The 241,264-nt window shown below is 45.4% G+C and overlaps 4 protein-coding genes, 3 long non-coding RNA genes and 1 other non-coding gene across 25 annotated transcripts; 3 read left to right on the top strand and 5 right to left on the bottom strand.

The window, feature by feature from the left end:
* Positions 1-603: 603 nt before the first annotated feature.
* UBE4B (ubiquitination factor E4B) lies at positions 604-127,553 on the bottom strand. Of its 9 annotated transcripts, none has more exons than XM_045482093.1 (29): positions 126,818-127,546; positions 85,736-85,922; positions 68,945-69,080; positions 62,408-62,495; positions 61,016-61,160; positions 59,174-59,399; positions 58,318-58,728; positions 57,397-57,546; positions 49,795-49,936; positions 48,823-48,923; positions 47,496-47,610; positions 43,954-44,037; positions 41,361-41,417; positions 40,660-40,776; positions 40,463-40,561; positions 39,781-39,894; positions 38,152-38,350; positions 35,117-35,255; positions 29,799-29,898; positions 28,383-28,510; positions 27,500-27,598; positions 26,361-26,596; positions 18,839-18,965; positions 16,773-16,917; positions 12,186-12,320; positions 9,225-9,416; positions 2,914-3,167; positions 2,331-2,477; positions 604-2,014 (listed from the first exon to the last, which is right to left on the bottom strand). In XM_045482093.1, the coding sequence occupies exons 1-29, from the start codon at positions 126,839-126,841 to the stop codon at positions 1,753-1,755; spliced, it is 4,359 nt and encodes a 1,452-aa protein (XP_045338049.1). In that variant the 5' UTR covers positions 126,842-127,546; the 3' UTR covers positions 604-1,752. The 9 variants fall into 9 exon arrangements, with proteins under 9 accessions (XP_045338049.1, XP_045338054.1, XP_045338053.1 ...); XM_045482098.1 differs by having other exon boundaries at positions 2,993-3,167; XM_045482097.1 differs by lacking the exon at positions 126,818-127,546 and adding an exon at positions 89,312-89,525.
* On the bottom strand, positions 93,474-93,558 carry TRNAQ-UUG. The gene has a single exon. It is a non-coding gene; the product is annotated as a tRNA-Gln (tRNA).
* Positions 127,554-127,762: 209 nt separating the features above from the next.
* On the top strand, positions 127,763-151,032 carry LOC123599797. 4 transcript variants are annotated; one of them, XR_006713297.1, is made up of 4 exons: positions 127,763-127,800; positions 127,894-128,060; positions 141,179-141,252; positions 149,903-151,032. It is a non-coding gene; the product is annotated as an uncharacterized LOC123599797 (long non-coding RNA). The 4 variants fall into 4 exon arrangements; XR_006713294.1 differs by having other exon boundaries at positions 127,799-128,060; XR_006713295.1 differs by lacking the exons at positions 127,763-127,800; positions 149,903-151,032 and adding an exon at positions 149,722-149,749 and having other exon boundaries at positions 127,807-128,060.
* A 12,411-nt stretch (positions 151,033-163,443) lies between these two features.
* RBP7 (retinol binding protein 7) lies at positions 163,444-179,104 on the bottom strand. Its single transcript, XM_045482091.1, has 4 exons — positions 178,975-179,104; positions 166,516-166,694; positions 166,292-166,393; positions 163,444-163,702 (listed from the first exon to the last, which is right to left on the bottom strand). Exons 1-4 carry the CDS (start codon positions 179,045-179,047, stop codon positions 163,652-163,654), a joined length of 405 nt encoding a protein of 134 aa, XP_045338047.1. The 5' UTR covers positions 179,048-179,104; the 3' UTR covers positions 163,444-163,651.
* Positions 179,105-180,549: 1,445 nt separating this feature from the next.
* Positions 180,550-186,905, bottom strand: LOC123599796. Of its 3 annotated transcripts, none has more exons than XR_006713293.1 (3): positions 186,411-186,905; positions 185,296-185,461; positions 180,550-181,303 (listed from the first exon to the last, which is right to left on the bottom strand). It is a non-coding gene; the product is annotated as an uncharacterized LOC123599796 (long non-coding RNA). The 3 variants fall into 3 exon arrangements; XR_006713292.1 differs by having other exon boundaries at positions 185,296-185,451; XR_006713291.1 differs by lacking the exon at positions 186,411-186,905 and having other exon boundaries at positions 185,296-185,541.
* A 2,129-nt stretch (positions 186,906-189,034) lies between these two features.
* Positions 189,035-216,416, bottom strand: NMNAT1 (nicotinamide nucleotide adenylyltransferase 1). Of its 2 annotated transcripts, none has more exons than XM_045482084.1 (6): positions 216,295-216,416; positions 215,252-215,373; positions 197,750-197,920; positions 195,873-196,056; positions 193,018-193,160; positions 189,035-192,675 (listed from the first exon to the last, which is right to left on the bottom strand). In XM_045482084.1, the coding sequence occupies exons 3-6, from the start codon at positions 197,862-197,864 to the stop codon at positions 192,275-192,277; spliced, it is 843 nt and encodes a 280-aa protein (XP_045338040.1). In that variant the 5' UTR covers positions 197,865-197,920; positions 215,252-215,373; positions 216,295-216,416; the 3' UTR covers positions 189,035-192,274. The 2 variants fall into 2 exon arrangements, with proteins under 2 accessions (XP_045338040.1, XP_045338041.1); XM_045482085.1 differs by having other exon boundaries at positions 216,058-216,354.
* On the top strand, positions 213,523-231,673 carry LOC123599795. Its single transcript, XR_006713290.1, has 2 exons — positions 213,523-213,854; positions 230,985-231,673. It is a non-coding gene; the product is annotated as an uncharacterized LOC123599795 (long non-coding RNA).
* On the top strand, positions 216,458-229,058 carry LZIC (leucine zipper and CTNNBIP1 domain containing). 4 transcript variants are annotated; one of them, XM_045482088.1, is made up of 7 exons: positions 216,458-217,265; positions 222,976-223,084; positions 224,106-224,241; positions 224,510-224,608; positions 226,936-227,031; positions 227,216-227,297; positions 228,655-229,058. In XM_045482088.1, exons 2-7 carry the CDS (start codon positions 222,984-222,986, stop codon positions 228,711-228,713), a joined length of 573 nt encoding a protein of 190 aa, XP_045338044.1. In that variant the 5' UTR covers positions 216,458-217,265; positions 222,976-222,983; the 3' UTR covers positions 228,714-229,058. The 4 variants fall into 4 exon arrangements, with proteins under 4 accessions (XP_045338044.1, XP_045338046.1, XP_045338043.1 ...); XM_045482090.1 differs by having other exon boundaries at positions 216,484-217,207; XM_045482087.1 differs by having other exon boundaries at positions 216,484-217,265; positions 224,074-224,241.
* Positions 231,674-241,264: the final 9,591 nt, after the last annotated feature.

Below are 241,264 nucleotides of genomic sequence, written 5' to 3'. Positions count from 1 at the left end.
ATTCTACTTTGGGGGAGGGAAGTGATTCAGTCCAGATTTGCTCAGGAGAAGCAGTAGGCATGGTGGTTAGGGGCAGGGGCTTGGGAGACCTTGGGAGACAAGGTGACCTTGGGCGAGTTTCCTAGCCTCTCTTCACCCCACCCCCTGACCTGTTTAAAAAAAGCCGAAGCCGTAGATATGAAAGTGCTTGCACGGCACCAGGCACACAGCAAGTACCATGTTAAGTGTTCGCTTTGATCAGTACACGCGCTGGCCGACGGGGTTATGTGAAACCGTGGCGCCAGAGAACAGCTCGGTGAAACGGGTTGGCCTTGAGTAAGGACCGTGAGGGTCAAGGGAAAGGCACTCGAGATGGGGAAAAACTTGAGGCTGGGTGGCGGAGACTGAACATGACAAGTCTCAACCCCCACGCACACCTGAACAGTGAACCGAGTGAGGACCGGACGGAGCCTCGGGACGGACACAGAACGCCCAAGGTTTTGTTTTCAAAGTAGCAACTCCGAACGGGTGGCAGACGAGACACTTTGCCACATGCAGACTCATTTGGCTCTCGTTCCTCACCCACCCCTTTGCTTTCCACAAAAAGAAGAGACTCCAAGAAGGTTCCTTCTGAATGTGTATCACCATTTATTGTAGTTTGCGTTAGGAATTGAACAGAGGACATGGTCTGGGGGGGGGGGGGGGAAGGGGGAGGGGGGAAAAAAGGAAAAGAAAAAGAAAGTATGTTTCCGTAGCTTAATTTCTTCAAAACACTTTATGGTTTCAGATCCTTTTTTTTTTACCCCAAAGGAAATTCAAGAATTCAAGTATGTTCAGTCGGGAGCAGTCATACAAAAAGTCTCGTGCTTCTGTGTGCGTGTAGGTGTGTTTGTCTGTGTGTGTTTTTACAAGCAGACACATCCACGTTTCCTGCACCCCCTTTTTGCTTTGGTAAGGCCAAGCCCCAACGGACACGTCATACAAACGACCCCTGCCTCGAACTCGCAGACTCCAGGGTTGAGGAGTTGATTTCCCCCCCCTAGGATACCTGTAATGGTTTTGAATCGCCCCCCACCCTCCTTACCTCCCCCCCCCAAAAAAATCCATAAGTCATGTAAATCCTGATATACTTGGACACTTCCTCGGCTGTACTGTTCCTCAGATCCCTAACAGAGGCCTTACTACAAGGACCAGAGTGACAGATTCTCATTTTGTTCAGAATAAAAAAAAAAACAACAAAAAAAAACAACAAAAAAACTTTAAAGGGACATTTCAAAAGGAAAAAATAAAAATAAAAACTGAAATTCAAATTCTGAAAATAGCTTGCCTTTTTTATTAATCATGTCATCTAACACCAATTAAAAAAACAAATATGTGAATATGATATAAAAATACGATCCCAGGATGAACACTTTGTTGCAGGCACAATTCTCTCACAGAGTATATGTTTGGAGGGCCAGTGGGGGAAGGAGTTTATTTTTGTTTTTGCTTCTCTTAAAAAAATCCACAGCAGTGCAAGTAGGGTCAGGAGGGGAGCAGGGCAAGGATTCTTTAGCAGCAAAATGTCCAAGGTTCTCTAATCACAATCAAATCAACGGATATCGGGTTTAGGGGGGGAAATAAGGACGAAGGGGAGGCTGTCCAGACCCATCTGTCACCAATCACTCAGAGACTTCCGTCGCAAAAGCCCCAAATGGTGACGTAAGAAGGACGAGTTTTATTACACAAGCAATCGTAAAGTGTGTCCCTCAAGCTTTTGACCATGTGTGTCACTTAAATATATGTACAGGACTCGGGCTCCTCTCCCCCTCCATGACCTTGCAGATCTCCACCGTCTGGTCGCTCTGGGTGGGCTCTCGGGGTCTCCCGCTGCGCTGGGCCTCCAACATCTGAACAGCATATCCGCCACCGACGCTGCTTCTGCTTGCCTGGCTGGCCTTGGCCTCGAGCAGAGGGTGGGCACGGGGGGCGGTTTAATGATCGCTGTTCTGTTTCTCTCTCATCCAGGCGTGAATCTGTTCTTTCAGTTCTGGCACTGGGAAAAGAAAAGGAGAGGATTAATGCCCCAGGCGGGAGGGCTCCTCCCGGGAGCCGCTGCGTGCGGGTCTGTGTACGCGGAAAGACAAGGCCCTTCACTCCCTCACTGACATGAAGCCTGGGGAAGGCCCAGGCTCCGGCGGCGGAAAAAAGGGCAAAGGATGTTTTGTGTCTTTTCCATCGAGCGCCAGACGCCGTGTGGCTTCTGGATTTGATAGATCTCCCCTTCAGATTAATCTCGGACACACGACTCGGGCGCCACAGCTGGGCCCGGCGGCCTTGGGCCCTGTGACTCTCGCCGCGCCCTCCTCTACCTGGTTCCAGCATGCTCTCTGTCAGCATCTGGCGGTTGAAGGGGTCCGTAGGGGAGTTGAGCAGGTGCCGCAGGATGATGGAGCGGTCCATGATGGTGCCGGAGGGCAGCCGCACCGGGTCGGTCATCAGGGTGTCCATCAGAGGGTCTGCAGAGACAAAGCCAAGAGCAAACTCTACTCACAGAGCCGAAAACTGAAAACGAGAGCGAAACAAAGCCTGTCCTGCTTCGCGTGGTCCTACTAGGCCCCCAAGTTTAGCTGGAAGTCAGCATAAGACAGAGGCACACCCGGTGCCCCTGGTGGAGGGGAGAGCACTCTCGTCAGCTACAGCTGGGGGGCAAGAACAGGGGAGAAGGACCAGGGCCATGCAGGAAGCTCCCGCATCTGGGGACTTGCAGGAAATCCCCTCCTGCCAAGGCAAGGCTGATCCTGGCATCTTCCCGGCGGTTTCCTAGTTTGAAATCAGGACAAGGACTTTCTTTTCGCTTCTAATCGATAACAGAAACTAAAAGTAGGCAAATGTAATTTCAGAGAGCATGCCTCAAGGAGCAACTCTAGCGCACCATAAAAAAAGGAAAAGCACAGAATGCGGTCTTTTTGTGTTACGTGTTTCGAGGTAACTCCAATCAAAGAATTCGGCAGGGAAAGAGCGGTCCGCTTGCCTCTGAACTCGTCTGGGGCGTCGCTGTAGTCGATTTCTGCGCGTGCGTTCTTGGCTACTATCTCCTCCACCTTCTCAGCTAGGAGTTTAAACTTCTCGATCGCTATTGTGGATTTGATCCCTGCCTTCCGCATCTTCGAGATCACTTCCTCAAACAGCTCTTTGCTGTAGGATCTCTGCAAGTGAGGAAAGACGACGGGGGACAAATACATTTTAAGCGGAAAAACACAAGCTGCAGAAAACGCCTAAAGTACGACCCATGTAGGAGCTTCTGGGGGGCTCAGTCGATGAAGCATCCGACTTCAGCTCGGGCCATGATCTCATGGCTCAAGGGTTCGAGCCCCGTGTCAGGCTCTGGGCTGTCAGCTCAGAGCCACCTTCGGATCCTCTGTCCCCCTCCCCTTTGGGCCCCCCCCCGCCTCTGAAAACTAAACATGAAAAAATAAAACAGCCCTGAAATAACACATATATAAATACTCTCACATGGCTATGAACGCAGGAAGACTGGAATATACGTATCAAACTGTACAAGGTCATTACCTCTGAGGAGGGCTTCAGGAGTGAGGCAAACGAGGGGAATTTTTAAATAGTGGAATTATCTTACAGTAAACATTCATTTCTTTTAAAATGTAAATGTTAAAAGAAATTGAAAATCGAGCCTGTTTGAGGCCTCGCAAGGCACTGGGCCCTGGCAGCAAACGGCGGCTCTTTCCGCTAAAGGCAGACATGGTGAGAACAGCCCGGCCCGGTTCCCAGTCGACAGGAGCTTTCTCCCGTTCGAGGTCAATCTCTCAGCTCAACGCTGAAGTGTCGGGTGCTCTGCTGACAGGAGCACGGGGAACGGTCTAGAGGACAAGTGCCCACCACGGCTGCAGTGGGACTCGAATCCTGGCTCCACCGTCTCCTCGAGCGCTGGGTGGTCTTAGGCACACCCCTCTGAGCTCCAGTTTCCTTGGGTGTAAAATGGGGGTGGTGACACCCACCTCACAGGTACCTAATTCATAAAAATCATTGCCATTTCAAAATATCACAGTATATCCTAATTTGCATTTCTGGCAAGAACACTGGCCACTTGTCAGTTCAGGGACAGTGATCCGGACGGAGGAGGGGACCGATCAAGACTCCAAGGACGGCATCGTAACCCGCTGAGCGGTCTTTCCCATCCAAGGACTCAGACGAATGTCTGCAGGATGAATTCGTCTCAGGGTCTGTATTCTCTTAGAGTGCGGAACTGAAATCCCTCCATCTTTCTTCTTTCCTTTGTAAACCTCAGTCTCTAAGAAAGTGCACGTGTTCACTTCCTGTCTTCACAGGCACCCATGCCCCCTGTTACTTTCATGCACCTGAGGGGGAGACAGACGGAAGGGCAAACGCTGGCCTCGACCTAGCGGAAACCCTGAAAGCCATCTTGCACGATCCTGAAAAGTTCGGAGAGCCTCCAGTATGGTTTTCTGAAACCAAATTACTGTACTGACCCTGCAGTTACCTTATCTGACATCTACTTATCATGAACCAGAAGCCAGTCTCCGTCTCTTTGGGAAGGGGCGCAGAGGAGAAGTGGCCAAAAGGTCATAGAATAAGAGGTTGGAAGGGCAAAATGAAAATATTTTGCACAGGCGCTTGTTGCTGGTTGGGCACTGCTGCATCAGAGGCGGTTTCACCTTGAACTTCTCTTTGTAACAAGGAGCCACCCGGCCACCCTCGTGAAGCATCACCCGTTCTGTTTCTTAAAAGATGACGACTTTTTAACAACTTATGCTTGCTTATAAGTCAACTTCTAAGGGCAGCGTGGTGAGCATTATTAGAAATCAAGGGGCGCCTGGGTGGCGCAGTCGGTTAAGCGTCCGACTTCAGCCAGGTCACGATCTCGCGGTCCGTGAGTTCGAGCCCCGCGTCGGGCTCTGGGCTGATGGCTCAGAGCCTGGAGCCTGTTTCCGATTCTGTGTAACCCTCTCTCTCTGACCCTCCCCCGTTCATGCTCTGTCTCTCTCTGTCCCAAAAATAAATAAACGTTGAAAAAAAAAATTTAAAAAAAACAAAACAAAACAAAAACACAACGGTGATCGGGGCACCTGGGTGGCTCAGTCGGTTAAGTGGCCGACTTCGGCTCAGGTCACGATCTCGCGGTCCGTGAGTTCGAGCCCCGTGTCGGGCTCTGGGCTGATGGTTCAGAGCCTGGAGCCTGTTTCCGATTCTGTGTAACCCTCTCTCTCTGCCCCTCCCCCGTTCATGCTCTGTCTCTCTCTGTCCGAAAAATAAATAAACGTTGAAAAAAAAAAAAAAAAAAAAAAAAAAGAAATCAAAGGGAGCCCGCACCGAGGGGACGTGGCATTCAGCCTCTAGAAGCAACGGTGTCAGTGCCTGGAGCAAATGCACGTTACTAAGCTGTCGCTTCGAGTCTGATGTGGGTTGGGTGAGAGATGCAGTAAAGATGCTGCTCTTGACCTCAAAGATGTTCCAGAGTCATTCTAAAATCAGATGTGATGACCTCAAGGATGTTCCAGAGTCATTCTAAACTCAGATGTGAAAATATTTACAAATCGTGTATCTGATAAGGGTCTTGTATCGAGAATATGTAAAAAAAACTCTTACTATTCAACAACAGAAACATAATCCACTTAAAAAAAATGGAGAAGGACTTGGACAGGCATTTCTCCAAAGAAGGTATACAAATGGCCAAGAAGCACATGGAAAGATGTTCAACACTATTCGTCATTATGAAAATGTAAACCAGAACCACAGCGAAGTACCATTTCACTCCCACTAGAGTAACTATTTAAAAAAAAAAAAAAAAACACGAAAAAATAACAAGCGTTGGTGAGAATGAAGAAATCGGAATTAGAACAGCTGTACATGATCCGTTCGTACACCGTAGAACACAATGCGGCATTTCCTCAAGAAGTTAAATGTAGTATCACCATATGACTCAGCAATTCTGCTGCTAAGTATATACGCAAAAGAATTACAGACAGGTATTCTAGCGTTTCATCACAAACACTCCGAGCAGCCACATTTATAATAGCCAAAAGTTGGAAACAACTCAAATGTCCACCAATGGATGAATGGACAAACAAATCGTGGAGTATTCACATAATGAGATCTTACTGGGCCACAAAAAGGAATGAGCCAGTAGGCCATGTACATGAATGAACCTCAAAAACATTATGCTAAATGAAAGAGGCCAGACACAAAAGGTAGTGTATTATCTTATTCCATTTACGTGAAATATCCAGAATAGGCAAACAGGTAAATCCAAAATTATGTAAAATGAAGACAGAAAGCAGATTAATGGTTGCCAAGGGCTGGGGCAAAGGGGTGGGGATGGACAGTGACTGCGTAATGAATATGGCATTTCTTTTTGAGGGTATGTTTGGATAAAATGTCGGAACTAGAAAGAGGTGATGGCTTCATAACACTGTGAATGTACTAAATGCTACTGAACTGCACACTTTAAAATGGTTAATCTTGGGGCACCGGTGGCTCAGCTGGTTGAGGGTCTGACTCTTGATTTCGGCTCTGGTCACGATCTCATGGTTCATAGAGATCAAGCCACACGTCGGGCTCTGTGCTGACGGCGCGGAGCCTTCTTGGGATTCTCCCTCTCCTCTCTTTGCCTCTCCCCTGCTTGAGCTCTCTCTCTCAAAATAAATACATAAACATTACAAAATAATAAAACGGTTAGCCTTATGTTATGTGAATTTCACCTCAATTAAAAAAAAAAGTAAAGACTGGATGGGAGAAGTGTGACTTCAGATAGGCTCTTTATCTTTTTTTTTTTTTTTTTTTTTGTGGTTATTTAGTTTTAGAGAGAAAAAGAGAAAGAAAGAGAGAGAGAGAGAAAGCGGGGGAGAGGCAGAGAGAGCAGGAGAGAGAGAATCCCAAGCAGGCTCTGCGCTGACAGGGACCAATCTCACAAACCCTAAAATCATGACCTGAGTTGAAATCAAGAGTCCGACGCTTAACTGATTGAACCACCCAGGCGCCCTGGACACGCGTGCTTAGCCCATTCTTGGTTGGCGGGGAGAGAAGCTCTTCCTTCCTCGCATGGCTGCCCTTTTCTTCATCCTTTGTCTTCCCGCACACACCAGACCAAACCAAGGCCGCTGCTCCCGAAGGAGAAAATTGTAATTCTTCCTCCTCTGGAGCTTTGTAGACTTCCACCCTTTCTTCCCCAGTCCTCAAACCCCCTTCCAAATGATCCTCAGGACTCTAATCAGCTTACAACCAATGTAAGAGGAAAATACCCAGCAATCAGAACAAATACCACACCGTAAAAGGAAGCCAAGAAATCCACTTAAAACACTATTCTCTACATTGGGACGCTGGCACTCGTGTGCGTTTGCTTCCTGAGTCTGGAAGAACAGGGCTGTTTACACACTCAAGAGAACCCATGCACCACTGGGCAGAAACTGCCATCTGTGACGCAAGCCAGGTGCCACCACAGGCCACCACGACAATCCACAGGCCTTACCGGGTATTGTCCCCACCTGGTTTTCACTGTCTCGCCGTGTTTATTCACGCTGCAAAGTTTGTGATGTTAACCACTTGGGATGTGGCAGCCACAGCGAGACCACACTTAATGACTCTCCCGAGTCGCTTACAGTAAAAGCGCGAGAGTCTCTGGGGACTTTTCGCACCCTGACCTCTGGCGAGGCTACAGAAGCCCAGCCGCAGCCGGCCTGCTCCCCAAGCAGACACCCCACTCTGGATGGGGGTACTTCCCCCTTTCCTCTCTCTCCCTCCAGACTACCACTTCCCTTCCATAGTTCTAGAAATGTGCGGTATCACAGGCTGTAGGCTAGAAACACATCTTAGCCCCTCCCCACAATAACGGCAAACTCTTACGCCCCTCTGATACACTACTTTCTGTGGAAAAACTGCTTCAGACGTGTGTTTTTTTTCCTTTGCAGGCACTTTGTCAAGACCACCTCTCTTGCTTACGTCCCAAAGTACCCACATACGTGAATTATATCTCAATAGAGCTGTTATTAAACAAACAAACAAACAATCAGTACCTAGGGGTGCCTGGGTGGCTCGGCTGGTTAAGCGTACGACTCGATTTCAGCTCAGGTTGTGGGATCGGGCCCTGTGCTGGGCTCTGCACTGACAGCGTGGGGCCTGCTTGGGATTCTCTCTCTCCCTCTCCCCTGCACATGGGCACACATGCTCTCTCTCAAAGTGAACATTAAAAAAAATAATATCTGCTATTTCCTTATTTTTCTATGATTCCTTTGGATGAGATATGGGTAAAGAACCTTCTAGAATCCCTACTGCTGGTTAACCTGAAACGTGAGTAATATTTGGAGAGAGAGTGTGAACAAAGATGGAGACACAGGTGAGTGTGGAATTTTGGGGCATTTTAAGCAGAAAGCAGAGGGGCTGGGAATATAGGCTCAGGGCCAGACTGACTGGGTCTGAATCCTGCCTCTATCCCACGGCACGGGCGCCACCGGGAGCAAGCCACTTCAACTCTCTGTGCCTCAGTTTCCTCATGTAAAAATGAGGAATCTAATGGAACCTACACCACAGGATTTTGTGAGGACCACATCAACAAAAATACGCCAAGTGGTTAAAACTTGGTATTCGGTTGATAAACAATCGGCTCTTATGACGCTGGTATGACGTGGGCCAGGAGAACATGGAGGGAGAGAAGTCAGAAGGGGGTGGGGCTGGACTACATCGGCAGCTGCGGAAATGCCAAGCGCCGAACGGCGTCCTCACAGGGGACACGAGGAATAAAGGAGAGAGAAGACTATGAAGATCACCCCACGAGGTCTGGAACCTGGAATCACAACGGCGGCAGCACTGAAGCGAAGGCCTGGGAAGCAGGCTTGGAGCCCTGGGAAAGCCGGGCCTCTGTGGGAAGGCAATGGGCCTGCTGCTCGTAGCAGGACGGGCTAAGAACTCCACTGCAGACGTATCTGGGAGCCAAGTCAGCTCTTTTACACCCAATGAAAAAGAGCTGAGCCATCTTCATTTACATCAGACAAGCTCCCCTGGCCGCGGTGGTGATTATTTCCATTTGCCGACTAAAAACTTCCCAAACCACAATTTAAAAAGTATCGCCTTTCTGATTTCAAGTGGGGAAAATCCAGGGACAGGTGGGTACGTCACTGCACAGGGTCTGCCAGGAAGTCCACAGAGATGCCACCTCTGGTCGCCCAGCTCAGCAGCCTGAACCCCAGCCTCCCCCCGAAATGGCCTGCCCTCCCCCACCCGCCCCGGGCACCGACCTGGTCGTCAGCAATGGCTTTGGCGAACCGGGCACAGTCCAGCTGCAGGTAAATATCTGTCAGTTGGTCCAACAGCTTCTTTGGTTCAAAGCCGTATTTCTCAGGGTTTTCTACTTTCAGGTCCCGGCACTTGGGGCCACAGAGTTGCTGAAGATTAAAGTTGAGCATTGCAGCCAGTCGGGGTCCCAGCTCCTAGGAAATCACAGGGTAATAGGACAATTCAAGCTGTTGAGACAAGTGAGAAGGACCAAAACTCCCATCTCAGCGGAGGAACAGGAATGGGCCAGATTAATCTGCAGAGAATCCCTTATATGTGCCGTGGATCGTAAGCTGAAGAAGAACGTTCCGCTCAAAATTTTCTTTACTCTCCATCTCTAACCCAATAATTCTAACACTTAATAACGTTGCAGGTTGATGGAATATCTACAAATATCAACGGAAGGGCGACCTTTGCTTTAAATTCATGCTTTCGGTGACAAAAAACAAGGATTACTCCAAATTCATTGAGAAGTAGGTAAGAGGGAAAGTCACTCAGAATCCCATCATCATAACGTAAGTCAAAGAAATTTTTGGTATGTTCATTTAGCCGCCATTGTATGTGCATTCGTTTTCTTTCCTTTTAAGATTTTACTTTTAAGTAACCTCTACACTCAACATGGGGCTCGAACTCATGACCCCAAGATCAAGAGTCTCATGCTCCACTGAACTGAGCCAGCCAGGCACCCTGATGCATTATTTTTCTAAATTTCAAAAGCGTCTGACAGTTCTGACAGGGTGCACCGTTCTTATTATCAGAGGCCAAGAGAAGAGAAATGCAGAAGAAGCAGAAGATAAAGTTTATGTCTTAAATCATCTTAAATGTGGCAGGTGAGAGACAAAGCACACTTAAATGAAACAAGTAGCCAATATAAACAATATGCGAGAACCCACCCGATGTCCCAGTACTTAGTACAGCAGGGCACGTGTGCTTCAAGCAAACCTGCAGGAGGAATCCTGCCTCAGGTTAGACAGTATCAGGCCATTAAAAAAAAAAAAAAAAAAGTCACAGAACAAGGTTTTCGTTACATTTAATGATTGCACTTATACACATCCAACTGAAATTTGGCTTTTCGAGAACCTGCTTTGCACAAAGTAAAGCGCTCCTGTATTTGACTGTTAGGAAATTGTGGAATACAGGAGTGATAAGGACAGGATATCGTTGGCAGGGTTTTATTTTTCCCCAAGTGGGAGAGGTTTGAGCTAGCCAGTGAAGAAGGCGAAACTGTGTGGCAAAGGAAAAGGATGCATCGAAGCAGGCACAGGCAAAGAGTGCGTGTGGAAGGCTACGGCCAAGGCACGCAGATAGCTCAGGTCAAGGAACGGCCTTGAGGGGCGCCTGGGTGGCTCAGTCGGTTGAGCGTCCGGCTCTTGATTTCGGCTCAGGTCATGATTTCGCAGTTTGTGAGTTCGAGCCCCGTGCTGGGCTCTGTGCTGACACTGTGGACCCCGTTTGGGATTCTTTCTCTCTCCCTCTCTCTCTGCTCCTCCTCCACTTGAGCTCTCACTCACGCTCTCTCTCAAAATAAATGAACAAATTTTTTTTTAAAAAGTAGGCCTCGAAAAATATTAATTTTAGTTGACGTGAAAACATTAGACTTTGCTTTCAATAAATTCCTTTAAAAATGAAGAACTCAGAACCAAAAATAGGCTGTATGACAATTTAGTCTCAAATAATTTATTACAGTTCCCTAACAATCAAAGACTTGCTGATTTGGGGTCACTAAACGTAAAATAAAACGTCATTTTATTGCCAGGTTTAGTGCCGGCATTGGTTTAGTGCCGGGATTGGCAAACTGCTACCTGCGGGCCAAATCTGACCTGATGCTTGTTTTCATAAAGTTTTACCGAAACACAGCCACGCTTACTGGTTTCTATATTGTCTGTGGCCGCTTACGTGCTGCAACAGCACAGCTGAGTAGCTGGGACAGGCTGTACGGCCCACGATGCCTAATAATTTACTCTCTGGCCTCCATAGAAAAAGTTGAAAGGATTTCCATTTGCCAACCCCAGGGAAGCAAGGGTCTGAACTATCTTGTTTAAATTAGTCGTGGTGTCCGCGTGCTTTCAACGGTGAGCTCAGTTTTGTTTCACCTTCCACGGCTCTTTTATAAATAGATGTGAAATGGAAAATGGGGGGCGGGGGGAGACTCCTTGCTGAGATGCACACAGGCCAGGGTGTGGCGATACTGTTGAACGAAGCGGTGAACGTGGAAATTGGAGGAAATGAGTAACCAAGTTACATTCCATTGTCAGCCTGTCCATATTGCCAGGTAATTAACCACCGGCTCCTGGCCCCTTCTTGGCCTTCCTCACGACCCTTATCCCGGCCACACCATAAAGCTTCTGTGCCGTGCGGCAGCTCCAACACCAAGCAGCGATCTTTGGTCATGTGGCTCAGCTTCCATTTCAAAAACAGGACTCCGATCTTATTAATAATATCAAGGCCAAATGTTTTGACTACCTTAGATCTGTCACAAACTGTAATTATGGCTCTCGTTACCCTGTGGCTTCTTGAGTATAGCAAAGCTACAGCTAGGAGAACCGAAGATCTTACCCAGTATCAGTGATTTCTACTTGACAGACTCTAATTTCCAACTGACGTTACTTTCTATGTCTCCTATAGATAAAATACAGGAATCGATAACGACAGAAGTATGTCACAGCCTCAACATTAGTGATCCCGTGTGCTCTGTAAGCAGAAAGCGAATTGAGTTATCTTGGAAAAGACTGTTTGTAGACTTCCGTCTATCCTCAGAGTGCTTTATCACCTCGCATAACTGCGAACAAAACCAGTATCAAAATTTCACTTAGTGGCTGTGAGCTGCAACGTCCAGGATCTCCACAGCCACCTTTAGTTACAGGTGCCGGAGCCTGACTGTGGAATCCAACATGCAAAACAAACACCCCGAAGCTTCCACTCACCGGTCTGAGGAATGGCTTCTGGACCTGCTTGGTGAGGATATGGAACATGTCCACGGTTTCTGTTGCCAGGGCGAGATAGGAGCGTGAAACACGTTCGTCCTGAGCAAGCTGGGACTGACGGGCTTGCTGCTGATCCTATAGGAAACACGGAGCAGACGCCAAGCCAAGGTCAGTATTGGCCGTGAGCTCACTGGCACGCCGAGCGTGATGGAAAATACAGTCCGCTCCTAATGGGACAAGGGCGCAGCAAAGCCAACATGCCGAGGGAATGGGAACCCAAAGCAGAGAATTTTCCAGATAAGGTACAGTTCATTCCTTTCAGCATCAGAACTCTCTAGGCCTCTGAGTACGGTGACCGTGGCGCATTATTTCACTTCCACGCGACTGGGTTTCCTCAGTGATAAAAGAAGTCACGTTCATGTTCTGTGCGGGATGAAATAACTGATTCTTTCATCACACCCGATACACGTGGTTGCTAACGAAGGAGAGCTCGTTCCCCTTAATAACAACTGGCAGCCATCATTATTGTGAGAACATGGACGTGTTCTGCTCCGACACCGCGGCCAATAGGTTTTGCCCCTACACGGAGCGCCTACAGATCGCTAAAAGGTTCTGAGTTTCGTCAGGCTGTCAGCCCCGACAACGGTCAGCATTCTTGCCTCCGGCACCGTCCTTGTCCTTCAACTCTGCCATGGGCTGGGAACCAAGATGAGAAGGTCTCTGAGTCATGGGGAAAGCAAGTGGGGCCCTGAAGGCTCTGGGATGGAGAAAAGCCACAGAAACATCAGGGAAGACTGAAATCCTTACATCACGGCTCAGAGGCTGGTTTATTTTACGTGGAGGGGGAGGGGCAAGAGCCAGGACAGCTGAAGTCCCCCAACGAGTGCCCCTAGGGTAAGTGCCCTGAGTGGGTGCCTGGGGGAGGTTCTGCAACGATGCTGGGTGGCCTGCCCACTGCCCCTCGGTCAAGACTGCGCCTACGCAACATGCTGGAGCAGGAAGACACGAGAATAATGAAGTGGGAACGAGTGCGATGCGCGTCTGCGTGTCGCATGCACTCATCCAGACCTGGTGTCCGGGCCCTCCTCCAGGCCAGGCCCACCTTTCGGCTCTGGTGATAAGAGTATAGAACGAGACCAAGAGGCCCGCAAGCCTCACGGAGCCCAGACTGCAGGGCAGGGAAGAGATAAGCAGTACGCAAACATGCTCCCAGATACTCGGTAAGTCTGAGAGTGATGGAGACAAATTGAGCAGAATGAGAAGGAAAGCGGTCAGGGATGGCCTCTGAGAAGGTGACATTTAAGTGGGTATCTGAAGGAAGCGAGCCAGCAGAAATCTGGGGCAAGAAGGCCCCTGTGGTTGGGGGAGGGGGAGGGAAGAGGAAAAGGGTGGGGCCAGGGGCCCACTCTACTTCGGGTCTGGACTCTGAGTGAGAAGGGAAACCGGGAAGAGTTCTGAGTCAAACGGCGATAACGAGCAAACAGGTTTAACAGCATCCCTCTGGTATGGACACGATAAAGGTGGCGCGAGACCGGTGAGAGGGGCGACAGCAAGCCAGGCGAGAGACGGTCTAGAGGTAGGGGAAAGAGAGGAGGTCAGACATGGGTATAGCTCAAGATAGAGCCTTGGGCTCCTGGGTGGCTCAGTCGGTTGAGCGTCTAACTCTTGATTTCAACTCAGGTCATGATCCCAGGGTCATGGGATCAAACCCCATGTTGGGCACTGCACTGAGCAGTGGCGCCTGCTTAAGAGTCTCTCTCTCTTTCTCTACCTCTGACCCGCCCCCCTGCTTGTGTGCCCTCTCTCTCTCTCAAATTAAAAAAAAAAAAAAAAAAAAAAAAAAGATACAGCCTTGGGGCACTTGCTGAGAGAGAAGAATCAAGGAGGACTCCAAAGTGTTGGGTCAGAGCAATCAACAGAATGTAGTTGTCCCTTGCGCCTGGGTGGCTCAGTTGGTTAAGCATCCAACTTTGGCTCAGGTCATGATCTTAGAGTGTGTGAGTTCGAGCCCCGCGTCGGGCTCTGTGCTGACAGCTCAGAGCCTGGAGCCTGCTTCACATTCTGTGTCTCCCTCTCTCTCTGCCTGGGCCCCCCTCTCCCCACTCACACTCTGTATCTCTCTCTCTCAAAAATAAAGATTAAAAAACAGTTAAAAAAAGAAAAAACGAATGTAGCTGTCCCTCAATGAGGTTGGGCAGACCTGGAGAGGAGATGTGGCCCCACCCCTCGTCAAGGGATACTATGAGACCACCGGGCAGAGGAGCAAGTCAACAGCTAGCAAAGCAGGTCTGGCGTCAGGAGAGATAGGAACTGAGGAGACATGTTCCAGAATCTTTAGAATAACGACCATCAAAGCCGCTGGGAATAGATGATATCACCTAGCAGTGACTTCCAACTGGGGGCATCAGGCCACGTGCGGGAGTGTTTCTGGCTGCCTGATAACTCGGGGTAAGAGGGTACCTCACTGGCATTAAATGGGCGCGAGCCAGAGATGCCAAATGTCCCGCGACGTATGGTGCGGCCTTCCATAATAAAGAATTATTACCACACCGGAATTCCACCGAGCACCTGGGAAACACCAGCCTCGGCAGCGAGAGCGGAGAGAGGAGGGGAGGAGCCTGAGGGCTGAGCAGCGGAGTCCCCCAGCATTCGGAGGATGGCGAGACGCGAGCAGCAGGCAGGGAGATGGGTGGCAGGAAGGGACTTCAAAATCAAACAGACGTATTTCTGAAATAGCACTTGATTGGAACTATTTATGCCGCTTTCTCATCCACGGACACGGCAAAATCAATAGGGACTGTTGAGTTATCTCCTAAGCAAACGCTATTGAGCACCGACCGTGAATGAGACCATGTGCCACAGACCCGTATCCCAACATCTACGACAGAAGCTGGTCTAAGACAAGCATCACAAGCGACACCGAGAGGGTGCTACAGAAGTATAGAGCAAGGGGAGGGTTTGGGGCGGCTCTGGCTGGGGTAGTCCAACCATGAGGGAATATCTGCACAAGGCCTTGTGTAAAGAATGGGTAGGATTTTCATACATAAGAACGGCAAGCAGAGAATTCTGGACAGAAAGAATGACTTGAGGCAAATGAAACAAGGAGAGCTACACATCCTGAGCACCAGTGCTGAGCTGGGTTCGCGACATCCACCATCCCTCCTCCTAGTTTTTCCGCAAAGCAGGGATCATCTCTGCTTCAGGGACAAGGAAACAGATTCAGGAACTCTGAATGCGTGGTGGCATCAGTCCTCAAACCTAGGTGCCCTCGGCTCCAAAGCTGCACCTCTTTCGGCTAGGCCTCATCTGTTTGCCCAGCATGTTCTGCAAGGGCCCGGGGACCGGTCCAGATTGGAGCCAACAGACTGGAATGGGAGAAAAGCTTGGAAGGACTCCCGAGAGCTACTGTGGGGAGGTGTGAAACATCAGGTCTGGGCCGACTCTTGCCCGGGGGAGATGGGGAGGTGCAGGAGGGAAGCTTTGGAGGCACCACAGGAAAAACAGTTTAAAGCGTGTTTAGAAACGAATACGAGGGTAGACGGTAGGTGAGACTCCAGCGGATGCCAGGGCAGTGCCGAGGAAAAAGAAGACAACCACCACGTTATCTCAAGAATACAAAGAGAGGGGGTCCAGCAGTATGGCGGCCTGGACTCGGGCATCCAGCATTCACGGGCCCTGCAAAGCCCCCGGAAGGCTTCAGTCTGTAGTGTAAGCACGCTGTCTAAGCTACAGCAAGTCGTAAAGTTCTCACCACAGCTGCAGGAACACTTGGAATAAAAACATTTCCTAAGTGTGCTTTCATACGTGCTTATGTATCTTAAGATACTTTTTGACCGTGCGGCATTAAGCTCGACAGTATTTTCGCGCTGAGAATGCTACTGCAAGTAAAGAAACAACAGTCCTCCCTCCTCTCCCAGGAGAACTCCTTTGGGGAAGCAGTTCTGATTCTGAGCCCGGGAACAGAAGGAACCAAGATACCAAGTCCCCAGTAGTTGTCAAGAGCGAAGTAACTGATCGGGGAACCGTCTAAATGGCTGCAGTGTCAGAAAAGCGTGCCAGTGTGCCGTCACGTCACCATGTCACCATGTCATGGAACCTGGCAAAACGACACTCTCTTCCACTAATAACCAAATATAAAACCAAGATCAACCAGAAGGGAAAAAAACCCCACCAGAATCCTGCGTGATTCACATAGCTGTCTAAAGGAGATGCTGTGAGCACATCAAATGCTTGTCTGGCACAGAATTCTAGAGATTTATTTCCTACTTTCATAAACTGGCATCAACAACACAGTCAGACAATAAAAGCTCTTCTCCAAAAAAGCCCTTTAAAACTAAGAAGGCAGGAGAACGCACGTTGAAAGACTTCTCGACGCGCTTCTTAGCTTTAGATGGAGTGTTTAAGCTCACTCCTCCCCTGAACCGGGATCAACTTCACGGAAGCCCGCAGGTGGGAGGTGACAAGCAATGACAAGTACGTCACATCTAAGTCAGCAGGGCCCACGAACGCGGCCCCGGGCAGAGCCCTGCCCAGGGGCCGAGGCGGTTTTCCGGCTCCGCCGTCCGAGCGCCTGCGCCGTGTCCTCACCCGGGGCAGCTGGTCCCACTGGTCTTTGTTCTTCATCTCTTCTTGCACTTCATGGATCCGCTTCAGAGACTCCAGACTTTCATCGAGCAAAAACGTCGTGTCATTTATCAGCATGTTTATGTAGCGCACAAACTGCTTCCCCGAACTGGAAAGGCAATTACATTGCACACGGTCAGACCTCTTGCCGAAGCAAAGTGCCACAGCAGATCCCAAAGAAAATGGGCCTCTGCCCTAAATGCCAACCATCTGGCCCTGTAAGACTGCCTCCCGGGCCAGCACTCAAGCACTGTGGAGGTCAAGGACTACGGAGTCTCTCCCTGGATCTTGCTATGCCTTTTAATTAACTGTGATGAGCTCATTTCAGTGGTGCGCCGGAGGCACCTTGCACGGTTGATGAGAGCCAATTACTAGTATTTCAGAATTTTGTGAGCAGACTCCCTTGGCAGCTTAAATTTAGCCACGGTGGAAGTATTTACACCCGAGAAAACCAGCAAAGGCTGAATTTTCTCCACCTCTTCAGAGAGCAGGTTTACTAACACATCCCTGGCTCATTCTCTCAATGATCTGAAGTCGAGAAGACACTCTTCCAGACTAGAAAATATGCTTAAACTCACCAAGATACAAAGAAAGTATAAATAATTACCCACATATAAGGGACAAGAGAATTACTCATAGTTATTCTTCATTACAAAGAAAGGCACGTTGAAGAAAAGTCGGCAGCTGTAACATTGATAAAGGAGGCTATTAATTCACTTTCTAGACCTTGAAGCTTCCAATCTGTAAAACTGTCCTGCATATCCCGTTATAACGGCGGGCTCGCTCGTGCATGGAGATTTGAGTGCACCGTTAGGCTTCATAACTGCAAGATTAGTAGAGAAAAAGAGTAGCCACACACCCTTCGGGATCTATCACTGCGTAATCAGGAGGCAGGAAGCCTGGATTTCAGGAACAAGGCAAGTTCAGGAAGACCACTCCCAACTCAGCACCATGCAAATCAAGCCGTGGGCCTGTCTGGTCTAAACTTGTGCCAGGGTTTGCTGGAACATAATTCTGACCAGAAGAGCAGCTCACGAAAAGAACTGGCTTAAAGAGTTCACTCTGCAGAAAGTTACCTAGCAAACGGCTAACAAATATTGTCGACGAGTGACTTAGTTAACAAGCGACAACTGGATTTAATCAAAGCTCTAACATGGTTTGCAAAAGATCCAAGTAGATGGGATAAAATTTCTTAAGAATAATTTGAAAGTTCAACATTTTCATCCATTTTCTTTCTCAAGCACCTTTCTGTTTAAAGTAATTTAGACGAGGGGCGCCTGGGTGGTTCAGTCAGTTGAGTGTCTGACTTTGGCTCAGGTCACAACCTCACAGTTTGTGAGTTTGAACTCTGTGCTGACAGCTCAGAGCCTGGAGCCTGCTTCAGATTCTGTGTCTCCCTCTCTCTCTCTCTGCCCTTCCCCTGCTCACACTCTGTCTCCCCCTCTAAAAAATAAACATTAAGAAAAAAATTTTTTAAGTAATTTAAACAAAATTACTAAAGTCCGGGTTAAAGTAGTCACTAAAGTTCCAGGTAGGTAATGAAAGGTCCTTAGTCAAGGTTTAGGGCCTTGTTACAAAGAATGACGTTGGAAATAATAACCCCAACCTGACCGCTTCCAAATCCAAAGTCTTCCTAACGTTTCTCATCTAAAGCGAGACATCAGATTCCAGAACATTCGAAGATCTGGTTCCAGTCATTCTGACAACTTCGCTTCACACCGTAATCACAGAAACAGCAAAAGACACTTAACACATCATCTCGAATATTTATAAATTCTTTCTTTAATGTATACATACCATCCCCGAAGTATGTCAACAAATCTAAAGTTCAGCAAAGTCTGGCCAGCACAGACATCTCAATAACCCTGCTCTCATGTACCAGAACCACCTAGAAAACTTAAAGGAGGCTGAGATCAAGCAAACAGTCAATAAGAACCAGCTATGAAAGCTTTTAAGCAGCCACCCTACCTGTGGTTTGCAAGAGAGCAAGCTGTGACTTGCTCTGTGAGTATCAGGGGCCAGATACTCACTTGAATTCCTCCATGAAGGTGCCATGGTGAGCTATGTTTTGCCAAAGGCTCTTGAAAATGGTGCTAATGTGATAGCGAATGGTAAACTTGTCGTAGAACTCGCTGGTGGCTCCGGTATGCTCCACATCTAAAGAAGAAAGACAAAGGCATTGAAGGATGGATACAGTCTTACCTTTCAAAAAGCAGTTACTGTGGCCACGATGTGAATACGAATCTGTATGTGCACCTGTATCTCGTATGTAAGGGCAAGACAGAGATTGTATGAGGTGGTTCTAAAGACACAAGCTTCGCAGAGAAGCTCTGGCAGTGACACGATACCAAAATGAATCGGGCTCGAAAATGCCACCAGCATAGCATCAACTCGCCAATGATGAGAAAAGAAATGGGTTAAGTTTTCTTAGGGGCCACATACCTATTAAACCTGACTACAGGCCTACCTCATTTTATTGTGCATTTTTTTTTTTTTTTTTTTTTTTTTTTACACAAATTGAAGGTTTGTAGCAACCCGGTGTCACGCCAAGTCTATCGGCACCATTTTTCCGCATTTGGTCACTTCCTGTCTCACCTTTGGTAATTCCTGCAATATCTCAAACCTTTTCATTATTATTATATTTGTTACGGTGACCTGTGATAGGTATTACGACTCACTGAAAGCTCAGATGATACCATTGTTAGCAATAAAATATTTTTATTTTTTAAAATAAGATTTTTATTTTTTTAACATTTTTTTAAATTACTTTTGAGAGGCAGAGAGCGTGAGCAGGGGAGGGGCAGAGAGAGAGGGAGAGACAGAATCAGAAGCAGGCTCCAGGCCCCGAACTGTCAGCACAGAGCCCGATGTGGGGCCTGAACCCACAAACCGTGAGATCATGACTTGAGCCGAAGTCCAGGTGCTTAACTGACCGAGCCACCCAGGCGTCCCATCAATAAAATATTTTTAAATTAAGATATATACATTGGCTTTTCAGACACAATGAAAATGTACACTTAACAGACTAGAGTATAAACATAACTTTCACATGCACTGGGAAACCAAAAAAATTAATCTGCCTCTCTTTATTCTGAGATTTGCTTTATGGCAGTGGCCTGGATCCAAACCTGCAATATGTTTGAAATATGTTTGTATTATTTTAAATACTTTTGATAATTAACATTTTCAAACACATTACCAAAGTAGAGAAAAGCATAGTAAAACCCTATGTATTCACTGCTCATTTACCAACATCCATATATTGTTAAAATGGAACAAAGATCAAGCTTAGTTTTCCAAAGACAAATAGCTTAAGCATGAGAAGTTCCTGAATTTATGACAAGTTTTAAAAAAAGGGAAAGCTGTCAGGTAAACACAATAAGGCTCACGAGAAAGTTAAAAACGGAAATTAAAATAAGATGTCATTTTTCTTAACCTATCAACTTGGCAGATATTATAAAAAAGACCATGTGAGCATGTGGGAGAAAGTTACCCTCTGACCACTGGTGGGAATGAACAGCAATATGATCCCTTGAAGGCAATGTGACAACATTGTATCACAAGCTTGTGACAACAATGTATCACAAGCTATGGATAAGCCCATCTCTCTGACCCACCAACTCTATTCCAGAAAACATACGCTGGCATGTTCAAACATCTCCCAGGATACTCTTTAAAGTACTATTTGTATTAGGGAAAAGATATAAATGCAAATGCCCGAGAACATGAAAAAGTATTTGTGATATTGTAGGTGAAAACCACAGACTACCGGGGCGCCTGAGCGTCCAACTTCAGCTCAGGTCATGATCTCACAGTCTGTGGGTTCGAGCCTCAAGTCGGGCTCTGTGCTGATAGCTGAGTCTGGAGGTTGCTTCCGATGCTGAATCTCCCTCTCTCTCTCTGCCCCTCCCCCGCTCATGCTCTATCTCTGTCTCTCAAAAATGAATAAACATTAAAAAAAATTACAAAAAAAATAAAGAAAGAAAGAAAACCACAGGCTACCAAATGGGGCCAGTCATATTTAAAGCCTGTGCCGTGTGCACACACACACACACACGCACGCATGCACGCACACACACAATTTACATATATGTAAGTTGGCTGAAAAAATACAGAGCAAAATGTTAACAGAGATTCTGAATACAGAGATTATCAATAACTTTTATCTTCTTTTTGGCATTTTCTATATTTTGCAAAGAACATATTTTTGTGACAAGAATTTAAAAATGAAAGGCAAAAGGTAACACCTACCATACAAAGACCTAAAAGCACTAACACATCTTCATGAGGTCAAACTTTCTTTACAATGAACTAAGTGTCATTTTATTCACTGTATGAAAGTGTGAAATAAAGTGTGGAGAGCTGATTTAAACAGAGTCTATTTGGGAAAGACACTGGGGGCTGATACAGAGCGTCTCGTATCCTTCAAGTCGCCCATCATACCCGCACCACATCCTGAGCGCTGCAGAAGCCGGGTAATGACTGTTAACTTATGATCAATATACACCTCTCCCAACATTTTATAAATTTCACTCCTAATGCTCCCGCAAAACTGCAGCAGCCCAAGTTCTATTTCCCAAGTCCAAGTTCTAAGAGGTCTGTAATGAACCAGACACTGGCTGGCCTCACTCCCCCACTACTCACCATGCTCCCCCCTGCAGGTCTTCTTGTTCAGTTCATTAAACTGCCCAGGCCTCAGGGCCTTTACACATGCTGGCTTGGTTGTCTGCCACACTGTGGCTGAGACCTTCGTGTGATTCACTCTTTTGTCTCGTTAGACCTTCCCTAACTACGCTTCTTAAAGTAGCATCATGCCCTCCTCCCACACCCACTGTCTGAAAGGATCTTATTTATTGGTTCAACATCCGTCTCCCAACTAGAACACCTGACTCACAAAAGCGGCGATTGTGTGACATCTTCACCACTAGGCCTTACCATCAAAACCAGGGCTGACACACTATAGGAGCTTCATAAACATTTGTAGAATTAGTGAGTGAATCTACTAGGGCTAATGCTGGCTTTGCCAATGCAGCTTGACCCGGGGAAGAGGACAGTCTTGAAATACGTCTTAGTTATCAGTGTTCTTCCAGGTTCTGAGTAGCCAGGTGGGGAACGCTGCTCCTTAAGGAACTGACTGCTGATACAAGTAAAATACTCTGATTTTGAAGCTTAATTTTCTTTTTGAAATAAAAACTTGATCTTCAGCATTTCCTAAGCCAGGGTAGTCTCTTGGGGCAGAAAAGAGGAGCTCGTTCCATACAGTGATCTCTAATTCACGCCTAAGAGTCAGGACCCAAGTCAGCAGGTCTTATTATGGGCTTCAGACACGAGTGGAGGGCTGCCTCGGATGCCCCACCGCAGGGTTCTCTTGGCACCGGTCCCACGTGACCACAGCAGTCACGGCACGGCAGTCAGGAGCACCTGTGCCAAGGTCCCAACTGCAGAGGTTACTGCCACTCACTAGCTGCTGACCTTCAGCAAGCTGCTTGACCTTTCTAAGCTTCAGGTTCCTCATTTGTAACATGGAGATATTTATAGGACCCATCTTGAGGACGGCTGTGCAGATTAAGTGAAAGGATTAGAAAGTATTCAATAAACGGCGGCTATTATTAGTGCGGGTATCATCTATCTAGGACTGCAGGTGTGGTCCAGGGCCAGACGGTACACTGCCTGGTGGCAAAGGGAACGGGAGAACACCACTCATCCAGCCGTCCCTGCGATCCTACCAGTGGGGCTCCACCAGGACCAGCACTGGTCTCCCAGGAAGAAGCCCAGCCCTTGGCACAAGCTTATACTCCGCCCCCATGCTTTATCCCAAAGTCCCAGTGACAGGCTCAGGGCACTGAGTATAAAACACATTTCACTAGGGGCGCCTGGATGGCTCAGTCAGTTAAGCGTCTGGCATCGGCTCAGGTCATGATCTTGCAGTTCATGAGTTTGAGCCCCGCATCAGGCTCTGTGCTGACAGCTTAGAGCCTGGAGCCTGCTTCGGATTCTGTGTCTCCCTCTCTTTCTTCCCCTCCCCCACTCCTCTCTCTCTCTCTCTCTCTCTCTCTCTCTCTCAAGAATAAACATTAAAAAATTTTTTTAAAAATACACTTAACTAAACAACTTTTGTTTTTAATACTAACAATACATGTTTACTGCAGAATAATTAAGTTCAGATTTTTTTTTTAAGTTTATTTATTTTGAAAAAGAGTCAGTGAGCAAGGGAGGGGCAGAGAGAGAGAATCCCAAACAGGCTCCACACTGCTAGCATGGAGCCCGATGTGGGGCTCGAACCCACAAACCAGGAGATCATGACCTGAGCCAAAGTCAGATGCTCAACAAACTGAGGCACCCAGGTGCCCCAAGTTCAGACAATTTTTAAAAAAGAAAAAGAAAGAAAACCATTCGCAGGTCTACCACTCAAAAGTAACTGACTCCCTGTTAATATTTTGGCATCTGTTCTTCCACACTGTTTTCCATCACATACATGGGCACCAACACATGGTCATTGTGTACATACTGTTTCATTACTAGCCACTGTCTTTAATCGCTTCACCATTTACTGTAAATAACACATCATCTTTCATAGCTCAGAGAGACCCACTATCGGATACCTAATTTACTTTATCCACAGCTGGCAGACATTTAGGCAGTTTTACGAATTTTCACTATACTGCACCGTAAACGATGCTGCAGTAATGATCACTATAAACGTATATGTACATTTACAACTCTCCCCGTAGAACAGATGACTAGAAATTAAGTTCACATTCAAAAGGGTGAGCTGTTTACGTAGCTGCTGTCCCTCAGCCCCCAATCCACCCTTTATGGCTTTGTGATGCTGGGGCTGGGACTCTGCAGGCTTCCCCTGGCCAGCTGGCCCTCTGTTGGGTTCGCCAACAGGGGGCGCTGCAGAAGAACCGGAAACCTGAAGGAGAGAAGGGGCTTGGACCTGGGGGTAGGCTGGCTGCTCCCATCAGCAAAGGTTCTCCTGCCCAGCAGCCGCTTCCGGTTTCCAGCTCTGTTCAGGGCTCGCAGCACTAGCCAGCCTGCACACCCTCAGAGAGGCCAGATGGCCGCTGTCATTGCTGAGAGGCCTGGCCAAGCCCTCATCCGCGCCGCTAGATTTTCCTACCTGCAGCCTCTTGCCTCAGTGCCCCCAGCTCTGCCACTTCTGCACCTACACTCTGCCTTTCACCCCAAAGTCCCTTATTTGCCTTTCTGTCTTCCGTCTGCCCAGGTCCTTGTACAGCTGATCCTTGAACAACATGGGTTTGAACTGCACGGGTCCACTTACGTGGTCTTTTCAATAAAAATACACACAGGACTGTAAACGTATTTTCCTTACAATTTTTCTGTAACATTCTTTTTCTCTAGCTTACTTTATCGTAGCAATACAGCACTTAATACATATACAGCAGATGTGTCAATTGACTGTTCTTGATAAGGCTTCTGGTCAACAGTAGGCTTTAATAATGAACTTTGGGGGAGTTAAATGTAGATTTTTGACCGTGTGGGGCGTGCTCCTAACTCCCACATTGTTCCAGGGCCTTCTGTACATACTCAATTCTGTGAAAATAACTGGCATGTTTCTGTCTTCCTTACTGGACCCTGACTGATATGCGGGATCTATAAATTTTTAGGGCTTCTGGTGTGGACTGCCAAATTGCCCTCCGGAAAGGTTTTACCGATTTACATTCTCATAGAGTTTCATAGCTGCCCACTAGCTATGGGGGAAATGAAAGAGGTATTTGCAGGTTAATGTGTTTCTCGGCAACTACGTTATTAGCTACAACTAGGTAGTCTCTTCTTAAAAAATAAATTAAAAAACAAATAGGTGAAAAGAGGTCCCTTATGCTATTTTAAGAAATGCAGAACTATCTTCAGGGCGCCTGGGTGGCTCAGTTGGTTAAACATCTGACTCTTGACTTTGGCTCGGGTCACGATCTTACAGTTCGTGGGTTCAAACCCCTCACTGGGCTCCGCACTGATGGCATGGAGACTGCTTGGGATTCTCTCCCTCTCCCTGTCTCTCTGCCCCTCCCAACTTACACTTGAGCTCTCTCTCAAAATAAATAAACTTAAAGAAGAAAAAAAAAAGAAATGCAGAATTATCTTCAACGAAGTCTGATATGTGCAAGGCACTGAATAAGGTCCTGTCCTGTACACGTGTAACTCATCATTTGCACTTGAATGGCCCTCTTTCCCAGGGAGGGAGGCCGTGCCCCACCAGGGCTAAAGAATGTAAGAGGAGGACTGGGGAGCCAGGAAGAGGCTTTTGACCCAGGAGTGCTCTCTGCTGTTGTCAAAGTGAGGATGTTAACAAAACTTCAAGATGCTCATCTACTTACTTTAGGTGTAAGATGATAACAGGTAGGCTAGGAAGGAAAGAAACTGTTTTTTTCTTTTTTTTTTTAAAGTAATCTCTATACCCAAAGTGGGGCTTGAACTTGACCTATAGATCAAGAGTTTACCGATTCTTCTATCATAGATCATGCTCTACCGACGGAGCCATCCAGGCGCCCCAGAGAGATATCTTATTAGATATTACAAAGCAATAGTGACAAAGGCGAAAGGAGGTAGAGAGACTGCCGGAACCCTCAGAAGTGAAAGGACAGGTGACAGCACCAGCCCCCAACGAGCAGGAGCAGATCTTGGTTGTCAGGGAGGGGATGGCTGTCACTGAACACAGAGGAATCCTCAAACTTTGGTCGCTGCACCAAACAGCAAGCAGCTGTACTCTTGGAGGAGTCGTGTTTCTTCCAAGAGCATGGCAAGTACATTCTACTGTATGCTCAGGACACTTACTGAGTGCCCAGAATGGGCTAGCTTCAACAGAAGTTGAGACAGACAGAAGACAGAACATACTTCCTTTCCTACAAAATGTACAAACCGGAAGGAAAATGTGGCATTGGGACAATCTTACGCCTTTGCTAGCAGACGGGTGAATTGGTCCCAAGGTAATCAGCTTTATGCAAGCATATCTGCAGTTCAAAAGCCCAATTAAACATAAAAATTCAGAATCCAACCAATCCAGAAGTGGAGGACGGTGTCTGATGTGTCCTCGGGTCTTGGCCACCCGCATAAAACCCAGCACCCAGAACGGCGGCGCCTGGTTATTACCAGGCACTCAGCAAATATGTGTAGACAAGAGCGAATGAGAGAATGCTCCCCAGTATCCCGATTCCATTGATTTGAGTGGGGTTCAAGAAGAAACATTTGTAATAAGCTCCCTGTGCGACCCGTGCTCTGAAAGCTCAAAGCTAAAATGAGCCAGAGGATTCCAGACAAAACAACTGATCCGTGCGGTCGACACCAATCCGAGCTCAGTGTTAACCACGTGGCTTACCGTGGATCCTGCTGCAACATCAGGGACTTGTGCGTAGAACGGTCAATGTGGTATCTCCACTATTCGGGGAAAATTAAGCAACAGCACATGCTCTGTCAGCGGTGGGCTAGTAGGTCACACCTGTACGTGGCCATCGGGATATTAGCTACCAGCTTTAGAGTAACTCCGTCCACTAGCTTTAGACGACCTTGCCCACCTGAATACTTGAAACTTACCTGTATAAAACTTCATCAGTGAAGGGACCAACAATTTGGTGGAGAGAGGATGGTTTTCAATCATTTCAAAAAACTTCTGGGTTCGTGGCTGAACAGCAGGGTTGGTCATAAACATGACTTCTACTAGTTTGGCCACCAGATATGGATTTCGGATATAGTTCTGGTTACACAACATCACAACGAGGAACATCACAATGTCCTGAGTACAGGGCTCATAAAGCACCTGAGGAGAGTATCTGAAGAAGGCAAAAAGAGCAAGAAATAAAGCTTCGAAAAACTCCACCTGACTGGATGCTGGCATCATTAAGTAGGGAAGGGGCCAACAGGTCAAGGAGCCAAGATGCTGAATTACCTTGAACTTGCGGAGTTTCAAGTGACTGTTTACTTTATAACTAGATAGGTTTCAAATCTATTGGGTCTACCGGCTGAAGCATGTCATATTAACTTATTACGTTTAAGGAAATAAGCCAAAGCCATGATTAAATTATGAGGTAGACTTTACAAAAGATCTTTGCTACCAAAAAGACTTAAAAAAAATTTTTTTAAAGACTGTATTTTTAAGTAATCGCTACACCCAGTGAGGGACTTGAACACATAACACTGAGATCAGGGGTTGCATGATCCACTGACTCAGCCAGCCAAGTGCCCCAACAAATTTTTTTGATAGCTGGTTTTTTTTGTTTTTTTGTTTTTTTTTTTTTTAAAAAAACCTCAAATGTCAGTTATAAACTCAAACCACTTCTTTGTGAGCTTTCTCCAATTTTATAATTGAGAAAAATTTTGGTACAAAAATACAGATACGGGTATTTCTGGCTTTTGAATGTTCACTTAGATATTTATAAACTGTTTGCTCCTTCTGTTTCTCAGAAACACATACTCAATTATTAGAAATTCAACTCAATTTTCACAGAGTACATTCTTAGCAGCATTGTTAATCCTGCTTCTGTCTTGAAGATATTATTGGAACTGGCTTCGTGCCACGGTCGGATTTATTTTTCCAGTCTCCAGGAAGCATTCGGTTACAGCCATCACACAGAATTTCAGGCATAAAATGGAGGTTGGCAATACAGTTCATAATACAATGTACACATTATGCATGAAAACACATTAGAGCGATGGAGTATGTCAAAGGCACTTACTGTACAATAAAAAATAAAAATTCAGCAACATCTTCTACATAAAACTCAGGCAATGCTGCAAAAACCTTGGGGACATCTGGATTTAAAGGCAGTGTTATGCTGTCAAAGAGAATAAAAGCACAAGTTATGAAACAAAAACCTGGGACCGGAAACTATAAGGAACATCACGCGACCATTATGGATAAGTATTTTATTGGGGGGGTGGGGGGGACCTCCTTCTATATAATATAGCTATGGGAAAAGGATACAAGCTAAGAGACCAGAACCAGAAATGAGCAGGGAGGAATGAAGACAGCGGGTATACTAGGGCAGGCACGAGAAATGTCTCCTTCTGTTGATTTTCTGTTAAGGTTAATGTAATCAAATACGAAAGAAATAAAAGGGTCATATTTGGTCATTTTATGCAACTCAAGCTGTGTTGAGACAAAAGAGATACAGATATACTTTAAATAAATTTTCCATTCCTACAGAGGGCCTTGGGTCAACCTCACCCACATCGGTGACCCGGAGATTTGGTAGTAACAATAAAATAATAACGACTGGCTGAGTATCTTCTTGGACCCAGTGCTTAAAGGGCCTACCTGATAGCTGGTTATCTCCGGTTTTTAGTTTCTAACTCAGGGATTTCCTTTTCTGTCAATCTACAGCCAGTTGGTAAAAAAGTACTAGGTCAAAATCTAAGTAATAGGTGCGGACATTCCCTTCTTACTGTAATTACGAGGAATCCAAACTATTACTAATCTTGTAGTCTGTATAAAGTACAATCTAGAAATTAAAGAACGGATTAAGTAAGGGCTTGGGTTTTAGCTATCGACTAAAGAACAATGAAGACGACACGGCCCAGACGAGGGAAGAGGAGGTGACGGGGAGGGGGCACACTCACTCGGGATAGGCGGGGTCCAGGATACGGAGCAGCAGCTGGATGAGAAGGCCGTAAAAATTCAGACATCTTCTCAGAAAGCTCTCGTCAAGTAAACCAGCGTCAGCACAGGCCTTGTACCGTACCAGTTTCTGTGGAAGGAGGCATGCCCCCGCCCACACATTAGTTGGGAGCGAGTTGCCCGCAGCGTTGACCGGCCAGGGAACGGGCCAAGAGATGGGAAGTCGAAGTTCTAAGGCTTTGTGAGCTCCATCTCTAACTAGCTAGATAGTAAGCTGGTCATGTGTCAGGAGCTTTCTTTGCTCTGAGAAAAACAAAACGTACGCCATGCAAACCACTAGGCCCGAAGCTGGGGCTCAAGAAGGTAGTTATTACTGTCATGTTTAAATAGCTTGACTGGGGGACAAGGTTGCCGGGGGAGGCGCTTTGGCGTCAGAGACGGTTCGTGGAAAGAAGCCGGTCAAATCTGCATCTGAATTCCAGGTCACCACTAATGAGCTGTCCCTGGGCAAAATGCTTGTCCACGGAGGGTCCCACACCTGCCTGGGAGGACGACTGCGAGAAGGAAATGCACGCACGCACGCGCACTGGCACATCCGTTTAAACAGTTTCCGGACTCCTAACAACATGTCTGTGGCATGAGCGCAGGGGTCTAGAGACGCCAGTTAAGGGGCCCTGGTCTATCCTGCATCTCGACTACGTCTATTGGCAAATGAAACAAATCTATCTTAACTTGCACCAGAAATCGAAGTTACCATGTCCACACATCCTCCTCCTAATCAACAGAAAGCAGAACCAGCTGGTACTCAGTTTTACAATGTGAACAAGAGCGTGAGAAAAATGCGTAAGTCCGCTGTCTACGCTCCCTCGTACAGCCTCCGCCCGGCCTCCACCAGCAGAAATCTTCCTGTCTACAGTCAGGGTCTGTGCCGTGGATCGTCTTCGGTGGCAAATGGAGAACGAGGGACAAGGGAAGGGGGCCTTCCCACTACCACAAACCCGCTTGGTGAAACATCGCGAAGGCGCGTGGCCGGGCGCACTGGTGTGTTTTGGGTCACGGGGCTGTGTGTTTTGGGCCGGGTGTGTTTTGGGTCACGGGGCTGGGGGGCAGCAGAGGGGAGGACCCTGCAGACGGGTGAGAGAGGCCGGAGCCGTGACACGTGACACTGAGGGTGATAAAACCAGGAAGGATTCGAGTTGTCGCTGGCATGAGCGTGTGCAGATTCTGTGCTGAGATTTCGATATCGTATTAGACACGGGCGAGGTACCAGCCAAGTGGGAGAGTGTAGCGTTTTCTCTTCAGGGAACAGAATCATGAAGGGAAAGGGGACACTGAAGGGCTCACTCAAGGCACACGTGCGGGTGGGAGGATTATCGTTACGAGGCTGATCTACAATTGCTCCAATTAACTGTACAAACCTTAAGCTGAGTCTTGCAGCGCTTCAGCATCTCGCGGTGTCTCGTGGCCAGCGGGGAGTCTTTCCACTGGCTTTCGTTATTCTTCAAATCTTCCACGGTTCTAAAACCAAAGACTAACAGTCAAATGCAAGAAGACACAGGGTCCACCTTATCTGTTCGTTTCGACCATTTTGTTGACTCTCAGATTCACGTTTCCCCCCTCATTTTAGCATCTTTAAAATCAGAGTGTCTCTTATCATGAACTGGCAGAAATTTTCTTTCTTACTGGTTCCTCAAATAACGAGGTCTTAAAATTGATGGTACTTTAGGGGCGCCTGGGTGGCGCAGTCGGTTAAGCGTCCGACTTCAGCCAGGTCGCGATCTCGCGGTCCGTGAGTTCGAGCCCCACGTCGGGCTCTGGGCTGATGGCTCAGAGCCTGGAGCCTGTTTCCGATTCTGTGTCTCCCTCTCTCTCTGCCCCTCCCCCGTTCATGCTCTGTCTCTGTCCCAAAAATAAATAAACGTTGAAAAAAAAAAAAAAATTGATGGTACTTTAGAGTTAATGAAATACAGTAAGAAACACATTGTCTCCTTATTTTCCAGAGAGGGAAAAAAGAAGTCCTTCGTGGAAATTCAAGGTTACTTCGTCTGGTCAATTTACCAAAACGAAAGGCGAGTTCAGTCATGGCAGTTCCTTTTCTTCTTTTGCAATCGTTCCCTCTGCTGGGAATGCTCCTAAGATAATCTCTGTGGCTTGTTCCTTCACTTCCTTTAGGTGCCTGCCCAAAGATCGCCTGCCAGTCACACTACAGGCTGCACGTTTGAAAGAGTGGCCCACGTAATGCGATTTCAACCCCCCTCCATCGAGACATAGAAAACTAGAGGGTTCTAAGTTTTTTTGAAACTACACTTTCCCAGACTGCCTCGCTGCCAGCAACTCTGCCCATGACCTGGCTTCCATCAAGAGGTGAGCCCTCAGCGAAGGCAGAAGCGGATACGGGGAGGGGGGGGGGGCAGCCACGCGGGTTTTCTGGACGCGCAGTGGTGGTGCACCGAGTTTTGCCTGAGCAGGGACAGAGGCCCTACTCTCAGGGTGAACCCTGAAGCAGCTTCCTGCCAGGTTAGGATCAAGAGAGAACTCCTGGTACATACATACCCGGCTCTCAAAAAAATGGCGATGATTCGATAGCACCCTGAAAGTGCCGTGTGGCACCTGTCTATGCTGCAGATGGCAGGACGAGAGGACACTGGAAGATGCTTAGAAGCACTATGGGAGGGCAGACGGGCCTGACAGCCTGCCTCTAGGGAGCCACACTGGACAGGCACATGGAACAATGAGGAAAAGTGCGAGGCAGCCTTGTCCAGCTTCTAACTGGGTGGTCATGACAATGTGTGGTTGACATATTTGTTCCTTTCTAAGCAAACTGCTATAGATTTCAATGCACTTGGAATTACTATTTCCCTTCCACATTCTTGGGACATCGTTATTCTATCTACCACAATAGTGACACAATATGGGACTGTGTGTGCAATGGATCCTGGAGATGCTTGATCAGCAAGAGTGAAGCATGTTAACATCTTTCTATGTAGAACTAAGTTCATCAACACGTTACACCTATCAGAGATCCTGGATTCAAGATTGTCCTGAGTAGCTGGGATGGGTTTTAAATGTGTGCCCAGCTAATTGACTCAAAGTTGGAATTGACAGTGACCTACGCTGAGTGAAGTTGAGCCATCTGACATCCCCTATCACAATTCGGAGGAAGGAATCTAATGCTTAAGAAGCTGAGAAGACTGGGGGGCCTGGGTGGCTCAGTCAGTTAAGCGTCCAACCTGGGCTCAGGTCATGATCTCACAGTTCGTGAGTTCGAGCCCCGCGTCGGGCTCTGTGCTGACAGCTCAGAGCCTGGATCCTGCTTCGGATTCTGTGTCTCCCTCTCTCTCTGCACCCCCCCCCCCACATTCTGTGTATTTCTTCCTCTCTCAAAAATAAATAAAAAACATTAACAAAAAAAAAGCTGAGAATATTGGGGCGCCTGGATGGCTCAGTCAGTTGAGTGTCCAACTCTTGGTTTCAGCTCAGGTCATCATCTCACGGTTTGTGAGTTCAAGCCAGGCATCGGGCTCCGTGCTGATGGCTCAGAGCCTGCTTAGGATCCTCTCTCTCTCTCTGCCCCTCCCTTGCTCTCTCTCTCTCTCTGCCCCTCCCCTGCTCTCTCTCTCTCTGCCCCTCCCCTGCTCTCTCTCAAAATAAATACACTTAAAAAAAAAAAAAAAAAGGAGCTGAGACCATTAATATAGATTAATATAAATATACCATGTGTGACCAGCTCAGACAACCCCTCTTCCCAATACATGCCCTCTCGCCCCGCCATCCCCTAGAGGACATCTCTCCTATCACAGCACTGGAAAGTACACAGGTGAGGGGAACACTGACATCTCTGACCATCCACTGGGAGTTGGAGTGAACGTGGTAACTGGTACCAATGAAATGGATCATCCAAAGTCAATGGAAGAGATGGGATCCCAGGATTCCAAGATGAAGAAGCAAATTCACAATCACAGTTTGAAATGCATATATGCCTCTCAGGAACTGACAGTATAAGCCGATAAAATCAGCAAATATGAGAAAAATGTGAATGATAGATGAACAAACCTGACCTATTGAGACAAATGTGAAGCTGTGCAATATGCAACACGGAAAGCACATTCTTTCGACATCTATATGGAACGTTTACTTGTGAATGTGAGGCCAGAAAGCAAATTCCACAAAAAGTTCAAAGGACACAAATCAGAACATGTCCTTTTGACCATAATGAAATTTGGCTAGAGATAAAGAGACAAATCCACCGAGAATCCAGAATTTCAACAATACATATTTTCTTTTTTTTTCAACGTTTATTTATTTTTGGGACAGAGGGAGACAGAGCATGAACGGGGGAGGGGCAGAGAGAGAGGGAGACACAGAATCGGAAACAGGCTCCAGGCTCTGAGCCATCAGCCCAGAGCCTGACGCGGGGCTCGAACTCACGGACCGTGAGATCGCGACCTGGCTGAAGTCGGACGCTTAACCGACTGCGCCACCCAGGCGCCCCTCAACAATACATATTTTCAATAACCCACAGTCAAAAATGAAACAGCAACAATTAGAAAATATTTTGAACTGAACCGTAAAATGTGCCATTGCCAAATATGAGGGATGCAGCCAAAACCATGCTTTGGGGAAACGAGACACCTTAAATGCACATAAGAAAGGGCCGAAAATGAATGATTTCAGTACCAACCTCGAGGGGCAATAAAAATATCAACAAGAAAGCAAATTAAACTGAAAGAGAGTAGAAGGAAATAATGAAGGTGCTGCAGACATTAAAATGATAGAAAGAAAACATTATGAGCAACTTTAGGCCTATAGATTTTGAAAATTTAGAAGTTACAGAAATTTAACACAAGATGAAATAAAAACCTAAATAGTCCTGTATCTATCAACTGAATACAGCACATAATTAAAAACTTTCCCACAAAGAAAACTCTAATCCCAGACAGCTTCATCAATAAATGTTCCCAAACTTTCAAGAAAGAAATAACATAACTGTTGTACAATAAACTCTTCCAAGGATATAAAACGGGAGAGTATTTCCCAACTCATTCTATATGGCAAGCATAACACTTATCCCAAAATCTGAGAAAGACTTAACAAGAAATTACAGGTCAATCTTTCTTTCGAACACAACCTCAAAAATCCCGAACAGAACATTGGCAAAATGAATATGAGACATAAAAGCAGTATCAATGAGATATAAAAGCTGAGTTTACTCTAGGAAGGGAAATCTGGTTTAATATCAGAAACCCAGTTGATGTAATTCAACTACATTAACGGAATACAGGAGGGAAAAAAATCTGACTGTTCAACAACTATGGAAGAAGCATTTAATAAAACTCAACCTCTGTTAGGAATAGCAACTATTAAAATACTAAAAATAATGCGAAATTTTCTTAATCTGGTAATGAGGATATACAAAGAAGGTTGTCTCTATTCAAGATTGTACTAGAAATTGTAGCCAGTGTTACAAAAAGAGAAAAGGTGTAAGAAAGAAAACTGTCATCATTTACAAACGACACGAATATACATGTAGAAGGAAAATCTTCAGAGTAATAATCTATAGAGTAATCATCAGCATTAACAAGAGATTAGCAAGACAGATAGATAGATAGAGATACACAGTTGCAGATATAGACATGACATACTTTTTCTCACAGCCAGACGTGTACATAGGTCTTGGACCAAATGAAGCGGCCACACTGTTATCATTTCAGAGGACCCATTCAAAAATATTTTTGCTTCCTGTTCCTGTGATTTGTTTAGTTGGAGATGTTGGTACACAGGGAGAAATGCTTAGATTAAGAATCTCAACAAGGTCGCCTGGGTGGCTCAGTTGGTTAAGCATCCCAACTTCGGCTCAGGTCATGATCTCGCGGCTTGTGAGTTCGAGCCCCACGTTGGGCTCTGTGCTGACAGCTCAGAGCCTGGAGCCTGCTTTGGATTCTGTGTCTCCCTTTCTCTGCCCCTTCCCCAGCTCTCTCTCTCTCTCTCTCTCAAAAATAAATAAACAAAAAAAAAAGAAACTCAACAACGGTGCTGATGAATGTGAAACTGAGGCTACCATCTGGTCACTGTGAATTCTTTATGCCACAAGACAACATGTGAAAAAGAGAATTACATGTAGGCAGGAGTAAATGATCTTGTTTATCAAGGGGAACTAGACTTACTGCTTCAGAGTCCAGGGAGGAAGGAATATGTCTGGAATCCGGGAGATCCTTGAAAGTACCTCCCGGTCAATACCATGACCAATGGAAAGAGTTAATGGACGTCTAGTGACCACGCACCAAGGGTTGAGAACTCTCAGAAGCCAAAGTTTGGGTCACTTCACCACATAAAGAGCTCTGGCTGACCACGGAATGTGGACGTGGAAGCAGAGGCAGGTGGTGTACTGTAACGTACATACTTCCCACACTCAAATCTACTGGTCACCTGGGGCGCCTGGGTGGCTCAGTCGGTCAAGCGGCCGACTTCGGCTCAGGTCATGATCTCACAGTTTGTGGGTTCGAGCCCCGTGTCGGGCTCTGTGCTGACAGCTCAGAGCCTGGAGCCTGCTTCGGATTCTGTGTCTCCCTCTCTCTCTGCACTTCCCCCACTCATGCTCTGCCTCTCTCTCCTTCAAAAATAAATAAATATTGAAAAAAATTAAAAAAAAAAAAATCTACTGGTCACAATGGAACTGCTTGCTCTGCGAGAGCAGTGGTAACTCAGGTGATCCCAGGACACGGATTCAGGCACATACCTATTGAGCTCCCGGATGGCCCGGAGTCTGCGGATGTAGCGACGGCAACTTGGCAGAATAGAGAGGTGGTGGGCGTGCAGGGTAAGAAAAAAGCATTCCGTAGGGAATTTCGGCTCAGAAAATGGAGGCTGATCTCCATCTAGAAAAAAATAACATAATTCCCTAAATAAAATCTACTACAAGACTAAATCAGAGAAAAAGCACAGTTAAGACAAAATTACACTTGAATTGTCACGAAGTTTAAGGATGCTTTTTAAAAAGTATAGACCAGTTATAAGAGGAACAGAATGCCTGCGAGTTCTGTCCAATGAGTAGGGATTCTGCCCCCCTGCTTGAATGTTTACATAGATGTACCTCGACAATCTTTTGTTCTGTGTCTTCCTGATGTATTTTATAGAACCATTTCTATTATTCAACACGGATCACACAACATCACCTTAAATCTCAAAATGCTATTAGACTATGTTAATAAGCTACAGATTCCACAGCCATTTCCCCACTGCGGGTACATTTGTCATTTCTCATTTTTTCTCTAGTATAAATAGTACCTGGAAGATCTACGTACAAAAACTTACGACCTCACCCCACCCCCAGCATTGGGAGCATATTCTAAAATGTAGCATTACTGACAATGACAGTGTTCTAATTTTTGATATAAATCAGAATTCACTAAAGAAACTGATTAAATGACGTGTATTTCTTCACAAAGTTCCATTCCATCTTATCACTTTTTTTTTTTAATTTTTTTTTTTTTTTTTTAACGTTTATTTTTGAGACAGAGAGAGACAGAGCATGAGCGGGGGAGGGTCAGAGGGAGGGAGACACAGAATCCAAAACAGGCTCGAGGCTCTGAGCTGTCAGCACAGAGCCCGCACAGAGCCCGACGCGGGGCTCGAACTCACGGACCGCGAGATCATGACCTGAGCCGAAGTCGGCCGCTTAACCGACTGAGCCACCCAGGCGCCCCTCACTTTGTTTTTGGATAATTTACAGATACACAACCGTAACCTGAATTTCTTTCAATTTGTATCTAATTCCTGGAAGTATGTATATCTTTTCCAAAAAGTGTATTTTATTCCTTAGGTTATATACTGCTTACATTTTTTTTCCCAAACTAAAAGAAAACTGTCTGTTGGTAGCATTTAGCTTGGGCCTTCTACATTTCTAACAATTTTATATTTTGTAAGGCATGATTTTATCAAACAACGACACATATTTTGACCCGTTTTTAAATTTTACATATTCATTTAGTCTCACTCCAGAAAAAGTATATTTACATATTAAGATGCCGTTTATATACATATTGTCTCTGATGATTTGCTTCATTTCTTAAACCATTATAAATTTGTTTTCTTCATGACTGGGTCAAATCCTGTTTGTTTTTTTCCATGTTTTATTTTATATATATGTAATATATATAATATATTAATATTAGTTACATTAAAAATTAATATTAATATATAAATATTATATAATATATGTATTTTTAATGTTTAACCCTTTGATTCTTCTGGAACTTACTAGTCCATGATATGAGTCCAAGCCTATACCAGTAGCTACTTGTTCAAATCACACTACTCAAATTCTAACTTTATAGGGTGCTTGGGTGGCTCTGTTGGTTAAGTGTTGGACTTCAGCTCAGGTCACTGAACTCACGGTTCGTGGGTTCAAGCCCCGCGTCGGGCTCTGTGTTGACAGCTCAGAGCCTGGAGCCTGCTTCAGATTCTGTGTCTCCCTCTCTCTCTGCCCCGCCCCCACTCACTCCCTGTCTCTCGCTCTCCAAGATAAATATTAAAAAAATGTTTTTAATAATTAAAAAATACTAATACTTTTTTTTTTTTTTTAAGGTTTATTTATTCTTGTGAGAGAGAGACAGAACATGAGTGAGGGAGGGACAGAGAGAGGGTGACAGAGAATCCAAAGCAGGCTCCAAGCTGTCAGCACAGAGCCTGATGCCGGGCTTAAACTCACGAACCGTGAGAACATGACCTGAGAGGAAGTCGGACCTTTAACCCACTGAGCCACCCAGGTGCCCCTGCTTAATTCTTATTGTAGCTTAAATGTTTTTCTAGAAGGGCACCTGGGTGGCTCAGTCGGTTAAACGTCTGATTTCGGCTTGGGTCATGATTTCATGGTTCGTGAGTTCTAGCCCAGCAACGGGCTCTGTACTGACAGTGCAGAGCCTGCTTGGGATTCTCTCTCGCCCTCTCGCTTTCTCTCAAAATTAAATGAACAAATAAACTTAAAAAACAATGTTCTTCTGGAACATGTACACACACCTGATCATGATGCTGCCGGGTAAGCATGGAATCTCTCTCCTATTCCATGAACGATTTTATACTATGTGAAAAAATAAATGCCAAAGGGTTTTGACATCTGTCATTGACATGTTTTCTAACAAAGAAATAAGATCAACAATCGTAGCACCTTGAAGATATTCCTATTTTAATACCATCAATTCGTCAAGATCTATGAATATTTCATGAGAACTTTAATTGGTATATGCAAACTCCATATAATAATTAGGTCTCCACTATCATTTTTATTGTATTACTTCTTTTTTGTTTTACTGTGAGTACATTTCCTTCCAGTTGCTCTGTGTTTCTATTCGGGTAAATCAAGAACTTTTTTACTGCATTAATTTTTACTGTGTATCTCTGACTCATAAATTCATCTTCTGGAGAAAAAATAACAATTTGTGAGGAATCACTAGCATCCAAATAAAATAAGTTAACAACAATTTTTCAGGGGCACCTGGGTGGCTCAGTTGGTTAAGTGACTGACTTCCGCTCAGGTCATGATCTCTTGCTTCGTGAGTTCAAGCCCCGCATTGGGCTCTGTGCTGACAGCTCAGAGCCTGGAGCCTGCTTTGGATTCTGGTCTCCCTCTCTCTTTGCCCCTCTCCTGCTTGCTCTCTCTCTCTCTCTCTCAAAAATAAATAAACATCAAAAAAAATTTTTTTTAAACAGAAAACAATTTTTCAAATAAAAGGGTGGCGCTTTAACGGTCTAATAATGAATGCGTGCGTCACTCACAAAGTTCAGCCAGCCAGTCGTTCACATCCTCCATAGTCGCGTTCACTCTCGTCTCGTCATTAGGAAGAGTAATCCGACACCTTGGGTGGAATATATACGTGGGATCCACCGTCTCTAACTTGATCTTTGTACTTAGCTGCTGCAGCACCCAAAGGAAATTGAGCATGAATCCATCTGTAGATACCAATCTATCATCTGTCTGTGAAATACAAAAAAAAGGGGGGGGGGGATTTAAAACAATGATTTAGATGGAAATTTGGGCACAACTTTATAAGGAGACCAGACATTCACCCCAAAGTCACAGAGAGGACAAGTATCGTCACCACTGTCATTCTACTAGCAGGTGTGAAGCATTTTATACATCCTCTCACTGAATCTTCAGAACAGCCCTTGGAAGTCAGTGCCACTGTCATTCCCATTTTACAGAGGGGGAAACTAAGGCTCAGAGAAGTTAAGTGACTTGCCCAAGATCCTCAAAATTAATTAAGTAGAAACACAATATATGTTGCTTCCTTTCTCTTCTTTATTTCCCCCCCAAGAGCATCAAATCCCTAGTTTTGCTCACTGCCATTTGGCTAATCGGTTCTCTGGTCAACATCATTAGCCAAGTCCTGTATCAGTAATAGAATAATTGTAATAATGGTAGTTAACATCCATTGAGTGTCCACGGTGCACCAGGCACTGTTCTAACAGCTTTACAGATACTAAATCCACAGTTAGGTACTATTATCACTCCCACTTAGCACGTAGGAAACTGAAGCACAGAGAAATAACTATCTAAGGTCCCACCATCAGGTTAGTAAATGGTGGGGCTACGGCAGGAAGCCCAGGCAGTCTCATGCAGTTCTCTAAACCGGTTTCTTCTTCTGAGTAGGAAGGTCACACCTTTCGTTCATTACTTATAAATAATATAGGAAGGATGCCCTTCTAACTTTTCTACCTTTGCAAAGTCGTCCAAGCCACCAGTCTCCTCACCAGATCTGGTATGCTTATAACCTTGTAACTGGTTGCCTCGGGTCTGCTTCTGTCCCTCCTCCCACAGCACATTTGGTGGCTTCCTTGCCGCAAAAGCCTCCAGTGTTTTCCCATTCCGGTTCTTACCACGTCAGCCCTGGTCTGAGGGAGCCTCTGCCCATCCCGCTAGCCCATGACCCGCCATTCTCTTTCCTGTACACTCTCAGTCACTGACGTCTGCACGTGTAGCTTGTTCCGAAGCTAGTTCATTCCCGCCTTTGGCGCTTCACCCGTGTCTAGAAAACTCTTTTTCCAGCCTTGTAATGGCTGACTTTCACACGAGCCAGGTCTCTGATCACACAGCACCTCCTTCGAAGGGTCTTCCCCACTACCTGATCAAAAATCACTCCCATACCTTCCTCCTGGTACGTCCAGTTACTCTCAGTCCTCGACCTTGATTTAGTTGCTTCACAGATTCTAGGACGGCCTGAGATAATATGTTTATGTGTCTACCATTTAGCTTGGAGAACGTAAGCTCCACAGAGGCAGGAAGCTCTTCTATCTTGCTCGACACTGCGTCTCCATTTGCCAGAACAGTGCCTGGTGTTGTTTCCGAGTAAACACAAGTTAGGTGAATGAATTACACCAAGAAGTAAAAGTCCTTCGGAGTCCTACCTGCATCTGCGCTTTCTTCATATTGGCATTGACCACAGCTGCCATGTACCCGAGAGCCGCCTCGCGGGTTTCACCATTTAACAAAATACTATGCAGAATCTTGAAGAGCTCTTGCTGAAGTTATTTTTTTAAAGGAAGAAAAAAATTAAAATTTTACTTTAATAAATTGTTCCTTTTGACCTCGAGAACAGCTGGGCTTCTTCCGCCTTTCTCTCCTCTACTCTTTCCACTCACGTTAGGAGAAGCTGACTACAAGAGGAACAGAAATGCCCAAATTCAACTGTGTCAAGACGATTCACGTGGAAGTGGATTACGGAGTGGGGGGAAGGAGTTACGGTTGTAATAAAATGGCCTTCGCCGTTTCCTTGAGGGATGGGATCAAAATTACCTTAATTATGCTATCGTTAGCCTAGAGTTTTGCTGCTAGAGTTTCAGAACTGAAGACACATTAATCTATACTTGGGACACACACTATACTTGGGTCATCAAGGAGTATATGCAAACTAACAGCGCTCGCTCAGTCTCGTATTTTAAAGGCCTGAGGACAAGCTGCAGAGACGGCGTGGCCACTAACCTCAGAACCAGTACCCCGTGATGCCACATAGTATTGCGACAGGTCTCACTCGGGGCACAGGTTACTGACATGCAACTTCTCCTTTGAATGCAATTCTCAAACACCTACCCTTCCCAGCTCCAAGTAGTGCTGCAGTGACTGGCTAACCACGCGAGTGTTTTCCAGGGTAATGGCAGGCCCTGAGAAATATTTCTCAACCACCTTAGCCTGGAAAGAGAAGGAAAGAATTCAACCCACACACAACATACATTTAAGCAGGGATCTCAACAGAAGAGCAGCCGAGTGCAAATGGCCACCGTACTTACATCATCTTCTGCGAAGACTGAGAAACTGAAGAAAGCCCCCAAATAAGAGAGTCTCTGCAGCTCCCGCCCAGAGCCAGGGCTTAAGGATTTAGGCAACCACAACGGCAAAGAAGCAACCTACGTTTAAAAAAAAAAAAAAAAAAAAAAGGAAGAAGCGAATCAAGCTGCTAAGTCGGCAAGTGAGGGGAAAACGTGAGGAACAGAGTTCTCCCCAGCCAACCTGTTCAGCTGGCTCTCAGCCACCAGTACGACGGCTGACAGCTAACACACAAAAACCCAAAGCTCACAATGTGCTAGGAACCCTGTTGGTATTTTCTCGTCTCCGACGGAGGAGGAGAAGCTTCCAACCCCTCTACGTTTTTACAAGATAGTCTCTGAACTTTTACGTTTCAAGAAGCTCTTCGACAGAGTTCAGATGAGCTACTCTTCCACTCTCAAAGGCCAGGTCAAGTTTTCCATAGGACTTGCTTTCCGAGTTGCACCATACTTCTACAGAAACCACACAAGAAGATAAATAACACGATCCCAGGCAGTAACGTGCAGGGTTAACTGACTGAACCGCTGCGAGCCGCCCCGGACGTGCTGCCTACATCTCATCTAAATGTCCTGTCAGCGATGTCTTTCAGATAATGTTACTCAAGGGAGATCTTCTGAGTTAGACACCCCCCGAATATATGAAAGTCCGTTAGGAAGGCACTCACCAAATTGCACACAGGGTGTGTCTTCCCAAACTTGGTTTCACACAGCTCACCTAAAGCCTAGAAATAAGATCAGAAAGGGTCGCTTAAGCGTATTTCACTTTAAACTGACTGCCACGTGTACTATCAAGGCACAGCTTTAATGCTGCTATAAATTTATATGCATTCCTTCCAAAACACTAACAGCCTCACTGCTTTTCTGATGAACCAGTTAATTCCCGCTCAATGTAAAAACTTCAGATAAAACAGAAATAGAAAATGAAGCTAAGAATCATTCATAAACTTTACCCTCTATCGATATCTTAGTTAATAGCTTGCCAGAGATATTTCTGTGCATACACACACGGAGATAAATGTGTATATTTTTATAAAAAAATGATGTTTTCACTTAACATCTCTCCGTGTCAAAAAAGATATGCTTCGTAAACTTTAGATGACTACTCTTTCCAGTGCTAATTGGCACTACAACTAATTACAATCTAATAAGCAACCAAATTCAGAACATATTTAAAACTATTACATAGAAAAAAAAATAAAAGTATTACATGGTTTCAAGATCTCTGATGTTTTTGAGAACTCCAACACTTTCCTTTGGAGCTCCAATCATTCTCACATTAGAGAAGCAGGAAAAATTGTTTTTTAGGGGCATGAACACAGCTTAACATGGCCATAGTATTCCAGTCAAATGCTACTTTAACAGTGAGCTTAATCTTCTGTGATTTGAAGAGAGCTACACAAGTTGCTAAACCAGTCAATGGAAGCTTCTGAGTCGACGCACTTAGGCGCCGATGTGCCTCGAGGTGCCACTGAGGCTCAGAGAGCTACCGAAAAGGAAAAGCTCTCAGTGCCTAGCGCAGGGGTTCCCACACGGTGCTGCCCAAGAGGATCACCTGGGAAGCTGGAAAAGCCCAATATGCCAGGCCCCGCCCTCACCACACCCATGATGGGGGGAATCACGGCTAGGAGCCGGGTGGCGGTATTTTTTGAAGATCCCCCGTTGATTCCAGGGTACGGCAACGCAGGGATGCGCTGAGCCAGAGAATAATCACGATTGTTTCTGACTCTAGCTGCAGCGGTCTTCCTCTTCCTGCCCCCCTTGTCCTTCCTTGCACCGCACTCTCATGGCCATCCGAGCGGCACTAATGGTATAAAATCAAACTATTGTCTGTCATAATGGAGGCCTTTGTCTTTTGACCAAGAACGTTTTGTTGATATCTGACACTAAAAGCTCCTTACCGAAACATCAAGCCACATCAGTCCCCAACAGAAAAGCCCACAGTTCCATGAAGGAACATTTACATAATAGAGTGATAATTAATGTGCACTCATTTCATCACTGAACTCAAACAATCAGATGATCTCACTTCCCTTTATCTGGCACAGACAGGAAAGTGCATAAGGATTAACAGAATTTTATTAGAAACTTGAATAGCATGTGCAGTGGAAAGAGCCTTGACATGTAGCCATTCAAAGTTATTTTTAAAACTAAGAATTCCCATTTCACCTTCTGATTTCCCAGCACTTAAGACTTTTAGCTCAGTTTTGATTAAGCACACATACTAAAATCGATGTATTAAAAGAGATAATTGCACCCCTCGTGTACCGCTCCGTGTTAGCACTTATCACGGTTGTGATGATCTGATTGTGCTGCTGTGGACTTGAGTTTTGCGGTAGGTCAGGAGCAACTCGCAGAGGGGCACTTGTCTAAGCAGCCCCGGTATCTGGCACAGAATAGGTCCTCGGTGGGTACCGAGTTAACGGGAAAATGGAATTAAGTCAGTAGGAAGAATGAGTAAAAGGAACAACTCCAGTAAAAATATCAGTGTAACCAGGGCCTTGGCTTACACAAGGTTGTGTTTATTCAGAGTTGGCTCGTTTCGTATTTTGATCCTTTTTCCTTCACATTTCTAGAGTGAAAAATAGACTTCAGGGTAGTTTTCTCCAAGAATTTCCAAGAAGCAAATTCAGAGAAGAGCCTCCCCAGCCCCTGCCTTTTTTTTCTACCTGGTTCTAGCTGTTTTCACAACAATCAAGGCCCTCGATGGGAATCTAGAGGAAAGTTCTGTCCATGACTCAATGCTTGCTCTTAAGTACCTTACAGAGACGAGCAGATCTGTCTCCCACATGAAGCTTGAAGGGAACAGGGAAGATAAACAAGCAAACTACTGAGGCTTTTCCGTAGAAAGTCACTACATAAAGTTGGACTAGTTTTCCTAGTATATAGCTCTACCTTCTTATTTGAATTTGTAATAGCTTTTTTAAATTTTTTCAGTAACAAAATTTCGTTGCAGTTATTATATGTCTGTTAGGAGAATCAGAAGGACACCGCCCAGAATTGTCATTTTCATAAGCTACGCTAGAAGGGGAAGTGCATTTTAAGGGTGCGTCCCCGACTCCCGTCTAGGGTTCGGATGGGCGCAACACGTCCCAGCGCTAAAACTCTCTTCACAGCAAACACCGCAAGGCCAACGCAATGCTTTCATGTTTTAAATGTGAAAACAAGGTTAATCGCGGACCTGAAAGAAAAGTGTGCGTTAAAATAATCTGCAAGAAAAGCATCTAATGAATGGCTTAAAGAAAAAGAGCCAAGTTTTACCATGAGGGGGTATTTAAAGTAGTCACTATCGAGGGAGCACTCTTTGGCAGCGAGAGCCAGGCCTTGTAAAATGGGGATAAAGATCTGTAAGAAAAAAAATAAATCAGAACTGTAAGTTCAGGAAAACGTAAGAACAGGAGGCATGTTAAATAAAGTGCCAAATCTGAATGTCCAAGCATTTCCACCTTCCCCAGGGAAAACCTGTTTTGTTTATAAAGAGGTCTAGTATCTAGCCATGGCGTGTGGCTCTATCCTTCGACGAGGCTAACCATAAAGTAATACAGCTGAATTTTCCAGAAGTAACAGGATTCGGTGAGTCCTAATTCTCTGCCAGGACTCGGAGGGACTCAGCAGAAACTCACAATTTTCGAGCCTGTTCTAGGAGTCCCCAAGGGGTCCTCACCTTATCAACTCAATTCTGTACATCTCAGCAATGAATAGGTTTCTGATTACCAAGCACCTGTAATCTGTACAGAAACTAGACTAAATGTTCCAATATTTTCCCAGCTCTATCAGTATTTTGAAAAAGTCTTTGCTGCCGCTCTCCCACCTCCATCTGATTCTTCTCACCTCTCCCTATTTATTTTGAAGAGAACAAGAAAAATAAACCTGTAATGGATCTTATTATCGTGATATTAACTTTACTTATGCAGAGTAAAAAGACGGTTGATAAATGTTGAAAATATAAAAGAAAACTTGGTTAGAATGACTTACCTCCATGTGTGGTATAATTAATACAATAACGTGAGATCAGAGCTTAAGGAGGGCACCTATGTTTATTTTTACACGTTTATCACTAATGCCAGGGCCCATTATCACCATGTAAGATGTGCTCAGTACAACTCATCTTCAAATGTCACAATGCGCCCACTGATTGACACACTTAGGGAGTTGGCTGGGATTCCAGACTAATAACATTAAGTAGAAAATGGTATAAACAACAGCTGACAATCCAAATGCCAACAAGCTGAAATGGGAGTATTCTATAAAGCCACTAGAAAATCTGACAAATTCCCTCTCCTACTAATTTCGTCCCATTGTATCAAACAGTTTCATTTAAGGAGCACAGGATTAAAAAAAAAAAAAAAAAAAAAAAAAAAAAAAAGTACCCTGGATTACAAAGTGCCTGTGGAGTGTCTTGAGATAAAAAGACAGCTCTGGAAAAGATGGTTCTAGTTTCTGCAACTCAAACTATCAGGGTAGAAGTAACGTGCTGTTGGAAGCTAGCTAAACATGGACAGGTAAAGCTTAGGTGTGGGGTCGGGGAAATGACAAAATTACAATCAAGAAAAAAACAAAACTGAAGTTCCCAAATCACCAAAAATAAATTTCACAACTGGTCACTAGAAAACTCTCAAACTTTTCCCCCCAGAATGCTATCATATTTATCCTTCTAGTAGAGTTATCCTTTTCTGCAGGTAGGATTTAATTTACGGTAGACAAGGTACTATTAGGTATAATATTTTTCAAATAGTCAAGCATTATGGTATTTGTGACTTATGTATTTTTATTTTTATTTTTTGATGGATTTTATGTATGGTATATGTGTGGTGTTTATGCGGTATATGTTTGTTGGTGATTCAAAGTCCACTCACTCATCATTTATTTCTCTCTAGAAAAAATACAAGGTAACTTGTAAGAGAAGAAGTGTTCGAGATTGAGTGGGAGAAAAGGCATCAGAATGCTGTGATTAAAAAGCAATAGTGGTTGCACAACACTGTGAATGTACTAAATGCCACTGAATTGGTTAATTTTATGTTATGGGAATTTCATCTCAATTAAAAAAAAAAAAAAGAGGCCACTGCGTTAACTCTGTGTAAGTTTCTTTAGAATAAAATAGGCACAGTACCCCTGTCAGCTGATCACTGGGCTGATGCTATACCTTTCTATTTTTATTAAACGTTTTTTAAAGTTTATTTATTTATTTTGAGAGGGAGAGAGAGGGTGTGTGTGAGTGCAGAGGCGGGGCAGAGAGAGAGGGAGAGAGAGAATCCCAAGCAGGCTCTGCACGGTCAGCATAGAGCCCCTCACAGGGCTTGAACTCATGAATCGTGAGACCATGACTTGAGCCGAAACCAAGAGTCGGACGTTTAACTGACTGAGCCCCCCCATCCCCCACCACCACGCCCTTGATCACTGGGCTGGTTTTATATAGCTAAAGCTACTCTGGGTTCCTCAAATGAGGTCTCGTAGAAGAGGAAAAGGAATCTAATTAGTGCACATCGCACACACACCAGAGTGTGTGCTTGAACCTCGCGAGACAGCTATTTATTTTCAACAGAGTTCGCTTACCTTTCTAGAGAAGGAAAGCTCACTATGTTGCGTTAAGTATTCCTGCAAGTCAACAAGACCATCATCCAAGGAAAGTACTCGAGGAATTCTAGACACATCCAAGGAAAGTACTCGAGGAATTCCAGACATAGTCACAATACTAACTGGGAGCTTGGCTCCCGGATTCATCCTTTACTAATATTTGGGAAGCTGGTAAAACACGATTCCTGAGATTTCAAAGGCCTTAAAATTAATAGGGACAAATAATACTAGGTATTCAAATAGATGACAAGGAATCCTATCAATGACAGCTACTCTTTCATGATCACACAGTCTACTGTAAGAAAATGTCTTAAAAATCCCTCCATCAAGGGATGTGGCTTGTGTGAAAGTTGCTGTGGCAAAGTGTTCACAACACAGGCCGGAAAACAACCACCAAAAGCGATGCCAAAGTTTCACCGTGAAGAGACCTTTGAGGCTAAATAAATAGCTTTATTACAAAATATCCCCTATCTGCATTTCCACTTGACTTCACACGGCGAGATATAAAAACTGTATGACTACTTAATGAGAGAAGTCATTAGCAAGACATGAGATCTCATTCCCAGTTTAGCGGTGAGAAGACAGAAGATTCTATGGGTGCGCAGACTGCCACGGAGCTAATTTAGTCACTGACTTACTGCTCTTTTTCTGTAAACTCAGAGAACTAATTTCCAATATGACTCAACCGACAAACGCACATTGTGTCTCATGCTACCTCTCGGTATTCTTGTGTTAAAAGAGCCTTGGAATCGGGGACTGGGCCTGCTAGTGCTTCCCTCCCATGGCACTAACGCACTGTTTAAAACACTCGATGCTTGACTGCCTGAGGTGGACAAATGATTGGAACAATGCAGCTGTCAATCCAATCATCTCAAGAGAGAAAGCGTCCGACTTCAGCTCAGGTCACGATCCTGCGGTTCACAAGTTCAAGCCCCGCGTCAGGCTCTGTGCTGACAGCATGGAGTATGCTTCAGATTCTGTGTCTCCCTCTCTCTCTGCCCGGCTTCCCTGCTCATACGCCAAGTATCTCTCTCAAAAATAAATAAAACATTAAAGAAAGAAAGAAAGCAAGCAAGCAAGCAAGCAAGCAAGCTCAAGTAGAGCTCTCTGAGCAAATAATGCATGCAGATCACAGTCAGAAACAGAAGTTTCCAATACATGGTGCCTTTAGAAATCAGCACAGGAGCTCCTCGGCTAAAAGCTTCGGTAACGAACTCACAAACCCTCACCTGCTTGAACACTTCTTCATCCTGGTGAGTGGTTCTCACCAGCTCCTGCATGAAGCCATACGGGAGATTCCGGCACAGCATATACGGCACCAGGAAGGACGGCTGGAGCACGGACCTGCCAACCCACAAAAAGACAAGGACTGTGATGGCTCAGCTCCCCACTGGGTGACAACACGGCACACGGGCTGTCACGTCAGCGGAAGTGTCCGGTCAAAAGTCAAACTTGGAATCTCCCAAATACTCTACGTAACGGTTTTAGGCAAAAGATCACCTTTCCTATTGTTAATAATCCCTTTTTGGTCTTTTTTACGAGAGACTATGGAAAGTTTCAAAGAATCCATCTTTTCCTACATTCGACCCTTTAAAAATAAAGCAGTACCCCCAAAAAGGAAGCCTTATATATCCCTTTTACTTGTTTATGTCTCATCCAGTTGAAAAGAAAAGATCAGCAGTAGCTGAGGACTTTTTCAAAACTCTTATTAATTTTAATAGAATTTTTTTTTTAATGTTTTGGTACATGTTTAACCATTTCCTCCTCCTTCTTTTTTGTTTGTTTGTTTGTTTGTTTTGTTTTTGAAGTTTACTTATTTATCTCTACACCCAACATGGGGCTCAAACCCACGAGTCTGAGATCCAGAGTGTATGCTCCACTGACTAAGCCAACCAGGCACCCCCTTCCTTTTCCTTCTTTGTGACAAGTTTCAAAAACATACCGTTATGGTACAGAAAATAACAGAACAACATCCAGAACAAATAAATGTTGTAACTTTGCCATTTTTAACTTAGATATTTCTGCATCATGTTTCCTTCAGATATTTTTCAGAAAATACATGAAATCTGCAAATACTTTTATTGAACTATATTGAACCTTTATGGGACCCTCAGAAACAATCAGTGAATAATGTAGCATACTTTGGTGATTCCCCAATTAACTATTCTACCATTTTTGTTTATTACTGAATAACAGAAAGCGATTGCATGATATACGGAAAGCGATGACCTACACACTTTTCCAAGTACCTCCCCTGATTTCAAGCAGCTGCTGTTAAACTAAATACTCATTTCCTGCCTTGACGTTGACATATTTCAACAATGGTCCATAAAGAAAGCAGACAGAGAGTGGCTTGTTTTCTTTTCACACTGTTTCAGAGAAGGGAAGGGACCTCAGCGGTCACCTAGTCAAAGCGACCTCAACAAAGTCACCACTTTTGTTTTACAGGTGAGAGGGCGCACTATCCAAGGTGGCGCAAGGTGGCTGGGCAGCCTGACGTCCGCTGATGCACAGGGTCCTCTCCCTGTTAACAGGAACAAGTACGGTTCTGCCCACCTTGGCTGTGTCAGGGAACCTTGTAGAACCAGCGCGGTGTGGGATATGCACTGTGAGCGGATGTTGCTCAGAAGCTGGCTGACCGCTGGCTGGCTGCACATCTGAAACGAAAGGCGCAGGTCAGGGCTGCACAAACAAACAAAAGAATGCTGTACTGCTGAAAATTGACAAGAGTCAGAGGAGATCGATCTCCGGGAAACGGCATGTTTTTCTCTTGCTTTACTCACAATGAACGAACCAGAGTAACCCTATCCTCCAAGTGTGCTGCCTCCGCTGAAATCTACGGTCAGAGAAGAAAGAGCAGAAGTGCGGGGTGACCAATGGGGGACCGCACAGATGTGGGCATGCTCTCTGCTTTTGCTATGGTGACGAGCAACAAAGCCCGGGGAAGCCCTTCACAAGCATAACTAACAGGTGGACAAGAGGACTAGTTTGGAAAACTAGAAGCAGACAGTGAACTGGGAAGGAAATAATAATAGAGTCTGCACGAAACAGCAGAGAAAGTATAGCTTCCAGAGTTTAAAGCCAATTTTGTAATTTTTATGTGATTATGGACAATTAATGTCCCTGAGGTTCGTGTGCTTACCGAGACAATAAAAACAACACCCAACCTCGCACAGTGTTGGCGCTCCATAAATGCGGGTGATTATTACACTTGCGACAGGCTCTCGGAAATTATCGGGGAAATTGTAATTATTGGAATTATTATAAGTCGCTGGTGGCAATGGCACTTGCCCCCATCACTTCTTCCTTCCACTAGAATGTGAGTTCCCTGAGGGTAGGGATCTCTGTCTGTTCTGTTCCCTAATATACCTCGAGCTCCTGGTCCGGTGCCTGGAGCATAGTGCATGCTTGAGAACCATTTTCCTGACCGAATGAATGAATGTTCCTTGGAAGGGCGGGAGGGATGATTATTTATCAAAAAATAACGAGGTTTTTGTGGGTTTTTCAAATGCATCTATTTCATATTACCTTTGGTGCTTTTTTTTCCTCTATTCCAACTCGGTCAAAACACTCGATGAGGTAGTTCAGCATGTCTGTCTCCTTGCAGGTCTCGATGGTGAAATGGTCACTGTAGGAATCCCAAGTACCTGTCCCACCAGAGGCTCCCAAACTTTGGAGAAGAGAAAAGAAAATCGATGATTCTTATCTCTTCTCGGAATCGATTATTTTTGCTAGAGTCTGCATTTCTGTAGCCGAAAGCCTGTTAGGATCCCTGCACCCAGGACAAAACACAGACACCCATGCAGCCAAGCCTGGAGCTGCCCTCTGATTTCACCTGCTCCAAGGCCAACAACAGTAACTCTTAGTAAACATTTTACTGACCTAAGAAGAGAGTTGGATCAGAAATCCGACTTCTTATCATTTTGGGAACGGCAGCTTACGAAGCCAGGAGGGCTAAGAACTGCCACCGTGTGCCAGGCATCTGAAGGGATATCACGTGTACTAAAACCAAGCTGGCCGGCTCCACTCGGGCACACTGGTAAGTGGAAACCAGACTATGCTACTGCTGTGATCAAACGCTTCGGGAGTGAAGTGACAAAGACTAACAGAATACTCCTCGTGACTTCTGCCATAAATCTCAAAGGCCTTCACCCACCATTTGGCAATAGAACCAGAAAAGGAAATCTGTCCAGTTAGAGAAGGAAACATAAAAGTATTTGTTATGAACACAAAGACTTCCAAAACTTTCAGCGACAGAGGCAAGGGAGTACAGTAAAAAACAAACGAAACAAAAATCCTGCACTAGGAGTATCCAAACTTGGGTTGGATCCCAGCCGTACTGCTCCCTGATTGCCCGAGCCTAGAACCAACCCCGTCCCATCAGCAGCGAGGCTTGAAGTGAGAGCAAGTGGAAGCGTTTTGTAAATCAGAAGCAGGATACAACACGAAGCACGGTTATGATTGGTCGTTAACTATTCTCTGAGACCAACGCCAAACACTGTCTCAGGGGTCGGGTGTGAGGAAACTAAAGAACAGATCGTCCATCAGCAAGTCACATACCAAATCTGATGTTTAACTCAGATTTATTTGATCCCCACAAAAGGCACACGGAGAGTAATCACGGCACAGGGAGAGGGCAGAAATTTGGAGGTGAAAAGAAAATGAGAAAAGATAAACTTAGCCCCCAAAATTATATAGGAAAGATGATAAAGGATGGGAAAAAGATCGCAAACTGGAGACCCAGACTCCTTCAACTGGGGCAGACAATTAAAGGCTAGAAACCCACAGGACCAACAGGGGTTGAGATATAAACAATACGCTATGCAGACAGGTGCATATATATACATAACTAATTTGGGAATATATATGTAATTGACCTTAGAATTTCAGAAAAATCCAGTTGATCCTTGAACAACACAGGGATTAGGGATGCCACTTCCATGCATTTAACTTTTGACGCCCCCAAAACTTTGCTAACAGCCTACTATTGACCAGAAGTCTTACCAACAACCAAGCAGTCGATTAACATGTCATTTTGTATGTGTATTATATACTGTATCCTTACAGCATATTCTTAAGTATTACTCTCAAGCTAGAGAAAAGAAAACATTAAGAAAATCATAGGGAAAATACATTTGAGGCATACCATACTGTATTTACCAAAAAAATCCACACATACGTGGGTCAAACAAACCCTGTTGCTGAAGGGTCAAGTGGATACATAACTGACCTTGGAATGAAAGTATATTAACATTAAAAAGATGAAAACAATGCCAGTTTTAAATCCAAGGCTTTCAGCCCAGAGTCTACAAATCTGAATTCCTACAACCTACTCTACAAGTCTGACAGAACGGAAGGAAATAGAAAGCAATGGGAGAAAAAAAAAAAAGAAAAAAAAGCGACCATAAGAACAAAACAGAAAAACCCACCCACAAATATAATATAAATATAAGAGATGAATCCCCAGAAGTAGAAAGGAGAAAAAGAGCTATTTTCTTTTTTTATAGATGTATTTTTAATGTTTATTTCTGAGAGCGAGAGAGACACAGAGTGTGAGCAGGGGAGGGACAGAGGGAGAAGGAAACACAGAATCTGAAGCAGGCTCCAGGCTCTGAGCTGTCGGCACAGAGCCCGATACGAGGCTTGAACTCACAAGCCGTGAGATCATGACCTGAGCCGAAGTCAGACGCTTAACCGACTGAGCCCCCCAGGCGCCCCGAGAGCTATTTCCGTTACTGCACCATTTTAGTTTCAAACTAACTGCAATTCTTTCTTCTTCTGTCTGATGTTGGTGACTCAGTGACTAGATTATTCCCTGTGCTTCCAAAGATGAACTTTACCAGCACAGGCTTTACCTACACACAACTAAGGCTAATCTTCCTTTGAGTGGCTCTTGTGGAAGAGAATGAAAACAGACCATCCTCCTGTTTAAAACGAGAAAGTTCAACTATACAATTTCCTTGGTAACGAGACCCACATTTTTCACGTTTTTACATTTCTGAAATGAAAAGCACCTCCTAGGGGCGCCTGGGTGGCTCAGTCGGTTAAACGTCCGACTTCAGCTCAGGTCACGATCTCGCGATCTCGCGGTCCGTGAGTTCGAGCCCCACGTCGGGCTCTGGGCTGATGGCTCAGAGCCTGGAGCCTGCTTCCGATTCTGTGTCTCCCTCTCTCTCTGCCCCTCCCCCATTCATGCTCTGTCTCTCTCTGTCTCAAAAATAAATAAACGTTAAAAAAAAAAAAAATTAAAAAAAAAAAGAAAAGAAAAGAAAAGCACCTCCTATTTGATGTCGACAGGTTCTTGCCAGTTGCAAGGGGTCAGTGTGACCCAGTTCACATGGAGTCATGCACTGACACTGGGTGCTGTGGGTTCCATTGTTAGCCAACGCTTGCCATTTAATTTTAACTTAAATGTGAACACCTCAAAGCCAGCTGAGGTATCTCCACGATGATCTCGCTAAGATCATGAAAAGCAACAGTGTATGTAGAAGATCGCTGGTCTTATGCCAGGCAATGCGAACAAAGGCGCTCAGAATACATGAGAGAATGTTCAAAGCTAAAAGCGGTGGCTACGTTTTGGTGATCGTCGGTCAGACCCCAAGTGACACTTCAGTTGACTTTTTAAGAAGAGAGGAAGACCAAAAAGTGAAACAAAATTTAACCGAACTGGAACTGTAGAGAAAACTCCAGTACTTGTCCATATATCACAAATTTTAGAATCAATCCTAAAGTAAACCACGACCCTAGCAGGAAAGGCAGCCAGTCCCAACTATGCTACACAGAGGTCTCAACGAGCAAAACTGACAAGGCTCCTCAGGCTCCAAGTGAAAGCGCCGTACTCACATTTTGAACACGACACTGAGGGAGAAAGTGGTGTCGTGTTTATGTGCGTACGTTCAGGCTACCAGTAAACATCTTTAAAGTTTTCAAATGACATTTCACTTTTTTCCCTAAAAAAAAATCATCCCAGAATTCGTGATGCTTTTACAACTGCGACACGTGGAATACCACGCTGGAAATATGTCATATTTAAGTCCTACAAGTTATCTACAAAGTTACACTGCCCTCTGGGAGGATTTACGAGCCATTTTCTGATAACTACATCAACAGTCCAATTAAATGTAATTACTCTGCATAATAGAAATACAGCTGAATGCTTCTGAAAAGCCAACGAACATCTTCCTGGGGAGTCACGCATGCATTAGACCTGTGCAAATCGAATCCCATTTGAAATGCACCAAGAAAAGTGTTCCTTAAAAGGATTCCACGGCAGTTTCATTTTTTCTATAATGCACCCTCCTATTTACTCATTTTTTGGAATGCAGACTTTAGTGTTTTGTGTTTTCGCACTGCAAGGCAAAGTCAGAGCTGTACAGGTTCGAGCAATGTCAATTCATCGAACGAATGTTCACGGTGTCCCTTCTGTATGGCAGGCACTGTCGTAGGCTCTGGGGGCAGCACACTAACTTGAACAGATCAAGATCCTGCTTGTGTGGTGATTAGGTTCTAGAGGGGAACAGTCCAAAACAACATAGAGACGCCACGAAGAAAAATAAAAGCAGAGCATGGTGACAGAGACGGGCAGGAAGCGCGCACGTGCATTTTATACGCTGTGTGATATGACCCTCTGATAAGACAGCATGTACACGGAGACCCGAGGGAGTCAGCGGGGAGCAAGCCACGCAGCCCTCTTGGGGCAGGCCATCCAAAGAGAGGAAGTAAGCGTGAAGGCCTAAGGCAGCGGGGAATATGCCAAGTGAGGTCAAGAACAGGGTCGTGAGCAGCAGAGGGCGGAGGCAAGCGGAGGCACGAGAGGTTAGAAAGGAGGATTGCAGGGGCGCCTGGGTGGCTCAGTCGGTTGGGCGTCCGACTTCGGCTCAGGTCATGATCTCGCGGTCCGTGAGTTCGAGCCCCGCGTCGGGCTCTGTGCTGACAGCTCAGAGCCTGGAGCCTGTTTCAGATTCTGTGTCTCCCTCTCTCTCTGACCTTCCCCCATTCATGCTCTGTCTCTCTCTATCTCAAAAATGAATGAAGGTTAAAAAAAAAAGAAAGGAGGAATGCACACGTGTGTGCGCACGTGGGTGTACATGAGACGAAGGGTCTCGTGCACCAGGGCGAGGCTTTGGGTTTTACTCTGCACGACAAGGGACATTACCGGAGGGTTTGGACACACACATGGTGGAACTATTTCCAAGTTTCATTGCCAAGTGGTGATGTAAATGTCAACATTTTTCACTACTTGCTGATTTTCCCTTTCTCTATTCACACAGGTTCACGACTGTCAAAATGTTCTCTCCTTCGCTGAAACATCTAAGCAGTTAAAAACAGATTTCTTTCCCATCATCAATTTCCTAGGATACAATTGGAAAAATTCTCAGAGGAACCACTGTGTTCTCCTTATACAAGATGCTCTCGCTCCCCGTGTCCGCTCCGACAACAAGCAGATCCTAATTCCTATAGCTCTCTTCACAGAGGGCTATAGAACATCACGGAAGGAGTGTTTTACCTTTCTTTCTTTCAAATTTTTAAAAATGTTTAATTTTGAGAAAGAGCGTGCCTGTGCTCTTGGGGGGGGGGGGTGGACGCAGAAAGAGGGGGACAAGACTATCCCAAGCAGGCTCCGCGCTGACACCAGAGAGCTCGATGCGGAGCTTGAACCAAAGTGAGACACTTGGCCAACTGAGCCATTCAGGCGCCCCAGGAATGTTTCACCGTTCTTAAATTAGTCCTTTTCATCACCACTATAGATAATTAGCATACGAATGTATTCCCAACTATTTCCAAAAACATTCTTAACGCGTCAACTCCAGCATCAACTGCACCGGGCAAGCAGAAGGGGAGACAGATGCGGCCCCTGTTGATTTTTTCCTCTACGACGTTAACATCACTGGGCAAGGAGTAGGTGTTGAAATTGCTTACTTCACAGTAAACAAAATTCTGGGAAGATCAATTAGAAAGGGGGAGAAAGAAAATAACTATTTATTTCCTGCTCACTCAAACTAACAAGGTTTTTTATGACCTCTTCTCGGTTCTGATCCCACAAGCATTCTCGAGTTCCTCTCCGTGTGCTTTAATCAGTTACCATTTTTTTTTTTTTTACCCATCCTTTCACATTCTGTTTGAGATCTATTCAAAAACTCGAAGTTGCCAAAATCTGGAGAGATCAGATTCTGTTTTAACAGCCAGCAAAGGACCTGCCAACTGAATGGAATTTTGTAATTACCGAGTAAAATGTTGGTGCTTCCTTGCCAAGGAACAGAGTAGAAGCATAAACACTGGGCAGCGAAATAACTAGTATGAGGAGCAAGAACGACACAGGTCCTGTTGCGAGCACGGGTGAGGCAGGTGAGTTCTGGACTCGGGCCCTGCCACGTACCAGTTATGTGACTGACCTCCCTGTCCCCACGTTCCTTACGGTAATTGGGAGGGCCGTTGTGAGGATAAAGGGATAATGTGAGCAGTGTGCTGGCTCAGGGTCTGGCACACGAGGCTCAGTAAGTATTTGGAGCTATTATTACACGGTCCGTTCTCTCTCCTTGTGGCCACAGAATCTAGATCAGAGACAAGGTCAGGATGCTGGGAGTGCAGCGCTAGTGAAAGCAGCACACAATCTGAAATCTTTGTGAGAGCACGCTGGAATTAAACAGGCCAGGGAGAGACAGCATTTCTCCTACAATTTACAGTAAGACAGGTAACAAAGCACTTTTATCATGTATGGAAACTGACTCCTAAAAAGGATGCCTGCTCGGGGGCTCGGGGGCTCAACACGGTTAAGCATCCAACTTTGGCTCAGGTCATGATCTTACGGTTTGTGAGTTCGAGCCCTGTGTCGGGCTCTGTGCTGACAGCTCAGAGCCTGGAGCCTGCTTCGGATTCTGTGCCTTCCTCTCTCTCTCTCTCTGTCCCTCCCCCACTCGTGCTCTCTGTCTCTCTCTCTCTCTCTCTCAAAAATGGATGAATAAACATTAAAGAAAAAAAAAAGGATGCCTGCTGCATTACTGTAATCGGGAAGTAGGATTTTATCTACATGAAAAAGACACTTCTACCTTTGGGAAATTTACTTGAGAAAACAGTAATATAATGTTCAACCTAATACAAATATCAACCCTCCTGAATCAATATTCAACCTTGCACCCACACTCCTTTCTCTCTTTATATACTCTCTCTAATGATTCTTCTGAACACTGTCAAATTTAATGAAGTGTACCTAACTCCTACTGCTGTCTCTATTTATAGCCTGGAGTTATTTTTGAACAGTGCTGGGCACAAATACCAAGTCGGTCCAGTGGAAACTTCGATTTCAGAGCAAAATTGTAAGACAATGAGTCAGAGGTTCAGAAAGAAGGTGCTATTATATTTTCTTGCCCAAAGTCACCTAGAACCCCAAACAGTGTTTTCAGGGTTTTCAGGGGGGTTTTCAGGTTTTCAGGGGGGAACGAACAGTCAGCAGCATCGTGAACTGTGTTTTAGCCTCTGCTGCCATTCCAAAGGCTGTCTAAACAAGGGTCTAGCTTCGCTGAGGCCAAGGTGGTGATTGGTGAAGTTGCAGGCTAAAAGTGAAACCAGATTCACGGTTATAACAGACAGTGTGGCCCAACATGCTCTTCGACAGACTGACCGTCAGACAGAGTGGGGGTGGAAAAGGTGGGGGGAAACACACACGCACACACACAAACGCCATCCCGGCCCCTCTGCCATTCGTAAGTAGCAGCAATCCATGCAACTGTATGTAAGAAAACATGCCTCACGGAATACATGTTGCTCATATCCGGCAGCTCACAAGAACACTCGCGATAGGTAGATGAAGGGCCCCTCGTTTCTGATCTCAGGGTGGGTGAACTCAACAACCGATCTTTAATCTGCTGCTTGTATTTCTGACCAATGATTACGTGTAAGTTTTCCTCTAAACTTACCGGGCAACAATGATGAGGGTGTTCCTAATGTGCCACTTTACCCCATGATAAGGTCCTACCACCTCGGTCCATGCAGGTTTCCCAGTCTTAACTCTCCCGACTGTCTCATCTGACCCTATCCTGTCTAGACTCAAAGCACACCCCTAATGAGGGCTCGCAAAAGTTAGTTCCTAAGCACCTAGGCACATGCAGGGGTGAGACTCCATTCCTCTGATACCTGGACCCAAACTGGACACAAGAAAACTCATCACCACCACCACCACCTTCATCATCACCATCATCACCATCATCATCATCTTCTTCATCGTCATCACTACTGTCGCCAGAAAGCGCGAGGAAGAGGAAGGAGAAAGGATTGTCGTGCATGCTACCACAACAAAAGCAAAAAAGGTCATGAGGGAACAAAGACAAAACAAGAGATGGAAAGCTTTTGCAACTCCTGTCCCTTTTAAATTAAATGTTACGCTAACAGTTCTGCCTGCTGACATGCAGGAACACCATTCACCCCCATCACATAAATGCACAGGTGCGTCCGCGAGGGGGCGGGGGACACCGGTTAGCGGAATGCTGACGCCGCTTCTTTCTGAGAGGCTCGAATCAGAGCGTCAAGGCACAAACACCGGCCCAGCCGCAGTGATCGGGGGTGAGGGGCACCAGCCCAGACTTGCTCCCACCACCCCCCGGGCTGACTGCGTTTCAACTATGATTGGCAACAGTACAAGTACAGAGAGCTGAGAGAGGCTCCGACGAGCCCCAGCTCTCGCCTACAAACTGCCCCCAGCCTCTGGAATTCATTTGTGATGAGGACTGACAGGTGAGCTAGGTTTCAGAAAGTGAAGCGACTTCTTGTTGGTTTTTTTTTTTCTTTTTTGGTATGGTCAGGAGGAAGAGCGAGGGGCAAGAAGAAAGGGACACACAACGGAGCACCCACACTTTCTACAGTTAGCAAAGCCTGGCAGAAGCGAGGAGTCCGGGCGCGAGCCTACCGAACTAGTTAGACGCACGGGTTAATGACCCCAAAACGGAAAAACACACGCAACTGAGGTCAGTGTCACACGCCAGTTCTTTCAAACCGAGTTAATCGCCTCTCCCTGCACTGCAAACACGCACCCAGCTCTCCTGCTGAATAAATAAATACCTAGGAGAGGTCCTTAGGGATGAGGGGCGTCTGCTCGCGGCACTGGGCGAGGCGGCCAGTAAAGGTGGGCCCAGGCTGGAGGGTCTCTGGCTGGGAGAGCTGGCAGGCACTGCTTGAGGGCTACTAGCGAGGGCAGGGCGGCCGGGCGAGCTGGACAGAGTGGAGATGCCTGGGGGCCGAGGGGCAGAAGCGGAAGGCCCCCACGGGTGGGCGACCGTGTAGGGGCGATACCGTGGAGAGGAGGGCTGGCTCCCCGCGGCGGCCCCCGAAGCCGCCCCGTGGGGACTGAGGGTAACGGAAGGCGCAGCCGGCTGGCTGGCTGCACGGCAAGGGGACGAGGCAACGGACGGGCTCGGCGCCGGCACCGAGCTCCAGAAACTCGTACTGGGAGCGGGGCTCGTTTCATAGAGGCTAGAGCAGTTGAGAAAGAGGAGAAAGGAGAGAAAACGGAAGACAAACTTGAGGTAAACAGCTGCAAAGGAAAATCTCAAGCTCTGAAAGAATAGTGTGATTACACGCCAAGTGTACGCGTCTTTCAGGCTCATCTAAATCATTAGAATCGAACTGCTGTACGGATCTAGAGGCTACATTTACAACATGGTAAAGCTCTCTTCCCAAGGATTAATGTACGATATATACAGCCATTTGTTTCCAAAATTTACCAAGAGCCTAACCATGGGAAGCCAAACAGACCAGCGGAAAAGACCACACCTCCTGCAATGGCTAAATGCATCCACCCACATACAATACATGCCATAGTCTGCATGACAAAGGCCCATGAGGGAAGAGTCCCTTGTCTTACATACTTTGTGGCTGTTTTACTACCAAGTAGATGTGCGAAAGGAACCACACTGACCTAGACAACGAGCTGGCACCGAAGGAGCCCACACCGCAGAACATGGGGCTCGCTCCTGGGTTGGAGCCGGTAGTTAGCAGGAGATTTCTGTCCGGGGACCGAGCCGCCGCAATTGGCTGCGATGTGGCCGTCAGACTGGCAAATGGATTTTCATCTCTAGTCTGGGTAGACATCATTAGCACTTCCATTAAAATCTGGCCAATCAAGTCCTTAAAATCGGAGAACACTGTTGGAAAGGCAGAAGAAAGAAGAGGTTACACATGGTTCCTCATATACATAGGCAGTCCTTGAATAACCCACATTAAACCAGAGGTTCAGCGCGGCAACCGGATTGGATTCTGGAGCAGTACAAGGACGTTAGTAGAAAACCCGGTGAAATCCAAATGAAGTCTGGAGTGGAAGTAATAGTAAGATCTTAGTCCTGACAAATACATTGTGGTTACATAAGATGTTAACGTTAGGGGAAACCTAGGTGAAGGATATACGGGAACTCCCTGCACGGTGTCTAAAACTTTTCTGTAAATCTAAAATTATTCCAAAATACAAAACTTATTTAAAAAAAGAAAGAAAACTGGAGTGTAGCCAATGAGAATCGCTGTTGACATACATTTAACTGTAAAAAGAAGCCACTCCCAAATACAGGTGTCTATTTATCATATACCGGAAACAAAGCTGGGTTCGTATTTCTTCACCTACGTACGTTTTATGTACAGTAAAACTATCAAATGCGAGGTTCAAAATATTTTATGAAGGGTCTAACATTTAGTCACCATCTGGCTTTCCGGAGAAAATTCTATTTTCTAACTTTCTCCTTAATTCTTTGCAGCTCCCCAATGCCTTACTGTAAGTCTTTAAATACATTTTATATATCACTAAATAGATAAAAGTTGTAACCGACGTAAATCTTGTCTGATTTGGTTATTAAAAATTATCACTCACATATGCACAAGACAGATTTAAGAATCTTAAGGTTTCCAGTAAGAATAACAAGTGGCAGGGATAGAAACATGCAGGTGCTAAGCGTGTCTATGACCCGTTAATAAGAAGATCCCAGTAAAATCAGAAGTAAACTACGTGTCTGCCAGGAACACAGGGGACTTTTCTCGCCATGGAAGATGGGCAGCACAGAAAAGGGAAAGATGATCTTCTGTGCACTCGTTTAAAGTATATCTACTGAGGAATTATTAAGAGCCTTCTGTAGAAGGCACTAGCACTATATCAGTGAGCAAAACAGACAAAAATCCCTGCCACCGGGGAGGTTATATTCTAGTGACAGGCAAAGGCACACTACCACACCACCCCTCTCTCTTCTGCATTCCAAATGACTGCTGTAAAGAAGAGTGACAGTGCCCTTTAATGCTGGTGTCTTGCTAAAAGCTTTATTAATTTGTTATACGAGTGCGGTTTAGGGTAGCCTCTTAAAATAGAATCCTGGAAACAGCAAAATATCAATATGTTCTATCTTCTGAAGCAATTCAATCAAGTTAATGTACTCCACTGTCTACACAGGAGTTGGTAGGCACTTAAAGCAGGTAGAGGTCATACAGAGCAGCTCTCGGGATCCCTGGAGACCACCCAGTATACTCCTACTTCATTAGAGACATTAATAACTTCAGTTCGGAAACAATGGAGACCATTAGCATATTTGTACGGTTTTCTTCTAGAGAGATCATCAAAGTACAAAACCAATGTATCAGGAAGATCAGCGGAAAGTGGCCAAACAACAGCACCTCTGATGGCCAAAACTACAACCCCAAAGCAAGAGAAAGTGAATGTGGGTAATGGCCAAGGCCAAGGATCTTACATTCTTATTTTCTCTTAACAGCTGAGCTAGATTCCTACCTTCTTTTGGGTTCTGCTTAAATTGTGCAGAAAGAGAAGAAAGGAAGATGACGTCTCTGTCCCGGTCCTTCCAGGAGACACGAAAGATCTTACAGACCAGCTGTAAGGCCTGTTCTTCGGACACTTCAGAACCTGATGAAGGCTCCTTGTGGGGAAGAAGATTGGGGGGTTAATTTCAAGTAATTCATTTATGAATGAGGGGATTTTAGAAATGCATGCAACTGTGCGCCGACTGACTTGGGCAACAAGAAGCTGGTTACTATGACTGCAAAGTTGTGACATGGCGATTTCACGAGTTTACAATAGAAGCTGTGGGGGTGGGCGTGGGGGGACAAAAGAGCAGAATTACCAGTAATCACCAAGGGAGTAAATGAATAAAGGATATACCTACATCTTATCTCTTTCCTTTTCTGAGCTCCAAAGGACCAGGTAAACATTCTACCCACATAACCCGTTTTCATCGAAAAAATTCTCCAGAATTTAATGTTACCCACTAGTCTCCATCACAGATAAAATATCATATATATATAAAAGAGCTCCATCAGCAAAAAAGAACTCTGCAAAACAAAGCATCATGCCACTAGAAGGCCACAGTCCAACAGAATCACCAAAACGGGTTGCTCAACACTCATAATTTGCTGCACAGAAAGAGATGCAATTATCTCCACCAGTTCTACACCATGACACCCCCCAAAGAAAACACTTTCTTTAAACATTTTATTTATTTATTTTTGAGAGAGAGAGAGAGAGAGAGAGAGAGAGAGAGAGAGAGAGAGCGCACGCAGGGGAGGGGCAGAGAGAGAGGGAGACACAGAATCGGAAGCAGGCTCCAGGCTCTGAGCTGTCAGCACCGAGCCCGACACGGGGCTCAAACTCATGAACCATGAGATCATGACCCGAGCCAAAGTTGGATGCCCAACCGACTGAGCCACCCAGGGGCCCCAAGAAAACATCTCTTTTGCTAAACATAGGGAACTAAGCTCAGATGATAACAAAATATAAAGACCTCGGCTTCTAAGTGCTATTGGATTTCACAACCATTTTCCTCAGAATGCTACCAAAAATGTGATGACCTACTTGCTTAAGCAAAAAAGATCAACAGAAAAAGTCCAAACTACCTCTAAATGCATTCTCATCACAAACTACATTTACTGGTAAAACTATAGATCTGAAACACAAAGGAATGGAGGGATTTGACCAGACTAAAAAAAGTGAGCTACCCTTCCATTAGGGCAATCTAGGCTGTGCGTTTCTCCTCAGAAGAAAAAAAGAGAGGATTTGCTGACTTGGGGTGGCCTGCTCTAACAGACTCCATAGACATAAGAAAGGAAGGGGTGTTTATTTATATTACCTGTACTAAAAACAGAAGCGAGGGTTTCATCTCTTACCAACCTTATCGCTGACGCTCCTTTTTTCTCTCCGATCGTTTTCATCAACCTCCATATTTTCGATTCCTGAATCCACATCCACCTGGGACATGCTTTAAGTACAAAAGACAAATAAGGCTTTTACCTTTTATAAATCCACCCTGTGTCATAGCTGCTGGCTGAGGGCCAGTTCTCAAGCATCGATCAAAATCAGTCAGGAAAGCAAAATAATAAAGGTTCATCTTTTCTCTGATTAACTTTTAAGAGCACTTCATATATTAGGATAGAAACACTCTGTCTCCTATATTTGGTGGGAGCAGTGCTCCTAAGTGGTCATTTCCTTAGGCTCACTTCCAAAAACAAATTAGAGCGTATTTTCTATATATACAATCAGAGCCTTACTACAAAAACCTGGTTAAGTCCAAACACCTTTTTTCCCCCACATTAAATAAAAATTTTCCCGGCACCATTTATTGAAATGACCGTCCTTGTAACACTAATATGAAATCACCTCTCACAGGTCCAACTGCAATGTATGTATGTGTCTATTTCTATTTGATAATTTGTCTCCCCCTCCCCCCACAAAAAAACCCCCATCCTATCTTACTAAAACTTCACAGTAAATCTCGGTATCTGCTAGGTCAAAGCCTGCACCTCACTATCCTACTTCAAGAGAGTCTTGGCCATTCTTGGCCTTTTACTCTTCACACATCCTTAAGCATCAGCTTCACAGACTCCTTAAAAGTCCTGTTGGCATCTTGACTAGAATTTCATTGACTTGTGAGATCCAACTGGGGAGAAACGACATCATTATGTTGCGTCTATTCATGGACAACGTATCTTTCTGCAACTATTTAGGCCTTCTTTAGTCTTTCAATAAACTATTATAATTTGCTCCGTAAGTCTTTCACTTCTTTTCTCAACGTATACCTAGGTACCATGTATCTTTTGCTGAAACTGTGCATGGTACCTTTTTAAAAATTAACTTGTCTAATCTCTTGTGGCTAGTACCTAGTAATATAACTGATACAGACCTCTTAGGAGCAACTTGTATACTTACACATAGGATTTACTAGGTAGAAAATAATCTCATCTCCAAATAAGAACGGTTTTATTTCTTCCACTCCAATCCTTACTTGTTTTTCTGCACTAGGTAGGATCCCCACGTGGACCAGACGTAGAAACAGCAGCCATCTTTGTTCTTATGCCTGATTTTAAAGAGAGTGCTTCTAATTTCTCACCCCTGAGTATGAGAGTTGCTGTAGTTTCTCGAGAGATGTCCTTTATATCAGTCAGAATAAGGTAGGCTATGCTGTGGTTACACAAACACTTGGAAATCTTAGAGGCTTAACACTATAAGGGTTATTTCTTGCTTATGCAAAGTCTGGTGAGAGTGAAGCATCCTTACTCCACCTTTAATCTATGCCATCTGCAATACGCAGCCTCCAAGGTCACTGGAGCGAGAGAAGAGAGCGATGGAGGAGGAATATCGGCTCAACTGCCTTCACCTAAAAGTGACACATGTCACTTCCACGCACAGTCTACTGGACAAAACGAGGTACTTGGCCCCAATCTAACTGCACAGGAAACTGGAAATGCAGGGGAGCATGTGAAATATTTGCTCAACTCTGTCTCTGCCGTATTGTCCACTTAGGATGCACCTTTCTGTTTGCTGTTTGCAAAGATTCTTATCATGAAATGACGTTGAGTTTTATCAAACTCTTCCAACTACCAAGATCGTATGGTTTTTCTCTTTAATATATAATGTGGTGAATGATATTTGTAGATTTTCAAATGCTGCATGCACCCTTGCATTCCTGGGATAAATCCATGTTGCTCATGTTATGTTACACTGACACTTTTAACTAAACTTATGATTGAAATATCTGCACAGAACTGTCCACAGATGATCGTATGTGTTTGACTGAATAAAGCTTCACAAAGGAAACATTCTAATGTAATCAGGGCCCATATCAAGAAACAGAACGTGACCAGCATCCCAAAAGCCCCCTTCGAATGCTTCCAGTCACAACTACGCTAGCCCACAGTAACCGCTATCCTGGCATCTAGCCCCAGAGAAGTTCTGTCTGCTCTTTATGTGCTGCAATAGTTGACTTGTCAGTATCTCAAGATTTCTGCAAATACGTTCACGAGCATGATTACCATGTAATTTGTTTCTTTTATATTATTCTTGTCTGGTTGTGATATTAAGGTCTCGTTAGCTTTGTAAACGGAGTTGGTAAGCAGTCCCTATTTTTTTTTAATTACCTGGAAAAATCTGTGTACAACTGGAATGGTAGAATTTACCTATAAAATTATATGGGCAAGCTACTTTCTTTGGAAAATTTTTAAACACTGATTCAATTCATTTCATGGTTTTTGATTATTCAGGCTTTCTCTCTCCTCTTGAGCCCATTTTGGGAGAATTATGTTTTTCTAGGAATTTGATTTTTATCCAAATTTTCGTATTTACTTGCATGTTGCATATTTACAATTTTTCACGGAATTCTCTTTTTCAGTAACAAATATCACTGAGTTCCCCCTTCTATGCAGGCATTGTTCTAGGTGTCTGTCAACGAACAAACAAAAGAGACAATACAAGCCCTGTGTTATGGAGCTTACCTTCTCATTAGAGGGTGAAAGATCATAAACAATAAATATAATAAGTAAGTAAAACATATCATATAATGATAAATGCTACAGAAAAAATAAAGCAAAAAGAGTAGGGAAAAGGCAACGGAGAGTGCAGGACTTTCCATTTTAAATGGGGTGAGCCTCACTGAGAAATGCCACATGAGTACAAACAGGAAGGGGGTTAGCCATGCGCATATCCAGGGCAAGAGCCTTCCAAGACAAGGGTTCCTATTTTCAATACTTAGTCATATTCTCTTCTTCCTTGTTTCATTTATATTAGAGCTTTATATTTTCTCCTAAGAACCGCTTTGGCTGCAACATGAAGCTCATAATGTGTCATATCTGTTATCGTTCAGTTCCAGGTAATTCCAAATTTCTTTTTTGACCTGTAGTTAGACGCATGCTCTGTTTTAAAAATTTCCAAATGGGGCGCCTGGGTGGCGCCGTCGGTTAAGCGTCCGACTTCAGCCAGGTCACGATCTCGCGGTCCGTGAGTTCGAGCCCCGCGTCGGGCTCTGGGCTGATGGCTCAGAGCCTGGAGCCTGTTTCCGATTCTGTGTCTCCCTCTCTCTCTGCCCCTCCCCCGTTCATGCTCTGTCTCTCTCTGTCCCAAAAATAAATAAATGTTGAAAAAAAAAATTAAAAAAAAAATTTTTCCAAATGTGTGAGGGATTTTAAAATTTTTTCCCCTGTATTAATTACCTAACCTAATGTCCTAGTCAGAAAACATGATCAGTTTGATCCTGCATTCTGAAACTCTCTGTTCTTTGGATATTAGGAAAGAATGTGCATTGTCCAACTGTAGAGTGCAAAGGATCAGATCCACCTTGTTAGCTGTGTTGTTTCATTTGTTCACATGCTTACTGACGCTCATTCTTTTTGATCTATCCATGCACCAAAGGAATGTGTCAAAATCTCCCGTTATGAATATGTGTCACTTTCTTCTAGTTCTACCGTTACTTGCTTTATTGTTGCTGCTGTCACACAAGTATGTGTGTATACTTTGGAAACTGTTACATCCTACTGTTAAACAATACACAGTGCTTATGTCTAGTAGTATTTTGTGCCTTGAAGACTAATCTATTGTTTACCCCAATCTTCTCTTGTTTAGTATTTGCACGGAATATCTTTCCCTTTTCTTTCACTTCCAACAAAACGTTGAAAGTTCTAACCTACTGCTTCAGGTATGTCTTCTGTAAACCCAGATAAAGCTGGGTTCTGTTTCATTTTTAACCCGGATCTAAGCCTTTCACTGTGATTCACTGTGATTACTGAGCTAGTCTTCATTTCTTTCAACCATCTTATTTTGTGCCATTTGTCTTTCTTTTAAAATTTGTGTTTCCGTCCCCCCAAACTCCCAACCCCCATTCCATATTTTCCCTTCACTGCTTTGGAAAACATACTCCATTTCTGTTCTTTTAGTGGCCACCCCTGAAATTGTATCAAGTACCCTTAACTCAAAATCTAAAAGTTGGCCAGTATCTTCACCCCTCTCCCAAGTACACAGGGACGTTAGTGCTTGCTCTACTGACCTCCCCCCGGCCCCTGCCCTTCCATGCTACTGCTATCCAGCATGTTGTACCTAACTCGTGTTTCCACTTCTCTCCCTCGATATTATTGTATATACTGTTACCATCGTTTTACACTACCCCTGTCTGTTTAGATTTACCACATTTATTATTCACTCACCCTTCCTTCGTGCATCTCAGACATTAGTCCTGAGATCATTTTCCTTCTTCGTCAACTACATCTGTTAACAGCTGGGGTCTTCAGAAGTGGCAGACTACCAGGATGTCTGCGTGTGTTTGTTTTCTGAATCTATAAATATCTTTATCTCACCTGTGCTTCTCAGAGACTGGTGCCCAAGGCTTCACAATTGCCAGTGGACAGTTAATTTACCTTCAGCGTTTGACACTATTATCCCACCATCTGACTTCCATCATTCAGACATCTAACTATCATTCTTTGGTAGACGATCTCTTTTTTCTCTCTGGCTGCACTAAAGGTCTTTTTGTCTTTGATGTTCTGAAATTTTACCATAAAATGTCTAGATATGAATTTCTCTTTGTTTCATCAGCAGGCGGGCTGCTGGGCGTTTTGGATCTGAGGATTCATATCATGTATCAACTCTAGGAAAATTCTTAGCCATTCATCTTTTGGATAATGGCTTCCAAACCAGTACAGGAAAACACGTGGGGGAATCGCTCTAAGTCTCCCTGTTCTCACCTTTTGAAATGTCTAGTAGATACTGGTTGGATCTGTGTCCGTTATGTCTCTAAATATCTTGCATACTTTTATCTCTTTCTCTTTGAGGCACACACTGCGTAATTTCTTCAGCTCTACCATTCGGTTTGTTAACTCTCTCTTTAGCTATGTCCTATCGACTGTTTTAACTCTCACATCACGTTTTCAATTTGAATTATCTTTTCATTTCTAGAAATTCTACTTGGTTCTTTTTCGAACGTGCTTGGTTGTCTTTATAGCTGCTCTTCCCTTTTCACGTTTTCAGTTCCCTTTGTAATTTATTTAAACATACGTATTTTGTATTGTCCACCTGATAATTCCAAAAACCAAAAATATATACATGAATAATTCTACTGTTACTGGTACTGCCATATGTTACTCATGGTGGCTTTCATCTGGTGTGTTCTTTGAGTTTTGACCATGAGTTCATACTTCTTGGAAATTTTTCTAAGGAAATTCTCTGAAGACATGATCTACATCTGCTTCCGTAAGATGCCTTAAAAGCAGTATAGGCCTGGGCGCCTGGGTGGCGCAGTCGGTTAGGCGTCCGACTTCAGCCAGGTCACGATCTCACGGTCCGTGAGTTCGAGCCCCGCATCGGGCTCTGGGCTGATGGCTCAGAGCCTGGAGCCTGTTTCCGATTCTGTGTCTCCCTCTCTCTCTGCCCCTCCCCCGTTCATGCTCTGTCTCTCTCTGTCCCAAAAATAAATAAACGTTGAAAAAAAAATTAAAAAAAAAAAAAAAAAAAAAAGCAGTATAGGCCTGGGTCCACTGCTAGTTCTCAGCTTGAGGCTCGTCAGACTGTACCAATAGTGTAAATCGAGGTACTAAACCCGTATGAAGTCACCCACTGGCCATGAAATTACACAGTTGACTTGATTTTTAAAAAAATGTATCTACTCAGAGCAAAGGTGGTAAGGACACCATTGTTTTTACTCTGTGGGATTGATTTTCTTCTACTTCATCTTTTCCCTGAGAGTGTCGTCCTTTCGGAATTCTTATCTAAGGTGAGGCGATCTCTGATCGGCCTCCTCACCCCAACCCATCAACTGCTGAAGCTCTGTTCCGGTGCCTCTCAACCTTTTTCACTTCATAACACACCCAGAAAATACTATTTGTCTGGTCCACTGACACAAACTGTGGGGGCTGCTTCAGGGCAGAGGAGACGGGTCCTGGCGCAGGGGGTTCTTTATTCTGCCCAAGGAATAAAGGAACCGATACCTCAGCCACTCTATTACCATTCACGGCACACTTACAGCACCGAAACACTCTGCTCTGGACATCCTGACCCTTATGGAGCTCCTAAGGCATCTGGCTTCCCCGTGTGTACCCTTCCCTTCCAAACGTTTACATTTCACTGATCAGTAAAACTTGGAAGAAATTCTTAGGGACTGACATATGCTCGCCAACATGGTATGTACAAAGTAAGGACATTGGAAAACATTTTTCAAAAAACTTTTTTACCACTTACACCATTATTTCATAAAAGACATTTCAATACAAAAAGCTAAACAACTTATAAAGAACATTTCAGAACAATACAAAGACCTATAAGCCTCACAGATCTCACACCAATTTGCTGATAAGGACTGGTGTAAATCTCTGGGTGGACTAGAGGATGAAGTGACCGAATCTTTCCCTTTCCATAAATCCCACAGCTTATCGGACAACTGGCTTACTTTACCTTTTTTCACAAGAGACACCATCGATATCCATGCTCTGGGAACGTGAGAGAGACTGAGATTGGGTTTCAAGGCTATTGGAGGGCGAGCTGCTGAGAGAACTGACTCCTTCACTGCTCTGGCTTCGATGAGCTACTCCTAACCAGAAAAGACACGAGAAATTTAAGTTTCCTGTGAAGTAACATGAAAGCCACTCGTAATGGCAACAGTAGTCATACACAATCGGCATCCACACCACCAAAACAGTCAGCGAATGAGGATTCTCTATCGGGAGATCATGCTAACAGTGTAACGTTAAAGTCATGGAAACATCAGCAAGAAATCAGAGTGCATCCATATACGTCACCTGAGGTCAGCGACAGAGCTACATCTGGTAACTAAAACGGACTCCTCGTCGCTTTTTCTTTCGCCAATTCAAATATGGTTCCTGAATACAAATTAGCTACCATGATTGTCCAGAAAAAAATCCTTGAAACGTGCCAGAAATAAGATAAATTAATAAATGGCTATAGAGATATACAGATGGACAGATGTGTGATAAAGCAAATAGACCACAATGTTAACGGTAGGAGCTAGATGGCAGGTATATAGGTGTTCGTTCCAAGTCTTTCCACTTTGCTGTATGCTTACGATCTGCACAAAAATGTTGACAACATGCAAACAGAGCCATCGATAACCAATGTCCTTAAATACAGATCATTCACTGACTGAACATCTCTGATGATGGGGAAAATAAAAACCCTGACATTGACCTTGCTTTCATGGAACCTACAGTACAGTGAACCACAGCCCTGCGTACAGGGCCGATTATCTCTCATCCATGTCTTTGAAACCATGTTTAACCCATAGAATTTAAAAAAATACTTTAACTCTACAAATATCTTTGCACAAAAAAGTTTTACCCAGGCATTTGCAAGTACTTTAGAAAATATATACCTATGTTGCTGCAAGGAAAATCAGACTCACGTTAAAAACAAAACAAAACAAAACAAAACAAAAAAACTTGAGTTGCCATTTGTAGCTAAAATAACTACCAAGTGGATAACCTTTAACCCTCCCAGCACTCCAGGAGAGTAAACCTGCCACTCCTATGTGTCTCTCTCATTGAAGAAGATCACTAAACGTTCATCCATTCTTCACAGGTTTTAACGTGTCTGTTTCTTAAGGCTCCCTCGGGACTCATGAAAGAGAAAAGACACTGAATCCTGACTATTCCTAAGCAGACTCAAGGAAAATACAGAAAACATCTGATGTAGCAAGAATTTGAACTAAGCTCAGGGAAGACAGTAAAACTTTAAGAATGTTTTCTTAAACATTCAAGAATGTAACCCAAAGTGAGTTCTCAGTAACTATTTACTGAAGATCACAAAACATCCATCCATTCCTGATAGCTAGAATCATGACACGTATCACAAGGAAAGGTCTGACATTTTAAAATAAAATTAATCAATAATAAAGTTCAGCAACTTTTATGGGATATCAGTTAAGCAGCTTTAAAATTTCTACCTTATAAAACCAGTCTTAAAATTAAACTAAGTTGTTCAAAAACACTGTGTTTATAACATAGCACACTCTTCTATGCTACGTGTACAATAACCCTACAGTAACACAGTGCCAGAGTTCACCATAGAGTCCAGGATACTGTGGTTGCGATATTTTTATAAAACATCAAGTATATTATCTGAATTCTTTTCCTGAACCCTCCCCACGGGCTCTTCACATCCTGGGTCCAGTGGGGCAGTTCTCCCCAGAATTTACTACGTATCGCAGCGTTCCTCGGTCTGTCCACACCCTCCAGAATTTGGGTGACCTCGTTGCGGTCTTAAACTTAAAAAAACGTATGGTGTCTTTGAATCCATATAAATCAACTATTGATTTGGCTAAAGCCAAATCGAGCAACAACACAAAATATCGCTTTGTTTCCAAATCACACACACAGGCTTCGGTGGTCCTCGGTCCTCACTCTCTACCATTCCTAACTTGGGAAATCGCTGTCAGGAAGCCAAATTTCAAGGAATGGAGAACCCCACTTCTTCATCTCTGTAAGGGCAGGTATTGAAGAATTAAAACAGATATAATCTCCGGTTCTCTTTGACGAGATTTAAAATTTTAAAAACAATTCTTCAAAAAATGAGGGTGTGTAAGTAAGCCTTGCCTGCTTAATAAAATATGAACTACAAACCTTCAAGATGGCAGCTATCCAAACTTTTATTACTAATAAGAGCTTGTTAAAGGTAAATTATCCATTCTGTGTGGGAAGGCCATAATTTTAAAGGAAATAAGGAGGATTTTATTTCTCTAAGATTTGCCTCCCAGAACGGTAGTATTTCCTGAATGCTATTTCCTTTCAGGTATAAGCCAGACCAAGTGCCTATTTAAGCTGTAACACTAGATCTAGTCCAGTATTTTACACACATACACACACACACAAAGGGGCTTGCTAAATTATTGTATAAAAAGAAGCACAGAATTGCCAGAAGGTACCTTAAAGCCCCAATAAAACTGTTAAAAAGGTGTGTGGGTGGTGGGGAGTGACTTTACAATCTTAGCCATCTTCTTCTTTTACAGATGAGAACACAGAGACCTGTGAAGTCTAAGAACTTCCTTTAGCAAGTCAGAAACAGAGGCAAGATTACAACACATGTCTCTTGACTCCAAGGAAAATGCTACTATTTCCTCTACCCCAAACTGCTGAACAATTCTTTGATCACAGCTATTTTAAATCAAAGCTACATGTTTCTACATCCTAAAATTATAAAAGCTGGGGCGCCTGGGTGCCTCAGTCGGTTAAGTGTTCAATTTTGGCTCAGGTCATGATTTCAAGGATTGTGGGTTCGAGCCCTGTGTCGGGCTCTGTGCTGACAGCTCAGAGTCTGGAGCCCTCTCTCTCTTTGCCCCTCCCCCACTCGTGCTCTGTCTCTCTCTCAAAAATAAACATTAAAATAAATAAAATTATAAAAGCAAAACTTAAAAAGGTATTAGTGTTATAAAAAGAATCATTCCTTCCACTACTTATCAAAATTCTAAGGCTTATTTAACATAGATCTTGACAATGAACTAAGCTAAAAGGCTAACATTCGTGGAAAATACAAAGTACACTAGTACTTTCTTTGGCCAATACCAAACTCACCCTCTCAATACGACTTATAATGAACATTTTCTACTCCATAAAACCGACTCATATATTCAGTCAGCAGCTAACTTCCTAGTGAAAACATTTTGTTCTTGTGACTAAACACAAATAAAATGAAATTTCAAACGTGTAAAGAAATATAGTGGTATCTAAAATATCGAGACAAGACGACCAACAACTCGAATTAGAAAAATGGTTTGATCTTCTTATTTATGACAGAGTATTCCCTTCCTTAGTGTCAAAAGGGTGGATCGTGCCAAGAATCATACATCTGGACTCAAAAGATCTTGACGGCTCCTTGGAGAAACGGTGGAGTCTACAGCTAGTGCAAAACAAAGATGGGATGAGCCTGGGGCATCTGATAGTGCCAGCAAGACAGTGCTCAAAAAAAAAAATAAAAATAAAAGGATGACTGTGCCAAACAGAGTCGTCCACCCAAAAGAGATCCCAATGACCAGAGCTAGAACAATTTGCGTAAAATAATAAAGCAAAAATAAATAATAATTTGAATTATAACTCAAAGTACAAAATAAATATACATGAGTTCATACCAATGTATGTAAGCATTAACTTAGTAACTGGGGAGAAGGGGGTGAACGTCCCTTACAGAAGAATCCCAAATAATGTATCTATATGTAGATACTCCCCACTCCAGAAGGTAAAACTTAGCTCCCACTGCTTGAGTGGGGTAGGCTGGACTTAAGAACTCACTACTGAAGAATTGAGTCTGGAAAGGGAAAAGAATCGTTACTTCACAGTAGAGAGACCTGGCAGACTGGAGCTTAACTCGGTGGTGAAGGTCAACATGACCGGCAGTGCGGCAGGGCATTTTGCCTGTGTGATACTCTCCCCACTAAAACCCCACACCCCAGACTAATCATGAGAAAAACACTAGACGAAGCCAAATTAAGAGACATTCTATACAATGCTCTTCAAAACTGTCAAGAAAATGAAAAGCACAGAAACACTGAGAAACTGTCACAGACCAAAGGAGATTCATCTTTAGTTTGGTTAATAGCAGTATACCAAAGATTTTTATGGTTTCAGGTCTCACAGTTAGGTCTAGTTCCTCGTGTATTTTAGATATTAGCCACTTATCAGATACACAATTTGCAAATTTTTTCTCCCACTCTCTAAGCTGCCTTTTCAGTGTTGATGGTTTCCTTTGCTCCACGGAACCTTTTTACTTTGATATGGTCCTACTTGTTTATTTTTGCTTTTGTTGCCTTTGCTTTTGGAGTCAGAGCCAAAAACCAGTGCCAAGACTGATGTCAAGGTACTTACCATAAGCCTATGTTTTCTGCTAGGAGTTTCATGGTTTCCAGTCTTACATTCAAGTCTTTACCCATTTTCAGCTACTTTTTGTGGTGTAAGACAGTCCAGCTTCATTCTGTCGCATCTGGCTGTCCATTTGCTGAAGAGACTGCCCCCAATGTACATTCACGGCTCCTTTGTCGTAAATTAATTGACCATATATGGGTGGTCAGTTTCTGGGCTCTCTATCCTTTGCCATTAACCTATGTGAATCTTTTTATGCCAGGTCATGCAATTTTGATTCCTATAGCTTTGTAACAGCTTGAAATCAGGTAGTGTGACACCTTCAGCTTTGTTCTTTCTCAGGACTGTTTTGGCTATTTGGGGTCTTCTGTGGTTCTGTATAAATTTTAGGATTATTCTACTTCTGTGAAAATGCCACTGGAATTTTCATAGGGATTGCACTGAATCTACAGATTGCTTTAGCTTGGTATGGACATTTTATCAATATTCATTCTTTCAATCCATGAGCACAGAAGATCTTTCCATTTATCTGTGTCTTTTTAAAATTCTTCCATCAACACCTTGTAGTTTTCAGTGCATACATCTTCCACCTCCTTGGTTAAATGTATTCCTCGATATTTTGTCCTTTTTGATGGAATTGTAAATGGGATTATTTTATTTCTATTTCCAATAGTCCATTACAAGCGTATGGAAACACAAGAGATTTTTGTATATTGATTTTTTTATCTGACAACTTTACTGAATTCATTGTCAAGTTTTAACAGTATTTGGGTGGAGTCTTCAGCATTTTGTACACATAGTATCAAGTCGCCTGCAACTAGTGACAGTTCTACTTCCTTTCCAATCCTGATGTGTGGTTTTTGTTTTTGTTTTTTTGCCTAATTGCCTGGTTAGGACTTCCGAAATTGGGTTGAATAAAAGTGGCAGGAATGAGCAAACTTCTTTTGTTCGTAATCTTAGAGGGAAAGTTTTTGGGTTTTCACCCGTGAGTGTAACGTTAGCTGTGGACCGGTCAAACATGCCTTTATTACACTGAGGCACATTCCCTCTATACGCACCTTGTTGAGAGTTTTTATCATAAATGGATGTTGCATTTTGTCAAACGCTCATTCTGCAAGCTCATACGATTTTTATCCTTCGTTTTGCTAATGTGGTGTATCGCACTGGTTGGCATGCAGATCTTGAACCCTCCCTAGATCCCAGAAATAAATCCCACTTGATCACAGTATACGTATGATCCTTTAGCGTACTACTGATTTTGGTTAGCTAATATCTTGTTGAGGATTTCCACACCCATATTCATCACGGATACTGGCCTATAATTTTCTTTTCTCGTGGTGTCCTTTCCTGATTTGTGTGGACACCAGGGTAATGGCTAGCCCCACAGAACTGTCTGGAAGTATCCGTCCCTCTTCCTCTTCTTTTTTTTGCGGCGGCGGGGCGGGGGATAGAGTTAGAGAAGGGTTGGTATTAATTCCTTGAGGTCACTAGTGAAGCTGTGTCTGGTCCTGGACTTTTGTTTGTTGGGAGGTTTTTGATTACAGACTCAAGTCTCCTTACTAGTAATCAGGCTATTTAGATTTTCTGTTTCTTCATGATCCCATCTTAGAAGGCTGTGTGTCAAAATATTAGTATTTCTTTTTGTTGTTGTTTTAATTAAAACATTAGTATTTCTGGGGCGCCTGGGTGGCGCAGTCGGTTAAGCGTCCGACATCAGCCAGGTCACGATCTCGCGGTCCGTGAGTTCGAGCCCCACGTCAGGCTCTGGGCTGATGGCTCAGAGCCTGGAGCCTGTTTCCGATTCTGTGTCTCCCTCTCTCTCTGCCCCTCCCCCGGTCATGCTCTGTCTCTCTCTGTCCCAAAAATAAATAAACGTTGAAAAAAAAAAAAAAACATTAGTATTTCTTAAATGCACGCCCTTAGACTCCAATCGGGAGCCTGGAGACAGATGGGGAGAAAAACTGCTAGCATATTCCCAAATCAAAAAAAGAGAATTACTTCCTGGATGCAGACCTACTATGAGCTCAACAGAGAAGAGAAATGTAAGATAGCTTTATTCAGAGTTTGCAATCTAGTTAGCAAAACAAGATAAATGCACACAAAATTAAGAATGGCATGTGCAGCACAATTTCTAAGGGTTTGAAGTGTCTGGAGTGAGTGTGATGGTTACTGGAGCAGGAGCAGAGTTGCTCTGAAAACAGGAAATGAAGTTAAATGAAGGGTGGGGGGGGCTCATCACAGAGGACCCTGAAAGTTCCTGGACTGCATTCAGGTGCAAACATGGAGACAAGGAGGACTTCTGAGCAGGTGACGTGTCTGATCTCGCCTACTGAGCCATCAAGTCCCTCAAGGGATAGGAACTGCATTTTCTGGAAACCACTCTCACACACCATTTACTTCTGTGCCTTCCCTAGACTTGAGAGCACGAACTAAGCAGTGGAAGCAGCAATTTTGTGATGTTCACGTCCCACTATGTGGGCAGAGTGCTAGCGGGGAGTTTGGTTGGAGTCAGAGGCAACAGAAGCTCAAGGACCAGGTTGACCTGAATGGAGACAGAGGAGGAGAAAAAAGGGATCAAGCCCAGGTCAAAACAGGAAGCTGATTCCCAGAGCTAAGAGGACGTCAGACTTCCTCCAGATTCACAAAATAAATATCATGATCCTAACATTATTGCTATACAATGCAGCCCATTATAATAAAAAAACATACAGAACATCCTCCCCCTTTTGGTGGCCAAAATACATGCAAAACATGACCCCCATGGGTAGCCGAAAAGTCACCCCAATGAGACGAAATGACTGTGATGGTATAGGGTACACCAGGTACAACTAAAGCAAAAAAGATTTCAACACCACCAAGAGCCTCCCAAGCCCCGCAGATGTGAGGGGTCTCACTACAGCCCTCTGGCCTTGGGACTTGTGCCTGAGCTGGGCCTCCAGCTTGCTTCTGAATCACCCTCCAGCCCTCTCTCTCCCCCAAGTGGGGGGAGACGAAGCTATAGACCAAGTGGAAACAATAGGGCTTCTTTCTGAAGAAGAAAAAAAAAAGATTTAAATACTGGATTAGCAATCGACAATAGGACGAAGGGTTATAATTTTGTCACTGCTAACAGCATTCTTAGCCAAAGACAATTTATTATAAAAGCATGATTCTGATTTTGTTGAAATTTCTACAAAGGTACCACTATTAAGTAACAAAGTTCTGTATCAAAACCGGAGAAGGAAATTGAAGGGAAATTGAAGACGACCACTCTGCATCAATCATCACCAAGTCCATTTTTGCCCCAGGACCTCGCATCTGCTGTTCCTTCTGTCAGGAAAGAACACCCAACAGATAACCACTTGGTTTGCTCCCCAGCTTCATTCAGGCTTCTGTTGAAATGTCATCTTCTTAATGAGGCCTACAGTCGTCTCTACCTTAAAACAGCAATGCCTTCCTCCCTCGCCAATACTGACTCCCAACATAATTCTCTCTTTTCTCCACAAGAATTCTCACCACCTGACAGATTTTATGGTTTCTAAACACAGTTTGTCTTCTTTACTAGACTATACGTGACGTGACCCAGAACAGAACCTAACAAACACACGACAGGATTTAAATGCAAAGGTATTAAATAAAGGCTGCATGAACCTACAGCACTCAGTGGGTAGCTGATAACAACCGATACAAACCAAAATGTAAAACAGATAATAAAACATGTCAAGCAAATTTGGAGGGTTTGGAATAACAACTGTAATGGGATATGGAAGGATGTTCCCTATTTTCAAAAGTAATATGGGGCGCCTGGGTGGCGCAGTCGGTTAAGCGTCCGACTTCAGCCAGGTCACGATCTCGCGGTCCGTGAGTTCGAGCCCCGCGTCGGGCTCTGGGCTGATGGCTCGGAGCCTGGAGCCTGTTTCCGATTCTGTGTCTCCCTCTCTCTCTGCCCCTCCCCCATTCATGCTCTGTCTCTCTCTGTCCCAAAAATAAATAAACGTTGAAAAAAAAAAAAATTAAAAAAAAAAGTAATAATCCTGGGGTGTTTTTTTTTTGGGGGGGGCGGTATTTAAGTAGGCTCCACACCCAACGTGGGGCTTTGAACTCATGACCCTGAGATCAAAAGTCGAATGCTCTACCGACTGAGCCAGCCAGGCACTCCAATCCTGTTTGTTTGTTTGTTTGTTTAAGGCAGAATTTTCACAGTCCGATAAACACTTGTGTAAAATTCTCCAAAAAAAACCCTGACACCACAGAGGTGGCAGCGGGAGGCAGAGACTACCTGTGACCGCACCAGCATGGAGATCTCCACACGAGGACATCCCCTTCTGCCAGACACAGGGTCCTCGGACACTGCTGCTGAGTGAGACTTGCCCATCTCTGCCTGCATCCATAGCTCCTACCACAGTGCCTAGCAAATGGAAGGCATTATGCAAGTGTTCGAAGGCATCGATGGAAACAGGACCAAGACCATCTTCAAACGTAAGAAGAATTTAGGTTAAACTAGTTTTAAGTATGTTAAAGACTAGCAGTCAGACAGAGGAAAGGGCTTCTGTGTTTCTTTCTGATCCAAACCCTGGAACTAGCCCAGAGGCCAAACACATCATCTGGTTTCTCGCTCCCTGCACACAGGCCCTGTTGTTCATTTCTGCTCCCAGAGCAGAGGTTCTTTTCCACAGATGGAGACGGAAATCAGGGGGCCGAAATTACAGTAGCTGTTTGATTAGCTGCTAGATCTTTTATTTAAAGCATTATCATGGAAGCACATAAATTACTATGTCACAATCTTTAAAAACATTGTGATAACCGTATTTCTGTATAATTGGTTTCCTTTGTAACCCTCCGTTTTATGATATACGTTTAAAACTACGCTTGGAGAGGCTGATCAAAGGCTTCACCGGTTTGCCAGAACTCATGGAATGACAACAGTCTTTTAAGAACGCCAGCTCCGGAGGGTAGATAAGGCACCCGGAGAACTTGGTCCGCCAGACTTAATAATCCTGTCAAGATAAAACCAGCTGATAAAGGACTCACTGGGGACTCTTGTGCAAGAATGACCACGTCTTCAGAGAGGTCACGACAGCCAGGAAGGGTGAGGCTTCAGTTGGATATATTCAAGATGTCTGAGAGGTAGACATCAGAGGGAACAGAAGGAAGATAAGTACGATTTCAAAACAGAACTGTAAAATAAAAATCCTCCAGGAGGGTTAAGAGTTCCCGAAGGCTGGGCAAAGCAATCTAAAGATGGGGGAAGGAACTAAGAAAACCAGTTTGTCCTCCCAGGAACTTAATGAGCACAGGTTTTTCAAAGGAAATGAAAGAACACCTTCTCCCCGCCCGGATGGTAAGTTCTTCCAGGAAAGAAATTGGACCTCGCTCATCTTCACGTTCCCACGACTTACTGCCGGGTCTGACCCACAGGAAGCCCTAAATAAACGTCAGTGAACGGACACGTAAACGCAACAGAATCAATGACAGGTGTAAAAAAGTGACAATTAGCTGTAGGAAAAATATTACCCACACGCACAAAGTTTTAAGCCAGGCAAAAGCAATGTCATAGTAACAGTGCGGTAAAAGAGAGAGAGAGAGAGGGAGAGGGAGAGAGAGAGAAAGAAAAAAATGTCTGAGCATGATAAATGCAAAATTCTGAACAGCAGTGACCTGCTGGTGTGGGGGAGAGGAGTGGAGAGCCAGAGACTCCGTCAGGGGTTCAAGGCATTACTATGTCTCACATACGTTATCTATCGTGTAGGTCCAGAATATTCTGTAGTAAGCTTTTTGGCAAAATCTTAGAAAAAAATTGGCTTATGGGCTTTTTAAACTCTGCTCCGAGTGCCAGGAAAAGCAAAGAGACAGACTAAAGTGGGTCACAGTGAAAGACTTATGTTAGTAAATGTTCTCTAAATAGAACTCAAGGGGTACCTGGCTGGCTATGTCGGTGCGGCATGCGACGCTTGATCTCGGGGTTGTGAGTTCGAGCCCCACGTTGGACGTAGAGATTACTTTTTAAAAACATCAGTTTAATCAATCAATCAAGCTCAAGTCTTATTTTGCGTCTAACATTCCCAAGAAACTATTTTTTCTTTCATTTATTCACTTAACTAGTGGCACTAACAGACTGCCTACTATGTGCCAGCATGGTTCTGGGGACAAGGGAATGAACAGCAGTGATGAGGTCCCTGCTCTAACCTTATGTTCTAAAGGGAGGAGAGGGGCGCCTGGGTGGCCCAGTTGGTTGAGTCATGATCTCATAGTTTGTGAGTCTGAGCCCCACATCGGGCTCTCCTCTGCTGACGCAGAGCCCACTTTGGATCCTCTGGCCCCCTCTCTCTTCTGCCTCTCCCCTGCTGGAGCTCTCTTTCAGAAATAAACAAACACTAAAAAATTAAAAAAAAAAAAAAAAAAAAAGAGAGAAGAGGGGATGGTGATTAAAGAAAAAAAATCCATAAATGGTATTTCCACTGGGAAGCAGGGTCTTTGCAGATGTATTCAAGTTAAGATGAGGTCACATTGGATCAGAATGGTCCCTTAATCCAGTAACTGGTGTCCTCACAAGAAGAGGGCAATCTATGTGAACACAGATACATACACACAGAGCCAAGGCCGTGAAAAGACAGAGGACATTGAGGTGGTGCTGCCTCAGGCCAAGAAACACCAAGGATGGCCGGCAATCAACAGAATCTAGAAGAGGCAAGGTTCTTCAGCAGGGCCTTCCAAGGAAGCACGGCCCTGCCAACACCTTCACTTTCGACTTCTTCCCTCTGGAGTTGTGACAGAATAAAACTCTGTGGTTTCAAGCCACCCAGTCTGCGATACTTTGTCATGGTGGCCCGAGGAACTTCATACAGAAGCAGGCAGCGCTGCGAGAAGCTGGGACCACAGATGGGAGAGCAATTTGGAAGACTCACTGGAGCTCCCCGGCCCTTGTTCTAGTTCCCTGCAGCACAAAGCATGCCCACTGAGAAGGGGGCCACAGGACTACCACGTCACTCCTGGGCGAGGCCTCCTCTCCACGGGCAGTGGTCTACCCGTATCTGTGTCTGTCAGAGAGCACGTCTCCATTCTGGAACAGAAGTCTCTCCTTCCTATTCAGTGGACAATAAATCTACCCGCTGGCCCTCCGTCTACCATCAAGGACCACAGAAAACAAGCACAGGCCATCATGTTGCTCATGGCAGCTTTTCACATTTTTTTAACATAACACTCTCGCAACCCTCTTGAGATTTTCTCTTAAGTTATATGTGCCTATGTCATTTGGGGCATTTTCTCTTGTGAGCCACTTATTAATTCCACCAAGTAACAGACTGAACGTGGCCGGTACCGTTAAAGGCACTGGGATACAGCAGTCAGTAAAATGGATACAAGTCCCTGGCCTGTGGGGCTTACGCGATAGCAGGCGAAGCAGAGAAAACAGGATAAGCAAGTCATGTGTGTGCTACGTCAGCTGGTGACAAAAGCTCAGAGAAAAAGTTACCCATGTCGGATAGAGGTAGCACCTTCAGACAGTAAGGCCAACAAAAGCCACCCTTGTATATAAACATCTGAAGAAGTGAATGAAAAAGCCACATGGACTTTAGGGGCTGAGCCTTCCAGCAACAGAGGTCACGGCCGAAATGTTCAGGAAGAGCAAGGAAGCCAGTATGGCTAGAGCAGAGGAGCAGCAAGGAGGAGGAGCACAGTGGGAAAGGAGCTCAGAGCCGAAACGGGGCCGGTTCACACACAGCCCTGGGTCAAGGTGAGGGCTTTGACTCTCATTCTCCATGAGACGGCGAGCCAGTGGAGGGAACCAACAGAACGCTGACATGACCCATCTTAGGGGGTGCTTGTTTTCTGTTTCATTTTGTTTAAACTTGTTTATTTGATAAATCTGTGAAACTCTCTTTATCCAACCTGCCAGGCGCATAGCTAATAATATCTACTGATCTGCGATTATGAATAGTAGTGATTATGGGAGAGACCCCATCAGGACTTCCCAGCACCGAGGTGTGCTGCCCAGAACCAACCAGCTGGAGCTGCCCGAGTCTTCCGTTAGTTTGTGACGGCAATGTAACGAGCTGGCTGTGAAAAATAACCCTGCTGTTATACAAGGATGGGCTTCCGCTTCAGACTGGTGCTACCCTGAGACTGAAGTGACGCGAGGGAAGGCACGGCCACTCCAGTAACCCAAGCAAGACATGCTGGTGCCCTGGAACCTACATCAGGCCCACTGCCTGTTTCTGTAAGTAGAGTTCTGCTGAAACGTAGCCATGCTCTTTTGTTTATGTTTTGTCTGTGGCTGCTTTTTGTGCTACAGGGGCAGAAAATAGCTGTGACAGAGGCTATGCAGCCTGCAAAACCAAAATATTTACTATCTGGCCCTTTACAGAAAGGGATAGCTGACCCCTGATCTAAAATATGAGGTAAAAAGATGAGGGAACGTTTCAGGCTTCAGCAACTAGAAAAAAAAAAAAATGAGCTGGTATTTTCTGAGAGGGCGTTCCAGGAGAAGATAAGACAATTTTGGACATGCTCTCTGTGAGATGCTTCTTAGACAGTGTGTGAGTCTGAGGTTCAAGGAATGGTTCTGGGCTGGAGAGATCAACCTACAGACCAGCAACTTAGAGATGGTAAGTAAAGGTGGGAAACCAGATCGAATCAGTAAGAACATCGACACAGATGGAGAGGACAACAGGTTAAAATATCGACACCCAGCTCCCCACCCCCCGACCCTGACCCCTGACATTTACACGTCAGGGAAACGACAAAGAACCATGTGGAGCCCCAAGAAGAAACAGAGACAGGAGGAAAACCAGGAGAGTGCAGAGCTCTGGAAGCCAAAAGAAGAAAGTGTTGCAAGAAGAAGGCCAGAGCCCATCAGCTGGGGCTGAGCCGTTGACTCAGAGCACATCACAGGAGTCCTCACCTGACTGGATTCGCATCAGCAGTGGGTGCAAGGACAGAAGAAGGACACAGAGGCCAGGAAGCAACTCACTCTGGAGGTTCTGTTGTGATGCAGAGCAGAGCAGTGGGGTGGAAGCTGGCAGCGGAAATGAGATCAAGAGAGTTCCTTTATATGTATATTCCCAGGATGGGAGGAGGAACCACATGTAGAATGTTAAAAAAATAAGTTTTCCACTTAAGATGGAAAACCTGCCGGAGCAGGAAAGCTGGGAAGTGCTGGGGCAACAGCTCTGAGTTGGAGAGAGGAGGTGGGACCTGGGGACAGAATTCAGGAAGGGCAGGGAGCTTCAAGCTTAACAAAAGCAGGCCACACATACACGCAGGTAGGCGGACGCTACGATGGGAGCTCACATCACTACTACGTCGCTGCCTGCACCTGCTTTCTCCATGACCTAGGAAGGCAGCCCATCAGGCCAGAGCTGCACAGAGAATGAGGTGCTGTGGACTGAAGGAGAGGGTTCAAAACAGACCTGAGGAGCTGGAGAGCAAACAGGAAATACGCTGTAACTACCTGCCAGTATGAAGGGTCTGCTGGAGCACGTGACCATGAATCTGAAATGAGACAGACAGCATGGTTCTGGTTTTTTCTCTAGCCTTGTTCCACTGCATGAGACAGACGGGAGCTGGGGAGTGGGATTGAAAACCAGGAGCATGGGGGTGGGGGTGGGGGTGGGGGGGGCGCCTGGGTGGCTCAGTCAGTTGAGTGTCTGACTCTGGCCCAGGTCATGATCTTGCGGTCTGTGAGTTCAAGCCCCACGTCGGGTTCTGTGCTGACAGCTCAGTCTGAAGCCTGCTTTGGATTCTGTGTCTCCCTCTGTCTCTGCCCCTCACTCTCTCTCCCTCCCTCCCTCTCTCTCTCTCTCTCAAAAATAAACAAACATTAAAAAAAAAACAAAACAAAACCAGGAACATGGGGGGCACATGGCTGGCTCAGTCAGTAGAACATATGACCCTTGATCTCAGGGTTGCAAGTCTGAGCCCCACACTAGATGTAGAGTTTACTTAAAAATAAAATCTTTAGGGGCACCTGGGTGGCTCAGTCGGTTGGGCATCTGATTCTTAATTTCAGCTCAGGTCATGAGCTCACGGCTTGTGGGTTCAAGCCCAACTCTGGGAGATTCTCTCTCTCTTTTCTTCTGCCCCTCTCCTGATTATGCTCTCTTTTTCTCAAAATAAATAAATACATAAATAAAAATAAAATCTTAAAAAACAAAACAAAACCAGAAGCGTGGTTTAATCCAGGAAGTAAGACAAAGCGAGAGAGAGGTGAGAGAGGGGAGAGACAATGAGTGACTGTGGAATGTAAATGGGTCCAGGAGGGACATGGGGACACCAGGGAAGGGAGAAGTGAAGAAAGTGGGACAGAGAGGGTGAGCCAGAAAGCTGAAGGTGGCAGTCAGGAAGTCACTGAGATGGCAAGATCTAGAGTATGACCAAGGCAGCGAGTGGCTGATGTCGGATGGAAGACCAGGTTACTAAGGGAAAGCAGCTCAAAAAAGCGCGAGGGCAGAGTCCTGGAAGGTCATCCCTGTGGCTACTGAGATCACCACAAACCAGGACACGGTGTTGGGGAGGGAGACAGTGGACCGAACGAGGCGGGGTGAGTGGGTTCAGAGGTCAGCTGTGACAAGGACAGGAATGGGGAACACGGTCTAATGACACGAGGTTCAAATCGATGTGTTCTTAGGGAGGAGGAAGCACGCTCTAGAAGAAATGAGGAAGGGCATAAATTCAGCAAGAGCACTAAAGGGAAAGCCCGTCCACAGAGAAGGACTCTTCCAGGGACTGACGGTGAGGATTTCGGAGAAGGGGATTGCGTGGGGAGAGGTGTCCATAACGAGCCATATGGAGATCGGAGACTGAGAGGCAAGGGATGAGGACCCGCGAGACCCAGTGGCTGACATAAGCAGGACAGGGCACGTGCTGAAACGATTCCTGGTGGTCCCAAAGAGACAGGGTGCTGTGACCAGGCACACGCAGAGCTCGGTCTCCTGCCTGACTACCACGGGTGCAGCGTGACCTTAAGCCCCTCCGCATCCCACTAGCTCTCCCCGGACATTCTCCAGCATTCCAGGAGGCACTTGGCCATGGTGGAACCAACAGCACTGTTGGTGGCACCCTTCCCAAGGAAAGGGTAAAAACCCAACTGGAATCCTGAGTCCGTCCCCTACCGGAAGACGATCACAGCTTCTCAAAGGTGTTCAGCAGCAACATTTCAGGCAAAGTCACTGTTTCTTGCTAACTGATGATTTAATCTGAACCTCTCTCACTTTTAGAGTCAACAGGAGGACGCATAAGCATTTATATTTACCTGGGGAAGAGTCTACGATAATGCCTATCAAGAGTAACAGTAACTGAAACCCTGCAAATACTTTTTAAAAATTTTTTCATGTTTATTTATTTTTGAGAGAGAGAGAGAGAGCGAGAGAGCGAGTGCTCAAGTGGGGAAGGGACAGAGAGAGAGAGGGAGACATAGAATCTGAAGCAGGTTCCAGGCTCTGAGCTGTCAGCACAGAACCCAATGCAGGGCTCAAACTCACGTACCACAAAATCATGACCTGAGCCAAAGTCAGACACGTAACCGACTGAGCCACCCAGGCACCCCTCTGCAAATACTTTTAATTGACGACTTACCTAGTTCAGAAAGACAGATTATGTGGAAGGCAACTAAGGGAGAGTGCATTAAATGCAGAAATAACAATCATATTCAATTATTCAACGATGTGATGATGAATACAGGTCTGAATGCACCTGCTTTTTCAAATTAGAATCCTAAGTAATTGTAATAATTATAATGATAATAATTCTCATGTTCAATAGAAAAGTTCACTTGACAAAAGATATTTTCAAATACGCAGGATGAATCAGTATCATTGTTTCCCAACAAAGACATACCTGGATATCAACGATGAGCCCATTAATTATAAAAAAAGAAATTTTCACAATAGTTAAATAATTGTCAATGAGACCGCTATAAACATCACATCAGGTGAACTTTTATACCGCAAAAATTCAGAGAGTTCTGTTGACAACATTAAATGAAGACATGGAAATCCGTAATTAGAGGCCTGTTATTTTGACCATTATTTCAATCTTGCCTTTTCAGATGATTTTATCATAGAAGGAAAGCATCAACCAAACTCATAAAATCGGCTGAGCCAAATTAAGTCTTAATTGCCTTACCATCAGAAATTAAGACCTGGTCCTGTTTGAAACAAAGGATAAAAATTACAGAAAGGAAAACAATTAGTTTGAACAGCTCACCATCAAAACGAATAGGGATGAACAAAACCCAACGTAATGATGTTAATCTTTAAACTACTGCTTGCAGGATGTTGAACAGCTGCTGTCCCATGTTCTCGTCTGTGGACATGCGGCCCAATCTTACCCCCTTGTGAAACTGTCACAACCATAAGCCTCACAGAAAGCCAGGACTAAACGTCCCAGGTATGAAAGTAAGGCTTACCTGATGCACCTATTGGGGAGGTAGCTGGGGTCATGTTGTGGACATTGAGACCAAGGCTCTGGGAGGGGCCCGGGGCTGATGCTGCTATGGGAGGCCCCAGCGGGTTCTCCCTCTGGGGCGAGGTGAGCGGGGTGGTGGGCTGGGAGGTCTGTCCACCAGCAAGTCGTGCGAGGCGCCTCCGTCGGATCTATAACGTGAGAGGAGAAAAGACCCGTAACTCAACCGCAGAAAACCCAATTCTGCCCGAGAAGAACAACATTAACGTCATCAATAACCATCGAAAACCACGCCGGAGCTTAACAACTAAATATGCCTGGAGGAAAAAAGGACCCACTCAAGACAAGTATTGACGTGGCAGACAGGTACACACCTCCTAGTGCCTTACAATCCCTGTTTATCACACCTCCTTGGCCGATACCGTGACGCTACCGTAAGCATACTACGTTTCTAAACACGCTGAAGCTCGTTATTTGAATACAACTATGTAACTTGGCCATTTTAAGTAAGCGAGATTTTAAATAAATACCCAATTAGATTCACTGAAACAAAAGTTTCGAAAGTAACAAACGTTACAGTAAGACACAAACGTTACCATCGCTTTCAGCAGTAAAGTGATTAGATTCTTCTTGCTTAACTGCAATCAAAATATAATCGGCCGCTGCTTCCTTATAATACTCCCGAGTTAACAAGTGATTACAAATATCTACCACCAAATCCCAGCGCATCACAGAAATGTTTCCCTCACGTTTTGACAGTCATTCATTTATAGCCAGGCAATAAACTCTCACGGACCACCTGCTGTCCCACAGGCAGTGAGGATGTCTAACCAACCGTGATAAGGCTTCTGTTCTGAGCAGGCATCAAAGACGCAAACCAACGAGGCTGCTTATGCTCGTTCTGTTACAGATAAGGAAGGTGAAAGAGTCAGCCTGTGACAAATGCTAACAGGGATGGACCTAATCTGAACCGAGAACCTGCCATTCCGACCCTGCGGGAAAGCTGCTCCTTTTATTGTTCAAACAACCAAGAACATCCTAGTTCTTGACCCCAAACCCGAGAAGCCCACTCCTGTGTCCCTGCTGCAAATACATCCCTCGGTGACCTTACACAAAATCCTGAGGTTTGGTTGTTCATCTACCTACATCACTAGGATAAATCCCTCGAAGGAAAGATTAGGTCTTAATTATTGGAAATAAACAGTGAAGAAATAATTAAACACTGATGCAGCACTTTATCTCCCAGCAATGTTCTCAACACTTTGTAAATCTATACTCACTGAATCCTCGTCACGAGCCTTCGTGGGTACTTAGGCCGATTTTACATGTGAGCAAACTGAGGCACAGGGGTTAGATACTTGCCTCGTTCATAAGTGGTAGGGCTGGAATTCGAACCCACGCAGTCCGGCTCTAGCGCCCACGCTCTTACCAGCAATCCAGCGGCCTGGGGATCCCTTGTGGTCTCCAAGACCCTCGCAGAGAGCACGCTGAGGCCAAAGCTATTTTTACAGTATCACTAAGATATCTGCCTCTTCAATCTCATTCTCAAGCGTCCAACGGGGTTTTCCAGAGGCTGCATGGCATGGCGTGTCGCAACAAATTAAAGGAGTTAACATGAAAATTCAGCTGTATTCTAGTAAATCAGACATTAAAAAGACCTGAAAAAGTCACTCTTCTCACTACAACTGTTTTGGAAAACGTAGTCGTTTTCGTTACAAACACATTATTTAGGGGTGCCTGGGTGGCTCAGTCGGTTGAGCATCTGACTCTTGATCCCAGGGCCATGATCCCAGGGTCATGGATCCCAGAGTCCATGATCAGGTCATGATCCCAGGGTCATGGATCATGAGGCCCTGCCTCAGCTCAGAGCCCCTCTCTCTTCCTCTGCCCCTCCCCTGCTCGTGATCTCTCTCTCTCTCTCTCTAAAATTTTTTCTTAAAGTTCTATTAACATACATTATTGTTTTTACTAATGTCTGTTTTTAAGTTGCTCACCCTTTATTTCTATTATGGTACACATCAAAGAATACAACCCACCTAAACAAAAGCTCTTTGAGATCTTCAACATTTTATAAGAACGTAAAGGGGTCCTGAGACCAAACCCCTGACCGGCAGGCTGCCTCTCTCTCATACGTCCTGATCTCCTTATAGTCGAGCATGGCACCTGGTCTGTAACAGGTGCTCAAGGCTCCCTGACCTGAACCGAACAGAGAACAGTGAAGGTCATCACAGATCATCCAGGGGAGACGTGGTATGAAGATGAAAAGACTCTCTGAAAGAAATCACTGAAGTCTTTCTCTCAAGAACACTTACCCGGGGTGGAGGGTGGGGCAAAGCGAACCAGAAATTCCCACCGCAACCTGTTCCTGACCCAATTACTCAAGCCGGAGCCCCTGGATCTGGGCTCCCTGCTTCCTCGCTGCACCCTCGGCACACACTCTCCTTTCAGCTGCTCTGCCACCACCCTATTCAGGCCACCACCCTCTCTCCCCAGGACCTCTGCAAGAGGTCCTCATCAACCTATCTGCATCCACTCTGGCCCGGTAAAAGCGAAGGCTCCGTATTCCTTTCTTCGAACACTTTCAAAGCTTTAGATTTCTGAAAGGCAACTCAAAGCGCAAGGAGGTCACACTTCACGCCCATGAAAACGGCTACCATCGAAAAACCATAAAGTAACAAGTGTTAGTGACGATGTGGAGGAAATGGAGCCCTCTGCAATGGTGGTGACACGGTCAGGCACCATTTTAAACAGTTTGGTGGTTTCTCAAAACATTACAAACAGAATTACCACACGATCCAGTAAGTCCACGCCGAGGAAACACACAAAAGGCAGGGACGCAAACAGCCATTCGTTCACCCGTGTTCACAGCAGTCATCTGTAAGAGCTAACACGGGGAAGCAACCCAAATGTCCACCAATGGATAAATGGATAAAACAAAATGTGGCACAGCCACACAGTGGAATATTATTCAGCCTTAGAAAGGAAGGACATTCGAGGGGCACCTGGGTGGCTCAGTCGGTTGGGCGTCCGACTTCGGCTCAGGTCATGATCTCAGTCCATGAGTTCGAGCCCCGCGTCGGGCTCTGTGCTGACAGCTCTGAGCCTGGGGCCTGCTTCGGATTCTGTGTCTCCCTCTCTCTCTGCCCCTCCCCTGCTCATGCTCTGTCTCTCTCTGTCTCAAAAAGAAATTTAAAAATTTTTTAAATTAAAAAAAAAAAAAAAAAGGAAAGACATTCTGACACGTGCTACAACACAGATGAACCTTGAGGACATTATGCTCAGTGAAATAAGCCAGACGCAAAAAGACAAAGACTGTAGGAGTCCACTTGTATAAGGTGTCTAGAGGAGTCAAATTCATAGAGACAGAAAGTAGAATGGCGGTTGCCAAGAGCCGGGGCGATTTAAAAACTCTTAAGTATAGAATCAAATGCTAAGTGATAAGAAGGCATGCTCTCCAACTTTCTCCTGCAATCTATTCACACAGCAATCACAGGAATCCTTTAAAAACACAAACCACACTCTGCTGCTCAAACCATTCAATGGCTTCCCACTGCACTTGGAGCAAAAACCGAGTCCTCACTGTGTTCTACAGAGCCAACGTCTGCCTCTCCAGGTGACGGTATGCCACTCCGGGCAATAGCCACACCAGCCCTCGGACGGTTCCTAAGACATCCTAAGCTCTAGCTTGCCTTCAGCCACTTGCAATTGCTTAAGCCTAGAAGCAATTTTTCTAATTCTTGGCATGGCTGGTTCTTTCTCTGCCTTCCATTCTCAGCTTAAATGTCACCTCCTCCTACGGGACTTCCCTGATGGCTTTAGCTAGCACTCTCCTCCCCTCCAAGCTCATGGACACCGCAGCCCTCCAATCGCATGCTTCAGGCACTCCACATGGTCTGCCGTCACATGATCTATTTCTTACTTACTGTCTCGCTTATTATCTGTTTCCCTAGTAGAACGGAAGCTCCGTTGAGAAAACCACATCTATCTTGTTCACTGGCGTATCTCCAGCACTGAGCGTAGGGCCAGGCTCATAACAGCCCTGTACGTATTCAACAACGGGAAAGAGTAATACACGCAATCAAGACAGGTGAAGTATAAAAGCCACACAGAAGAATGTTTAACTGAATATTCAAAGGCCAGACGGTGTTTCAGACTTGATATCAGGTCCTCTTCAGATATCCACTCATTGAACAAATGCTCATCAAGCACCACAGTAAACTCAACAGCCCCTGCTGTCACGGCACTCAGATTCTAGCAAAGACCAAAAGAACAGCCAAATGGACAAAAAGGATGCCAGGTGGTTACAAGCACCCTGAGAGAAAAATTAAGCACGGGGGGGGGGGGGGGGATAGCAGGGCACGCTGGGGAGAGGGCGCCGCGATTCTTAGATAAGGTGGGTGGAAAAGCCTCTCTGGTAAACGGGGCTTCTGCAAGCACGAAGGAAGAGAGGAAGCGAACCAGGTGGGTGTCTGGGAAGTATGGGGGGCTTGTGAGTGGCTCATGCTGAAGGTCAGCAAGACTTGTGGGGCTGGAGCAGAACGAGCCAGAGGGAAACAGCAGACGATGAGTTCAGAGGCATGAAGGGAGGGGCCTCATAAGCCACGGTGAAAGCACTGGCCCTGGGAAGCCACCAGGGGGTTCTGATCAGAAAAGTGACATGATTCGACTTACAATTGACAATTATTATTTTGGCTGCTACAGAGAATCGGCTGTAGGGGAGAAAGGGAGCAGGCAGAGGCTACTTAGGAGGATGCTGTGACCTGAACTCGGATGCGTGGCTGTGAAGATCGTGGGGAGTGGTCAGCTGGGATGGATTTGCAGGTGGATCCAGCTGATGGAATGGAGGCAAACAGGAAAGAACCAAAGGAAGTAGGGCTGACACCAAAGTCCTGGGCCTGAGACCAAGACTGAGGTACGAAACACGGAGGGAGGGAGGGAGGGAGGAGACGCAAATTGTTTTAGACGTGTGATTATCAAACGCACAGATGGACTCGTCTTTGTGTGAATTCTACGATTTTTTTAATGGAGTATAAACTAGGAATTAAATAAACAGCAATTAAAATTAAAATATATGACCTGGGGTGCCTGGGTTAAAAATGTCCAACTCTTGATTTCGACTCAGGTCATAATCTCATGGTTTGTGAGATCGAGACCCTCGTCTGGTTCTGCGCTGGCAGCATGGAGCCTGCTTGGCTATCTCTCTCCCTCTCTCTCTGCCCCTCCCCAGCTCACACATTCTCTCTCTCTCTCTCTCTCTCTCTCTGTCTTAAAATAAATAAACATTTTTTTAAAAAATAAATTAAATTAAAATATACGATCTGATGTGCAGGGCAGAGCACAGGTTAGAGATGGCACATAAAGCCACGAGCTGGGATGAGATCACCTAGGCAGGTGTGCAGACAGAGACAAAGTCTGAGGATGGAGGCCTTGGACACAACTGAGAGGGGGAGAGGAGGTGACGCCACTAAAGGACCCTGAAAGTAGTGTCAAGAAGCCTCTGGGCTCTCCAGAAGAAGGTTCACTGGCTTCCTAAAACCCACTCAGAGAATTTCAAGAGGAATCACTCTATTTATAGGCCGAGCAACATGAAGACTGAGAACTGACCACTGGAATTGGTGATGAGGTGGTAACTGAGGGCCTCATCAGACCCTATTTTGATGGATTGGGGGGGATGAAAGCTTGACTGCAGTGGGGCTGACAAAGAATGGGAGACTAAGGGCGCCTGGGTGGATCAGTCAGTTGGGCCTCCAACTTTGGCTCAGGTCGTGGTCTCGCGGTTTTTGAGTTTGAGCCCGTGTCGGGCTCTGGGCTGACAGCTCAGAGCCTGGAGCCTGTGTCGGATTCTGTGTCTCCCTCTCTCTCTGCCCCCTCCACCACTCGCATGCATGCGTGCTCTCTCTCTCTCTCAAAAATAAATAAACATTAAAAAAAATTAAAAGAACAGGAGACTAGAAGTACTGATTTCTGTGGGAATGCAAGCTGGTGCAGCCACTCTGGAAAACAGCATGGAGGTTCCTCAAAAAACTAAAAAGAGAACTACCCTACGACCCAGCAATTGCACTACTAGGCATTTATCCACGGGATACAGGTGCGCTGTTTCGAAGGGACACATGCACCCCCATGTTTATAGCAGCACTATTGACAATAGCCAAAGTATGGAAAGAGCCCAAATGTCCATCGACGGATGAAGGGATAAAGAAAATGTGGTGTGTATATACACAATGGAGTATTACTTGGCAATCAAAAAGAATGAAATCTTGCCATTTCAACTACCTGGATGGAACTAGGGGGTATTATGCTAAGTGAAATCAGTCAGAGAAAGACAAAAATCATATGACTTCACTCACATGAGGACCTTAAGAGACAAAACAGATGAACATAAGGGAAGGGAAACAAAAATAATATAAAAACAGGGAGGGGGACAAAACAGAAGAGACTCATAAATATGGAGAACAAACCGGGGGTCGCTGGAGGGGTCGTGGGGGGGGTGGGGGCGGGATGGGCTAAATGGCTAAGGGGCACTAAGGAATCCACTCCTGAAATCACTGTTGCACTATATGCTAACTTGGATGTAAGTTTTTAAAAAATAAAAGATAAAATTAAAAAAAAAAAAGTGCCGATTTCTGAAACTTTTTACTGTGAAAAAAAAGAGCATAAGTAGGAAAGGGGAGGGGGCGATTACGGTGAAGGTCCATGGAATCCACTCTGCCGAGGAAGGGAAGGAAGGATGAAAGTTCATGGAGACAGACGGGCTGCGGACCCCAGTGGCATTACTTGCACGACACGGTAGGAAATGTGGTGCAGGAGAAGCGAGATCCGTCAGGAAACCTGCATTTTGGTGCCACCACGGATTGGCCGTGCTTGCTGTCATGTTGGATAACACACTTAACTCTCCAGAGTCACCTTCTCGTCAGCTAGAAAACAGGCAGAATAAACTCAGCCCGAAACAGCTTTCCCAGGTAGTTGCTACAACTAAATGGGGTGATACAGGTAAACGTGAACACGAATGAGTGAGGTGTGCTATATTCCCATACGGGCATCCATGCAGGAATCAAATGCATGAGCTTGTGCCCTATGCAACGGTCTGGAAGATTCTCACAAACAATACGGAGCAGAAGCCAGATGTAAAAAAGCATCGACCGCGTGATTCCATTTGTAACAAGTTCCAAAACAAGAAAAAACAGAGGCGTGAGCAAGCTTCTCAGTAGTAGTGCTGGTCTTTGCTTTCAAACGGACACTATATTCACAGCTGTGTCCACTGTGTGAAAATTCACTGCTGTACACATTCAATATGGGTAGCAAGTTCATGGGTATTTCATCATGTTCTTCATCAACTTTTAAACGTCAAATACAGTCTCTTATATGTTTTAAACATAATGTAATTTCAAGGTGTTTTTTTTCCAAGTTTATTTATTTTGACAGAGTGTGAGCACGGGAGGGGCAGAGAGAGAGAGAGGGAGGGAGAGAGAGGAAAAGAGAGAGAGACAGAGAATCCTAAGCAAGCTCCTCACTGTCAGTACAGAGCCCAATGTGGGGCCCAAACTCCCAAACCGTGAGATCACGACCTGAGCGGAAACCAAGAGTAGGATGCTTGACCAACTGCGCCACCCAGGCGCCCCAAGCACAATGGAATTTAAAAAAAAAAAAAATTAATGTTTACTTTTGAGAGGGAGAGAGGGGCAGAGAGAGAGAGGCAGACATAGAATCCGAAGCAGGCTCCAGCCTCTGAGCTGTCAGCCCAGAGCCCAACGCGGGGCTCGAACCCACGAACCGTGAGATCACGACCTGAGCCAAAGTCAGACGCTTAACCAACTGAGCCACCCAGGCGTCCCCAGGATGTAATTTTTAAAAAACTAATCCTACTTATCCTTCAAGGCCTAAAATGCTACATTCTCTGTGTGGATGCTATGAAGTTTTTTAAATTTTGTATGAAAGAGTAATTAAATAAATTGTAATTAAAGTTAAAACCTGTATTCACTGATACTGAAATTAAAGTAGCATTTTAATTTTTAAAGTGTGTTTATCTGTACACACCAATGCAACAGAGGGCCTGGTAAAAGAAGACTTTAAATTCTCAGGGAAATCAGTGTTTGGGGAGATCTGGTTGAAGTTGAGTGGAGTTACGTTAGAGGTAGCTAACTTGGAAGCCCATGCTTGACTTCAAATTCAAGTTCAACCTTTACTACTTACTACCAAGGTAGGATCAAGGTAAGTCACTTACCCTCTCTGTGCTTCAGTTTCCACATCTGTACAATGGGTGTGGAAAGAGTAGCCTCCACACAGAGTTATGAGAAAACCACCACCCACTCCCCGTTTTCTACTTCATTTTTCTCCATGGCTCTTATCTGACCTCCGACACATGTGATGCTATTTATGTATTGCTTATTCACCATTCACCATTCCCCAACCATTCCCCAACTCTAAGCCCTTAGACTTTTAAGGGCTTTTAAATTAAGACAGGACTTTTCTCAGTTGTTTTTACAAGAGGACCCAGCACATGGTAGGTGCTCCTTAAATATTTGCCAAAGTAATGAGAGAATGAATGAAAAAATACTAGAAAATGCACAGTGCATAAAATTTACTATTTAGGAATTAATATTACCATTATTTTGAAAAAGCACACACACTGCTTTTGGAAAAAAAGCAAAGCCACTTTTATATCTGGTGCCAGGTTCAGCCTGAGATGTGAAATTCAAACGTTCTCCTCGGTGAAACAAACACAGAATAAATGTCCTGACTCACTGCAATAAGGCTGGAAGGAAGTTTTCCAAGAAAGATTTCCACTGGGCTGATGTTCCCCGATCCCTACCCCCAACACTCCACAAACACAGGTTTAGGAAAAAAAGAAGAAAAGAAAAAGGAGAATCAGGACTTTGTGAATTATACTGTGGGCCATTAATGAAGACAGAGAAGCGCAGTAAGGGACACAGGCAGGTCCGTGCACGACACGAACTGGTAGGAGGTGAGGATAAAACCTGCCCTCACCTCCCCCATCTTCAAGACCTACTAGAAAGAGGAGAAACGGCCATGAAAGGGCCAGCGCTCGGGGCTGTCTGCAGGGGACTCAACGGGGGACAGTGCCCTTCGAGGGGCTGACCACTTTCTACGAAGGTGGGGGCTTACATGGGTGATGGGCACTGAGGACGGCACTTGTTGGGATGAGCACTGGGGTGCTGCATGTAAGCGATGAACCATGGGAATCTACCCCAAAACGCAAGAGCACGCTTTACGCACTGTATGTTAGCCAATTTGACAATAAATTATATTAAAAAATAATCATCATAAAATAATAACTAAAAAAATAAACTGTTTAGCAGCCCGAGAACCCTGGGAATATCCAGACAGGAGACTCCCAAGAGACGGCTTTGAGCAATCGAAGGCATAAAGGCTTATCTAATTAACTTGACTATTAAGAGATGTGACCTCACTTTTATCACAAACAGCGCATCACAACATATGAGACACAAACTAAAAATAGTTCGGCACATCAAGATATTATTCAACTTTTTTTCTCTTTGCTTACTCTTTTTAACACTAAGCACATAAGACTGGTATCATCTCTCTTACGTTGAACAAGTCCTTTTTCAAAGAACTGTTTTCCCAGATGTCACAAAGAGAAAACACCAAAAGCATAAAAAAGGAACTTGTGATTCTTCAACTTATGTCCTAAACCACAATTCAAACCCAGACATACAGATCATGAAACCTCATATCTAGAGTTTTTCTGGTCTTGACTATCTCAGTTCTCATTTCACAAGTGACATTAAAATAGGGTTTTCCCCAGAACTGTTGTACCTGATGCCTTTCCCTACCCTCGCGGACCTGATTAAAAATAGATTCAAAACAGCTACCGTTCAAAACAGCAAGGGCCACTGTGGGGCAGAGACTCTGACGGGATGGGCCAAACTCTGCTCCTCTTATTTTTAGTGGGATTGGGGGGGGGGGGGGGGAAGCTGGGGGATAAATCCCAAAAGCACTGTTTGTTTGTTTTCTAATGTTTTGATTTATTTATCTAGCGAGACAACGAGCAAGAATGGGGGAGAGGGGCAGAGGGAGAGAGAACCTTAAGCAGGCTCCACTCTCAGCGTGGAGCCTGACATGGGCTCAACCCCACACCCCTGGGATCATGACCTGAGCCAAAACCAGAAGTCGGACGCTTAACTGACTGAGCCACCCAAGTGCCCTGAGATACCTCTTGTTCTGATCATTGTTGGTTTTGTTTTCTTTGTTCATAGCTGGCCATGTCTAAAACTTACAAGACGCTATGACAACCTCACAATATGCCTGGATCTAAGCCCAACAGTATACCTCAAAGTAACGCATTCAATCAAATCTGAACATCACAGCTCTGTGATTAAAAATTCACCAGCTACATTTTAAAAATTCACCATTTTAGGGGCTCTAAGACAAAAAAATAATTTTTAGTGATATGATAAACACTTACCAGCTCTTAATCCATGTGCCAGATGCTATTCTAAGGGATTCATGTTTTTTTTTGTTGTTTTTTGTTTTTTTTTTTTTTCAACGTTTATTTATTTTTGGGACAGAGAGAGACAGAGCATGAACGGGGGAGGGGCAGAGAGAGAGGGAGACACAGAATCGGAAACAGGCTCCAGTCTCCGAGCCATCAGCCCAGAGCCCGACGCGGGGCTCGAACTCACGGGCAGCGAGATCGTGACCTGGCTGAAGTCGGACGCTTAACCGACTGCGCCACCCAGGTGCCCCTAAGGGATTCATGTTTATAAATCTAGTTAAGAATCCAAGGCAATCAGTACAGTCGTCTTCCCATTTTACAGATGAAGAAACCAAACTCACAGAGGTTAAGGGACTTGCTCAAGGTCACACAGCCAGTAAATGAAAGAACAGATATGAGCCCAGACAGTCCAACTCTGGAGTATACAACTCTAACCACAGCCCACGGATCTTCACAGCAGAAAATCCCTTCTGAAGTCGCAACGACCTGTAGATAGAGGCAGCCTTATTCCCCTGAGGACACGGTAATGTTCATTATCAGTTATGAATTCTACCTGAATGGATACGTAGAATGTTATAATTTCAGATACTGTATTCGTACTCCAATATTAGAGTGTTCATGAACTCCCTCTTTGATGAGTGTGTATACTGAAATAGAGAATATTTCCATTTTCTGGTCCAGAGTGTAGAGAGCACAGCAAATAAAACAAACAAAAATAATACTTTCTGAACATAATCTTGCCCCCCCCCAAATTCAGTCCTTTATTGGTAAGATGACATAACATCCAAGTCATAATCCCTACCCTCAAGGATTTCCAGATCCACTGAGGAAAGACAGATGAAAACCAGTAATTATGATACAGCACAAAAGGTCTGCACAAGACATAACAGCAGCAAAAAAGACACAAAGGAGGGCAACTCAGGCCCCAACTCAATCTGGGGTATCTGTTCTTGCTTGATGGGAAGGTTACACACTCATACACGACACGCATACATACACATGTGCATACATAGAGAGCTCAATAATGCTTATCTTTAAAAGAAAACGCGTTTTCCATTTTTTATTTTTTGCAAACATGTTTTCTATTCACTTCGAGATCTCCTGCTCTTAAAAGGAGGGATATTTTTATGTGTCTTTTACCACGGTACTTTTTTTAATCGAGTTGGAAAAAAGCTGGTGGCACAAGGTCACACACAGTAATTCCATTTGGGTATATTCACATCACAAGGGGTATCATTAGTGCAAATTATACACAAATGACAATGGCAATGATGCGTAATAAATTTCACACAATTTTTTTTGTTTTAATGTTTTTCACGTTTATTTTTTAGAGAGCGCGCGCACACGCAAGCAGGGGAGGGGCAGAGAGAGGGGTACCGAGCATCTGAAGTGGGTTCTGTGCCGAAAGCAGAGAGCCCACTGAGGGGCTGAACTCACAAACAGAGACCGTGAACTGAGCGGAAGTCAGATGCTTAACCGACTGAGCCACCCAGGCGTGCCCCCTTTCACACAATCTCTGATGAAGGAAATGAAACCATCATTATTCCTCACGATGTCTGTAAAGCCTGAGAACATTCAGGTCAAAGGGCAGCTCTGCTCTGGATCATCGTCACTCCAGCACCCGGGGTGACAAAGCAGTCTCTAGAGGACACACTACTAATTGTCAGGGCAGAAGGAAGGGAGCGAGGAGCAGGGTAAACTGGCCCAGAAGGGACCCTTCTGCTCCCATTTCGTTGGCCGAAACAAGTCACATGGCCATCCCTACAGCCACTGGGGTGGAGAAACAGAACCTTCCCCCAGGAAGGGGGCAGGGAATATCTGAACAAGAATACAAGTCTGGTACACGAGAGTCTCTTTTTAACTGGCCACACACCTGATGGTAGGGGTCACTTGCTATGCTGCTGTCTGCGCCTCCCCTGGCACACTCCTCCCCAGGAGAACCGCCCCGCAGCCCCTCCTTCGGGTCTTTGCTCAGACGCTGCCTTCCCGGGGAGGCCTTCCCTTACCACCTCCTACTTCCCATCTCCGTTTTTCTCTTCTTCATACTTTCAAACAGTTCAGCCAAAACCGACAGGTACGTGTATGCACGTACGCATACGTGGGTACACACACACGTACATACCGAGAGAAGGTGAACGCGGGCAAAAAGTCAACACCAAAAACTGATCAATCTGGGTGACTCAATCAACCTTTCTGCAGATTTGGAAATTTCCAGAGTAAAAAGTTGAAAAAATGAGATCCACCAGCACGGTTCGTGTCTTCGCTAGCTGTGTTCAGCTGCACAGAGCAGGCACGGAGTCGAAGTATCCGGGGTTGCTGAGCGAGCACAAGGGAGGTCATGGGCAGTGTGCACAAGGGGGGAGTGCGAGGAAGTAGCAGCCCAAGACAAAGGAAGCCCGGGCAGCATTTGGATTCTGGGTTCTGGTCTCTTCGTGTGACCCAGCTATCTTTCTGTCCTTGGGTTCAGAAAGAAGACCCCAGCACCCTCAAAATAAATCTCCTGTTCTGCTTTAGCTTGGAGAGTTGTTCTGTCACTTGCTGTGTGGATGTCTGTAGCTACGTCCATTTCAACTCCCCAGAGACACGCTCAGTAACCAGTGCACAGAGTATCGCCTCGATCTTCTCACCAGGTTTTCAAGATTCAAATTCACTTACACGAGCTATATATTTATTACTGTCAAGACAAACCATCCCAGACAGCAATTTTGAAAACTGTGCAACATACAAATTCAAATGCAATGCAAGTCATCTGCCTGGAGTTTCTTCTTCCAGACAGGTAGGAGTGAGCCAGGTGAGGGGACAGAGAAGACAGGTAGGAGTGAGCCAGGTGAGGGGACAGAGGAGCACTCACAAAGGCAGGGGGCTTCGTGAGAACGCACAGTGTGTTAGGGAATTCTGAGTCGTTTAAGGGATGAGGGTGGACGGCCACGGCAAGACACAGGGCAGGAAAGACAGGCTGAGACAAGCTCCTGATAAGCTCTGAATACCCTCCTAAGACCGATCTTTTTCTAGAAGGAAAGGAAGAGATTTTGAAGGATGTAAGCAGGGGAATAACTGGGTTGGATCTGTCTTTGAAAAAAAATTTTTTTAATGTTTATTTATTTTTGAGAGAGACAGAGACAGAATGCGAGTGGGTTAGGGGGCAGAGAGAGAGGGAGACACAGAATCCGAAGCTGGCTCCAGGCTCTGAGCTGTCAGCACAGAGCCCGACGTGGGGCTAGAACTCATGAGCCGTGAGATCATGACCTGAGCCGAAGACTGACGCTCAACCGACTGACCCACACAGGTGCCCCGGATCTGTCTTTTAAAACAAATCACTCTAGGGGCGCCTGGGTGGCGCAGTCGGTTAAGCGTCCGACTTCAGCCAGGTCACGATCTCGCCGTCCGTGAGTTCAAGCCCCGCGTCGGGCTCTGGGCTGATGGCTCAGAGCCTGGAGCCTGTTTCCGATCCTGTGTCTCCCTCTCTCTCTGCCCCTCCCCCGTTCATGCTCTGTCTCTCTCTGTTCCAAAAATAAATAAACGTTGAAAAAAAAAATTTTTTTTTAAATAAAAAAAAATAAAACAAATCACTCTAGCCACTATGTGGAGAATGGACTGTGGAAGGGACAGGTCCAGGGACAAGGTGTATAATCAAGAGAACTTGCGTCATTATTCGGAAGTGAGATGTGAGGAAGGGTGGAGTCTAGATCTCAGGCCTAAGCAGAGGGCACGGTCCCTAAAACAGAGACTCTGAAAGAAGGAGGTTTTGAGAAGAAAAGGTGTGTTTCGACTACACCGTGGGATGAGGTGCCCCTAAGAACACCCACACAGAACGCCCTACAGGCAGCTGCCCTGTAGGCCTGGTACGTATGTATGTATATATCTATCTATCTATCTACTTATTTATGGAAATAGTTTCCATTTCCCTGTTCTAGCAAGGGTTGGAAGGCATTAGCGAAAAACACCATAAATCATATTTTTAATTTAACTTAGAGTCACATCGATAAGGAAATTAGGACAGACGTAAAATGACACAAAAAAATAAGATAAAGCCAGAAGTGAAGTGAGTATGCATCACACGTGTATATCAACACAATATGTACATATCACATGTCTATATCTGCAGAGGTTTAATGCCAAAGTACAAGTCAGAGAAAGCAATTTTAGAGCAGCCCAAATGAGGAGATCCACACATCACCTTGGCTGATGTGACCTGATTCAAAGACAAATTTTAGAGTACCGAGGGCAGGGGTTCAAAACCTGAGGGTCAGGAGGGTGTCCAGTTTTCATAAGCTTTTCAAAGAGGTCCCTGATTCAGATGAAAAGCGACTCTCTCACGGCACGCACGGGCTGAGCATCCTTCACGAAATCCCCCGTAGAAATGTGTTCCCAACAGAAGTCTTGATAAGAACTGTGTCACGGTGAGTTTTAGTGGCTTGCCAATGACACTCCAAAGCAGAGCCATGTGTATAAGCTGCCGCAGGTTGAGAAGCCATGTTCCCACTGTCTACCATGCTGGGGTAGAGATTTGGGGATAGATCTCAAGCAGGAGATGTGACCGGCAAGGGGATGTGAGAGTCATCAGTATGTACCTGGTAGATAACTACAGATGCCAAGAGGGCAGAACTTTGCTTTCTAGTTCACATCCATCTCCTGAGTACTTCTGAATGAAGCATGGCCCACAGGAGGTGCTAAATAAGTAACTGGAGAATAAATAAAAGGACTGCCCCCGAACATGATATTCATTCATTTATCCATCCATTCATTCATTCATTCATTCATTCATTCAATAAATGCACCTGGAAGGTGGGAAACGAAAGGAAAATCAAGAACAGAATCCTGAGATGCCTGAGTGGCTCAGACGGTTAAGTGTCTGACTTTGGCACAGGTCATGATCTCACGGCTCATGGGTTCGAGCCCTGCATAGGGCTCTGCGCTGACAGCACAAAACCTGTTTAGGATTCTGTCTCCTTCTCTCTCTACCCCTCTCTTGCTCATGCATGCACACTCATGTGCTCTCTCTCAAAAATAAATAAATAAACATTAAAAGAAAAAAAAAAAAAGACCAGAATCCTGAAAAACATCATTTAAGGTGTATCAGGAAAGAGCAGCCTGCAGTGGTGACAGGAAAAGTAAGAAGGGAAGCAAGGAAGCAATATACCCATGGCATCCAAAGGATAACACTTTCCGAAATAGAGTGATAGCGAGGGTCAAAAGCCGAAGACAAGTTAACCAACATGTTCAGAAAAGTGCCCCAGCATCTGGCAATCTTAGCATGAGTAGTTTGGATGCAGCAGTGAAGAGAAAAGCCTCCCAAAAAAGCACAAGGAGGGAGGCCACTAAAAATGAGGGGGTGGAAGGAGATCCACTCTCCTAAGCGTCTGGTCTGTGAAAGGGGACGACAGGGATCAAGTGACAGCTAGAGGGGAAAGCAGGACCAGAGGTGGCATCTTGCTGTTTTTGCCACCGGTGTGGACTGGAGATCTTCCGCATCAAAAGGGAGTAGAGAAGGAAGGCCAAAGATGGAAATGATTACCAAGAAAGCCAGGCACAGGGCAAGACAGGACAGGACAGAGCACGGAGGGAGAGGGAGACGGTGCCCTACAGAGCAGAGATACAAATCAAGCACTGAGAACAGGGGTCAGCACCCCATAAACATTTCCCCTCTACCAAGACCACAATTACTGTTTTTATTAGGAAGATTTCCGTGAGAATGAACTAGGGAGAGAAAGGTGAGAGGCCAGAAGTGCCTGACCACAACCGTTTCTCTTGTAAAGCAGAAGACAATGACGTCGCCCGCAGGGAATGAGGAGGGGCTGTCCCTTCAGCCACGTGGGGGTTGGGGGGTGGGTTCTTCTAACAGCCCTGGAGGGCAGCAGAACAGTCTGGAGGGCAGTGGAAGGGCAAAGACACACACCTTGTATCTTCCTAGACACCTCTAGCTGCTCAAGACTTCCTTCCTTCCTTCCTTAAGCCAGACTCCTGTTTTCTGGACATGGTCAGGCAGGTAGGGAGCGCTGAACCTACATCAAGCAATAGCTCTGTGACCCCGGGCAAGTGACTGAGTATCACCTTCCTTGTCTCCAGATAAAATGAGAACAGTGACCATACCTTCACTTTATAGGGTTAAACAACCATCACCCACGGAAAGCGTTTAGCACATCCTAGGTGTTGAAGACATTAGCTACTATTGCTATCATTATGAGTGTTTCTGGCACGCCAAAAAAACCAAAAAGCCAAAAAAACAATGCTTTTCAAGGACAGGCCCCCCAGAATGGTAGCTTGTCATGTTAAGTACTGCATTAGAAAAGATTAGTAAATACTTTAAAAAAAGAAAAAGAGGGGAAGTGAAAGATCAAAGTCAATCATTCTGTGGTATAATTAACATACGAAGAAAAATAGTACACCAACACCTGTGCCCACTTACATTCCATTTTCCTTCCGATTATTTTTTATTTCCTCACAGCCTATTTCTTACCCTAATCCGACCCAAAACTCAGATGGAGCCCCCCCAAATGTGCCGCACTATGTCAGCGCCTCTGTACCTTCAGAAAATGACACTGGATCACAAAAAGGTGACAGCAAAAAAGCTAGCCCTCCAAACCCCGACCCAGCACCCTGGACACTGAGGTAGGAGCCCTACCCCTCTTCTAGAAAGCAATCTGGCTATATTCCAGAAAACTCCTTCAAGATGATCACATCCTTTGATCCAGTAATTCTGCTTCCGGAAATCTTAGGGAAATGATCAGAAAATGAGATAAAGATTCACGTACAAAACTTCATCACAAAATCATGTATAATTTGGAAAAGAGGGCTGCCTGGCTGGCTCAGTCAGTAGAGAATACGACTCTTGATCCCAGGGTTGTGAGTTTGAGCTCCATGTTGCGAGTAGAGTTTACATTAAACAAAAAAATAAATAAATAAAATAAAAAACTGGCGGGGAGCCTGGATGGCTCAGTTGGTTAAGTGTCTGATTTCAGCTCAGGTCATGATCTTGTGGTTCGTGGGTTCAAGCCCCGCATTGGCCCCTGTGCTGACAGCTCAGAGCCTAGAGCCTACTTCTGTGTCTCCCTTTCTCTGCCCCTCCCCCATTCACACTCTGTCTCTCTCTCTCAAAAATAAACGTTACAAAAATTAAAAAAAAACAAAACAAAACTGGGGTGTCTGGGTAGCTCAAGTGGTTAAGCATCCAACTTTGGCTCATGTCACGATCTCACGATTCATGAGTTCAAGCCCTGCATCAAGCTCTGAGCTGACAGTGCAGAGCCTACTTTGGATCCTCTGCCTCCCTCTCTCTCTGCCCCTCCCCAGCTTGTGCTCCCTCCCTCTCTCTCCAAAATAAATAAAACATAAGAAAGAAAGAAAGAAAGAAAGAAAGAAAGAAAGAAAGAAAGAAAGAAAAGAAAAGAAAAGAAAGAAAGAAAAGAAAAGAAAAAAAGAAAAGAAAGAGGGATGCCTGGGTGGCTCAGTCAGTTAAGCGTCCAACTTTGGCTCAGGTCATGATCTCACGGTTCGTGGGTTTGAGCCCCACGTCGGGCTCTGTGCTGACAGCTCAGAGCCTGGAGCCTCCTTTGGATTCTGTATCTCCCTGTCTCTCTGCCCCTCCCCCACTCGCACTCTGCCTCTGTCTCAAAAATAAATAAACATTTTTTAAAAAAGAACGAATGAGGGGCACCTGGGTGGCTCAGTCGGTTAAGCGGCCGACTTCGGCTCAGGTTGTGATCTCGCGGTCCGTGAGTTCGAGCCCCGCATCGGGCTCTGTGCTGACAGCTCAGCTCAGAGCCTGGAGCCTGTTTCAGAATCTGTGTCTCCCTCTCTCTGACCCTCCCCCGTTCATGCTCTGTCTCTCTCTGTCTCAAAAATAAATAAACGTTAAAAAAAAAAATTAAAAAAAAAAAAAAAAGAACGAACGAACGGAGAACTACCTGAATTTTCTACATTTAGGGAAACAATCAGTACATCTAATGATGGAAAACCCTGTAGCCATTAAAAATGATGTTTTAATTTCTAAGCATACAAGAAAATGCTTATAATGCCATGTTAAGTTAAAATGCAATATATAAAACTGCATACAATAGGATTCTAATGATTTATTCATCGATTCCACAAACTTTAACCAAGCCCCAATGTTTCAGGCAGAAATAAATGGGCTTTGGAAATTAAAAATGAATGTGACTTATTCTCTGCTGTCAATCTAGCAGGGGAAACAGACACAAAAGCAGATTGCTCTAACTCAATATGATGAGAACAGAAGCAAAGCCAAACCAGAGTGGGGGCCGCAGGAACATGGGGTGTTGAGGAAAAGGTTCTAGGGGAAGGTGACACATCAGCTGAGTCCTGAAAGACGGACAGCTTGTAATGCTCAGGGAGGCAGGGCTTCAGGAAAAGCAGAGAAACAGGAGTAAGGGACAATAGCGTATGTCAAACACACGCAGTTTATTTATTTTCTTAATGTCTATTTATTTGGAGAGAGAGAGTATGTCTGTGCGTGCCCCTCCCCGTGCATACATGAGCAGGGGAGGGACAGAGAGAGAGAGAATCCCAAGCAGGCTCCGCACTGTCAGCACAGAGCCCGACGCCGGGCTCGATCTCACAAACCGTGAGATCGTGACCGGAGGAGAAATCAAGAGCCAGATGCTTAACCAAGTGAGCCACCCAGGGGCCACGCAAATATAAACACACGCAGTTAAAAAAAAAAAAAAAAAAAAAAAAGACAACAGGAGTTGGAGTCACTTGTGCCAAGCCCCACCACAGCAAACCAAGACTTAATGCCTCACCTGACATCAGTTTCAACCTCTCCCAGAAACGTGATCTTAAAGCAGTAAATCTGGAATTTCCTGACAGCCCTAGTGAGGTGATGATCTGCCTGACAGACCCCTCTGGCTCCCAAGGAAAGACGAGGTACTCCACTCTGGCTTTGTTCCTTAACCCCCTTCTGCCCAGAAAAGTCTCCCATTGGGTTCGGCTCTTGGGAACTCCTTTCCATCTGCTAGATGGGGTGTTACCCTATTCATGATTCATTGAATAGAGCCAACTTGATCTTTAAATTTACTCAGCTGAATTCTGTGTTTTAAAAACACACAGGGGCGCCTGGGTGGCTCAGTCGGTTGAGCAGCCGACTTCGGCTCAGGTCATGATCTCACGGTCCGTGAGTTCGAGCCCCGCGTCGGGCTCTGTGCTGACAGCTCGGAGCCTGGAGCCTGCTTCAGATTCTGTGTCTCCCTCTCTCTGACCCTCCCCCGTTCATGCTCTGTCTCTCTCTGTCTCAAAAATAAATAAACGTTAAAAAAAAAAAACAAAACACAGAGAAAATAACAGAAGTCCATGAAGTAATAGGCCAAAAAATTAACAATGATTACCTCTGGATAACAGGATTATAGGTAAGTCTTTCTCTTCCCTTTTTTTTTTTTTTTTTCAACGTTTATTTATTTTTGGGACAGAGAGAGACAGAACATGAACGGGGGAGGGGCAGAGAGAGAGGGAGACACAGAATCGGAAACAGGCTCCAGGCTCTGAGCCATCAGCCCAGAGCCCGATGCGGGGCTCGAACTCACGGACCGCGAGATCGTGACCTGGCTGAAGTCGGACGCTTAACCGACTGCGCCACCCAGGCGCCCCTTTCTCTTCCCTTAATTCTTGATTCTAGAAGTCTTCTTACAAAGAATCATACAGAATTCAGCAAATTTATGCTGCTGAATTTATAGTCAGAAAAAAAATCAATTTAAATGAAGAAGGTAGACTACAAAGATTTCTAAAAGCTTTTCAAGTCCTACAAACCTGTGATCCTAAGAGGAAAAAAAAAATCACATTAGAAGATTTAGCTTAGGGGTGCCTGGGTGGCTCAGTTGGTTAAGCACCGAACTCTTAATTTTTGGCTCAGGTCACGATCTCACGGTTCGTGCGTTCAAGCCCCATGTCGGGCTGTGTGCTGACAGCATGGAGCCTGCCTGGGATTCTCTCTCTCTCTCTCCCTCTCTCTCGCTCTCGCTCTCATTCTCCCCACTCTCTGTGCCCCTACCCCACTCGCTCTGTGTGCCAATTAACTAATTGGAAAAAAATAAACCCTAACCTAGAAGAAAAAAGTACCCTTGGATGGTGAGATTCTGAACAAAGATTTTGTTTTTACCTTCTGTTTCCGATTTTCCTTTTGATTTTTGCCTCTTAATACAATGAACCTAAAGTAGATTTAATTGTAGAATTGACAGAACTCTAATCCTACCTCTAATAGCAAAGCACGAAAGGGAGACATCAGAAGAGACGAACAGGCCACTGGTCATTTTCCTGCCAGTGTGTCCCGTAAGTGCTGACACATGTGGATCTGACGGCCCAGATCCCCTTGCCCAGGCTGACCAATGAAGGACCAAGCCCCCCAGTCAGCTGACAACTGTCACAGGACACGCAGGGCATGGTGGAAAGAGAAGAGTACGGGAGCACCGTGTCCTCTGCAAACCTCAGTTTTCCAGTCATCTGCCTCCCTTCCCACATTACTCACCCAGCTCAAACGATGTTGACTCCAAGCACAAAGCGCCTAACTGCTGTAGCACCTCTCTTCTCCAAAGGATAGTATGACCAGGTCCGGGACCAACCCGCACGTCAAAACCTTTGTGAAGCAAATAGTGCTTTGGCCCAAATGCTTCTCACCAGCCCCAAAGTGTCACATAGGGCAGAGGAACTCTGGGGGCTCCTGTCTAATTCTCCTTCTCAGAAGAGTCCTGGTTTGGATGGGACCGTTTCAGGGTCGCCCTACATGCTTCTGACAGTCCTCCCTGTACTCCCGCGCCTCTCTTCACCGGCATACCGCCGGCCACGCTTCCTCTCCCTGAGAAAGGAAGGCGGACGAGGCAAGTTACCTCACTTCCTCCACCTGGTTGAAGAAAGCTCTCAAAAATAAAGCACAAAATTCTTGTGAAGGCCAAGTCCCAGCAATTACTAGCAAAATACACAAAATACACAAGATCTCCTGCCACCTTGGCTGCAACAGAACCAAAGAAATAGCTATCAGAAACAGACCGTAAACTGTATTTTCTTAGAAGGAAGAAAAGGTTGTGGCCCTTCTAATTCTCTAATGTAATCCGGTGATTATATAATTTCCATTACAAGTTTTCTAAACTGCAACAATCATTAATAGCAATATTTTCTGCCTGATCAATAATATGGAAAACATTAAGTAGGCGGGCTGAGAACCAAAGGCATAACCTGCCTGATTACCAAAATTACTTTCCTGAGTCACCTGTAATGCTGAAAATATTAATATTATTAGCTCAAATTAGGATAATAGCTCATAGGAATAAAGCCTTATTCTGGACTCTTCATCAAAAATTGCCATTAGAACAATTTTTTTTTTTAACGTTTATTTATTATTGAGAGACAGAGAGACACAGAGCATGAGCAGGGGAGGGACAGAGAGAGAGGAGACACAGACTCTGAAGTAGGCTCCAGGCTCTGAGCTGTCAGCACAGAGCCCGACGCGGGGCTCGAACTCACGAACTATGAGATCATGACCTGAGCCGAAGTCGGATGCTCAACCGACTGAGCCACCCGGGCGCCCCAGAACAATTTTTTTTTAAATAAACATTCCACTTGAGAGTAAAACGAAGAACCAAGCAGTGGATGATGGAAATGCTACTCTGTGGCCCCATCTTCATGAAGTCTTCTACGCGATGAGCTCTCCCGTGGCTGGCTCTGGTCACGATACTCGCCGTACCCCTTTGTAGCCGTGTTACCTCTCTCAGCCTTGGCTTCCCCATTTGGAAGAAGGTGATGACATAAATATTACTTACCTCGCAAGAGTCATCAGAGATAAAGGGGTAATGTAACATACCACCTGAATCGGTATCTTTTTATCAGTCTACAGTCTGTCTCCCCCAAGCAGGAAGTTAGCTCCAAGAGGGAAGAGACTTGATGAACCATATCCTGCCGCCTCCCCAGTAACAATGCCTAATACAGACAGTGCTCAGTAAATATTTATTGGACGAATAACAAGTGTCCACCTGACACACAGTAAACAGCTATTACTTTTCTTATGTAACTTTAGCCTCCAAGTTTTCTCCACCACTTTGCTCTTTTCCACCTTCCTTTTAGGCCCAGACACTGTTTTCCTTGGGCTTGGGGCTCTGTCTCACCCAAACAGTATGAATTCTAGCACAGCTACTAAAGATCAGCATCAGATCTATGACATGATTGTGAAACTGGCCCCAGGAGAAACTATTAGGACCAGGAGCCTGAGTCTGCCAGCGTTATACAGCAGAGAAACATCCTGAGAGTAGGACTGTTTTGTTTTTTGTTTTTTTTTTTTTCAACGTTTATTTATTTTTGGGAGAGAGACAGAGCATGAACAGGGGAGGGGCAGAGAGAGAGGGAGACACAGAATCGGAAACAGGCTCCAGGCTCTGAGCCGTCAGCCCAGAGCCCGACGCGGGGCTCGAACTCACGGACCGCGAGATCGTGACCTGGCTGAAGTCAGACGCTTAACCGACTGCGCCACCCAGGTGCCCCGAGAGTAGGACTGTTTTAATTAGATTTGGTTTTTATAAAAAATGATTCTTGGGGCGCCTGGATGGCTCAGTCGATCAAGCGTCCAACTCTTGATTTCGGCTCAGGTCATGATCTCACAATTCGTGAGTTCGAGCCCCATATCGGGCTCTGCGCTGGCAGCATGGAGCCTGCTTGGGATTCTCTCTCTCCATCTCTCTCTCTCTCTCTCTCTACCCCATCCCATTTGCTCTTTCAAAATAAATAAATAAACTTAAAAAAAATTTAAAAATGATTCTTGCAACTACAATTTTATGCCCTCACCAAAAAGATCCCAAGTGATAGAAAGAGATGGTCTGGGCCCCACCCTCATCTTTGATCCCACCTGGTTAAACTGACAAGACCAAGTGGCAGCTACTTCTGACACTATTCCATAAAACGGATTCTAGTCCCTGAAAGGGACCGAGTGAAACAGACAGCATTAGACATTTTTACAGAATTGTTTAAAACCCAGGTATAAGGAAAGTTTCTTAAATCGACTCACAAAATAATGATTGCTGAAACCCAAGTGTAAATTCTTCTGGAAGAGGATTCACGCGTTTCCTCTAATCTCTACCAAAGCTCTATATTCACACGCACTCTGAATCCTAAAGCCGGTGTTCCAGAAGATCTATATACAACAGTGTCCAAGAAAGCGTGCTCTTTCGGGGAGAGAAAAATACTCATCTGGCCACTACGTGTCCATCAAGTTCTTGGTGTGAATAAAGATTTCCTTCCTAACGTGGACTCTTCGTGTTAACTTCCTCCTGCAGGTTATGCATCAGCCCCCTGCCAATGCTAACAAGCCCTTTCTAAAATCAGAAATGACGGAGTGCCTGGCTGGCTCAGGCAGTTAAGTGTCCGACTTCGGCTCAGGCCATGATCTCACGGTTCGTGAGTTCGAGCCCCGCGTCGGGCTCTGTGCTGACAGTTCGGAGCCTGGAGCCTGCTTCGGATTCTGTGTCTCCCTCTCCCTCTGCTCACGCTCTGTCTCTCTCAAAAATAAATAAATGTTAAAAAAAATTTAAAAAGAAAAAAAAGAAATGATGGGGGGGCCTGGCTGGCTCAGTCAGTGGAGCCTGCGACTCTTGATCTGAGAGTCATGAGTTCAAGCCCCACGTTGGGTATGGAGCCTACTTAAAATAACAAAATTTTTTTTTCTTAAATAAATAAAATAAAAAAACAGTCACATTTTCACAGAACCCTCTTGTCCCAGGATAGGTGAATGTGCTTGTCACTATAGGTAACAACATCACACAAAAAAGATGAAGAGGTATCCCAAGGGACACCTCTACGAGCATTTTCTGCCACATGGCATTCACTTAAAATTCTCCCACTCATAACCCATTCTAATCGTAAGATCTCAGGGCAAAAGACTGCTTTATTCACATTACCCTAGACCACAATTCACCAAACTTTCTTGAATGTGAGGACGTCTGTACAAAGCAAAAACAAATGAACAAACCAGAGCCCTTCCAGATGACCCCCTCACCTGCCCCAAGTTGTCCTGGAGGGAAAAAAGAAAACAAAAAACAATGTGGCACTTCTTTTGATGATACTCCATGGAAATGATATCTGATCTGTACTTATCATAAGTAAAAGATTAACTAATGTAAAAGGAAAAGGTTCATTAATTAATCATTATTCATCAAACACAAACATACACAGGCTGTCACACGTTAGCATCCTAAGACAAAAATGCCATAAAAGATAATGTAAATATCGACTATACCTAACTGGTGTTCAAAGCTCAACGGGGGCTATGATTTTTTTTTAACTGGCCCACAAAATAATTATCGCCAAAGCAAAGTGTAAATTCCTCTGCCAGATCTATATACAATATGGAAAAAGTGGCTGTTGGGGATTTTCTTTAATTTTTAGCATTTTTTTCCCATCATCTTGTCTCAAAAAAAAATTTACTGTCTGCTTTTTTCTGGTTGTTCATATCATTCACTACCCTAAACATGACAATTTTATGAGTAAATCAAATCACACATAGAAAGTTCTACTGAATTGATTACAAAGGTTGCTAGATATTTTTAAATTTTCCACCAATTTTCATTTCTTTCTCAGAAATAGGTTTTCCCCATTAGGCCATCCATATCATACAGAACTTTTCTAGTTCTAACATGAAATGTACTTTATTATTTCTGAAAACTGATCATCTGTACATGATTATTTTTGGTCAGTCATATTACCTGACTGGCCAGCACAGATTAAGTATTTACAAAGAAACACTAACATTTTAAAAAACTAGGCTTTGGATGACATCTTTTTTTATTTAAAAATTTTTAAATGTTAAAAGCAACACGTGTTGCAGGGTTTTGGGTTTTTTTTTCCTTTTTTTTTCTTTTTTTTTTTTTAAGTAGGCTCCACACCCCAACTGGAGCTTGAACTCACGACCCTGAGATCAAAAGTCACACACTCTACTAACTGAGCCTGCCAGGCACCCCATACAGTTTTAGTTTTAAAACAATGCATAGTTCCAAAAATAAGTGTTTCTACTATAAAAGTATGACCAAAATACATACCATACTGGGTATGTATCAAAAATCTTGATTCTTAAAAAAGTGAATCTGTTGGGGCGCCTGGGTGGCTCAGTCAGTTAAGCGTCCGACTTCGGCTCAGGTCATGATCTCGCGGTCTGTGAGTTCGAGCCCCGCGTCGGGCTCCGTGCTGACAGCTCAGAGCCTGGAGCCTGTTTCAGATTCTGTGTCTCCCTCTCTCTCTCTGACCCTCCCCCATTCATGCTCTGTCTCTCTCTGTCTCAAAAATAAATAAACGTTAAAAAAAAAAAATTAAAAAAAAAAAAAAGGAAAAAAAAAGTGAATCTGTTGAAGTGAAATAAGTTACCCAAAGATTCCAAATCACATATACGTAGAAAATTGTTCAGCATCTCAAGAAACACTATTAATGACATCGCACTACAGTCAGACACATACTAACATTTTCTCCGTAAGGACGTGAACATCTCTGTTTGTTGAGTTTTCATACGGTCTTCTATAATCTTGGGACCGAGTCAGACTCTTCCCAGACATATATCCACCTGCACAGAGAAAGCCACAACAGAGCAGGACCAGCTACAGAACCGGCCTGGCGTCAAATGAAAACACAGGGCGTCTTTCTCAAAATGTATTAAGAATTACGGGGCGCCTGGGTGGCTCGGTCGGTTAAGCGGCCGACTTCGGCTCAGGTCATGATCTCGCGGTCCGTGAGTTCGAGCCCCGCGTCGGGCCCTGTGCTGGCAGCTCAGAGCCTGGAGCTTGTTTCTGCTTCTGTGTCTCCCTCTCTCTGACCCTCCCCCATTCATGCTCTGTCTCTCTCTGTCTCAAAAATAAATAAACATTAAAAAAAAAAAATGTATTAAGAATTCTGAGACAGCAGCAGGCAAAGCATGAAGCCAAGTATGCCTTAAACCATCTAACTGTAGGTCACATGCCCGTGACGTCTGCCCTGGTGACAAGTATAGACACAGATCTGACAGAAGACCCTGACCTGATATGATTCTAGAAGAATGCCTGGCAGGTTATAGGTACTCACTATGATCCGCCTGGAAATCCTAGGAGCTTGGCTCCCAAAAAGGCCCATGAAAACAAAGCGCTATCTCATTTAGTCAGAACATTGAACTAATTAAATTACCATGACACTAGGACACCTCTAGAATCTATACCCAACACCGACAGGGCACAAAGGAACAATGTGCACTGGATACATTTCACAGGGTTTAATTTGAAAGCTAATTAAGGGGAGCTCAGTCGGTTCTCGATTTTCGCTCAGGTCCTGATCTCGCGGTTCCCGAGTTCAAGCCCTGCATCAGGTTCTGCGCTGACAGAGTGGAGCCTGCTTGGGATTCTCTCTCTCCCTCTCTCTCTGCCCACCCCCCGCTTACGCTCTAAATAAAGAAATAAACATTAAAAAAATTTTTTTTTCAACGTTTATTTATTTTTGGGACAGAGAGAGACAGAGCATGAATGGGGAGGGGCAGAGAGAGAGGGAGACACAGAATCGGAAACAGGCTCCAGGCTCTGAGCCATCAGCCCAGAGCCCGACGCGGGGCTCGAACTCACGGACCGCGAGATTGTGACCTGGCTCAAGTCGGACGCTTAACCGACTGCGCCACCCAGGTGCCCCAAGAAATAAACATTTTAAAAAAAGAAGAAAAAGAAAGCTAATTAAGTCAAGGCCCAGCACTTCTTAATGCCAGGACTCAAAGGACACCTCTCTTCTCAGCCTGACTACTGTCTTCAAAGAATTAGACAAGATGAAAAGATTCAGCAGCTGGTGAGCAGTCAACACGATGACGTCCAATTCAGAGATTCCTCCCCACCACCTCCCCAGCCCTGCAGGACCAGCAGGCCCTTCAGAAGACAAAGTCAGTCATCTGGTTTGGGTAGACTGCATCACCTCGGGTTTTATTTCTTACGTCTGGTATGTGACGTTTCCTCCCGAGACTCCTCAGGTCCTGTCTGCACAGCACCCCCCTGCTTTCAAACCTCCTGGCTCCACCTTCACCCCCAGGACCTTGAGGCCACCTGATCACTCCAGATTCTAGAAAAAGGGAGGAGAAGGCCCGACAGGTGACAATAGAATCGCTTGATACTGAGTGAGGAGAGACTTCAGGAAGTGTAAGGGGTAGAGGGAGAAAATTCCAACCCAACCTTTCACACAAGCCAGGGCCTGTGCGCTAAGAGTAGCCAGTAACGTGCTGCCTGTTGCGTTCTCGGCATTCTTACAGGCATACCTCGCTTTCCTGCACTCCCGCTTCCCTGCACTTTGCAGACACGACGTTTTTACAAATTGGTGGTTTGTGGCAACCTTGCATCGAACAAGTCTCTCGGTGTCGTTTTTCCAACAGCATTTGCTCACTTTGCCTCTCTGTGTCACATTTTGGTAATTCTCGCACCATTTCAAACTTTTTCATTATTATTATAGTTGTTATGGGGAGCCATGCGCGGTGATTATGACTCACTGAGAGCTCAAATGATGGTGAGCATTTTTTTTTTAGCGATGAGGTATTTTTAAATTAAGGTGATACATCTTTATGCTACATTTACATACATATAAATATACATTTAATGCTATTACACACCTAGCTGACTACAGTAAAGTATAAACGTAACTTTTATATGCACGGAGAAACCAAAAAACGCACGTGACTTGCTTTATTCTGATATCTGCTCTATTAGAGTGGTCTGGAGTGAACCCTGCGGTATCTCGGGAGGTATGCTGTGCATGCAAAGGGTTTGTTAGATTGTTATATGGGCACCAACTGAAGTTCTAATTATGTACGGTTCAATCTGACTCCAGGAGAGAGAACTGATATGTCCCAGGAACCTACTCTGCCCAGGGCAGTGTGCTAGACTTTACATATGGCTGCAATTAATGTGAAGCACAGTGCCATGAGATAGGAATTCACACCCCAGCTTCACCAGCTGAAGGAGCTGAGGCTCAGAAGGTACTTTGCCCAGCATCATCCAATTGGTGGGTTTGCTTAAAACCCACGTTTCTCTGACTCTGAATGACATTCTGTCGATAAGGTTTCTTCCGAGTGCCTCCCTTTAGCTAACGCAATTTCACGCAGCAGCAACAAAAAACGATTACGACACAAGAAATGGGAGTCACGAAAAGACAGCTTGTATTCAATTCCTGCATTGGACAAATATTTATTGCGGGCCACTTTGTGCCAAGCCCTGTGCTGAGAGCTGGATAAAAAACAGTGAAGGGCAGTCAGGAGCTTATGTTGCAATAGTTGGTCGGCTGGGCCAACAGACAATTCCAGCGCAGTGTGATTAGCGTCAGGAGAGAAGAGAGTTTCATGAAACACCTTTTTCTGTTGTCCCTGCTTCTCCCCGGCTCCTCCTCCTACAGCTTCTGCTGACTCTCAGTGGTGCAGAGGGCTGGGGGGGGGGGGGGGGGGCATATCTGGCTATGTCTGATACATTGTAAAACCTTTCAGATCAGCAAATACCCAGCCCTATCAGATTTTTCACCATCTCGTGTTTCCTCAGTGGTTCTAATAATGTCTACAATCGATTTCAAAAGAATGAATTTTCAGAGTTTGCCCAGAGTAAGAAACAACTGAAACATGTTTCCTCACCACAGAATTTTCTCAATGTCAAAATTCCTGACCATCGCTAAAGCCTAACTCGATCCTTCCTCCCAGAGCTTCTCGCTCTGACTTTCCCCAGTCAGCAGTAAGTGCCCCCTGACGGCAGTCCCTTTCCGTAAATATCTACAGGAGCACTTGAACTCTAGCTGCCTGTGTCCCTGTCTCCCCACTGGAGCGTGAGCTCGCTGAAGCAAAAGACTGGGTCTTAATCATATTCGAGGCGGGATCTCTACTTGTGTATCCCTCAGTATCTAGTAAATATCCCACCTATGCTTGTTGAAAGTAAACAAAGGGAATTAACAATATTTTACCATCTACATATCTGCCACTCTTATTTTTTTATTAAAGCTTTTAAAAATTAACTATAATACGATCTAGTGTTCCTCTGATTACGGTTCAAGATTGATATGTGAAACTCTTCAGGTCCAAAACACCCTGCTAGGGATAATACACAAAATCTCACCTCTGTGCCTCTACTGTTTACTATTCAGTAAACACTGAATAAATAAAGCGATTGGTGATTATAACCGAGAACGGTAAAAGATAAAATTAAAAAAAAAATTTTTAACATTTATTTATTATTGAGAGACAGAGAGACCCAGAGCGTGAGCAGGGGAGGGGCGGGGGGAGACACAGAATCCAAAGCAGGCTCCAGGCTGAGCTGTCAGCACAGAGCCTGACGCGGGGCTCGAACTCACAAACTGCGAGATCATGACCTGAGCTGAAGTTGGTCGCCCAACCAACCAAGCCACCCAGGCGCCCCAAAGAAAAAATTTTTAAAGATAGGCTTACCAAATACTTTCTTCCTACTTCTTAAACCCATGACGTCTACCATCTATACAGGGCTCCTCAGCCCATCCCTAAAGCCTATGCCTCACTCTTGAGCTCTCTATTCTCTCCTCCCATTCTCCCATTCCCTCTTGAACCTATTCACCAGCAATGAAACTGGTCCTGTCAAAGTCACCAATGACTTCCACGTTGCCAAATCCTATCGTCAAGGTCTGGTCCTCCACTAACTTACTTTATTGACATTAAACAGAGTTGAACACTCCCGTCTTCTCCTGGATGCCAGGACTGCATGCTCTCTTGACCTTCCTCCGACCTCAGGGGCTGTCCCCTATCAGTCCTTTTCCGGGTCCCGTTTATCTCCTCCCCACCTCTAAATGCTGGAGCAGCTCAAGGCTCAGCCCTCTCACCTCCTCTCTTCTCCATTTATGTTCACTCCCCAGGTAATCTGTCCATTCTCATGATTTTAATACGGACACATCCTGATTGGTATCCCCAACTCCAACCTCCTTCTTGAGCTGCAAACCCAACATACGTCAACAAGCAACTTAACATCTCTACGTGGAAAACTGATAAACAATAAAATCATAATACGACTGAAACATAACTTAGTTTCTCCCTCCAATCTTCTTTCAATTTTCCTCATTTCAGTACACAACAACCCCATTTTTCAAGGTGTGTAGGTTAAGACTCTTGATATGACTCTGGTAGAGATTGCTAGTTGCCTCCTAATTACACATTCAGCCAACATTTGGTTGTGGCCACGTGACTAAGTTCTGGCCAAGAAGGTATAAGCAGTCACGTGTGATACTTTGGGATCATGTCCTTTAGGGATAGGAACATGCTTTTTCCCCCTTTAGTCCCCAAGTACTGGAATGCAGACATGCGCGTAGATGCTGGAGCCGCCATACTGGACTACGAGCCAGAAGCATCAACTGAGGACGACAGAGTACGAAACAAAATGAGTCTGGCTCCCTAGTAATCATGAAATTACTAAACCAGCTTCTCAACCACCTACTCAGATTTTTACTTGACAGAAAAATAAGCTTCTATCTTGTTTAAGCCATTATTATTTTGGATCTCTGGGCTGCAGCAGCCAAACCAATATCCTAACTAAGGCACAGAATTTGGAATCTGGAAGTAATCAACCTAAATAGACTATAAATATGTGGCAATGGCTTGGAGGTCAGCAAGGGCACAGATACTGCAGGATAGGAGGCTGGTAACTCTTAGTAGAGCACAACAAAATATTTGGTAAAACCTGTGACATCTTCGAAAATCGGCTGCATGCCAATATGGCTGATAATTCTAGGGAAACTGGTCGAACAATTCACAATTTGGGTGCTTATTGGCTTCTTGCCACTTTCTAAGCAAGAAGTCCCACAAGAATGAGACAGATTCAAGCTACAAGTTGCTGATCTGCATGCAGAGATAAAAGGGAATATGGGTCTGCCTAAGGTATGTCTACGGCCTACAGTCAAAATCTACTCAGTCTGGTAATTCGGGGGCTAAATTAGGTTGAAAAAGCCAACTCCTTCAGTACCCAGCAGGAAACAAGCAAGAGAAACTGTTCATCCCCAGGAAGGGGACGTTCTCCAATGACCTGTCCCCAGAGGAAAACACATATTGAAAAACCACCACAGAGGGCAAGAGACAAGGGAGTTCCTCCAAGAGAGCAGACCAAGGGCTGCTAAATGGGCAGTCAGGAACTCCTACCACTGCCAAGGCAGAAGTCCTCACCACGTGGCCTGCCAAGAGCTAACAATGGCTATGAACTGGTGAAGGGTCTGTACTTCCCGTGTTTCCCGTTTCTGAACTGGAGTTTTATTTCCATCATCCTAACCGACTCAATCAGAGTCCATAACTGGGGGGGTGAGGGGAGGCAGTAGACATCTTGTACTCAATCTAAAGGTTCCTGGACTAGGGGCGCCTGGGTGGCGCAGTCGGTTAAGCGTCCGACTTCAGCCAGGTCACGATCTCACGGTCCGTGAGTTTGAGCCCCGTGTCGGGCTCTGGGCTGATGGCTCAGAGCCTGGAGCCTGTTTCCGATTCTGTGTCTCCCTCTCTCTCTGCCCCTCCCCCGTTCGTGCTCTGTCTCTCTCTGTCCCAAAAATAAATAAAAGTTGGGAAAAAAAAAAAATTAAAAAAAAAAAAATAAATAAAGGTTCCTGGACTGTATATGAACCAGCCAGAGGTTCTGGGCTCAGAAGCTTACTGAGGGCTGTCTCCTTTGGAAAGGTGCAGTGTGTGTATGTTCAAGATTTGGGAAGAAGGGTCTGGAAAGAATGGCCTGCACTGTTCTCCCCTTCTAACATAAGAGAACTTTTAGGTGAACACACAGCTACCCAGTAGAACCTGTATTTCTCACTTCCCAGCAAGGAGCTGTGGCCATGTGACTGAGGCCAGTCACATGCAATGAGCTGTGGCCAATGGGCAGTGGGGGAGGCTGAGCAGATGTGATCGTGTAGCTCCCAAGCTGTGCCATTCAAGAGAAGGAATGGGACTCCCTGCCCTTCTCCTCTTCCCTCTGCTAGGATGCACACACGCACAGACCAAAAGATGGAACCCTATGTTAGGCAAATTGGTACAACGAGACAGTAGGCACCTGGGCCACTAATGAACATAAAGCTGCCTCAGCAGCCCCGGCCTCCTCCCCAGACTCCCATTTGGAGAGAAATAAACATCGATCTGGTGTACAAAGCTGCCGTTTCAGGTCTCTGTTACAACGGTCTGCCCAATGATATCCCGACTCACCCGGCCACTCTCGACTCCGCTCTCACGCCCCACGTCCACCCCATCACTCAGTTCTAGGGGTTCCACCCACAAAATATGTGACAAGCCGGGGCGCCTGGGTGGCGCAGTCGGTTAAGCGTCCGACTTCAGCCAGGTCACGATCTCGCGGTCCGGGAGTTCGAGCCCCGCGTCAGGCTCTGGGCTGATGGCTCGGAGCCTGGAGCCTGTTTCCGATTCTGTGTCTCCCTCTCTCTCTGCCCCTCCCCCGTTCATGCTCTGTCTCTCTCTGTCCCAAAAAGAAATAAACATTGAAAAAAAAAAAATTAAAAAAAAAAAAAAAAATGTGACAAGCCACTTCTTCACACTCACCCTGTCCTGGGATTCCTGTGATGGCCCAACTTTCTCTCTGTTTCCACTTTCTCTCTATGTCAATGCACTTATCAGCGTACGACTCTAGGGTGCCTGGGTGGCTCAGTTGGCTAAGCATCCAACTTCGGCTCAGGTCATGATCTTGCGGTTTGTTGAGTTCAAGCCCCACATCGGGTTCTGTGCTGACAGCTCTGAGCCTGGAGCCTGTTTTGGATTCTGTGTCTCCCTCTCTCTCTGCCCCTAACCCACTCACATTCTGTTCTGTCTCTCTCAAAAATAAATAAACACTAAAAAAACAAAACAAAAAAAAAAAACAAAAAAACAGCATACAATTCTTTTAAAACATAAATCAGGGGCACCTGGGTGGCTGGCTCAGTCACCCAGGTTGAGCCGTCTGACTCTTTTTTTTTTTTAATTTTTTTTTTTTTCAATGTTTATTTATTTTTGGGACAGACAGAGACAGAGCATGAACGGGGGAGGGGCAGAGAGAGAGGGAGACACAGAATCGGAAACAGGCTCCAGGCCCTGAGCCATCAGCCCAGAGCCCGACGCGGGGCTCGAACTCCCGGACCGCGAGATCGTGACCTGGCTGAAGTCGGACGCCCAACCGACTGCGCCACCCAGGCGCCCCGAGCCGTCTGACTCTTGATTTGGCTTAAGTCATGATCCCAGAGTCATGGGATCAAGCCCCAAGTCGCCTGCTTGAGCTTCTCTCTCCCCTTCTGCCCCTCTCCTGCACATGTGGGCTCTCTCTCTCTAAAAATCATACATATTTTTTTTTAAATAACAAATATTTGGGGCGCCTGGGTGGCTCAGTCAGTTAAGCAACTGACTTCTGCTCAGGTCATGATCTCATAGTTCATGGGTTCGAGCCCTGTGTCAGGCTCTGAGTTGACAGCTCAGAACCTGGAGCCTGCTTCGGATTCTGTGTCTCCTTCTCTCTCTGTTCCTCCCCTGCTTGTTCTCTGTCTCTGTCTCTCAAAAATAAATAAATGTTAAAAAAAATTTAAATAACAAATATTTGCTTTTTTAAATAAATATATATTGTTTTAATAAGTAAAAAAATAAAATATAAATCAGAATGAAGCACCTGGTTGGCTCAGTTGGTGGAGCATGTAACTCCTGATCTCGGGGTCATGAGTTCTAGCCCCACAATGGACACAGAGATTAGTTTAAAAAAAATAAAATCAGGGGCACCTGGGTGGCTCAGTCGGTTAAGCGTCTGACTTCGGCTCAGGTCATGATCTCGAGGTTCGTGAGTTCAAGCCCTGCGTCAGGCTCTGTGCTGACAACTCAGAGCCTGGAGCCTGTTTCAGATTCGGTGTCTCCCTCTCTCTCTCTGACTCTCCCCCGTTCATGCTCTGTCTCTGTCTCAAAAATAAATAAACGTGAAAAAAAATTTTTTTTAATTAAATAAATTAAAAAAAAACAAAAAAAAAAACCCTAAGTCATAATGTAAGACCCATGAAGGCAGGGAATTCTGCCTATATTTTTCACTGTGTATATCCTCATGTCCTAGAGCAATACTGGGCATATATCATATTCCACCAGATTTAAGACGTCACTGATTGTAAGCTACACTATTATTTTTTGCACCGCCAAGAAAAAAAAAATACTGCCCATTAAACCACGACAAAATGACTTAACAGACCGGGATAGAGTCATCAACAGTTGCACCAGCCTCCCATTGCTTTGAAATTTCTTTCGGAGGGAGGTGCAGGGTCTCCGACCTTCAGCTGCACTGCCCAGGTGTGCAAGGCAATCCTTCTCACTGTACGTTCAACTTCAAAATGTGGCACAGCTTCACAAACCTATGGGCTGCCGCCTCTCTAAAGCTCCCTAACGCCCTTGGTTGGGGCTCTGCAATAAAATACAGGATCATGGTCATTCCTCCCACAGCAAACATTTTCTTTACTCCTGTATTGACACCCCACAGATGTTGCCATTCCTCTCTGCATACAAAGTAACGTTTGCTTTTACTGCTGATCAAAGTGTGAGTTTGGGGAAGGCATTTAAAATGGCAACTAAATTTAAAGCCCATAGCACTCAACTGAAGGGGCAGTAACATAAACAGGTACGACCAGGTTTTCACATGAACAGGAAATGACGACTGTGTCACACCTGCCACCTGGCCGACACAGGTCATACCATCAGAAGAAGCATCCCAGTTTCAAAGACGTTAAAACGTGAAGGGGAACAAAAAGGGGGTAGGGAGGGCATCTCACGGTTGACTCAGCCCCACGTGTAAGAACTCAAATTTATGCTGTTAGAATGACTGACGACTTCTGCTACCGGGCCCTAGCTCAGCAGGCTCCAGCCACACTGTGCCTCCTTGCCACGCTGGGAGCAGACCAAGGATGTGCCCTTGGTTCCTGCCGATCCTTGTACCTGGGAACACTCTTCCCCCCAGATGGCTCCCTATCATCCCTAAAAATTTTTTTTTAACTTTTTAAATGTTTATTTATTTTTGAGACAGAGTGTTAGCGAGGGAAGGGCAGAGAGAGAGAGGGAGACACTGAATCCGAAGCAGGCTCCAGGCTCTGAGCTGGCAGCGCAGAGCCCGACGCGGGGCCCAAACTCGGGAACAGGGAGATCATGACCTGAGCCAGAGCCGGACGCTCAACCGACTGAGCCGCCCAAGAGCCCCATGTCATCCCTAAAATTTCTATTCAAAAGCCACCTCCTGTGGGGCGCCTCGGTGGCGCAGTCGGTTAAGCGTCCGACTTCAGCCAGGTCACGATCTCGCCATCCGTGAGTTCGAGCCCTGCGTCGGGCTCTGGGCTGATGGCTCAGAGCCTGGAGCCTGTTTCCGATTCTGTGTCTCCCTCTCTCTCTCTGCCCCTCCCCCGTTCATGCTCTGTCTCTCTCTGTTCCAAAAATAAACGTTGAAAAAAAAAAACAAAAACAAACAAACAAACAAACAAACAAAAAAGCCACCTCCTGAAACTGCACATGCTCCACATCCCCACTACTCTCCACCCCTTTTGCCCGTTTGGTTTCTCTTCATAGGCTCATCACCAAATGACATCCCCTGTGGAACCAGCTGTCTATGATGTTTCCTCCCACTGGAAGGAAGTTCCATCCAGGCAGGGCTCCTGTGGTGTCTACCACGCGGCAAGTAAACAGTAAATATGGTTCAACGAGCTGCTTTCGGGAAGACACCTCCACCTAGACATACTGTAAGCACCTTGTGGGAAAATGCACTCTGTACCAAGCAAAGGCCCGGAGACCCAAGAGCCTCCCATCAGAAGTCTTTGTCTTCTTCCCCTACGAGAACACAGGGGTATTTGATGAGCTCCGCTCTTAGCAATAACTGGGGCAATAACTCAAAAGGGACAGTTAAAATGCTGTAAAGATTACAAACTTGCTCAGATTATTTCTGTGTTGGAGGTAGTTTAGTAAAGGAATTGGGAACTCTGGAATCAGGGGGCGCCTGGGTGGCTCAGTCAGTTAAGCGTCTCTCTTGGGCTCAGGTCATGAACTCGTGGTTCATGGGTTCGAGCCCTGCGCTGGGCTTTGTGCTGACAGCGCCCGCTTTGGATTCTCTGTCTCCCTCTCTCTCTCTGTCCTTCCACGGCTATTGTACTCTATCTCTCAAAAATAAATAAATAAACATTAAAAAAAAAAAAAAAAAGAACTCTGGAATCAGACCCTGGATTAGAAATCCAGGGTTCTGCCACTTCCTAGCTCTATGTCTTTCAGCAAGTTACTGAATTTCTACTAGTCTCAACTTTCTTATCTGTAAAATGGGGTGATACTGCCAACCTTGCTGAGCAAGTTAAGTGCTTAGCACATATTAAGCACTGAGTAAATGTTAGCTGATATCATAACCATTCTCTGTCCCTTGATTAAGATGAACAAAAAGAGTGGAGAAGGGACCCGGGAGGCTACATCCCACTTTCCTCCCAGGCTTGAGGAAGAATCCTCATTATAAAGTGAGTGGCAGCAATGATCTATTGTGGGGGAAAAGTAAGCTTAGGTTCTGAGGCCTGTTACAAAGAAAGGAAAGATCAAAGAGACAGAGATGTCAGAGTAGAAAGGCCGGGGTGGGGGTCTCTCTATGTTGACTCATCTTTCAATGGTCCAAATACCTGTTTGCTCCTTGTCTGGAATTCCTTAGCCCCCCTCCCCCGCCCCCCATCCATCCTTCTCTCAAGCCAGAAACCAAAGAATCAGCTTCTTCTCTCCTCCCCCACCCCCGCCTCCTTTCTATCAATCCGATCACTGCAACTCCAAGTGCGTTAACTTAGATCCTCAGCATTTCTGGGGTCTGCCCTCCTCCACCCCCACTGCCAATGCCTCCCTTCGACTCCCACTCCTCACTGATAGACAGCAACACCAGCCTCCTCGTCTGGCCCCCGGCCTGCGGCCACCTTCTTCCAACCCACTTTTACACCCTTTGCCAGTTATCCTTCTGACCTCTTACCATTTCTCAAAGGCTTCTTGCAGTCTTACTGCGGAAGTTCAAACTCCTAGGTACTTCTGAAAACCCTCCAAGATCTGGTGCTGGGCCACCTGCAACCACGCCCCCCCCCCCCCCCCCCCCCCGGCAAACTCCTGTCCCCAGTCCCACTACTGCTCACTTTTTTCCTGGGCTCCCCAGTCTCCCTGCCATTGCCTGGCAACCACTGCTCAGCCTTCAGCATCACCTTATCCTGAAAGTCTTCACCACTACACTGCCCTAGCAGGGGTCCCTTCTTGTTTTTCTTGACGCCTTGTGCATCCCTCCACACCAGTACTTAGCGCCCTGCACTGTAACTGCTGGATTCCTACTTATCTCTACCTCCATCCCCATCCCCCCGTTAAATCATAATTTCTTCCAGAAAAACGACTGTCTTGTTTTCTTTCCTAACATACCTAATGCATCACTGGGAATACACGGCATCTTTAAAAAAAAAAAAAAAAAAGTTTCCTGAATGAACCATTTTGGAGGTGCGTGATAAAAAGAGTCAGTACCAAAAAGACTATCAACTCGATCACCTCATGAATGCATTCACGAAAAACAACACTTCTACAGAAAAACTATGTAGATCAAGCATGTTAGTAGGATACGTGTATGGAAGCTGCAGTGACTTTATTGCCAGTTGTTAGGCAATAAAATGTAGCAGAAAGAGCTTTCAGATCGGGCACCTCGGGTCCGAATTCCAACTCTGTCACCTTCGAAGCCAGGTCACTACGGACAAGTCAGTTAACCTAAATCTCAGCTGCCTCACCTGTAAAATAAGGAAAAGGTAAGGACTGCTTGACGGCACGGCTTTGTTTTGTTTTTGTTTTTTGAGAAAGAGAGCCAGGGAGAGAGAGACAGAGACAGAATCCCAAGCAGGCTCTGCACTGACAGAACGGGGGTCTGAACTCGCGAACCATGAGATCATGACCTGAGCCGAGATCAAGAGTGGGACACTTAAGGGACTGAGCCACCCGGGCGCCCCTTGGTCACACTGTTTTACTTAATGAGACAGTGTCTGTCAAGTGCCTGGCACTGAGCAGGCTTCTAAGGCTGTTAATAAACGCCGGTCCCTTTCCACCCAAAGAACACTGCTAAAAAGTGCACGGTCACATATTCTGCATCTGGGAAGGAAGACTTACTTACCCCTCTTCCAAAACCTTGACCACACCCTAACTATCCCAGCCAGCCATCTTGAAGATGAACTAGGTCATAAAGAAGATTTAGCACCCCCCCCCCCAAAAAAAAGAATGAAAGAAAAGGAAAAAGCAAATCATCTCAATGCAACTTCATCACTATAGTTGAACACAGTTTAAAATACCTGCCCTGCCCTACTCATAGCATCATCTTGGCATATGGAAAACAAGTCTGAGTAGTGTACATACGGAATGTAATGTAAATAATGAAGCCTTGGAATGTAGGTTCCTGAAGGGAATGAACTTAGTCACGGATCTACTCCATAGAGCAGTGAACTCACTGTAATGTGCTACATAAACAATAAACAGCAAGGAAGTTAAAGACAGGCTGTACTTAGCACAAGAGAAGAAAAGGGTAAGAATTCCAGCTGATCTTTGAGAGGGACCAGAAAGTACCCATAATGTAAAATCTGAAGCTTCCAGGCTGGTTATATCAACCTCTATTTTCCAGAGACTGTATTCTCACACATTTCCATTTTGTTAAGATATAAAACTCTGCCTTACCTGATTTCCTAATTTAGCCTGAAAGATCACTGTCTTACCTGTTTTCACCCTGAGATGGATGTTTGAATTTTCAGCAATATAAATGTATTACTTTCTAACATTCAAATGAATGTCCCCTATCATATCTGTGACAAGAGCTTCCACGAAGAGAATAACAACACAAGGCAAAAATTCTGGAAATGTCTTGAGACATTGTTCACTTAATCCCAGAATTAAGGAAATGGATTAACAACAACAACAACAAAAAAGAAACTTAAGATTTTTTTTTTCCCCAAAAAACTTTGTTCTAGCTTCCACTGAGAGTATATTAACAGCTACCGAACGGTTCCTCTGCGTTCAGGCCACCTAACTGTCGAATATAATTTTATGTTGATTTAATATTAGTAAATTTAAGTTTTCACATTTATTTCAATATTCTTTTGAACCTGAAAAATGCTTTTCTGATCTCCTCCCACAATGATTACATTTGTTCCTCTGTGGTCACAAAAAAGTTACAACTTCCTCAAGAACTGGGTAAAGTGAAGTACCACCATTCAGATTACACGGTGCTTCATTTGTTTGAAAACAATTTCTTGGTGAAATCTCCAGTATGACGATTTAGAGAACGTCACGAAAAAAATAATTTCGGGAAGCAAAGGACTACTAAAAACATAAACTTTTTGCCTTAAGAGACATTACCCATTAACATTGATGTTAAAGAAAGGGGACACGGGAGGGGTGGTAAAAATTACCTAAAACAGAGTGCCTCTAAGGGATCTCTTGAGAGTTACCACCCCAAGGAAGGAAACTGTTCAATATTCTTCTAATTTTAGTTACGATTACATTCCTGACGTATTTGAGAAAATAGAGTCACTAACACAGAATGAGCAATCCTGACTTTCCAAACAGCCAAGGAGCATGACCCACAAAATTATTTGTTTTCGTTCCTACCTGACACTTGAACTCACCTCTTGCCTGCTGCATCCCTGGAGAACTGTAGTCCCTAACTAAATATATTGACTACGCTAGCTGAAACTAAAGCATGTATGTTTTATAGCACAGCCAACCTGATGGATAGCTACTTTCACTGTAGGAAAGTGTTATATGAACTAGTGAAAGAAACGAGGAGGTATGCTGAAGAGAGGGAGGCCAGCAGGGATCCTGAAGGGGAAGCTCCCAATTTGTAAAAAGGAAGGGATAGAAGTCAGTAGGATCACAGAAAATTCCTGGCACCCTAATTGCCACCGTTTTTAGGACAACCTTATTAAATGATCTCTAAAACATCAAGAAAGGGATCTGTAAGACTCCTTCCAGAAATGATAATGGGAGTTTAAAAGTCATTTCCTTCCATTTGCTTCCTGCACAGAACACAAGTTAGAAAGGGCCAAAAACTGGAGAAAGGCAGAATGAAAGAGAAATGTGCCAGAGGTCACTAGTACCTGTTAAATTGCACAATTTAACTGGAATTCACTGAGCTTTTTAGATGTATATTTTGTCAAATACCAAAGAATCTGTCTGTAGGCCACCCCCAAACACAGACGTCTGTTTAATCAACTTATGCAATGCAACAGCCACACATACCTGGGATTTCAAATACTGCCTTTAAAAACACACACCCAGACATTCTAATTCCACCCAAAATTATTTTTTTAAATCTCTGCAGTGAGGCGCGCGTGCATGCACACATTAACTTGATGTAAATGTAGCCTTTCTTGCCTAAACACCCCGAGGAAAAGAATAAACGCCTCAATGTGCTCTCCTCTTCTTCAGACCCTAAAAGCCTCGAAAAGAAGCAAATGGAGTTCAGAATGAAGAAAGAGAGCAAGATAATACAGGAGAACACAACCAGAGACCCACTCAGGGCCCCGTTTTATTCTTGGAAAATGTCATCTCCATTCCTTCCCCAAGCCCAAAGGCCAGGCACCACTGGCGCAATACCTTCCTTGTCCAAAGCGCCAAAGAGTTGCCAACTAATCTCCCAAGGTGTCCCCCAACCTCCTCACCTCATCAGCGCTCAGCTCCTCCATCGCTTTTCTCTTAATGGTGAAAGGCGTTAGGGAGAGATCCTTCTGTTCTTGTGACCAGGGCGGGAGGAGGGTGGAAGGTGTCTATCGGGCTGTCTGGTCCCCCGAATGGGGGAGGTTTCAGAATTGCATAGTCAGAGGTTAAAAAATAAGAACACGAGAGGCACTGAACCGCCCTGGCGTCGGTCACTCCAATCGCCCCAGAGACTCCTACAGCCGCTTGTGCCCCGAGGAGCCTCCTTTGGCCGCCACTGCTGCTGCTACAGGGTTATCTTAAGGCGCCACTATTGCCCTCGGCTTCCCAGGTTACCCGGACCAGGGGCTCGGGTCTCCAGCTCGTCTCGTGCCCTGAGCCTGCTGTGTCTTCGCGGCGGTGGCACGGCAGGTGTGCTTCCTCCAGCAGATCCTGCTCTCCTTCCTACCCTTTGCCCCTGGCGGGAACTGTTGGACTGCAGAACGGATGCCCCGAGGAAGGGGACCCCAGAGCCGCCGAGGCAGAGCCCAGCACTGAAGAGGGAAGCCCCTCCCCTCCCAAAGCAGGCCGGCCACGCCCCGCCTCCACGCCGGAGCCCGGGCAGGGGGGAGGGGGAGGACGGGACTCGCGATGCTCTGGACGGAAGAGTAAATCCTCCTACCCCTCCACCCCTACTCTTACCCCCTCGCCCCACCAAGTATTATTCATCAAAACAACAGGGCGGCCATCTTTGAAAGGGATCACGTGACCCCCGCCAGGGAGGCGGGGCTTCTGGCCCCAGGACGAGGCAGCCAATGGGCCGCGGGCGTCGCGCCGCCGATTTCCTCTCGCCGGCGTCTCCTCCCGCTCCCGCCCCACCCCCTCCCCCCGCAGCAGTCCCGGAGGGGGAGGGGCGAGTGGGGGCTAAGGGCGGGCGGCGCGCGGGGGGCGGGGCGGGGCGGTGCCATGGCGACGGCGCGGGGGTGGCCGGCGCGGCGGGCGGGTCCAGGTAGGCTCCCGGGAGGGCCGGGCTGGCGGGAAGCTGGGCGTGGAGGGGACGGGGGCCTGCGCCGCGACCCCGCCGCGCTGCCGTTGTTCCCAGGCGATTGCTGTTTCGCGGCTCGGCGATGCAGACCACGTAAAGGACAACGGAAAACGTCTCCCTGCTGGGGCCGGTTCTGTAACGTATTGAGATCTCACGTTCTGAAAAAAACCTTTGGACCCTCTTCTACCTCCGCCGAGAAAGCCCATCTGGAAGGAAACTCTAAAGTACAACTTCTATTTATTTGGCTTTTGCCTTTTAGAGAGTTTCTGCTTTGGTTTGTTTTGGGGGTTTTTTTTTTAGCATGTTCCAAAGTGACGGTAAAATTTGAGAGTATAAATGATAGACCCAGAAAATTTCAAAGTGCACAGACATGAGAAAAGCTTTTGCTGTCAAAGAAAAGAAATCATCCTTACTTGCACAAGAATACCATTTTTTAATCGAGATAGGCAATTATTAAAATCCTATTAGTTTTAGATGTACAACATAAGGTTTTGTGGGTTGGGGGGGCTGTGTTGTAAGTTTTTATTTAAGTTACGGTTAGTTCAGGAGCGCCTGGGTGGCTCGGTTGGTTGAGCATCCGACTTGATTGCGGCTCAGGTCATGATCCCAAGGTTGTGGGATCGAGCCCCATGTCGGCCTCCATGCCGAGTGTGGATCCTGCTTAGGATTCCCTCTCTCCCCCTGCCCTTCTCCCCAGCTCATTCTCTTTCTCTCTCTCAAAAAAAGGATTCCAGTTAGTTCACATACAGGGTAATATTAGTTTCAGGTGCACAATCTAGTGATTCAGCGCTTGCATATAACACCCAGGGCTCATGATACAAAGTACATTCCTTGATTCCCATCACCTATTTCACCTACCCTCCACCCACCTGCCCTCTGGTAACTATCAGTGTGTTCTCCAGTTAAGAGTCTGCTTCTTGGTTTGCCTTTCTCTCTCTTTTTTTTTTTTTTTTCCTTCTCTTTGCTCATTTGTTTTGTTTCTTAAATTCCAAATATGCTTGAAATCATACAGTATTTGTCTTTCTCTAACCCACTTATTTCATTTAACATAATACTCTATACCTCCATCCATGTCCTTACAAATGGCAAGATTCCATTCTTTTTCATGGCTGAGTAATATTCCATTCCGTTCCTCTTCTTTATCCATTCATCATTCCATGGACACGGGCTATTTCCATAATTTGACCATTGTCTATAATGCTGCTATGAACTTCACGTTTCCCTTCGAGGTAATATTTTTGTATTCTTTGCGTAAATACCCAGTAGTGCAATTGCTGCATCAGAGGCTAGTTCTGTTTTTAACTTTTTGAGGAACCCCCCCCCCATTCTTTTTTCCACACCCCCTGCTCCAGGTAGCATTCCCGCCAGCAGTGCAAGAGGGTTACAATATAATGATTTGATATATGTATATTTTGCAAAATAATTACCAAGATAGTTAACATCTGTCACCACACATATAGTTACAGTATTTTTCTTGTGATGAGAACTTTTAAGAATTATTGTCTTCGTTGGGGCACCTGAGCGGCTCAGTCGGTTAAGTGTCCAACTTCGTCTCGGGTCGTGATCTCACGGTTCGTGAGTTCGAGCCCCGCGTCGGGCTCTGTACTGACAGCTCAGAGCCTGGAGCCTGCTGAAGATTCTGTGTCTCCCTTTCTCTCCGCCCCTCCCCTGCTCACATTCTGTCTGTCTGTCTCTCTCTCTCAAAAATAAATAAACATTTAAAAAATTTTTTTTAAAGAATTATCGTCTTAGCAATTTTCTTTTTCAAGGTTTATTTTATTTATTTATTTTGAGAGAGGAGGGGAGGGGCAGAGAAAGAGGGAGACAGAGAATCCCAAGCAGGCTGTGCACTGTGAGCACAGAGCCCGATGCAGGGCTTGATCCTACCAAATGTGAGTCTGACACTTAACCAACTGAGCCATCCAGGCACCCCGGCAATTCTCAATACAATATGTAATGCAGTATTTTATGCATATGTATGGCAAATCTACAATACAGTATTGTTAACTGTAGTCCCATGCTGTACGTTAAATCCCCAGGACTTACGACTGGGAGTTTGTACCTTTTGACCGCCTGACCCATTTCGCTCACCCCTACCCCACTCTGTCAATCGCCGATCTGTTCTCTGAAGTATACAAATATTTTGTAGTGTAGAAATCTAAACTGAGCATTCAATGTAGCAGTATCATAAAATTCTAGATTCTGCCACATCCCAAAGAATATACTTTGTTGGATGGTTTACTAAACCATAATCTTAAAGATTGTATTCTAGAATTAGAAGAATTTCAATTTTTCCCCCTTTGGTACTTGCTTAGAATAGTAAGCCGACAGCTAGATATGCAAGGAATTTGTGAGTAAAATAAGACCAGTACTGGCTTTGCAAATTATCTGCTCTCCAGGAAAGGAATTCCGGGGAAGCCAGAATTTGGACTCCTGGTGACATTGATGTTAATATATTCACTTCTCACTCCTTATTTTCAACATCCTTATTGTGATATAATTCACACACCATACAATTCACTCATTTAAAGTATGCAGAGGTCAGTGTAGTCACAGTTGTACGACCATCACTAATTCCAGAACAATTTCGTCACCCCAAAAAGAGACCACATACCTATGAGCAGGTCACTTCCCACTCTCCCCTCTCCTCCCTGGGGGCAACCCAGTAACCTGCCTTTTGTCTCTGAATTTTCCTGTTCTGGACACATCAATGGAATCCTACATTATGTGGCCTTATGTGTCTAGTTGCTTTCTTTTTTAAAAAAGTTGTTTCTAATGTTTCTTTATTTATTTTGAGACAGAGTACAAGTGGGGGAAGGGCAGAGAGAGAGAGAGAGAGGGAGACACAATCCGAAACAGGCTCCAGGCTCTGAGCTGTCAGCACAGAGCCTGATGCGGGGCTTGAACCCACAAACTGTGAGACCACGACCTGAGCCGAAGTCGGACGCTTAACTAACTGAGCCAGCCAGGCACCCCTAGTGTTTATTTATTTTGAGAAAAAGAGAGACAGAGTGTGAGCAGAGGAGGAGCAGAGAGAGAAGGAGACACAGAATCCCAAGCAGGCTCCAGGCTCTGAAGCTCTGAACTGTGAGCACAGAGCCCAGTTTGGGGCTTGAACTCACAAACAGCAAGGTCATGACCTGAGCCGAAGTCGGATACTTAACCAATTGAACCACTGAGGCACCCCTTTTTTTTTTTAATGTTTACTTATTTTGAGAGAGAGAGTACACAAGTGGGGGGAGAGGGGCAGAGGGAGAGAGGGAGGGTGAGAGAAAGAGGGAGGGTGAGAGAGAGAGAGAGAGAGAGGAAGAGAATCTCAAGCAGGCTCCACACTGTCGGTGCAGAGCCAGACCCAGGGCTGGATCCCATGAACTGCAAGATCATGACCTGAGCCAAAATCAAGAGTTGGATGCTTAACCAACTGAGCCACCCAGGCACCCTCTTATCATTTTCTTAGTAACCTCTTTTCTCTAGACACTTTATTGTAAGTATACAGTTTATGATACACATAACACGCAAAATATATATTTATCAACTTTTATATTATCAGGAAGGCTTCTGATTGGGTAGCCTATTAACAGTCCAGTTTTTGAGGAGTCAAAAGTTATACATGAAATTAAAATTTTTTTATGTTTATTTATTTTTGAGGGGGGGTGCAAAGAGAAGGGGGGGCAGAGGGTCTCAAGCGGGCTCCACGCTGACAGCAGAGAAGCCCTATGTGGGGCTGGAACTCACAAACCACAAGATCGTGACCCAAGCTGAAGTTGGATGCTTAACCGACTTAGCCCCCCAGATGCCCTAAAAGTTATACATGAAATTTAGACCTGGGGTGGGGGGGGTTGGTACCCCCAAACCACTCTGTCGTTCCAGAGCCCACTGTAATACCATCACTTTGGGGATGTTCAGTCCATAACAATAGTCATATATTGTAAGAAATATCCCTCCCATTTTGTGATGGGAGAACAAAATTTTCAGGGTTAAATGGCCTGCCCCAAGTCAAACAAGAAAATGATCATGAACCTTGCTTCCCCTGAGTCCTATCCCTATCACACAAATATCTCCGTGAGTTACAAGGACACGATATCAACGTTTTTACCATTTCCAAGGGAACTCTACTCCCTTTCTTTTTCTTCAACTCTACAATACTTTGTGTCAATACAATGTAATTTTGTAAAAATCACGAAAATTAAAGATGAAGTCCCTTTGGTCACATGCTACTGTACTCCCAGGTGTTTTCCAGGACGAATACAGTTTTTAGTGCTTTTTACATTTGTGTTTTACCCCAAGTGCTAGAGTCCTACCTACCACTTCCCTTAGGGGAAGCTTTCCCACTATAGCATAAAAGCGTCTCAGACGTGTTCATGATACTTCGCTCATATTTGTCGTTTTGTTCAGTGTCTGCCATTTGCTCATTACTTCAGCCCCTTTGGACCGTGGAAAATAATGTCTTCCGCTCTTGGGAGCTACCAAGCATCAGGGCCCAAGACGAATCAGTTCTACCTGGAAATGAGCAAAAGTACTTTTTTTTTTTTTTTTAATTTTTTCCTTAATGTTTACTTTTGAAAGAGAGACAGAGAGAGATCACGAGTGGGGGAGGAACAGAGAGGGAGACACAGAATCCCCGAAGCAGGCTCCAGGCTCTGAGCTGTCAGCACAGAGCCTCACGTGGGGCTCGAACTCACAAACCACAAGATCATGACCTGAGCCAAAGTCAGAAGCTCAGCTGACTGAGCCACCCAGGCGCCCCAAAAGTACTTTTTAATCCTAGCGACAGATAAAGGAGGAGACCATAGGACAAACTGAAACACGAAACTGAAAATAAAGGTACACCATGGGCAGATTTTGTGATTTTATAAAGGGAGAGGAATTGTGTGGGGGCTTTATTTTTATTTTTTCCAGAACCCTCTTAGGAATAGCTTTTATTCAAGTACCAGCACATAGAGACTTCACTGGATCCAAACGTGTCTTCCTAATGATCTACAAAGTTCCATCTTCTCCTAGGTGATCTCCCTTGGGATCTATAAGTACATTCTGTTTTCCCTACTGCCATCGACCCCTTCCCCTGGACTCTGGATTCCCTCCCCTCTCACCTTCTAAAGGACTTTGGTCCAGGATTTATTCCCTTTCTTTTGCACCATCATTTTTCTCCCTCCCTGCTGGACACATCATCTGCTGTAGGAAGACAAACTTAAAAAACCTCTACCCTAGGGGCGCCTGGGTGGCTCAGTCAGTTAAGCGTCTGACTTTGGCTCAGGTCATGATCTTGCGGTTCACAAGTTTGAGCCCCGCATCGGGCTCTGTGCTGACAGCTGAGAGCCTGGAGCCTGCCTCGGATTCTGTGTCTCCGTCTCTCTTTGCCTCTCTCCCTCTCTCTCTCTCTCTCAAAAATAAACAAACATTAAAAAGAAGAAGCAGGGGCGCCTGGGTGGCGCAGTCGGTTAAGCGTCCGACTTCAGCCAGGTCACGATCTCGCGGTCCGTGAGTTCGAGCCCCGCGTCAGGCTCTGGGCTGATGGCTCAGAGCCTGGAGCCTGTTTCCGATTCTGTGTCTCCCTCTCTCTCTGCCCCTCCCCCGTTCATGCTCTGTCTCTCTCTGTCCCAAAAATAAATAAACATTGAAAAAAAAAATTTAAAAAAAAAAAAAAAAGCAGAAAACCCTTCAGGATGAAGTTTTTTTTTTTTTTTTTTGACATTTATTTATTTTTGAGACAGAGAGAGACAGAGCATGAACGGGGGAGGGGCAGAAAGAGAGGGAGACACAGAATGGGAAGCAGGCTCCAGGCTCTGAGCTGTCAGCCCAGAGCCCGACACGGGGCTCGAACTCATGGACCTCGAGATCGTGACCTGAGGTGAAGTCGGATGCTTAACCGACTGAGCCACCCAGGCGCCCCGGGGATGAAGTTTTAAAAAAACCTCTACCTTGACCCTACATGTCCTTCGAATAATGCCTTCTTTCTAGGCTTCCTTGACCGCAAAACATCCCAAAAGAGATACCTTTTATTATTTCCATGCCCTCCCTTACTCCTATACCATTTTGAGAAAATTCTCTTGTCAGAGTCACCAATCACCTCCATTAGGCCCAGATCAGTTCCATTTCTGTGTCCCAACACCTGCTGGCCTTCTCAGCAGCAGCCAGCACAATTGGGCACTTGGGAAACACTGTCCCCTATATTGGCTTCCATGAGGCCCCACACTCTTGTTTTCTGCCAGAAGCTCTTTCTCGGATTCATTTGCTGCCTCTTCACCCAACCTTTAAATATTGCAAAGGGGCGCCTGGCTGGCTCAGTCAGTAGAGCATGAAACTCTTGATCTTGAAGTTTTAAGTTCAAGCCCCACACTGGATATAGAGATTACTTAAAATCTTTTTTTAAAAAGGCATATAGATAGATAGATAGATAGATAGATAGATAGATAGATAGATATCGTAGAGCCACAGGGCACCAGGTTGAACCCTCTCCTCCCTGTTGATAACTCCTTCCCTAAGTCTCCAGTCCATGGCTCTATTTTTTTTTTTTTTTTCAGTTTTATTTATTTATTTTGAGAGAGAGCATGAGCAGGGGAGGGGCAGAGAGGTAGAGAGAGAGAGAACCCCAACCAGCCTCTGCACTGTTGGTATGGAGCCCTACGCAGGGCTCAAACCCATGAACCGTGAGATCATGACCTGAGCCAAAATCAAGAGTCAGATGCTTAACTGACTGAGCCACCCAGGCAGCCCTCGGACCCATGGCTCTAGAGAGCGTGTACATATGCTGATTGCCAAGTATGCATTTGTAGTCAGAATCTCTTCCCTGAATTCAACTTACACGCCCAGCTGCCTCGGTGATATTTGCATTGGGCCGTGTAATAGATACCTCGCCGCCACACATCTGCCCTCTCCCCTGCCCCCAGAGCGAATGTCCTCATTAGCCGTCCAGTGGCCCAAGCCCAAAGCCTTGGCATCATCCTTGATTTCTTCTTCCCTTCACACAGTCTGCCAGCCACTTATAGCTGGCCGTACTCCACATGTTCATGAGCTCGCCGTTTTCTTCTTTCCAACTCCCCTGCAGTCCTTGAATCCAAGCTACCATCGTCTCCTGTGGGGCTATTTCACTGGTCCCATTTCACTCCTGTCCCTTTTCAATCTACACTGCAGAAAACAGGCAGTGAGACCTTCTTAAAACACAGATCATGTCATTTACCCATTCAGAAACCCCCTCAGTGATTCCCATTGTCCATTGAATAAAATGGCAAGATCCTTATCATGACTTGTAAGATCCTAAGGCATTTGGCCACCTCGGATTCTCTTGCCTCGTTTCATGCCACACACACCCTTTCTCCTGTGCTTCAGCCTTCACTCTTCAATAAGACAAACTCTTGGGGCACCTGGGTGGCTCAGTCAGTTAAGTGTCTGACTTCAGCTCAGGTCAGGATCTCATGGTTCACGGGTTCAAGCCCCACATTGGGCTTCCCATTGACAATGCAGTGCCTGCCTGGGATGCTCTCTCTGCCCCCTCCCCCGCTTGCGTGCGCGCTCTCTCTCTCTCTCTTAAAATAAACTTAAAAAAAAAAAAAACTGATTTAAAAAAAAAAAGACAAGCTCTTTCTCTCCTAGAGGCCTTCGTACTTGGCATCTCATTTACCTGAAAAACTCTTCCCCCAGCTTTTTGCGAGGCTGGTCCCTTCTCATCCTTCAGATCTTAGCTCAAATGTCACGTCTTCATCCGTGCATTAATTCATTTAACAAATATTTATTGAGCCCTTTGCATTTTAGGCCCTGTTCTAGGCACTGAGCATACAATACGTGTGGTCCTCTGAGAGGCAGACACCCGGCTAGAATTAGACGAGTGAGAGGTTGAGGTAGGGACGCACAGGTGGAGGATGAGGGATAAAAGAGAAGGTGAGGGGTGCTTTCAGACTGACTACAGGCCAGCCACTGTGGAAAGGGGAGGGGGAAGGAAGCAGCATTGAGGAGAAAGAGTCTCACTCTGCAGAGCAGTGCTAAGGAAGATTTCGGCCACGTTGCCGAATGGAAAAATCCCACCTCCTGCAGGAACGGGCCTGAATTAGCATTGCACCCCGCGGGTGGGACGGGCCCTGGGGAAGCCTGGCCTCTCGCAAACACTGTGGCGGATCCAGAGGGCCACAGCTGGAGTCCTGTGTCCACCTCCTGCCCCTCAGCAGGGAATCTGAGTCCTCCCGCTGCCACAGCCTGCTGGCAGGACACACTCGTCCTCCTCCTTATGTGTCCAGGGATGGAGAATTTGCATGCCACTTCCCGCCACATGCTGCCGGCTCAACTCGCTCTTCTCCAGGGCAGGAGGAAGAAGTTAGCTGCTTGCCGGCTTTGGGGTACGAGCTGCAAATGCTAGACTCCGTGCTTTGATCGGACGGTACTGTTTGCCTGCCTTCGGGGAGCGGAAATTCTGGTCCTCTCCCAGCTGTGGTAAGCAAACTGGGGCAGACTCTGTGCCTCTGGGCAAGGCTTTGGTCGGTTGTCCAAATGTGCCACTGCCTCATTTAGCATGAGTGTTTCCTGTTTGGGGGTCAAGTTTTAGCTCGTTTTGTTAATACTAAAGGTGGCTTTTAGAAATTTCCACTTTTGCATCTCCTAGGTTCCTATTTCTCAACAGGTTCCAGATAGAGAACCTCCACCCCCACCCTGGAAAGTCCCGTCACCACCCTGAACAAGGTAGACAAGGTCCAAATACTCATGTGGCTTCTGTGCACATAAGTCACCTTGCTTTCTCTGTCATTCTTTTACTATATCCCGTTTAGTTCTTTCGTGGCACTTCATCAAAATCGGAGATATTTTCATTTGCCTGTTTATTTGTTTATCGCCTTCCCTCCCCCCCACACTATCTCCCACCAAGAGGATGTAAACCCTTCGGGGTCAGAGACCTGGCCCACCTTGTGTTTTGCTAAAATCCCAGTATCTAGAAAAGTACATGACTATTCAACACGTATTTATTGATTACTGACTAGATACAGAGATGTAACGGCGTAAAAAACAAAACAATTCCTGCCCCCGTGGAGCTTATATGCTGGGGGGGTGGGGGGGGGGCGGAAATAAAATAAGTAAGTAGATTGTATAGTATATTAAAAGGAGACAAATGCTATAGATTAAAACAGATCCAGGAAGGGGAATAATGCTGAGATTAGTGTTTCCATTTTAAGTAGGGTGGTCAGAGAAGACCTGGGCAAGAAACATCTGAAGAAGGACTTGAAGGGAGTGAAGAAGGGAGCCAAGGGGGTATCTGTGGGAGAGCATTCAGAGCAGAGGTAACAGAAGGCCCTGAGTCAGGAACAGGCCTGGCAGGGCCAGTGTGGCCAAAGCAGAATGAGTGTTAGAGCAAGTAGGAGGTGACGTCTGTGGCTCTTTAAGACGGGAGCTGCTGGAAAGTTTTGAACAGAGAAGTGACCTGATCCCCTTATGTTTGTTTGTTTTTTTTAATTTTTTTTAACATTTATTTATTTTTGAGACAGAGAGAGAGACAGAGAATGAACGGGGGAGGGTCAGAGAGAGGGAGACACAGAATCTGAAACAGGCTCCAGGCTCTGAGCCGTCAGCACAGAGCCCGACGCGGGGCTCAAACTCATGGACCGCAAGATCGTGACCTGAGCCGAAGTCAGCCGCTTAACCGACTGAGCCACCCAGGCACCCCTCCCCTTATGTTTTAAAAGGATCACTCTGCTAGGTGGAAAATAGACCTGAGGGGAGCAAGAGGAGGGGCATAGAGACCAGTTAGGCAAGAGGTGCAATGATCCAGGCAAGAGGAATGGTCCAGGTGAAAGGAAGGTTTGGGGCTCAAACCAAGGACCTGGGACTCAAACCAAGATGGCAGCAATGAAGATAGGGAGAAGTGGTTGGATTCTGGATCTATGGTGAAGGAAGAGCCAACAGAATTTGGGAGAGGATGTGAGAATGGATAAGAAGAGGGAGGTCAAGATGACTCCAACTATTAGTAGTGACCATTCATTGAGGTGGTGAGGAGTATGGGTGGAGTAGAAGGGAGGAGAAGATAATGGGTTCAGTTTGGGACATGTTAAATCTAGGATACGCATGAGACTGTGAAGTAAGGTTGTCGAGTAGACAGTGGGGTCTAATAGGCCTGGAATTTGGGAGACAGGTCTACACTACAGACGTCCGTTGAGCGTCTTTAGTGCACAGACGAAATTTCGTCATGAGATGGGATGAAATCACTCCACGGGTGATTACAGCAAGAGAGGAGGTCTCTGGACTGAGCTGGGGGAACTCCAACATTAAGAAGCAAGGAGTGGACAGGGCGCCTGGGCGGCTCAGTCGGTTAAGCGTTGGACTTTGGCTCATGTCATCTCACAGTTCCTGAGTTCGAGCCCCTCATCAGGCTCTATGGTGACAGCTCAGAGCCTGGAGCCTGCTTCGGATTCTGTGTCTCCCTTTTTCTCTGCCACCCCCCCCCCCGCCCCACCGCATTCTGTCTCTCATTCTCTCTCTCTCTCTCTCTCTCTCAAAAATAAATAAACATTAAAAAAAGAAAGACAAAATGTGAGGGGGGCAACTAGCTGGCTCGGTTGGTGGAGCATGTGACTCTTGATGTCAGGGTTGTGAGTTCAAAACCCAGGTTGGAGTCTACTTATAAACAGACAGACAGACAAACAAACAAGGATAGACAACTCTCTCAAGAAGTTTTGTGACGAAAGAGAGCCGAGAAATGGGACATCCGCTGGCAAGAAGTGGGTCAAAGTATTTTGTTTCACAGATCGGGAGGGTGGGGCGCCTGGGTGGCTCAGTTGGTTGAGCGTCCGACTTCAGCTCAAGTCATGATCTCATGGTTTGCGAGTTCGAGCCCCGCGTCTGGCTCTGCACTGACAGCTCAGAGCCTGAAGCCTGTTTGGGGCGCCCGGGTGGCTCAGTTGGTTGAGCATCCGACTTGGGCTCAGGTCATGGTCTCACTGTCTGTGAGTTCAAGCCCCGCGTCAGGCTCTGTGCTGACAGCCCAGAGTCTGGAGCCTGCTTCGGAGTCTGTGTCTCCCCCTCTCTCTGTCCTTCACCGGCTCATGCTCTGTCCCTCTCTCTGTCTCTCAGAAATAAATAAACGTTAAAAAAAAAATAGGAGGAGGAAATAATAGCATATCTTGTATGTTAATGAGAATTATTCATAGAGAGGGAAAAATTTGAAGAGTTAGGAGAAAGTGGAGAGAAAACAGGAGCACTGTTAGATTCTGTGCACCAGTGGAGTCGTCTTTGAACCCTTTACCTCCTAAGAAGTAAGCGTGTCCTCACGTAAGAGGATATTTCCGCTTGGAAGGAACATCCTAACAATTTATTTCTTATGCAAAAACAATAGCAGTTTCTCTCTTGGGCCTGTAAGGCCTCCATCTTGCTTGCCATTGCTGTTGACTTGATGTTAGCAATTTTCTAGATGTTCAACTTTCTTCTTGCATCAAATGCTGCAGCAGACCTGCCAAGGAGTGACCGCTGCTTTAGGAGGCCTTGTTGGTGGCAGTAGGTCATTTGGGGCTAGGATCACAGGTCATGCGTTGTGATTGACTTAACGCCTCTAAAAGTTAACTCTGTTAAATCTGCCTTTTCGGGGCGCCTGGGTGGCGCAGTCGGTTAGGCGTCCGACTTCAGCCAGGTCACGATCTCGCGGTCCGGGAGTTCGAGCCCCGCGTCAGGCTCTGGGCTGATGGCTCAGAGCCTGGAGCCTGCTTCCGATTCTGTGTCTCCCTCTCTCTCTGCCCCTCCCCCGTTCATGCTCTATCTCCCTCTGTCCCAAAAATAAATAAACGTTGAAAAAAAAAAAATTAAAAAAAAAAAAAAGAAATTAAGGAAAGCGCTGAGAGAGTCCAACAACAACAACAACAACAACAAAAAAAAAGAAAAGAGAGAGAGAGAGATTATTACTTCTGGTTTGGATGATGGAGCTCTGATTTACTGAAATAGGCAAGGATTCTTTTTTTTTTTTTTTCCCAACGTTTATTTATTTTTGGGACAGAGAGAGACAGAGCATGAATGGGGGAGGGGCAGAGAGAGAGGGAGACACAGAATCGGAAACAGGCTCCAGGCTCTGAGCCATCAGCCCAGAGCCCGACGCGGGGCTCGAACTCACGGACCGCGAGATCGTGACCTGGCTGAAGTCGGACGCTTAACCGACTGCGCCACCCAGGCGCCCCTAGGCAAGGATTCTGAAGGAAATTTACCCACAGCCTTCCCTTACAGTGATCTCAGCTTATATCAGTATTCCCCCATATTTTAAAACATAATGATTCACTTTTATTTTTTTTTAAAGATTTTGCTTTATTTTTGTTTCCATTTTTTTAACATTTTTATTTATTTTTGACAGAGAGAGACAGAGTGTGAGCGGGGGAGGGGCAGAGAGAGAGAGGGAGACACAGAATCCCAAGCAGGCTCCAGGCTCCGAGCTGTCAGCACAGAGCCTGATGCGGGGCTCAAACTCACAGAGCTGTGAGATCATGACCTGAGCTGAAGTCAGACGCTCAACTGACTGAGCCAGGCACCCCTAAAGATTTTATTTTTAAGTAATCTCTACAACCAACGTGGGGCTCGGACTTACAACCCCGAGATCAAGAGTTACATCTCTCCTGACTAAGCCAACCATGTGGCCTGCGATTCATTTTTATAATCCCCTGAGAAACAGGAACATTTTGACCCCACTTTCATTTTGCAGCCAAATGGACAGATGCTACCTCTTTTTGATAACATTTTTCCATTAATGTCATGTTTAAAATTTAATATTAGAAGAGTTTTGGTTAATTTTTAAAAGCTAACAAGTGGTTGCATTTTAATAAAAATAAGATTTACTGTGTTTAAAAAAAAATGTTTTTTTAACGTTGATTTCTTTTTGAGAGACCGAGAACAAGCAGGGGAGGGGGAGGAGCAGAGGGAGAGGGAGACCCAGAATCCGAAGCAGGCTCCAGGCTCTGAGCTGTCAGCACAGAGACCAACGCAGGGCTCGAACCCACCAACCGTGAGATCATGACTGAGCTGACATCGGATGCTTAACTGACCGAGCCACCCAGGTGCCCCTAGATTTAATGTGTTTTTAATCAGGTGGACCACTCACCGACTCAATGTCTGTATTTCCTCATTAAGTGATAAGAAAAGTGTTATCTGAAGGAAACTCTATATTGGCTATATTTTCATAAGTCACCTGCCTTTCTCTCTTCGCTTAGAAAAGATTGATAAATGTGTCAACTAGCATAAGAAAGGGACATGGTGGAAGGTCACCACCTTACCTGGGAGGAAATCAGTCACATCAAATTCAAGGAAGTCGAGGAGAGGAAAGAGGTACGTATTATCACGAAGTAAAAAATACTCATTGTGCCTCTTTCCCCTCTTTCTTCTTTCTTAATGTTTCTAGCAGCTTCAAGTGTCACTTGGCTGACATCACAGCCGACCCGAGAGAGGCAGGAAGAAGTTGTACTTCTACTGAAGGTAGGAAATCATCCAAAAAGCTATGATTTGTTTTGTTTCGGGAGGTTATAAGTTTGATGTGAGTAAAGGGCAAAGAGAACATGTTCCTTCCTCCCCCAGCTTCCAGCAGTGCGTGTGTGTGTGTGTGTGTGTGTGTGTGTGTGTGCGCGCATGTGTGTAAGAGGAATTGGAGAGGTAATCAAACTGTTTAGAAGGTATGTCAACCATGTAAATTGTAAAACATAAGGCACGTTTCTATTTTTATGCAACCACATAAAAATTACAAGTTTTTATCAATGTTTTATATATATGGAGAGAGATATAAATACTTACAAACAAACCTATGTTATTTGAACACTGATTTCCATTGGTATATTCAGTGCCTGTTTTCTTATATCTCTAGCTGGCATATATTTTTTACCTTTTTTAAAACTTTGAGTATGGTTGACCTTGACACGTATTTAAGATGAAGTTGTAGTTTGCACTATTCTGAGACACCGGTTTCCAAATGATACTCTAGTCAGTTTCTGTTCAACTGGACTTCATCGCAGGGATTGTGTCCTTGTCTCGGAAAAATTGTACCAACAGTAAAATAACAAAGCAAACAATCACAGGAAGATTTTTAACTCTTACCTGTTTCTCTGGGGATATTCTTTTGACTCTGGGGGCCGGGGTGGGGGGGAGTTTCATTGTGAAATATAACGCACATACAGAAATGTGCATAAAAGTGATTATCAAGTGGGGCGCCTGGGTGGCGCAGTCGGTTAAGCGTCCAACTTCAGCCAGGTCACGATCTCGCGGTCTGTGAGTTCGAGCCCCGCGTCGGGCTCTGTGCTGACAGCTCAGAGCCTGGAGCCTGTTTCAGATTCTGTGTCTCCCTGTCACTCTGCCCCTCCCCTGCTCATGCTCTCTCTCTCTGTCTCAAAAATAAATAAAACATTAAAAGAAAATTAAAAAAAAAGAAAGAAAGAAAGAAAGAAAGAGAGAGACAGAGTGCAAGCAGGGGAGGAACAGAGAGAGAGGGAGACACAGAATCCAAAGCAGTCTCCAGGCCCTGAGCTGTCAGCATGGAGCCCGATATGGGGCTCGAACTCACGAACTGCAAGATCATAACCTGAGCCAAAGTCAGATGCCCAACTGACTGAGCCACCCAGGCGCCCCTGAGCCATTTTATTCTTGATGAACATATATTTCCAGATTTTGGCAGTTATAAACAATGCTGTTATAGATATTTTCAGTTTTGTATCCTGGCACACCTGAGCACATGCATTCTCCTTTCTTTCTTTCTTTCTTTCTTTCTTTCTTTCTTTCTTTCTTTTTCTTTCCTTCTTTCTTTCTTTCTTCCTGGATTTCTAAAGCTTGTTGAATAGCAATGAAACACTTTTTTTTTTTGAAATTAACATTAATGAAAGAATAATGTTTATTTATTTATTTTTTTTAACGTTTATTTATTTTTGAGACAGAGAGAGACAGAGCACGAACGGGGGAGGGGCAGAGAGAGAGGGAGACACAGAATCGGAAGCAGGCTCCAGGCTCCGAGCCATCAGCCCAGAGCCCGACGCGGGGCTCGAACTCACGGACCGCGAGATCGTGACCCGAGCTGAAGTCGGACGCTTAACCGACTGAGCCACCCGGGCACCCCGAATAATGTTCTTCTTTATCTACAAAAGCTCCTAGAACATTAAATCCTAATAACCCCACCTAATAGAAAACATTATGATAAAGCAGAACCAGCCATTTGCAATTCTTAGCTTTTTCCCATCTTGGAGCAAGCAAAGTGAGATTGCCTTTTTTCTTTTTTCTTTTGTTTTAATTGCGAGAGCATGCACACGCATGCAAGCAGGGGAGGGGCGGGGGGAGAGAGAGAGAGAATCCCCAGAAGGCTCCACCCTCGGCATGGAGCCCAGTGCAGGGCTCGATCCCATGACCCTAGGATCATGAACTGAGCCGAAATCAAGAGCCGACGCTTAACTGACTGAGCCATCCAGGCGCCCCAAGGTTGCCTTTCTTGCCGACTGAGCCTCATCTGTATCTATGTATATATCTGTGTATGTTTTTTAAAGGTTCTTTTTTATGATAACTCACGTTTGAATCTTTAAACAAGTGTCTATGCAGGAGGAAGGTGGGCGGAGCACTGACAACGCTTGTCTGGCCGTAGCCACGGGAACAAAGGCAGAGTTCAGACTGGGCCTCTGAGGGCAAGGCTCCCGACCCAGGCCAACCCCCCCTGCGTGGAGGTCTGAGTTGTCAAAGATGACACCGTTTCGGTCACGAGCTCCTGGGCAGACTCCCGACCTATTTCCAGTGACTGCATGGCTTCATTCAGGCTGCTAGCCACTGTGGTGGAGAGGAAGACGCTGGAGTGAACATTCCGTCTTTCAAGAGAGTTCCTGGTTTCCAGGCTGAGCATCATTGTGCCTCCATGCTGTTTCCTTTGGGGCTTCTTGGCAAAATGCAAATCCGCCTCCTTGTCCCTTTTCTGGTAGCAGCGCCTCCCCCAGGGTGAAGATTTCAACCTTGCCCTCGGAGTCCGGCTCTCTCCCCTCTGGAGCTGGACTTTGAACTCCTTTCCAAACGCCAGGAAAAGGACTCTGCCTGGACCGAAAGTCCTTTCCAGCAAATGTGCCTCCACGTGAAGCACCAATGGTTTCAGAAAGCGCTTAAACCTGCACCAGGACTGGTACTGTGCGGAGCGCAGAAGGAACCACTTTCTGGAATGGGAACACTTCCTGCTGGCTCCTGGGCTGTTCGAGCTGTGCAGGGTGCCCTCGCTCGGACCCGGCGTCCCTCCTCCCTTTGTCTTGAAAACAGCCGTCTCTTCATTATAATGGAATTCTTTCTTTTCCCGGCAATTTCCAATACTTTGCTCAGTTCATTTACATTCATGGGCTTGAATGGAAAGCTCAACTGATACATTTCATATCTGGACTTATCTGCGTTTTGTTGGTTCAATCTAGTGATGCCATCCTGCGTCATTCAGGGCGCAGGGAAATGGGAGCACCTTACACAGGACGAGAGAGGTACCATAGCGCGACGCCAAGTAAGGTGGGCCCTAAAATCACGGGGGTTTCAAGCAATTTGCAAGCAAATCAAGCTTCCGCAATCTTCAGTTTTTCAGTCTGTGAAGTTTAGATAATAATAACGCTTACCTTACAGTGTTACTGTAAGGCGCGTCCTCAAGGACTCCTTACACCGGACGCGAGTAACAAAGTCCAACCCAAGCTGTGTTAGATACTCGAAGGCTTTTGCTGACCCGCCTGACTTGAAGAAAGAGTGGGAGGCAGGGAATGAGGGGAGAATGAAGTGCCTTCCTACCATCCATAAATAAAAACCTTACACTCCGAATGGGTCAGTTGTGCCCTTGTTACCTAACTCTGAACCAGTCGCTACGGGTGTGGGAAATGCCAACCGCGACCAAAGCTGTCCTGGCCCCCTCTCAGACCCAGGTGTGGCCAGTCCCATTCTAAGCCCACGGCTGGGCCCAAATGGGACAAGGGAAGAATGGAGGGTAGGCAACCGTAATGTCCACTGCAGCGGATTCATGAGTAACTGAGCACAGGGCTCAGTCTGGGGCTTGGGACTCAGTATCTCTGTCAACGCTCGTCATTCTACGTGCCTCCGGCACCATAATCTGCCCTGCCATCCTCAATATTAAGATAAGCACTCTTTGGGGCGCCTGAGTGGCTCAGTTGGTTGAACGTCCGACCGACTTCAGCTCAGGTCATGATCTCACAGTTCACAAGTTCGAGTCCCGTGTCGGGCTCTGTGCTGACAGCTCAGAGCCTGGAGCCTGTTTCTGATTCTGTGTCTCCCTCTCTCTGACCCTCCCCCGTTCATGCTCTGTCTCTCTCTGTCTCAAAAATAAATAAACGTTTTTTTTCAAAAAAAAAAAAAAAAGAGGGGCGCCTGGGGGCTCAGTCGGTTAGGTGTCCGACTTCGGCTCAGGTCATGATCTCACAGTCTGTGAGTTCAAGCCCCGCGTCGGGCTCGGTGCTGACAGCTCAGAGCCTGGAGCCTGTTTCGGATTCTGTGTCTCCCTCTCTCTCTGCCCCTCCCCCGTTCATGCTCAGTCTCTCTCTGTCTCAAAAATAAATAAACGTTAGAAAAAAAAAAAATTAAAAAAAAAAAAAAGATAAGCACTTTTCAAAGGGGTGAGATAAATCTATACCTCCTCGTGGGGAAAAAAAAGTTATCCTTTAATTTTATGACTGGTGATTCTTATATTCACAGAAAATGCTTTCATAGCAGGAATTGAACTGGGTACCTGTTATTTTCAACCTCAGCCAAAAGCTTGTTTGTTGTACTGATTAGAAGACTATTTTGCAAAGGGCCCAAAATGCTGCACCCCAAAGATGTCATTAAATGCCGATGAGCACACGGGGGGCGCCTGGGTGGCGCAGTCGGTTAAGTGTCCGACTTCAGCCAGGTCACGATCTCGCGGTCCGTGAGTTCGAGCCCCACGTCGGGCTCTGGGCTGATGGCTCAGAGCCTGGAGCCTGTTTCCGATTCTGTGTCTCCCTCTCTCTCTGACCCTCCCCCGTTCATGCTCTATCTCCCTCTGTCCCAAAAATAAATAAACGTTGAAAAAAAAAAATTAAAAAAAAAATGTCGATGAGCACACGGAGTAAATATCAAAAGTAAACCTGTCATCTGTGGAGAACTAAAGACCTTTCAAATGAATGGAGGGTAAGAAAATTAGGGGAAATAGTATCCTACAAAAGATCTCAGGGGAAATAAAGTAGGGATTCTTGCCCTGGGCAGAAACAAAGTGAATATAAAAAGCATCCATTATAGGTGTATCCACTGAGTTCACTGTCTGAGACTCCAAACAAAGAGGTTATAAAATAACAATAATCAGCAACCAAACTCGAGTGAAGTTTCTGGAGTGATGGATGTTCTCTGGAATGTGAGGGTATGTGGGGACGGTTGCACAACTGCAGAAATTTACTAAAAATTACCAAACTATACGCTTATAATGGGTGAATTTTATGGCGTGTAAATTATAACTCAGTAAAGCTGTTAACATTTTTAAGAACACAAGAGTCACATTCCAAGAAATTACATTTTTATTAGAAGCAAAATTGAAGTGCCGTTTTTTCCTCCTTCTACCCATCTTCTTCTCTTCCTTTGTTCTTGTTTGTTTGTTTCTTCCTTTGTTGTTTTTTGTTTTGTTTTTGTTTTTTCCAGAAGGGATAGGTAATGGAGACGCCTGCTAGGAGACATTCCTTTGCTAAGGATGAGCCTTTCCAGCTGTCTGAAGGGCCAACATCTGGTAGTGATTTTGTGGAAAGACCTTTGATCAGTGCTCCTTGGAGCCAGAACATGAGAGATCTAGACAGAGTCAAAGTCTCTGAAACTTCTTTTTTTTTTTTTTTTTTAAATATTTATTCATTTATTTTGAGAGAGAGAGACCATGAGCTGGGAAGGGGCAGAGAGAGAGGAGAGAGACTCCCAAGCAGGATCCAAGCCACCCACGCAGACCTGCATGCTTGAACCCATGAACCGTGAGATCATGACCTGAGCTGAAATCAAGAGTTGGATGCTCAATTGACTGAGCCCCCCCCCCAGGCACACACCCCCCCCCCCTTTTTTTAAATCTGTGAAGCTTCTTTACAAACAGCAGAAACTGAGCTGGTACATTTCTGAACTAGGGCTATTTGGTAGGAGGGGCTCTTTTTTTTTTTTTTAACCTCAGCTTTATCTAGGTATAACGGACATACCTACTAATGGCCTTAATCGTGTTACTGATTTGACCCACATGGTTGGCAGATCAAAACCAGAATCTGGCACATCCTTACCTGGAGGCCATGCCGTAGCCTGGGAGATGGGGCAAAATTGCCTTGTGAAGCCTTGAGAAAGAACATATAACTCACAGTATCCAAAGGTGGGGAGTTGCGTTTTCAGCTTCCCTGTGGTCAGGTACTTTCCTCACCTTGCCCCTATAGTCAGAGGCCAACACCTCTGAATTTGGGAGCAGCGACCTAGAATAAGGTTTATATGCACGAAGACCTTTGTAGAAAGCTTTGGAATATGCAAAGTGTAACTCACTAGAAACATTAAATGTCCCTGAGTTCCCAACAACAAGCATACATGAGCACACAGTAGGAACACTGTATATTCAAGGAATGAAGAAATGAAGACTTGAAAAGTTTTCTCAGGGTGCCTGGCTGGCTCCGTCAGTAGGGCCCGTGGCACTTGATCTCCGGGTGGTAAGTTTGAGCCCCATGTTGGGCACGGAGCCCAACAACAAATGAAGGAAGAAAGGAAGGAAGGAAAGAAAGAAGGAAGGGAAGAAAGAGAAGTTTTCTCTATGGAAATCATTTCTGGGGCACCCGGGTGGCTCAGTCAGTTAAGTGCCTGACTTCAGTTCAGGCCATGATCTCCTGGTTCATGGGTTCAAGCCTCATGTGGCACTCTGTGCTAACAGCACAGAGCCTGCTTGGGATTCTCTCTCCATCTCTCTCTGCCCCTCTCCCACTCATGTGTGTGCACTCTGTCTCTCTCTCTCTCAAAATAAACTTTAAAAAAACATCTTCCTGGTGTTCTAGTGGCCAAAATAGCAGAAGAAAAAGGAGAAACATACGTGAGGAATAAAGGTACAACATTTTAGGGGTGCCTGGGTGGCTCAGTCAGTCAAGCGTCTGACTTCGGCTCAGGTCACGATCTCACAGTCCGTGAGTTCCAGCCCCGCGTCGGGCTCTGTGCTGACAGCTCGGAGCCTGGAGCCTGCTTGGGATTCCGTGTCTCCCTCTCTCTCTCTCTCTGCCCCTCCCCTGCTCATGCTCTGTCTCTCTCTGTCTCAAAAATAAATAAAAACATTAAAAAAAAAAAAAAAAGAGGTACAACATTTTATAAAGCAGTAGGGTTGACCCAAGGTGAAATGATTCATCACGAGGAACATAGTAAGTATGTTCTGAATAAGATTCCAAATATACACTCTGGAGCCAGGTCATCCGATTTCAGATTGACTTCCCCATTTTACGAACGGTGACCTTGAGCATGTTACTTCATGTAAGACAATCTGTGTCTCTCTTTGGGTTCCCGGACCCAATCCTGATGTAGGAGGGGGTGTTCCCACGCGCACAGCCCCCAGCAATTCTGACACCAGTCTGAGAATTCAAGTCCATTCTGACACCATCCACCAGAGATAGCATCAGATCCCACAGGTTAAGGGCTCAGTCCTTCAACACTGCCCCCCGCACCTTTGCTGCAACACTCCAGATGCCGATTGCAAGCCCTAGGCTGTTACCTGTGCCTCTGGCCCAACCAGCTACAGATAGGAAGTTCCACTCTCCTCCTAAGTGCCTTTAATTTGCCAGGGCAGCTCACAGAACTCAGGGAAACATGTTTATCAGTTTATGAAAGGATATCGTAAAGGACATGAATCGGCAGCCAAATGAGGAGATGCACAGGGTGAGGTCTAGGGGAAGGGCACAGAGCTTCCCTGCCCTCTCCAGGAGGACCATTCCCTCTACTCTCCGTGTGTTCAACCCAGAAGCTCTCCAAAGCCAGTCCTTTGGGGTTTTTATGGAAGCTCTCTTGCAAAGTCAGGATTGACTAATTGGCTGATTCAGCCTCTAGTCTCTCTCTCCTTCCTGGAGGTGGAGAGTGGGGCTGACATTTCCAACCCTCCTATCACATGGTTGGTCACCCCGGGACCCAGCCCCTCACCTTGGGTGAGGTCCAAACGTCACCTTCCTTAATGCAACAAAAGACACATTTATCCCACTCGACACTCAGGAAATTTCAAGGGTTTGGAGAGGTGTGAGCCAGGATCTGTAAATGAAGACCAAATATATATAAGAAAACTATTTTGGGGGTACCTGGGTGACTTAGTCCATTGACAGCGTGACTCTTGATTTCATTCAGCTCAGGTCATGATCTCAGGGTTGGGTTCATGAGACCAAGGCCCACGTCAGGCTCCGTGCTGAGCGTGGAACCTGTTTGGATTCTCTCTCTCCCTCTCTCTCTGCCCCTCCCATGCTCATGTTTTTTTTACTCTCTCTCAAAATAAATAAATTAAAAAAAAAAAAACAAAACTATTTTGGCCATCTGTATGACCAGATATATATTTCTTACACATCACAATACTGCAGGGTCAAAATTTCCTCATCTATAAAATGGGAGTAGGAATAGTAGCTATTTCATATGTTGTGAAAATTAAGTGTGCTGACCTCTGTAAAGTACTTAGAAATTGGCTTGACCCCTACATGGTAAGCATTATATAAGTGTTTTATTATTATTGTTGTTATTATTGCCTATGTTTTCAACCTTTCTTTTAGTGAATAGCACTTTTCAGCCTTTCTCTGTACATCATACCCTTCTCCATTCAGACCGATTGGTAGTGAACTACCAAAGGTATGTGTACTTAGCTGAGATGCTCACTTTTCTTTCCTTTTTTTTTTTTTTTTGAGATGTTCGTACTTTTTTTTTTTTTTTTTTTTTTTAATTTTTTTTTTTCAACGTTTTTTTATTTTATTTTTGGGACAGAGAGAGACAGAGCATGAACGGGGGAGGGACAGAGAGAGGGAGACACAGAATCGGAAACAGGCTCCAGGCTCTGAGCCATCAGCCCAGAGCCCGACGCGGGGCTCGAACTCACGGACCGCGAGATCGTGACCTGGCTGAAGTCGGACGCTTAACCGACTGCGCCACCCAGGCGCCCCCTGAGATGTTCGTACTTTTGAACGTGAATTATGCCTGCCCCTTCTCCAGTCTTGTGGATTGCTAGTGTCTACAGTGGAAAGATCTGAGAATCTACATCAAAGGACATTAATACCACCCACCAATATGAGGACATGAAACCAATCACCAGTCCAGAAGACGTTTAGTACAGAGGTTCAAGCCTATGGTTCTACTCTCGGCTCTGTCCCTACCCAACCTCGTGACCCTCCTAGGAAATCACTTACCCTCTCTGTAACTCAGTGTCCCTCATCTGCAAAATAGGGATACCACTTACCATGAACACCGGGTTTTGAGTCTCTTCCCATTGGCAGAGGATGATTGCTTAAACCCAAAGAGTGGAAGCCCGGCTTAAAGGATTTTATTTGTTTGGTCATATTTGGATTCCTGTATTGAGAACATACAAGTATTTTTATCATAATCATTATCCTTATCAATATCTGGGTAATATAAACTGAGGCAAAGAGGCCAGGAAAAATGAGAACCAGTTCTTACCTATTTTTCACAATTTATATTCAATAATGCTTAGGAATTCCCAGGTGCTTCTCTCTAACTGCACTGTGTTTAGTTTTTAGGACAGCTTCTGTGCAAAAGAAAAGCACACCTCGAACTGGCTCCAACAAAAAATGGATTTTATTGATTTACATCACCAGAGTCCAAAAGTAGACTTTGAGGTCGGCTTTGTTCAGGAGGCCGAACAGCAGACTCAAGTTTCTTCTTGGTTCTCTCTCTCTCTGCTTTCTGCATTATCTGCTTCCTCTTCTGGCTGGCTTCGTTCAGTGTGTTCAGGTGGGTTCCGAGGACGGGGCATATTTCCTCACCCAAGCCTTGCAAGGAAGACTGATCATCTTGTCCCATCATTCCCAGCTAGAATCCTGAAACTCACTCAGATTAGATCGCCTTGGACCACATGCAGGGACAACAACGAAAAGCACTATGTGATTTAGTGTCTGTCACCTGTCACACATTTCACAGCTGGAGCTTGGGTAGAGTTAACTTCAGTAGCACCAAACAGATACCTTCCTAGCAAAAGAAAGTCCCATCATCCCCCTCAGTGGTTTCTGAGACAGCTTTTTCTGAGAAATAGGTGGCTAAATAAATGCTAGGTTGCTATTTTAATTTTTTTAATGTTTATTTATTTTTGAGAGACAGAGCATGAGTGGGGGAGGGGCAGAGAGAGAGAGAGAGGGAGACACAGAATCCGAAGCAGGCTCCAGGCTCTGAGCTGTCAGCACAGAGCCCGATGCGGGGCTCGAACCCATGAACCGTGAGATCATGACCTGAGCTGAAGTCAGACGCTTAACCGACTGAGCCACCCAGGCACCCCAGTGATGTATTATGTTTCATATCCAGTGGCATATTTTATGCAAATTAACACAAATTTAAATCTTTTCATTCATTTCTTGTCCTTAATTGGGTTATCAATTCAAGAACAGTTTCATTACACTTATTCAAAATGAATTGTCATAATGAATTACTGCTTTTGGTGTGACTTAAAAAATATTTTTTTTGGTTATAATTCACTTCTTAAGGTCAAAATAATTTCTATTGAATTCATCATTCATTTTTCATGGCTTTGGTTGCCTATTCTCTAAACCTAGTGAGCCTCTTTGAATGTCTGCTGAATGGAGTTCAGCCTAAGCAATTGGGACAAAACGCTTCTAATAGTTAACTGCGGTAAAACGCCATGAGGGTAGCCTCTTGCATTTTATTTTATTTTATTTTTTCAACGTTTATTTCTTTTTGGGACAGAGAGAGACAGAGCATGAACGGGGGAGGGGCAGAGAGAGAGGGAGACACAGAATCGGAAACAGGCTCCAGCCTCTGAGCCATCAGCCCAGAGCCTGACGCGGGGCTCGAACTCACGGACTGTGAGATCGTGACCTGGCTGAAGTCGGACGCTTAACCGACTGTGCCACCCAGGCGCCCCAAGCCTCTTGCATTTTAAAGCGACAGAGATCCTTCACATCTTTATTCCATTTCTTCCTCGTTTTACTGAATGGTTCTGATGCAGGCTGGCTGGGTCCAAGGACCCAGAGGAGGATCCTGTGGGAGCAGCCAAGAGAGTCCTTGGTTTTGCACAGGAGAGAAACCAAACACGAGCCAAGAGGAAGGGACAGCAGAGTTTATGAAAGATAAACAGAGAGCGCAGATATGGACAGAGCATCCGAGAGACTCAGAAAGAAAAAGAGTGAGTCTCGTCTTTGCTTGGGATCCAGGGTTTCTATTGAGGATGGCGGTGCGGTGACGTGTCTTCCCAGGCATCCAGAAACAAAGACAAGTTTTAGGTACTTGCCCGAAGTCACGTGTGCCCTGAATCCAGGGGTCTTAGTGAGTCAGTGGTCTGGAAAGTGTTCATGACAAGGCTGCCCGGTCAGTCTCCAGATGTTATCTATTGTGCTGTAAGACTCTAAAGAAATTGTTAAATTCTTGACTTTTACAAGGCATGTGTAAGGTGGGGGTTAAGTCTGAGCAAGAAAAGAAGTAGGAAAAGGAGTGAAAAAAGCAGTTTTTCACGGGGTCCCTCTATTATCCCTGTCTCCGTTCCAAAACGTCTTTCCAGAATGAGCTTAAAGCAGTGAGATATAAAAATATATCTTTGGTCTTTATCGCTGGCTCCTGGAACAGAGTCCCTAAAACCCTTGGTAGTTCCTGAATGATAGGAGTGTCTACCATCATTCCTAAAGGAGTCCCTTTGGAGCACACCTAAGTTTATGCTAATGAAGTGGCTTGGGGTGGCTCCCAGAGATAGCTTCAGGATGGGGCAGCTCCCGGAGGCTGGAAACCCTCTGTCCCACCCACCAAATCCCAGGAGTAGGTGGGGGACTGGAGATTGAGCTCTGTAAAAACTCTTGAACCGTGAGAGTGTCCTGATTGGTGAACGTGTGAAGGTACTGAGAGGGTGGTACACGTGGGGAGGATGTGGAAACTGCCAACCTGCCCCACCGTCCCCCACCCCCCTTTCCCCCCCCCCCCCCAGTACCCAGCCCTGAGCATCTCCTCTATCTGGCTGTCCCTGAGTCGTTTTATTTCTACTAAACCAGTAATAGGAAGGGGAGTGCTTTCCCAAGTTCTGTGAGTCACTCTAGCAGCACATAACCCAACCGGAGGCAGCTGTCACGGGACCCTCCAAATTTGGAGTCATCCGGGCAAAGTGTAGGCAGCCTGGGCACCCCATTTGTGGTTGGCCTCGGAAGTAGAGGCAGTCTCGTAGGACTGAGCCCTTGAACGTGGCGGGTTTGGTGCTCACTCCAGGTAGATAACGTCAGAAATGAGTTGAATTGCCGCACCCCGGAGAATCAGAGAATCGGTTACTGGGGAAACTCCACATATTTTGTGTCACAAAGAATCTCAGAGGCGATGAAAAGCCAAAAAGCTGCTGTCCGCAAGCCAGGAAGCAGGCTTTCGCGAGGAACCGAAATCTGCCACCTTGATCTTGGACTTCCCGGCTCCCCAAACCGGGAGGCATAAAATGCCTGTGGTTTAAATCCTCCCAGCCTATGGCATTTGGCTCCAGCAGTCCGAGCCGCCCAAGGCAGAGATGGGTCCCGATAAGGGGGATGCGGCTGCCACGCACACCGACAAAAGCAGAAACAGTCACGGGAAGAAGCTGGGAGGGTTTTGAGGCGCAGCCAGAAGCAGCCCAGACTGCAGAGAAGAGACTGCTCAAAGCGGTTCCGATGAAGGCTCGGGAGGGAGGGAGAAAGCGCCCACCTTCTCACGAGCAAAACGTTGGTAGAAGGAGGGGGGCGAAGGCCGCTCCGATGAGTTCTCAGACGGAAATGGGGAACGTGTTTTCGGACAGTGGGGAAAAGGCAATCGTTGTGATAAAGCGGCACAGGACTCGGCCGAATGGTCTTGGTGTTCCGGTGCTTTGAGGAAGGCTTGGTTCCCCCTGACCGCTGAGCGTGATTAAATGCAAGGGGAGAGAAAGGCAGTGAAGGAGGATCGCTAGATAAGAAGGAACCGGAGCCTGAAGATTTGGACAGTTCTCAGCCTGTCCATATGGCAAGAAAACCCAGAAAGGTGTTTAATAAAAAGAAAACATCAAGGATGTGGCCGGCTGACCGTTTGACAAGGTTAGCTTGAGTGTGAACCATGGACCTAATCAGCCATCTCAACAGAGGTCAGAAAGAGAGGATTATACCAGCAGAGACACTGACCGTTGGAACTAAAGGGACAGAGGAAGCAGGGCCACAGAAAGGAAGGCGGTTGGAATTCTGAGATCCTACAGGACCAGGTCATACTGCTATTCAGCTGTGAACATGTGCTGTTGAAGAAAAAGGAAGAATGGTTCAGTCCTTAGAGCATATGACTCTTTGAAAACATTTTTTTTAATGTTTATTTATTTTTGAGAGAGAGAGAGAGACAGAGCACAAGCAGGGGAGGGGCAGAGAGAGAGGGAGGCACAGAGTCCGAAGCAGGCTCCAGGCTCTGAGCTGTCAGCACAGACCCTGACGCGGGGCTCAAACCCACAAACTGTGATATCATGACCTGAGCCGAAGTCTGACGCTTAACCGACTGAGCCACCCAGGCGCCCCACCACTTTCTTCTTTTTTTAAGTTTTTTTTTTTTTAAGTTTATTTATTTTGAGAGAGAGAGTGAGAAAGAGAGGCAAGCATGGGGGAGGGCAGAGAGAGAGAGAGAGAGAGAGAAAGAATCCCAAGCAGGGTCCCCACTGTCAGCAACAAGCCCAATGTGGGGCTCCATCCCACGAACTGTGAGATCATGACCTGAGCCAAAACCAAGAGTCAGATGCTTAACTGAATGAGCCACCCAGGTGCCACTCATCTTCTTCTTCTTTTTTAAGTTTATTTATTTATTTTGAGAGAGAGAAATGGCACAAACAAGGAAGGGATGGGGGTGGGGGGGAGAGAATCCCAAGCAGGCTCTGAGCCACCAGCACAGAGCCTGATGCAGGACTTGATCCTAAGAACTCTGAGATCACAGCCCGAGCCAAAACCAAGAGTTTGAACAGACTGAGCCCCCCAGGTGCCGTCCCCCTTTCTTCTTTCTGATTTCTCCCTTTGGGAATAGAAATGTCTATCCTGTGCCTGCCCACCACTATGGGTTTGGGAAACCCAAAACTTATCTGATTTTATAGGTTCATAGCTGGAGAGGAATTTTGCCTCTGGGTGAATCATACCACAAATCTCACCTGTGTCTGATTAAGATGATGTTTAGATGAGACTTTGGACTTCAGACTTTGCAGTTGATGCCAGGAGTTAAGAATTTGGGGGCTTTTTAAATGTCCATCAACTGATGAATGGATAAAGAAATTGTGGTTTATATACACAATGGAATACTACATGGCAATGAGAAAAAATGAAATATGGCCTTTTGTAGCAACGTGGATGGAACTGGAGAGTGTGACGCTAAGTGAAATAAGCCATACAGAGAAAGACAGATACCATATGGTTTCGCTCTTATGTGGATGCTGGGAAACTTAACAGAAACCCATGGGGGAGGGGAAGGAAAAAAAAAAAAAAAAAGAGGTTAGAGTGGGAGAGAGCCAAAGCATAAGAGACTGTTAAAAACTGAGAACAAACTGAGGGTTGATGGGCGGTGGGAGGGAGGGGAGGGTGGGTGATGGGTATTGAGGAGGGCACCTTTTGGGATGAGCACTGGGTGTTGTATGGAAACCAATTTGATAATAAATTTCATATATTAATAAAAAAAAATTAAAAAAAATTAAAAAAAAAAGAATTTGGGGGCTTTTGAGAAGGAATGAATGTATTTTGCATGCGATAAGAACATGAGTTGGGGGAGGGGCCAGGAGTAGAATGTTGAGAGTAGAATGTCGTTTGTCGTCAGGTCTGTGCTTTAATCCCCCCATCTATGGTGGTTTGTCATAGCTTCGTGAGCTACTAAGACCTCCAAACAGTGGAATATTCACCAGAAAAAGGAGGGAAGTACTGACATGGATGAGCCTTGAAAACACAGTGTCAAATTATTTTTATTTTTATTTTTTTTAATTTTTTTTTTTCAACGTTTATTTATTTTTGGGACAGAGAGAGACAGAGCATGAACGGGGGAGGGGCAGAGAGAGAGGGAGACACAGAATCGGAAACAGGCTCCAGGCTCTGAGCCATCAGCCCCAGAGCCTGACGCGGGGCTCGAACTCACGGACCGCGAGATCGTGACCTGGCTGAAGTCGGACGCTTAACCGACTGCGCCACCCAGGCGCCCCACAAATTAAAGATATCAGACACACGGGCCTCGGGGTGGCTCAGTCAGTTGAGCATCAAGACTCTTGATTTCAGCTCAGGTCATGAGCTCACGGTTTGTGGGATTGAGCTCTGAGTCGGGCTCTGCACCGACAACTTGGAGCCTGCTTGGGATTCTCTGTCTCCCTCTCTCTCTGCTCCTCCCTAGCTCTCTTTCTCTCTCTCTCTCTCAAAATAAATAAATAAACATCAAAAAAGAGATAGCAGATGGGGCGCCTGGTTGACTCAGTCAACCAGACTTCTGCTCAGGTCATGATCTCAAAGTTCCTGGTGGATTCGGGCCCCGCGTAGGGCCCTGCACTCACAGGGGGAGCCTGCTTGGGATTCTCTCTCTCTCTCTCTCTCTCTCTCTCTCTCTCTCTCTTTCTCTGCCCCTCCCCCACTTGCATGTACTCTCTGTTTAAATAATAAATAAACTTAAAAAAAAGATATCAGATACAAAAGATCATGATTGTCATATTGTATGATTCCATTTATATGAAACATCCAGAATAGCCCATTCCATCGAAACAGAAAGTAGATTAATGCTTGCCAGGGCTGTGGGGGAAGGGCTGACTGCAAATGGGTAAGGGGTTTCCATTTGAGGTTACGAGAAAGTTCTAGAACAGGACAGTGGTAGTTGCACGACATTGTGAATGTACTTACTGTCACTGAATTGTACACTTAAAAAATTTTTTTTAATGTTTATTTTTGAAAGAGAGAGAGACAGAGTGTGAGCCGGGGAGGGTCAGAGAGAGAGGGAGACACAGAATCTGAAGCAGGCTCCAGGCTCTGAGCTGTGAGCACAGAGCCTGATGCAGAGCTAGAACTCAAAAACTGCAAGATCCTGACCTGAGCCAAAATCAGAGGCTTAATCCACGGAGCCACCCAGGTGCCTCAACACTTTCAAAGGGAGTAGGGGCACCTGGGTGGCTCTGACCCTTAAGCGTCCGACTCTTGGTTCCAGCTCAGGTCAGGATCTCACAATTCGTGAGTTCGAGCCCGAGCAGGGCTCTGCATTGACACTTCGAAGCCTGCTTGGGATTCTCTCTCTGCCTCTGTCTCTGCCTCCCCTCTGCTCTCTCTTGCTCTCAAAATAAATAAAGTTAAAAAAAAGTAACGGAAAGGAATTTTGACGAATGCTACAGCAGGGACGAGCCTTGAAGATTTAAGCTATGTAAAAATAAGCCAGCCACAAAAGACAAATATGATTCCATTTATGTGAGTAGTGTAATGTAAGAGGCAGAGAGCAGAATGGTGGTTGCCAGGAGCTGGGAGGGAGGGAGGCAATGGGGAGTTAGTGTTTAACGGGGACAGAGTTTCAATTTGGGAAGAGAAAAAGTTCTGCAGATGGATGGTGGTGATGGCTGCACAGCACTGTGAGTGTATTTAATGCAAATGCACTCTACTCTTTTTTTGAAAATTTTTAAAACGTGTATTCATTTTTGAAAGACAGAGAGAGACAGAGCACTAGCGGGGGAGGGGCAGAGAGAGAGGGAGACACAGATTCTGAAGCGGGCTCCAGGCTCTCAGCACAGAGCCGGATGCGGGGTTCCAACCCACGAACCCTGGGTTCATGGCCTGAGCCGAAGTCCGACCCTACACAGACTGAGCCACCCAGGCGCCCCCAAATGCAGGGTACTCTTAAAAAAACAGTTAATAGGATAACATTTTGTTATGTAAACAAAATACCCTAAATCTAAAAACTGAAAAAAAAAAAAAAAAAAAAAAAAAAGGGCGGGGGTGGCGGGCCGCCTGGGTGGCTCAGCTGGTTAAGCCCCGGACTCTGGATTTTGGCTCAGGTCATAATCTCACAATTCGCGAGATCGAGCCCCTGTCGGGCTCAGCCCTGACAGCACAGAGCCGGCTTGGGATTCTGTGTCTCTCTTCTCTCGCTGCCCTTCCCCCCTCTCAAAATAAATAAGCATTTTTTTTTAAAAGAAGAGAGAGCCCCCTGCCTCCTCAGTGGGCGGGCAGAGGAGGTGCGGCTCGGCCACCAGGGGGCGCTCCCCACACCCCGACCCTATCTCAGCCTGGAGCCGCCTAGGACCGGCCTGGAGGAGCCGGGATTTCCAGGCTCCGGAAGGCAGCGTGAGGGGGTGAGGGGGTGAGGGGGCGGGGCAGCCACCACGGTGTCACCCCACTCCCCCCCCCCCCCCCGCAGGCCACGGCCACCAACTGAGTCTCTGGGGGAGCCGCGCAGTCTGGGAGAGGCGGTGGCGGGGGGAGGGGGGAGTGCTGGGGAAGAGGAGGGGGCAGGGGGTAGACGGAGGGGGTGGGCGCCCCCGCTGGCCTGGTGCCACGTGACCCCACTGCTCTGTGTCTGGGGCCAAAATAAGTCCTGGGGGAAGCTGGGTGCCGTCTTTTCCTAAGCGCCTTCTTTCCCTTGGACAGTGTGAAGGGTGAGTCTCAGCAGGTGGCATTTTTCCATGTGATTTCAAACACTTTCCTTAAAAAACGCCCGAAGACACAGATCGGGGCCGAGGGAAAAGAAGGTTCAAAGTTAAAACAAGGGCCCACCTTGATTTCGTGGGGTGCTTAAGTGAGGAATTGTTGTTAGACATTTTCTAGGAGCGCCTGGCTGGCTTAGAAGGTGGCAGGCGGGACTCTAGATCTCAGGGTCATGAGTTCGAGCCCCACAGTGGGCCTGGAGATTACTTACATACATACATTATTTTATTAAAAAATTTAAAAAATTTTGTTTAATGTTTTTTATTTTTGAGACAGAGAGAGACAGAGCATGAGCAGGGGAGGGGCAGAGAGAGGAGGAGACACAGAATCTGAAGCGGGCTCCAGGCTCTGAGCTGTCAGCACAGAGCCCGACGCAGAGCTCGAACTCACAAGCTGTGAGATCATGACCTGAGCCGAAGTCGGACACTTAACCGACTGAGCCACTCGGCGCTCCAGATATGTCTTTTTTTTTTTTTTAAAGAAACATATCACATCTTTGTGTTTTTATTTATTTATATATTCTTAAGTAACCTCCTCACCCAACGTGGGGCTCGAACTCACAACCCAGAGATCCAGAGTCGCGTGCTCTTCTAATTGAGCTAGCCAGGAGTCCCTAACGTCTTTTTAGGTTTGTTTTATTTTAATCAGGATATGCATAAGCATATTGCATTTGATTGATGAGACTCCTACTTCGTTACCTCTCAATTTAGAACAAGCCTCCTTACCCCTATTTTTATCATGCTATGTTATCGGGTGACATAATCACTTATTTGTCTTCTAGAATTGAATTCCCCACATTCCTTATGAACCAGTAGTTAGATTTACAGGCTGATTTAGTTCCTTTTTTGAAAAAGGATTCACAGAGGGGCACCTGGGTGGCTCAGTCGGTTAAGAGTCCGACCTCCGCCCAGGCCATGATCTCATGGTTCGCGGTTCAAGGTTCGAGCCCCACGTAGGGCTCTGTGCCGACGGCCCGGAGCCTGGAGCCTGCTTCAGATTCTGTGTCTCCCTCTCTCTGCCTCTCCCCAGCTCAGGCTCAGTCTCTCTCTCTCTCTCTCTCTCTCTCTCTCTCTCTCTCTCTCTCAAAAATAAACATTAAAATTAAAAAAAAGGAGAAGAGAAAGGATTCCCAGGTACTCCTATGGCCATCTCTTAATGCATCATGTCATACACACACAGTACCCGGCCCCACCTTGAGTGATAAGATTAATCAGTGGGCTCCTGTGGGGGTGTCAGCCTGACCCGTTCATTTCAAAGACTCTCTTAAGGCTACGTAGAATCACGTTCTCAACCACTGATGATGATTATTGCTCGGGGCCATCCTTTCCTCGAAGGGTGAAAAATGGTGATCTTCTGAATCTGCTATTCTTTTCCCATCTATCAGTTGACATCCTATAAATAAGAACTTCGCCTCCTTCACTATTTGCTTCATCTGAACTAGAGTTTGCACAAGAAAGGCAGAGAACTGCCGCAGGTTATTCGCTGCTGCTTTGGGTCGAGTCCTGTGCCAGAAGGAGGGGTGAGGGCCAGCCAGAATGGAGCTGGTTAGCCTGCAGGCAGAGGTAAAGGGGGGCACAGCTTTGCTAAAAGAGATGTAAAGTCACCGCTTCTGTGTCCTAAACTGAATGAAGTTGGTGCTTCCAGGGGCCGCAAAGCAGCAAATCTTAGCAGATGAGATTCCCGAGAGTTCTCCCAGAGGCGACCTCGTCTCTGGTACTCCCAGCCTTGCACCCTCAGCCTCCCGGCTGCATCTCTAGCACATCACACATCCTCACCCCAGGGCCTTTGCACTGATTCTGTATCCCCCACCCCTGCTAACCACACAGCTTGTTCCTCACCTTGAGACTCACTTTTGTGAGTCCTTTTTTTTTTTTTTTTTTTTTTTTTTTTTTTTTTTTTTTAGAGAGAGAGGGAGAGAGCATGTGCAAACAGGGGAGAGGGATGGGGGGGGAGAGAGAGAGAGAGAGAGAGACAGAGAGAGAGAGAATATGAATCTCAAGCAGGCTCCATGCTCAGCACAGAGCCCTGGTATCATGACCCAAGCTGAAATCAAGAGTCGGACGCTTAACTGACTGAGCCCGCCAGGCGCCCCTCTGAGTCCTTCTTAACCATCATACTTGAAGGCCACCACCAACATCCTGAGGTATTATTTTTCTGTAGCTCTTACCACTATGTGATGCACTCTATTTTTAACTTATGTTTATAATCTCCTCCTCCCATGGGAGTGGAAGGTCCAGGAGCGGAGAAACTTTTCGTTTTGTTCCCTGCCAAATTCCGGGCATTTGCACATTTGTTCGTATTTGGATAAATTCACAAATGTTGATAAAATTCTGCCTCCCACAAGAGCCTACTGTCTCTCGTGGCCTCCAGGCAGAGCCGTTATGTTAGGGAGCAGGAGATTTCCACAAAGGGGAGCCCTCACAGCCCACAGCCCCCCATTCAGATTACTCATCACGCAATTCTCAAATCTGATGTCGATCTACAACGTCAGCTAATCCACTTACTACCTGATTCTACCCTGAAACAATTTCATAGTCTTTCTGTTTGGTGGGGTCACAATATCTCATTGGACTGACAATCATCTTCTAACTTTTTCTGGCTCTGAAGTCACTCTTCCTTCCTTCCTTCCTTTCTTTTCTTTCTTTCCTTTTTTAACGTTCATTTATTTTTGAGAGAGAGCACGAGCAGAGGGGGAGCAGAGAGAGAGGAAGACACAGAATCTGAAGCAGGCTCCAGGCTCTGAGCTGGCAGCACAGAGCCTGATGCGGGGCTCGAACTCACTGACTGCGAGATCATGACCCGAGCCGAAGTCGGACGCTTAACCGACTGAGCCACCCAGGCGCCCCTGATGTCACCGTGTCTAAGGGTCAAACTAAAAGCTGGTTTCTGTTGGTTGGAGTAAGAGTGACATCTGATACCCGGACTTTAATTTCTCACTGAAGTCTGTCGTTACCTGCACACTGCCAGCTCCTTCCAGGCATAGACCTTTACTCAGCTGTTCTCCTCGGAGCCCTAAAGCCCAGCTTAGAGCCTAGCACATCATAGGCGCTCAGTGGACATTAGTCCTCTGCTGACTTTCCTTCTCCTGCATAGACTCGGTGATCCAGCGACTAGTTACTCCCTCGCAAGACTCCCTGAAACTACCCCCACGTTCCTTCCACTCGTCGGCCAAACACTCACTGTCTATACTCTCTCACCTCCTCTGGTCCCACGCTCCTGGTGTGCTGGCCCAGCGCCGGCCCCACTGCTGCTTGCCTTCTGGCCGCCTAGGCCATCTCAGCCGGGGCCCTTCACTGCGTCCGCCCTGAAACGTTCCCTGCCCTCGCTTCCCGGGTGCCGCCCCTCTGTCCCCCCTTCTCGCAGCTCTTGTATCTCAGGCTTCTCTCTCACTTTAGCTCTTTTTCTTTAAATTTATTTGTCTTGAGAGCTCAAGCAGGGGAGGGGCACAGAGAGAGGAACAGAGAAACCCCAAGTAGGAACCACGCTGCTTTCACGGGGCCTGATGAAGGGCCCGAACCCACGAGCCACGAGATCACGACCTGAGCTAAAACCAAGAAGCAGACGACCAACCGACTGAGCCACCCGGGCACCCCTCTCTCACTTTAAACTCAGTGTCCCCGGGGCGCCTGGCTGGCTCAGTCGGGGGAGCGTGCGACTCTTGATCTCAGGGTTGTGAGTTCAAGCCCCATGTTGGGTGTAGGGATTACTTATAAATAAAATCTTAAAACGCGCACACACACACACACAATGTCCAGCACAGTCTCATCCGTATGCATAGTTTATATGCTTGGCATCATCTCCTGACAGCCTGGCTTGTACTGGGCACAGCACTTCAAAATCCAGACCTCATTCTTCTGATTGTGTTACCTTCTTTCTTTTTTTAATGCTTATTAATTTACTTTGAGAAAGGGGAGGGAGGAATGGGCTGAGAGAGAGAGGAGAGAGAATCCCCAGCAAGCCCCACACTAACAAGCACAGGGCCCGAGGTGGGGCTCGATCCCACGAACCATGAGACCTGAGCTGAAACCAAGAGCCAGAGGCTTAACCGACTGAGCCATCTAGGCGCCCCTGTGTTGCCTTCTTTCCAGTTGGCTTTGACCTTCCTTCCTACAGCTTCCTGAACCCCAAACAGGCCATCTTCCTCCTCCTCCGTCATCCCTACAGGTCATCCACCACCTTGGACTATGGATTCGGTGTCGTAAATAGTTAGCTGTTTCTCTCCAGCCCCCAGTCCATTCACTGTATTTGAGACTTGGTCCCGAGGTGCTCCTGACCTTCACCATCTCACACCGGGATTGCCGGCAGCACTTTCTAGCACTGCCTCCCGAATTGCAAGCCCCGCCCACAGCCCCTTCTTCCAACTGTAGTCAGAGCTCCTTCTGTGAGCCAGCCTGGCCCTGCAGATCTTCTGTCTTAAAGACCAAGCGCCACCCTGTCGCTTTGGGGGACACATCTTCCCTCTGTAACCCGACATTCGAGAGTCGTCACGATAGGGCCGCTGCCTGCCTTCCAGGCTCCCGTGGCATCTCTCGCACTCAGCCCACATACCCCCACGCTGCAGGGGAAGCAATGTTTCGGGTCTTCAAACATCCCTCCCCTCACCCCGCCTTTCACCGAGAAGGCTTCTCGATGCTTCCTGCTTACCTGCGCTTCTGGTCTCCGCCCCTCCGCCACCCCTGCCCCTTGCCACCACTGGCCCATCCCCTCCCGGGCTCTCAGGGCTGCCAGTGCTGATCACCGCTGTTCAGGCGGCTCGCTTGTCCATTTTCCCCACGAGCCCTTGAAGACGGAATTACATCCTGTTCATTAGTGTGTCTGTGGTGCGCCTGGAAGGTTTTCAAATACTTCTTAAAATAATGGCACACGCTACATCTAGAAGGAAAAAGAGTCGTTGGACAGGTTTATTGAAACTGAGCAGTTTTCCCACAATCCGAGTAAATGGCTTCGGGGACAGGTGGTGAGGCGTCTGCCCGACCACAAGTTCCCGTCGCCAAACCCGGACAGAGTAACATCTGTTCATTTGGGAAGAGGAGTCACCATTAAGGCTGCTGTCACACGTGGGCTCTGGGGACGGAGACAGCTCAGGCTCTCTGGAAAGTCTGTTTGCACACTTGGCCTTCACAGAACATTTCCTAGGGAAAGGGGAAAGGGAGAAGAAAGATGAGTTGGCATGTGGGCTATTGATTATTATTACTCATAGCACTTCTGACAGCAGGGCTGGGGAGTCTCTTCAGACCCTGCTCCTCCAGCTCGGTGACACCAACTGGGTGTCCAACAATTCAATTCAATTCTGACCCTGACGACCCAGAGCTAGTGCAGACCCCACAGGTTAAGGGCTCGGCCTCCCAAAACTGCCGCAACTTTAGACATCAAACACCCAGTCCCCGGCCACCCAAACCTCTGACTGAGCAGCTATTAAATGGGGATTCCCACGCCCCTTTCTTCAGGGTCAGGAATTTGCTAGAACGGCTCACAGAAACGGCTTGGGATTCTGTCTCCCTCCCTCTCTGCCCCTCTCCCGCTTGTTCTCTATCTCTCTCTATGGAGAGCTTTATTATAAAGGATACAACTCAAGAACAGCCAAGTAGAGAGGTGCATAGGACACAGGATGGGGGGTGTGTGTGCGGAACTTCCACGGGCCCTTCAGGGGGCCCACTCTCCCAGTGCGTCGATGTTTTCACCAACTAGGAAGCTCTCCAACCTTTCTCATTTAGGGGTGTTTGTGGGGGTTTCCTTACGTAGGCATGACTGATAAATCTTTGGCCATCTGGGAGACCCTGGCCCCCAGTCATCTCATTAGCCTACAGAGGACACTCATTACTCTGGAGATCTCAAGGGTTTTAGGAACCAGATACCAAGACCAAATATTGATTCTGTGTTCTATCACAGCATGTAAGAATTGTCCTGTGAGTGTCCTTAGAGCAAGGACCCTTCTCTCCTCTGCTTGGGCAGAGTTATGCCAAGGAAGGATGCATGCAATTTGCACATTACCTCTTACAGTCAACTAACCTATATCCTCAAACGTATTTGTCTTTCTTTGTAGTTCCATATTACATTTTTGTGATGGCAAGTGTCTTAATTTTGATTTTATCGTCAGAAGAATGCCAGATTTGTCAATCTAGAATCAAAATATCTTTTTTTTTTTAAGTAATCTCCACACCCAATGTGGTGCATGAACTCACAACCCCGAGATCAAGAGTCACCTGCTCCTACCTACTTAGCCAGCCAGGTGCCCCAAGAATCAAAATATCTTCAGTGTCTGTGCGATCAAAGACTATCCAGATCTTCAAAGACACACCTAACTTTAACGTAAGTGCTCTCATTTTGTTTCCACGGTTCTGGCCAAGATCTCACATACATTAAGGCAAAAAGGCATAGAGTTGAAAGCACACATTTTTGTCAGCCCTGGATTTGACTCGCTACTCACCAGCCATGGAGAGTTTCTAAATCTGAATCTCTTCATTTGTAAATGGGAAAAATAGAGTCCCTTTCACAGGACTGTCTTAAAGACCAAGTGAGATAACACATGCAAGGATTTAGCACAGTAGTTGAGCACAAAGTCGTTACTCAAGAAATGTCAGCGATTTTAGGGGCGCCTGGGTGGCGCAGTCGGTTAAGCGTCCGACTTCAGCCGGGTCACGATCTCGCGGTCCGTGAGTTCGAGCCCCGCGTCGGGCTCTGGGCTGATGGCTCAGAGCCTGGAGCCTGTTTCCGATTCTGTGTCTCCCTCTCTCTCTGCCCCTCCCCCGTTCATGCTCTGTCTCTCTCTGTCCCAAAAATAAACGTTGAAAAAAAAAAAATTAAAAAAAAAAAAAAAAAAAGAAATGCCAGCAATTTTAATATATATAGCAGGAAGCAATTCTCATTTACAAAGCCATGATCAATCCTTGATGTACAATTTTATGCCTTCTAAATTATATTTAGAAATTATTGAATAGCTTGAGCTAGAACTTGCCCGTTCATGGAGTGCTGGGGGCATTGGCGATTGACACACTCTTCTGGAAGTAAGGCAATGAGGTAGCAAGAGGCAACGATGTGTGTGCCTCTGACCACGATCCTCTCTGTGAATTCTTCCGAAGGAAATAAACCCATGGATGCAAAAAAGCTCTATTTACATGAATTTAAGCAATAGCAGGGGCGCCTGGGCGGCCCAGTCCATTAAGCATCCGACTCTTGACTTTGGCTCAGGTCGTGATCTCACAGTTTGTGAGTTTGAGCCTCGCATCAGGCTCTGAGCTGACGGTGGGGAACCTGCTTGGGATTCTGTCTCCCTCTCTCTCTCTCTGCCCCTCTCCCACTTGTTCTCTATCTCTCTCTAAATAAAAATAAACTTAAAAAAAAAAAAAGCAGTAGCAGAAAACAACCTGAAACAATACCCTGGACACTGAAATTAAGGAAATGTTTTTCAAAAATGATAATTCACCGACCTGATGGAATATTAAGCAGCCAGTAGCTCCCTTATTGTATATGTATATATGTACATGTATGTATATATGCTCAGGTCATGATCCCAGGGTTGTGGGATCAAGCCCCGCATTGGGCTCTGCGATGAGCATAGAACCTGCTCGGGATTCTCTCCCTCTCCCTCTCTGTGCCCCTCCCCCACCAAAATAAACAAACATTCAAAAAAAAAAAAAAAAAAAACCCAAATGGTGGATTAGAATGGTGGGGTTGCTGTCGTGCTTTAATATTGTATCATAAGAATGAAAGGTGGCAGTCACCAGGTGGAGTTTGTCCCCTTCGATCCAATGGGTCCAGCCTCTGTTCTTCTTTTCCCCCTTCTGGACGCAGGTGAGTCTGTCACTGTCCCAGGTGACCAGGCTCTGCGTGAGAGAGGGGAGAAAATGCTGGCTTGCTCTGGCAGTGTCCTCAAAGTGGTCCTAAGTAGGACGCTGAGTTAATCTCGCCAAATCAAGGGCCTAGGTTATCACTTGAATTCTTTTACCTTGCATTTTCTGTTATCCAGGCCTTTATTCTCTTCCTCAAATTCTTCTCCAACTGTAAACGTAACAAGGTAGTTCCTCAGGCTGCTGTATGTGTGGATGGTAAAAGAATTCCCATTTTGCTCAATCACTTTCTGTGGCTTCAGCAACTTGGCTATCTTACGAGTGGCAAAGTCAATACCTTAAAAATAATTTTTAAAAAAGAAAAAAAATCTCAACATTCACTCGAGACGTAAAAGCGAAAGGTTTGGCAGCTGCCCTCCAAACCACTGTATTTCATAGCTAATGTTTCTTTTACGATTTCAATGCTGCTTGTTGCCAAAATTGGATCTGTAGGGAGTTATCCTGGCAAAGCTCCATCTAGAGGCTTGATTAAAAAGCTTGACCAAGGGGCACCTGGGTGGCTCCGTTGGTTGAGCGTGGGATTCTTGGTTCCGGCTCAGGTCATGATCTCCTGGTTCATGAGTTAGAGCCCCGCAACGGGCTCTGTGCTGACAGTGTGGAGTCTGCTTGGGATTCTCTCTCCCTCTCTCCCTCTCTGCCTCTCCTCTGTTCGTGAGTTCAAGCCCCATGTCAGCCTCTGCACTCGCAGTGTGGGGCCTGCTTAGGATTCTCTGTCTCTCTGCCTCTCTCTCTCAAAAATACATTAAAAAAAAAAAAAAAAAAAAAAGCTTGACCAGCCTTCAGGGAAGAGTCATTGATGGGCCGTGCCTTGGGTTACGGATTTGCAGCTGGGCCTGGAAGAAGCCGTTCCAGGAGCTCCCCCAGGAGCTGGCAAGAGGACACGGAAGCCAAGGGGACAGGGCTCAGGTCCCAGCCCAAACTCAAACACAGCAACTCTGCCTTTGTCTGCTTTATGTATTTACACTTTTTGAAATTGCAGTTTATTTATTTTGAGAGCATGAGCAGGGGAGGGGCAGAGAGAGGGAGAGAGAGAATCCTAAGCAGGCTCCACGCAGTCAGCACGGAGTCTGACACGGGGCTCGAACTCACAAACTCTGAGATTGTGATCTGAGCTGAAACCAAGAATCAGATGCTTAAGTGACTGGGCCACCCAGGCGCCCCTGTATTTACACTTTTTTTTTTTTAAGTTTATTCATTTCTGAGAGAGAGAGAGAGAGAGAGAGAAAACACAAGTGGGGGAGGAGCAGAGAGAGAGACAGACAGACAGACAGACAGACAGACAGAATCTGAAGCGGGCTCCAGGCTCTGAGCTGTCAGCACAAAGCCCAAGGTGGGGCTTGAACCCACAAACCATGAGATCATGACCTGACCCTAAGTGGGATGCTCAACTGAATGAGCCACCCAGGGGCCCCTGTATTTACACTTTAAGACAGCATTTGAGCAGTGTCTGAACGACACACACAAAAGTCAAAAGCCATGCACTCATGCGTACAGTATCGTACATTTGGAAATCTTTAATAAACCTTAAAACAGAGCCACACACAGAAACACGGAATGCTGAGGAGAGCCAGGTTTTGATAGACGGTGGACTTGAACTCCGTTTTCCTGTTAGCAGCTTTGAGCTTATGTAGCTAGAAGTAACTGTTGCTATTTCATTTATTTATTTATTTATTTATTTATTTATTTATTTATTTTTAATTTTTTTTTTCAACGTTTATTTATTTTTGGGACAGAGAGAGACAGAGCATGAACGGGGGAGGGGCAGAGAGAGAGGGAGACACAGAATCGGAAACAGGCTCCAGGCTCTGAGCCATCAGCCCAGAGCCCGACGCGGGGCTCGAACTCACGGACCGCGAGATCGTGACCTGGCTGAAGTCGGACGCTTAACCGACTGCGCCACCCAGGCGCCCCCATTTATTTATTTATTAAATAACCTGTGTCTGACACGGGGCTCGAATTCATGACCCTGTGACCAAGAGTCACAGGTCCTACTGACAGAGCCAGCCCGGCAACTGTTGCTATTTTAAGTAGAGTAGCCAGGGGGCGCTGGGGTGGCTCAGTTGGTTAAGCTTCTGACTTCAGCTCAGGTCAGGATCTCGCCAATGGTCCCGTGGCTTCCAGCCCCGTGTCAGGCTCTGTGCTGACAGCTCGGAGCCCGGAGCCCGCTTCGGATTCTATGTCTCCCTCTCTCTCTGCCCCTCCCCCACTCATGCTCTGTCTCTCAAAAGTGAATAAATGTTAAAAAAATTTTTTTTTTTTTTAACTAGGGCAGCCAGGTGACACTTCAGCCAGGAGAGGTCCCAGGGAGCCCAGGGACACCCGCAAGGATGTACAGATGGGTTCAGGAACCACCAGGAGCCTGGGGTGGCTGGAGCATAATGAGGGAGAATCAGGAGGGGGAGGAACTTGAGACGAAATGTGGGGGTACCATAAGAACCGCTGGGCTCTAACTCAGAGAAAATGAAGTCAGATGGGTGCCACTGGACTGTTGGGAGCAGGTGACATGGTCTCCCTGGCAGAGAGCCACCACTGGATGCCGGCTCATCACCTACCATTTCTATGAGACATAGGACATGGTTCTCCCATGTCAGGATTGTCCTATTATGTAAAACAAATGTCCAGGAATCTTCATTTAAGAGAGTTACGTGCCTCATTGGAGGTAGTTTGGTTCTATCTTTTAAAATTTTTACAGTAACCTCTACATCCAACATGGGGCTCAAACTTAAAACCCAGAGATCAAGAGTTGCAGGCTCTATCGACCGCACCAGGCAGGTGCCCCCCGAGTTGACCCCTATTTGTTTTAAAGATTTTTTTAATGTTTACTTATTTTAAAGTTTATTTATTTCAAGAGCGGAGGGAGGAGAGAGAGAGAAAGAGAGGGAGAGAGAATATATCTCAAGCAGGCTCCGTGCTATCAGCACAGACCCTGATGCAGCATTTGAACCCATGAACCACGAGGCCATGACCTGAGCCAAAGTCGGACCCTTAACCACTGAGCCACCCAGGTACCCCAGAAACAGAGAGAGAGAGAGAGACAGGGAGAGGCAGAGGGAGAAGGAGAAAGAGAATCTCAAGCAGGCTCCATGCCCAATGCAGAGCCCGACTTGGGGCTAGATGTCACGAGCGTGAGATGGTAACCTGAGCTGAAATCAAGAGTCGGACACCGAAGTGATGAGCCAAGCGCTCCATTAGGGATTTTAGGGTTTTTTTTTTTTTAATTTTTTTTTTTAATGCTCATTTATTTTTGAGAGAGACAGAGACAGAATGCAAGTGGGTTGGGGCAGAGAGAAGGAGACACAGAATCCGAAGCAGGCTCCAGGCTCCGGGCTGTCAGCACAGAGCCCGACGCGGGGCTCGAACTCCCGAGCCGTGAGATGATGACCTGAGCCGAAGTCGGATGCTCAACCGACTGAGCCACCCAGGCGCCCCTAAGGATTTTACTTTTAAGTAATCCCTACACCCAACGTGGAGCTCGAACTCACCACTCCGAGATCAAGAGTCTCTCGCTCCACTGACTAAGCCAGCAAGACACGAACCCCTGTTTTAATCTGTTTGCCTAACAGATTCATTTTTATCTGACATGAACTGCTACTCGGGGCTTCACACATCATTTCCAGTCCAGGAAAATCGGCCAAGCAACGAGCAGGGCCCCTGCGGTATTTCTAAACTCCAAATATAAGATAAATGTCCTTATTTTGAGAAAACCTTTTTTTTTTTTTATTTTTTTTTTTTTTAAGTAATCTGTCCAATCAACATGGGGCTCGAACTCACAACCCTGAGATGAAGAGTTGTTTGCTCTACCAAGTGAGCCAGCCAGGTGCCCAAGAAACTTTTTTTTTTCTTTTTTTTTTTTTACATTTAAGTATTGAGGCTAAACCCTTAAAAAATATTTATCTCATTATTAAAAAGACCAAGCCAAATTTAAAAGTTATTGCTGACTTTCCTTAAACACCATTGTGTAAGCCAAACAAAACCAACTTAACCAACCAAATAAAAAACAAACTTTAGGTTATTACTTTACATCAGTTATGGTTTTAAAACCTGTAAGCCCCAAGTTGGGTGTAGAGATTACTTAAAAATAAAACCTTTAGGGGCGCTTGGGTGGCTCAGTCAGTTAAGCGTCTGACTTCCGCTCAGGTCATGATCTTGCAGATCGAGAGTTTGAGCCCCACATCAGACTCACTGCTGTCAGCATGGACCTGCTTGGGATCGTCTGTCTCTCTCTCTGCCGCTCCACCTCTCACACACTCTCTGTCTCTCTCAAAAATAAGTAACCATTTTTCTGGGGCGCCTGGGTAGCTCAGTCGGTTGGGCGTCCGACTTCGGCTCAGGTCATGATCTCACAGTCCGTGAGTTCGAGCCCCGCATCAGGCTCTGGGCTGATGGCTCAGAGCCCGGAGCCTGCTTCCGATTCTGTGTCTCCCTCTCTCTCTGCCCCTCCCCCGTTCATGCTCTGTCTCTCTCACTCTCAAAAATGAATAAATGTTAAAAAAAAAATAAGTAAACATTTTTTAAAAATTAAAAAATAGTAAGTTAAATAATATAAAATCTTTAATAGTAAGTTAAAATCTTCAAGGGATGCTTGGCTGGGTCAGTTGGTAGAGCATGTGTCTCTTGATCTCAGGATCATGAGTTCAAGCCCCTCGTCAGGCTCTGTGCTGACAGCTCAGAGCCTGGAACCTGCTTCGGATTCTGTGTCTCCCTCTCTCTCTACCCCACCCCTGCTTGCATTCTGTTTCTCTGTCTCTCAAAAATGAATGAATGTTAAAAAAAAATTTTTTTTTAAATGCTGGAGAAGATTCCTGGAGCTTGTTGAACAGTAGCTTTAAGAAGAGACACACTTTTTTTTTCTTTTTTTTTTTAAGAGAGAGAGAAAGAGTTCAAGCAGGGGAGAGAGGCAGAGGGAGACAGAGAATCCCAACCAGGCTCCACACTCAGAAGGGAGCCTGACACAGGGCTAGATCCCACGACCCCAGGATCATGACCTGAACTGAAATCGAGTCAGACATGCAACTGACTGAGCCACCCAGGTGCCCTGAGGGACACACTTTCTTAAAGCTGTGGCACCACCCTTGCCTCTCTCCAGGCCAAAGACATACTTATTTTTATTAATTATTTTTTTAATGTTTATTGAGAGAGAGAGAGTGTGTGTGTGCGTGCGCGGGAGGGGGAGGGGCAGAGAGAGAGAAAGAGAGAGAGAGAGAGGGAGAGAGAGAGAGAATCCCAAGCAGGCTCTGCCCTATCAGGGAAGGGACCTACGCAGAGCTCGATCCCACCAACCATGAGATCATGACCTGAGCTGAAATCAAGCGACGGATGCTCAACCGACTGAGCCACCCAGGCACCCAGGGAAATGACATATTTAAATACACTTTACTGGGAGTGGGAGTAGGGATAGAGAGATCAAAGTTCTAAATGCGCAGTCGCTGTACTTAGGAATTTATAACCAAGGAAGGTGAAAACAGAATAATCAAAGTTTCCCTTTAAGAAGAGAATCTGCTCTGGGGCGCCTGGGTGGCACAGTCGGTTAAGCGTCCGACTTCAGCCAGGTCATGATCTCGCAGTCCGTGAGTTCGAGCCCTGCGTCGGGCTCTGGGCTGAGGGCTCAGAGCCTGGAGCCTGTTTCCGATTCTGTGTCTCCCTCTCTCTCTGCCCCTCCCCCGTTCATGCTCTGTCTCTCTCTGTCCCAAAAATAAATAAACGTTGAAAAAAAAAAAAAAAAAAAAAAAAAAAAAAAAAAAAAAAAGAAGAGAATCTGCTCCAATCAAAGGAAAATTAAAAACAATCTTCTCAAACCCAAAAGCACCTTGATTATTCCAGTTCTGTGTCATAAATCCCTTCCGTGTGCTATGTGCTTATTTTTTAAAAGAATCTAAATGTTAAGACATTGTGTAGTTTACTAAGCACTTTGTTAAGTTCATTATTCAGCCAGGACAGAGATCTCAAGCTCTGTTTTTTGTCAAAGGGGACAGATTTCCTGGGTGGATATTTCTCCCATCAAAAAAAAAAAAAAAAAAAAAAAAAAAAGTAATAAGGGTCCTCTGGTTTTTATTATAGGAGCTATCTTTAGTTGCCTGACTATAAACCTCTGTCTTTAACAAACATGTTTTAGTTCATTCTGTAAAGTCATAAGACATGGCTATGTTAGGAGAGAATGCTAATTCACAAAATGTACTTATTAATCAATTCAAACAACTGAATTTAAAATGAGCCTCAGTTTTTAAAAATAATTTTTAATGTTTATTTATTTTTGAGAGACAGAGACAGACAGAGTGCAAGCTGGGGAGGGGCAGAGAGGGAGAGGGAGACACAGAATCTGAAGCAGGCTCCAGGCTCCAAGCTGTCAGCACAGAGCCTGATGCAGAGCTTGAACTCACGAACGGTGAGATCATGACCTGAGCTGAAGTTGGATGCTTAACCCACTAAGCCACTCAGGCACCCCTGTAATTTTTTTTAAAATGTAATGTAGGACTTATTGTGAGTTTTCTACTGAAGTCTCCTTGCAGTACAGCTTTTCTGTTGTGATAAAATATACATAACATAAAATGTATCATTTTACCTATTTTTAGGCATACAATTTCATGGTGTTAAATATATTCATAATGTTTTACAACCACCACCATTATCCAATTCCAGAACTTTTCATTATCCCAAGCAGAAACTCTGTTCTTGATGGGGTTCAGGTCACGTTACCCCAAAATATGGTAGCTTGGCATACTGAATAGTTCAAGTTGAACGAATTTGAGGAATGGTTTGTGCTAGAAGAACTTTCTGATTTTTCCCTGAGGCCGGTCCTAAGACCCTCACGTGAGAGGTGCCCTCTCTATAATGGAGGATAGGAACATCCTGATCTCTGAAAACATGGGACATAGAAAGGAATTTGAAGAACAGGGTTTGCAAACCAAGTTTCTAAGTTCACTTGGTATTTTTCAACTCTAGAATTTCTATTTGTTTCTTTTTTCAACTCTGTTCTGTTACCTTCATATGGATTCTGGGTCCTTGCCAAAATTAAGCTCAGCGTAACTGCTTCATAGTCTATTTCTGATAATCCTGGCATCTGGAGACACCATTTCTATTGTTTGTTGTTTCTATTGATCCTTGCTATTGGGGTCTTTTTATCTCTTGGCAGCTTTGTTGAGGTATAAAGAACACATACATATGTTCTTTACATACATATAAAGATATGTACAAAGAACAGTACATATCTAATATGTGCAATTTAACGTGTTTGGACTCAAGCAAACATTCATGGTCCCATCACCTCGATCACCGCACACAGACATTATCCAACACCTCCCAGAGTTTTCCTGTCATGGGTTTTTATCTCCTTAGGTAGTTGTCTAACTGTGATTATTTACTGGGCATTGTTTCTGTACAAACAATTCAAGAACTTGCATGATGTTCTCTTCCTCCAAAAAGGGTTTTTTGTTTTTAAATTGCTTTTAAGGCCACTAGCTACCTGGAAGTACTTTTTTTCTAAGAGAGAGAGCACAAGTGGGGGAGGGGTGGAGGGAGGGAGGGGAGGAGAGAGAGAGAGAGAGAGATTGAGAATCTTAAGCAGGCTCCACGCTCAGCATGGAGCCCAACGTGGGGCTCGATCCCCTGACCCTGGGATCCTGACCTGAGCCGAAATCAAGGGTTGGACTCCCAACCAACTGAGCCACCCAGGTGCCCCTATCTGAAAGCACTTTAATTCAAGTTCAGGTCTTGAGATTTTTCTGGACCACCAAGATGATTCAAAGTGAAACAACAGTCTATTCAAAAGCTATTTACCTCCAGGTCTCCCTTACTCCTCAGGTATGGAATCCTACCCAGAGGAGGGTGTTTACAGAGTGTCTACCCTTGACCGACTCAGGACTCCCACTCTTGCCCCCCCCACCGATCCCATGAAGCTCCCCAAACTGCAGCTGAATCTCCCAAACAGCCTGAGGTAGGAACCGTCCTAAGTGCTGGGCTCGCCTCTCCGGATTCTTCTTTCCTAGACCTCAGCATGATAATTCGTCATTATTCTGGTAGCTCTCTGATGTTCCCTAAGAAGTTTTAAAATATACATATACATTTGGTCTAGCTTAATTTAGCTGTCTTCTTTGAGAGAGTTAGTATAAGTAAATTAGCTTGCCATTAGCAGAGGCAAAAGTCCTCAGGGAAGGTCTGAACACTTCCGCATAGGTTGGCATTAGAATATACATAAATAGGGACAATCGGTTTTACAGCACAGTTGAACAGCCCAGGGGTTGGGGTGTTCCTATCCCGGGACCTGAGCGCTCAGTTGAAAAATCCTCATCTAACTTTTGACTCCCCCAAGCCTTCACTACCAATAGTCTCCTGTTGACCGGAAGCCTTCCCAATAACATAAACAACTAATACATATTTTGTATGTTATATGTATTATATGCTGTATTCCTACAATAAAGTAAGCTAGAGAAAAGATGATGTTAGCAAGAAAATCATAAGGAAAAGAAAATAGATGAACAATTCTGTACTGTATTTATATATATATTAAAAAAAATCCTCATATAAGGGGACCTGCACAGTTGTCCTACCCGCCTACCTACCTTCTGCAGTGGTCCTAATGACGACTTGATGCATCAAAGAGCCCTACTTCTTAAATTTTAATTTGCATCTGAATCACCTGAGAATCCGGTTAAATGCAGATTCTGATTCTGTAGGTCTGGGATCCAGGGTGAGGCACAGAATCTGTGGGCTAAGAAAATCCTGCTAGTTCTAGAGAAACAAAACCCTACACCCATCTGGTCCTGAGCCCCTAATCTGCCCGGGGGGGAAACGGGTTGACCCTGGAGTCCATGTTCTTTACACACGGAAGGCAGAAGAGAGTGTTGACATACGAGTAGCAATGTGGCCAAATCAGTTTCTTCTCAGCTCGTTAGGAACTGGCAATAAGTTTTAAGTCTGATTTCAGCTACTGTATAAAATGCTAAGGGATATCTCGGTTTGTAATTTAGATACCTAGAATATCAGATCTGGTCCAGCTACCTCGCTTAACAAATGAAGAAAGTAAAGGAACTCAGGGGTTATGTAACTTTTTAAAAAATGTTTATTTATTTTTGAGAGAGAGAGAGGGCACGAGCAGGGGAGGGGCAGAGAGAGAGGGAGACACGGAATCCGAAGCAGGCTCCAGCCTCCAAGCTGTCAGCACAGAGCCTGACTCGAAGCTGGAACTCACAGCTGGGCTGTGAGATCATGACCTGAGCTGAAGTCAGATGCTTAATGCTTAACCGACTGAGCCACCCAGGCGCCCCAGGGGTTATGTAACTGTGATTCTATTACCAACTATCAACGGCAAGGTTATCTGGGTTTCCGCTTAGCTGCTCTGTTACATCAAGTAGCCTCTCAATTCCAGAAATCCTTAGCACACTCACATTTCTTGTGGAAAAGAGATTGCAAGTAAGAGTTAAGTGTGTTGTCTGGATCCAGCATCTTTCTGGAACCTGAACCCAAAGGAAGAAAAGGGGTTGTGAGGCAGGATGCTGACTCAACACTCCATGGCTTGTGAGTTGGATGATAAATAAATGTAAGTCACGGAAATAAATAAACAGCCTCTGTTAGCCTCTAGGATCTAATACAGTGGCAGACAATTGTGAAGCCTGTATTGACATCATGGGAAAAACAAGTTAGACAAGCAAGACAGTGTGGGGACAGGTGAACGATGGACTAACACACATTTGAAAAACACTAATTGCAACACTGAAAAGGCTGCTTTGTGGGGCGCCTGGGTGGCTCTGTCAGTTAAGCGTCTGACTTCAGCCCAGGGCATGATCTCACAGTTCGTGGGTTTGAGCTCCACATCAGGCTCTGTCCTGGTGGTGTGGAGTCTGCTTGGGATTCTCTCTCTCTCCCTCTCTCTCACTCTCCTCTTGCTCTCTGCCCCTTCCCCACTTGGTCTCTCTCTCAAAATAAATAAATAAATAAACTTTAAAAAAGAAAAAAAAGGGGCGCCTGGGTGGCTCGGTCGGTTAATCGTCCGACTTCGGCTCGGGTCATGATCTCACGGTCCGTGAGTTCGAGCCCCGCGTCGGGCTCTGTGCTGCCAGCTCAGAGCCTGGAGCCTGCTTCAGATTCTATGTCTCCCTCTCTCTCTGCCCCTCCCCTGCTCATGCTCTGTCTCTCTCTGTCTCAAAGATAAATAAAAACATTTAAAAAAAGAAGCCTGCTTTGTGATACCAGATGGATTAGCTCAAGATGTCTTCCCACATTTGCATGGATGGCCGTGGTCTCAGAGGTCTCTGTTTGGTCTCAGAGGTTTGTTCCAAAAGCCATGGAAATTGCCAGAAACAAAGTATACAGCAAGGCAAAGTTCAAAGCCATCACCTGATATTTAACACTTTACCCTCCACACGAGTAAACCAGATACCAGCCAGATAGATCAGGGAAGAAAGCGCTTATGTTCACATGCCTCCCCTAATTTGGCAGGTGGAGAGACAAGGAAACCATCAGGACCTACCGCCTTTTGGAAGAATAGGCGTTAATTCCTTCTTGGAAGTTGGAAACAGAAAGGCAATGAGATTCAGGTTGAAGTAAGCAGAACGTACCACCCCCAAATACACCACTTCGGCACATTGATTATTATATTGAACTGCAGACGGCTGGGAAGAAGCTGACAGAAGAAAAGCTCTCTGCCCTCCCCCGCCCCCACTGGCCCCAAAGCAGGACCTACTTTCGCAAAGTTGTCCCCCGTCCCTCACTGTTCCCGACAGACGCAAGTCAGGGAGGCGACTCTAGACTCTAGCCAACCTGGAGAGGGCACCAGAAGAATCATAATAAACCTTCCCAGCCAGCCCTTATTTTGTTAGTTCTGGCCCGGCTAAGATGCTCTGTAGATGGGCTCAAGTTCCAGCCACTCCGCACTGAGTGCCAGCATCGTGTCTTCACCAGGCAGGTGTTAACTAACTTCCGCTTGTTAATCTGTCTTCTGTTAGCCTAATTCAGGGGCCCCAGGCAATGGACCTAAAATGGGATGAGGAGAAAAGACTTCTTCCCTTCAGGACAGCATTTTGTGCCCTTCTGAATCAGACTTAGCTTGAGAAGCCCCAGACGTCCCTACTCAAGGTGGGAAGGGAGGAGAGAAGCCCACCGAAGGCACAGAAATCTTAAGAACACACTGGAGCCACAGAACCGTACATTTCTAAATGGTTAAAATGCCCAATTTTATGTTTTGTATATTTTACCACCATTTTTTAAAGGAAAAAAACCAAAACTGGACTCCTCTCTTTCAATTTACAGATGGAAAAAACGGAGACCCAGTGTCAAATAATGAGAAGAAGCCAGAGGAAACACCAGGTCCCCATACTTCCAGCAGCTGGAGACCATCTGTCAAAAGTGCCACTGATTGGTGTCATTCAGGAGAAAGCCCTGGGCACGCAGGGCTCCACCCACCAAATCTGAAGAATGAGACTCAGGGCAGGACAAACTGGGACTGGGTAAGGAAGGGAGGCCTTCTAACCACCAAGGGTGGGGAACATTCTTCAAACGCTCTGGGAAGCAAGGACATGGGTCAGACCCCCGCCACCCCCCTGGTGGCCACAGAGTCCCCCTTCCTCCGTGCAGACCAGGCTGTCCTTTAAGCGCTGGGAAGCCGGGCAGGGGGCAAAGAAGCGACCCCCCCGGGCACCCACGATAGTCCTCGGGGCTGGCACTGTGTCCTAGGGGCCAAGAGGAGTGGCTTCTAGGGGGTGTGGGTTTCTGGTCCTCACTCAAGCCCTGGCGGGGAGAAGGGAGTCAGGAAACTAAAGATTCCAAGGCGATTCCCCAACTCGAGAGGGCGCCAGAGTCACCGGGCGGGGGCACCTCCTGCACCTGAGCGCGCCCGGAGCTGCCCCCACCCGGAGGGTGGCGACCTCCCTGGCAGAGCCACCGGGCTCCAGGAAGCGCAGAGACGGCTGCCCAGAGCCCCGCGGCAGAGGGGCCGGGGCGCCCCCTCACCGGCAGGACCCCATCGTGCCCCCAAGTCCCCTTGCGAGGTGCCTGGCGACCCAGGTGTCCCCCGGTGGGGCTGGAGCCTTGACCGCAGGGCCGGTAGCGACTGACGGGTGCATAGGGGGGAGGGACGGGCGACGGGGAGAAGGAAGGACCAGGGGACGAGGAGGGACAGAAGTGGGACGTGGGGACGGATGATGGAAAGGGCGGTGGGGGGGGGGGGGACGGGGGTGGGGAGACGGGGAGATGTCAGGACCAGGGGATGGGGGTGGGGACAAAGGATGGTCCGAGGTAGTGACACGGGATGGGGAGACGCAAATACAAGGGGGGCGGAGGGAGAGGGGGTGGGGGGCGTGGTACCAGGGGACAGAGGACGAAAAGATGGGGGACAGGGGGACGGGGGATGGAGGACGGGGGCTACGGGGACCAGAGGACCCAGAGACGGAGAGACGGGGGTACAGGGGGGCAGGGGGCCGGGGGCTACGGGGACCAGAGGATCGGGAGACGGAGAGACGGGGGCGGGGTGGGGGTACGGAGGCCCGAGGACAGGGTGGGGGCGGCAGGGCGGGGGTCAGGGGGACGGGGACGGCGAGGCCAGGCGACGGCCGCCCCTCCCGTCCTACCTAAGGCCAGCATGTAGCCGTCGAAGTTGTCGCTGCTGAGCAGGTTCCAGGTGCCGCTGAGGTCGGCGGGCATGGCGGGGCAGGGCGACAGTGGCCGGCGGGCGGCGGGGCCTCGGCCTATCTGCGGGTCCGGGGCGGGGGGAGGGAGGGGGCGGGCCGCGGCGGGACCGCGGTGGGGACAGCAGCGCGGGGAGGAGGAGCCGTGCGGAGCGGATGGGGGGGACGCACCTCTTGGTCCCCAGCCCGTGCCGCCGCGCTCTTCTGTGCTCGCGGACACTCCTGCGTCCCCGGGCCTCCCCGCTCCTGCTCCTCTTCCTCTTGAACCCTAAACCCAGGCGCGCCCCCGACAGTGTTCCCAACCGCACTTCTCTCTCTGCTACGTGGTAATGACCAAGGGCATCTCCTTCAAACTCATGGCATTAATTAGTGTTTGGGCTGCAAATGACAGGTCAGTAAACCCAGCTCTAGCGGTCTCCGTAAACAGAGAGGCTTCTTTACCTTATCAAGCCGACCTGGGGTGACAAGTTGCTGGTGATGACCTGGCAACTCCAGGCCAGGGAAGTGGCACCTGGCCTCTTAAGCCTACCGTCGAGTCGGCTGCTGGGTTTCCAGCCGGGACATCCACATGCAAGCTGACAAAGTGCACCTGCCATTATCCCTTCATCAGATTTGTTTACACTCATTGGCCAAATCTGTGTCACCTTCCACTTCTTTTCCTTTTCTTTTTTTAATGTTTATTTATTTTGAGGTGGGGGGGGGGTTGGAGAGAGAGAGAGAGAGAGACAGAATGAGTGGGAGAGGGGCAGAGAAAGAGGGAGAGAGAGAATTCCAAGCAAGCTCTGAGCTATCAGCACAGAGGCCCATGTGGGGCTCGAACCCACAAACCATGAAATCTTGACCTGAGCCAAAATCAAGAGTCGGAGGTGGGCTGAGCCACCCAGGCGCCCCATGTCACATGCCACTTCTAATTGCAAGGGAGTCTAAGGAATCTCACATCTCTTCAGTCTTGACAGTAGAGAAAGGCAAAAGAGAAGGGGGTTGGGAATGTAGGCTAACCTACAATATTAGCCACAAACACCATCTATATAGGCTGGCTCGAAGATTTAGAAATCCTTGGGGCGCCTGGGTGGGTGGCGCAGTCGGTTAAGCGTCCGACTTCAGCCAGGTCACGATCTCGCGGTCCGTGGGTTCGAGCCCCGCATCAGGCTCTGGGCTGATGGCTCAGAGCCTGGAGCCTGTTTCCGATTCTGTGTCTCCCTCTCTCTCTGCCCCTCCCCCGTTCATGCTCTGTCTCTCTCTGTCCCCCAAAAAATAAATAAAAACGTTGGAAAAAAAAATTAAAAAAAAAAAAAAAAGAAATCCATTTATGACCTCACCCATGTATTTTTTTTTTTTTTTTAAGATTTTATTTTTAAGTAATCTCCCTACCCAATGTAGGGCTCAAACTTATAACCCCAGGATCAAGAGTCGCCATGTTCTACTGACTGAGCCACCCAGGTGCCCCACACTCAAATATATCAATAGTTAATACTTATTGAGTGCTTACTATGTATATTACCATTTGTCACAAAATCCTACTTCTCCAGTAGTTACTTTATTATGTCCATTTGACGGAGACAAAAACTGAGACAAAGAGGAATTGCCCGAGGTCATTCAATTAGCACAACAGTCCTTTCTAATCATGCTCTCCACTAAGAGGAATTTCTCCTAAACACCTGGCCTCTTTCCAAACCTACTTCATTCTCATGGAAGCGGAACAGTTCTCTGCTTGGGGGCAACTAGGGTGACCACCCATCCTGGCTTCCCCAGGACTGAAGGAATGCCCAACACCTGGGATTTTCACTGCTGGAAGTGGAAAAATTCCTGGAAAACGAGAATGTGTGGCTTGCCTTAGGAACAACAGTCACTGAACCATTCTTTCTCTACTAAGGTAGAGTTCATCTATCAAACACTTTAAACACAGGGTATCTCAATTTTTTTTCTTCTCCCTGGTAGACTGCTCCAAAGTCTAGACTGGGGGAGTTAGTGTATAGGTTATTTTTGCCCCCACCCAAACTTAATGGCTTAAAAAATAACAAAAAATAATTAATTTCCTCATCAATCTGCAATTTGGGTATAGCTCACAGGATGGCTGATCCGGGCTCCACGAAGCATCAGCTGGGGTAACGACTCCAGTTGGCAGAGTGGGAGAGGACACTTCCAAAACGGCTCACTCTCACGGCTGGCAAATGAGTGCTGGCTATCTGTGGGCTGGGAGCCAGGTTCCTTTCCGTGGGGGTCTGTCGTCCATGGGCTGCTTTGGCTCCCCCACAGCATGGGTGGGTGGGCTCTAAGAGAGAGCATCCCAAGAGAACCAGTAAGATGCTGTACTGTCTTATGACCTAGTCTCAAAAGTTACATAACATCATTTCCACCAGGGTCACAGGCTTACCCAAATCCAAAGGGAACAAACGTGGACCTCATTTCTCACAGTCACATTTTAAGAGGAGCAGGTGGGATGGGAGATCTTGTAACACACATCTTGGACAACACATAATTCGTCACGTTTACCTATTCTGCTCTGACCTTCACACGAAGCTTCAACTCCGAACCTTTTTTAAAAAATTTTTTAAATGCTTATTTCTTTTTGAGACAGAGAGACAGAACACGAGCAGAGGAGGGGCAGACACAGAATCCGAAGGGAGACACAGATTCCGAAGCAGGCTCCAGTCTCTGAGCTGTCAGCACAGTCTAACGCAGGGCTTAACCCATGAACCGTGAGATCATGACCTGAGCCGAAGTCGGATGCTTAACCAACCAAGCCACTTTTACCAGACTTTCTCCGTCATTAAGATGCTATTTTCAGGGTGCCCACTCGGCTCAGTTGGTGGAGGATGTGGCTCTTGATGTTGGGGTGATGAGTTCAAGCCCATGTTGGGCATACAGGGTACTTAACAACAACAACAAATTTTTTTTTTTTAAAGAGAGGCAACTGGATGGCTCAGTTGGTTGAGTGTCTGACTCTTGAGATCGAGTCCTACATCAGGCTCTCCACTGCTAGCTTGGGATTCTCTCTCTCCCTCTCTCTCTCTCTCAAAATAAAGTAAAAAAAAAATTTTTTTTTGAATTTTTAAAAAGATGCTATTTTCATTCATCTGTTGCTTTTTTCATCTTATTTTTCAGTTGGTTTAGAACTTGGGGGGCGCCTGGGTGGCGCAGTCGGTTAAGCGTCCGACTTCAGCCAGGTCACGATCTCCCGGTCCGGGAGTTCGAGCCCCGCATCGGGCTCTGGGCTGATGGCTCAGAGCCTGGAGCCTGCTTCCGATTCTGTGTCTCCCTCTCTCTCTGCCCCTCCCCCGTTCATGCTCTGTCTCTCTCTGTCCCAAACATAAATAAACGTTGAAAAAAAAAAAAAAAATAGAACTTGGACAAAAAAATACTTGACTCTCTTCAAAAATTCCTAAGAGTTGGGGGCACCTGGGTGGTTCAGTCAGCCAAGCATCCGACTTTGGCTCACGTCATGATCTCACAGTTCGTGGGTTTGAGCTCCACATCCGGCTCTGTGCTGACAGCTGGGAGCCTGGAGCCTGCTTCAGATTCTGTGTCTCCCTCTCTCTCTGCCCCACTTGCGCTCTGTCTCCCTTTCAAAAATAAATAAGCATTAAAAAAAAATTTTTTTTAATCTCTAAGAGTCATCTTTCCAGAACAGCCTTCTGATATACTTCTGCTATCCATTTACTCTGCATCACATCTCTTCTACTTCCTTCATAATTATCATAACCCACAGTTATCTTTTCTTGGTTTGTTAATTGACTTTTTCATTCAAATGCCAAGGGCAGAGACCATGTTCATCTCATTTGCCTCTACAGCATCCGTAGGGCGAGTGCTCCATAAATGTTGGCTGAACGACTACGACCTTTTCCGAAAGAGAAACGTCATTTTTACTGAGAAGCCAGAGTGGCACTGCCTTGCCCAGAAGACTTTTGATTCTCCTACTGTAAGACATTGATTCCCTCGGTGGAATGTGGCAGGCTGATTCCAAAGCCTGGGATTAGCTATATCTTGCCATTTAAAGGGCACAACACTATGAACTCTGACCAGATTTCTGGAGCATGAAGCCTGTTTAAATTCCAGAAAACTAAGGGCACAGGACACGAAGAAGTCATAACTTACTTCCTACCCTAAAAATTTTATTGTTCTAAATGTTGGCCTGAAAATGAAAGTCACAGAAATAACTACTAATAATTTTAGCATTTGTGCTGGTTGGTATGGCTTTTGGCCAACTTGAGCAAGGGCCATCTAGCATGGATAGAGTTGAACTTCAGTTGAAGTGGACATAGGCTTGGCCATGGGATAGAGAGTAATTTTCTCCTCCACGATCCTTTTTTTTTTTTTTTTTTTAAGTTTATTTACTTTTGAGAGAGAGAGAGAGCATCGGAGAGACAGGGGGACAGAGGATCCAAAGCAGGCTCTGCACTGACAGCAGAGAACCCGATGTGGGGCTCAAACTCATGAACTGTGAGATCATGACCTAAGCCGATGTCAATGCTTAACCACCCAGGCACCCCACTCCTCCATAATTCTAAGATCTTTCTTCTGAATGAGGACCAAAAGTTATCTCTGGAAAGAGAGGTGGAATTTATTTAGCCGATTTGAGCCCTTTCTTTCCTTCATTTGATATTGTCAAAGTAAATCATAAAATTATAGCCAAGATGGGGTCCTCAACCTATGTACCAACACTGCTCCTCCTTGACAGAAACAGATGGCGGGGGGGTGGGGTGGGGTGGGGGTGGCTCAGTTGGTTAAGAGTCTTACTGTTTTGGGTCAGGATATGATCTCTCGGCTTCATGGGTTCCAGCCCCGCATCAGACTCTGAGCTGGCAGCACAGAGCCTGCTTGAGACTCTCTCTGTCTCTCCCTCTCTCTCTGCTCCTCCCCCACTTATGCTGTGTCTCTCTCTCTCAAAATAAATAAATAAACTTAAAAAAACCCCAAATGGATGGGAATCAATGATGGGCACCTGCAGTGTATCTACTCACGTCCCAATGGAGTCTGGTACTGGTTCAACAAAGAGTGGCGTGGACACTGTGGACACTTCATGCCATCCGTATTTCCACTCCCTAGGGCAGGGGAGCACTGCCATCAGGGAGCGTGGCCCGGGCCCAGCATAAGATCTGGCTGAGTTTAAGGTTAAGGCAATCACAGAAACCCTAGCTCCTTTGACAGTGATTGGTTTTAAGGACAAGCAGGTTTCAATGAATTTGATTCAGCTAAGGATATATACTGATAAGTTTGATAGGCCTGTTGGGAAAGCTGTTTCTTTGGTTTTACAAAGCCCTGGGGAGCCCGCCTTTCTCCAGTTTTGAACGTGGACAAGGAAGTCTTGTTCTACAACTCGAAGAACACCAGACGTAGGACACTGTGCCCTACAGAGTAGAGGAATGGAAAGACCCTGGGTCCCTGATGACACCACTGGGTCACTGCACCCGTGCACCCCGGATCCTGCCCTCTCTGTCTGTACTTCTGGGTGTAAGTATCCTTATTGTTCAGACTACCTGGAGCTGAGCTTCAGTGGAAAATACCCTGACATAGAAAATAAATAAAATTAAGTTACTCTTATCTCCCTAAGTAACTTATTTGCCTTTTTTTTTTTTAATTTTTTTTTAACATTTTATTTATTTTTGAGACAGAGAGAGACAGAGCATGAACGGGGCAGGGGCAGAGAGAGAGGGAGACACAGAATCGGAAACAGGCTCCAGGCTCTGAGCCATCAGCCCAGAGCCCGATGCGGGGCTCGAACTCACGGACCGCGAGATCGTGACCTGAGCTGAAGTCGGACGCTTAACCGACTGAGCCACCCAGGCGCCCCTTTATTTGCCTTTTTAAACCTGTTTGAGGACAGAAGAGCTAATGATAGTTCAGTTCTGAGTGTGTTTAACTTGCTGAGGCTACTTAGCAAACGTTAAATAAAATACTACTTCAGGAGTGCTATTTTTTTTTTTTTTCCTTGAAGGAGAGAGAAACAGAGCGTGAGCAGGGGAGGGGCAGAGAGAGAGACACACACAGAATCTGGAGCAGGCTCCAGGCTCTGAGCTGTCGGCACAGAGCCCAACTCGGGGCTTGGACTCAAAAACTGCAAGATCATGACCTGAGCCAAAGTCGGACTGCTTAATGGACTGAGCCACCCAGGTGCCCCAGGAGTGCTCCTCTTTCAATAAGAACTGTGTGGCCAGAATCTCCGGTCTTCAGCTTTGGTGACACTGATGCTTTTAGCTGCCCTATTTTAAAGCCTATTAATCAAGAGAAACTTTGGATGCCAAGAATCTACCTTGAAGAAGGTACCTGGGGCTTTGCCTCCACGAGCTGAGCCAAACAAATCCCAGTGGGCCCCCCTCTTCTGTGCTGTGCTGCAGAGTGAATGATGCCAGCGAGGCCATCAAAATCTGGGGCTCTCACTCATTCTCACTGATTTTCCATTCAGCCGTTGTTCCCGAGACCCTGGGGAAGACTGAACAGAACAAATGATATTTTATTTTTTATTCTTAGAAAATTTTAATTATTTTTTTTTATGTTTATTTATTTGGAGAGAGACAGAGTGGGTGCCAGTGGGGGAAAAGCAGAGAGAGAACCCCAAGCAGGCTTCCTGCTGTGAGCGTGAAAGCCCCACGTGGGGCTCGATCTAACAAACCACGTGATCATGACCTGAGCCAAGATCAAGAGTCAGACGCTTAACAGACTGAGCCACTCATGCAACCCTGACTTATTTATTAAAAAAATTTTGTTTAATGTTTATTTACTTTTGAAAGAAAGAGACAGAGTGTAAGTGGGGAGGAGCAGAGAGAGGGAGACACAAAATCCAAAGCAGGCTCCAAGCTCTGAACTGTCAGCACAGAGCCCGACGCGGGGCTCAAACTCACAGACCGTGAGATCATGACCTGAGCTGAAGTCAGACGCTTAACAGACTGAACCGCCCAGGTGTCCCTATTTATTTTTTAAAGTTTTAGTTATTTAAGTAATCTCTATACGCAGAGGGGGCACAAACTCATGACTCCAGGGTCAAGAGTCACATGCTCCTCCAACTGAGCCAGCCTAGTGCCCTCGGCAAATGATTTTTTAAAAAAATCCCTCCTTTCCTCCTTGACCTTCCTCTGCTTCTCTGGTCCTCCTGCAAGCCCTTAGTATAATTGTTATACCAATGTCATGCCTATTCTCTGTACCTCCTCATAGGTTGTTCCTCCCAAGGTTGGAAAAACAAAAGCCCAAAAAGCAGAACAGAAATAGGACTCCTTGGACTTCAGATAAATCACAAATAATTTATAGTATAAGGAGCTCCCTCGGGAACGTCTTCCATCCTGGTTTCCTGTCCTGCAGGGCCCTAGTGTGCTCGTTTTGAGGAAACCATCAGGAGGGATTCTGGATGCTTGCTGATGCTCAAAACGTAGTCTTGTTTTTCTCACCTCCCAACTGTAGGCAACCTGGTGGCAGAGATGGTCCTGAACTTGTGTGCTCCCCTTGGCACTTCACGTCTTAACAGTGTTCCCAGAAATGCTTCCTGCTCACGCACAAGAGAAGGGACAGGTGGCAGCTCTCCACTGGGTCAATCGCATTTCAGAGCTGGAAGGTCCCCAGAGATCACTGCGTTATTTTACAGAAAGAGATTCTGAGAGTCAATGGCCCCACCCTGCCCCAGTCAACTGACTGGTGCGAAACCCGCCTCTGAAACAGAAGCTTCTGCTCTGTCTTGCAACAGTGCTACAGGGTTGCACTATGGTGCTGGAATGGGCATCTGGGCGGTTTCTTTCTTTCTTTTCCTTTTGCTGATTAAAAGCAAACTACACTAAAATGAACAACCCTGAAACAACAGATGTTGTCGAGGATATGGAGAAAGGGGAACACTTTTGCACTGCTGGTGGGAATGCAAACTGGTGCAGCCACTCTGGAAAACAGTATGGAGGCTCTTCAGAAAATTAAAAATAGAGGGCGCCTGGGTGGCGCAGTCGGTTAAGCGTCCGACTTCAGCCAGGTCACGATCTCGCGGTCCGTGAGTTCGAGCTCCGCGTCGGGCTCTGGGCTGATGGCTCGGAGCCTGGAGCCTGTTTCCGATTCTGTGTCTCCCTCTCTCTGACCCTCCCCCGTTCATGCTCTGTCTCTCTCTGTCCCAAAAATAAATAAACGTTGAAAAAAAATTTTTTTTAAAAGAAAATTAAAAATAGAGCTACCCTACGACCCAAAAATTGCACTACTAGGAATTTATCCAAAGGATACAAAGACGCTGATTCAAAGGGGCACATGCACCCCAATATTTATAGCAGCACTATCAACAATAGCCAAAGTATGGAAAGAGCCCAAATGTCCAACTGAGAAGTTGTGGCATATATACACAACGGAATATGACTCGGCGATAAAGAAGAATGAAATCTTGCTATTTGCAACAACATGGATGGAACTGGAGGGTAGTATGCTAAGTGAAATAAGTCAGAGAAAGACAAATATCGTTATGATTTCACTCCTATGTGGAATTTAAGAAACACAACAGATGAATACAGGAGAAGGGAAGAAAAATAGGATAAAAACAGAGAGGGAGGCAAACCATGAAACTCTTAAACACAGAGAACAATCTGAGGGCTGCTGGAGGGGAGGTGGGTAGGGCAATGGGCATTAAGGAGGGCACTTGCTGGGATGAGCATTGGGTGTCGTATGCAAGTGATGAATCACTAAATTCTACTCCTGAAACCATTGTTACACTGTATGTTAATTAACTTGGATTTAAATACAATTCTGAAAAGAAAGTGAACGGTGACTATCACCTCCTCCCTCTGGGTATTCACTGCCCCTATTCCAAGCACTTGGCTAACATTGGGCGGGTTCCACTTAGGCCTTCCGTGTAGACAGAACACAGCACACATCACCATCAGATTATCCTATGGTTAAAGTTTTATTTATTTGTACTCCTCCACTTAGGATGGGTGAAAATGTCAAGATCTGGCTAAAAGGGGCACCTGGGAGGCTCAGGTGGTTAAGTGTCCAACTTCAGCTCATGATGTCACGGTTCAGAGCCCACACTGGGCTCTGTGCTGACAGCTTGGAGCCTAAAGCCTGCTTCAGATTCTGTGTCTCCCTCTCTCTCTCTCTCTGCCCTCCCCTTCTTGCACTCTGTCTCTCGCTCAAAAATAAACATTAATTTTTAAAAAAAAGGATTTGGCTAAAACTTTGTTCTTTGAGGAGTAGTATGTTACCGGGTGCCTCAGGGTGTCTCAGTCAGTTGAGTGCCCAACTCTTGATTTGGGCTCAGATGATGATCTCACGGTTCACGGTTCGAGCCCTAAGTCAGGTTTTGCAGTGACTGTGCGGAGCCTGATTGGGATTTTCTCTCTCAAAATAAATAGACTTTGAAAAATTAAAAAAAAAAAAAAAAAGGTAGTGTGCTACATAAGACACAAAGACGTTAGGGGCACAGGCTTTGATCAGGCCTTGGGTTTATCATTTACACAGCACCCAACTGTGCCTCGTTTCTTTAGGACTCACACACACCCAGCACACAGGAAGTGTTGGCAGTATGAAGCTCAAACGGCACGAGTTTACCTGGTAAACTAGATACAGATTTCAGAGGCAGACACTGGACATCCTCACAGCTGCGTGGAAGCCGTGGAGGATGTTTCAGATCATGAGGCCTGTGGGGGCGGGCAGGAGCACGGCGGTGGAGGGGACGTCCTGTGACACCCAGAAGTAAATGTTAAAGGAGCCCGTTTCACAATATAGTGGACTCTGGGCTCGGACGGAAGGGAAGCAGAGGTTGGGGTAAGAAAAACAGCAATCTTAAAAACAAACAAACAAACAAAAGAAAGAAAATCAGCAATCCTACCGCTACCATGCACGCTGACCCTGAGGAAACGCTTCCTTCCACCCTGTGCAGAGACCCTCAGGGTGGCAGAAAGAGAAAGAGCATCCTCTGATCAAGCAGATGACCGGAAATCATCCCTCTGGCTCAGTCTCTACCTTGGTCATCAAGGAGAACCCACGCCTCTTATCACACTTGTCCCCTAACCAGGAAAACAAACAAAAATCCCTCCGTATGTTGTATATTCAGCCAGTAAGGGACTTTTATTCATTTGCTGCATTCAAATTATACAACGTAAGGAGTAAAGGAGCACGACACATCATAAACACCAGCGTCAAACACAAAAATACCAGCTTCACATATTTCCTAAACTCAAAATTCATGTTACAAAAGCCAATTAGGAAAAGGGGATGATAGGAAGTACAGTGGCATATTTTCTTCTTCCTCGATGGAAGTCACAACAATTAGCATTTATTCCCCTGTGAAGTGCATTGTTCTAATTTCCATTATCAAAACAGGAAATTCTCCCCTGGAGGTCACCCAAAACTATGTTATGAAGCTGTGGGGTTAGCAGCATTTTTGGTACTAGGACAAAAGGCGAAGCAGGTCGTTCTGTGTACAAAGGTATCGATTCATGAACAGCACAACAACAGGCTTGTTTCACTATTACCAAGTCTCCTGGGAGGCTCCCAACCGCTTTATTTTTATCCAGTGGATCCTGAGGTCAGTATACTCACAGCTGGGCAGGCTGGGCACTCCTAGGTAGGAAGGCACGTTACAAGAGAAGTTTCTACAAAATAAAAGAGAAGTTTCTGGCAATGGAACCTTTCTGCAGTTGGCACCCATACCAGATGGACTAAGTGTGGTTTTCCAGAAGAAATCTAAGTTTCATTTCGGTAGCTTCATCTATTCTAGGCGGTTATTTTTCAATATTGCTTCAACTCTCAACTCCAAAAAGTCAAGGAGAGGAAGAAATGACTTTCATCTCTGTGGTCTGAGATTCTAACCCACCACTCCTTCAGCAGAGAGAGACTGAACCCTACTGGTGCCAGGCTCTGCACCCCTCAAGGTCTTTGTGAAGTTGGCCTGTTGGCTTTAGTAAGAATAAGTCAGGGGCGGCTGGATGACTTGGTCGGTTGAGTGTTCAGCTCTTGATTTTGGCGTGGGTTGTGATCCCAGGATTGTGGAACTGATCCCTGCGATGGGCTCCATGCTGAGCGAGGACCTTGGGATTCTCTTTCTCTCCCTCTGCTCCTCTCCTCCACCTTGCCCTCTCTCACTTAAAAAGAAAAGAAAGGAATAAGTAGCGGTAGGGTGTGTTGGCCAGTTTTCTCTTTAAGGTTTTATTTTGGGGGGGTGCCCGAGTGGCTCAGTTAGTTAAGCGACCGACTCTTCATTTCAGCTCAGGTCACGATCTCATGGTTCATGAGATCAAGGCTTGCGTGGGGCTCTGTGCTGGCAGCGTGTATGTAGGCTGCTTGGGATTCTCTCTCAAAATAAATAAACATTAAAAAAAAAAAAGATGCTATTTTAAGTAATCTCTATACCCAACGTGGGGCTCGAACTTACAACCCTGAGATCAAGAGTCACACGCTCTACTGACTGCTGAGCCAGCCAGGTACTCTCCCCACCCTCTCTTTTTTTCTTTTAAAGATTTTATTTGTTTGCCAGCTTTAATATTTTCCCTTTTCGAACTGTGGATTCAGATTTGACTGTACAACCGCACAGCTGTATTTTTCTTTGGCAGGGTTATTAATCCTTCATCTAGAATGGTGTAGGTATAAAATATAAATTGAAAAAAGGTAAATTATTGTATTTGCATCTGAAATTGAACTTTTTATCACAGGATAATTTTCATGCAACATGAAACTACTCTATAAAAGCTATTTCTGGTCTTTTTTGCTTTACCAATTGGTAAAATTTCCACAAAATCATAATGCGTCAAATTATATATAACAAGCTTGCATTTGTAACATAGAAACTATGACTTCGATTATTATTTGGGAGTTCTACTTTGGTTAAAATCCAGACAAAAGGATGAGAAAAAGTGTAAGAAAGTAGACCCTTTTACTGCTTAAATTCACACATGGCAGGTTCACGGTGGGCCAGAGCAGGAACAGAGGGGCTCTTGAGAAACTCAACAGAGAATTTTAGAGTGAGATCACAGAGTGCTCTTCTGAGATTCTGAGCCAGAAGGACCGCTGAGCTGACTCAGTGAGGCATTTCTCATGTTCTTAGGACCTTCGTTCATCTTTTGATTATTAAGCTGTCAAGAAAGGCTAAGAGCACGGACACTTAATAAAACCCTTGAACAGGACCCCTCGTTCTCCGCGGACCTCTCTGTTCCAGGTAGCATGATAACATCTCTGAAGTTGTTCCTGCAGAGATGGCAAAAGGGCAGACGAACAGAGCCACGAGAGGCCGTGCTAAGAGAACACACATAATGTACAAACTTTTAATTTACTACTGATTTTTTACCAAACTTGTAAGCTTTAGTTTATGAAACAGGATGCAATTCCCTTCCCCAGACTGTTTCTCTGCCTCTGGTGGGCATCAGAAACACCTGTGCACCTTTCTGACTCTCTGAGGGCCTGGACCTTTCTCCCAGCCTCCAAAGGTAAAGCTCCAGGGAGGTGCGTCTTGGCAGAGCTGAAGTGGCCAATTTCTGACGTGTGCCAGAGAGACTGAATCGTTAGCACGGTTTCTGCCAGGCGTATTCACAACCTGTATCCTGCGTAGCTGAAGATGACCGATCAGCGGTGCATTTTACACGATCACTACTTTAAGAATTGTTTCCTTGGCCCCCCTCAGTGAAGAATGCCTAGAAATGGGCACGCATAAAATGTTAATTCCCTTTCTAACTGAAGTTAAGATTTTAAATGGACTCTTGCTTTCCCACTTTGCTCCGCTTATGTGGTAGACCAGAGAGGTCCTTTCTGACTTATTTGTAGTTAGTACAGTTGAATGTCTTCTGGTTTTAGTGCTGCCAGTCCCTTGTTTTAAAGATTAAAGGATTTGTACATTCTTAAAAAAAAAAAAAAAAAAGACCATCTTGAAAACATCCATTTTGACAATTTCCAATAAAAAGATAGACGTGGGGGCGCCTGGGTGGCTCAGTCAGTTGAGCATCCAATTCCTAATTTGGCTCAGGTCATAATCTCACAGTTCACAGAATCGAACCCTACGTTGGGCTCTGCACTGACAGTGAGGAGCCTGCTTGGGATTCTCTCTCTCCCTCTTTCTCTCTGACCTTCTCCCACTCGCTCTCTCTCCAAATAAACATGTTTTTTTTTTTTTAAAAAGCACTACATTAAAAAAAAAAAAAAAAAAAAAAAAAAAGACAAACCATATTTTCATCTACTGGTGATTTTTACCAAACTTTTAAAAAGCTTTAGTTTATGAAACAGGATCACGATTCTTCTTCCCAGTCACTAACACCCAGACTCTTTCACATTCCCAACAGACAAGTCCAAAGTGCAGGAGTCACGAGTTAGCTTCTGCAGTGTTTTTCTGCAAGGGAGCCAGGACGACCCCAACATTCCTCTCCTCGCTCTCAGGGCTGTACAGGTCATGCTTTTCGATATACTCTCGGACAAGGTCTGGCACCAAGTAGCGAATGCTCTGGCCCCTTCTGAGGGCTCGCCGGATCTTTGTGGAGGAGATGTCATTGGTGATCCATTCATTTACCAGGTGAATGTTGTTCCGGTGTTTCCACAGTGCGTCGGATTCGTAGATGAATTTCTCAGCATCGTTTCCAGCCCGAGTAATACAGATGAGCCCATAATCTCCTACAATTCGGGTGATATCCTCACTCTTCCACAGATTGGGAACACCGAATGATTCCAATAAATCTGCCCCACACAGCAGCTTTACTTTTGGCACATCTGGGAAGAAGAAAACACAGCTTCACGGTCTGCTTTGCTAATAACTCCCTGAGTCAAAATGAATGCATCTATGTGTTTTTCTGGCTAGAGGGTTCATAGTTTTGATACGAATCAGATTCTCAAAAGAGATCTAGGAACTGCAAAAGTTAAGGACCGCTGCAGGAGAAGTAAGTTCAAGGTGCCTTTTCCTTCCTCTCCTTCCCTCCTCCGGTCCCAAAACTAACAAGGGGCATTTTCCAGGCAGCCAAGCATCCTGAATATGAAATGAAAATACAAAGGGGGCTTGCTCAGCACTAGAATCTTATCCACTCCAGTCGGTAAGTCTTGATAAAACATACAGACCTTTTGTTTTTGGCTCTAGCAATTCCTTTTGACTAAAATCTTGTCTTTGTTCAGCCCACTTCCTTTTCCGTCCAGGCCTCTCCAGCCTAGGTGAGTCCTGCTGGTGATCACAGCTACTGGCCTCCAGTTTCTCCTGATGGTGTCTAGAAAACAACAAAGCAGTAGAACATCCTCTTCTCACAACATTCAACCAGAATACTGTCTCTCTGGAGATGGCTTAGAGCCTCTGGCCCAAGGTCCAGGCTGTGTCATATTAAGAGCATGCAAACCACAGGTACACCCAAAGCCTATCAGTCAGAATGGATACTGACCAGCACCCAGTACTTCCGGGTCAGCGTGGAGGCTGGCCAGTAGTGCCCAGGGACTGGCTATCGGGCATAGAAAGTAAGGAGATCCTGGGAACACAACAGATGGTAGCGATTACTATTCTAAGCTTTATGTGTGTGTCACAATAATAAGAGTTAACATTAGTTATTATGTGCTAAGCACTCCACTAAGTCCTTTGCATGGATCATTTGATGAAATCTTCCCAACATCCCATGCACTAAATATCATTATTGTTATTATTATTCCCATAATGGAGGGAAGTGAAAGCTTAGAGCTGTAACTCCAGCTCTTGGCAGACTCCCTGGGACGCAGGAGGCATTCAGTAACAACCTGACTGAGTGAATGCTCTGGCTTTTGTAAAGCAACTCTACTGGGGCACCTGGCTGGCTCAGTCGGAAAAGCGACTCTTGATCTTGGAGTTGTGAGTTTGAGCCCCACGCTGGGTGTAGAGATTACTTCAATAAATAAAACTTAAGGGGCGCCTGGGTGGCGCAGTCGGTTAAGCGTCCGACTTCAGCCAGGTCACGATCTCGCAGTCCGTGAGTTCGAGCCCCGCGTCGGGCTCTGGGCTGATGGCTCAGAGCCTGGAGCCTGTTTCCGATTCTGTGTCTCCCTCTCTCTCTGCCCCTCCCCCGTTCATGCTCCGTCTCTCTCTGTCCCCAAAATAAATAAACGTTGAAAAAAAAAATTAAAAAAAAAAAAAAATAAATAAATAAATAAACTTAAAAAAAAAAAAAGTAAAGCAACTCTCTTATTGCCAGCATTATATCAGAACTGCTTATTATCCCCATTGAGAGAGAACTCTAATTTGCCCAAGGGCACTTAGCTTATAGGTAGCAGAGCCGGTGCTTGAAGCCCAGCAGTCTGCTTCCAGAGCCCACACTCTTGACCGCTGAAGAGTGTGGCTTCACCTAGTAGTGGAGAGCCACAACACCAAGGATAAGGTCCTAGACAGGACAAGTGCCCGAAGCCTAGAAGGAAGGGACCACAGGCGGGACTCACAGGCAGCCTTGTTCTGGATCGGCAGCAGGATGCCCAGTGCTCTACAACCGTGCGGTTACCCAACATGAGCTACACCTGGGGAGCCAAGTGTGTCCTGTGCCCCTAACTCCCTTCGCTCTTGAGCAGCTGCGTTAATATGTAACGGACAGCAAGGCTGTCAGGGAGGGGGCTGGGTAAGGTCGTGGATGCAGAAGGCTGGAATCTGACGGGAGAATTTCTGGCCAGTGAAGAGGGCTGACTTCTCCCTGCCAAGTCTGAAAAGCCGTTCCTCTTGATAAGCTGCTGTGCCAGATAGCCTCTGCTGGCCTGGTGTCCTATCTTCCCCCGGACACACCTCCCAGAGGTTCTCACGTGAGAGAGATTCTGCTGATAGGGTTCACTCACAAGAGAGCTGGAAGGAAGATGGGAGGCACAGGCCATCTTTCTGGGCTGTGGAGCCTGAGAAGCAACCTCTTACAGAGTGAGCACAGTGGCCAGACCCTGTATTCCACTGTCCAGTCACCAACTTCAGGAGACTGGGACAGCTTCACAGCCGCATTTGTGGCAGCAGGGACAGGAACCGCTTTCTGAATGGCCACCGCAGCTAAAGGAGGTATGATCTTGAAACAAACCCGACTTCCCCTCCTCCAGCCCTCTGACACTTCTGCATGAGCACCTAAATCCCTTTCTGCTTAAAACAATCAGGGTGGTCTCTATTTCCTGTCCAAACCCTAACTGATGTGGTCAGAACCAGAAGGCTCAGAACTCTAAGAACTGACATTAGATGGAAAGGTTTTTCAGAAAGATAACATTAAGTAATAATTAATTAGCTGTTGCTCACTCTAGTTTCTGAATCCTTAACGGGAAATGTTTCTAAGGTATGAGCACAGCGATCTGGGACAAACCCAGTATGACGTCATGGAAGCAACACCCAAAATCAGGACTGTCCACGACCAGGCACCATGGCTTCTCTTGTTTAAATTACCTGCCTCTCTCTTTTAAAAAAAATTTTTTAATGTTTATTTTTGAGAGAGAGAGAGAGAGAGAGAGAGGCAGAGAGAGAGGGAGACGCAGAGTCTGAAGCAGGCTCCAGGCTCTGAGCTGTCAGCAGTGTCTGATGTGGGGCTCGAATCCATGAGCAGTGAGATCATAAAGTCAGATGCTTAACCAACTGAGCCACCCAGGAGCCCCTACCTGCCTCTCTCTTTTATACGTAAGAAGATTAATGACAACAATGTCTTCTTATGATTTTGCCTTTCTCATTCGGGGCACCGATAGGCCAGGCAGGCTTCTCCGTGGATGTTGTCTCCCACAGAGGTGCAATAGTAACGAGCACACAAACATCTAACAACACGACGAAGGACATGAAGACTAAGGAGACGCCACGCCCCACACCTGAGGAACAGCGCAGCCCACGAAAACGCCCTCCCCACCCTGGTCACGGTTTGCAAACGTGTTCTGTTCACAGACACGGGCCACACTGACACAAGGCAAAAAGGCCCGGCCCATTCCCGCAGGACTGACAAAGCCGACCTCACCATGAATACCTTAGCACCTTCAAGGTCTCTACCCAGTCCTTCTGAAGACTTTCCCAGGTGTCAACTTCCACCCATTCTGAACTCTTGGTGGCTAGTTCTGCCATGATAACTCGGTGGTGGGCAGAGATGAGTCCTTTCTTCTTATACGCATCGCCCACAGGAGAGATGATGCCTTTGATAACTCTGTATTTTCCTGGATAAAGAGTCAGATTTGAAGCGAGGTGTAACAAGTCAGATTTTACACACAGGAAGGATTATCATCACTCTGGTTTTATAACAGAGTCCCGCCCCCTGGGGTTTCAGAAAAGGGATTTAGGTTCGTTCTTTCTTTCTTTCTTTCTTTCTTTCTTTCTTTCCATCCATCCGCCCACTCATTTATAAATGAGGTGAAACAGGCATAACATAAAATTCGCCACGTTGACTGCCTTCATTGTACAGCTCAGGGACATCAGGCACATTCACATCTCTGCAGCCATCCGACCATCCGTCTCCAGAACTTTCGCACCTTCTCCAACTGAAACTCTGTCCCCATTCATCACTAATTCCCCACCCCCTACACAATCTAAATTTTGATATTGCCAAATTGCCTCGTAAAAACCCTTAATCAATTGGTATTGTTCACCTACAGTGTATACGAGAACCCATTTCTCCTCAACTTCTGATACTTGACATTATCAAGTTTTAACATTTTTGTCCATGTGATGGGCAAACTAGACCTTGTTTTTAATCTTCGTTCCCCAATTATTAGGATTATTGGTGAGTTTAAGCACCCAGGCGTCCATCTATCTATCAGCATATAGCATGATCCTTTACATTACAAAATATATTATGTAGGGGAGAAAATCATTTTCCTTGACCCTCCTTGGGTCCCTGGCTGGGTCTAAAAATTAAACTGACAATGGGGCGCCTGGGTGGCTCAGTCGGTTGAGCGTCCGACTTCAGCTCAGGTCATGATCTCACAGTCCGTGAGCTTGAGCCCTGCGTCGGGCTCTATGCTGACAGCTCCGAGCCGGGAGCTTGCTTCGGATTCTGTGTCTCCCTCTCTCTCTGTCCCTCCCCTGCTCATGTTGTCTCTGTCTCAAAATAAATAAAAACATTACGAAATAATAAAAAAAAATAAAAATTAAACTGACAAAGAAAAACAGGAGAAAAACATAGAAATTTATTTAATAGAAGGCTTATGTTACGTGGTACCTTCGTAAGGAAATAACAGTTAAACCTGGGTATTTTTATGTCTGGTTTGGTGAAGAGTGGACAGTTGTAGAGAAAAATGGTAGGGCAGAGTCTGAGGTACATTCACAAAATTCAGGGAAATTTAGCAAGGCCTGTTAGTTTAGATTCTTCTAGGCATCGATTTGCCTTTAGTAATAAGGATGCTCCTTTCCTCCCGGTATAGGGAGGGCACCTCCCACATGAAGGTTTGTTTGGTTAGTTGGTTGGCGTTTTTTTTAAGTTTATTTATTTCGAGAGAGCGTGAGAATGAGCACAAGCGGGGAAGAGGCAGAGAGAGAGGGGGGGAGGGGGAGGGGGGGAGAGAGAGAGAGAGAGAGAGAGAGAGAGAGAGAGAGAGAGAGAGAGAATCCCAAGCAGGCTCCACGCTGTCAGCACAGAGCCCAACGCAGGGCTCGATCCCACAACCCTGAGATCATGACCTGAGCAGAAACCAAGAGTTGGATACTTAACTGACTGAGTCACCCAGGCGCCCCTCATGTGAAGGTTTTTTGAGCTGCTTCCGAGAAGGGTGGGGAGGAGGTCAGAGTGACCTTCCTGTTTCTGCCATTTTTTCAAACTGCTTCAGCTTAAAATGTCCAACATGACAAAGGGCCATATTTTGGGGTAGTGGCCTGAACCTGAACCCTATTATTGCTTTTGGCTACTGTTCCTACCTGTTCCGTTCATGTAGTCCTTGGCCAGCTCAAATAGCCTCAGGTGCATGTTGGTGATAGGATTAAAGGAGCCACAAGCAAGAAGAACCACTTCTGTCTTCTCTGAATTCTCCATGCTAAGAATTTGAAGTTGTTGATCTAAATGGAAAACTCGGACACCCTGCTCGTTGTCTGCAAAGGAAAAGAACATACGTTCAGTTTTAGGTCTTTAGTGGCCTTTCACATTCCCATTCCAAGTGAATGGACAAAAATATTTGGCTTCAATGACAAGGACAGCCCCATTTCTCCACCCTTCCTTTTCACTGTGAATTTGCAGCTCCTGCCAGAAAGGGATGGAATCTCCTTCCCCCTCTTTGTGACTTGCTTCGGACAAGAGAATGTGGCAGTTAGGACAGTGTGCTAGTTCTGAGCCCAGGCCTTTGAGGTCTGCACACTTCTGCTCTCTTTTGGCCTCCCTCCTCTGCCATGAAAACAAGCCGAGGCCAACCTGCTGGACAGAACACGCGGGAGACAGCTGGTGCCCCCGCTGACAGCCAACCACTGGCTGTGCGGCTGAGGCCATCCTGCACCAGCCAAACCGCAGACGACGTGCTCAGACACACAGCCCAGGTGAGATCAGCTGAGCCTGGCTTACACCAACAAACCCACAAGCTGACCCTAGACTCATAAGCAAAAATGAAATGTGCACGCTGCTGAAGTTTTATGACTGCCCTACTGTAGCTCCAGTTAGCTGATACAATGATGTTATCAACTACCACGTAAACGGAACTCCCTGACAACCTGCCCTTCAAGACAGTAGTCGGCCTCTTAGTCAACACGATCACACTATCACTTTCAGCTCAGGAACAGTTTACAATTTACAAACCTTTTTTCATATTATTCCATTTGATCCTTCTATAACCCTAATGAAGTAATACAAGACAACAGATTTAAACTTTTATTAAATGAACTCAGATAGATTCAGAAATTACGAGGCAGCAAAAGGCCCATAATGAAACCCAACAGTCATTGGCCACATCCTGCTCACCAAACCCTCTACACAACTCCCTTAAAAGCAAGCACTTTTGACTTTTTCAGCTATTTCTTCTGGTAGATTCTACCATATTTCTATACTATGTGCTTATAATGCTATTTCTAAATTTATCCAAAGTAAACAGTACCTGTTTACTATGATGATCCATGAGGATTAGCTCTCACACACCCTCACTGCCTATTCCCAAACTTCTACATGTATATCTATCTATAGTTTCTAGTCTGTGTTGAAATCCGTCTTCTCCTAGAGTTGTGAAGGCATCGCTTGTAGATTGCAGTGTTAACAGCGATAAATCCAAAGTCACTCACAATTCTGGATCCTTTGAATGTGACTTACATTTTTCCTCCCCTGAAGCTTGTGGTATCTTCTCTTTGTCCCCAGCGTTCCAAAATTTTACAATGATGTCCTCTAAGTGACTCTATTTTCATCTGTTGTGCGGGGCACCGGGCAGACCCTTTCAAACTTGAGGCTCATAAACTTCAGTTCTGGGAAAGGTCCTTGAATGATGACATTCTGCCTTCCGTTTTCTTTGTTCTCTTTGGAAATGGCTATTATTTGGAGCTGAGGCAGCTGGATTGGTCTTCCCATTTTCTTTTCTTTTCCCTCTTTCCTTTAAGCTCTAATTTCTAGATATTCTCAACTCCATCCTCCATCTGTTGAGCTGATTTTCAGCTCTGCTATTATAGCCTTCATTTTAAAGACCTTTGTCCTCTAGGGGCGTCAGGGTAGCTCAGTCGGTTAAGCATCCGACTCTTGATTTCTGCTCAGGTCGTGATCTCACGGTTTGTGGGGTTGAGACCCGTGTCGGGCTCCGTGCTGACGATGTGGGGCCTGCTTGGGGTTCTCTTTCTCTCTCTGCCCCTCACCTGCTTGTGCTCTCTCTCTCTCTCTCTCAAAATAAATAAATAAACTTAGAGAAAAAAAAAAGACCTTTGTCCTCTAAATGTTCCTTTTTATGGTGTTCTGTTCTTTCACCAATGCATTCTCTTATCTCTCTACCAACATGAATGATACATTTTCAGTTTCTTTCAACAAGAGCTGATAGGAAGTTCTGAGTGGGTGAGTAGGGCCCATGTACAATGGGCTTCACCGTATGGTAACCTGGCAGTCAGTGTTACAGGTCTCGCCCCTGGGACCGGCCGGATTCCACAGAACAGTATCCTCCAATCTGCTGTCTGTTATAGCACAACAGTTAAGAACCTGTGCTCTGCGGGGCACCTGGCTGCTCAGTTGGTAGAGCATGCAACTCTTGATCTCCGGGTCACGAGTTCAAGCCCCACCTTGGGCAGAGACATTATTAGAGACATTATGGGGGGGGGGGGGCGGGAAGCAACCTATGCTCTGAAACCAGACTGCCTGCATAGAAATCACCTACATGGGCTGGATGACCCAGGACAACCTGACCTTAACCTAATCTTCCTTTGTCCCGGTTTTCTCAGTCTTAAAATAGAGAAAATAACAGTACCTACCTTGTGACCATCATGAGAATTAAGCGAGACAATACACGCAACTGCTTTTGACAAGAAATAAACACACTGTGAATGTAGCTACTATTAATGCTGCACATAATGTCGCTATAGTTCAACTCTTTTTAATCTACAAAAACATGAGTTTCAAATGGTTCAACCAAACATTATTACTCTATTGACTCTGGTTTTTTTCCTGGAGGGTTTTTCTCCCGGAACTCATTCTCTAATGTGGACTGAAAGTCTCTAATCCTTTGTACGGCTATCATTCTGAAACCTTTTTCATCTCTCTTCTGAGTCAGATCCCCTATTTCTGAGGACCGCATCATGTCTTTCTTGGTTTATGTCCTGATTTTTCTAGAATGTATCCTCAAGTAGCTTCATGATAAAAGGTACATGGGAAATAAGTTTGGTTATGTCTTTATCCTTCCTTCAGAGATGAACGGCTTAGTTGAGAAAAAAGCAAGTTGAAATTATTTTCTTTTAAAATTATGAATGCATTTCTTCATTGTCTCCTAGCATACCACACTATTGCTGAAAGTCTAATGCCATTCTGATTCTTTTCCTTTTTTACATACCTTTTTTCTTTTTGGAAGATTTGTAGGATGTTTTCCTTATCCCCAATGCTCTGAATCTGAAATGCCCCAATGTTGTGTCTTAGTGGGGGTCTTTTTCATTCATTGTGCTGGGAGTCAGCTGAAGAGGTTCAGAATGTGCCAGTTTGGCATGTGGATTATTTTGAGCAGAAGGTATTGAGAACCCTGTGGGCTCAAGAGAAACTTCTGCCCCTCCCTTAAGAACACAGAAGAATCTAAATTGGAGGTCTTTCTCAGAATAAGGGTTATTAGCGGAGATAAATTTTATCTGAGTGACCCATCTGTATAGCAGGGCAAATGTCTAATTACCAAACATGTTTTTATCGCCCCACAAAGCGCATTACTCTCCTGAAAACACAGACCCCCACCCCTTCTGACTTCAGAGTGACATACAGACCTCATGTTGCCTGACTTTGGAATTCCTGTGTCTATGTGGATCCCCCATATGTACACCTGTTACAGCTGTTTTATTCCTCTTAACCCCTCTCAAGTCACTCTGATTCTTAGTCCAGCTAGAAAGACTTCTGAGAACACAGGAGCTCTTGCTCCCCAACACAGTGAGCCTTCAAATCTCTTAAACTCAAATCACTCAGTTTTGGGTTTTTTGATAAACTGCTTATTAACTATCAAAAAATAGTTTTGTTATTGTAAAATTTAAAAAAATATTTTTTTAAGTTTATTCACTTATTTTGAGAGAGTGCATATGCACAAATGGGGAGGGACAGAGAGCAAGGGAGTGAAAGAGAATCCCAAGCAGGCTCTGCACTGTCAGCACGGAGCCCCAAGCAGAATTTGAACTCACGAACCGTGAGCTCATGACCTGAGCTGAAACCAAGAGCCGGACGCTTAACTGACACCACCCAGACGTCTCTAAAAAATATTCTTGTATATCCAAATTATGTTTCAAAAGAATCATTCTGAGAGCTTATAAATATAATTCCAATGATGCCAAATTGCTAGAAGCATGTGGGGAACTTTGGGGGAATTACCTATACAGGCTGGAGTATTTTTCCAATTAATGTAGAAATACAATGAAAGATAATAAACACACAGCTGTATGATACTTTTCAATGGATAAAATGCGTTCACACACCTATCATTCAAGCCTCACCACCAAAAACAAATTTGGCCAAAGTCATTTAGCTTGTTCCAAAAAATAAGCTATTGTTAGATATTTCGTTTTTCTAGTTTATCTTCCATCACTGGACATTTACGTTTTTCTAACTTTCCAGTATTACAAACATCTGAGATCAATAGTGGGTTGAAAATGGGCTGGAAATTGAGGCTGTCATATACCTCGCTGTGCACTTCCAAGACTTCCCAGTGCTCAAACAACCTGTGTCAGGACCACTGATTTATAGCCCAACAATGTCTAGACCCAAGTGCCAGGGTGACCAAGTCACTTTTGCTCAGATTCTATGCTCTCATTGGACAAAGACAGTGAGTGGCAGACCCAGGGCCACTTGATTCCTGATTCCTAGGCTCACTCATCAAAAGAAAAATGGGAGACCTGGGTGGCTCAGTAGGTTGAGCATCTGACTTTAAAAAAAAAATTTTTTTTTTACATTTATTTATTTTTGAGAGAGAGAGAGAGACAGCGTGAGCAGGGTAGAGGCAGAGAGAGAGGGACACACAGAATCAGAAGCAGGCTCCAGGCTCCAAGCTTTCAGCACAGAGCCCAATGCGGGGCTCAAACCCACGAACCATGAGATCATGACCTGAGCCGAAGTCAGATGCTAAACCGATTGAGCCACCCAAGTGCCGCCTGACTTTTTTTTTTTTTAATGTTTGTTTATTTTTGTAGGCAAGAGAGAGACAGAGTGTGAGCTGAGGAGGAACAGAGAGAAAGAGAGATACAGAAACGAAGCAGACTCCAGGTTCCGAGCTGTCAGCACAGAGCCCAACGCGGGGCTCAAACTCACAAACCATGAGATTGTGACCTGAGCTGAAGTCAGACGCTTAACTGACTGAGCCACCGGGCGTCCCTCACTGACTCTTGATTTCAGCTCAGGTCATGATCTCATGGTTTGAGATCGAGCCCTGAGTTGGGCTCTGTGCTGATAGCATGGAGCCTGCTTGGGATTCTCTCTCTCTCCTCTCTTTCAAAAGAAATAAATTTAAAAAAGGTGGCGGGGGGTGGGGGGAGGGAGGCATTAAACCAGAGCTGTGTAGTTTGGAAATGAGCCCTCCTGGTTGAGGAGATGAGAAAAGTGCATGTTAACCCCTTAGGCAATGGGAACCTTTGAAGGTTTCTGAGCAGCAGAGTTACAACACGGTTCTACACAATGTTTTAGAAAAATAATAAGACATGGGGACTTACAACCTTAATTGATTTTATCAGCTTAACCAAATCACTTAATTACAAGTCTTAAGTTTCCATATCTGTAAAACAGAATAATGACAACCAATTTCAGTCACCGTGAGGATTAATTCTGAGACTAATACATGGCAACGTGCTTGCATATTCCCTAGAACAGTGCTAAAATAAACGGCAGCTGTTACTTGGGAGGGAAGTGACAACACTGATGATGGTGATGCTGTGGGATTAACTGGAAGGGGCAAAACAAGACCAGTTACAAGTCATGTGACTGGAAGGCCAGTTACAAAGTTATGAGTCCCTCAATTTAAATAGTCAGTGAGAAGGGAAATAAACATTTATTCAATAAACATTTGAGGCTTTCTCCCAACAAAGCATAGTGGTAGGGGTCACAGGGACACTGCTAATTGTTGATAAGAAATAAAGAGAGAAGGGTCGGTAATGCTCCACACAGCACTTTAAAAAATAAGTTAATTCATAAGAATGATTTAAATGTCCTACCTTTCAATTATCAGCTCAAGGATGATACCAGGGTTCACTTGAGGCTTGTTCCCACCCCTCCCATCCCTACCCCCCAATTCCCATACAGAGTGCCTGTGGTTATTGGGGTGGTGGTGACTACGACATGCCCGACAGGGCCCACAGGGAAATCAGGGTATCCCGCCAGCTTCTGAGCATGATCAATGAGAGCCTGTCAGTTCCAGCCCCGCCCACCTCAAGTTTCAGACACCACTCCCCATGGGAGATAGAGCTGTGGGCAGGAAGAACAATAAAGCTGTAAGGGGAGGTTTGGGTCCCCAAGGAGTTGTCTGCTGTTCAGGGAAGGACAGAACAAAGAGCTTAGAGCTCCTCCCCAACCTTGGGCATGCACTCAGGTTTCCAGTCTCCCCACCCCCCTCGGGGGAAAGGCTGGGGAAGGGGCTGGAGCAAGCTGATCTCTTAGCTAAAGGAAGCTTTCTCCCTGGTCACATTCACAACCTATCTCAAATATCCAGCTCAGTTCTATTAATTCATCATGAACACAGACAACTTGAGCTCACACTAGACTCTAGACCTTTAAAACCACTGAAGAATTAAGTTACAGTCAGCCTCCACTGTAGCCCAGGGTGTTTAAAAAAACAAGGATCCGTCCCTCTCCAAGGAAAAGTACTTCCTCTGTATCGCTGCAAGGTACCAGAATATGTGGGTAGGGAAAGGGGACAAGCTGGTGACAAATGGGAGGAGTAGTTTGGAAGCTCTAACAGGGCCGTTCTGGATCCTCCTTGCTTTGCTCCAGGTGCCCAAGGACCAGCATCCCCATGATTCACTTCTGTCTGGCCCACACAGCCTACCACCTGCACTGCTGGCTGCCGAGATCACACCGGCTCAGGCTGTAAGTGTCCCTCCCCAGCTTGCTAGAACAAAAAACTCATTTCTTCCTGAGACAGTCTTGACATTGAACTAGAATTTACTTTCAATTTTTAAATCACATTTTTCTTTTAAAAAACTGAAATATAGCTGACGTATAATACTTTCTTAAATTTTTTTAAAGTTTATTTATTTTGAAAGAGACAGACACCGTGTGAGAGGCGGAGGGGCAGAGAGAGAGGGGGAGAGAATCCCAAGCAGGCTCAGTGCTGCCAGCACAGATTCCTACAGGGGGCTCGACCCCATGAAACCATGAGACCACAACCTGAACCAAAACCAAGAGTTGGATGCTTAACTGACTGAGCTACCCAGGCGCCCCGTGACTTTCTCAGGTTTGAAAAATACTGAGATGTAAACATTAATGAAACATTTTGTAAACATTAAGTCAGTTTTTTCAATGTTAACGTTGAAAAAGTTAACCATCTTGTAACATTTCAGAATGCTCAATATAATTAAATCTATGTTGACAATGTTAATGCGATGACTTGTCAACTGATTGGAATTTATACCCCTAAAAAGATGCTATTCCTTTCAAAAAGGTCCCATCAAGCCTCTAACTGTATTCTAGTTGTAACAACGTTTCACTGCTTTAAACAGTCTTGGGGTATATTTTGAGACTTTTTTTTTTTTTTTAATACTTTCAACAGGGATAAATCTTTGTCTTTGGGTAGATTTAATTTCTACAGATACCCTAAGATCCCTCAGTGCTAAACCTCATTAATAAAATAATCAAGGCAAATAATAGAGCTTATGATGAAGAAAGAGAACTATCAGTTACTGAGGAAGATCTTATATGCATGGATCTTGTATTATTATTTTCAGATTAAGATATTCTCATATGCATGGATTTTATATTATATTACACTACCTTATGTTGCATGGAAGTACATGTAATTTCAAAAGAATTTCAAAAATGAGCAGAAACAGCAGACTTCATCTGGTTGTGGAAGCTGGGTGGGTCGGCTTACTCTGTTCATTGGTTACACCCCATGTGAACCGGGTGGCAGGAGGCAGCGGCTGGCACAGCACAGGGCCATGGTCAGGACTCTCAGACCCGGCTCCAAACTCTAGCTCTATCACTACTGGGTGTTTGTCCTTGGACAAGACACTTAGTCTTTCTGAGTCTGTTTCCTCATTTATAAAATGGGGAACCAGAGTCCCTATCTCATTGGATTTTGTGCATATCAAATACGAAAGTGAATAAAAATGTTTGACACATTTGTCTACTCATGATGAATGTTAACTTTCACTATTATCTGTGAGTTGTCTTAAGGCATGAACTTACAAGTCACAGTAAAGGAACCAAGGTTCTAAAGATCCCTTGGGGACCAGTATCCACAGCGCCTGCTACGTAGTAGCAGTTCAGGAAATGGCAGTGCTAATCTTCGTGAAGTTTTATTAGACATAATTGTGCTCAAATGGAATGGATCTCAAGTCATCTTTGTTATGTTTAAAACTTTCTCTCTGTGGTCTAATGTGACACTGCAATGAAACAGAACCTAAATTCGGTTTCTTGAAGCCATCTGATCACTAAAGAAGTAATGTAAAAAGTAACTCGCTGTGTCTCACGCAGCCAAGTGACAGTGTTCTTGTTTGGGACCACCGCTCTAGTCCTCCAGCTGTATGTTCTGCTAAGGTAAGTGTTTTCACCCCCCACCCCCAGCACAGGGCAGCTCAGCATGTGGGCCTGACCTCTGGAGATGGTTCTGGTGCGCTCTGCCATTCCTGTGATGAGTTTAACTGCAGCCTGACCCATGTTTTCGCCCCTGTTATCAATGGTGGTCACCTGCTTCACCTCTTTGAAAAAGTCAAAAATCTCAATATGAACAGAATAGTTGGGATTTGGGCAGATCGAGTTTTAACACTTCCTTCTTTTAGTACAAGAAGCTGTTAGATGGGAGACAACGAGGGCACCAATGTTGCCACTTATGGATTCCCTAGAGCCCAGTCTCAACAGCCTAGCATGAGCTAACGTCTGCAGGGCCGAGGGCGACACAGATATACGTGACCAGATTATGACTTGATACCTTATTTCAGATTCTATGTTGGACATTAGTCTTGCGGAAAAGGTCAGTCAGCTAATAACTCTGTCACTGGACAAATGAAATAAATGCAACCCGATACATTCAGAATAAAAAACTGCAGCTCTAAACATGTGGAAAGTCTGAAATAATCTGAAAACTGAGAATCCACAAAAGGGACAAAACGGAAATGGGAACTGTGACGCTCCCTGGAATTAGCCTAATTCAAATTTTCCAACTTAGGTCCTAGGAGTTTTGTGTGCAGTTAGACCAACTTCCTTACTCCAAAAGGCCAGAATTTCCACAAACTATCTTCTTGATATTTTCCACCGAAATATCAAGTTAACATGAATTAGAAAGATAGTAAACATTATTTGTCCACCGATCAGAAATATTAACAACTCTCAATATTACTAGTAGGCTACTTAGCAGCGTTAATTTGCAGTTAATAAAAGGGAGTTGCCTGGAACCAAATGAACCCAGGGCCAGAATTAAGATTAGAATTCAAGGGTTAGTGCCTTCTGGTATCGTGCTTACAGGGCGAATTTCTTCCAATAATTGATAAATTAATGTATGACCCTGTGTATTGATTTTAGACCCAGATCTTCCCGATACTGCGGGCAACCTCTCCTTACCAACCTGGTTGGTAATATCATCTTTACTTTCTTCACAATTGGTAAGTGTACATTCATCAAGCACTTATTACGTGCCTGCTGTCTGTCAGACACCGCTGAGACAAAAATGGGGAAGATGGGACTTCCTGCTCTTCAGGAGCTCACAGACTGAAGCTTAAGAAAAAAATTCATGTTTAAAATTCAGGTGAAGGAAATTTTTAAAGTTCCTTAGCAACCTTCTGGAGAAGCTTGTCCTTCTGGTGGTCCTAACCTTTGAGTATGAAACCGAATTAAGTTAAATGCAAACATTTTGTGTTGGTGTTATAAAATTCTTTAGCTATAAAAATTACTAGATTCATTTACTCATTTAATAAACAGTTACTGAACTGGAGACGATACCGTGTAGAACACGGACCTTAACAACTTGAAATAAAAAAGTGATAGAGAAGCAGTGGACTCTGAAATGTGGAGTTTTAGGAATGTCTTAATACATTTCGATTATCTTTGCCTGTGTGTGTGCTTAGAAGACTGATGTGTAATTTTTTTTTAACATTTATTTATTTTTGAGACAGAGCGAGAGAGAGCACGAACGGGGGAGGGTCAGAGAAAGAGGGAGACACAGAATCTGAAACAGGCTCCAGGCTTTGAGCAGTCAGCACAGAGCCCGATGCGGGGCTCGAACTCACGGACCGTGAGATCGTGACCTGAGCTGAAGTCGGACGCTTAACCGACTGAGCCACCCAGGCGCCCCGAGAGATGTGTAATTTAAATAAAAACTATGCCTACAGTTTTGTAAAGATTTTTATCCATTTAAATAATCTCTATATCCAATATGGGTCTCGAACTCACAACCCCGAGATCAAGAGTTGCATGCTCCATTGACTGAGCCAGCCAGGCATTGTCCCTAAACTTTAATAAAAAAATCTCGTTACCGAAGGCCTCGGGCACTGCTCTAACTGCTCTAGAGTCTCCCACTGAATCGCAGCTCCACAAGAGGCGACGACGCAGGTAATGGTGGCAAGCACTGGCTCTGGAGACAGAGGGAGGCCAGTTGAAACATTCACTCCACAACAAGTTACCTAACCTCTCTGAGCTCCCCCACCTCATTTGTAACCTGGAGATAAATTACCTGCTTCATTTTGCTAAGGCTTAAATGAGATAACAGGAATCATCAAACAAAACAGTCATAGTTCCTATTACCAACACCACCAATATTAAGAGCACAACCTATATTAAAGGAAAACCTTAGCCTGGCTGGGTTTTGAGCATGAGTCCCACAGGAGGGAAGCGAGGAAACATACACTGTTTAGGCGTGCATTCAAGAATGTATTTCTGGGGGCCGCCTGGGTGGCTCAGTCAGTTTAGCGTCAGACTCCTGATTTCCACCCAGGTCATGACTCACGGTAAGGGAGTTCGAGCCCTGCAAAGGGCTCTGCACTGATAATGCGGAGCCTGCTGGCGATTCTCCCTCTTTCTCTGCCCTCCCCCACTCACAATTTCTCTGTCTCTCTCAAAATAAATAAACTTAAAAAAAAAAAAAAGAATGTATTTCAGAGATAATTAAACCTAGTAAATCGATGCTGCTCTGATGTCCTTTTAGGTTTTACTGTGCTGTTTACACAGATGGAGCCCGTCCCACAGGCACTCGAGAGGATGTTTGCTGTATTTGGTGTGGGATCCTTCAGTGAAGGAGTCTATACCGTGGTGTTAACAGTTTTGGCAACTGACTGTGTATGTTTTTAAGTACTGAATTTCTAAAGGCTCATCTTAATCTGAAAGCTTGACTGTACATAATACACCATTAGTCTTCAATATTTTCTACTCACAGTAAAAATAGAGGTATGTAGACACAGAATTCTTAATTAGACACGTGCCACAGTTAAAACAATTCACCAGGGAAAGTTTAGAAATTCCAGGAGAGGGGCGCCTGGGTGGCGCAGTCGGTTAAGTGTCCGACTTCAGCTCAGGTCACGATCTCACGGTCCGTGAGTTCGAGCCCCACGTCGGGCTCTGGGCTGATGATGGCCCAGAGCCTGGAGCCTGCTTCCGATTCTGTGCCTCCCTCTCTCTCTGACCCTCCCCCGTTCATGCTCTGCCTCTCTCTGTCTCAAAAATAAATAAACGTTAAAAAAAAAAAAAAATTCCAGGAGAGGGGCGCCTGGGTGGTTCAGCTGGTTAAGCGTCTGACTTTGGCTCAGGTCATGATCTCATGGTTCCTGAGTTCGAGCCCCGCATCAGGCTCTGTGCTGACATCTCAAGAGCCTGGAGTCTGCATCAGATTCTGTCTCCATCTCTCTCTCTCTCTCCATCTCTCTCTTTCTCTCTCTCTTGGCCCCTCCCCTGCTTATGTTCTGTTTCTCAAACATAAGCAAACGCTAAAAAATAAATAAATAAATAAATAAATAAATAAATAAATAAATAAATAAAAATTCCAGGAGAGATTTTTCTTTTTGCGGATAAATTCTACTGTATTAGACTAAAAAGAAAAAAAAAAAAGTTGAGCTACCGCTGAAGAGTGGAGCTGTTGGACTGCATTTTGCAAAGTATGCAGCAAGCCTTCCATCTCCTGCTAAACTGGGGCCATTGTTTAAATCCTTTTGGCAAAAACACTGTAAATAGGGGTTCCAGTTAAAAGACCAGTATTCCTCACAGTGCTTTTCTCCTCCCAAATACAGGAAAAAACGACCCCTGAACTTTACTACTTGTCTGTGCTGCTGTCGGTGGGCAGCTTGGTTTCCACAGGTGAGCAAAACTTCCCGAGCAACCTGACCCTGTCAAAGGCTTAGCAGTCCTTCAAGGCAGTAAATGCTCAGGCAGGGCTGTCCTGTCTGTCGTAAGAGAAGCCCGGTTCCTCCTAAAGCCAGAGCTCCAAGAAGCACAGTAATTAGAAAAGCAAAGCAAAGAGGAAGCACAGAGGGTTAGAATGGGAAATAAAATGCCATCCTTTTCGTGTGGTTTCCACTCCATTTAATTAGATCCCCTTCTTCATCCTGCAGTACTTTTCTCGGGCCCGGGGCTGACCTGGCTGGGCAGTGGGGCCCGTGCACGACCAGGCGCTACATCAACGGTCTGATGTTGGCATTTGAGGCCTGCTGGTCTCCCGCCTCCCACAGAGGTCGTCAGCAGGCCAGGCCTGTCTCAGCAGCCCCGCCACCTGACAGCTGCCCAGGAACAGGTCAGCTCCTACCCTGCTACTCCTGAGTGAAGTGGTCAGCTGACATCACAACTAAGACAACAGGAAGCACATCAAAACCAGTCATCTGAAAGAAAGTTGTCTTTAAGTATTAATTAGTACGGACAATGGATAAAAAGGAACAGTTCCACCCAAATCACCAGATTGACACCACGACCAAATTCGCCCCAAATAAGGACGTTCTTTCAAGATCATTACTCTCTCTGAATCTCCTTTTTTATTTCATGAAAATATTGTCATCAGCTGGATAGCTGCTATAGAAATAAGCACTGAAAAGGAAGAAGGAAAATGTGAATCTTAGCAATGAACAAAGGTTTAGTTTCAGGCACCTGGCTAGCTCAGTCCGTTAAGCATCTGACTTGGGCTCAGGTCATGATCTCACAGTGTGTCAGGTGGAGTCCCACACCGGGTGAGCTCGAACCCCACTTCGGGTGAACATGAGCCCTGCTTCGGGTGAGCCCCGCTTCTCTCTCCCTCTAGCTCTCTCTCTCTCTGCCCCTCACACACTTGGAGCACTCTCAAAAAAAAAACAAAACAAAAAAAACAAAACAAAAAAACACCTAAAAACCTCACAAAGGTTTGGTTTCAAAAAAAACGGTGATTCACATTGTGTATTTGAACAATTTATTGTTCTTTAAAAACGTAGTGGGAAATTTTAGAGTAAAACTAACCACAATCTCCTCCCCATGGGTTACAAAAATCTTTTGCATCACAACAGTCGATTGATGTCTAGAGAAAATGGCCAATTGACCTACATGATGGTTTTTGTCTTCTTGCTTTTTCTGTGTGTATTCATAGATTCTGAGGTTTCTTAGTAGGAGCTAGTTAATCACAGATGCTCTCCACATCTTTAGGAAGGAGACACAACTCTATTTCTTGAGGAAAAGAACTATCTATTGGTAGGAGGATCAAATTCAATATAAACATCTCCCAACACATCTATGACAGGCACAGACCTTCACAAGTGGGAATGACTGTTTCCACCTGTTTCTCTATTCAGGTGGCCCCTGCTGGAGGCGAAGTTACCTAACAAACACACTATCCATCCAACATGCTGACATTTCTGAGTGCTTTCCAAATTTCAAACCTAGTGTTGAAACTTAGGAATTAGAAACTTGATGGGGGCGTCTGACTGGCTTAGTCTGTAGAGCATGCAACTCCCAATCTCCAGGTTGTGAATTCGAGCCCCACGTTAAGCGTAGAGATTACTTTAAAAAACAAAAAATAACAAAAAAAACTCTCCAAATTCTCAGGCGCCTGGCTGGTTCAGTCGGTAGAGCATGTGACTCTGCATCTTGGGGTTGTGAGTTCAAGCCCAACATTGGGTGTAGAGCTTACTTAAAAACATAAATAAATAAAACAAACTAACAAACATATATACCTCAGAAACAAACCAAATATGTATTTTTACTAGCTGGAATTTAAATAAAAACTTGGAGAAAAAAAAGAAACCTGAGTAACCCATACATTAACCATGAAAGCCCCTGAAATAATTCTTACTATGATTGACACAAACTTTTTAAAAGTAACACAACTTAGGAGCGCCTGGGTGACTCAGTTGGTTAAGCATCCGACTTCAGCTCAGGTCATGATCTCACAGTTCGAGCCCCTCATCAGGCTCTGCGCTGACAGCTGGGAGCCTGGAACCTGCTTCAGATTCTGTGTCTTCCTCGCTCTCTGCCCCTCTCCCATTCGAGCTCCCTTCCTCTCTCTCTCACAAAAATAGACATGAAAAAAATTTTTAAGTAACATAAACTTTTATGTTCTCCTGACTTCGTTAACCAAAGATTAACATATCAGATAAACATCAATATATCTCAAATAATATTTGTATTGGAATTTCCTTTTTTTTTTTTTTTGATCTGTCTTATCCCACCCCCCAAACCTGATCTACCTGAAAACTTCAGGTAATGACAACTCCATCCTTCCAGTTGCTAAGACCAAGTACTCTAAACCATCCTTAATGCTTTTTTGCCCCTCACGCCCCATTGGGAAATCCTAATGGCTCCATCTTCAGAATATATTCAGAATCCAATTATTTTTCACTATTTGGAACATTTATTTAAGTTTATTTACTTTCAGAGAAACAGAGAGAGCATGAGTGCGGGAGGGGCAGAGAGAGAGAGGGGGAGTGAGAATCCCAAGCAGGCTCCTCATGATCAGTGCACAGAGCCCAACATGGGGCTCGAACTCACAAAACCAAGAGATCATCACCTGAGCTGAAATCAAGAGGCAGACGCTTAACTGACTGAGCCATTCAGGTGCCCCACTGTTGGGAAAATTTTAACTGTTTCTAAATACAAGAGGCTGCTTAAGACCAAGGCTGCTTCGTATTCTTTCTTTCCTTCCTTCCTTCCTTCAAGTTTTTATTAATTTCAGTAATCTCTACACCCAACATGGGGCTCGAACTCACAATTAAGAGCCATGTGCTCTTCTGACTGAGACAGCCAGGCGCCCCTATTTCTGTATCTTGAAGTTACGCAACATTCCTAACTTCAGAAAGTAAAATCACGTTTCTTTTTTTTTTTTTTTAATGTTTATTTTTGAGAGACAGAGAACGGGTGGGGGAGGGGCAGAGAGAGGGAGTCACAGAATCTGAAGCAGGCTCCAGGCTCTGAGCTGTCAGCAGGCAGGGCTCAAACCCACAAACCATGAGATCACAACCTGGGCTGAAGTCGGATGCCCAACCAACTGAGCCACCCAGGAGCCCCAAAATCACATTTCTTAACTGATAAACATAACTTGAAACATAATTTAAAACAGTATTTTAACTAACCCGTAACGTATAAAACTGAATTTTCATTTACTTTAATGGTTTTATTACCCCCAAAACCAAACCTGGTTTCATGAGAGTTAATTTCATTAAGAAACATTTATTTCATGCTACTAATACTGTATGAAATATAAATTATGCTCTTTCCGATATGAGTAAAATTTATGAAATATTCTGAAACTGTGCTACCTTTTAGCTGCTGCACAGTTTAGACAACCACCTCACAGACTAAGGAAATTCTCTATGACCTATGTTGGCTCAGAAGCGAAGTATCTTCTGTTGAGCACCTATTTTTATGGGGAATGCTTTGTTTTGGGGTTCTTAATCTGGAGCCTGGCTTCAGGAATATAACATCCCTGAATGTATAAGCAAAATGTAGGGTATGTGTACATATGAGCAGCTTTCTGGGAGGATGTCAAGGGAAGTTTGAGAAGCTAAAAATAAGTATTAGGGGCACCTGGCTGGGTCAGTCGGGGGAGCATGCAACTCTTGGTCTTGGGGTCATGAGTTTGAGCCCCATGTTGGATGTAAAGATTACTTAAATAAATAAACTTTAACAATAAATAAATAAATACAGTAAGCACTAAACTCATTAAATTTAGTATATAAAAAAAAATACCAGGGGTGCCTGGCTGGTTCAGTCAGTACAGTGTGCAACTTTAAAAAAAAAAAATTTTTTTTTAATGTTTATTTATTAATAACATTAATAAATAAATTAATGAGAGAGACAGAGCATGAGCAGGGGACAGGCAGAAAGAGAGGGAGACACAGAATCCAAAGCAGGCTCCAGGCTCTGAGCTGTCAGCACAGAGCCCAACACAGGGCTCAAACCCACAAACCGTGAGATCATGACCTGAGCTGAAGTCAGACCCTTAACTGACTGAGCCACCCAGGCCCCCCTAGAGTGTGCAACTCTTGATCCTAGGGTTATGGGTTTGAGCCCCACACTGGGTGTAGAGCTTGCATTAAAAAAAAAAAAAGTAAAAAACCCCTTGACTTTGACATCTATCATTGCTCATTTAAAGTTAAAGAAGAAAACAAACAAACTGGGGCACCTAGGTGGCTGAGTTCGTTGAGCAGCCAACTTTGGCTCAGGTCATGATCTCATGGTTTGTGGGTTCAAGCCCTGCCTCAGGCTCTGTATTGACAGCTCAGAGCATGGAGTCTTCAGATTCCCTGTCTCCCTCTCTCTCTGCCCCTCCCCCACTCTGTCTGTCTGTCTCTGTCTCTTTCTCTAAAATTTAAAAAACAAAATTCATGCTCTTAACTATGTCACAAAATTGACCACAGTACAAGCTATCTACTGGTAGACGTTTAAAAGAGGTCCACATGTTCAGAGAGCCTTTGGCTCATGTACTTCTTGTTAAGCCACTCGAGTTTCACCTGCCCCAGCATTTTTCCTACCTAGTTGGAGCAAACCATCCTCTCTGGGCTCCCATCCCAAGTCCAAGTTAAAATGTCCTAAACTCCTGCAGCTGCCAAGTAGTATTTCCCAGTTATGACTCCCAACTCTGAGGTTATTTCCCCCAATGCTCTCTCCAGTAACTACCAACCTAACATGTTACCCTTTTTTTTTTTTTTTTTTTTTTTTTACAATTTCTTCTCTTCCCTCCCCACCCCCCTCCAAAACCTGGATTCTATTTTTGTTTGACAACTGGGACCCAAACCAAGTTCTCTCACTTATGCTCTAGGAACGCTTTTCATTATCCGTTAGCTCTAAACAAGAACCCAAAGAACACCGTCAGCACAGAAGTGCTAGGTCAAATCAAGTCACCGAGAAAGAGGAGCAGGTAAGCACAGTGCATGATCAGGGGAGGCCCCTCCTCCACAGCTACCACCACCACTTATACTCAGACAGACACAAATGCCTGAACAGAACACCCTATCATCGTCATCATCAAAATTAGGGGAAGTACACAATGAGCAAATGTTTATTTAGCAAGTTCCTCAATCTGGGAAACAAAGAATATTTTTCAGTTTTGTTTTGTTTGGCACCGATCCTATTTGTCTCCGAGAGCTCCGCGTCACTCAATGCACGTATCGAAAATCAGAGATAATTGCATTAATGTAACAGTCACTTACTTTCACAAAGGAAATTCTGTGAACCTGAAGCGTTTTTGCAAGGTAGGTTATGGGAACCATTCCAACTGCGTCAACAGTCTTCAGTTGGGCTGGAACAGTGATTTCACATCCAAATTGTAACTCTGAAAAGCAATTTATGGTAATAAGTAGGAAATTCTACAATTAGAACTGGCAGAAGTAATTCCTTCTGGTAGGATTCTATGGTAACCTCTGTTTGGCGTAGCTGGAATAGCTTTAAAGACAACACCCTTGGGGGAGGGGGGGACCTGGAGGGCTCAGTGGGTTAAGCCATCGTCTCTTGATTTAGTAGAGGTCATAATCCCACAGTTCCGTTCCCAAGATCGAGCCCCAAATCAGGCTCCGCGCTGACGGCATGGAGCCTGCTTGGGATTCTCCCGCACGCTCTCTCAAAAAAAAATAAATTAATTTTTTAAAAAACCCAAAGTTTTAAAGGCAACACCTCTGCAACAAGTTTGCCATCAAGCCTGATGTGGTCTTGGGGACCACGGACTCAAGGAGAAGGGCTGGGAACACCAGAAAATGGTTTCCGCCCAGTTTTATCAGTAACTTTTAACTTGTTGCCCAAGAGCGAGTAGTGTCAAGGGACGTGTCGATCCGCTTCTGGGAAGATGGGTCTCGCCTTTACACGTGGAAAAGGGATTTCGGAGGAAACAGAAGTCCTCCAGAATGGAGAACTTTCTCCTCCGCCCTCCACCCACCTCCGCCAAACACAAGAAGCCTCTAGAAAAGGACTGATTGATTGACTGACTGACTTTACTTACTTTACTCGCTTATTTATTTTTTACCTGTTCAGAGGGGGCCAGAGGAACATTTAGCGAGTCTTTTGGTTCCACGTTAAGATGGAAAGAATAAAGGGGCAAGACTCCTTGCCCCAAGCTTGAGTGTGACCTTGCCTCGAGGACCGCTATATCTGCCCCTCAAAGACCCCGCCATCTTGAACTCCCCTCGGCGTGCGACAAAAAGAGTCCCGGGCTGCCTCCCCTAAAGCCTGGTTTCTCAAGGGCTCCAGCCAGGGGGCTTACCACGCACGTCCTCAGGGTCGACCGGCCCGAATCCTCCCGGAGAGGACCCGCAGCCCGGACCCCAGAAAGGGAAACACCCGCGCCCGCATCCTCATTGGCTCCTGGGGGCCGGAAGTGTGTGCGTCTGGCGGAAGTGCTCCTACTGCGAGCGTCCGCCCGGCCCGGACCCTCAGGTAGGCGGGGCCCCTGGCTCCCAGCTTTGGGACCGACGCGGTGGCGGAGGCGCCGAGGGGGCGCCGAGGGGACCCCGAGGGACCCGGGAGGTTGTTCGGTTTCTGGTCTGGGGGGAGCCGGAAGAGTTTCGGGGGCGGGGGTTCCCGGCGACCCCTGCTGGCAGGTGGGGCCTAGTCGAGCCTGGCCGCCGCAGGACCCAAGTGCGGGAGCTTCAAGCTCCCCCGTGGGGACGGGATTTGGGGCTGTGGCCGGAGCTGCTCCCCGACGCGTCCGGATGGTTGAGGTCCCGACGCTGCTCACGTCCAGCGGGGAAAACGTGTGCCCTCCGCCCTTATCTTTTCCCTGCTTCTGGGTTTGACGGCTTCCCCCCAGGCGTGCGGGGGTGCCGGGCTTTCCTCAGTGACGCCCGCGACCTCTCTAGGGAACGTCTCAGAAAGGCCGCCCGAGGCGCAGTGGAGGGAGAAAACGGGTTCCCTCCCTCCCTTGCCCCGCTCTCCTCCTCCCCATGGTGTCTTCCTGAAACGGGAAGGGTGTGTTTCGAGCGCAGGCTGCTCAAGTGGAAGTTACCTGGACTGCTTTAGGCCAAGTTTATGTCAAGTAAATGAAACTACTTGATGATGGTTTCCTATTCCTCAGCCGACTCCACCTCCAAGTGGTTTGAACTTTGAGCTTCTTGTAGCCCTGATGAACAATTTGGCTTTCGTCAAGTTTGTGACACTTGGAACTTCAACAGTTGGAGGTTTATGCACTTTGGGACCGGGCCACACTGTGCGGAGTTCAAAGTGCTAGGAGGCCAGGTGAGCGTGAAACGAGCATCTTCCGCTCCAGATTGCGGTTTTTGAGCGCCCTTTTCGGCAGTTTTGTGAAAGGTGCACCGCCTTTATTGACTACTAGGTGGTGCCAGCGAGTTAATCTTTCTGGATAAATTTCAAATAATGAGCAGTGCCAGGATGCGGCTTTTGAAGTGCCCCATCTTCCCTGAAATTTACTTAAAATAGTTTTACCTCTTTAAAATAGCTGGTGCCCTTATACACTTTATCCAGTTATTGAATATCTATTCTCTACTAAGTGCTGAGGGTGCTAAAAGAGGAATCAAATTCATTTTCTCCTGAGAGTTTATAGTCTGAAGAGAAAGGCCAATAATCAATGTGCTATAATGAAAGCACATATAACTTAAGGCAGAAATAAGTGCTAAGAAGAGAATAAGATGTGAGATGCAATGGAAGAAGCAATCATTATTCATTTACCAATTATGTATCCAGACCTTCTGTCTGCCCAACGTTATTGTAGCTGCTGATGTATAAAGAAGTAAAGGGGCGCCTGGGTGGTTCAGTTCGTTGACCTTCCGCTCAGGTCATGATCTCACGTTTGGGGAGTTTAAGCCCCTGGTGAGAATTTGAGCTGGCAGCGCAGAGCCTGCTTTGAATTCTGCGTCTCTCTCTGTCCCTCCCCTGCTCATTCTTTTTTTTTTTTTTTTTTTTTTTTTTTTTGAGAGAGAAAGCTTGCAAGCAGGGGAGAGGGGCAGAGGGAGAGAGAGAGAGAATGTCAAGCAGGCTCCAGGCTCAGTGTGGAGCCTAACTCAGGGCTCCAATCCCACAACCCTGAGATTGTGACCTGAGCCACGATCACAGAGTCAGATGCTCAACCACCTGAGCCATCCAGGTGCCCCTGAAAGAAAATTTATTTATTTATTATTTGTTTATTTACTTACTTATTTTAATGTTTATTTGTTTTCGAGAGAGAGACAGGGCACAAGCAGAGGAGGGGCAGAGAGAGAGGGAGACACAGAATCCGAAGCAGGCTTCAGGCTCCAAGCTGTCAGCACAGAGCCCGACACAGGACTTGAACCCATGAGCTGTGAGATCATGACCTAAGGCGAAGACCAACACTCAACTGACTGAGCTACCCAGATGCTCCTATTTACTTATTTATTTACTTACTTACTTACTTAAATGCTTATTTTTGAGAACCAGAGAGAGAGCGCTAGTGCACACATGCAAACAGGGGAGAGGCCAAGAGAAAAGGAAAGAGAGAATCAATCCCAAGCAGACTACACTGTCAGCACAGATTCCAATGTGAGGCTCAATCCCATAAACCATGAGATCATGATGTGAGCAGAAACCCAAGTCAAACGCTTAGCCAACTGAGCCTAAAATAAAATTTAAATGTGTATTTCCCAGGGGAAATTATACGTGAAGCATAGCTGTAATAAATTAGACTTTTGGCTAACCTATTATACATGACATACAGCTATAACAAGTTACACTTCTGGCTATAATGTAGCTCGTTTATATTTCTGTATCATTAATCACTGTAGATGACTTAAGCCAATTTTAACAGCTATGGCAGTAAGAATAGATTTTCACTGATTACATTCTATTTTGAAATATAACGTAAGGAATTCTCTTCATTGAGGTTCACATACCAGATCATCTGGTAGTGATTATGTGTAGGAAAATTGTAAATGCTCTAATAAATTACCCTAGGATTTAGGTTTTGATGAATCATTATACCTGATATTAAGCAAAACATGTTTCCTGAAAGAAATGTGAGTTTAATTTTTATAAATGGAAAAACTTAAACACTATGTTGTTGTTGTTTTTAAGTTTACTTATTTATGTTGAATGAGAGAGTTCTGGGGAGAGACAGAGAAGGAGAAAGAATCCCAAACAGGCCAGTGCAGAGCCCAACTCAGGGCTCAAACCCATGAACTGTGAGATCATGACCTAAGCCAAAACCAAGAGTCAGACTCTTCACCAACTGAGCCACCCAGGCCCCCCTTAAAGACAATAAATGTTGAGATAAACGCATACAGTATCAACACACCAAAAGCAGCAGCTTTTCTCTACACTAGCAATAATCAGAAAAAAACATTTTTAAGTAATCTCTGTGCCCAACACCAGGCATGAACTCATAACCCGAAGATCAAAAGTTGCATGGTCTACCAACTGAGCCAACCAGGTGCCCCGCAATAATTAGAAATTGTAATAATGGGTGCCTAGGTGGCTCATTTGTTGAGTGTCTGACTTCGGCTCAGGTCATGATTTCATGATTCATGAGTTCGAGCCCCAATTGGGCTCACTGCTCTCAGTGCAGAGCCAGCTTCAGATCCTCTGTCTCCCTCTCTCTTTGCCCCTCCCCCACTCACACTCTCTCAAAAATAAAGCATTAAAAAAAAGAAATTGTAATAACAAGAAGTCTATTCCCAGTATTAACAAAAAATATATATAAAATGTCGAAGAATAGCCAACGTTCAAGGCCTTTGTTAACAAAACAATACTTTTTTTTTTTTAACATTTATTTATTTTTGAGACAGACAGAGAGAGCATGAACAGGGGAGGGTCAGAGGAAGAAGGAGACATAGAATCTGAAACAGGCTCCAGGCTCTGAGCTGTCAGCACAGAGCCCGACGCGGGGCTCGAACTCACGGACCGCGAGATCATGACCTGAGCCGAAGTCTGACGCCCAGCCGACTGAGCCACCCAGGCGCCCCCAAAACAATACTTTTAAACTTAAAGATTGTGAAAGAAAGCCAAGATAAATGGAGTGATATGTTGTTTGACAGGAAGATTCAAATTTCAGGGATACAGATCTGTATATTAGGCTCTAATTTTAATGTAATCCCTCTCAAAATTTCAGTTGCATTTTTTTTTAATTTTTTTTTTTTTTCAACGTTTATTTATTTTTGGGACAGAGAGAGACAGAGCATGAATGGGGGAGGGGCAGAGAGAGAGGGAGACACAGAATTGGAAACAGGCTCCAGGCTCTGAGCCATCAGCCCAGAGCCCGACGCGGGGCTCGAACTCCCGGACCGCGAGATCGTGACCTGGCTGAAATCGGACGCTTAACCGACTGCACCACCCAGGCGCCCCTCAGTTGCATTTTTTTTTTAAATGTTTGTTTATTTTTGAGACAGAGCATGAGCAGGGGAGGGGCAGAGAGAGAGGGAGACACAGAATCTGAAGCAGGCTCCAGGCTCTGAGCTCTCCCCACAGAGCCCGATGCCAGGCTCGAACTCGTCAAATGCAAGATCATGACCTGAGCCGAAGTCAGACACTCAACTGACTGAGCCACCCAGGCACCCCAATCAATTGCATTTTTTTTAATTTTTAATTTTTAATTTTTTTTTTTTTTTTTTTGAAAGACCAAGCACAAATGGGGAGGGGCAGAGAGAGAGGGAGACACAGAATCGGAAGCAGGCTGCAGGCTCTAAGCTGTCAGGACAGACCCCGATGCAGGGCTCAACCTGCTGAGCCGTGAGGTCATGATCTGAGCCGAAGTCAGATGCTCGACCGACTGAGCCACCCAGGCACCCCTTCATTGCATTTTTAAGGGAACTTGACACTCTGATTCTTAAATTCATCCAGAAGAGAAAATGCATAGGAATAGCCAAGAATTACTGGGGAAAGAAAATTCCGCAATAATAAATGCAACTCCCTATCAGTTATCACTGTACCAGCTTTATAGCTGACAAAATAACAAGGTAGTCTTACGACCAGAATGTTCTCAGTGAAACAGACGTGAGTCTTTCTACTGAGTCTACATTAAAAGTGGCATAAATACTGACTAATAAACAGTGTTGGGGCAACTCGCTCCTCCTTTGAAAGAAAATAGAAGTTAGACTCGTATTTCATAGCATTAACAAAAAGAGTTGAAGTGGCTTAAAGAGCTGAATGTAGGGGTGCCTGGGTGGCCCAGTCGTTAAGCAACTGACTTTGGCTCAGGTCATGATCTCCGGTTTGTGAGTTCGAGTCCCACTTCAGGTGAGCATGAGGCCCACTTCTCACTCTCTCCCTCTCTCTCTCTTTCCCTCTCTCCCTCCCTCTGCCCCTCCTGGGATTCTCTTTCTCTACCCCTCACTAACTTGCTCTCTCTCTGTCTCAAAAAAAAAAAAAAAAAAAACAATGTAAAAAGAAAAATTTATGTAAGTCTTAGAATACAAAATAGGGTGTTTTTTAAAATCTTGAGATGGTTAGGGCCTGCCTTCACGGGACATAAAACTAATAAGTCTTAAAGAAGAAGACAGATTTGGCCATTAAAAATAATAATTTATCATTGGGGCATCTGGGTGGGTCAACTTAAGCGTCCGACTTCGGCTCAGGTCATGATCTCACAGTTCATGAGTTCAAGCCCCTCATCAGGCTCTCTGCTGTTGGCGCAGAGCCTGCTTCGAATCCTCTGTCTCCCTGTCTCTCTGCCCCTCCCCTGCTCGCACACGTGTGCACGTACACACCCTCTCTCTCAAAAATAAACACTTAAAATAATAATTTATTATGACAAAAAAAACACACCAATAAGTAAAATTTAAAGTCAAGAGATGAGAGAATATTTGCAACATAACTGCAAAGGCTTCATACTGCTGTAAATCAGTAAGAGAAAAATAATCCAGGGGCATATTTCCAAAGGAGAAATTCACAGCAAAAATTGTCAGTGCCCGCAAGTTATTAGGTAAATGCACATAAAACCAACAAGACAATGCTAGGAGTGTTCTTTTTTTTTTTTTTTTTTTTAATTTTTTAATGTTTATTTATTTTGGAGACAGAGCATGAACGGGGGAGGGGCAGAGATAGAGGGAGACAGAATCTGAAGCAGGCTCCAGGCTCTGAGCTGTCAGCACAGAACCCGATGCCGGGCTCGAACCCACAAACTGCGAGATCATGACCTGAGCCGAAGTCAGACACTCAACTGACTAAGCCACCCAGGCGCCCCAGGAATGTTCTGAGTCCTAGAGAATACTTACTAAGAATGAAAAAGAATGTTACAATGAATCTTTTTGTAAAGCAAAAAGATTTCTTTCTTTTTTTTTTTTTTTTACTGTTTTTATTTATTTATTTTGAGAGAGAAAGGGAATATGCAAGCAGAAGGGGGGCAGAGAAAGATAGAATCCCAACCGGGCTCCGCAGTGCAGACCCCATGCAGAGCTCAACCCCACCAACCATGAGGTCATGACCTGAGCAAGGGTTGGATGCCCAACCAACTGAGCCACCCAGGTGTCCCAGTCCTAATCTATTTCTTTATAAAATTGTGTTTTCAGGGGTGCCTGGGTGGCCCAGTTGGCTGAACATCCAACTTCAGCTCAGGTCATGATCTCATGGTTCATGAGTTTGAGCCCTACACCCGGCTCACTGCTGTCATCCGCTTTGGATCCTCTGTCCCCCTCTCTCTGCCCCTCTCTGCTCACACGTCTGCCCTCTCCCTCAAAAATAAATAAACATTTTTAAAAGATTGTGTTTTTAACTATCAGATCTGTTTAAAGTAAGATGGACCAATAGTGAAGACTTTTAATTAATTTGTCAAGTCAGGTAAGAAGACTGCCAGGCATTCTTGTGGGGTGTTACTAGTATAGAAGTTTAAACTTCTGTACCTAAAATGAAATTCTCTTTGCACAACTCTCTTTCCCACACCTGTAGCTCAGAATGAACATAGCCCATTGTGAATTGCACTGGAATGTGGAATCATTTCAAATAACCAAATATATACTGTATGTGGGCTTATTGTTCTTCCTAGAGATCAAAATGGCTTCCAGAGGAAAGACAGAGACAAGCAAATTAAAGCAGAATTTAGAAGAACAGTTGGATAGACTAATGCAGCAATTACAAGATCTGGAGGAATGCAGGTGAGAGTAACTGAATGCTGCTATGCAGTCCAGTGGCTTTTTTCTGCAGCTAGATTACAAGCTCTGGGTGCAGGCCCGTGTGTGATTTTGGTTTCCCCTGTAGTGTTCTTCACAGTGCTTTGTCTGTTGGAGAAATAAACTCAGGGCAAGCCTTGGAGTCATAAAGGTAACCCCCTTAAGTTTCCATTTCCCTGAGTGTGAAGTGAAAATAATAACTAACACCTACCTTCTCTTTGGTGTTTAAAATAGGCCTGCTTGGTATCAAGCTGAGAAGATACTACTTGAACTTCTAGTGTCTTTTCAACTTCAACTGTTCCAAGGACCAAAAGTGTTCATTGCCTTTTTTAACTACTTTGAAAGGTTGTTGTAAATATTTCAAGTCAAGGGGCCAAAACAATACTTGGCCCAGAGCCGATGCTCAATAAGTGGTAGCTGTCGTTGAATTTGTAGTGAATGTTTAATAAATGGCTTGTTCGAGTAGTGAATAAAAATAGCCTCGTTCACAGACGATAGGTGGTGCATTGCTATTGTGTTTCAAGGTGCGCAGAATTTTATCTACCATCAGTGATGGTCATAAATGAAATGGCTGCTTTGTCAAGCCCTGTTGTTTGTCAAGCACTTTCTATATTTCATTTAATGCTCGTAGCAGCCCTGTAAGGTAGTACTATCATTATCTGTGGCTTATAGATCAAGAAAATGAGACTCAGCTGTGTTAAGTGTCTTGCCCAAGGTTACGCATTGATTCGTAGAGTGCTTAAAAGGAAGTTATTATGTGGTTTGTTAAGTGTGCCTCATTTTGGTAAAAGAAATATGGTTAATTATCAAGGTAACCACATTGCAGGAAAGCGACCGTATTACTAACATCTGAACACATCCGTTATTAGCATTTTGTTGTTTTCTTTCAGCCTTGTCTCTCGGTATATTTTTTGTAAATATATGTATCTGAAGTCTTAGAGTCCAAATATAAGATTGCTTTTTTTTTCACTTAGAACTCTGTTTTTCTATGTTTGCTGTACTTCAGAGAGGAACTTGATACAGATGAATATGAAGAAACCAAAAAGGAAACTCTGGAGCAACTAAGTGAATTTAATGATTCACTGAAGAAAATCATGTCTGGAAATATGACTTTGGTAGATGAGCTCAGTGGAATGCAACTGGTGAGCATAATTTACTTACACTAGTGACACAGTTTGTCTTTTTCCCCTTTTTTTATAAGTATATTTAAGATAGAAACCCTTTTTTGGGGTTTAACTTCCAGATGAGTGTCTGCTTATCAATACAACAGCATAGCAAACAGAAACTAAAATTATAACGGTGTTTGATGAACAAAGACGACCTGTTAGTAATTGAAAACTCATCAGTCAATTACTGTAATGTCTGATTCATTGGAATATTTGGCTTAGTTTTTACCTTCTTGTATCCTAGGCTATCCAGGCAGCTATCAGCCAGGCCTTTAAAACCCCAGAGGTCATCAGATTATTTGCGAAGAAACAACCAGGTCAACTTCGGACAAGGTTAGCGGAGGTAAAATTTCTTTACATTGATTTAATTGCTGTGCGTATTTTTTTATCAGCTCCAGAATTTGCTCATTATGTTAGTCTGAAGTTTAAAAATTGGTCAGTTGAGAATGTACACCACCACCAAGAGTGAACCCTAATGTATAGACTGTGGACTTGGGGGGATTGTGTGGTGTCAGTGAGCCACTCTGGTGGATGATGAAAAATCATGGGGAGGCTGTGCATGAGTGGGGGGCAGGGAGGATACGGGAAATTTTTGCATGTTTACACAATTTGCTGTGAACCTGAAACTGCTCTAGAAAATAGTCAGCTACCAAAAAAAAAAAAATTGATCAGTTGATTTGAGAGCCACAACCCACAGTTTTCTGACAAAATTAGTCTTTTGAGCAATTATTGAATATAGAGGTGTAAACATATGGCAGTTTAAATTGCTACTAAGTGCTTCTACTCGAACCCCAACTTTAAGGTTTTACCATTTATTTCTGAAGCCGAGTTGAAATCCCATCTAGAATTCATTAGCAGCATTGCTTTTTGTGCATGTAGCCTTTCTCATCTAAGAATTTCAAACATCTCTATAAACCTGGATTTGAGAAAGTCTGTGTATAGACTTGAATATAATTAAGGCATTAACAAGTGATTTACAATCACTGATAATTCAGTAGCATAGCATGGACTTGGGTCAGACTGGCAGGATTTGTATCCCTGCTCTATGGTGGAGGTATGTGACCTTAGGGAAGTTACTTTTAATAGTTTTTAACACAATTAATAATGTTTTGTTTGTTTATTTTTGAGAGAGAGACAGGGGCGCCTGGGTGGCGCAGTCGGTTAAGCGTCCGACTTCAGCCAGGTCACGATCTCGCGGTCCGTGAGTTCGAGCCCCGCGTCGGGCTCTGGGCTGATGGCTCAGAGCCTGGAGCCTGTTTCCAATTCTGTGTCTCCCTCTCTCTCTGCCCCTCCCCCGTTCATGCTCCGTCTCTCTCTGTCCCAAAAATAAATAAACGTTGAAAAAAAAAAAAAAAAAAAAAAAGAGAGAGAGACAGAGCGCGAATGGGGGGGGGGGGGCGGGCAGAGAGAGAGAGGGAGATACAGAATCAAAGCAGGCTCCAGGCTCAGCTATCAGCACAGAGCCCGACACGGGGCTCGAACTCACGAACTGTGAGGTCATGACCTGTGCCGAAGTTGGAAGTTTAACCAACTGAGCCACCCAGGTGCCCCAATAAACTTTTTAGTAAATATTATTACTATTATTATTGAAGTTGAAGAAGTTATGTTATTCAACCTATTTGTGCCTCAGTTTCCCTGTCTATAAAAAGGTGATAATAGTAGTTCCTACCTCTTAAGGTTGTTATGAGGAGTAAATGAAATAATATGCGTAAAGCACATACTATGTGTAACATGTAATGTGTGTAAAGCACATGGAATCGTACCCAGGCATTCTACAGGCTATCAGTGTTTCTGGTGATAGAGGTGATATTTAACCAACATTCCTGGAGACCTGATCCCAGTTATCTCATTCAAGCCTATAGACCACACTTCAGTTTAAGGGAATGAGTGCTTGGAGGATAGCTTCTCTCTAAAGGAAGGTGTTGACCTACCAGTTCCTCAGTAAAGTTTATAATCAAGGCAGTGGTTGTGATTAGCATTAAGATTTATTAGAACTGAGGGGCGCCTGAGTGGCTCAGTCGGTGGAGCATGTGACCCTTGATCTTGGGGTTGTGAGTTCGAGCCCCATGTTGGATAGAGAGATTACTTAAAAAATAAAATCTTAAAAGATTTATTAGAACCGTGTAACTGTATTTCTGACATGTTTGCCTTGAATTGATTCTATAGTTCTTTATAATAGTCAGCTAGAGGATCTTTTTTCTTTAAGAAGAAGTAGATCTGGGGGCGCCTGCTTAAGCAGCCCACTCTTGATTCTGGCTTGGGCCGTGATCTCGCAGTTAGTGGGTTCGAGCCCTGCATTGGGCTCTGCGCTCACAGTGCAGAGTCTGCTTGGGATTCTCTCTCCTCCTCTCTCTCCTCCCCTCCCCTGCTCACTCGCTCTCAAAAAAAGTAGATCTGAAAATCTGGATTTTATGGATAAAATGTTTTGTTTTGTTTTTTAATGTTTTTTTATTTATTTTTGAGAGAGCGAGAACGAGCACGAGCAGGGGTAGAGGATCTGAAGTGGGCCCTGCACTGACAGTAAAGAGCCCCACATGGGGCTCAAACTCATGAACTGTGAGATAATGACCTGAGCCAGAGTCAGATGCTTAACAGACCGAGCCACCCAGGCGCCCTGGACACAATGTTTTTTAACTTAAGTACCATATTCTTTGCATTCATCCATTTCAGATGGATAGAGATCTCATGGTAGGAAAGCTGGAAAGAGGCCTGTACACTCAACAGAAAGTGGAGATACTAACAGCTCTCAGGAAACTTGGAGAGAAGGTACCTATATTTAATTTAATATATTAGGTATAAAGAAAAGGTACAAAGTATTTGGTACAGAACTTTGTGAGCTGTGATCTAGTTTGTGGTCCTGAGACATTCTTAAAGGTGGTTCCTAGAACCTCTTGTTACCATTCGAATCCGCTCTCTCGGGCTTTGTTTTGTTTTGTTTTGTTTTGTTTAGCTGACCGCAGATGATGAGGCCTTCTTGTCAGCAAATGCAGGTGCTATACTCAGCCAGTTTGAGAAAGTGTCTACAGACCTCGGTGAGTCTCCTCGTATTTCTGAAAGCTGTCCAGGCATTACTGCTCACATTGATGGATACCATGAGTGAGATAACAGGATGGCCTTATCTTGAGTTTAGAGGTAAAACCAGGGGCGCCTGGGTGGCTCACTCTGACTCTTGATCTCAGCTCAGGTTGTGGTCTCAGGGTCCTGATTTCAAGCCCTGCATCGAGCTTCGTGCTGGGCATGAAGCCTACTTAAGAAAAAAAAAAAAAAAAAATTGAGGTAAAACCAGAAGTGTTTTCTTTATAAATCCCTCGTATTAGGTTTATTTCCTAATATTTTTAAATTGGGGCACCTGGGTGGCTCAGTCGGTTGAGTGTCCGACTTTGGCTCAGGTCATGATCTCACAGTCTGTGAGTTCGAGCCCCATATCGGGCTCTGTGCTGATGGCTCAGAGCCTGGAGCCTGCTTCCGATTCTGTGTCTCCCTCTCTCTCTGCCCCTTCCCTGCTCATGCTCTGTCTCTCTGTGTCTCAAAAATAAATAAAAACATTAAGAAAAAAAAATTTTTTTAATTAAAAATAAGTTAATATAGTCTAATATTTTAAAAATATTTGTCAGCTAAATATAAATATAAAGTAAACTAAAATTTTATATATTCTATCTCACATTTTTTTTTTAATTTTTTTTTTTTAATGTTTATTTTTGAGAGAGACAGAGACAGTGCGAGTGGGTTAGGGGCAGAGAGAGAGGGAGACACAGAATCCGAAGCAGGCTCCAGGCTCCCAGCTGTCGGCACAGAGCCTGACACGGGGCTCGAACTCATGTGCCATGAAATCATGACCTGAGCCAAAATCGGATGCTCAACTGACTGAGCCAGCCAGGTGCCCCTCTATTTCACATTTAAAGTTAGAGTAAGGGGGCACCTGGCTGGCTCAGTTAGTAAAGCATGTAACTCTTTTCTTTTCTTTTTTTTTTTTTTTTTTAATTTAAAGTTTATTTATTTATTAATTTTGAGAGAAACAGAGGCAGAGTGAATAGGGGAGGGGCAGAGAGAGAGAGGAAGAGAGAGAATCCCAAGCAGGCTTTGTGCTGTCAGTGTAGAGCATACAACTTTTGATTTTGGGATCGTGAGTTTGAGCCCCACATTGCAGGTAGAGATTACTTAAAAATAAAGTAAGTGAAGTAAGTAAGTTGAAGTAAGGATTTGTAACCAATAAATCATCCTCTGTGTGTGAGATATTTGTGCAGGGGAAAGGAAGTTGGGAATTGGTACTGGGAAAGCTTAGGGGTAATGCTCTGATTATAGAAGCGAGTTTTATTTTCTGTTTCAATAGCTATGGAACTTTAAATGCATTTGAAATAACCTTTGTTTATTATGTTTATTTCTCCTTAGGCTCTGGAGACAAAGTTCTTGCATTGGCAAGTTTTGAGGTCGAAAAAACAAAAAAATGACATGGTGTGGAAGCTTGGGACATTGATCTCATTCTTGCTGTAAATGGCATTTGTCTCATAGGGATTTTGAATCATTGCAAAGAAATCAAGAGATTCTTGAAATACATTGATAACCTGAGAAACGGTGACGGAAAACATACTTGTGGCTTCTGGTTATACCCTTCCTCGTTGTGCTTCAGGGCTACTTGCCTGAGTGATCCCAGATGGGTGGGATGAGGAACCCATTGGGCCTTATTCATCATGTCTTGTGTGTTTGAGAGAAGGAACAGAAAACAGTCTCTCTGCCTGTTTTTATTAAGCCTCCTTGTTTTAAGTGCTGATAGTAAATGAAAAGATGTGAACTAATGATTCTTTTCTGCTCATAATTTATCCCCACTTGTTGGAGTGAATAGTGTACCAACATCAATAGACGTCCTGTGTGTTTTTAGAATTTTAGAGTTCTAAGTGATCTTGGAAGTCATTTTCATTTTATAATCAAGGAAACTGAGGCTCAGAGAGAACAAGTTGACTTGCTGAAAGTCACATCCGAGACAGAGCTGGTTTATAAGACTTGGGCATCCTGACTCTCAGTTTAGTGTCCATTGAGTTTTATTTCTTTATTTTGTGCTGTTTTTAAAAACTAATTAACACATATTTGGGCAAGTCCGTGTTTATGAAAATTCCATGTCCCAACAAAAAGTTGTCACTAAGGGACCATTCCTCCAGCCTGTAGGGCCTCCATATGAAAGGGGCCCATTGTATCCCTCAGTTGTGAGCTTGGAACAATGGGAGCCCTGTTGAGAGTCTCCTGGAGTAACTTAACCTCCTGCTTTGTTTCACCAGGGAAGTAATTGAAGGTGGCAGCTAGAGCCCCCCCGCCCCAGCCCTCCCCACCATGTGTGACCTCTTTGCTGCAACCCAGTAGGTGGTGACTGTAACTATTATTTACTCTTCTGTTTTTGGAGAAACACAAAATAAGTTACGAGGAAAAACATACTCTCAAGTGTTTATATTTCTCTGCATGCTCAAATATATAGATTTCCCCATGCGTGTGTATATGCTAGCTTATTTGCTAGGCTCGGGCCACTTTATATTTTTTTCATGTATGTCTCAGTTTTCTTTCCCTTTGCACTTTATACAAATTGAAACACTTCTGAAGCTTCTCATATACTGTAAACTCTACTAGGTGCTCTGCCAACTGGACACATTAGGGACCTCAGCTTCATGAATGCCTTATTTGGAACTCTTAATGGGTAACTTTTTATATATTGGTTTATAGCAGTCAAAAACTCATTGAAATTTTAACAAGCCAAGAAAAAGCAAATTGCCTGCTACCCATGTAGGATTTTATGGTCCATCATCATTATTTCATTATTCTGCATTTTTGTTTGTTCAAGTGATCTCTACACCCAACGTGGGGCTTGAACTCAGGACCCCGAGATCAAACGTCACATGCTCTACCAACGGAACCAGCCAGGCACCCCTAGTCTGCATTGTTTTTGATTGAGGTGAAACTCATGTCCTATAAAAATCAGAAATGTACAATTCAGTGGTGTTTAGTACGTTCACAATGTTGTGCAGCCATCACCATCTAGTTCCAAAACATTTTCACCACCCCAAAGGAGACGCCACGCCCATTAAGCAGTCACTCCCCGCGCCCTCCTCCACATCCCAGCCCTCCGGCAACAACTAATCTGCTTTCTGTCTCTGGATTTACCTATTCTGGAAAATTCCTGTCAATGGAAGCATACGGTATGCGACCTTTTGTGTCTGGCTTCCTTCACTTAGCGTATTTTCAAGGTTAATCTAAGTCGTAGCCTGTATCAGTACTTCACTCCTTTTAATGGCTGAAAAGATTTCCTTGCGTGGATACTACATGGCATTTATGCATTTACCTCTTGAACGTTTGGACTTTTTCCACTTTCTGGCCATTGCAAATAGTACTGCTATGAACATTTGTATCTAAGCGTTTAAATACCTGTTTTCAGTTCCTTTGGTTTCATATCCAGGAATGGAATTGCTGTGTGTACGTGTGTTTTGGGGTTTTTTTGTTTTGTTGTTTAAGCCCTAACAAGATTCCCCTTTCCCCTCCAGTAGTAGGATAAGGAAAATTAGGAATATTTGGTATTTGAGAGGGGCCTACGTGGTGAATCTGGAGTCCTTAATTTTGGTTTCCCTTTACACTTTCTGTAAGACTAACATCAGTGAAATATTTTGTCATTAATCACATTAGTGTATTCATTTGGTAAGTAATGACTAGTACTCAACTTAAAATTAATCTTCCTTTAAAAGTTACAAAGTATGCAGTACCCAGCAAGATACTGTCATTCGTGACCGTGTGACCTTTGGTAGGTTACTTAATCTTTTTGAGGCTCATCTTCCTCTTCTGTTCAATAGGGATCAGTAGGTAGGACCTACCTACCGCATGGGTTTACTGTGGATCTCCCTCTCTTTAACGCAGACAGAAGTTTTGCATTGGAGCTAATCTACAATTTAACAGTTCTTTCGAGGGCCATGTTATATATTTTGTTTCACAAATTTGGTCCTTAATTCAGAAAAAAATTAATTGAAAAGGGACTGATTTGAAAATTCTATACAATTATAGTTATTAAATGATTTGCAAACTAGGTTTCCTGTTCATATTTTGCTATATTTAATCTGGGTTTTTAAACTTCTCAGGAGGTCTCAGACTGCAATAACTAATGCTAAGGCAGCTAACTTTCTGATATCTTCGGGTCAAGCTAATATTTTAATGAGAAAAATTCCTGCATTTTTCAAAGAACTGGGGTTGAAGCAGAAGTAAATTCCAATGAGCGAGTGTACAACTGGGCAGTCTAATGAGAGGTAATAATTTAAAACCGTTTCTAGGGGCTCCTGGCTGGCTCAGTCTGTAGAATGTGCAACTCTCGATCTCGACCTTGTAAGTTTGAGTTCCACGTTGGATGTAGAGATTACTTCAAAATAAAATCTTAAAAAATAAAACAATTGTGTTTCAGTGCTTTGTTCTTCCTGTAAGTGGTGAGAAGGGTATGCTAGGTAGGCCTTTTTTTTTTTTTTTAATGTTTATTTTTTTGAGGGGCAGACAGGCCACCTGAGGGTCTGAAGCAGGCTCTGTGCTGGCATCAAAGAGCCCGACGCAGAGCTCGAACTCACGAACCGTGAGATCAGGACCTGAGCCGAAGTCGGACACTTAACCAACTGAGCCACGCTGGCGTCCTGTCGGGCCTTTCTTTGAAGACGACTCAGCCAAAGAACAGCCGTCTTGGGCAAAATAAACGACTACAAACCCACCGTTGGATGGCATCTTACTACAGTGAATAATGGATAGTTTGAAATTATGACAGGAAAAATAAACCCAGACCATTTGGCCTAGAGCTTTTCAGCTACTTCCCTGTCCGTTTCCCCCCTTGCTGTATATTCATTACTAAGGCCAAAAAAATGCGCTTGTTTGCCTCTCAAAATGTTTTCAGCATTAATATGTAGATTAAAACTGTCAGCAGTGCCACAGACCCCCATGAACAAGCGCTAATTGCTTCCAGTCTGTTTGGCCCTGGAATTACAAAGATTTAGAAACTGGGTTAACTAGTGTTTAATATTTTCACTAAATTGCAAAAAGCAGGTTGAAAATACGGCTCTTCTGGGTATTCCTCTAGAGTACGGCCTTTTGACATCCCAACTCACTGTCTTTTTGAAGTCCCTCTCCCCGCCACAGTAACCACGAAGCGGGGCCACCAAGCTGCTGAAAAGGCTTCCAACACGGGGGCTCTCGCGGCGAAGAGTCCGCCATCCGAGAGTCTGGAAGCTGAGAGGCCTGTCGGCTGGAAGCTTCGTGGTGTTTGGTTGTGTTCCTCTGGGAAGAGCACGTTCCTTAGAGCCTCAGGCAACGGACAGCAATTAAAAATAACTAAACGAGGGGCGCCTGGGTGGCTCGGTCGGTCAAGTGTCCGACTTCGGCTCGGGTCATGCTCTTCTGGCTCGTGAGTTCGAGCCCTGAGCCGGGCTCCGTACTGACAGCTGGGAGCCTGCAGCCTGCTCTGGATGCCGCGTCTGCCCTCTGCTGCTCACATCCGGTCTCCCTCTCTCAAAAATGATTTAAAATAAACACCAAAGAAAACAAAACGGAACAAGCAGAACGTATTCCGTAAAGAAGGTCAAGGAGAGTCACCGGCTTCCTTTTGAATTAAGAAAGGAGAAGGGGCACCTGGCTGCCTCAGCCGGCAAAGCATGTGTTTCTCGATCTCGGGGTTGTGAGTTCAAGCACCACGTTGGGTGTAGAGATTACTTGAATAAATAAATAAAATTAAAAAAAAAAAAAAAAAGGAAGATAATGTAGGCAAGGGTTCTTTCTAAGATTATTTATCAACCACAGATCTGCCCTAATTTCTGGCCACTGTGGGAACTTCGGAAACCTTCCCACAAACACCTCTGACTTTGTGTTCAGTCACACTTTCAGCATATGATTTAAGGGCTTAAGTCATCTTGATTATGTCTGTGGAAGACGTCTGAGGAGATCAGGTACAAGTCTTCATTACTGCTAAGTTGTCATATTACGTGGAACTGTTGTTTCCTATGAGAGGAGTTTAAGGAGTTTTGTTTTGTTTTGTTTTGTTTTTTTGCACACTTGTGTGAAAACCTGGTTCCTTCAGGCTGGCATCACTCCTCCAATACTCAAGAACCAGAGCGGGTTGAAAACTGAGGCATTTACCTGCAATGGTAATCAAAGAGGTACGTAATTATGTAGAAGCGAGTATTTGGCTTAGATGAGATAAAAGCTAATTGCCTGAACCCTGTGATCTGACCATGATCTTAGGAAACATGGCAGTTTGGGGGCACCATTTTTGGCTCAGTCGGTTAAGTGCCCGACTTCAGCTCAGGTCATGATATCACGCTTCGTGAGTTCGAGCCCCACATCAGGTTCTGTGCCAACAGCTCAGAGCCTGGAGCCTGCTTCGGATTCTGTGTCTCCCTCTCTCTCTGCCCCTCCCCCACTCGCCCTCTGTCTCTCTCCAGAATAAAATAAAAACATAAAAAAAGAAACAGAAAGAAAACATGGTGATTTTACTACTTCGTGTGTTAAAAAAAAAAAAAAAAGGGGGGCGCCTGGGTGGCGCAGTCGGTTAGGCGTCCGACTTCAGCCAGGTCACGATCTCGCGGTCTGTGAGTTCGAGCCCCGCGTCAGGCTCTGGGCTGATGGCTCAGAGCCTGGAGCCTGTTTCCGATTCTGTGTCTCCCTCTCTCTCTGCCCCTCCCCCGTTCATGCTCTCTCTCTGTCCCAAAAATAAATAAACGTTGAAAAAAAAATTTTTTTTTAAAAAATAAAAAAAAAAAAAAAAAGAAACTTTGTTGTCACAGGTTTTACATCAAGTTTAATCTAGGTCTTGGTAAATTATACCTTAGATTTGGTTTGTAAAGCTCTGAGCTTACACTTTGACTTAAATATTTTGTTTCATATTTACTCAGAAAAGGAGCATTTTCACTTTGGGAGCAAACAGGCAAAGCCTCAGTCCCTTGGCCTTACTCTTGGGGCATTTCCTTTCAGCCTGTCTTCTAGAAGTAGGAGCGGCTTGTTCTCCTGCAAGGAAATACCGTGAGCAAGACTATATTAAGCAGTACATGTAGGCACACCAAACCCACTTTCCAGCCTCAGAAAGGAAAACTCGGGCTCTGTCTTTCACTTGTGAGCTGGAGGGAGAAGGGAGGGGTGAGCCCGTGTTCACCCCGGGGCGTGCCTTCCTTCTGGGAGTCTGACGGCCAGTGGCGCGGCCGCTCCCGCAGGGCCCTTCTGACCTCCCACGGTGCTGCGCTTGCCAGGGTGGGAGGTTGACTGTGCCAGTGTAATCCTGTTACAGTCAAAGCACTGAGCAAACTGTATACTTTCGTCCCTTCGGGGCTTAAAAAACTCCAAGTGTGCTTTGGTGAGGATTAGGACTTGAAATTGGAGAGAAGAAAACATGTTTTGAAAAATCTTTTTTTTTTTTTTAATTTTTTTTTTTTAAGTTCATTTATTTATTTTGAGAGAGAGCACGAGCAGGACAGAGGCAGAGAGAGAGAGGGAGAGAGAGAATCCCAAGCGCCGAGCCCGTCGCAGGGCTCAAACTCATGAACCACAAGCTTAACCGACTGAGCCACCCAGGTGCCCTCAAATTGTGTTTTAAAACAGACCTAACAGGGGCGCCTGGGTGGCGCAGTCGGTTAAGCGTCCGACTTCAGCCAGGTCACGATCTCGCGGTCCGGGAGTTCGAGCCCCGCGTCGGGCTCTGGGCTGATGGCTCAGAGCCTGGAGCCTGTTTCCGATCCTGTGTCTCCCTCTCTCTCTGCCCCTCCCCCGTTCATGCTCTGTCTCTCTCTGTCCCAAAAATAAATAAACGTTGAAAAAAAAAATTAAAAAAAAATAAATAAATAAAACAGACCTAACAATTAAAGAAAAAGATACCTATTACTCTATCATAGTTAGCTGAGTCCTTAGAAACATTATTTCTTTTTTTTTATTTTATTTTATTTTTTAACATTTATTTATTTTTGAGACAGAGAGAGACAGAGCATGAACGGGGGAGGGTCAGAGAGAGGGAGACACAGAATCCGAAACAGGCTCCAGGCTCCGAGCTGTCAGCACAGAGCCTGACGCAGGGCTTGAACTCATGGACCGCGAGATCATGACCTGAGCTGAAGTTGGCGGCTCAACCGACTGAGCCACCCAGGCGCCCCTATTTCTTTTTAAATAAAAAAAAAAAAAAATTTTTTTTAACATTTATTTATTTTTGAGAGACAGGGAGAGACAGAGCAGGAGCAGGGGAGGGGCAGAGAGAGAGGGAGACACAGAATCCGAAACAGGCTCCAGGCTCCGAGCTGTCAGCACAGAGCCCGACGCAGGGCTCGAACTCACGGCCTGTGAGATCATGACCTGAGCTGAGATCATGACCTGATGCTCAACCGATTGAGCCACCCAGACGCCCCATAAATGATCTATTTCATCTATAATTTTTTACTTCGTCCTTTGGTCAATCTTGTAAACTACAAATCATGAAAGTATTTATGTTGTTTTGGAGACCACTAAATGGAGAGAAAGTTGGAATTCTCCTGTAGGGGAGGAAAAATATCGTTCCTCCACCCATTTTTTTATGTTATTGACAGGGACCCCTATTACAAAGGACAGATTAAGAAGAGAAAAGCACATAAGTTCAAGTTTTATGTGACACAGGAGTCTTCATAAAGGAATGAAAACCCGGAGAAACAGTTAAACCTGAGAGTTTTGTCAGAGAGAGGGTCAGAGAGAGAGGGAGAAGGAATCCCCAGCAGGCTCCATGCTGAGCTCGGAGCCTAACACGGGGCTCGATCCCATGACCTCAGCCAAAATCAAGAGTCAGACACTCAACCGACTGAGCCACCCAGGTGCCCCTGAACCTGAGTGTTTTTAGGCTAGGTTTGAAGAAGAGTGGAAAGTCACAGAAAGATACAGTAAGACGAATATAAGTGTAGTAAACTGAGGGAAACTTAGCAAGATCTTTCTGTTGGGATTCCTCTCTGTCCCTTGTCTTCAGAGATAAGGCTGCTGCTTGCTTCCGGGTAATGGAGGGGCACCTCTCACACACACAGAGGTTCTACGACCCGCTTCAGGAGAAGGTTGAAGGGCTTTCCTGCACGTGCCTTTTCTCAAATTCCTTCAGCTTAAAGTATTTAGACGCACCCTGGGTGGCTCTTGGTTAAACATCTGACTTCGGCTCAGGTCATGATCTCACTGTTCATGGGTTCGAGGCCCACATTGGGCCCTGTGCTGACGGCTCAGAGCCTGGAGCCCGCTTCAGATTCTGTGTCTCCCTCTCTCTCTGCCCCTCCCTTGCTTGCACTATGTCTCTCTCTCTCAAAAAGAAATAAACGTTAAAAATCTTTAAATAAAATATTTAACATGCCAAGGTACCATATTTTGGGCAAGCGCGACCTGAGCCCCATCCCTCCATTTCTAGTTGTAATCCCGCCACTCTGTTTTCCTTTTGTCCCACTTTGTCGAGTTGCCTTCCAAATGTCCGTGTAGCTGTTTTGTGAAGAGCGGCTATTAAATGTATAAATTGCTTTGAAACCCCGGTGTAAGGAACTGTATAAAAGCTAAATAATAACCACTCTCGTTAGAATACAATATTTTAAATCTCAAAACATGCATTTTATTTTATTTATTTTTAATTTTTTTTTCAACGTTTATTTATTTTTGGGACAGAGAGAGGCAGAGCATGAACGGGGGAGGGGCAGAGAGAGAGGGAGACACAGAATCGGAAACAGGCTCCAGGCTCTGAGCCGTCAGCCCAGAGCCCGACGCGGGGCTCGAGCTCACGGACCGCGAGATCGTGACCTGGCTGAAGTCGGACGCTCAACCGACTGCGCCACCCAGGCGCCCCTCAAAACATGCATTTTAAGAACACTAAATAAAATGGAGGCATTGTGTCGGGTTTGACTAAGGGAAGCTTGTATTCATATTCTAGATATTTGAAGTAATGGGGAATTAAGAACATAAAGCAGCATTAACCGGGTGTACCCGACATGGGAAAAACCTACATTTCTGTTGCATTTGTTTTTTCCCTTCCCTGAAGGTGAGATAAATTACTTTTTCTGTTGTATTTCCTTACTAATGACGTAAGTTCTGCTAAGGAGGCATATAATAAACAACCCAAGACACTCTACCGAAAGAATGTTTCTGAGTTGATGGGAATTTGCGTGCTGATATTACAGGCTGTCGCAGCAGGGTGTCATCAGCTGCAGAAATGGAAGGCATATTCACACCAGTCCCTTTATCCTTTCCAGACACTGCAGCCCCTTTAGCATGCTGTTCCTGTGTGTCACGTACTCTGAAAAGACATTAGATGGAAACTGCCTGCTCAGAGTTGTTTTAAAGAGTCACAAGCGTCACCTGTATGCTTGAGGGCTCCCTGCCCCCTGTGAGCCTGTCTTCGCTTTCCTAAGAAAGCTTTTCTACTTATTAGCGAAATAAGTGTCCCTCTCTGTTCTGTCTGTACTTAGCCACCAATTAGTAAGATGAGCAGAAACGCTCCCATGCTGAGCCTGTGCTAGGGGCATGGAAGAAGCCGATGATCGTACTGCACGATGCCAGCTACATAAGCACCTTTTCATCTCCCAGGAGAGGTTCTCAATAGGTTCGGTCTACCCCCTGGAGCCTGGAGCTATTTCAGTCTAACTACTCATTAAAGTCAACCTAAGATATTGCAGACGCCTTTGGGCTCGTTCAGTGAATTGCCGCCACTTGAATTCAGCTAAGAATAGTTCACTTGTACTCCCCAGGGCTGCTTCCAACTTAACCCGAACTTTCCCCTCAGCCTTACAACCCCACCAAAAATGTTGATGCCCATAACAAGACTGGCTTCTTTAATTAAAGACCCAGGACAGTTGCCGTGAATATATGCCTAAGCGTTAAAACTGAGCCCAAGAATGGGAGCTGAGAAACCGGGCTTTCAGGAAAACCAAACCAAACCAAACCAAACCAAACAGGTTTTCTTTTCCCCTCAAAAAAATAAAGTATTTAAGAAACAAAATTACATGTAAACGTTGGTGAGAGTACATAGCACTGTGGTACACCCATCCCCCATAAATTATGTACCTGCTAGAACTCTCCTTTCCGTTTGGAACCCACTGTAGAACTGGGAGCTTTGGAACAACTGGCAGAAAAGGGAGCACTCCTGGGCCAGGCGGAGCCAGCCCCGACAGGAAGCAACTCCTCTTGCGTTGACATAGAAGTAAGTGCAAAAAGGGATCGATTTGTTTCCGAAAACTTGTAAAATCACTCTCCATTGCATCCGTAGACTCCGTGAAAAAACGGAGGTCAGAGACCGACCTGTTTTGTGAATGATCAAAGTAGCTCCAGCTGTATGCCCTGTCCATTAACGGCTTTGGGAAAATTAAAGCAGTTGTTCGGGGCTAGAGCCGGTGGCTGAAGATGCGGAAAGCACTAGCCTGGTTTCCATCAGAATGGAAAATGCCTTGACCATACCCACTTTGTTACGCTGGACTATTACTCACCACCGCCTCTTTTGGGCTTGGCCATGAGACTGGATGTGGCCAATGGAACGCTTATGGAGGGGTCTTGGGTGTGCTTCCACAGTTTGGCTTGGCCCTCTTGCTCTTTTGCCATTCATCATAAGAGGAATGGGCAGCCTCGGGTCGAAGGGGAAAGAGGAGACACGCGGAACAGACTTAATCCTAACCTGCAGCTAAGCCCCGCCGATCCCAGCCCAACCCAGCTGAGTCAGTCAACCCACGGTCTTAAGTAGACCCACCCCAGGCAGTTTGCAGACCCCTGAGCAAAAAAATAGAAGTGCTTGTTTCAGCTACTGAGTTTTCAGGTGGTTTGTTATGCAGCCACAGTTGACTGATACATCGTTGTTTTTCCATTTTAATCCATTCTCTGCGTTAAAGCCATAGTTCTCTTTTACATCTATTTATTTTATTTATTTATTTATTTTTTTTTTTTTCAACGTTTATTTATTTTTGGGACAGAGAGAGACAGAGCATGAACGGGGGAGGGGCAGAGAGAGAGGGAGACACAGAATCGGAAACAGGCTCCAGGCTCTGAGCCATCAGCCCAGAGCCCGACGCGGGGCTCGAACCCACGGACCGCGAGATCGTGACCTGGCTGAAGTCGGACGCTTAACCGACTGCGCCACCCAGGCGCCCCTACATCTATTTATTTTTGAGAGACAGAGAGAGACAGCGTGAGCAGGGGAGGGGCAGAGAGAGAGGGAGACACAGAATCAGAAGTAGGCTCCAGGCTCCGAGCTGTCAGCACAGAGCCCGTCGCGGGGCTCGAACCCATGAACCGTGAGAACATGACCTGAGCCAAAGTTGGACACTCAACCGATTGAGCCACCCAGGCGCCCCATGATAGTATTTTTTTTTTTTTTTTTTAAGCAGTCTCCACGTCCAGCACAGAGCCCAACACAGGGCTTGAACTCACAACCCTGAGATCAAGATCTGAGTTGAGATCAGGACGCTTAACTGATTGAGCCATCCAGGTGCCCCATAGTTCTCCTTTTAATTTTTTTTTTTTCAACGTTTTATTTATTTTTGGGACAGAGAGAGACAGAGCATGAATGGGGGAGGGGCAGAGAGAGAGGGAGACACAGAATCGGAAACAGGCTCCAGGCTCCGAGCCATCAGCCCAGAGCCCGACGCGGGGCTCGAACTCACGGACCGCGAGATCGTGACCTGGCTGAAGTCGGACGCTTAACCGACTGCGCCACCCAGGCGCCCCAAGTTCTCCTTTTAAATACAAACCCACCATATCCCATCTTTGCTTAAACCTCTCAGTAGTTCTTTTTTTTTTTTTCTAAGTTTATCCATTTTGAGAGAGAGCAGGAGAGGAGAGAGAGAGAGCGAGCACTCTGCACCATCAGTGTGATATGAAGCCAGATGTGGGGCTCTCACTCACGAACCATGAGATCATGATCTGAAAAGAAATCAAGAGTCGGTCGCTCAACCCACTGAGCCATCCAGGTGCCCCTCTCAGTAGTTTTTATTTTGGAATAAAGACCAAATGGTTAGCATGATCTATAAAGTCCTGTATCATCTGTGCCTGGCCTCTTTCCCGATCACTCTGCACTCAGCCTTCTCTCAGCTGTTTGATCTCACCATGCTTGCTTTTCTCCTCATGGCCTTTTTCTTTCTTTTCTTTTTTTTTAACTTTTCTTTTTAAAGTTTATTTATGTTGAGAGAGAGAGAAAGAGAGAGAGAGCATGCACAAGTGGGGGAGGGGCAAAGAGAGGGAGAGAGAGAGAGAATCCCAAATGGACTATGCACGAATAGTACAGAGCCTGATGTGGGGCTCGAACGCATGAACTTCGAGATCATGACCTGAGCCAAAGTCAGTCACTTAACCAACTGGGTCATCCAGGTGACCCCCCCTTTTTTTTTTAAATGATTCTCTTTTATTTTAAAGTTTATTTATTTTGAGAGAGAGAGAGAGAGCGCGCGCGCGTACGCACATGCAAAAGAATGAGCAGGGGAGGGGCAGAGAGAAGGAGAGATAGAGAAACCCAAGCAGGCTCCACAACGTCAGCACAGAGCCCAATATAGGGCTCGAACCCACAATCTGTGAGATCGTGACCTGAGACAAAATCAGAGTCTGACACATACCCGCCTGAGCCACCCAGGTGCCCCTCTCCTCATGGGCTTTTTATGAACTGGTCCCCCTGGGGGCTAAACTCTCCTCCCCACTCTTTGCTTAGTTAACTCCTAGTTAAGTAGAAGCTTAAATGTTACATTCCCAAGGAAGTTCTCCTTGACCCCAATGCAAGGTTAGATTCTCAATAATATGGCCTCAAGCCTGTTGAATTTCGCTCTCAGCACTTAACTAGACTTGCAGTGAATTATTCAATGGTGTAACTCATTAGTGTCCTACCCATCATGAGGGCAAGGAAAATATTTGTCTGAGTTGCTGCTCTAGCCCCTGCTGAAGGCGATGATGTGCACCTGGGAAGCACTTAATAAACATTCCTTGAACGAGCAGTTGAGTGAAGAGACGAGGCTTGAATAAAAATCAGGGGATGCAGAACAGGTCACATGTGATGTTGAAT

This window comes from Leopardus geoffroyi, chromosome C1 (genome assembly GCF_018350155.1).
Source record: "Leopardus geoffroyi isolate Oge1 chromosome C1, O.geoffroyi_Oge1_pat1.0, whole genome shotgun sequence".
Taxonomy (NCBI): Eukaryota; Metazoa; Chordata; class Mammalia; order Carnivora; family Felidae; genus Leopardus; species Leopardus geoffroyi.
This window is presented reverse-complemented; position numbering and strand designations above follow the sequence as displayed.

Coding starts and splice junctions, on each gene's coding strand:
- UBE4B (XM_045482093.1), bottom strand. CDS start 126,841: ATGGAGGAGCTGAGCGCTGATGAG. Junction 59,400..61,015: donor TAAGCAGAACCCAAAAGAAG/GTAGGAATCTAG, acceptor CCTTTCCAACAG/TGTTCTCCGATTTTAAGGAC. Junction 49,937..57,396: donor TGTGTCCAGTTTGGGTCCAG/GTATCAGAGGAA, acceptor TCTTCTCCAAAG/TTTGGGAGCCTCTGGTGGGA.
- RBP7 (XM_045482091.1), bottom strand. CDS start 179,047: ATGCCCGCCGACCTCAGCGGCACCTGGAACCTGCTCAGCAGCGACAAC. Junction 166,394..166,515: donor TGGATAACAGAAAATGCAAG/GTAAAAGAATTC, acceptor TCTCTCACGCAG/AGCCTGGTCACCTGGGACAG. Junction 163,703..166,291: donor AAGGGGACAAACTCCACCTG/GTGACTGCCACC, acceptor CCCTTTCCCTAG/GAAATGTTCTGTGAAGGCCA.
- NMNAT1 (XM_045482084.1), bottom strand. CDS start 197,864: ATGGAGAATTCAGAGAAGACAGAAGTGGTTCTTCTTGCTTGTGGCTCC. Junction 193,161..195,872: donor GAGACCTTGAAGGTGCTAAG/GTATTCATGGTG, acceptor GTTGTTTTCTAG/ACACCATCAGGAGAAACTGG. Junction 192,676..193,017: donor GCTAGAGCCAAAAACAAAAG/GTCTGTATGTTT, acceptor TCTTCTTCCCAG/ATGTGCCAAAAGTAAAGCTG.
- LZIC (XM_045482090.1), top strand. CDS start 217,153: ATGAACAATTTGGCTTTCGTCAAGTTTGTGACACTTGGAACTTCAACA. Junction 217,208..222,975: donor TGGAACTTCAACAGTTGGAG/GTTTATGCACTT, acceptor TGTTCTTCCTAG/AGATCAAAATGGCTTCCAGA. Junction 223,085..224,105: donor CAAGATCTGGAGGAATGCAG/GTGAGAGTAACT, acceptor GCTGTACTTCAG/AGAGGAACTTGATACAGATG.